The sequence below is a fragment of the Urocitellus parryii genome, chromosome 10 (genome assembly GCF_045843805.1).
Source record: "Urocitellus parryii isolate mUroPar1 chromosome 10, mUroPar1.hap1, whole genome shotgun sequence".
NCBI classification, from domain to species: Eukaryota; Metazoa; Chordata; class Mammalia; order Rodentia; family Sciuridae; genus Urocitellus; species Urocitellus parryii.
This window is the reverse complement of record NC_135540.1, coordinates 21367142-21655499: the sequence shown is the minus strand read 5'-3', so window position 1 is coordinate 21655499 and position 288358 is coordinate 21367142. Positions and strand designations below refer to the sequence as shown.

Genomic DNA, 288358 nt, shown 5'->3' with positions numbered 1-288358 from the left:
GCTTGGTGAGAGGGGCCGTTGAGCCAAGTCAGACATAAGAAAATCTTCCAATGGTTCTAATGCCTCTGACCTCTCATCCTCTGTGTAAAGAAGACTTGAAAGGGGTCAGGAGATGATTTTTAGAGGTTCTGCCCTCCTCTTACTTCTTTAAGGCAAAGAGAGGTTGGCACTTAGTGATTTCTTCTCTGAAGCAAAAGGAAGTGGGAAACAGTGGGAGACTTCCTCCTGACATCTGTGGGTATCAGCAGGAAATAGGGACTTTTTCCCCACTTGAAGTCTTCTAGCAGTAGGGTTTGCAGGTTTGTTCTGTTATTCTGGGGGCAGGGACACTAAGGAAAGGTAGTGGGTGAGTAAGGCCAGATGGACGAGGCATAAACCAGTCTACTTGACTATTTTCTGGTTGCTGAAATACAGCTGGGGATGGGAGGAGTAGCTATTAGCTTGGTAGGGCCTATTATGGGCTGGGGCCAGGTGAAGGTAAACTTTTAAAGATGCATTCATATTTCTAAAGAAATACCTTAGGGTTGAGTCATGCCAGCAGGGTCTTGGGATCCCTTCCTATCAATTTCTACTTGAGAGAGTGTTTTAGTCAGTGTTGTGGCAAAATATCTGAGACAATCGACTTCTAAGGAAGACAGGTTTATTTGGGCTCAGGTTTATTCTGGAGGTTTCAGTTCATGGTCAGTGGGCCAGTTGCTTTGGGGCCTGTGAGTAGGCAGCACGTCACAGTAGCATGGGGTGGAGGAAGCTTCTCATCTCACATCAACCTGAAGGCATTCAAAGAGAGACAGAAAGGGACTGGAGTCCTAGTATTCCCTTCAAAAACACCCCCCCCCCAAAGACTTAACTTCCTCCCAAGAGGCCCCACCTCTTAAAGGTTCTGCTCCTCTCCATAGCACAAGTAGAGGACCAAGACTTGAATACATGGACCTTTCAGGGACATTTCAAATCCAAAGGAGAGCACAGACCACAACTTGACTAGTGAAGCAGAGCTCAGGGGAGCAGTAGGAATTTTGCGGACTAGCTGCTCATGGAAGGCAAAAACAATACAGGCCAACAAAGAAGACGGCCTACATGCTACACAGAGGTGAGGCAGGAGATGGATCAACTCCTCCCCTCCTCCAAAAGCCACCCAGAGGAAAAGTTCAAGGCAGATGGAGAAAGGAGGTGGGTGAGAAGACTTCCATTCCCACCCAAGCCTGGAGCCACAGGCCTAGTAGCCTTCATAGGTCCAAAGAGGGGGAAAATCCTTGGCTCTAACAGGAAGTGATACAGACCAACTGTGAGAACCTGGCAATGACAGAAAAACAACGGGGTCAGATTTAGAAATGGTTCGTGGGAAGGGAGTTGGTAGCCTAGCTAATAGAAATTATAGCAGCAACGAGAACTTACCCATTGTGGGGAGGAGAGGGCCCATGTGCCTCTGCTGACCTGACATCTGGGCTGTAGCCACCAGCAAGATCCCAGGCCAGAGCCATGAAAGCCGGCCTACGTGGTCTAGCACAGAACGGTGGACTAAATAACTTCTTTTTGTTTATGCCAATACACTTTATGGTGGTTTGTTTTGCAGCCACATCTCTCAGATACAACAATGTGATCTGCAGTTTGAAAAATTGTGAAACAACATTAGAAATAAAAATCATCCCCTGATCCCATCACCCTAAACTCACTCGGTATTTCAGAATTAGCCTATTTCTTACCTTTTGCCAAAATTCCATTAGAATGTATTATTTTTAAAATTTCTGATGATGCAAATAGTCCGAGCTCACCCCTTTCTCTTTCTAGTGCAGGCTGCAGGGATTCTCTTTCAAGACACTGGCATTATTAGGTCATGACTTGTGCTGGGTCACTTTCCACCCCAGAGCTTCAGCTTCATGAGGAATCCAAAGAATTTTCACAGCTTAGCCATGTCCTTGGTCAGCTCCGAGGTCCAATTTGCTCAAAGGTGGCAGCAGCAGCACTAGCAGCAGCAGAAGAGAACACCCTACTTAACCTTGGTGGCATCTGAGGAAGCAAGATTTTGAAATCAATGTTCCCCATGGACAATCTTGTTTTCTACTGTGATTCCTTTTGCCCATATCATTGCATGAGGGAACGTAAACTGTTTTTCCTGTATTTATCTGTTATATTAAATTCAAAATATTTTAAAGAACACACTTTCTCCATCCACCATGATATGCATTTATTTTTAGACACTTTTTTCTACAATTGGTCATAATTAAATATCAGTTAATTAAACCAGAACAACATTAGATCTGCTTGGCAAGATCCAGGAAATAGCAGCAGAATGGGGGAGTCTGCAGATTTGAATTTTGTTCTTTGCTCCACCACATATGAACAGTGATGTGTTAGAAGGAATCAATTTTCTTGTTGTGCCTCATTTTCTCCACATTTAAAGAGAGGAAAAGATGCCTTAACCAGCTCAGAGAATGGGAAAATGGATACTGTGGAGAGAAATCTCCTGGCAGACATGACAGAGAGTGGGAGCCCACAAGCTTGAGAAGTAGGCAGTGTCTCTGATGTCTTGTGGTGTCCCAGGGGAACTGGATGCACTCACATCTAGAAGATCAGTCATTGTTTGGTAGAAAATCGGTGTCTAGCAGATTACCCGACCCTTTCTATTTTTCTCTTCTACCACCTCATTCAAAAAAAAAAAAAAACCACCAGAGTAGGCTTCTATAAATAGAAATAGCATTCATAGATGGACCAACACAAAACTTTGAATTAAAAGGTACGAATCTCAACAAGCAAACAGAAGCATTCACAGCCAAGGAAAGCAAATCACTAAAACAAAAAGTACAGGGTAGAACTATTATTGATATTCTTCACAGGGCAAGATAATATTCTCATCAGAACATTTAAAAAACAAAATTTTCTGTTGAGAAATTAGAAATTGGAGAATACAAAAACCATTGTAAAAATTAATCCATCCTCAATGTATGAATATTTATGATGAGAGGCTCATTTGGAGCCAAGCAGAATGAACAAAATGTATAACCTACGTATATCAAAGTTCATAAAGAAAATCACTTTCAACTTCAAATTTGAACATGGCCAAATCATCAGTAATGGATAATTAGAGAACTCCTTGGAAGATAAAGAAGTATTTTGTATTTCAGCAAAAATGAAAAAAATGAATAAAAGAAAATGGTAGATATGATACAATGAAACGTGATACAGAAATAAGCAAGATGTGTGGTTGTCTGTTGGTTGAGAAAAACCTCAATTATAGATTCTGGAGTAGGTAGGGTGGGTTGGGCAGAGAAGATGTGGGAACAGAGAATTCTCAATGTGCCAAGATCTTAAGTATTTATGGAAAAATATTTTAAGTGTGTACTAAACAAGAGAGTAAAAAGTTGATAACTTGAGATGAAACATAACTTTCAAATTAAGAGAAGAAAAAATATTTAACTAACCTCGAAAAAATGCAAAAACAACAAATGAAAAAAATTAAAGCACAATAAGAAACAATAGAGAGAAGGCCCCAAATATCAGTAATTGTAAAATGTCATGATTACAAAAAAAGCTAAAATTTCTCAGGTAGTTACATGCTGTGTCAATTAGAAAATAAAAGGGTACACCAGACAAATATTAATAAAAAGAAAATAAACTCTGTAATGTTATTATGAAACAAGCAGAATTCAAGGTTAAAAATTATAAAATAAACAATGAATAATGATAATAAATTTCATCATACAAATCCCAAGATAATAAATTAGTTACAGACTTATACCTTTTAGACACATTGTTTTAAAATATATAAAGCAAAGATTTAAGAAAGTATAGCAAACTTCCTAATAATAATAGAGAGCTAATATAATTCCCTCAGAATTCAAAAGACCAAAATAGACCCGAAATGTCAAGGCTGTAGAAGAATTAAATCACACAATAACCAGGGTGGGTCTAACAGAATGGTAGAATTTTGTCTTGTGCACACAGAAGAATTATAAAAATTAAGTACTAGGCTACAACCCATTTTCAAGATTCTCAAAGTCTTTCCCCACCTACATTCTTTTTTTTTTTTTTTTTTGGTACTAGAGATTGAACCCAGCGGTGCTTTACCATTGAGGCACATCCGCAATCCTTTTTTGAAATTTTTAGTTTTAGACAGTGTTTCTCTAAGTTGCTGAGGCTGGCTTAGAACTTATGATCTTTCTACCTCAGCCTCTCAAGAATCTGGATGCCACTGTTCCTGGCCCATATTCTTCTTAACGAAATAAGTAAATAAATAAAATATAAAGGAGGGAGAGAGGGATGGAGGGAGAGAGAAAAACTTTTGCAAGTTGCTTTACTTATCAACAACAACAACAACAAACTAAATTTCCATTTAGTTTTTAGTTTCAATGGAAATAAATGACAATTAAGGCACATACTGAAAACTGTGAAAGCTAGCCAAAGTAGTACTCAGTAGCAAATTTATACCTTTAAATTTACTTTTTAGAGAGCAAAAAACTAAATATATGCCTGTAACCCCAGCCTTAAATGTACTTTTTAGAAAGCAAAAAAACTAAATATTCAGCTCTAGAAATTGAAATAAAAAAAATCAAATACTACTTCTCAAAGAAGTGATTATTGAAGATAAAGGAGAAAGTGATGACATAAAATAAGTGTTCACCAGCAAAATAAGATTTTACTCCTTTAAAAACCAGTCTCCCCTACACACACATAAACAAAAGTTCTAACCTTTAATGATGGCAATTTTAGGATAGATTAGAGCTATACAAATATCCATGCATTAGAAATGTCAGGCAAGTATATGAGAAACTAGAGACAGGGCCCTAAACAATAAATAATTGATGTCTATCAATTCTCCCTCTCTGATCTCCCAATGAAATAGCAGAAAAGAAAAAAAAAGGGTCTGTATGAAAACACAATTAAAGAGAAGAGTAATGAAGCCATTGGACGGTCACAGTCTTTATTTAAGAGTAGCGATTACAGTAGCAGGGCAGAGAAAGCCAGGGCTTAGAACGCACACATGAGGGTGGATATGTACTACAAGGGAGCAACTATGCCCCAGATATGGGTTCTCAAATCTGGCTTACAAAGAGAAGTGCTTGGAGAGCTTGTTGAAACACAGATTGCTGGATTTCATCTCTAGAGTTTCTGATTCATCAAGCTGGGACGGGCCTGGGAATATGCCTTCTTAATTCTCACAGGATGCTGTTGTGCTTGCCCGGGGGTAGGATTCATAGAGACACTGTTCTGGATAATCTTGGACAAGCTCAGGACTTTGAATCATCAGATATAAAGAAAGACAAGGATGAGATGGAGATAGAAAACAGGGAGCTTCCTTAAAGTCTCTCCAGAATAATTAATTGTCCAATCAATTCTTCAAATACACAAGAAACGGTCAGCAACCCGGAGTCTTTCCCCAAACAAGTAATCAAGATCTTTATTGTTGTTCTTGGAACACCAGTGAAAAGGCCTGAAGGGAATTAATTTCCATCGTTTGCATTTCTTACAATGGTAATGCATTCATATAGTGCTTGGGCAATCAGAAACCCCAGTGCATATGCTCTACATGAGTAGAATTTTATTCCTGTTACCACAGTTACCCACAAAGACCAGGGTCCTTGGTCCTCAAGAAAGATGCTTACCAAAAAAATGTGCTTTTTCGGTTTTTATAAAAATTGAAAGAAAAGAAAATATCTTCCTTCCTATATAGAAGAGTTAGTTTCTATTTTGTCAGGAATCAGATTAGAGCTTGCACATATATGGATGATGAACCTCTTAATATCCATATTTATAATGAAAACTTCTGCTAGTAATGACTAGAATAATATAACTGCTGTATTTGTAACTGTTTGTAATGAATGTGTCTCAGAGCTCAGATTTTCTTGCTAAAGTTGCATTATTTAGGGCCAGACAAGAAAGCTACAATTCGTGAGACAATAATCATTTTCTCTCTAAAAAATGAATGAGCATGAGTATATATGCCTGCTGGCTTATTATTTTAAAATAGCTCAAGTCAAATCTTTATACCTTCAAGTGCTATTTTTGTTTCTAAAAATCCTATGACTTAACAAATGTTATTTTAAAAATTTAAGAGTTCAAAATCAGATCTGCTGTAAACTGTATCTGCCTTTTCTTCACTTGTGCGAACCTCTGTCTCTATCTATTACATATTTTAACTGAAACCAAGTGTGTATTTCAAAGTAGAATCAAGGAAAGATTTCTGCTTACATCCTCAGCAGTATGGAACCCGGGCAGACCCTGCACTTGCTACCCAAATTGACATCCAGCAGAGCTTTCTCCCACACAAGGCATCTGCCAAGGCAATCCTCTCCACCCAAGAACTTGTGACAAAATCCATTTGCATTCTGGGTTTTTCCCGATTTACCCATCTGACTTCCTTCTGTCTAGCCCATTACCAATGTAATGAAAAAGAGATGCCAAGTACATTGTGCTGCCAAAATGTCATAAAGGGCACGGTGTTTGTCTAACAGGATGTCTTTGCTACATCATGTGGCTGGATGAGTCCCTTAAAGGGTCCAAAGGCTGTTGGTGATTCTGACCTAGTGTATGATCAGAGGAGAGAAACAGGGCCTTTGGCAGACCAGACCTTTGACATAATACAAAGTGGTGGGACGGGGGAGACTGTTTTTAAAAAACAAAGTAAGGCAGAGCTCCGGGTGCACACCTGTAATCCCAGAAACTCAGGAGGCTGAGACAGGAGGATTCCAAGTTCAAAGCCAGCCTCAGCAATGTAGCAAGGCCCTAAGTTGTCATCAACATTTTTGTTTTCAATTTTTCTTCAACTTGAGTGAAACCTGTACGTCCAAATCAGATTAATAATATTAACGCATATGAGGACAATTATTCTTTAATTCTGTTTAAAGTTTTCTGTCTTCTTTAGTTCTCACAATAACTTTTGAGGTGGATTAACTCTAAAGACAATGATACTGAGGGTCAGAGAGGTTAACTAGCTTGCCCAAGGTTCTGTAGCTCTTAGTGGTGGGAATGGAACTCCATCTCAAGGGTGAAGGAACTTTGGCTCCAAAAAGAGGCTGTAGTGTGTGCTCTTAGGGCAGAAGTGTATAGAAATCAGACAATAGGATGAAAGAGTTGTAGAATGTGAAAAATGCTGTCATCAATTTCAAATTCTGTTTGACAGTCACATATTTCATGCACTTAATGCACAACTTTTCCCTTTTAGGTGCACATATTTGATGAATTAAAGGGAATGCTATAGTAAAAGTTTCTCTATCCAAAACTTGTGAATAATAGCATTGCCCATAGCTCCATGGAGAGGGGAGGGTGGGTAGAGAATTGTCAGAGATGTAAATAACACACTCTCCAGCTATGGGACACGAAATCTCTGTCTCTCTTTTTTTTTCCTCCCCCTTCAATTTGCTCAAATATATATTTTTTTGTCACTCATAATTCAAAAACAGTTTAATGGAAAAACTTCAAGTGTTATATATATATTAGTCCTTGATGAGAACTAGAATGTAAGAATAATTTTACCAACGAGGAATTTAAACTTTTTTATTTATTGAAGATTAATTTTTCTTTTCATGGGAGAGCACCATATGGGTTCCTCCAGACAAAATCATTTCCACCAGGCATTGGGCAATTGTTTGACTAATCTAAGGTTTCATTTTGAAAAATAAAATGCCTAGCCTTTTCTTCTAAAGGACAAAATCTTTGCCATAAAATGGTTTCCTGTGGGTCAAAGTTGGTCATATTTATTTCTGTAAAGTGGCACTTTCTCCCCCTGGCTCTGTTTTCATTTGCTCCGTATGGTTCTGCTTCACCTTTGCTTGTAGATCTTTTGGGGGAGAAGTCAACAGAACGTTTCTGTCTGTAGAAGCGTGTGTTTGCCGAAGGGGAGGATTGGACCAAGTCAAATGTAGAAGGCCGAAGGCTCCCACTCCCGGGGTTCCCCAAAGCAAAACCAGTCAGCGTTCAGGGAGCAAGAACTGTGTTTCGGGTTCAATTTCTTCACCTCTGTGATTTAGTGAGCAGAAAAGTTCAGGCTTTCTCCTAAGAGGGCCTGGGCTGCCTGCTTCACAATGAGTATGGTCTAAAGATAACCTTTTAAATGCCTTCTGAAGCTGCATCGAGTCTAATGGAGACAGCCAGGTGGTCCTGGGCAGAGAGTAGGAAGGGAAATTGAAGATGTAGCTTTGAGACAAGTGCTTTCTCTTTTCACACATGCCATGGATTGCTTAAGGCTCACACAAAGCCTATGGCCATAAAATTCCTTCCAGCAGGTTCCTTGGAGGAAACAGAACAAACCACAACCTGCCCATTATGGAGGGCTAGCAGGCTGCTCTACCCTGCAGGGATGAAGGACCTTTGGCTCCAAAAAGTCTCTGGTTTTCTTTTTTTTTTTTTTTTTTCCCCTCTTGATATGGAGAACTGCTGACCCATCATCTCTAGGAAGAAGGAGATAATAATAAACAGGTTAAGGGATCATCAAGGCAAACCTTGCTCATTGATGACATTTCTTTCACATCCCTTTTATTAAATGCTTTTAAAGCTTGCCACCGAATAGGTTTGCAATGCATTAAAACTCCCGTTGAAAGGGCCAGCCTCATATAATATGGGAAAAGATCAAGAGCCATGAAATAGTGCATTGAGTTGATTGGCTTAGATGTGGAGTAAGCATCATCTTTGTGGTTCATACTGCCATTATAAACCCTTCTTGTGGAATGTAGCTCTTACCACAGTCAATGTCAATAGCAGACAAGATGCAGACTATTAAGCAACATCACAGACAAACGGGGGTTTTCCTTCTCAGGGCAGTGTACCTTGTGTGTGGTAATGATATGCAGACCTTCATCAGATGGGATGCACTGTTTTTTCTGGTCTATCACTGGGAACATTTCTATTAGCATCAGTTAATCCTTGACTCTTTTCTCGTGTTGCTATTTAGGTTTCTTCCGGAGGGTGAATTGATGCTATAGAGTTTAATCCACATTAGGTGGTATAGCCTCTAAAAGGATTCCAAATGGGTTCTGTCATATGTGCTGCTGGTGGGGGGTTGTGGCTTGGTTGATGGTTCACTCCTAGCATTTTTGCACCCTGAATGTGATCAGGGAGTAGCCAAAAGTTGGTGAAAGAAAAAAAAATAAAATAAACAAAGTTGTTGACAGCCCAGCAGTTAGAGAGTCTTGAAGCCCCAGCTGGGGAATTCATCTGGGCCAGAAGAACAGCAAGGCCGAATAGGTCAAGAAGCAATGAACCTTAAAACAGCTTTAAAAGGAAGCAGACGAAAAGAGTGAAGAATTCACCAGGACACACACAGGCCTAAAAGCAGACGCAGAGGAATCCCAGCAATACTAAAAGAAAGTAGGACTACGGCCAAAGCCAGAGGAAATTCAAGCCGGATATGGATATCTGAGGAGTGCATTTTTGCAGGGAATCACCAGAAGATACCCAACATGTTGTAATAAATGTTTTATCTAATGAGGAAAGAAATTGGATGGATTGATAAGAGTGCAACTCAGTTTTGCAAAAATAATAATAAAAACATTTCAGATTTCCGAACCACTTCACATCTGTTCCTTCTTTTTTTTTTTTTTAGTGACCCTCATGAACACAAACTGTCCCCTCCTTTCCCTCTAGAGTAGGGAAAGATGCTAAATTAGTCAGGATTCCATTCATTAATAACAACCAAATTCTACTCAAACTGCCTTATGAATGATAGAAACTAATTGGTTCAAACATGAGTGGATCCAGGTACTCAAAAAATGTCATAGATATCAGACCAAAACATCTTTTAACTTGATTCTGCTTTCTTATCTAGGTTCCATTCTACTACTGACTTGGTTTCAGTGGAGAGAAATGCCCACCTGCCGCTCCAGGCTTATCTTCTATTCTTTTGGTCACTCCAGAAAAAAAAAAAATCTTTTGCCCAATCTTTTCAGAAAAATAGCAATTCCCATTTGGATCACTTTATTTATGACTGAAAAAGTCATTGTCTATGCCAAACCAGTCACTATGACCAGCGTGAGGGATGGGTGGAGACGTGCACTCTTCAGCTTGACCTTGGTGTGTGGCCGACAGAAAAAAACATCTTATTCTGTTTTGTGCTACTGTAACAGAATTGATGAAGAGCAGAAATGTATTCCTCCCTGGTGAGGAGGCTGGGAAGTCCTGGATCAAGGTGCCAGTCTCTGCTTCCAAGATGGCACCTTGAACGCTGCTTCCTCCTGAAGGGAGGATCACTGTGTCCTTACTAGGAAGAAAGTGAAAAGCAAAAAAGGGACCAACTTCATACTTCAAGCCTTTTTATAAAGACACCTAAGCCCACTCATGAGGGAGGAGCTCTCATGACCTAATCAACTCTTGTTTTAAAAGTCTTCCCAGTTAATATGGGCACAATGGTCATTTGGTGTCGACCCATGAATGTAGGAAGGGACACATCCAAGTCAAACACTGGAAGAAAGAACGAGCACTGAGCAGGTTAAAGTGGATGCCCACCTTGTAGGCCCAATGGTGGGCACTGTTCTCCATCAGGGACTTACAGAATTAGATTAGTGCTTCACCAAAATGCTGTTTAAAAAATACAAGGATTTTGGGCTAGGAATATGACTTAGTTGCCTCACATGCACACACAAGGCCCTGGGTTCAATTCACATCACCACCCCCCCCCCAAAAAAAAAGAATACAAGGATTTCTAAAACACCAGGTTACTCCTGGAACCACTTGTTTGCTGTAGAAGGAGTATGGGGAACTGATACTAGACTTTACTCCATTGAATTAATTTATTTATTAGCAAGCTATCACTGAATTTATGCAGTAGCAGGTATGTGGGGTTCAGTGGAAGTTGGGGTAGCTGCTGTGGGAAGTGAAAGAAGAAGTCAATGGAAGATACATAAATAATTTAGAAGTGGCCTTAAGGGTGAAGTTGAGTTTGGAAACCTTAAGTTTAGAGTCATTACAACTTCAGCAGGGCTTGTGACTTTTTTTTCTAGTTCTGCGTAAGAAAGTTGATGTTAGAATTGGGTCATGTTGGAAATATTTCTTATGGCTACCATGGAGTGTGGATGAGGCAAAGTAACTGAAGGAGAGAGCAGAAAATGAGAGGCGAATGTAGTAGTGAGGGCAAGAAGATACGTATTGAAGGCTGACTAGTTCCTTTTCCTCTCCTATACTATGAGGCCACTGGACACTACTGTCTCTACTATACCCATCGAATTTTACTATTTCATATACACTCTAAAGGGGTTGACACACTCCTCTACCCCCATTTTCCTTCGCATAGTACTGATCTTTATTCAGCTATGGGGATTTCTAAGAAACACAAAAGCATCTTATAAACCGAGGCTTGTCCATAGTAGTGGCTCAGTGGTGGGTGGGTATGCAAAGTGACAAATCATAAGAGGTGTTGATAAAGAACTACTAGAGGTGACAGGTTGGCCATCATCTGACTAAAGTATCAAAGAGGACTTCACAGAGGGGATAGCATTTAAAAACGTATAGAAGAAGGTAGAGGGTTATGTATCACACAGGTTTCAGCAGCAAAACCCAAGGTAAAGGAATGCTTACCTTTTTCTGAACAACCACTTACACAAGGGTTCCAGTGTTTCTGTTATGAAAAACTCCAAGACACTTTTTAAAATTACATTTACATTTATTTATATCCTGTTTATGAACATTTGAGTGGGTCAGGCGATGCATTGAACCATATCAGGATTGCAGGATCCAGACTCTGCCCTAACACTATCCACGGCTGATGGAAAACAATATACACACAGACCACGGTACAATTAGAGATGTGCAAATCTTTAGAAAGAGTAAGAAGAGGAGAAATTAGTTCTTTCCAAGGTAGATCTTTACAGAAGTGATAGCAATGAAGCTACTAAGTTTAAAGAATAATAAAATGTAATAATAACAAAAACATGTATGTATATGTTACTTATTATGTGTCCGTCATTTTATTTTTTTTTTGGAGATACTAGGACTTGGACCCAGGGGTGCTCTACTTCTGAGCAAAACTCCACCCACTTTTACTTTTAATTTGAAACAGGTCCTTGCTAAGTTGCTGACACTGGCCTAGAACTTGTGATACTCCTGCCTCAGCCTCCTGAGTAGCTGAGAGTACAGGTGTGCATCACTGCATCAAGTTCCAGCCAGTGTTGTAAGTGGTGTACTATATAAATTCTCACTCAATTTTTTGTAAATATAGATTTTAGTTGTAGATGGACACAATACCTTTATTTTATTTATTTATTTTTATGTGGTGCTGAGGGTTGAACCCAGTGCCTCACACATGCTAGACAAGTGCTCTACCACTGAGCTACAGCCCCAGCCATCACTTAATCTTTAAAGCAGCTCTTGGAGGTGGGTTCTATTATTGTCCTCATTTTACTGATGTGGAAACTAGTAAATCCATTAAATCCTTAGAGCCAGTATTTGTGCCTGGGCTCAACCCAAGACAGGCAGCCTCTGAATCTCATACTCATGACCACTACTCTACACAGGGTTAGTAGGAATTTTCCCAGGAGCCAAATGTAGGATAAGAGAGAATGGAATGGTGCAGAAATAACAAGCAGTTGAGTCTTGCTAGATGGAAATGTACCTAGTTGAAGGTGAAAAAAGGCAAAAATGCCACGTTTGAGAGTTTGGTTATTAATCTCTTTACATTGGGGAACCATAGTAAAATGTAGAGCCCGAGAGTGCCAGGATTAGATTTTTCTATTAAAAAGAAATTTGAGCCAAAGTACGCAGGAGGAGGAAGGAGGCAAAATGAGAGACAAAAAGAACTCTAGGGGTTTTGGACAGATGTCAGGTAAAGCAAAGAACTCAAGGAGGGCATTTGCTGTAGGTAGCTTAGTCACTGAGTGGTTTGGAAAGTTTCTTGCCATTTGTGCTCCAAGCTCTAACCCCATCCTTATTGGCCATATTCTCTGGTTTTATGGTCAAGAAGCATATTTCTTAGATTTCCTTCTTTTTGGCTTCCAACTAGCCTTGGACAAGGGAAGACAAAAGGTTTCCAGTGAAAGAGGAGAAACCCAGGCATTTCTATTTTCTTAACACTGAAGCATCTTCAGAAGCAGCTGTGTCTCCTGCATGGCGCCAGGTCCGGCTGGTCAACTCTGCCTCCATTATGCCAATTCCCCACTGGTTGATCTCCACCATAGTCATAGCTCTTGCTAAGGCTATAGCTTCCAGGCCCTGTTAGCACTGCCTCTGTCCTTTGACACTTTGTCCCCAAGGCTGATAACAGCTAGCTGCTGATGCCAGCATTGAGGTACCTCACCATTCACTCTTTGGCTTTCCCCCATTACCCATGTTATAATTTCTTGTATTAAATTCTATGTTGGAAACACCTGGAGTGACTTCTGTCTTCCTGGCTGGACTGTGATTGATCTATACATCAAAAAGTCCAACCATATAACATTGGAGTCCCTCCAGGATTAATATACAAATGAAGTTAAAGAAAGAGATTGCTCTTGAAAGGCAAAGGGTGACCACAGGGTAATGTCCTAACAGAGCCTGCACTGCCACAGGAGTACAACCTGAAGAACTCAGAAACTGGGAGACATCTTTAAATTAGGATTATTTTTAAACAAACCCTTTTAGACAAGGTTTGACCTTTATTGAGGCAATTTAGCTGATCTGAAATCAGACCTGCTGTAGTTTGGATCCTGCATGTGCATCAGAAGCCCATGAATTAAGGGTGTGGTTCCCTTCCCCTGGTGCTATTGGAAGGTGGTGGGACTTTGAGAGGTGAGGCCCAGTGGGAGTTCTTTCAGGAGTGTTCCCTGGAAGGGAACTGTGGTACATCATATTCTTCCTCACTTTCTTTTACTTCCTGGCCATAAAGTGAGCAATTTCACTCCACCACACACTCTCTCCATGATGTGTTGCCTTGCCCCAGGCCCAAAGCAATGGGACCAATTGGTAATACACTAAAACCTCCAAAACTATGTGCCAAATAAATCTTTTCTCTTTATAAGTTGATTAGTTTGAGTATTTTGTTAGAGTAACAGAAAGCTAGCACAGTATCTTATAAATGCTTAAATTATTAAAGAGCTGAAATACAAGTTGTAGCCAATAGAACACATTCTGAACTATTGTCATCTTCTTAGCTCTTTTATAGAGGTGTGCACCACTGCATCTAAAGTTTTAATTAATTATTTATCTGCCATTTGTGGCATGTCACTGGGTAGCTCATGTACATTTCAAGAAAACTGTGAAATGGTCCATGTAAATGTTATTGTAGCAGTTAATTATTGCAACTCTTGATTAGAAAAACATTATTTGATACTGTGTGGTTAGTAATCTAGTTAGTAATCTAAATCCTCAATGTGTGAACTCTTCAAAGATCTTTTTTTTTCTGGGGGTGGGAGATGAAAACTTTTATAATATCTAACATAGTTTTTAATGTATAAAATCATTAAAAATAACAGATAAAATGCTTATAGAAATGTCACCTCGACTTGATAATTTTATGAATAAAAGGAAGGAAAATGGGGAAAATAATTATAGAGATTGAGAGTCTTGTTATAGTTAGGCATCCTTCTCTCAGTCGAGCTGTATAGCTTCCATTTTTCAAATATTTGGGACTATTCAATGAATGAGTGAATTTATATAGCATGCATTTTTTTTTAATAAGAAGGAAACTCAAGTTCAAGTTGTACTTACAACTAGTATCCTACTAAAGACAGAAGCCTGGAAATTTAAATTAAAAAGAAGTTTAACTTAGACCTGCCCCTGAAGATCGTGACTTGGAATGAGAATCTTGGAGTCTCCCACTTTTTAGGTGACCAGAGCCAGTAGCAAAGCAGCTAATTGAAACTCTAGCTCTAGGGAAAGCTATCAAGGTTCACATACCTCTTGAGAGGGGAAAATACATTCCTGAGGCAAAGGAATGCTTCCTTGGAAATCTCATACAGTATTTTTAAAAGGATCTTGGCATTAATACTTTTTACTTGATGGTCTGTAAAACATAAGCTCATTGTCTTCAATATTTTTCTCTTGATTTTTGTTTTTGAATGTGATTCCCTTTTATGTTTCCTGGTTCTGATTTCCCCAGAAACACTGAACTGATATATACATTTAAATCAGACAAAGGAGCTCTTAAGGAAGCCCTGCCTAGGGGAAGCCAAAGAGAGGAAAAAATGAAGCAAGGTGTTTACAGGCAAGGACTTCTGTAACCTTCTCTTTTTGACATACTTTACTTTCCATCTTGTTTAAAGATCTTTTGGTAGTAAAACTTCATAAATTTACTATGTTCTGGGGTATTTCTTATGAATGGACTTGCCATCTCCTAAGAATTGTATATGTTTTTAAGTGTCTTTGCCACTATTTTGCATTTTTACTTTCAAGATACTGTAAGTTACCCAGTCATCAAATTTCAAACTGCTCACCTTTTGGATTTTTGAAGTTCTAAATATGCTAGTGGCTCTATTTGACAGCAGAATTTGGAAACAGATGCTTTTTTCAGTTGATTGCATTCATTTCATCTAGTTTTCTAGGTTATTAATCATTAATCTAGTTTTCTCGCCCACCCTATCCTTCAATGAGAATCCACAATTTTTTTACTTTAAAATTAAGAAAAAAATGGCATTTTTAATGGAAAGTGAGAATAAGTGAAGTCACGGTAAGATTTTTGTGTGCTCTTTTTTTTTTAGTATGGCACACATGTCTCATTTTGGTGTTTTAAGCTGGAATTGTGGTGAGTTCTTCCTTTGAATATTGCTCTGTACACGCTCTCTACTGATACCACCATGTATAAACATTGCTTCTGTGTGTGAGAGATAAAATTTCCCCTGAGGCCCACAAAACATTTAATGAAGTGTGAAGCACAAACATTTCATTACAACATATTGTGTACTTTTGCCTTTAGTAACTACATTCCTCATCCAAGAAGTCTCGATAGTTTTCAAAAGTGAATTACAGTAGTATTATTTTCCCCAGAATATAGTTTTTCCATGACAGAAACAGCACTTTCCTAAACTATTGTATTTATTAGCAACCTGTTGCTCTTCGACACTGGTGCCATTTTCATCAACCCCGATCGAGTGTGTATCATTTAAAAATTATTAAAATAGTTTCATGTTATTGGATTCTTTTTCCTTAACTGTAGGCAACCATCGCAGAAAATGACGCACACGAAGGGTAAGCGTGAAGTCGCCGAACATTACATTGAGTGGAGAATGACATCCTCCATGGCAAGAGTGCAGGCGTTTAATTGAGGAGTTTAAAATGAGTGGGGAGATCTTTCCTTTGATTGGTCACCAAGGAGACAGGTAAGCTCTGAATTCCTGCTCCATCACTCCCTACTGCAATGTGCTCCAGGAAGCCCTCTCCTCCTCCCTTTCTTCTCTTCCTCTCCAAGGCAGCCCCTATTAGCTATTTCTGCACACATGACAAAGTTGAGAAGCAACTTGGGCTTTTTACCAGTTAGCAAAAGCTAATAGTTGTCCAATTCCACAATTACAAGTGAACTTTTAAAAAACAATCCTTGAATATGTGTAGTGTGTATATACCTGTGTACCTTACCCCAAACACCAGTCTTTGCATAAGTCTGAATCAAACCAACACTACAGAGACAGATCACCTGAGAACCTGTGCATGTAATGAGGAAGCTGGTCCTTTGGAACAAGGGTATATTATCAATCTGAAGTATGCTTTATAATGTCACTTTAATGTAACTGCTCTCTAATGTCTTGCATCTCATTGAGTTCCTAATTATTGTCTCTATGGGTAGTCTGTCCAGTGAGATTCTTGGGAAAATTAAAAGGATATCCACAAAGTTGATATATCTATAGTTTTAAATGGTTTGGGCAAATGACATGTTTGTGCAGGCAGATAAATATAAAGCTAGCCTCCTCTCTTTCAGAATTATTTTTGTTATAGTGAATTACCAGGGAGCTTGAAAAAAACATTGATCTTACCACATCTAACAAAGTTTTACTAAGCCAAAAAAACAAACTTTATACATTTCCTTGAAATGTTTTATTAAACTGGGAACTTTTTATCCACTATTATTTTCATTAGATCTGGTCCCAGAAGCTGCCTTTGAAATCCTTAATAATTCTTGAGCTGGAGAGAGTCTGTTACTAACTCATTAGGAAAGGCAGAGAAACTGAAATAAAATGGTTTCTGCTTATTGGTGAGCCAGGGAGTCAGGGATAGCAATATCCCATGGCCAACATTACAAATTGAAAGATACTGTGTCTTGTTCAATAATGGCCCTGGTGGTTTCGTCAGTAAAGTAAGTTATCTAAATGTTTTTTAAGAATTGCTAATTTTAATCCACTTTTTTAATTACCAGTATTTTATGTCCAAAAGGTCATTAATGCAAAATACTCATTATTTTACTGTCATGGGATTTTCTTGGAATATAACCTGTTAAGAATGTTATCCAAATTCATGTTCTAAACCACTGAATGAGCTTAGATTGGTACTTGATAAAGTTCTTGTAGGTGGATTTTAAATAGAAGCAATAAAAAAATTATTCCAGTGATGAATCCATGAGATATAAATATCAAAGCTTTTTAAAAGTTAGATTCTTGGCCTATAAATGTTCTGAACAAGAACTTATCTTTTGGAAGAGGGTCAGGGCAATCAAGCAAATTGCTCTTTTTCTTGTAATGCAAGAATCCAAACAATTTTTCATTAGTGGTGAAAAAGAAAGAACGTAGTTGGTGAGGACTCTTGTTTCTCTGTGACTTGCTTCTTTATTTATTTTTTTTATTTTTGGCAAACTAAGTACCTATGTTTAAGTGTGGTAATTTGGTAATTTCAACAAAAGAATTTCTTAAAGGAAATATTAAGGTATTCACTAGCTCCTGTTCCCCTTTCTGAAGTCTTTTTTTTAAACCTTTATATACATTGCACATGATATACATTCACTCATGCATTTATTCATTGGACACATAGTCATTGGGCAGAAGAATGGGAGATACTAAGATGGACAGACACAAATTACACTCTCAGTAGGCCTGCTAAATGGGGTATACATTGCAGAGTGAATTAATCTACACTGTAGCTGACCCACTTCTACCATGACTTTCTGTGTTATATTGGATGGACATCTAAAAGTGACATTTCTCAGTGTCCCTTGTAGCTAGAATTCCACATGGGCACTAGGTTTCACCAAATATATGCATCCACATAAGACTTAAGATGAGCAATGTTAGTTTGGGTCATGTATGGGGAAATTGAATGATGTGGTGGAAGCATTTAGATTTCCCAAGGCGCTGAGATGTTAGATTCTATATTTGGTCCCTGGTGTGAAACGGTGAACCGAGAAGAGGCAATAGCAATTAGAATTTTTAGCAAACAATTCAATTGGTGTAATCAAAACTTTCTTTTGGTTGCATTATTCCTGGATGTGAATGTTCTAAGTTTGATTCACTGGCTCTTCCCAGAATTATAAAACTATATAATAACCTGTAATAAATCTCATCCTCCTTGAACTAGCTGAAGTGGATTCTGTTGTCTGTATCAATAATTGTACACCATACAACTGGCAGATGTTGTGGGCACATATTACTTGGATACCAAGTAAACTAATTAGTACTACAGAATGATGAAGATGTATTTGAATGAAAGATGGAATTTGGAAGAGGGATTATTTCTTTCTTGGGTGTTCAGATAGAAAGAGCTGTTGATACTTGAGTAATGCTTTGAGAATGGGTAAAGGCAAACCTCTCCAATGGGGCAGAGGAAGACATGCCAAGTGAAGGAAGAGCCTAGAGTAAGAGATGAGAATAGGCGCAGGACTGGAGAATAATGAGCAATAATGAGATATAATGAGAAAGAATGTTAAAGAGATAAATAGGAAATAATGAGACACTGGAATATTTGTGTAGAGTGGATAAGAACCACTGATTGATTTGTGCATTTAACAAGTGTTCCTTGAGACCCTGTTCTGTGCCAGGCATCGTGTCAGACAGAGCTCTGCCTCATTATGATTAATTTAGTAGTGAAGTAAAGAATAGATTTTAGTGATGGAAGCATTGAAGGCTGGGAGCCAAGAGGCTTTTACCATAGTCTCAAGAGAAATAATGAGCATTGCAATAGCAAAGGAGTTTATATGTTGTGTTGACTTCTTTACTTGGCCATTATCATCACAGACGGTACAATTTTGCCTTCACTATATTCACTATATTAGTTTAAAAGTTCTGATGTATGTATTTACACATTCATGATGTGCTCTGGTTGGCCTTTGATTTTATGCATGACTTATTATCTCCTATGATGTTCTAGGCAAATAATAGGCACTTGGTCAATGCTTCTGGATTGACAGATTTAAGAAATCTCCAAATCTACATAGGATGTGCATACATGTATCAGAGAACTCTAAGACCCCCCCAAAAGCCACATGCAAGTCAGATGTTAGCACCAGTGATCTGGGTCTTGGTGATTCTAGAAAAATGGCTATAAGCCTCATGGAAGATCTGGCCTCCCTGAGACTAGAGGTATGCATTTGGAGTGGAGGAGGAAATTTGTGATTATCTAGGTGTCCTTTGTTCCCAAGTTTCTGGATCATCTACTCATCTTAGTTGTGCTGCTCTGTCCCTCAGTGAATAGTGCCTGACTCCTGTATTGGCCAAAATGCTAACACAGCCTTGCTACAGAACAGACTTTTAAGGATGGGTTGAAACCAAAGAGAGGGTTTATATGAAAAGGGTAAATGCCTTTCACTGATTCTTAGAGTGCTGTTCCTAATAGTCCTTTGGAGTGTCCCCGCACTGTCAGATACAGCTTCCCAACACACTGCTCAGCCTATTTGCTCTCTTTAGATCTCTTTTGGTCTCCTTTCTTTCCATTTGACTCCCATTCCCCATCCCCATTAATTTTGTAGGTGGAACAATTCAGTCTTTTGTTGGTTTACCACTCTCTGCTCCAAGCCATTCTTTGGGATTCTTACCTTCCTCAGTCCAGGTCATTACCCGTCATGGAATTGTCCTCAACATCCTGGGAAACCTTGTTTTTTTTTTTTTTTAATCCAAACACACACACACACACACACACACACACACACACACACATTCTTCTCCACAAATACTAACAATCAGCATGTATTCCTGGTTGGAAAAGGGAGAGAAAACTGGCAGAATAAATTCAGGCCAGTTTATTGAAAACCATTCTAACAGAATTGGAATTTCAATTTCTAAGTTCTGTTCCTAGTGAAAAAAAAAGGAGTAAGAGACTATTAAATTTTCTTTAAAAAAGCTTGTCAAAGACTAAGAAAAAACCTCATTCACCAGTTAATTCCTCAACAGCTACTTTGAAATATCACTTTTAAAGGAGTAATTGTGCTCGATAAAATGTAAGTTTATTTTATTGCCTTTAGAAGTTTAAATTCCAAATGTCCTTCCATGGATCAACCAAAAAAGCTTTGGGATGGTATCTTTTTGTCTCTCTCTTCATCCATATGGCATATGTACATATAAAATTGTATACATATGTATAGCCTCAAAGTTTTGATTCTAATATGTATTACAGGTAATATATGTGGTATATACATACTATATATTCTCAAATTTTTCTATATAATCATATATATATATACATCTAACATATATGTATATGTATGTATATGTGTAGTCTCAAGGTTTTTTTATAACACATATTATATACATAATATATGTGGTATACATATTTATAATATATAGTCTCAAATTTTTATGTATATCAAATATATATATATCTATATATATATATATCTAATATATAAGTATTCCTAAAATCTTTCAAAGCCCCATATTTTAATATATTAGATGGTTTAAAATAAACAAAAACCTTACTCCCTTGCTCGTCTGTGAGCCAGGGTATATTGACTGCTGGGAAATCACAAATCAATTAACAAAGGCGGCAGTGGCTTTTGAAGCAAGGGAGAGGATTCAATTAAAGCAGAAAGGCTCTAAAGCTTTTTGCTCTGTCTGATGAGTCTTCTGTGGCTAGTTCACATTGATACCCATCAAAAGCTGAAAAGAGGGCACCAGCCAGTGTTCAAAACCGACACTCATTCTCCAGTCCCGTCCTGGCTTCCAAATACCTGTGAGCAAACAAACCCTCAGGCATCCTTCAGATTAGAGTTAACTGCTGGGAGGGAGCGGTTGTCTGAACTCCCTTCTCTGTATAAATACCATGCTTTCCACTCAGAAATCCATTGGATAACAAGGTAGCCATTCCTTGTTTGGCAAGTGTACCTAGAACAGGATGTTTTTATCTAGAACTAGGAAAGAATTGTTTTCCAGGAAATTTTAAAAATAGAGTTTGTTGTAGGCTTTTTTCTGCATATGAGAAAATAGATTTTCATTTTGAAAAATTTTGAAAAAAAATGATTATCACATCTGGAAATAATCACGGTTAATGTTTTCCAATTTTTTCCTCTAAACGTATGAATTCATACAAATGTGTATAAATGTGAGTGTATAAATACATATATATATCTGTAAGATGAAATCATACTATTGTGCAAACCTGACTTTATATAATATATCAAGAGATCTTTCCATGTCATCGTATGTTTCCTAGAGCATTATATTCCTTGGCTCCGTAAAATGAACATATACCATTAATTTATTGTAATCAGTACCATACAGTTGCATATTTTGGTTGTTTCTATTTTTAAATTTTTTATAAATGGGTATGCTTATGTATGCATAAGAAATTTTACCTATATAATTTAATAATATCCCAAGAAATCTAAATGCTTCACCAAGAAATAGGGAAAACTTTTATTGATTTTGATAAACAGTACTAAATTGCTCTCAAGAAGTACTGGGCTGTCAGTGAAGTGGAAGAGTGGCCATTTCTTAGGCGGTCATTTTGGTTGCTATTGCTCACCTTAACCATTATTTTAATATTTATAATTTTCATACTTTTTTTAGAAGTTGCTTTGTGCTTTGTATTCGTTTTCTGGTGACACTATAACAGATTACAAACTTAATGGGTTTTAAAAAACCCACAAATTTATTATCTTAGAGTTCTGGAATCCAGAAGTTTGAGATAAGTTCTACTTGGCTAAAATTGAGGTGTCAAGGGAATTTTAGGAAAGGATCAACTTTCTTGCCCCCAGCTTCTAGAGACCTCCTCTATCCCCCTGACTCATCGTTCTTTCATCTCAAAGCCTGTGCCAGGCAGAAGCATCTTTCTCACAACCCCATCTCTCTGGTCCTAACTCTTCTACTTCCCCATTGTCCATTTACTGACCCCCTGATTATACTGGACCCAACTGGATAATCCAAGATTGCTGTGTATCTCAGAGTCTTCTGATTAGCAACCTCAGACCCATGCAACCTGAGTTTCCCTTTGCCACGGAACCGAACATCACAGGCTCTGTGGATTAGGCATGGGCATCTCTGGGTAACTGGCATTCTATCTACCACAGGCTTCAATACTTGTAATAGAAAACAACATAGTAGAGAAATGTTAGCATGCAATCTGAATTCTGCATTCAGGTTACCTACACGAGCTAGCTGCATCCTGTTATGTTTCATGTCATGCATGTTGTACTTCTACATGTGTGACTCCTGAAACACCCTCGAGCTTCCTTCTGTACAAGTTCTCCATTAAAAATGGGACTTCTGATACCAGCTTTATTGATCTCACTTGGATAGCAACATGGTTTTTTATTATTTTTATTTTTTAAAATTTGCATATGACATCGGGATGCATTACAATTCATATTTCATATACAGAGCACAATTTTTTTATATCTCTGGTTGTGTACAAAGTATATTCACACCAATTCGTGTCTTCATACATGTACTTTTGATAAGAAGTAATGACACATGGCCTTTAGAGAGGAAATTTTGAGAAAGATCTTTATCATTTTGGAAAAATAAAAGTGCCACTTTGTTGTATTCTTCACTCCAGCATTGGAAACCAATGAGTGTTTGGTTGCTCATTCATGGCTTTTCTTTCTGTCACTGATTCTCTCTCTCTCTCTCTCTCTCTCTCTCTCTCTCTCTTCTTGCTTTTGGCATTGCTTTTTGATACATCACAAACAGAACCTGTAGATTGAATTTTGTAGCAGCCCTTCTAATGGGTATGTATTAAAATCCCAAAGTTGAAAAGATGCGTTGCTTCTAAATGCAAGTGATCTAAAAATACTTTTATAACTTTCCACAGAGTTCCTTTCTCCCATGCCCTATTGAAACATCAGAGCAGGCTGCCAACAAGAGACTGCCCCAATTAATTGGGAATGAGGAGCAACCCTGCAAAAATAAAAATCTGCAGTAAAGGCTAGAGTCAAGTGATCAGAAATGTTTTGCCTTCCACTAAGTTTGAAAGGGAGGGCAGAAAGGGCGGAAGGCCAACCACCGTGCCTTGGCTCTCTCAAGACTCTTCCAAAGTAGGAGAACAAACAGCCCAGACACAGTTTTAGCACCTCTAGTTTTCAGAACACAGTTGGATGTAATGTCAACATCAAGGAGCTGACAGAATGAAGCTAACTGGTGTGAAGAAAAAAAAAAATCCATCCCAGTCCTTCTGAGGAAGCTTCTAAATATCAGTTGTCTCAACCTATTGATAAGCATGGATGCATTATTAATGAAGCCAGCAGCCTGCCTGTGCTACTCAGATGGTTCGGGCATTTAGTAGGAAATGCTTCTGTGAAGTTCTGCACAAAATAATGACAGTGTCTGTCTTAAATCGAAACAAATGGCTGTTGCAAGCTCTGGGGAGGCTGGGAGCAAGCAGCTGCTTTGCAGAGAAAGGCAGAGGGCCACCACCTGCTGCAGACAGGCGGGCAGGCAGCCGCCCACGGAATATTGACTACTTAATAATTCAGGAGAACAGGAGCCCTTGGCTCTTCAAACATGGCATTGCCCCTTCATCACTAGCTTTTCATCACCTTAATGAGCTACTTGAAGAATTGGATGGTAAAATCTCCCCCAGCAATTCTCCAAAGTCTAGGATGGAAACTGCCCGGCTGTAACTAAAGAGTCCATTCTTGTTTTTTCTCTCTATTGTTTTCTCTTCCCTCCCTGATGCCCCTCCCTGCCTCTTCTGTTTCTTCCTTCATTTGTTCTTCTATCCTTCTACTAATGTCTTGAGAATATCAGGGGGAATATTAAATCTAAAAAATGTTTTGGGGTCACCTTCCTCTGTCAGCTTCTGATATATTAGAAGAACAAGGATGCATGGGGTGGCCCGACTGGTGTCCTACTAGGAATGTTTGAAGAAGACCATGTGCTCAGTGAGGCTTTCCCCTTGGAGACTCCTGTAGCCAAGGTGCAGATGAATCCGACTTTCTTATGTTTCAGAAAGGAAAAGATGGGGATTCTTGAGTTCAATGGGATGATTTCAGTCAGCGGGACTGCACCCTCAGTGGCTACCTTTGAAGCCTGATTCTTGCTCCATAACCATCCTAACTGCAGGACAGGATTGGAGGTTTCAATGCTCACACAAAATGAAAATGTGGGCAAAGCAAAGCTTTTATTCACTCGTGGAGTAACATTTTTGTTTGTTTGTTTTGTCATTCTTGCCCATTTGTGTAACAAGAACTTATTGAAGAATGTGTCAGGCATGGGGCTGGGTCCTGGGAATAGGATAGTAACCAAGGCCTTTGTGGAGTTTATACCAATAATTGACTAATGAGCAAATGTGTAAAGGCAGCAATTACCGATTTTGTCAAGTGCTTTTGAGGATATGACCAACATGCCACAGAGAGAATAATGGGATTAGGGCTACCATGGTTTTGAGCTATGAGGATGGTCTTGCTCCGGAGGTGGCATTGTAGTTGAGACCTAAAATGGAAGAAGTCAGATGACAAGCATTCCAGGCAGGACGAAAAGAATTGAGCAATTCTACCTTGGAATCCACAACAGAAAGCTGGTATGTTGGAGCCTAGTCAGTGACCAGGAGTAGGGCTCAAGATGAGGTTGGAAATGTTTGTTCTTGAACATATTAGTCATTTCAGCATCTCAGTATAGCTATGATTTTATTTTAAACAGCAGTATACTAGGTTAAAACCACATTTCCTGATGTATTTTTTCAGGCAAGGATGGTTAATAAGATACAAGTAGAAGTCATTAATATATTGGGTAAGATTTTTCGGGAAAATCTATTTAAAGAACTGACTCACCTAGGAGACATGCCCTTTTTGTTCTTCTTCCTTTTCTTCTTTATTCTTGCTTGGAATGTGTTGGTCAGGGTGGAGCCCTAGTAGCCATATAAGGCCATGTACCAACCTTGAGAATAGAAGCCATAATTCACAATGGCAGAGCACAAAGGTAGAAGAAGCAGTTCCTGTTGACTGGCATGCTTCCAGGTTAACCTATGTGTCTATTTCCAGACTTTTTTCACATGAGAAAAAAGCAAACCTCTTATTCTAGCTGATTCAAATTGGATTTTCTGTTATATTCATCAGAACATAATTATTTCTGAGCTGGGGTTGTGGCTCAGAGGTAGAGCGCTCACCTACCATGCATGAGGCACTGGGTTAGATCCTCAGCACCACATAGAAATAAAACAAATATATTGTGTCCACTATAACTAAAAAAATAAATATTTTTTAAAAGAAACGTAATTATTTCAGAAATACTACAATTAGGGTTTGGGATGAAGTTAGTCCTCAAGTGTTTACCTAGTGTGTACAAGGCTCTGGGTTTGATCTGCAGCCCTTTTGGACATGTTGATTTGTTTAATAAGGATTCAATTGAGCAATATGTCAAAAAATAAAATATAAAAAAACACAGGTAGTGCTATTTTAGATTCTACCTTTTGGATTTATATACTAGTTTTGTTGTTGTTTGTTTGTTTTATTTTTTGTTGTTTTTGTTTATACCAGGGATTGAACTCAGAGGTATTTAACCACTAAGTCACATCCCTAGCCTCCCCCCACATCTTTTTTCGTATTTTTTTAATATTTATTTTTTAGTTGTAGTTAGACATAATACCTTTATTTAACTTATGTTTTTTTTTATGTGGTGCTGAGGATCGAACCCAGGGCCTTGCATGTGTTAGGTGAGCACTCTACCACTGAGCCACAACCCCAGCCCTGTATTTTGTTTTTTGAAACGAGGTCTCACTGAGTTGCTTAGGGCCTTGCTAATTTGCTGAAGCTAGCTTTGAACTCTGGATCTTCCTGCCTCAGCCTCCTGAGCCGCTGGGATTACAGGCATGCACCACAGCACCCAACTAGATATTAGCTTTTTAAAGAGAACAAAAAGCAATGTAATTTACTACAAGAGATATTGCTAAGATTTAAAACAAACAAACAAACAAACAGGTATTTTGAAAAGGATTTCCCAGTACTAATTTTCTTATGAAAATATTTTCAGAGATGGTTCACATACTCTTTCATTCATCCTTTCAAGTTAGACAATTGAAAGATCCTAGAAGGAGAGGAATGAACACTTCAAAATGTCCAAAAAGCCAAGAAGGACTTAGTCAATTTGAAACCCCCACTCTTCCCCATTTATAATATCATTACTTATTCTACTATCCTTCTGAGTAGCAACTACAGTAGGTCATCTAATCCCATTTACCAATTACCAAAATCACTCCCAAAATTAGTTTTCTACATTTTTTGAAAACCAGTTTGTTTCTTTTTGTTAACATTAAGCATCACATTGCCCCCCAGGTAATCTATGTGTCATATCCGAGATTTGTTAATATTCTTTCAACACCATTTGCACTAGCTGTGGTTGTTCACAAATTTGGGGTCCCCATTTCTGTTTCATTTTAAAAATGAAATAGAGGAAACATCATTCTTTTCAAGTTGACATTACAGTTTTGGGAATTCCTTTATAATTAACTAGCATATTGCTAAAGTCTAATGAACAGCAATGGCTTTAGATGTTTTTATGAAAATTCTGTTGCAGAAAACCACTGACTTTTTACCAGTTTTGTTTCATAAGTGGGCATTTATTTTCCCTGTTGAGTTATAACATTTATTTGCTAAAAGGAGAGGCAAGAAGGGATCATTTAAAATTTAAAAACTGAATAAAGTAAATCATATAAAGGAAAAAAAACCCTAAACAGTCAGAAGTGTGGCATTGAAGGTGACAGATGTGGACTCCCCAGGCCTTGGTGTGAGCTGAGATAGGTTGGATGCTATAAAGGGAATGGAGCTGGATCTCAAGGAGAAATTAATTGTGGTACTGTGGGAATCAGAGGTGGCATTTGAGCTGAATCTTGACAAACAAGAAAGAGGCTGAAAGGCAGAGAATGTGGGGAAGCCATCCAGGCAGAGGAAGGGACGTGAGAAGATGCGTGCTGGTGTGGAAAACCTGGGAGAACAGAGAAGTGGCCTTGGAGTCTCGGGGGGCAGGAGATGGGGAAGAAATGGATTGAGACCACAGGCTTGGCAAGGCTCTTGCTTTTCAAGGCTTTGCAACCAACCCATGCCTGAATGACAGTTAGGGAGGTAGAATGGAAGGGAAAAATAGGTGCTCTAAGAATGCCTTCCAAAGTTTGGCTGCTGGTCAATCAGGCTTCATTGAAACAGCGCTGGGAGGATCTGGCCATGTAACAATGGGGAAAGAGCTGTGGCAGGAGGTGAAGCCTCAGGATGTAAAGTAGGGAATAATGTAGGAAATGGCTTATCTGAGCCTTAAGTACATGTAAACAGCCTGGATTTCCTTTCCACTGGGAAACCATGGAAAGAATTAGGCACAGAGTGGTATGATTTGATTCATGGTTTACCAGATCATCAACTGATAGGCAGACAATAGATAGGAGAAGAAGCAAAGAGAATTAGAGGCCAAGGCAGGAGTCGCAGGGAGAGACCGTGGTGATTTAGGATGGGCCTTGTGGACTGCAGACATATCTGGGAGACAGAATGACGAAGATTCACGAAGGGACAGGGTATACAGTTGGGGTAATGCTGAGGGAGGAATCCAATACAGATCTCGTGAAGTACCAAAACTAAAGTGACAGCAGAGTTCCTCCAGGAATATTCCACAATAATCAAGAAGAGGTTAAAAAAAGAAATCAGAAATTCTCTGCATTTCTTATGATTTTTACTCTACTGACAAATTATAGAAAAATAAATAGCAATTCCGATGTTATCAAAATCAAACTTATTTAAATTGTTGTCTCACTTCTAAAGGCCTACCCCCTTTAAAAAAATATCATCCTTTTTAGTGAATTTTACTTTAGTTAAAAATTTGAAAATTGATGTCCTAAAAGAAGTATATGTTCTGTGTTGGAGGTAGGCTAATTTTTTTGGCAACAATTCTGAATGTCTTTTCTATTTCAACTAAATTATCTTGTTGGTTCTAACAAGCTGAACCATGTTTTTATGTTAATGATGCAATATTCATTCTTTGTGATGGTGGTGGACAGATTCAGCCAAATAACTGGATTCATCAAACTAATTTTAATGGAAAGATCTGATAATTTTTCCCACCATGATCTTGATTGGATTGGTAAAAAACAGCAATGAAGGTAGCTTCATTGCACTCCTCAGTTTTGCACTTGAATTGGTGAGATGATGAATCAAGTATTCCTAAAAGTAGAAAAGGAGTCATATTGTTTGAATATCGTGAAGTGACTGATAAGTGGTTAAAAGCTGTTTTTAAGTAGTCTCTTCTTTAGTACTCATACACTGGCATTTCTTGTTTTTTTTTATAATGCATTTTAATTGATGCATTATAATTGTACACACGGTGGGATTTTTGTTGCTTATTCATACATGCACACAATATAACAGTATAATTTGGCCAAATATTCCTCCCCAGCACATTCCCCATTCTCCCCTCTTCCCACATCCTGGTCCTTTTCATCTATTCCGCTGATCTTCCTTTGATTTTCATGAGACTACCCCTCACCTTTAGATTCTGTTTTCCTCTCCAGCTTTCACATATGAGAGAAAAAGTAAAATTCTTGACCTTTTAAGTTTGGCTTATTTTTCTTAATATTCTTAAGTTCCAACCATCTTCCTGTAAATGACATAATTTTATTTTTCTTAATAGCTGGGTAAAACTCCATTGTGTACATATACAATATTTGCTTTATCCATTCATCCATTGACAGACACTTAGGTTGGTTTCATAGTTTGGCTATTGTGAATTGTGCTGCTATAAACATGGGTATGCATGTATCACTGCAGTAAGATGACTTTAATTCTTCAGGGTAAATACTGAGAAAAAGTATAGCTGGATCATATGGTGTTTTCATGCCTGTTTTTTTTTTTTGAGGAACCCCCATAATTACTTCCATAGCAGTTGTACTAATTTACAATTCTACCAACAGTGTAAAAAAAAGTGTTTCCTTTTCTGCTCATCCTTTTCAGCATTTAATATTGTTTGTATTCTTGATGATTTCCATTCTGACTGTGACACACTGACATTTTAAACACGTGAGATGACATGTATATAGATATATTTTTTTCACATTTCAAAACAAAAGTTTTCACAGTTCGAGTAATTGAGAAAGTCAGTAATATTTTACTTGGCTACTGCTATTTCACCACATAGAAGAAAAACTTCTTTTGAAAGATGTATTTTTAAGTGTCTTTCAAAGAAGTTTAGATTTGGGCTCCTTGTGGTGCCCAGGAAGTGAAATGAACCATAAATGAGACACATCAAAAGTAACTTACAAAGAACTTTTTTAATATTAAAGTGATGAATCAGAGCTCAAATTAACAAGTCAAGGAGTCCGTCTATAATGAAAACCTTTTTCCAACATAACACTTCATTATAAAGGGAGTTTTTCTATAATAGAAGCAAGTGTAATTACATTTTTATATATAATTAGGACATTATTATCATTTCACCATATCAAAGTTCATTATAAGACATCTCCGATACATTTTTCATAGAGCAAAAATAAAAAGAGAACAGGAGTCCTTCAATTAGACTCATATAAGGACATCCGTAGAGACTGAGAGAAGCTGATCAAACAACTTAGCCCAAAAGGGACCAGGTAGAACCCACGTTGCTTTTATGACACAGAAATTGCTTTTTTTTTGTATCCTGCATAATTTCTAATTATGGTTTTCACCCATTCCTGTTCAACTTAAGAAATTCAAGGTGCAATGTTCTTGGCTACTGGACCCCAACTTTCCCCAACATGTTAAGCTTCATTGTTTACTGGGCTTAAAGTCATTCTTACATTTAACACAAACACCTGCTAAAAAGGAAGAAATCTGCAAACTGCCCTGTTTGGCCAATTTTATCTATATAATTAAAGTTCCCTTCTTCCTCCTCCCCCACCAACTTATAAAATCTTTAGGAGATAATTATAGGAGCATCTAAAAACAAAGTCGCACCTTTTAAAACTAGAGGATATAAAAGAAATGTCGAGAAAAGCAGAGGGTGATAATTTAATCATGTGTCGAGATTTGTATATGTGTGCAAATAAATTTTAACTTGTACGAATTAACATATTCATATGTTCTTAATTGTTCCAAACTTAATTGGAACAAAATGCATTTTTTGCATGTATTATTTTACTGTGAGTGTTGCTTTTAGAGCAGGCAAAAATGTGAAAAAAAATACAATTCTGGGAGTCGACTCTTTGTACACCAACATCAGAATTTTTTTCAGTTTACGAAGACCGCTCACTGAGCAGTGCCCTGGTGAATTTGTCATGTATGTTCAGCTTGGTTTTCAGATCCTCAGCCTCTACTCTGCTCGCATGCAGTATGCATGGTTATGTGCAAGAGAAAGATTTCTTTCGAACCAGAATGATTAAAATACTGGATATTCAGCACCCAGAGCCTTAGACAGCTCCCATATTGTAAAGAAAATTGAAGGGGAGACTCAGAATGCCTTTTCTGGGCTGGGAACTGGGGTCTCTGACTTCCATGGCCAGGGGTCTTTCTGTTCCACTGTATTCATTAGCATTTGTCATCTTTTTTCTACAATTCCCATGCTTCCACAAAAGAATTTTATAAAAAATTTGTCATTGCCTCTATTACATTTATTAATTTATCTTTACTCTTTTTTATGCACATATTTTTTTTCTCTGTTTACTACATGACATCACATCCCTACTTTTTCTTTTGAAGAACAGTTTTGTGTGAATTAGTAGAGGTAAAGAAATAAAATGCATGAGTCTATCCCCAACACTACTGATTCGGAAAGGACTTCATGGATTCTAGTTTTATAATTTAAAATGCCAATTATTATTATTAAGTTATTACAGAAATATCATTAATCCAGTTTTCTGATAAACAAAATTTAAATAAATACAGAATGTATACCTGGCCCTTTTACCTGGGCGCTACAAAAGCTTTCACTTTGAGGGGCGTTGCCTCTTCGGATGCACGTATTTCTTATGACAGCCCCATAGTCTGAACATCAAACTGTGAAAGAAAACTGCAAAGCCCCAGCTTCCCTGTGCAAAGGTAGATTCAAACTAATATTTTCATCATCTAAAACAATATTATATTGCTTCTCAAAATAAGTGGTAACTCAGATGCCAAAATGGTGATTGATTGGGTTGATTATTCTCATATAGTTTTACGTATAGTTCCTTCTAGACTATTGCAAATTGACTTGTCTCCCTGCATCTTAAACCAAATTTAGTGATCAGCAACTTCTCAGTGTCCTGTAATCAAGGTTGTTTATGATGGTATCAACGTTATGGATTAGAACTTTGTCAAAAATTACATCCAGGCTGGGGTCATGGCTCAGTGGCAGAGCACATGCCTCCCACGTATGAGGCACTGGGTTTCGATCCTCAGCACTGCATAAAATAAATAAATAAAATAAAGGTATTGTGTCCATCTACAACTAAAAAAATTAAGAAAATATATATATCCAGTGATTTTTTCCTATTGAATGTTTATAAGATTTTTTCACAAATACTATAATTTTTCATAAGAAATTATTCCTTAGAATTAGACATTTTTTCCTTTATCATACTAACATGGTGAATATTAAAATAAAGAGGAGAATCTGTTAGTGATTCTTTAAGAAGGAGGGAAAATATTGACTAAAGTGCTTTTTCATTCCTTGTTTTATATTTTTAAAAACACTGCTTGCATAACAATGTGTTAATTTCTCCCTTAATTAGCCCCAAAAGAATATTTCAGGTACCTTATTTTAAAACAACAAGCTAAAAGTCTACAAACTCTTTTCCTTTTTTCAACTAAAATAAAAATCCCTATTTGGTTTAAAATAATGTGCAGACAGGTGAGTAAATCAATTATGAGATTGATTTTTATTAAACCTTTATCATCTGATCAAACTATGTGGCTAATGTCCGATCTTATAGTTAGGAAATGCTTTGAGGGGATATTAGCAAGTTGGTACTGTGGACACTCCTGTCACCCAGCTGTGTGGTATGCCTGGCAGCTGAAGTTTTAAGAACCTTTCAAATGAAATCACCCTGTCGCCGAGGCACCGCTGCACGAACTTCTGTGTGCTGGGTGTAATTGGTTTTGTGTGCTCTGATTTTTTATGACTTATGTACTCTGTGTAATTCACATACATTTGTTTCTATGTTTCTTCCATTTGACTTGAAGCTCTTTCAGGAAAGAAAATCTATTTACCATTTCATGCACACCCTTTCCTGGTGCCTGAAAAAAGGTTTTGCCCACCACTTCAATTAATATTATTGACTTGTTTTCAAACTGTCGATCACTATTACGTTATGGATTTTCGATTCCTTTCTTGTTTGTTCTATTTTAATTCTATGGTAGTCTATATTCCAAAGAAGCTGGAAACTTCTTCCTTTTAAGAACATCTGCATACTAATAAGGAAAATCGGACAGATGGACTGTGATCCATATTATATTATCATGCCCCCCCCTGCATTTGCGATATGAACACATTCTAAGGCTTTTCATGATTGCCTAAGGAAATGTCAAGTGTGTGCTCCTTATTTACAGAGGAGACATCTTTTCACAAATCAAAGAAAGTACATCTTTTTCCACTTTGCATTAGAATAGAGGGCTGGTGAAGCACCCCTTTTAGCCTATCAAAGGACTGATCAGACGTTCAGAGTCTGAAGTTATGCGGATTCATATTTAATTATGTTGGCCAATTATTTCACTGCACTCGCAAAAGGAGGGGGAGGTTGGTGACATAGAAGTGAATTCCCAGACCACACAAACCATTGCTTATCCCTCCTGGCCATCACTCCCACACTGTCTACATATTCCTGTATCCTTGTTTTGAAATGCAACTTTCATCTCTGAAAAGAATAGCATTCAAATAAACAGCAACAGAAGGGACCTGCATTTGGAATTGAGCAATATGCTGGAAGCCCGTACTTTTCAGAAATGCATTTTTTTTTTCTTCTCCAAAAGGAAACGTTCTTGATCTCACCATGTTTGTGGTAAAAGGCTCTAGATGTGTTTATAACCTTGACTCTGAATTGAACTCATGTGTTACACTTGGAAATGGAACTCTGTTCTTTTTTTTTTTAACCTTTAGAACCTTGAGGTTAATATTAATCATATTTTTTTCCACACAGAAAACCTGTGTGTTACATTTGTATATATATTGTTCCAAGTGGTGGCTATCACTGGGGCAGCATTCAAGGCTGAATTAAAAGGGGGCTTGTGTAACACTTAGTGGGGTGACCAATTCTCAATATAATATCCTATTTTCTTGCACTTGAAAATAGAAATTTTTTGAATGATGAATTTAAGTTTCTAAATCTTTTTCCTTTATGAATATTTCCAGCCCTAGGTAAGGCACAGTTTATGAAAGGCTGAAATGATTTTTGTTTTAAGGTTTTATTTGTGGTCTTATTTATACTTGGGAAAATTAGGCAGATAATGGTGAACTATCATTCACAGAAGTAGGTCTTTTCATTTAACTCTACAACTAAAGAAATGCAATATTCTTTTTCTTCCATGAGAGCTGCTCTTACCAAGCTCTCTCCCTGGTTCTCCAGCCAGGCTGTCTGTACTTTGTACTCATCAAACTGTTCATTCCTGACAGCATGTGTGATTTCTTTTTGGACAGATGCTTTAAGGACCAACCACAACGCTAATAGCAGATTTTGGGGAGTCCCAGCCTGGTTGTAAACCTCACAAGAAAAGCACAAACATGAGGTTAATGCTTTCATTGTTTCAAACAGCATTTGCTTGGTTTCCCCTCATCCAGCATCAAGAGAGTTGTTTTGATTTTCTCTGGGGTTGAGACACCTCAAAGCAACAGGGGTTGTGGTGGCCAGAACCCCTTCTAGGTGGGAAGCCCCAGCTCCAGCTCCAAAGCAGCGCTGGTGTCGCATCTCAAGGGCAGCTTAGACAGCTGTCATGGTCAGCTCATCTCTTGTCTTTTCTGACCTCTTCTGACCTCATTTCATCAATAAGTAATGTCTGAAGTCTCATCCAGTGGATGATGCTCCTGCTCCGATAATGTAATTATTAGGCTCCAGCGGTCGACCAGTTGGCCAGATGAGCAGGGCAGGCATTCTCTCCCAGATGCCCTCAGCGCCTGACAGATGGCTGTGTCAATCGTGTTTAAAGACACTGTGTTCTGGTTCCCTTTCAGTCCCCTGTAAAGCTGTACCAGCCAAGATGAGCATGAGAGAGATGGTCCAAACAGGAAAACTATGTGAAGCCTGAAAACCACTAAGCTAAGGGAAGAGAGGAAAACAGGCTCCGTGCAGCAGAGAATGAGTAGGTTGGGCCATGGTCCAGGAAACTGATCTCCTTGATATGTTTTCTTTTTATTTTATTTTTCTTGCCCAGGCTGACCCTGGGCTTAAGTGACCCTCTTTCTTTAGCCTCCAACGTAGCTGGGACAATGGGTATGTGCCGCTACACTCAGTTTTAGCAATTTTTTTCAATTCATTCTATCCTTGTATCTTAAATCTGGGACTCCATTCTTCTAGCCTGCACTATCAAGAAAAAAGTTCCCATCAAGTTGGACATACCTCCCTAGATATCAGCCACCAGTGCTCCTCAGCGGGGCATCCTTGGGCACAGCCTTCTCAGCTGTACCTGTCAGTCACATTTAGCTTTGTTTCTTTAGTAATATCAACAGAAAGCAAGGGTTCTTTTCTAACATCAAGAACATGCCACTTCCCAAAGCACAAAGTGTGGACAGTCACGCCCTGCAGCAAGACTGCCATGTAACCACATATTCACGCTGTGTGCGTCTCTCAGGAGCTCAAGATGGACACTGGAGACCACTACCTCAGTCACATATTTAGCCTTATCTCTATGAATATATTAACACTCATTTCCAAGTACAGCAAGAGGGTAACTTTGTCATAGGTTACAATAAACTGTCACTTCTTTTTTCCTCAATATAAAGTGGCTTTTTCATGCTAACCATGAGTTTAAACTCATGCAATGCTTGTTTGAAATCTTGTGTTTTTGTATTCTACTTTGGTCTGTCTTTCATTTCATTCACCCAGTCAAGCCTTACGAAGTGTATGTTACCATCAGTGCTCTATCCAGGCTCTGGGAGAGGGAACCCAGACCCTCATGAACTTAGGTCCTCTCCCCCAGAAAGAAGCCTGGGATTTTCAACAAGTTTCCTCAGAACTGCCCACCCTAGGGCAGAGAGAACTGAGGGATCAAAGTAATGAGGTGGCCCTAAGTGATTGATTGGAGGTCTATTCTGCTAGCAAAAATACCTCATCGGTGTCTATAACATCCAGCTTCTTTTCTTCAGCCGACTCTGAATAACTCTTAGCACATATCCTAAATGGTCTCCTGGTCCCAAGCTCTTCCAGAAGGGCGGATGCTCCTTCCATATAGCTATCAGAGTTACTGTCTGATTGTCACTCTTTCCCTTCGCTGGAAGCTTCCAATTGTCTTCTTGTTGGCTGTAGGGTAGTAGGGTAAATTCTAAAGCCCATAAGGATTATAGAGTCTGCTTGGAACACATTGCCCTAATCTCCCCAACTCCGCACCACACACACTCAGCTGAAGCTCTGGTGTGTTGACGTGCTCCCTGTTCCCCAACCCAGCTGCCCAACTGTGACTTCAGCTTCTCCACCTTATCTGTTCATCTGGCAAGTTTCTCACACATTCAAGATGCAAACCCCAGATACAGTCTTGCCACATCTGGTTGGCAGGTAGTGCTACTCTCCACGGAGACACACAGCACCATTTCATCCTTTCAAAAGAAATGGTATTATAGGTTTTCTGCTTGCAGAGATCCTCTCCACTGTGTTCTGAGTTCTGGAGGGAAGGGATTGCATCTCACCTGTCCCCACATGTTAAGTCCCTAAGGGACTTGGCAAAATCTCCAGCCTGGAACAGGATGATAATAATGCTTCCTGAATGAATGAACACATGAAAAGGAAATTGACTATATTTGCTCCAAGGTCTTGTGTCATCAGTGCCCCCCCATTCAGTGTCTAAAAGAGCCTGATGATAAAGTCATCCCATGGATATTTTACAGCGTGTGTGAACCCCTCTGGCACACGCCGCATTTGATGTCTAGACGAAGAGCCTTCGGATGCTCTGAATGTAGTACACCAGCAGGCAGCTTCCTAAGGCCAGATTCTTTGTCTCTGTGGGAACAATTGTCCCATTATGAGCAGCAGGGCCAGACCTCTATTCAGAGTTATGGGCAATCTTTGTTTTCCCCATTACTATTTTCTCTGGGCTTCGAAGTAGTGCAGCAAAGATGTTTGGGCGACTGTTTCCCTATGATGCCAAGATGTCTTAGAACAATGTTATGATGCTCGGTCGCACCTACTACCACTGAGACAAGCCCAGAAGTTAAATTATGAAGCAAACGTAAGCTTTGAAGAAATTTTTATTTAATCTGTATTCCCCTGTTTCATCTGCACATCCATCCAGCACAATCTGCATCATTATTAGCCACATCAACTTGCTTAAAAAAAAAAGAGAGAGAGTAAAAAGTAAGACATCTGTGTTATAGCATTAATATATTCAAAGGTTTTTACTTTCATCTTGCAGGCATTAACAGTGTGTAAATGTGATGTAAGCGCAACTTACAACAGCACTAAGTTAGCAAAAGAAAAATGTACTTAGGAGCATGGCAAAAGGAGGGGGGCTTACAAAAAAAGCAAAAAAACAAAACAAAACAAAAAGGAGAGAAAAGGTCTGTGTGGGCGAAGGGGACAAGCAGGTTGGGAATTAGGGAAAAAGCAAAGATTTATCGGTAAATAGAGTATTTTGCCTATTGCTCTTACATGGCTGATTTCTAATTGCTAGCACCATCTCTAAGGCAGCCAGGCAAGCCTCCAGCACTGTGCTGAAGGTGTGTTTGTGCTGCTATGCCCTCTGGCTTGGCTGCCAGCCTATTCCCTTAGATCAGAGCCAGAAGGCAGACTGTTTTCGAATACCGATCACCTCACCCGGACCTAATCCTTTGAGTTCTCTTTGGCATCTATTCCTTCTGCCAGTTTCCTCTTCTGTTCCTCTCTTTTCTTCTGAAGTTGACAACAAAGACATCCTCAGGGCCCTCCTTGATGTGAGACCACTCTTGATGTTATTACAGTGGGGTTTTTTTTGTACCCTAAAGTTGTGCTACTTTTATATTCAGCTAGCACAATATTTGCACACCAGAAGATAAAGAAAATGTGAATATGTTATACAGAGCGATAGTTTCTTTTTAATTTGTAGCCCTCTGTGTTTTTTTTTTTTTTGATGTAAACCTTTTCCTTCCCTATCACTCATCTACATACCTGATCAAGAACCTGGAGGTCTCCTTTTTACAGACGATGGGACTTCTATACCTTAAATTGGCCTGACCTGCCACTTTTAATTTTAAGAATATGGCTGCACGGGATATGGATGAATATGGAATTTCTATGAAGCACAAAACTTTTGAACGGTTCCTGTCCTCTGTGATAGTGAGTTTTAAAAGGGAAATCTCCAAAGAGCTAATTAGTAGACAAGTAGAGCTCAGCCTGAACAAAGCTGAAAAGATAGCAGATAACTAAAAGGACCTGGCCATAGCTGACAAAAATCAAAGCCCTGACAGAGGACTGGCAGTAACCTTGGGCTGCTAACTGACAGGGACAATAAAAAAAAAAGAAAAAAACCTCTGAACCCGGCGGAGAGTGACAGCAGTACTCAGGGATCTCGGAAGAGCACAATCCTCTACCCCAAGGACAGTCATCTTCCAGGCCACAAAACCAAAGGCTTGTGCTGCTCACCCGGCTCCAGAAGATGGGAGCTGGCCGGAACCTCACCCATGGAGACAGGGAGAAGCAGCCCAGGAGCTGTGGAAAGTTACTTGGAAAGTTCTAGACTGTTGATTAACTCCAGAGTGGGAAATGTCTCCCCGGGGTGGGGGGAAGATGTGGAGGAAGAGGAAGAGCCAGGCAGCTGCTGGGACCTCAGACAGAGGGGCCGGTGAAGGAAAGTGAGGGGGAACCCAAATTGAAGGAAGCCCATGCTGGCCAGGACTGAAGAGACCAAAGGCCACTGAAAAAAGAGTTGGAAAGGACAGCAATGACTCTGGAAAGACACTTGAGACACACAAAAAGGAAAAGGTGGAGAGAGTCCGGGAAACAGAGCAGCTCCCTGTAGGAAAATAATTCACAAGGAGCCAATTATTTGGGTGGAGGAGAGAGTCACGCTTAAAAACTATTAAAAGGGAGAGTAAACACAAAAATAATGCTGTTAGAGCAAAATGTCTCATCTACCATGAAGAGGGAGGAAGTGCCAGCAGGTTTGCCATAGATTTAGGCATGAATGAGTCCTATTCTGAAGTCCCAAGGATAAAAAGATCACGAGAAACAAGAAAAGATAACTTCTATAAAACTGGGCGATCTGGCAATTTCCTGGTCTTAATAATATCCCATTATTCATTTCTGGACGCATGACCAAATCTATTTAGTAAAGAAGCAAAGCCCTCACAAAGTGTGGGTGACTGTGATTCCGGTGGCACTTTAAGGCAAGCTCTTAGAAAGCATTCTGCTTCGAGACCCAAACACTCATAACACACATTCAGTGGTTTTCGTCACCCCTAAGCAAGACCTTAGCTCCAGACAAGTTCTTCTGGGTTCTCTATTTATTCCTCTCTGAGATGCTATAATCTAAATTCTTACTGGCATTTTAACACTTGAAGATGTGATCAGCGACTGCCGTCTCCAGGGATATTGCCTCAGAGGGAAACAAGCCACGAGGCTGGGTGAAAACTTCAGAAGTGCAAACCCAAGGGTTTGTTTAAAAACAAACAAACAAACAAAAAAAATAAGAGCATATAAATATGATTAAATTCAAGGAAATTGCATCTCCATTTTCTGCCCAGATGCCAGCACCTGCCATGTACACCTCACAACGAAGGAAGGATATAAAGAAAATTGTGATTTCCATCCACCTTAAAAGGGACGTCCAAGCCTGCGTGCAATACAACCCTATTCCCACAAGAGAACACTTTGGGCAAGTGAAGAAGCTGGCTTCACACACACAGTGAGTCTGAGCCCACCCATCTGTCTGAACAAGGAGGACAGATCTGGAAAAGTCTCTGAGTCAGACAGACACAGGAGGCATCCTTGGAAAATCCACCCCATACCAAGCTTGGGGAAAAGAAATACTTTTCTTTATAATTTGGGTTTGAGATTCAACATCCATTTTAGAAAAATAAATGTGTATCAGAAGACAGTAGCTTTGAAAATACCTGCTCATATTTAGAGCTGAATATACAATCTAAGACAAGCTTTTTTATTTTTTTTTTAAAGCAAGGGATTTAAAAGCTAGTTTAAAGTACAACCTAGCAAATATTTGGTTTTGAATATTCTTTAATTCACAGGACAGGAAAGATAAGGTTTTTCTGTTTCATACTTGAGGATGATACTACTGATGAACCCACCCATCGTATAAGTTGAGTTATCCCTAGGAGCAAGGGAAGATTTTTGGTGAGCTGTTATCAGGGTTAAGACAAACATCCTTATCCTGGATCCCTTCTATATATTTGTGATCTGACCACGATTCAGGGAAATAAATAAATAAATAATAGGGAGCTGGAAGGGTTTTTATTCTCTTGTAATACAGATAAGGTTCCTCAAGCCCCAGGTAAGTCCAGAAACTTGAGCTCAGTGGCTGAGCTGGAAACAGAGCTCGGGCCTAACTCCAAGCCCTCACACTAGTAAAACGAAATAAGTCAAACTGGTTGAGTCCAGCATAGTTTACTTGCCTGTTTTGGTAAAATCCATTACTGTTTGTTGTTTTTTGGTTTTTCTGTTGTTTTGTTTTTATAATTCTTGTTGGTATTTTTTGTTTGTTTGTTTTTAATTTGGTAGTGCTGGGGCTTGAACCCAGCCACTGAGAATTCCATGAATCAGAATATATGCTTCTCTCTCTCTCTCTCTCTTTCTGCTCTCTGGTGCAAAGCCTATAACAACAGCTCTCTCTGTGGTAACCCACGGACGTTGCTCTCAACACAAAACCATAAGAATGGTGCATTTTCCAAGTCTCGAAATTCTTCGATTGCTTCATTTCAACCAGGGTTTTTTTTTTTTGGTGTGTGTGTAATTTTTCCTTTAGAAAACAAATATTTTTGTCTAAAAGACAATATGATTTTTAGCTTATAAAAGAAAAGAAAAAAAGAGTGGGGATATGGGAATGTGGGGATGGGAAGGAATTATAGTTTAGTAGTAGACCATGTGAGAGGCCCTGGGTTCAATCCCCAGAGAGAGAGAGAGAGAGAGAGAGAGAGAGAGAGAGAGAGAGAGAAGAGATAGAGAGAGAAAGAAAGAAAGAAGCTGACAGGAGTAATAAAAGCTATGCTTTTACCCTATGATGATTTGAATATCCTTTAGGAAAAACACCAGAAGATATTGATATGCTAAATACCAAAACTTCTCTAAGAAACAACAAAAAGATCATCTAATACCTTCTGTTGGTGTGAACTGTCACTCTGGATTAGCCTTTGCCCTAGGGAGTCAGTGTGACCTCTTTCCATTATTTTCATAATAGAAGCAAAGATTATTCCTCTCTGTTTTCCCTAGTCTGTCTTTCCTTTCCTTCTTTTCGATAATACAATTTGGAAACATGGGGAAATGATGCTTGGGATCTTTTTAAGGACGTTTGGTTAACATGATCATTTATTATGAAAGTGGCTTTGGAAAAGCCTGTGGACTTCAGTGGAAACTGTTTTTCCAGTTTTTAGCATGCATTTACAGAACTGTTGCAAACCCGGATTTCTGGCGTTACTTAGATTGAAGGAAGAAATACTTGATGGGAAATTTTCTTTACATATTTTCAGATTGAAGGATCCTACATTTCTACAAATGGAATAAGTCATAAAGAAGTGATTTGTAAAGACAGTGCTAATAAGACAACTAAGAACTATAGTTGTAGGATAATCTTAGCAGACCATACTTTAAAAATGATTTTGCTTTCTTCATGAGAAATCACATTGTTTCTTTCAGAAATGGAGAATAGGTAAGAAAGATCTTTCATGATTATTTTCTTATTCAATTTTACAGATCCTGTAAAAAAAAAAGCTGTATAAAAGAGAATAAAGAAAAATTAAATCTTGAAAATAAGGAAAATCTACTAAAATTAACTTAAAAAACTAGGTTGAATGAAATCAAATAGTTATACTGAGAACTAGGAGAATTCAATTAAATGCTACTTATAAAGAAAATAATTGTCAAATGATTTTCTCACTAAATAAATGGTAATCAAGTTTATTCTCTTTATCCAAGGTCAGCTGTGTGAACATCACTGAAATAGAATAATAGATAATGTGCATAAAAAATGGGAAAAACTTATCCACCAAAATGACAAAAGATCAAAATTTAGAATGGTTAACTTTTAAAATGAATTCTTATTTTTAAAGCATCTGTGGAAATTATTGCTTTGGGGAGTATTTTTGATTAACTGTGTTAAATAGTCACTTTTTTCTTTTTGATGTATTTGAAGATATTATATTCATTCATACACACACACACACACACACACACACACACACACATATATATATATAGAGAGAGAGAGAGAGCGCAAGAGAGAGCGAGAGAGACTTCTATTCAGTCCAAAGTTGTTAAAAATATTTTCATCATATTTCATTAAAAATATTTCCAGTGATGTATGAAGTATCCTATAGACTAAGTTAATATACAGGCACTGAGAGTGATCATTAAAATGTTTAATAAGTGATATGATATAAGCATTCACCATTCAGAGTGAATGCCTGCTAGAAATATCAATAAGAATGCCAAACATATGTAACTGCTTGAATCAGTCTGCTTGTATAACTGGACATCAGTTGTATATATACAGACTTCCAAAAATAGGTGCATTAAGGAAATCATAGTGTGCATCAACAACAAACATCTGTTGAATTCTGCTTAGTGTACATGTTTGTGTGGATATATGTCTACTCACACATACATACACACATGCATACATATATGAAAAGATAAGATCATCTCTAACTTCCAAAACAGTTCTTCAAAATTCATCACTCTAAATCATGTCACTACAATGCCATAGGTGATATTTACATTAGTTTATGAAAAGTGTTTTAAGAGAAATATTGCACCTTGGCAATTAAAATTCAAATATATTCCCTTAGCCAAAATTTATGTTTATAGTTTAAAAAGGGATAGTTATGCTCATGACGCAGTTATTATTTAGGCTATTATAGTCTAAAATATGGTGTATTAAATTTGTACCTCTTTATTTATCTGAGTGGAATAACAAGTAAAAATGTGTAAACTAAGAAACTTCAGCAGTATCCCTTTATTTAATTCATTGTGATTTGTTAGGTTTCCCTTTTCATAAGTTATCTTATTAAAACGCATAATTTCCAGTCCTAGAGTATCTTTAATAGGATGAGTGAGATATACATATACTTCAGAAATAAAAGGAGGCAGAAGAGCACCCTTCCCCCACGCTTCTCCCTCTTCTCAAATTACAAAAAAGAATCAACTTCACGAACCTCAATCTTGCAACAAATACAAACCATTATGGTGTTTAAATTTAGAAAATTTAGTACAGTCTGAGATTTTTATCTTGTGTGTGTACAGTAACAATTTCCACCTCTGGGTGGTTTAGAGACATGCTTACTGATGGTTGTTTTCGAGTTGCCCAGATGGTAAAAGTAGAGAATAAGTGTGTTAGCCCAATTTCAAAATCAGAGTTAAGTCCAAGATTTCCTGAGCCTGGTGTATCCATGAGGCCCATCCTCATGATTGGATTGCTTCTTTGGTTCTGTAAATGGACTGACAGGAGACAATACTTTCTCCTCCATCAAAAGTCATATTTAATATTAAACTAAATATTTTAATTGTTAAAAATTAAAATAATTCCCCCATATAATAACCCAATGTCTCTTGAAACAATCAGTTCAAGTTAACTTTTGTAGGTGAAGGTGAACACAAGCTTTTCTATGTTTTTCTTGTTATTATTTTAGACAGTTTATCTCACCTGGAACCCCAGACTAGACTTGAACTCTGAGGGCTCAAGTGATCCTCCCACCTCAGCCTCCCTGTGGGAGGGCCTCCAGTCGCGCACCGCTGCATCCGGTTAAGTAATTCTTTTCCCTGTTTGATCATCTCATCAAACAATGTACAAGTCACAGATTTGATTATCACAGATTTGATTAAGTTTGCTCAGAGGAAACGCCAACAATGGGTGCACTTAGTGCTGGGCTGAAAGCATTGTTAAAAGCCAGCAGCTGTTCTATGTAAGGGGCTAATTATGCATAACGAGTGTCTAATTTGAGAACAACACAAAGCACATTTCATCTAAGCAGCAAGGAGATTGATGTGACATGCCCAATGTGTCTCTTATGAATTTGTTGATTGACCTAACTAAGTGTAAGGATGAAGGGTGAGTAAATACCACTCCCCACTCTTGGCCAGGAACCACTGAGTGACAAGTAAATTTTGCTTAGGGAAGTACTTAGGACCAGTGCATTCTGCTGTGTGCCTTACTAGTTAAGAAAGAATTCTTGGGTCAGTAATGAGATGTTGTACATGGTCCAGGGCTGATTGTGATTTTCGTCAACATACCTGAAAAATATAAATGTGCTTGGTGGTTTTAACCTCTTGGCAAATTCAGAAAAGTAACCACAAATTTCTCCTTTAGCAACGTGTCTCACACTTATGTGATTGAAGCATATCTCATAAAATAAATATTTTGAGCCTGGCTAAATATAAAATAATGCTGGCCCTGCTGCCTTTCTAAATTTCACAAATTATTTCAAAGAAATAGCATCTATTTGGACTTGGTTCTCACATCTCAAGGCAGACAATGTTGAGCCATATACCAATTTAGAATCCCCAGAGACGGATCTGCATTGTGCTGTTCTCTATAGGCAGAGAACTTTGTGAGAACAGAAAGTGCTTCCATCTTTTTTATCATTATCCCAAATGTCTACCCTGTTTCCTAGCACATAGTTGGCAATTGAAGACTGTGCTTTGGATAAACAAAGAAATGAGTGGAAATGGAACCATTGTGTTTATCTAATCACTTTTTTGAGCACTAATGACATCAAATCTTCATATTTGGTTGGACAATTTCTTGTGATCTCTATTTTTTTCTAGTCACTTTTGTCTTGTATAGGAGATATAGTGGGGGAAACCTTAGAGGGCTGCATCACCAACACCGATGCTCTATCACCAGGCAAAGGTCAGGATCACTTAGATCAAAGAGCACCAACTTCAGAATCAGATAGACTTGGGCATCTGACTCAAAACTCTTTTGGCCCCAGTTTCCTTGTCTTTAAAGTACTCTCCTTGAAGAGATGACAATATGATGACAAACACTAGCATTAGTACCCCCAACGCCATATAATAGGTCTGGATTGCAAATGAAGTTTTTTCTCTTGCCTTTAGAGATACACAGAGACAATTACTAGATTCAGATTGAGCATATGAGTGAAAGGATTCTTAATAATGCATTAGAACATTAACCTTCTCTTTTAACTTCCCTGTCACCTGTGAATTATGCATCATTCTGCTGTTTTCACTTACAGCTTTGGAAGGCCTATCATCTGCTCATTTGATCTAGTCTCTTTACAAAACATATAAACTGGCTCTTGCCTTAGATGGACTTATCACCAAATTAAACAGAGGCCCACAGACATAAAGATACAGCAAGCCTAGAAGTAGATCCTCAAAGGAAAGCAAAGATCAACTCAACGGGCCATATGAAACCCACATCAGATCCACCTGAGCTGCACTCTCTTGACAGGCTAATTGTAAGGGTGCACAGTGAGTCTGAGGTGAAGGGACTGTGCAGCTGGTGGGAGGGTGGGAGACAGGTGTTTGAATAGACACAACCTTCTCACTAGGTCTGTCCAACTCAATGATTCTCAGTATGTTTTTCTTGCCCCACAAGTTCCATTTTTATTCTTAATGGTTTTGCAGATGGCCACTGAGAAAACAGATAAAAATGACAGTAAAGCATGTTTAAATATTAAACAGGACCTTGACCAGGGGGGATCTAGCCATTGGAGGTATAATTGTACATGAGGTGCCCATTTGTGGTGAGAGACCCTTTTAAGTGTGTGACTCCATCAGTGGGCATCCTGAAAGCTGCCAGAAGGTTTGGCTGCCAAAAGAGAATCATAAAATTATGAGAACCATATCTAATCATTTGCTTATGTTAGAATTGACAGTGCATTATCTTCCCTACCCTATCAACACAATAAGGAGCAAATGTGTGTAACAGCTTGTCAGTATCTTTAAAACAATACTTAGGAGACAAGAGGAAGCTGCCTTCTATTGAATTGATCCCTAGCAGAGACCCACTTCAATTTACCTGGCAGCATTTGGTCAAAAGTCCTTGAGACAATCACGCTAGGATATTAGAAGCCAGTCATTGTATTATGAGTGTAGATTTTGGACTATACTGTTTCAGAAAAAAAAAAAAAAGTATGAAGGACAGGTCTCTAGTCTAGGGAAGACAGCAATTGTACCCTTCACCATATCAGAAGAAAATAAAATTTAATGAGACTTGCTGTAAAGAAAGTTGTGTCAAATAAATAGAAAACCCCAAATTCTAATTGCCTCCTTTGTTTTATATATCATCAATAATACTTCTCTTTGGTCCCAGCTATATTCTCCCATAAGTTTGATTCCTTCTTAATGGAGAATTCTCAGCTTACAGCAGCCAGATGAAAAGCTTTTGAACCCCAAGCATTGCGTTGCTTTCATGGGGGACAAAGGCAGGTACTCTTCTTCACATGGAAGATCATGGGCATGCCATCCCCATCTCAGCAGAGCTTTAATGCTGAGCTCATGTGATGATACCCTAGGGGTAGGGGTGGATTCTCTCTCTTCTCTGCAAATAAATGTGTTGGAGGCGTTGTATATGCTCTACTGCGGTTGACCCCATGGGATTGCAAACAAGCCTAAGATGTTGGAAATAGACTCTCATTTACTCATTCATGCAATAGGTTGGGTGCTTGTCATGTGATAGACAGGACCCATGGCAGGTTCTAGAGGAAGGGAGATGAGCAAGATAGACGTGGCTTCTATTTTCACAGAGTTTAGACTCGGGGTCACAGAAGCTCACAAAAGAGTATTAATGTATAATGATGTTAACTGATAAACACATTGAAGTAAAATATACAACGAGCCCATGTAACCAGAGTGACGTGGGTGGGCTGGGAGGTCTGAAAAGCTTCTCTGGGGCAAATATTTATGCCACGACAGAAAACATTAGTATTGTTTGACTAGATAAAGAGTAAGGAAGAGTGTTCTGGTCTTTGGGGTGGACGAGAGTGAGAGTTTGGCATATCTGAGAAGAATGAAGATTTGCATATTTGAACATAAAGAGGAGATCTGCAGGGATAAGGTTTACATATCCTTACGGGAACGTAGGTTGAAACCATTGAAAAATTAAGTAGAGGCTGAGGGGCAATACCTTTACAAGTTCACTTTGGATATATCATGAATAAATGGAAATGTAAAAGGTGGGTGTGGAGAAAGGGCTAAGGGCCTAATGTAACTGTTCCAGGGAAAGATGTGGTGATTCAGACTCAGGAAGAGCACTGGGAACAGAGAGAGATACACGTATATATGTGAACTGGCTTTTCCCCAAACCCTACCTGGGCCATGTCTTTTTTTACAGATAATCATGGTAAAGCATTTAAATCATTTCTTATTTTCTGGACAATAATTGCTTCCCTTTCTGTAAATGGAATTACCATTACTAAAGTTGTCAACAACAATGCTTGGTACATCCAGGCACTACCAGGAAGATTCCAACAACGTCACATTAATTCATGGATTAAAAGTGAAGCTGTACATACTACCGTGATGCAGCCACATCAATGTTTATAACAATACAATTCACAAGAGCTAAATTGTGGAGCCAACCTAGATGCCCTTCAATAGATGAATAGATAAAGAAACTGTGGTATATCTACACAACGGAATATTACTCAGCATTAAAAGAGAATAAAATCATGGCACTTGCAGGTAAATGGATAGAGTTGGAGAATGTCATGCTAAGTGAAGTAAATCAATCCCCAAAAAAACAGAGGCCAAATGTTTTCTCTGATAAGTGGATATATAATGGGGTGGGGAGGGACATGGGAGAAATGGAAAAACTTTAGATAGGGCAAAGAGGCTACAGGGGAAGGGAGAGGGCACCGGGTCAGAAAAATGGTGTAGTGAGATGGACATCATTACTCTAGGTGCAGGTATGAAGACACAAATGGTGTGATTCTACTTTGTGTACAACTAGAGAAATGAAAAATGGTGCTCCATTTGTGTACTATGAATCGAAATGCATTCTGCCGTCATGTATAACAAATTAGAACAAATATTTTTTTTTTTTTTAAAAAGTGAATCTGTATTATTTCCACTCCCTTGGTAAGTTGGTGTCTTGCACATGGTATATTGAGAACAACTAGGTTGCTTGTAATAAATAGAATTGTGACAATAATTTAATGAAATTAATGAAAACACCTGGGCTATCATACATATCTTAAACCACAAAAATTATAACTGGACAAGATGCATTCCATTTAGACCCTCAATCCTTCCTTAACGAGGTAACAGACAACAGATACTCCATGTCTTTATCTTGCTGTCCTCCCTGCAGGGCTGCCTCACTGGTCTGCTCGAGTTCTTTGCATCTTACCTCTTTCTTGCTGTGCTGAGCATCCTGCTCTCTGATTCTTCCTGCCCCTTTCCTGTTCACGTGGGTAGCTCTCTCTGGCTCTCCAGTTTCCCTTTGACCCGCCATTTCTCTTCTGCTGCTACACACTGCACTGACTTCTTGCCTTTTTCTTCTGTTCTTTGCTCTCTCTTCTTTTCGACTCTCACTCAAGGTTTCTCTCAGGAAACTCTGCTACTCTTCATCGGAGGGAAGTCGAATTACTTAGCCCATCAGTGTTGGTTGGAGCCTGTAGCTAATAGAGTCAGGAGAAGCAGCTTCTTGGAAGGTCCAGGGAGCAGAAACCCTGATTCTGGGAAAAAAACCAAACATGTGTTGTCTATTAGCAAGTATTCCTAAGGGCTTTCTCAGCACCCAGCATTTCTTTAAGAAGTCAGTTCTGATGCTCAGCTTCCATGACTAAAGCTTACTGTTTTAAATGGTAAAATGTCTGGTACAGATAGGAGGTAAATCGTAACATTGTGAATATACCAGTTTCATCACACACATACCAAATTCTGAAGTGACCACCCAGTCACTCCGATCAGTGGTCACAGAATTTTAGAGAAATAGTACATAATTGTGCTGTAAAAGGGTAATATGTAAAAAAAAAATACATAATAAAAAAATAGTACAAAAGGTAATACATTGGTTTGAAAGAGCATTGAGGTATCACCTACCAGGGGGAGGTCTTATGGCAAAGAAGTAAAGAAGTTTTATTTTCACGAGATGGAGAGAAACGGATGACTTGAAGGGCATGGAGAATGGCCTGGCCAGCCATGAGACCTGTGGAATGACGTCAGGAAAGAAGGTCCGCCAGCAGCATGCAGCCCAGCAAAGGACACAAGTGACATCCATTTGTTTCTGGGTACATAAGAGTGCTGGACCAGTTGGGTTCAGCGTTGACATCAGAGATTCTGCCGGCCCAAGTCCCTAAAGTCACAGACAAACTGCTTGAGATTCAGCCGCCAAGTCCCAAAAGTCACAGAAAAAGGAAGGGAAAGTCACAAAATCATTCATTCATTTATCAAACGAGTATTAAGTTCTTGCTATGTGCTAGGCACTGTTCTTGAAATGAGAATATAGTTGTAAATAAATTAGTCTCTGACCTCAAGGATCTTACATTCTAGGGTAGGAGACAGATAACAGACCCCCCCCCCCAAACAAATATACTACTGTTACCACTGGTAGTAATAATAGTGATGAACACATACAATGCTTATGGTTGGCCAGTGTTACTGTTTCCCATACACAATCTCCCTTGATCCTGACTGCCACAATTCCTGTTTACAGGTGAAGGACAAGGGATGCAGTACCTTGCTCAAGGTCACATGGCCCTAAGAGAATTGCATAATGTCAGTGATAAATACAAAGAAAAAGAGAGGTCAGGGCAGGCCATATACGCATGTAGCCAGTGGACGTGGAAGAACTCAGAAACAACGTCATCTTTGGAATCTGAGCTCTGGGATCCATGTGCTGCCAAGCTCTGCGGACCTCATGTAAGTTATGTCTTTATGTTGGACTACAGATTTCCTCATCTGTAAAATGGGGATATTAAAACCTAATTAGAGGGCGTTCTATAAGCATAAAATAAGATTTGTAATAAGATATATAATAACTAGAGTTTTAGTACAGTCCCGGCATAGAATAAATACATGTCAGATTTAAACAACAGAGTGCCAAAGCTCAGCAACCAAAGGAGATGACAAATTGCTTGAGGCTGATGTTTCTGGAACAGGAAATAATTATTTCCTCTAGGATTTCGTAACTCAGAGGACTAGGAAGGAAGGAATACAAGAGACTCAGATCTTTTAAAGGGAAATGGGCTCTTTTCAAGAAATGATTATTTTCAGCAGAGGCATGAGGACAGAAGCTCCTTTGAGGGGCCCAGACTCCCCTGAAGGATGGAGCAGTGGAGCAGAGAGCGTCGGAACCCAGAGGGGAGCAGGATTTCACAGAGCCACTGGGGAAGCCCTGGAGATGGCATGGATCACACAGTTCCTTTGGGTCATGGAACAGAGAGCTGAACGGAAAAGGGCTGCTCCAGCCTGAAGCCTTGCTACTGAAGGACATTTCACCTGGCAAGATACAGGTGGCCCTTTATATGGATGCAAAAGGACAGACCCTGGCCTGAAGCCATGCTATCCATTTCCATAGTCTTACACAACCTCATATCCGGTTCCCTTTTACTCCTTTTCAGAGACTCACTCTGTTCAGCAGGAACTCCCATGGGATTTCCCATTATGGCAAATGAAAAAAAAAGTTCCCTGTGTTTCTTAGTATTTTTTCTTTTTCCTACAGTCATGTTCTTGGCTTGTCGAATAGTTTTGCTTCCTTATTAGCAATCCAAGATGGGCCATGTTCACTCAAAGGCTATATCTTTAAGGATATGTTGTTTGGGGTTGATCGGTTGGTATCCTAGAAAAACATGAGCCCCATGGTGATTTTCTTGGGCAACTAAAAAGATTTGGGGAACCATGACCTCTGTCCCAGGTCAAGATAAAAATATTTAGAGTCCGTGTTGGGATGTCCAGTGGCATTGTGGGTAATGTTCATGGTTTAGAAGTGAAGATAAATGAGTTTTATGTTGAATGTTTTTCAATATCATCTTCTAACATTTTTTTGGAAATCCATTTATCCTGTTTAGATATCCACTTTTAGTGGTGAATGGCAATAATAAGCACCATAATGTCAGTGAATTAGTTTGTGGTATAGCTTTAACAGGATTTATTTCTAACACATACCAGGACATTCAATAAGAGAAAAGTAATTTAAGGCAATAATTTTACGGGGGAAGGAAGCAGGAGGAGTAAAAAATAAACTTTATGTTAAAAAATGTGAAGTTTTAACACATGCAAGATTCTTAATAAAAAATTGATTTATAAAAATAAACATACTCTTTCTGTCTACTCTTGATATTATTTGATATTTTGAGAAATAAATAGGTAGAAAGTGCTAGGGGAAATAGGTTCCATATAGTTATTAATATCAATACTTACATGCTTTAATTAAATGCCTAATTATGTATGACTTTTGGTTTATACCTAAAAAAATGATTGTTGGTGGTAGATGTCAATGCAATCAACCTCTCATTGTCCTTCATGGTCTACCAGATACCCAGTGGCTACTTTTGGCCTTTTCTAAATGATGCACAGCTAGATTCACAAGTATCATATATAATATATAATATTATTATAACTTAAAATGTTAATTATAGTAAGTACCTGCATAATAAGTACCTATAATAAATAGATGCTCAGTTAACAGGTGTAATCCTATTAATATGAATAATGGGCACTCAGCTCTTTTACTTGGGAGATGGGTCCTTTAAGTGTGACGCCAAACAGACATAGAGAAGCAACAGCTGTTAGTGTTCTGAATCATGGCCCTTTCCTAAGAGTTGCTATAATAAGAAATTCAAAATGGCAAACCACATGAAAATAAAAAGATTGAAGGGGAGGAAAAAAAAAAAAGCTTTGAAAGAATCCAGGCCATAAACCTGAAGAGTTTTTTGAGTGGAATTGGGACATGGTCTTTTTGGTCTTCCTAGCTCTAGACAGGGTAGATGGACTTGTAGGCAACATTTGACAACAATTATTTCCTCTTTATAAAAAGCCCAGGTTCACATTAAGGGATTTTTTTTTCAGACTTCTTGGTCAAGTTTCTAGCTAATCAAAAGTATTTTTTCTCTATTTTTAAAAATTTAAAATATTGGAAGAACTATGTGTCATAGGACAGGATAATGTGGATGTGTGTATTTGACAAGAAAGTTTTTGTCTTTGAAAGAGTTATGTTAAAAGCAGAAAGACCACAGTGGCTTGGGGGATCAGCCTCAGTCATAAATTATCTGGGCACCTGGCAGAGCGCTCTCTGCATAGATAGTTGTTGAATAAATGAAGGGACAGAGTGACCTCTGCAGAGTAGAATCTGCAAAGTCCTTTGAGTTTGGGGGATTTTAGAACAGAAAGACTCTCTTTACTTTTCCTTTGTCCCTAAGTTTTTTAACAGCCCAATCTCCATAACTCTGCTTGTCAATCATTCTCTCCCCACCTGGACCAGGGATGATGGTGGCACCCCACAGGGCACCTCCCTGTCTCTGTGCCTTCCTGCATTCTGAATGCTCCTGCTCTGATACACCCTTTCACTTCTGTGGCCTGACTGCAATTTTATCTCAGCCACCTCCTTTTAAATGTGTGAGCTTTCTTTAATCATTCAAATCTCAATCTGTGGAGTTACCCAGCCTCACCCCTGCCTTCCCCAGCCCCAGCTCTCAGCCCTCTGGATACCCACCTGCTGGAAGGATTACTTGAACAGTATCTCCGTCTCTTTCCTACACCTCAGAGCCTGCAGACCACCTGGGTTGGGGTGCCCAGGATTCCTTCACTCCACTGTAATGGACTGATATATTTCTTCTGGAAGTTTCTCCAAATCTCCTACGAGGACATTCCCAGACTTAAAATGACAGGCCCCCAGACTTCTGAGTGTCTCGTTAGTCAACAAGGGACAAAGGTGGAGCCCAGGCTTCAGCAGGGTTCCCAAGGCATGATCTGCAGGGGCCCCGGGGGATGGGCTCTGAGCCTTTCATCCAGAACATTCCCAGGCCACAGGCTGGTGCCAGATGTTCACTGGCAAGAAGGGCCCTGCTGTCCTTTCTTCACCCGCAGGGGCCTCGCTGGTGTCTGCGTTTCCAGAAGGGCCAGCTCAGCAGCTTGCCCTCAGGCCCAGCAGGAGAGGGAGAGAGAGAGCGGGGCTGCCTCTGTGTGGAGCCCCAGGCCTCCCAGCAGCATGTGGGAGTCCCCAGTCTTTGCTGCCTGCCACCCTGCTCACGCCTCTCTGTTTCTCCGGGGACTGAGGGGATGATGTGGCAAAGCCCTCATAAGGCCATACAGAGCAGAGGTCAAGGAACGGGAACCTGCAGCCACACTGCCTGGACCTGAAGCTTGATCCTGCCTGTGTGACTCTGAGACTTGGGGCTATTTGCTTTAACTCTCTGTCATTCCATTTCTCCCTTGTAAATGGAGACTTGATCATTCTACAACTATTGATTGTGCTATTTCTCCAGGAAAGGAACTATTTGGGGGGGGCTGAGAATATGGCCATAAACAAACCAGATAAACTCCCTACCTATTTGCAACACAAATTCTAAAGGGAGAATAAATGACATACAAATAGACATATACCATCAGGGAGAAAAGAGCCATGCAGAACATTGAAGCACAGTAAAGAGAGAGATGGGACATTTCAGGCATCAGAACCATCTTCTCTGAGGAGGTTTCAGCAGAGCTCAGAATACAGTGAGGAGTCCACTATGCATGTAATTAGAAACGGTGTTCCTAGCAAAGGAAGTGCAAAGGCCCTGAGGCTGAAGTATGCCTGAGACAATGACATTGTCAAATACAGCTGTGGTGAGGTCAAGTAAGTTAATTCATTTAAGCACTTTAAATGGACCCTGGTATTCCTTGATTGATGTTAGTCATTAATGTTACCAAACAGTTTCATATATTATGGTCCAGCTGGTCCACTTCTCCCCTGCCCCCAACCCTAGGAAGTCCTCCCTGAAGTTTGGGGACAGTGGCACCTGCTTCTGTCTACTGGTTAATGGGTGTGGGTTTCATGTTAAGACCCTGGTACTGATTCTCATCTGCTGCCCATTGTCCCCCTGGATCTGGGCCTCCATGGCAAGACATTCATTTGGCTCCTTAAATCCTCTCTGCCTTCCGTCTTATGAGATTTTTGTCATCGGTGCTACTTGCCAAGCCCAGGCCACCCTCCAGGCCTCCAGAACAATTGTGTGTCTTATTGGGAGATGTTTTTCAGCACAAAGGACTGCTCCTGACACTGGGGCCTGTGCTTTTGTCCAATGCCTCTCCCCCTCTTTGAAACTAAGAAGCTCTGTAGAAAAATAGAAACACTAAGTTAAGATGGAGTTCATCAGACCATCCGCCTGCCCAGGAGGGACTCTGGTGGCCTTATGAAAGGAAAATGGGTGAGCTCCCATGGCCTCAATCCATTCACCATTTCAGATTTGCACCTGCTCTCACAGATGCATGACCTTATGCAATAGCTCTACTGAATCCATGTGCGATTTGCCATTTTAAAATAATTATGCTTCCATGTGTCTGTAGCCTTGATCATGTATGGGAAAGTGACAAGCAGAAAAAGGCTTCTAGTTATGCCTTGGTCTGGCTGGGCACACAGTGATACTATTGGGTATATGCAGGAGCCTGGCTACCTACAAAACTTAATGGACCTATTTTATGTGACCTTGTGGTCCGATGTCCTTGTATAACCCCTTAACATGATATATTAGTCAACTTTGTACTACTACAATGAAATGCCTGAGGCAATTAACTTTATGAAGAGGAAAGGTTTATTGATCTCACAGTTCTGGAGATTCAAAGTCCAAAATCAGATACCCACAATAATTTGGTCTCTGGCGAGGGCAGCAGAGGGTAGTTTGTTGTGGCAGGGACATATGTCAAACCAGAGCAGAGAAAGACCCAGCAACCAGGGTCCTAAGAATGCCTTTCAAGGGCATGTCCCCAGTGACTGGGCCTCCCACAAGGCCCCATATTCTAAAGGTCTTACCACCTCCAAATAACACCAAACGGGAGGGCCAATGTGTTTAACACACATCCGAGAAACACTATCAAACCATAGCCCATGACATTCAATAGTCAATATCAATAACATCAACTGCAAAAGACCTGTATTTGAGAGGCGATTAAAAGCCAGATGCTATGCTAAGAGCTTTTCATTTACGATCTCCTTTCAGCCTTGCAAGAATTTAGCCAAGATAGCACACACACATCAGCAGCTCACAAGATCACACCTCCTTTTAATACCAAAGTCACCAGAACCTGGGTCCTCTTCCCTCCTCCTCAGCAGAGATCCAGTGTCTTTTCCGTTTCTCTTCCATGAATTTCTCCGGATTCCTAGGAAATTCTTCCACCTCCAAACCCACTGTCTGGGCTGGGCTGGGTGTGGCCACTGCAGGGCTGTTCTGCAGGCCTCCTCTTCCTGTCCTCAGCTGGATTCTGCTCAACAGCAGTCGCTATTGTCCCTGGCACAGCATGGTCTCAAGTGTAGGCTCAGACAGTCTTATATGGCAGGGAGGATTGAGTTGTGACATTTCAGTGAGACTCCTGAGCTGGCTCTGGGAACAAAGCGTGCAGAGGATCTCCAGTTGGTGTTAGATGTGATCATTTGAGTCCTCAAGTTCAAGCCCTTCTGAGACCCCTGGACCCACACCCCTACAGTGGATCTTTAGCTTCTTTCTTTGGTCACGTTACAGGACTCCATTTAAAGTCCTGGCCATATGTTACGATTTAGAGTTGAGGTGTCCCCCCAAACTTTATGTATGAGACAATGCAAGAATGTTCACAGATGCAGTGATTAGATTATGAGATGTTTGGCCTGACCCGTGAACTTCACCACCGGGATAGACTAACTGGGTGGTAACTGTGCAAACGTAAGGGTGGGACTGCAGGAGGGAGGTCACTGTGTATGATTTGGGACTTTCTATTTTGTCCCTGGTGAGCAGAGCTCTCTCGGCTGCCTGGTGCCATGTCCTGAGCGGCTTCCCCCAGCCGTACCCTTGTGCCACGATGCTCTGCCTCACCCTGGGCCCAGAGCTGTGGAGTCAGCCAGCCATGGACTGAAGCTCAGAAACCAGGAACCAAAGTAAACTTTTTGGCTCCTACGTGGTTCTTGAAGCTCTGACTAAACCAGACGTGTCTCTTATCAAACTTCCTTTCCTCCAGCTCTACACAGAAGTACAGTTTTCTCATATATCTAAACCGAATCCTTGGGCTCTCATATTTTACCCCTGGATGAAGAAGGACCCCACCTCTATTCACAGGGCCTTTCCCTAGGGTTCCCACCCAGGCAATGCAGAAAAACACAACGAGTCAACATGGGGACATTTCCCAGTTTCTGGGTTGTGTCCTCTTCTCTGGTGCCACATCTGAGGCCTACACAGAGCAGCTCAATTGGAGCATCAGCATTTGCAGCCCAGCCCCTTACAGACATGAAGCTAAGAGCAGCCGTCGCAGCATCCCTGGCACCTTCCAGCCTGCCCCACCCCACATCTGCCCTGTCTTGTCTGTATCCCCCACTGAATTCTCCCCACCGTCCTGTGGAATCGGTGTTACCGCCGCGCACTTTGGCACTTTGTTCTTTACTAGGCACAGCTGCTGAGATTGGAATCAGCATTAGGTCACATCATGGGTAAGGACACAGGGTTTAGAAAGTTGAAATAACTTGCCCAAGATGATATGGACACTATGACATAGAGAGCACCCTCTCCCTTCCTCTAATACTGTCCTCTTTGTCAAGGACATTGTACTGTCCCTATGAATTCTTTAGTCATTTCTAGTTCGTTTTCTGCCTTCGAAAGGGAACATTCAGAGAGGCAAGCCTCTGTCTTCAGGTCTGCACCCACAGACGGATCACCAAATGAATCCAGCCGTCACTCTTCCTAATATGTTGGCCCTGATCTACACCCGTGGCCAGTCCAGCCCTCACACCACCACCTCAGGGCCTCCCCAAAGACCTTCCCTGGCTCCTCTGTCTGGAGATCTTCCTTTTCTGCATTGCTCTCAGTCCGTGCATTTTTTTTAACCACATAACACAGTATTTTGTTATTTTACAAAGGTCTTTATCATTACATACGTAATTTTACATTGTTCGCCTATATTTGTTGGAATTGTCTTGCACATAAAATTACAACTCCCTCAAAGCTATGGACCATGTCTTAATTTTTTTTCTTTTCTCCAAAGAATGTAATATTATGCTAAGTGCATACAAAATGCTAGGTGAATATGGATGTGCCATATTGTTGATTGGAACTAACCAAGAAAGAGGGAGCTGGTACAAATAATTCAATCATGTCCTTGAAAACATAAGCTTTCAGTTTTTTTTTTCTCATTCAGCCAATACATTTACAAGTGCTCTAAGTTGTCAATGATGATTCTAGAAGCAAGAAGCAAAGTCTTTTTTTCTTTCAAGCAATTTGAAAGGCGATGAATCTCCATAGTTCATAGATAAGTGGTAAAAAAGGAAACAGACCCACGTGGTTTTTAGATAACTTGAAAAAAAGAGTTAAAAAAGCATCTAGGGTTTCTAAGTAGTGATTTCCACACATTAATTGTTAGCTGGTCTCATCTCAGCACTTTCTAAAGTGTCTCTGGGTGCCTTTATCATCTACTTTATGTGAATAAATCGACAATATAAGCCTTGCCATTTAAATATAAAAAGGTAAGCTTTTTGTTTTGATTCTGGAGAAAGTTGTTTAATAATAAAAAGCAAAATGCCAGCACCTCCTTTTGAAGCATTTCCATTTAATAAGGCTCATTTGAACATACATTTAATAAAATCCTGAATAAATGCTCCACGGTTTACTAGATGTTTTTTATGAACAGAAACATCTCTTGCTGCCTTTTTGGGGAGAGCATGCTGCTTTCTGATTACAAATGATACATCTTTTGTCTTGTTTCTTAATGTTTCTCAAATTTAAAAAAAAAAAAAAACTAGATGGCATGGTTGAGTTCAACCGACTTCAGGGACATTAACATAAAAGCCAAAAAGGATCTTGCCATGGGCCACGGCTGTGCCCCTAAATGATATGAACTTGATCAAAATTAGACATCGCAGTAGACAACATTCACTGGAAAGTTCTCATTTCTTCCTTATTTTATTTTTTTAAATCCGCCAGAAACTTGTTTATTGCAGCCAAGAACAACCTCCCACCCCCTTTCCAAAGGCATCAGGCCTCCGGAAGCTTTATTTAAATGCCTCTGCCAAATGAAAGGCTCCTTTCATGCCATTTCAAGCCCTGAAGTACCAAAAGGGTAAATAACTTGAAGTATCATTTCTGACTGACTTGGCTTTGAAACCAGCACAGCCTGCGTAAACAGCTGCTCAGCTGCAAGGGGGCTTACCTGTCTCTCTAAACAGCCCCCCTCCCGGCCCCACTAATGTCGGTAACCATGATAAACCCCTTAATTCACTGGATTAATGAGTTAGAGCCAACAGAAAAGGACAAAAACCCATAACTTTTCCACAAACTTAGTTAAATGTCAAGGTTTTTAAAGGCCTAGTTAGCAAGTATATTAGATGAGATATGTCAGTTTCCCAATTTACGACTCTGACTTGTCTCTTGTGATTCCTTATAGCCTCTAGCCATTCTCCTCTTACCTGAGGCGTTCTCTGGCAAAAACCTGATGCTTCCAGTCATTCTGCATTCTTGTGTTTCTTCAAAAATAATTGGACAGGCACCTTTCCATAAACAATCATCATTAGTTACCTACGGTACACAGATAAGAATACCACACAAACACCTTTCAATGGAATGTCTTGAGCCAAATAATAATAATTTGGCCTGTGCATTACAGATGTGATTGACAGAGAGTTAATGCACTTAGCACTTTTTCCAGGAGGCTCTGAGAATGAGCTCCTTGATGCTCAGAAAGTCCTGCTCCCAGAAAAGTGACATAGACATTGACCACTGAGTTTGTTGCTATTCAATAGCCGGTTCCGTTTCCAGACTCTATGATTAAAGTCATTATAGGAACTGTCAGCAGAGGGGAAGAAATGGAAACTGTCACAAGAAGCAACTGTCTGAAATGCTACAGATTTCCATAATGTTTAACAGTTTTAAAGCAGGGGATTTTAACTTAATGTTGATCAACCCAAATGATAAAGCTGTGAACTTCAAATATTTCCTGATCAATTATTTTCATGTCCTTCTTGGGCTTTTGCTTTTTGTTTTTTTCTTAAAAGAAAAAAAAAAAAAAAGAAACTCTTCAGAAAAATTCTGAAAATAAAGCCCCCGAACCTTTGTACTTGTAGATATAAACAAAGTTGTAGCAAAAATGAATTAGCATCTTTTAACGTATAATCTGTGGGAAAAAAACTGATGAAATGCACCTTTAAACTGAGTCAAATAAAGCACCTAATTTGAAAGGTGTTGGTGAATAATATCTTTATACTCAAGTATACGGGTTCAACACAATATTTCCCGTGTGATGATAAGTCTGAATATGTTACAAGTTGCTACTGGTTCTAATTTTTCCAAATGTTAAAATGAAAATTCTTGATTTGTAATTAGGATTTATTACTGTTTTGTAATCCTCTGTACAAATATTATTGGATTCATAGACGACCAAAATGGTTTACAAGTTAAGAAGGTTTTGGAACTCATTGATTTTAAAAATGTAGATTCTGAGTACACACATCAGGTATTTATTAGCAGCATTTGAACGTCAATAAATGCTTTAGCTTATTTTGTACTTTGTTTAAAAGCAATGAGAAGTCTGAACAACTATCACAGACCAGAAGAGCTAAGAAGACAAAATAACGAAATGCAATGGGTTATCTTGAATGAAATCTTGGAACAGAAAAAGAGACATTCAGAGGAAACTAATGCAATCCAAGCAAAGGATGGAACTCAGTTAACTGTACATGTACCGCTTCCTTAATTGTGACAAATATGCCATCATAATTAGGGTGGCTACAGAACATTCACATACTGAAAAACTGTTTTGTTGTTCAACTGCAATAGCATTTAACTGAGCTTCCTATACTTAATCAGCTAAGTTTGGTCTCTCTGGTCATAAGGAAAGATGTTAATAACAGGGGAAATGGCATAAACAATATCCAGGGATTCTGGCATGTCTTTGCCACTTCTCTGTGAATCTAAATTATTCTAAAGTAAAACGTGTATTTAAACTTAAAATAAATGGGAAAATAAATAGCCCTTGAAATGCATCTGGTTTTAATATTTTAGTCGAAGCATTTCACACACCTAAGAAAGATTAAAATCTGATACTAGCCTAAGCCTTGTGGGTTTTTTTCCCAATATATAAACAAGTTTGCCCTTTAAAAAATGTATGCTTTAACCCCATTTGCTAGTGAGAAGAGAGCCTGATACAATAATACTAACAGTGATACTCTATTTATTTTTCTTTCCTCACCTGCTATGCCCAGGTTTTGACATTAAGAATATTGTGTTTGATATTTTCTGCGTTAAAAACCACTTTAGGCTTTGGTTCCATTTTACTTCCAGTCAGAAAGATCAGAAAAAGCTCAAGTCACACAGTGAGAAACTTTATCCACTGAATGAGACATTATCCATTCCACCAGACTGCAAATCAAAGAGTATCTCTTAGGCTGCTTAAAAATTCATTTTAAAATCTGATCCTGATTGTACTTTTATGGTAATTTCATACCATCAATCATCCTTTTACCTTTAGTCTCTGGGTCCACTGCTCTCCCAATAGATCTCATTCACTCTACCTCATTATAATTCTTTAGGTGAGAAAACAGGGTAAGAAACCTTAACAGAAAATGAGAGAAAGATGTAAATTTCTCGAGAAAAGTCAGGTTCACTAAGAAGCAGAGCTAATGATATGTTCTGATCTTTTTTTTTTTTTTTGTAATTAAAATATGGGAGGGGACGTTCCCCCCCCCCAAAAAAAAATCACCGTCTTCCATGCAAATAGCACCATTGTAATCTGGGTTCCATCTCAATTTTATCCCTAATAGTTCTTATCTGTCCAGGTGCTGCCTGTTTCTGTCATTTGAAGTGAACAAAAGAAATATTTTTGCAACTCTCCAGAACTTTTCTTCTTCCTTGTGTGAAGTTTGCCTGCCCTTCACTGACTGATGGAAGCCGTCTCCTTTCTCATTCTGCTCTGCATAAACGGAATTATCGGGGTGCAGACATTTCAGCTTGCAGCGCTAAGCCCGGCGGAGCAGGGCCCTCTCTAGGTATAGAAGTTCATGTGGAGTTATGAGAAATCAATAATACAACTTCGGTTATTATTCTCCATTTGGCAATGTATAGGTGCCTGCTCCCGCTAACAATTAATCACTGGAAGGGAATAGCGTGTGGCTGTGTGTCAACCAGAAAGCGCTCGTGGCAAGTGAAATGATTTCTAACATCCAGTTTAAGTCAAGCTTCCATTCAGCCCTTTTCAGCGTGATTCAATTTTACTAACAATAAATGTTATATTTTTACTCCATTGATTTGAATGCTGACTCCGGTGTAAAGCATATTTCTTAGAGCAACGAGAAATGTAGTAGATAATAAACCCAGCAGCTCACGCAGCTCAGCCTCGGTACATTTAGAGTGGAATAAAAAAAAAAAAAAAAAAAAAAAAGAAAAAGATGGTCATTAACCACCAGGGAAAGGACTGATTTCTCTGAAATACCAAGTCCAGTTGCACTATTGCTTCTAACATCTTTAACAAAATGTCGCCATAAACCACAGAATGCCAATAATAGCAATAATCCCTCCAAAATGGGTTGTTACCAGCAGTTAGTGACCAGTTTCTTAGTTAATGGCCTGAGGGGAAAGACACTTGAAGAAAGCTGTACTCACTATTTCCTCCCAGGCAATTTAACTGGATGCATTAAACTGCATTTTCATTGGGATTTCAAAATGTTTGTGCTCTGACAAGTGACTCGTCTTAAGGTTCTTTTGATTAAATCTCCATCTCCAACAGTCTTCCCAGAGCCCAAATGAGCAACACATCTAAAGCCTAGGAGAGGGGTAATTTCAAGTCTCTCAATTAAGAATTTAAATTGCAATCTGAAATATATAAAAACATACATGCCCATACAGATACAATCGCGCTGTGCGTCTTGGTTCGTGATTGAACGCTCTGTGCCATTGAGGAACTGTAAATGGACCCTCCATTCATTCATTTCTATGTGGAGGTGATAATCCTCACTGCAGACCTCCCAGGGTTATTGTGAGGATCAAAGATGGAAAACTATGTGGAGCTCCATACCGTGAGGCAGGGCCGCCGGCGGTCAGTACTACCCTCAACCATGTAATAATAACCTGGTGTGCTTTGACCGAGCTAACTGGTTAGTTCTTACAAATGTCTCAAGGGTTAAATTTTAACTCTACGTGGCCAAGGAATTGAGGGTGGGAGTAGGGAGGTGATCCAGGTAATGAGATTTCAGTAATTGCTTCATCAGAGTGGGAATCCATTCAAATTTAGATTGAAAATTTAAGATTTAAGGGACTCACCTTAGAAGATACAGATCCCACTTCTTTTGAAAATGTACATTTTTCATCAGATGTCATGAAACAGCTTATTTTTAGAGGCTAGTTTTTGCTAGGAGTAAATTATACCCAGAAAGCAAATGAACGCAGGCACGTAGAACTGGAACTTTGAACAGATTACAAGGAGTTTAAAAATTCTACATGTGCACAAATAAGGATGTTATAATGATTCATACTTGGATAAACTGCCCAATATTATTCTTATTCGGCATCCTAATGCACAGGGCCACAGAGTTATTTTACTAGTAAATGTAAAAATAGCTGACAAATATCTTTCAGGTGATAATCTGTTGAAACGGTCATAAGGATGTCATAAAAATAATTTACTTAACCATTGCCTCTGAGGAACTTCAAAATAAGATTTCATATTCCATTTTTTTGATACATTGTTTTTCCTGATCAAACCTAAAATAATTTCTCCTGCTGATTCATATTTTATACATGTAATTAACATATTAAAACAAGGTATGGCCACCAAAACACTTTTCCTATTTCAATGCATTAATCATAGGAATATGCTTCTAGATTTAAACTAAAATGTTCTGACACTATTTATATACTAATCATAAATCATTCAGAAACCTGAATAGGTTGCGTAGTATTATTTAATTCATCACTTCCATGGTCTGTTGGTTTTAAGCGAAACTTCAAGAGCTCATTAATTGCAAGCATTAACCTACCTTTACAAATAAAGGCAAAAATGATTGACAGTACAAAGAAAGTGGCGTGTGTCAGGCACAGGTCTGCTCACACTCATTAAATCCAGGGCTATCTCAGATTACAAATACTTTTAGGTGTGTACCAAGGGGACAAAGGCAAAAGGCATGCTGTCCCTCTCTCACCACGTGGTAACATATCTGTTTCTGTATGTGTGTGTGTGTGTGTGTGTGTGTGTGTTGTATTGTACTCTATTGCATATTATATGTAGATGTATATTATGGAAAAAAATCCAAGAATGTAAAGGAAGACTTATGTATTAAGTTCATCAAATTGAAATTAGATTTTAGGACCAAACATACACTTGAAATCAGAAGTTTTACTCTCCTAACAAGCCAAGTTCAAGTTGGCATCTAGAACCCCAATCCCTTTCAAAGGATGCTGGAAGAATGACATCGGGCAGGATTTGGATCCTAATATAAATGTGTTCAGAAGGAAAGGATGGTGAATGCCTGTCATCCCAGCTGCTCGGGAGGCTGAGGCAGGAGGATCATGAGTTCAAAGCCAGCCTCGGCAACAGCAAGGCTCCAAGCAACTCAGTGAGACCCTGTCTCTAAATAAAATACAAAATAGGGCTGGGGTGGGGTGTGGCTCAGTGGTGGAGTGCCCCTGAGTTCAATCCCCGGTACCCCTCACCTAAAAAAAATGTTTAAAAAGAGTGAATAGATCTATGAAGAACTCAGGTGGGAACGGCCATTTGCACTGGGAAAGGACACCTTGGAGGGGTCCTGGCCACAGCAGATTGGGCAAGGGAGGCCTGTGCTCAGGCTGCTTCCCTCGTTCAGCTGGCCCTCCCCACTCCTGCAATGGGCAGCCCCTGGACAGATGGCAGACATCCGTGTGGGCAGACACGAGGTCTTCTCCCACAAGGCACCTGAGGAAAAGGTGTAAAGGTTGGTCAGGACGCCGAGCTCCAAGTCACAGTCTCTGAAGGGGAGGAAGGGAGCCACCCCCCCCCCCAGGGTAGGTGTGACGTAGTGAATAGAGCCCGGGGTCCAGGAGACACTCTGTGGTTCCTGCAGCGTTGCTTCCTAGGAGCAAGGCCAGCCCTTGGCGGATCAAGTCCTCTCTCAGCGATATTCCGACAGGTTTGAGAGAACGTGCTGGATTCCCTGGAAGGTAACCAAGCATCCCATGTTGCCCCATCTTGGAGGAGTATGGAAAGTGGGAGGAAGCACCCTGTCCTGCACAGAGAGCAGGATATTAATTCAGAACTTTACTAAACTCCATCTTAGTTGACATGAGCCTCTCTGGCTGTACGTTAGATGAGTCACCAGAGAGGGACAAGGAACAGCAAGAGCGCAGATCCTTTGGGGGGACCCACAGAGCCTGAGTTGACTCCTGATTGCTGCCCTTGGGAGGAGACAGTGATGGAGGATGAAGGAAATGGAAGGAGAGCACTGACGGCAGAGCTAGGTACTGGTGGTAGGGTACGTCTTTAGTCCTCAACGGTGAGGTTTTACCTCCAGCTGTTATCGACTCCCCCAGGCAGTGGACAAAGTCAGACACAATTTAGGAAACGTGCCCAAGTTAGCAAGTGGTTCATCCCCCAAAGATTGATGTGCTGAGCATTTTTCCTTCGTATGACAATGTCAGGAGGTGGGACCTTGAAGAGGTGGAGGCTAGTGAGAGGCGCTGAAGTCATTCGGAGAATGCCCTTGAAGAGACTCAGGACCCTAGTCTCTTTCTGGCTTCTGGTTTTAGATGTCCATCTCTTGATCTTATACACTTCCCACCACAGTGTGATACAGTCTCCTGGACACTCACCAGAGCTGAGCCTAGGCCAGTGCCATGCCCTTTAACTTTCCAAACTGTAAACTAAACAAACCTCTTTTCTTTATAAAGGTGTCCTGCCTCAGATGTTTCATTATAGTAACACAAAACTGATTAATACAGCCAACGAGTGACTAAGCCCTCAAATCCTAAAACAAATCTTTCAACAGAAATGCTCAAGTCCTTGCCGTTAGAAGTCATTACAGGTCTCAGTTCCTATGAAATCAGGCCTGGCAGAGCATCTGCTTAGAAATACTTTGATAATTCATTCCGATGATTATAAAGTACCTGGTATTGCAGTAATATTCTTAAACATAAATTTCAAAGTCTAAGAGTCTCTAAAATAAAAATTCCCCAGATTCGTTTGCTCCCTGAGATATTTCCACTTTGTCCTGGCTGAAAATGTCTCTGAAAATGATATTTCTACCTTAATTAGTGGCCTACCTATTTTGCAATTGTGGACAAATAATAAATATCTTTTTTTGAAATGTTCAAGGATTCTTGCATGTAAATGTCTGCCATTCACCACTTCCTAATGTGCTTTTAATTTAAGACTTCAAGATATTTCTGGGGCTCACACGTTTACCAACTTGGACACTGACCCTCACAGCTGCTTATGGAAAAAGAATTGAAAAAGCACAGCCCTTGTACCATGGGCTTATCAAAATGCGAAAGGTTCCCCAGTATACACAATTACCCAGGGAGCAAAGCCATTTAATATGAAATTGCAAAATTTCAAGGGTACAAGAGATTGCTGAGAGCCTGTAGTCCAACCCCTCAAATATGTTTGAAATTCATGAGGATAGAGCACAATGTACCTACCTTATCCAAATGTGGAAGCCCCACACCACAGACATCTCACTACAGGGAATTCTCAGCATTATGGCAGGTAAACAGCCCCTGACTGTAAACAACGTCAATTAAATCTGATGTGTGTCTGTAAACAATGTTTTGCTGCGGGACAATGAGCTTCAGACACTGTTCCCATTTCACAAGCTGGTTTCGAAATTATAGGTTAATGATGGTGGTCTTTTCCAAATTTGTAGGAAAAAAAATTAAATCAATTAATAAACATCTCTCCACAAAAACTTTGAAACGCCCCCTCCCCATATTTTCTTAAGTCTTCTCTATTTGAGATTTTTAGTCTGAAGTACTGTCTTTCTCAGAACTGAATTGTTTGGAATTTGATGTCTTAATGTTTCATCATATTTCACACTGTGACTTCAGTTGCTCTAACAGTTGAATACATTTGGGACTCACAGTAACAGAGGTCCACTGTCGTCACCAAGAATCTGAAGCCTGATTTTTTTAATAGACTGGGTTTCAAATGTAGCATTTAATCAGCTGTTAATAATACACTTTCTATATGATACAACATCAAATATTTTAATCAGGTTTCTACAAATGATAAATTATAAATAATGTTGGCATGTCATCAATCAAATATGAGAACCAAGAAAAGAAACAACATTTTCCAGAGAAGCCTCCACGGACACCTCAGGACTTGGGCCAGTCCGTCCTGGCCAGGTCTGGACTCAGGTGTGAGGTCACAGGGGGATTGCATGTTGGCCCGGGTGGCACAATCGGTTTGCTCTCTTCACTGAGGGCTGTAGAAAATACGTGGACAAAACTTCCATAATTTTGTCCATATGAACCACAATAAGTTGAATCATTATGAGTCAAGAATGGATCATTTTATAAATTATATAAGCAAAAAATAAGAGAAAGAACTCTGTGGTAAAATCCATAAAAAGTTAAAAGAAAGTCTAGTAGAAAAGTTTTCCTTCCTAATAATGTGGGAAAGAAACTTATTACAAACTCTTCAAAAAACATATAAAAGGAAATAGAGAGGGCTGGGTTTGTGGCTCAGTGGTAGAGCACTTGCCTAGTATGTGTGAGGCACTGGGTTCGATTCTCAGCACTGTATATAAATAAGTGAATAAAATAAAGATCCAACAATAACTGAAAAATTATAAAAGAAAATAGAGATTATTTTTCTACATATCTAGGAAAGTCTTTATATTCAACTTAAAATTTCTATTAGTTTTTTTGTTTGTTCTTACATTTGATTTTATGTTATATATATATTTTTTTTTTTTGCAGTACTGGGTATTGAACCCATGACCATGGGCATGATAGGCTGGCACTCTACCACTATTCCACCAGCCCAGGAAGTAAAGATATATATATATATATATATATATATATATATATATATATATATATATATATATTCCTATGCCTAGTATTGTTTTCTTTTGTTTGAGGAGCATGATGACTCTCATTTTGAATTTCCAAATTCAGTTTAGGCCTACAATATTAGCGTAAGGTCATATGTTAAAAAGAAAACAATTAAGGAAATGGGATAGAGAGAAGGCATCATGTGAAGATTGAAGCCCCCAAAACAGGGTACTTGAGAATCTCCTTCCATCTCCCCCGTGTAGCAGGTGAACTGAAAATAGGAATAATTCTTCTCACAGCAGGGGCCAGGGAGTCTCTTCTAGTTGGTCTTCAATTAGCCCCAAGGATGGATGAGAAGATGTGGATAAGATGAAACCAGCAAATAGAACTCTGTGGAATGAGGCAATATTTTAAGCTGAATGATCAAACTAATGGATAGAATTTTCTTGGTTTTAAATTTTAATCCTCTGTGTGTGTGTGTGTGTGTGTGTGTGTGTATGTATATGTGCGTGTGTACACACCTTCACTGTGCAAGACTTTGGTATAAAACTGCATCTCACTCAGACCTGGTTTCTTGGAGTGAAGTGAATTGTGGCTGATGTCTAAGTACAATTACCTGGGGAGACTGAGCGGACATCTATCATTCCAGGTGATGTCATGACCTTGCTCTGTACTTGGCATGTAGTAAGTGTACAATAAACTCTGGTTGAATGATAGAATAAATGAATTCATGCAGTATGTGTGGGATTCTGCAAAGTGAAGAGACAGTGGAATAATGAGGTGCAATATCAGTACCAGCTCAAAAATGTGCCTTCCTGGTTTGTGTGTTTGTCTTATTTTCTTCTGTCTACTACTTTAGTCCATGTTTTGTCAGCTCTCATGGAAGCTACTGCAGGAGCTTCCTGCTTGGGCTTCCTGCTTCCACTCTTGCCTCAGTTCTTTTCTCCAAAGAGTTCCGAGTGATCATTTAAAAATATTCATCAGGTCATGTTACTCTCCTGCATAAACCCTCTGATGGCTTCCTTTTTCAAGGGCAACCTGGTCTCCCACCTGGCCCACAAAGGCCCTGCCTCCCCTGGCACCTGCCAAACTTTCTGTTGCTTCAGCCTTTACTATCTACGTGGACCTCTGTGCTCCTGTTACATTTAACTTTTCCCCATTCCTTAGATGTGCCAAAGTTGTCCCTACCTCAGAGCCTTTGCACAAACTCTTCTCTCTGTTAAGCCCAGATGATCAAAAAACATGCTCCTTCTTACTACAAAGTCCTATGTTGCAATCTGCTTCAGCAAGAAGCCTTCTTTGACCACTTATCCAAAAACAGGTCCTAGCTTCTCATCAGGACATCACTGGTTATTTTCATCATGCAGCATTTATCATCATTTTGCTATTTTCTTGTTTACTTATTATTTTCCTGATGCTGGGGATTGAACCCAGTGCCTCCAATGTTTCAATCTGGTACTCTACCACTGAGCTACACCCTCCGTTCCTTATTTATTTTTAAACTATTTTTCTTCTGAGAATGAAAAGGTGAAAATCATAAGAGTTTATTCAAAAATGTGTTTCCAGAAACCAGCACAGTCTGGCATCGAATAAGCAAAAGATTGTGGAAAAAAATGGGTTGAACAAATGAGTAGAAGTTTGTCTTAGCTCTTGAAGGATCCATGATGGAGAATCTTGAGAAGAATGGACTGTTTTGTGTGTTTATGTGTATTTCTGTGCATGTCTTGGGTGTCAGAAAAACATATTAATATAAGGGAAAATCCGCTAAGCAAGAATATTCTTGGTGACATGTAGGCACCCCATTGACTTCATGAATGGAATTATTTTCTCCTCAGCCTCCTATTTGCAGCGCTCATCTGATGTGAATTATTTGAATCACATTTGCACACTTTTTAAACTTAAAGTTTCCAAGTGGCTATTTTCTCCTGACTTCTGACTTGCTTCACAAAGTCTATGGGGGTCTCAGTATGATTCTCCCCACCCAGTCAGGGTGGTTTATCTGTGTATCAAGTGTGCACCATAGTTGACAAATGAATCCTGGCTGTGTCTACAGCCAGGGTGTCCCTAAGCAGGGTGTTATAATAGGAATCTGTAATCAGACAGAGGAAGGAGTCGGGTGATAAAGTGGGAATCTGTCCACCCACACTGGCTGGGAAATTTGCTTTCAAACTCACCCCGCACCAACAGAGCTTGGAGTTTAATATGGTTGTTACACAGAGTGTGTGCGCTGTGATGGCAATATGTCAGGCCTAATTGGCACCTTCTGAGAGCTAAAAGTACGTGCAATTCTAGCAGGAAGATGTTAATCCAGTCACAAACATTACATTCCCAGGGAAACTTCCCTTCGGCCCTCCCCTGCCTTACTTACTTAACTATTCAAGGGAAGTGATCGGTGGAGGCAAAACTTATAAAAATTTAAACTATTTGGGTGCTTTTGGAAATGAGTTACAGAGCTCCACTAAACAAAAATTTTCTCCATGAAAATGAGATCCTTAATGGATTCTACTGACTCCTGTCTTACAGAAGGGCAGGTCCAGCCAGCCAGCCAGGCAGCTGGATTCACAGGAGTGACATTTTCAGGGGATTCAAATTCACACCAAGCCTAGCCCGAAAACCTGAGCCCCATAGGAAGCACAGCCCTCTCCATCCACCTCCAATTCCCAGCTTTAGGTAAGTGTTGACCAGATCGTTTCTGAAACAATAAATGGAAACTAACATGAGGGAAACTTCTGGCTCTTTTGCTTAGAGGGAAGCTGAGGGCAGATGTGGGGGGAGGTTGTCCGTGGTGATATGATCAATTCTGGAGCCATTAAGACCCAGGGAGGGTTGCTGGCTATGGGGGTGGGGGTGGAGGGGATGGCTACACTTCTGCATTTGTCTTTTACTGGGGTGAAAATTCTGGGGCGAGGACGTTCTTCAGGTCAGGAGATGACTCTAGGTGTCACGACCTTCATTTCACAGTGTTTACTGACAGATGATGAAGAAGTAAAGCAACAATTCACAGATGCCGAGAAACAGCTTTGACCTCTCACTTTCGAGTCCTGCAGTGGGGTCCACCACAAGAGGATGCTTTCATCGTTAACTTATGATGCCTGTCAAGACAGATCTACAGGAAACAAAGCAAGAGACCGCGGAGAAATGTGCTATGCCATGCCTCTCCTTTTTATAGGGGAAATAGCAAAACAGACTCTACTAGACTTCACTGGACATCTAGATTTGTTGGGGAAGTTTGATGTAATTATTGACTACTCTTTATCATGGCCTGCTTCTCCCTTATGTTTGTTAATCACTTACAGATACTATTAGGGTTCTTTTTTATATATTCACTCATTCAAGTTCCATGACAGCTCTTAGGGGCGGCTATACCCATTTAACACCCAAGGAGGGCACGAGGTGACATGGATTTCAAACGGCTGCACTCTAACGAAACATAAAACACCACTTAATTTATCAGTTTCAAAAAGGTTTCAAAAGGAAGGAGATCGAGAAGGAGGGAGGGAGAGAGGAAGGACTGATGGACAAAGTCCACCAAATTATGTCAGGTCCATGTACAAACACATCACAATGAATCCTGTGTTAATATAGAACTGTAAGGCACTAAATTTAAAAAATAATAATAATAAAAGGGAGATCAGCAGAGTAAGGGGATCAGAGGTAGGAAGAGGGAAGGAAAAGGGGAAGTAGTGGGGAATGGAATTGATCAAATTATGCTATGTGCATGTAGAAATATGGCATAATGAATCCTACTATAATGTATAATTAAAATGCACCAAAATAAAATAAAATAATAAAAAGGAACTTGAGTAAAATTGGAACCAGAGTATTATCTTGTAAGATTTATCCTTTTCAGACTTGAGGATACTTAAGACAGGACCTTCGGAAGGGTGAGAGCAGGGTTGCAGATGGAAATGCCACTTTTTTACATTCTATCAGCACTTATTAATCAGAACCTAGAGTTTGCAAGGATCAAGAACTTTGCAGTCAGACTTTTTTTTTTTTTCCTTGCTACTGAAAGCAAAATCAGGTTCTGGGAGAGAGCCTCTGCCCGGCCTGCATACCATGCATCCTATCAGTTGTTTACACAGGAGTTTGCTTTGATTTGTGGAAACATTTTGTCTCAGGGGCTGCAGGAGAAACACTGAGACTGGATGTCTTCTGCAAGCTCTTTGCTCCCCTGCATCTAGTCACACAAGTCGTTTCCTTGTAGGTAATCCTTAGGACAGAGTGTGGTGATGTGTCCTGCCAGGTTTCCCCAGAAGCAATGCTTTGTTTATCCAGATTTCTTCCAGATCATCTCCAAAGATCTATCTGCTTGTGTTTTAGTTCACCTATGTTTTATTTACAGCATCTCGCTGAGACCAGGCAGTACAGAAAGGGACTTTGTGTTTTGTGACAAGTTCTCCTTTCAAGCCTTCATGCTCAAAGAGAATTGACTACGAAGTGTCAGGTGACCTTTCTCTGAGGCTTAACAAGCAGGTGGGACAATATGATCAGAAGATGGTTTTACTGGGCGTCATGCACCAAACCACAATATCTTTAAGTCCTTCCAGGTATACAAAATTGGGATAATGCTTATTATGAAATAAATTTAAAAATCCACTGGGGGAATTTGATTATGTCCCCTGCAATATTTCCCCCCCCCCCCGATAAAACCTAGACAGAAGTAGCAAACAATATTTTTCATTCTGCCATATTCAGCTCGGCAGGAAATAATGTCAGGCGAGACATTAACTCCCGCCTTGTTGTGCATGCTAAAGTGTCCTCATTATCTGCCATGCCAGCTCTAAACTTATTCGAGAAGAAAAAAATAAGATCTCAGCATGAAGCTCATTCTGACTATAGGGGGCCCCATGAACTGTGTTTAAAAATTCAGCAGAAAATGTTCTCATCCTATACACGACGTTCTTTTTATAAATGCCTAAGGCCTTAAATTTTAGGAGCCACTTTTATGATTGTTCTTCCAGGGAATCTGTGAAAGCAAGGAAAGATGCTGCATTGTCTGCAAAGATGGGTGTCCTGGTTAAGAACGCTATAGCGTTGCCAGCGGTCCTTGCTGGATTTCACAGAAATAATGAGTTCTTTCCATGTTGTCTTGTAATGCTTACTCCTGAAACCAATGAACCAGTGTGTTAGTCGGGTTTCCATTGCTGTGACAAAATACTTGATATAATCAAAAGAAAGAAGGATTTGTTCTGGCTCACAGTTTAAGAGGATCCATGGTTGCTTGGTCCTGTTCCCTTTGGCCTGTGGCAAGGCAGTACATATGGCGGGGAGAGGAGCAGGTGGTGGAGGAAGATCCTCACTGTATGGTGGCCAGAAGCAGAAGAGAGAAGGAAGAGGCAGGGATCCCACTAGCCCCTTGAAGGAAACGCCCCCCAATGACCTAACTTCCTTCCCCTGGGCCCCATCTCCTAACGATTATACCACCTCCCAGTGGTGTCGTGGCCAGGGACCAGGTTTTTAATATACAGGCATTTGGGGGACATTCAAAATTCAAATTATAGCAACCAGCCAGTGGCAAATGAGGAACATTTCAGACACTGAAAAGCAGCTCACTGAGCATGTGCAGTACCCATGAGGCCTGGTCTACCACCACACACAACCCATGGTGGAACACAATGGGAAGAGGCTGATACTGGAGAGCAGGCCGATTCCACCTAGACGAACCATTCCCCACAGTAGATGTGGAATGGTCTCTCTTTTGGACTTGGTCTCCCAAATTCATCTCAGGTGTCTCTGCTTTTGTTCCGGTGATTTAAGTACATCTCTACCAAAGTGCTCTAAAAAATAAACCAGTGGGACTTTCCTCTTCTTGGGGGGATGTGAAGAAGGCCACGATTTTCCACATCTATGAATGGATGCGATGGATCCCTGGCACTCATGGAAGGGCAGAGACTTGGATTCCAGTGGTCCCAGAGGATTCACTGATTCACTGGGCCTTGATGGTTTTCCACAATGAGCCCACCAGAACTCCTTCTGGAACACAAGGGATCCTTGCTAGTTAGCGTAGTCAAACCTAGAGAGTCCACCATGTCCTCCTGGGACCAAAATCATTTACTGTGAATACTTCCGGTCCTAGGTGGTGAAAGGTGGTAGGGAAAGCACTTAGGTGTGGTTGGAGTGGGCTACTGGGCTGTGAAACCAACATCTCCAGCATAGTGGTTCTCCAATCTGCTGCCCTTTGCAATCACCTGTGCAGGTTTAAGAAGTCTTTTTCAATTAAATAGGAATTTTAAGGACTGGAACTCAGGCAGCAGGAATTTTTTTTTTTTAATTCCTTATGTGATTCCAATATGTAGCCAAGTTTAAGAACCAAGATTGTTTTGTTCTTGTCATTCAAAATACATTCAGATTTTAGGAAGTGAGGACTCTCAGGCCCCTCCCGGACCTTCTGCATTAGAATCTGCCTTTCAACACGATTCCCAGGTAATTCACATAAACCCTGAAGTCTGAGGATGACCATGGTTGCATTTATAACAAACACCCTTATGAACCATAGGGCCACTAAAATTTAAGACACTAAAACTATTTTTATTACCTGGAAAGATGCTACAAGGATGATTATACCCAGGAAGGATGGAATTTCTTCTTCCTTGATTCAAATGATCCTGTTTTATGTTCTAGCAGTTAATTTTGCAGTCTTCCTCTTTTCTCTCACTCAAGCCCCCCTCCCTAGGGAAGCAAAACCACCCCACCTTTGTATGACAGGAGCAAACAACCACAGGGACAATGACGTCAGGAGAGAATTCCTAAGAGACATACACAGGTTAGAGGGCACCAGCACATGTCTTGTGGTTCTTGATGGACAGTTTGACTCTTGTACCATTGATACAGTCCACCTAGAAAGAAAGGCAGTATTTTTTTGGTTTGTTTTATTTTATTTTATTTTGCATTGAAGCCATATGATTGTACAACCAAAAGTCAGTTTCCAAGACTTGAGATCAACCAGGAAGGAGGAAGTTATTTACTATACCCTGATACCTGAACCAGAGGAGAGGAGAGGGTCAAATTTCATGGACATGTATCATATGCTCTCACAACTCCAAATGATAACATGTTAAATTATGGAGGTTTTTGTACACTGAGAAACATTTGGGGGATGATAGAGAATATTATTTAAATATAGAAGATATGATTATGCCAGTAATTTCCATTTGCCCTTATCCTTTTACTCTTATTCAATGTCATTGTTAAGACTCGATAATTCATGCCTCCCGTCTTCCCTCTCCTTAAAGTTTCTGGTACAGTACTAAGAAAAAAGTGGCCCCTGATTACACTCACCATCAGCTCTAGGTCCACCCGGCCATCAAAATGTTCATCCATAGGAATGATTTCTCCACTGCCACAATAAAACATTTTGAAGTATTAAAAAGTGTTTACTTGACCTCATCAGAAGGAAGAGAGGTGGTGTCTGTCTCCTCGTGGCATTCAGTGCAATCTAATAGATTATTTTTTATGAATTTCAGTGCTGAAAGGAAACACAGTGCAAACTGACAGACATTAGCCTTTTCCTGCGGCCTCCGTGCTCCGTGCTCTCCGATTCAAATCCTACCATGTGCTCACCGCAACTTCAATGGCCAGCTACGACCACTTCCCAAACCATGATTTCAAATAGTATAATAACAACTTGCTGGGAATGAAAAGTAAGCTGTTTCACAACATGACACAAGGAAATTTGAGATTTTTAAACATTTATCTCATGGAAAAATGATACCTAAGTAGTCGTATTTAATCTGTCAGAGAGAAACAAACTTTAATTAATTTCCACTTACTGTCAAGACCTTTATATCATAATGGTATTTTGGGTGGGGATACTGGGGATTGAACCCAGGGGGGCTTTACCACTGAGCTATATCCCCAGCCCTTTTTGCATATTGTTTTATTTAGAGACAAGCTCTTGCTATGTTGCTTAAGGCCTTGTTAAGTAGCTAAGGCTGGCTTTGAGCTCACAATTCTCCTGCCTCAGCCTCCCAAGCTTCTGAGATTACAGGCATGTGCCACCACACTTGGCCATATCATACTGTTTTACTTTATAAAAAATGACTATAGAAGAGCAAAGATAAAGCTCATGAAGGAAATGGCAGTTGAGAGAGGTCTTGTTTTGTTTAACCCTGTTGGTGATTGTAATGGAAGCATGCATACGTTCGTAATATACAATTCTGTATGCCAGTATGTGTGTTGTAGACTACCAGGCAGGGTTTTGACTTGGGACAGGGACAGGATCGCCTCTTAATACATAATAGAGCTCATGGCAGGTGGTCTGGGAATATGTAGGGAAGGAATAGATGAAGGATGGCTACAAAGACAGTAATGCTGGGGACTATGTAAGAGTCTGGCTGAATAAGAGTGGGAAAGGTTTCTCAACCTCAGTAGTTTTGAAAGTTTGTATCAGTGTTCTATTATGTGCATTTTAGGACTTGGTGGCGCACGCCTATAATCCCAGTGGCTCAGGAGGCTGAGGCAGGAGGATCATGAGTTCAAAGCCAGCCTCAGCAAAAGTGAGGCGCTAAGCAGCTCAGTGAGACCCCCATCTCTAAATAAAATCACAATAGGGCTCAGTGGCCAGGTGCCCCCGAGTTTAATCCCTGGTAACTCCCTCCCCCCCCCCAAAAAAGAATCACTGCCTGCTATGGACCAGGAACACCCCCACATCAAGATCACCCCACATGTCTCCAGACATTGCCAGATAGTCCTGAGGGGTGAGAGCACCCTTGGTTGAAGACCTTTGAGTTAGGGAATTCATGAGAAATAGGGCTAAAGAAGGAAGTCCAGATCAGAATTTGAGAGATCTCACATGTTAGGATCAGGTATTTGCACTTAATTTCATAGACATAGAATATTCATTAAACATCTCTGAGCTCAAGAATTAAATAATCAGTTTTGCAGTCTGGGGGAGGATAATTTAACTATTTGTAGAACTGTTTGAATTTTTATAAAAGTATTTACATTATATACATCAAATGAGCACATTACTTAACTTCTATGCCTCACTTCCTTCAGTCGTAAAATAGGGGTAATCATAGCATTATGATGATGCTTAGATAAAATAATTTACAGGAAATGCTTGGAGCAGTACAGGGCACATTTTAAATGAAAAAAAATAAATTTTTTGTTATTGTTAAGAATTGTTTATCAAAGGGCAAGGCACTGTTTTGGTGCAAGCAACTTTGAACCATTTTTAAAGTCCAATTACCATTTCTAATATGAATCAATATAAAATTATGCATTCCCAAAAGTCCCAGTATAAGCAAAATAATCACACCCAAAGGGATTCTTGCTCCCGTTTCTCCTTAAAGCCCAGATTAAAGGCTAATGAAGTCACACTTAAAAAACAAATGGGAGAAAATGTTTGAAAGGAAAATAGAGCTGATTTTAAAGCATCTCCTTTTTTTAAAATTTAACTGCATTTATTTATTTTTTTATTATTATTTTTTATTTTTTTTATTGGTTGTTCAAAACATTACAAAGCTCTTGACATATCATATTTCATACATTAGATTCAAGTGGATTATGAACTCCCATTTTTACCCCAAATACAGATTGCAGAATCACATCGGTTACACATCCACATTTTTACATAATGCCATATTAGTGACTGTTGTATTCTGCTACCTTTCCTATCCTCTACATCTTCTCAAATAGGTTTTGGAAAGTCCTGAAGCCGAATGAAGACAGACTGAAAGAAGGCAACAGCCCAAACCTCTCCACGGGGCAACGGGAAACGGAAACGGGTCGGCTTCCACAATGGAATTGCTAACAAGCCACAGGTGCCAAGCCACTCGAGGGATGATAGCCTGATTTTGAGGAGAGAAATGACAATCCTTTACCCATCATTCATCCCAAGGTACGCTTGTCATCTCCCATAGCACACAGCAAGTTACCTTTTTATTAGTGGCTTTGGGAATATTTTCTCAGGAAAGTAGCAGCAGCCACCATACCTGCAAAACTATGCAAATGAGACTGTGATGGATGGAAGGAGTGCAGCCACCTGCGGGGGAAGAAAGGTGTGTGGCTGAGCTCCTAGGAAGTGCCATTAGGGGCTCCTGTCCTTTGTGCCTCTCTTTCGGATTCAAATGATGGGTGAATACCTGAAGTTTTGCCATCTTACTTTGTTCTCTTTCCACCATTCCCTGCCCATCTATTCTCTCCAGCTTCAACTAAAACACTTTCTAGGCTTAAAGTACAAAAAACAAGCTAATTTTATTGGTTTGCTTAATAATACAATCTTACTTTTTTTTTTTTTTGGTACTGGGGATTGAACTCAGGGACACTCAACCACTGAGCCACACCCCCAGACCTATTTTGTATTTTATTTAGAGACAGGGTCACACTGAGTTGCTTAACACCTTGCTTTTGCTGAGGATGGCTTTGAATTCACGATCCTCCTGCCTCAGCCTCCTGAGCCGCTGGGATTACAGGTGTGCGCCACTGTGCCCAGCACAATCTTACATTTTTAATTAAGTTTTCGATGTTTCTCCATAAGTTCTCTTGTTTGAGTCCTACCACAACATTTTAGGTCAGCAGCACAAATGCTACACACATCTTACAGAAGGCAATTGTCATTCAGTGGAGGCTTAGATGACTTGTCCATGGAAATGATGGATTGAGCATAGAAGCCAGGGATTCTGATATAGGATCCTGGCATCTGCTGAGCCCTATGCCTCTGCCTGTCATCATAGAATTGTTCTTTTATTCTGACATCACTCTTTAAGCCCATTCCTTAGATCATCTCCTAGGCAAATCATTGGCACCCAAGATTTAACCTGCTCACCAATCTGTTTCTCTGGTCCTGAATGTCCTGAGCTCCAAAACCATAACATCACACTGCTTCAGAAACACTGACTCCCCGATGTTAGCCATCCCAGAGTGAACATGGGTACCATTCTCCTGTTCTTTCTTCTCTCCCCATCCCTCTTCTCTCCTTTCTTTTGCATCTCCATCTGTGGTACAGCATCTAATTATCTTCAGATCCTTTCTGATACCGTCTCTCCTTAAAGTCAACAGAAGACCAAGTCCTGTCCACTTGATCTCCTCATTATTTCTGGGTTCTGTATCTTCTTCTCTTTGTTATTGCTTTAGTCCAGGTTTTCAACATCTGTCCTCTTCCTGATCTCTTACAAGAGCATGTGGACTTCAGTGGAGGAATTCTCAGCAAACCCCTTTCTTATGTGGTAAATGACCTGTGACTTATAGCATTAATTCTGGGTGATTTTCTCTCATTTTTTTTTGTGTTCCAAATAATAATAACAATGACAAATGCTTCTAAAGTTTGTATGGTTTGCTACCCTCTAAGCATTTGCATCTATGAATTCATTTAATCATCCCAAAGACTCTATGAGAAAGGAACGGCTTGTTATTTCTTTCTACATTGCTGAAGGGACACTCGGAACACAAGGAGGTTGAGTGACATGCCAAGATTGCGGGGTTTGGTGCTGAGATCCAGATCCCAGCAGTCTGTCTCCAGACTGTGCCCTTGGCTGCAGGACCACAATGCATTGCAAAATTTCAATTTACATATCACATAGGATCACACCCTCCCTACCTTGCCCAATAGCATGGGTCCTTTCTTTTCTCCTTTCTTTTTCTTTTTCTTTTTTCTTTTTTTTTTTGGTACCAGGGATTGAACCCAAGGGCATTTTATCACATCCTCCACCTTTTTGGTTTGTTTTTTATTTTGAGACAGGGTCTCACTAAGTTGCTGAGGCTGGCTTTGAACTTGCCATCCTCCTGCCTCAGCCTCCCAAGCCACTGAAGTCACAGACCTTCACCATAGTGCCCAGAGATCTTTTATCATTTCTTACCACTCCACCATTTTCATCCTTTAATCCTCTCGTCCTCAGTTGCTTACAGACCCCTGTACCAGTGCCATGTCCTTTTGTGCCTCTGTATCTTTGACATTGTCATTATCCCTGCATAGATCACCCATGTTCCTCGGGAGCACCTCCCACTTCCCTCTCCACCCACCTGAGGTCCCCTCATGTAATTCTGCCTCAGAGAAAACTGCTCTTCCCTTTTCAAACCCATCTTTGAGGTGCCAAGGGGTTCTACAGTGGCTTCCCGACCATGGCCACTTCCCTGGGATGCTGTCTCCCTCATCCAGAGAACGGAGGTGGCTCTTGGGAGTTGGCAACTCTAGTAATAACTTCATAATTCAACTTCACACAGATCCCTGATGGCTCACCTCTGAAATGTGGCTGTCAAAGTTATTTCTAAAACTCAACATATGGTCAAGTTCTTCAGCCTTCCAATGATCATCAAGGCATCTAATATTCCAAAATACATTCATTTCTGCTTCAACTATAGAGTAGCTTCTGTCTTCTACATCTGAACCTGTCTATAAAATCAGTGTATCACATTTCCCATTAAAGCTCTTCAGATAATTCCAGAATTCCAACATAGGAATTTGCTCCACCTGTGAACATTTACCTCTTCCTTTCTAAAGCAATGGTTCTCAAATTTTGCCGTACATTAAAATCACCCAGGAAGCTTTTAAAACTCTAATGGCATGCTGCACCTCTTACCAATTAAATCAGAGTCTCGGGGTGGGGGGTGGTGCCCAGACATGTGTATTATTCTAAACTACCCCAAAGAGTCTATTGTGCAGCCAGATGGAGAAGTCAATACTTGGATAACTTATTCAACATTTATGTCATCAAAATATACTGAACACCAAGGTCCATAAGATAACTTAGAACTCATTTCACTAAGAGACTGAAATAGAGAAAAGGACTTAAAAAAATTTAAATTCATAAGCTCGTTTTAACGTTGTTCAAATGATTTCCTGCATGAGAAGAACATATGCTCAAGCATTTGGATAACTTTAATACAGCTTGTCTTAAAGAAGATGTCTTCCAGTCAATGTTTTGAAACAAACTAAGAAGTTACTCTCAGCTTCTTCCCTGCTCCTAAGGTGGAGATTTGTTCCAAGTATCTGGATGCCCTATGTTGCTCTTCCATACAAAACTACCTACTTGTCCTTTGCTTTATTACATCGTGACTTCTGGGTTGTGTCCCCTGCTGCAAGGCAAATTTGCATGTTGTTGTACCATATTTTCTGAAAATGTGTCTATGGGAATGAATTCATAATTTACCCAAAGATAAAGTTTCATTGATCATATGAGTGCACTGTTAACTCCATTAAAATATTCCCAAATTCATGACTGCTGCTTTTTGGGATCTTGAACGTCTCCCCAGAGCCCATCTGTTGAAGGCTTGGTCCTGAGGGTGATGCTATGATGAGGTGGTGGGCCCTTAAAGATGTGGGGACTAGTAGAAGGTCTGTAGATCACTGGGAGTGTGTGCTCACAAGGTGAGCTGTGGGACCCTGATCTCTTCTTCTTTCTCTCCTTTACTTCCTTGCCCTGAATTGGGTAGCTTTGCTCCTCCATGACCTCTGGCCATGATGTGCTGCCTCACCACAAGCCCAAAGTGGTGCGGCCAACTGGAACCTCAGAAATATGGGCCAAAATAAGCCTTATAAGGTGGTTGTGTCAGGTGTTTGTAATAGTGAAGAAAGCTGAATAACAAATGATCAAACCACCTTTAAAACATGCATCGAGTCTAACCCTGTGTCATATATCTGTACTGTATGATTTTCCCCTTCAGTCAACCCTTCAATATTCCTTCAGATTAGTTCCTTTGATAAGGCAAATATGTATTTATGTCCAGGCACTAGACAAGCACCAATACCAAAAGAAGGGGTGTGTGTGTGTGTGTGTGTGTGTGTGTGTATTTTTCTCATGATCTTTTTAAAAATTAAAATTAAATTTTAAACTAAAATTTTAAATTCAATCTAAATTAAATTTTCAATTTAAAAATTAAAATTATTGGTATTTTACAGTCTAGGTCTGTGAATCATACACGATGCAAGCCAATACATATGTAGTTTAAAATATATTTCTTATTCATGTCATGGACGCTGGGAAACAATAAATTTGAAATGAAAACAATCAAAACAAATGGAATGAAACTTTCAAACCTACAAAACATTGTCATGCATCTCACCAGGGTAAATAAATTATCCAAGATTCAACTGAAACAGCATAGGTAATGCTGTGTCGAGACAGAGAAACAAATATTTGACGTCTTGCACTGATGATAGTAAAAATCACAAGTAAAAGTCAGTGCATATTTAAAGGTTACTTCTAGTGGGCCAAATGGAGTTTAATAAAAATCTAAATAAATTATTTAAGAAATTCACTATTAATAGTCAAGAAGAAAACATTGTATAAAACTGAATTTATACAAATACACATCAAATTAAAATTCCTGCTTGTTCAACCTAGTGGAATAAGTCTGCTACTTTACTAGCCAAATAAAGTGTCACATTATTTTTTATGAATCATTCATTTCATCGAGGTAAATTTACACATACTAAAATGCACAGTGCACACATTTCAATAAGTTTTGACAAATGCATACACCTGTGCAACTCACACCTCAGTGAAATATACAGAAAGACTTCTGGAGCACATAATTAGTTAATTCCTTCCCTCTCAATAAAACCAGTATATTCTGATTTCTATCACCATAGGTTAGTTTGCCTGACCTAAAATTTCTTATTGGTGGAATCACACGGGAAGTTCTCTCTCTCTCTCTCTCTCTCTCTCTCTCTCTCTCTCTCTCTCTCTCTCACTCTCTCTCTATGGTCAGTGTGCTTTTGAGTATTTTAGTAATTTATTCCTTTCTAATACCAATTTATATATTATTTTATGAATAGTCTGTTATTTAGCTATTCTTAGTCTGTTTTATGTATTTTATGAATAGTCTGTTACTTAGCTATTGTTAAATATTGGAATTGTTTCCCATTTGGAACAAATGTAAATAAATATTGGCACAAAGAATCTTGCATAATTTTTTGGATGTCTGTCTTAATGTCTCCATAATAAATGCCTACAATTAAAATTTTTGAGTTATAAAATAGGTGATTAGCTTTATGTGAAATAGCAAAATGTTTTTCCAAGTAGTTGTACAATTTTACACTCCTGCCAGCAATGTATAAGAATTCCAGTTGCTCTACTTCCTCAAGAGTATTTAGGTGTTTTTTTTTTTTTTAATTTTTACCTACTTTAGTGAGGGTGCTGTCATGTCTGATTGTAGTTTTAATTAGCATTTCCCTGATAACTAATAATGTTGAACATTTTTTCAATGTTTATCAGCCATTTGTATGTTTTTCTTTGTGAAAGGTGTTTAAGACTTTCACCTATTTTTAAATTGAGCTGTTTGGTTTTAAGTAATTGGTTATTTGCAGAAATTGTTTTTTATTTCTGGACACAAGTTCATTTTCAAATGTAGGAATTGGAAGGATTTTCTTTAGTTTTGTGACTTGACTTTTCATTTTCTAAGTGTTCTCTTTTTTGTTTTGTTTCATTTTGTTGCTAACCCACTGAATTCCATCCTCAGTCCATTTTATTTTTTCATTTTGAGACAGAGTCTCACTAAGTTGCTAAGCCTGACCTTGAATGTGGGATCCTCCTGTCTTAGCCTCCCCAATTGCTGGGATTACAAGTTGCTTCATCATGCCCAGCTCTAAGTGTACTTGGAAGAACAAATGTTCTAAATTTTGATGTAGTCAATGTATTGATAACGTTATGATCAATGTTTTCTAAGAAATCATTGCTTACTCCAAGATCATGAACGTCATCATAAAGAATTCTTTTTATTTTTTAATTAATTAATTAATTAATTTTTGGATTCTGACATTTTAACTTCTTTTGAATATAAGTCACTTTTTCAAGCAAAGAAATAGAATCAACCTAAGGATGTGGTCCTCCAGGGATCCAAGCCAAGTCTTGAGATCTTCAGCAGAATGACACTATAGTACCAGGTGCTACCAATAGGGTTATACACTCTAAATAGCAACCACGTATCTTCATTTTTTTTCATTAGGGAACAGCCAAAAGTTCAGTCTTTAAAGGCATGATACATAGAACATCTTGATCTACAAAGGATAGAATGACCCAAATGATATGCAGGCCAACCTATTGGGAAACAAGATCAGAGCTGGTCAAGGACTGGTTATCAGAGACAGTGCTTATACTTTGAAAACTTACTCTGTGGCTCAAAAAATTCCTGGTTCCTGTCACTAAGAAACAAAGTAAAAAATATTACAGATGGATCCACACTAACATGTGGTTTTAGGGAGATCTTCCACCAGAATGTGAAGGTAGAGTTAAGTGTGGGGGATAAGATCTTTTGATACTTTAAAAATAAATTACTTAGTAACTAAGAAATTAGACATACCACACTCTTCCATTTGCTACAATAACAAATTGACAAAGAATATTTAAAAGAAATGCTCAATATAAAGAAGGTGGGAATGGTAACACTTTCCACTACAGAATAATCTCCCGCTTTCCCAATTAGCATTGCTATTCTTCCATGATACAAATTCATGTGGAAAAACTTGTTGAGTTTTGCCAGGGCCAGATGAAAAACAGTGTTTCCTAATTAGCTAATTAAGCTCAATGAACATTTCTGGGATGGAACTGCCGGAAGTATCATCTAAGAATTTGTTTAGAAGGACTTTTGGCACTTACATTTATGTGTATTACACATTTTGAATAAATTTTTGTGTATGAAGTGAAGTAAGAGTCAAATTTAGATTTCCCCAAGTGGAATCCAGTTGTGCTAGCATTATTTGTTGGGAAGACTTTCACTTATCCCATGAAATGGGGCTAGCTCTAATGTTAAAATTTAATTGACCTTTTGGGGCTGGGATTGTAGCTCAGTGGTACAGCGCCTGCCTCACATATGTGAGGCATTGGGTTCGATCCTCAGCACCACATAAAAATAAATAAATAAAGATTTTATCCATCTACAACTTAAAATTTTTTTTAAAAAAATGAATTGACCTTTTAAGTTTGGATCTATTTTTGGCTAATAACACTCTACTCCATGGATATAGACGCTTATCCTTAAGCTAATGTCATACTGACATTATTTTTTTTTAATGCAGGTAGTGTATGTCCCCTAATTCTTTGAAAAATTATTTTCACAATTTAGGCCCTTTGCCCCCTCCATATAAACCAGCTTACAGATTTCTTTTTCTTTTTATTCTTTTAAAATTAAATTATTTTATTTATTTAATTTGTTATACCTGCTGGCATAATGCAATTCATTTCATATTATACACACAGAGCACAATTTTTTAAGTAACTGTACACAAAGTATTTTCACACCACTTGTGTCTTCATACATGTTCTTAGGGTAATGATGTCTAACTTATTCCACCGTCATTCCTGCCCCCTTGCCCTCTTCCTCCTCTCCCTTGCCTTTGCCCTATCTAAATGTTCCTCCACTCCTCCCATCCTCCCCCCTCATCGCCATCATGAGTCAGCATCCTCATACCAAGGAAAACATTCTGCCTTTGTTTTTTTGAGACTGGCTTGCTTCACTTAGCATGACATTCTCCAACTCCATCCATTTACCTGCAAATGTCATGATTTTATTCTCTTTTATTGCTGAGTAATATTCCATGTGTATATATATATACACCAAAGTTTCCCTATCCATTCATCTACTGAAGGGCATCTGGGTTGGCTCCACAATTTAGCTATTGTGAATTGTGCTGCTATAAACATTGATATGGCTGTGTCCCTGTAGTATGCTGTTTTAAGTTCTTTGGATATAAACCAAGGAGTGGGATAGCTGGGTCAAATGGTGGTTCCATTCCCAGATTTCCAAAGAATTTTCATACTGCTTTCCAGATTGGCTGCACCAATTTTCAGTCTCACCATCCTCACCAACACTTATTGTTGTTTGTATTCTTGTTACCTGCAATTCTGATTGGAATGAGATGAAATCTTAGAGTAGTTTTGATTTGCAATTCTCTAATTGCTAAAGATGTTGAATATTTTTTCAAATGTTTGTTGATTGATTGTATATCTTCTTCTGAGACGTGTCTGTTCAGTTCCTTGGCCCATTTTTGATTGGGTTATTTGTTTTTTGGTGTTAAGGTTTTTGAGTGTTTTATTTATCCTGGAGATTAGTGCTCTATCTGATGTGCATGTGGTAAAGATTTGCTTCCTTTCTGTAGGCTCTTTATTCACCTCAGTGATTGTTTCTTTTGTTGAGAAGAAGCTTTTTAATTTGAATCCATCCCATTTATTGATTCTTGGTTTTAATTCTTGCGCTATAGGAGTCTTATTAAGAAAGTTGGGGCCTAACCCTACATGATGTAGATTTGGGCCTACTTTTTCTTCCATTAGGTACAAGGTCTCTGGTTTAATTCCTAGGTCCTTGATCCATTTAGAGTTGAGTTTTGTGCAGGGTGAGAGATAGAGGTTTAATTCCATTTTGTTACATGTGAATTTCCAGTTTTCCCAATACCATTTGTTGAAGAGGCTATCTTTTCTCCAATGTACATTTTTGGCACCTTTGTCTAATATAAGGTAACTTTAGTTATGTGGATTAGATTCTGTGTCTTCTATTCTGTACCATTGGTCTACAAGTCTATTTTGGTGCCAATACCATACTGTTTTTGTTACTATTGCTCTGTAGTACAGTTTAAGGTCTGGAATAGTAATGCCACCAGCTTCATTCTTCTTGCTAAGGATTGCTTTGGCTATTCTGGGTCTCCTATTTTTCCAGATGAATTTCATGATTGCTTTTTCCATTTCTATAAGGAATATCATTGGGATTTTGATAGGGATGGTATTGAATCTGTATAGTACTTTTGGTAATATGGTCATTTTGATGATATTAATTCTGCCTATTCAAGAACAAGGTAGATCTTTCCATCTTCTAAGGTCTTCTTTAATTTCTTTCTTTAGCGTGTTATAGTTTTTGTTGTAGAGGTCTTTTGCTCTTTTGTTAAGTTGATTCCCAAGTATTTTACTTATTTTTTTTTTTTGAGGCTATTGTAAATGGAGTGGTTTTCCTGTTTCCCTTTCAGAGGATTTGTCACTGATGTACAGAAATGCCTTTGATTTATGGGTGTTGATTTTATATCCAGCTACTTTGCTGAATTCATTTATTAGTTTTAGGAGATTTCTGGTGGAATGTTTTGGGTATTCTATGTATAGAGTCATATCATTTGCAAATAGTTCTTCTTTTCCTATCTGTATCCCTTTAATTTCTTTCATCTGTCTAATTGCTCTGGTTAGATCAGCTTACAAATTTCTACAAAAACTAAAACCAATTTCTTGGATCTTCATTGGGATTGCATTGACTTAATAGGTCAATATTAGATTGACTAAAGTTATATACAATGCCACTGAATCTTTCAACCAATGAACAGTTGGTTGATCTCAATTAATTTCAGCCTTCTTTAATTTCTGTCATCAATGCTTTATATTTTCAAAGGTAAGAATCTTTTACATCTTCTGTTACATTTATCCCTAAACATTTTGTGTCTTTTTTATACTTATCTAGGTGATATTTTAAAAATTTTTATTTCTCAATTATACAATTATTTCAACAAGTAACAAGTAGAATACATACCAACCTTTTATCTTGTGATTTTTCTAAGTTCACTTATTGATTATATGGCAGAATTTTTGTAGATGCCTCAGTATTTTCTAAGGATATGATCAGGTCATCTACAGATTAAGACAGTTGTCCTTTCTATTTTACTCATTTTTCTTCATATATTATTATCTGCTTCCTTTTGGCAAATTTTAATCTTTTTCTGTAGTGACAGGATGAGATAAATGAATCTAAAGTTATGAATTTTATTTCAAGCATCTCTTTAGCTACCTCCTAAAATTTCGGTAGGTTGTAATTTTATTATCATTAAATACAAAATAGCTCTAATTGTTATTAGGATTTCATCTTTGATCTATAGGTTACTTAGAAGTATTTGCTTAAATTCTGTGTATGTAGAAGAATTTCCAGATACTTTGTTATTGGTGTCTAATTTAAGTCTGTTATAGGAATAGAACATGTTTTATATAATTTTAATCCTTTAAAGTTACATTTTCTTTTTTCTCAGCAGATGGTGTATCTTATTAAATATTCCATTACATGTTATAGGATGCATATATTCCATAGTCCTTTTATGCACAGTTCTATAATTAACATGTGTGCTAATTGGTTGGCAGAGTTACTCAAATGTTCTTTATCCTTATTAGGCACTTTATCCAGGTATTATGTCACTGTCTGAGAGAGGACATAGACTCTCATTGATAATCATGGCTTTCTATCTTTTTTCTTTTATTTCAATCAGCTGTTGCTTTGGGCATTTTGAAGCTCAGTATTAGTTGCACACAAATTTAGAATCTTCCTTTCTTTTAAAATAACTTTTCCTTTAATCATTATACAATACCCCGCCCCCTCTTTTTCTCTGATAATTCACTTTCCCTTAAAATCTTGGATGGCAACCTAAGATCTTGGTCTTTCCTCTTGTTCATGTTAACACATTACAAATCTTAATCTTACCATCTCTTACTTCTAATTTAATCTGTATTTTTATACTAAAGAGTGTTTCTTGCACAGAGCATATAGTCAGGTCTTGATTTTTTAAATAATCCAAATGGGCAGTCTCTGCCTTTTAAATGAAACTTTTAGACCATTTATATTTAGGGTTTAAATCTACCATCTTGCTCTTTGCTTCTTTTCCTCTGTGTTCCTGTTTTTCCTTCCTTATTTTAGATTAATCAGCAATTCTTTGTTTGAAATTTTTATTTCCAAATAAAATTGAAATTTTATTTTCTCTGAATTCTTAGCTTTTCTACTGGTTTTTCTAAGGATGATGATGTGCATCCTTAACTTGATCTAGTTTTTTTTAGGTTATTTTATGTCACTATATGAACAACATAAACACCTTTGTAGCAAGATTCACCCCACTCCTATCATAAATCCCATTGTCATATATTTTGCTTCCTTTTATTCTATAAACCTCATTGTATATTTTTTAAAATTTAAAGTCAAATTTTAAGAGAAATTAATATGCAGGAAATATTGTCTGATTTTACCTTTATCTTTCCCATTTCTGATACTTTTCATTCCTTCCTGTACATCCAGGTTTCCATCCAGGATCATCTCTTCAACCCAAAAAACTTTCTGCTGGAGTTTCCTAGACTTGCGGATTATTATTTCTAGTCAAATTTGGAAATTTTTCAACAATTATTTCTTTAAATCTTTTTTTTCCTGTCTCAGCTTCTTTCTGTCTTCTTTTGGATTTCAAATACACACATATTACATTAAACTTCTTGGTGATCATGTCCCTTTTTCCCCTTTGGCATTGGGAATGGAACCCAGGCTCTTGCACATGCCAACATGCGCTGTACTACTGAGCTACACGTCCAGCCCCCACAGGTCACCTAAGGCCCTATTATCTGTTTGTCACTTATTTCTCTTCTGTGTATTTTAGTTTTATGTTTTCTTTTCATCTATTTTCAGAATTGATGCACTTTTTCTTACAGTGCCCAGCTGTAATTTTTATTTATATGCCCTGAAATTCTCTGTTCTTACATTTTTTTTTTCAGTTCTGGCATTTCTGTTCACTGTTTTTATAGGTTTCTGTTTTCTTTCTGTGATGTGAGACCTGCTCACTCCTCATCTCCATTTCTTCTTCTTTAAATTCTTGAAAATGTTGTAATAGTATTTCACAGATCTTATCTGAAAACTTCAATGTATTTGTCATCTCTGGTTTATGTTTTGTGAGACATTTTTCTGATTCTTTGACTAATAATGTTCTACCGTATGTCAAACACTGTGAATTCTAAATTATTGAAAATCTGGATTTTTAATATCTTCCTTCAAAGACTGCTGAGGTTTGTTTTGTTTTGTTTGTTTGTTTTCTGCTGGTAGATGGTTAATTTTCAGGTGGAACAGCTTGACCCTAGCAATCCCTGATTTCAGATTTTGCAGGGACAGTTAGAGAAGTCCTTGCACTGGGGTTAGAGAAATCCAAGTTCTAAGGTGTGGCCTCTCTGGAGTCTCAGCAGAATGGGTTTTCAGTTATATTTCTCCGCTTTGTTGGACAGCCATGAGAAACTCATCTCATAGGTCTGAAACTGTGGGGAGTAGCTTTCATCACGGGCCTCAGTTGCTGCATTTTAAAATCCATTGGAACATTTCTGAAGAATTCAGCCTTTTCACAAGCTGCCTGTGACCCATGATGAGCGCGGTGGTTAAACTGAGGCAGGACAATTCCTGGAAGGCATGGCTACTCTCACGGCCCATTTGAATTTGAAAACTCCCAGGTGGCTTTGCTGAGACTTTATAGCACTCAAACCACCTACACTTTCTCCTACACCCTGGATCAGGTCTGTATTGCAGCCTGATGGTGCTCTCACTCTGACCTGGTTTCTATATAATCCTAACATGGCTTTTCTTTGAATAAAATCCTCATCTGATCTGATGTGCTGTCCTGTAGCCCTAGCTACTTGGGCTGGTTAGCAGGAGGATATGAATTCTCTTTATAGAAACAAGATTCAAAATTAGAAAGCAAGTTCAGAGGATACATATTTTGAATGTACATTTTAGAATATGTTGCAGAAATTTTTTTTGAAAAAAAATATGGCAAAATTAAATCAAAATTTAGAGTGAGATACACAATGCAGTGAGAATCAGAAATCTGTCTTTTCAGAACTTAACCACCTGGATTTTATTCATACAGGATGATGCAGCTAAAGTCAATAAGGTGAATGCTGTTGGCGATGGATGATTTTGATTCCCCAAAGAGATAAAAATCAATGCTCCGGGGTCCCTTTTACATTCAAGTAACAGGGCAAACTGAACTGATCGACCTACCAAATGGATTCACCTTGCTCTACTTTAGACCATCCTGATTCTATCTTATCAAAATTCATCTGTACGACCAGAATTGGCCACACTTGGGTTGGCTTCACATTCCCAACTTTCTTGCCCTTTGATTTTCTTCTCCCTCTGTTTTTCCCTTTCTTCATTGAAACCCATGCCCTAGATCATTCCAGCTTCAAGAGAGTTTTATTTTGAACTAGATTTTCCCATTTGGTGAAATTAAAGGGTTCAATTGGCAGAACAAAAAGCACATCTGAAGATAATCAAATGCCAAGTCCATTGCCTGTGACCAATGAGGTAAATTTTCTCTTGCCATTTGTCTTAGGGGTTGCTTGTTTAGATGGTAAGCACACCAGGTGGAAAGTTTACTTTCTTAAGTTTTCTCATGTTGCCAAACTTTCATTAGCACTCATTGATACAACATAAGTACCTTGTAGCCAACTCCAAGGTCATGCACAGTTATGCATAAGTCTTCATTATTACATCCAGACCATACAAGGAATTATGCATCCAAAAGTAGAGCACTGTGGCTCTGGGTGATGGGTCAATATACGCTTTTCCCCCTAAAAATCATCATCGCTAAGATTTAGCATTTATTGCATGTTGATAGGGCACTAATCACTGTACCCCCAAAGGGGGGAAAAGACAATCCTTTCCATACCACATTTGCCACTTGGAATTTATTTAGACAAACATAAAAATAAATATTCAATCCCACAACTCAACCACCCACTCCCTCCTGTGCTCTGGAGAGAATCATCAGCAGCGTTAGCTCAGAGGACAGGTGGTTAGCAAGGGCGCTGCGGGAGGCTGAATCTGCCCTTTGCTCGGTTCATGTAATCAGAGACCAGAATGTTCTTAACCTTTTATGGGTGGATGAACAACAAATTAGGAATTTCTAATTGGCTTCTCTCCAAGGACCCTTTCCCAGCAAAGTAGCAAAGGTATTAGCAGAGAAGTGTTGTTCATCCAGGCTGATGTTAACTTTTTGTGAAATTAAGAGACCTTTATTTGAAAACAGCTTCAATAGCTGGAGGCACAGAATCTAAGAACCCTACTCCAGGCTGTAATAATTGCCGGCTGCCCTGGGAAATGGTTTCAAGGCCGGAGCAGTGGCGGCTCCACGCAAGCACAGCCTCTAATTATTGAAAAACCTGTGTAGAGTCTCCATGTTAATCAGTCTCTCAGAGACTTCAGCTTTATGTGGTTAGTGCAGATTTATGGCATTTTTCCTTTCCTGTTATTAAAACTGATATTTCACAAGGAAGAAACTATCTCCAGACAACTGTTAAAATGCAAAGTTTCCGTCATGAAAGAAAACTACAAGATGATTCTGAGAAGATTCCACAGAGAATTCCAAACAAGGATAAGAAACAACACATCAAAGACAGGGGGGAAAATTCAAAAATAAAAAGGCATGACTCTAAAATATTAACAAAAAGACTCAACAGTTGGCCCATAGAATCAAGAGGTTAGAGTGTAATTAATTTAAGTGCTTGTTACAATTATGGAAATAAACACTTCCTGCATAAATGCAAGCTGAATTATACATAATTATGAAAGCACTGAACTAATTGGAACATTTGGATTAACATAGTAGAAGCCAAATTGCCTTTTTAAGCCAATGATACAGTGCTTTGCATGTTCCTTGCACGTACACAGCAAATATTAATTAATAATGGAAAGGAGAATATTTGGAAACACATATTTCTATCAAGTTTGCATTTTGTTTCTCTTATAGAGTATACATGTATGTTATAAACTAAATGACCGTGCAATATTATGGAAGACATACCAGGGCAGGACATACTGGCCAGTTTTGCCAATTTTAACTGATGTACAGATGCAGGCTGCAGGGGCAGAGACTAGGGTACCAAGGCTCAGGTCTCCTTCCTCATCCAAACCTGCCATGGTCTCCGTGGTCCAGCTTCATGGGATGATGGGAATGGTTGGCAGGAATTGGCAATCTGACAAAAGCAAAAGGAAAATTATACTCAGGTGAGATAAAGAAGATTCAATATGAGGTTCTCCTTTGCCAAGTCTAAATTTCATGTCTAAATTTTCTGGATGCCCTGAGCTCCCTTTTAACATTTTTATTTTTATTATTTTGGTACCAGGGATTGAACTCAGGGGCACTCAACCAGAGTGACATCCTCAGCCCTATTTTGTATTTTATTTTGAGACAGGGTCTCACTGAGTTGCTTGGAGCCTTGCTTTTGCTGAGGCTGGCTTTGAACTCTTGATCCTCCTACCTCAGCCTCTCCAGCTGCTGGGATTACAGGCATGCACCACAACGCCTGGCCCTTTTGACATTTTTAAACTTTATTAATGCACTTTGTTCTCTCTCAGATGCACCACATCATTTTGCTGCATTAAGTCTGTGGGAATCTTGATAATTCTTGCTCTATTTAGATATGCCCCTCCTTCAATAGAAGACAAAAAATGCATTCTGCTTTTACTGTCACTCAAAACTTACATTCCTACAGAGAAGCCAATGCGGACCAAAGCTTGGACTTAGAAAAGCAATTTGATAAAGCTATAGAGTATTATAGTTGAAATGACTAATAATATCCAGTAGTAACATCTTGTTAACCCAAATACATCAATAACTCTGAGAAACCAGAGTTTCCCAGACAATCCTATTATATCAAATAGGGGATCATATTAACAGTAGTGATCCTAACCTTACTGCCTTCTTTGACTCTACTTGTTCATATATTATCTCACTACCTTGCAAAAATCTCAGTTCATGGTTTCTGAAATCCCAGGGAAGGTTTTATATGTGCTTGGATACAAGTTAGCCAACTATAGTCTGTAGTGCACCTACCACGGTCCTCCTGTGAGACTGTGGCCTCTTGCATTTACTCTTCTCTGTGTGTGTTGTTGATGGGGATAGGCCCAGGGCATGCCAAGCATAAGCTCCATGTCTGAGTTAGACCCTCAGTCTGCCACTTTTCTTTATATGCTGCCTGCATATAGCACTTTTCCTATCCTATATTTTAATATCAGCTGGGGCAGCTGTGGGTGGGTAATACTTGAAACAACTTTTTGAGTATTAAATATTTTATGATAGTTACCTGAGCCTCTGGAAGATTACAAAACTTACCCAAAGTCACAATCTAGTGAAACTGGACCCCTGTATGAAACCTTGCTATGATCCTTGTTCATGGTGCCCTTCATGACTAAGTTGGTACCGAAACAAAAAGTACTGATGCTCCCTGTAAGTATTAGGAACTCTCCTAATTAGGGTCCACAACGATTTAAAGACAACCATGTTTGATTCTGTATTGAGAAGATTTTCTTTCCTAATTCTGGGTCACACATTGACATTAAAATAACCACATACAAATCCATCTCATAAAAACATAGTTCCTTTGGGGATTAGGATGTAGCTCAGTGGTAGAGCCTTTGCCTACCCAGTGCAAGGACCTGGGTTCAACCCCCAACACCAAGAAAACATTCCTTTAGTTTCTTCCTCTGAGAACTCTTCACATAGGACTCAACACAAATGAATGGAGATGGGTCATATGAAGCCAAGACCCTTCAACTTTGTGTCTCTTCATCTGCCCTTTAATTATATTCTTGATCCTGTATAACTTAGTTGTATAAAAATGGTTGTCTATGGACCTTTACTCTGCTAAATCATCTGACTCCCAGGCCTCTCTCTGATCATGCCTGGCTTTCAGTAAACAATTGGATCTGTGTGGAATTGATAAGTGAGTCCATGGGAAATGTGGAAGGAGTAGAGAGGTCTTTCCAGGACTCATAAAAATCTACTCTGCCTCTCTATTTGCACATGTTTACACACACACACACACACACACACACACACAAACACTATTCTCTTACTTTCACACGTGCACATGTGTGTACACACACGCATACAGACATACTACTACAAAGAAGACAGAATGAATTCTTGATAGCCCTGGCCTCCACCTTTTGGGGGAAGAGTCTACGTTGGTGAATTCCCTTTTATTGCCAGTGTTACAGCCAGGTCAGGTGATCATGAATCACTGGACAATGTGATAAACTTGGGCACAGAATCTACCAGGTGCTGAGGAGCCAGAGGAAGAAATGGCAGGCAAATAATTGAAGCATGGATGGGAGTTGATTAGACCCAGGGAAGCTGTGGGTGGGTAATATATGAAACAACTTTTTAAGTATTAAATATTTCATGATAGTTACCCGAGTCTCTAGAAGGAGACAAAATTTATCCCAAAACACAATCTAGTGAAATTGGAACCTTGTCTTTCTGAAACCAGAACTAGTGCAATTTTTACTACCAAGCATCCATAAGGTTAGCAAATACATCAGGAAGTCTAACCCACCAAGTGAGATTGGAACTTTGTAAGATTGGAATAAAGTATGATCTGCTGGTTAAGGTAGGTAGTACACAAAGTATAGGTGTTTGGGTCAGCTTTTTCGCTGCAGTAACTAAAGGATCTGACCAGCACAACTCTAGTGGGGGTTTATTTGAGGGCTCATGGTTTCAGAGGTCTTAGTCCAGAGAAGGCCGGCTCCATTTCTATAGGCTTGAGGTGAGGCTGAACATCATGGCGGAAGAGTGTGGCAGAGGGAAGCAGCTCACATCATGGTGATCATGAAGCAGAGGGAGACTCTACTTTCTAGATACAAATGTATACACCAAAGCCACGGCCTAATTCTCACCTCCTCCAGCCACACTCTACCACTTCAGTTGCCACTCAGTTAATCCTATCAGGGGATTAATTCACTGATGGGATTAAGACTCTTAAACCCCGATCATTTTGCCTCTGAGCTTCCTTGCATTGTCTCATATGTGAGCTTTTGGTGTACACCTGACATCCAGACCATAATAGGCATTATCTTAACCTGGTTACCAGGAGCAGCAGACAAGAGTATCTAGGAAGCTTCCTTGCCTTTGTCAATATATAAAAGAAACGAGTTGGAGCTGGTCTAGGCCTTCAGGCCTTAAGAAGTAAGAAGAGAAAAGGCACCAGAGCTTGCTTCTGCATTATTGTACCTTTTTACCGAAGAGAACTTTGCGACTGCAAGAAGTTTAGTAAGTGACCAGCCCAAGGCTGACATCTTCACTTCGCTCTGACTAGTCTCCATGCTGGTTTTGGTAGGCAGTTCTTGACAACTAATCTGGACCCAGAGACCCAGCTCCTCTAAATTCAGTCATGCGTGACAGTGATAAATGTGATTTCTAGTAAAGAGGTAAAAGGTTGTTTTCATTGATGCCAATTGTACCAGATCTTCTCTGTTCTTGTTCCCAACACCAGGGGAGACACTGTTCAGTGTGGGGATAACGGTTTGGAGTGTAACCAGACTCTGGGTACTTCCTAGGCCCTCAGAGTTATGGATCATAGAGTTCCTGGACAATATTTTGTTTTGTTCTGTCTTTATTTTAAGGATATCACTTTTATGCCACGGATAATTGTATTTTATTTCTTACTTGATGCTTCTTGTAAATGTACGAATCATTATCACTGTGTTCTATAAATGTTCCAATTGCAAGCTCCCCTTTTGCCTGGAACTCTTTTTCTTTTGTTTATGAATTTCTATGCTGGATTGGAGTATTGTACATTTAAATGAGGTGAAGTTATTATCTGACACCAGAATCCTATTTATTTAAACAATTTGTGCTTTAAATAAAATGTTGTCCTTCCTACTACCGAATCCTCCTGAACCAAACCTTTAACCTTGATTCAACAATCACTGTGTCCGCCACCTTATACGGATTATTTTATTTAATCCTCTCTATATTGTTCTAAAGCAATTATTAATGTAGCAAATCAACTTATGTTTAGAAAATTTGAGTGTACTGCCCAAGAGTAAATAACTGAAAAGTAGCAGGGTAGAAGGTAAAATGGACGAAATCTAACAAAATCTGTGCCCTACTCTAGATTCTTAACTGTCCTTCTCCTCCCCATTTCTAAATCATGCCCCATTTTATTAATTATATTTTGAAAATTATCATAAAAATACTTATTGGGGATGGGTACCAGGGATTGAACTCAGGGCACTCAATCACTGAGCCACATCCCCAGCCCTATTTTGTATTTTATTTAGAGACAGGGTCTCACTCACTGAGTTACTTAGCACCTTGCTTTTGCTGAGGCTGGCTTTGAACTCCTCATCCTCCTGTCTCAGCCTCCCAAGCTATTGGGATTACAGTGCAGGGTGCAATGTAATATCTTAACATAATAACTGATTATAATTTGTAGTCCTGATGGTTAATTTTTTCAGCTTGCCTGGAGTGAGGGCTGCTTACAGAAATGGTTATGCACAGTCTGAGAAGGTGTTTCCAGAGAAGCTTGATGAAGGGGGAGCAGCCAACTGAGTGGGGAAGACCACGGATACACCATCCCATGAGAAAGTAGAAGGGGGAAGCTCACGAGCCCATGCCAGACCCTTCTGGAGTGGAAGCAGGTTTTCCACTGCCATTCTTGCCCATGGACATCAAACTAGATTCTTCAGTCTTTGAACACAAACTTGCATCGATAGCTCTTGAAGGAGGATTTTAGTCTTCAACCCCAAACTGAGGCTGTGTCCCTCTTTCACTGAGCAGCCACTGGTTTCCCTGGCTCTCCATTTTTAATCATATGAAAAGTGGTAGCTCTGAGTGAGTAGAATACCTATGGATTAAGGACACTTTCTGTTTTGAGCAAAGAACCAAGATGGTAACAGATGCCTTCAGCAACACTGGGGATCCTGGCTGAGTAGCTCTAAGGAAGGGCCCATGTTTCCACATAACAAATAAAAACAACTCATGGTAAAACAGTAGACAGATGCATATACAAGTAAATGTCACCCAGGATTGAGAAGTACTGCTAGTGTAGTGGTACCCCGTCCTCCACAGAAAATCTTAACTAAGCTTCTCCAGAAATCTTCACCATAATCGATTTTAGTACTATCAGCAAAAGAGTCTCTACAAAAAAGTTCAAAGTAGGTAAACTTCCTATTTTCCTGTTGCTTTATTTTACTTGGCCACTGGCCTGGAAGAAATCAGCACTCCGAGTGCTGGATGCCCCTTTACTTGTTTTTCACAAACATGTATCCAGTATAGTAGTTTGTAGAAGTGTGTTTGCAAATGCAAAATGTGATTTAAAAAAAAAGGACAGGTCCTTTACCAAGGCCTCTGGCCTTGAGCTGGGGCTTCACAGAGATGTCTAAATTTCTAAGGTAAGAGAAGTTACCAATTGGGCTCCATGGTAACAGCTGGCTGGGGGCGGGGGAAGGGGAGAAGAAGCTTTCCCCCTTCTCAGGTGTTGTCCTTGTTGCCCAGAAGAAAAAGTTGCTTTTATGTGAACTTCTGCAGACTGTGAACTTGTGAGCCTCCCCCCTTACCTGCTGGGTATAAAATTCTGAAACGACTAAACTTGGGATTCAGGGGATTAATTGATTACAGTGAAAGCTGTACCTGCTGCAGCTAAATAAAACTGTTTCCTGCTGTCTTCGGTGCCCTGCCTGTCTGTCCCCTACACCACTAGTCTATGTACAAAATCCAATCGATGCCATTGACCTTTAAATTATATTTCTTAAGCAAAAGTGGCCCTCGATTGAAGACAGTTCAGCCATCGCTCATACTGGGTGAAACAGAAAGCTTGAGGCTTTTGGTAACAAAATAAGTATCTCATCTTCGTTTGCCTCTCTGTCCTCCCTGTGTTGGTAGGAATCCAGGCCCCGGGAAGGGAAGGACACTTAGAGATGGAGGGCCCAGCCACTGAAGCTGGTGCTCACCCTGTGAGCAATGAAGCCAGCCTCATATGAGAAAATACTCATGGTTCTCCTCCAGCGGGGACCAAAAGGAACAGGGCAGTGTGGGTCTGGCAGGTCAAATAGCAAACCTAGACCCCCTCAATTTGCTATGACCACACGTACTCTGGCCCCTAGCCCTGGTCTTAAGTTTGTCACTCTGTCTAGAAGAGCAGAATCAAAATGGTTTCATCTTTTTTGAGTTGAGGATACTGCCTCTGGGTGTCATCTAGGGGGTGGCAGAGCATTTAAACTTGCTATTTGTATTTTTTGGAAAAGTTACTAGTTTCATAGAATTAGTATTTCAAAAGAGGCATCCACTACCATAGCTCCCCTCCCTCCTGACCTGGAACTGCTGTTATTAAAACTACATTTACAAATTTGGACCAAAATGGGGGAATTTTAGCAGGAAGCCAAAGTTGATTTGTACCATCAATGTACCCCAAGTGATGGAGTGGCAAAATTATAAGATCTCTGAGTAACCTTTGAATATGATTCAGGCAGAGACAGATGGAATATGTTCATGGAGGAAGAAATAGCAGCACAGGAAATGCTTAAATACCTCCCTTGTCAGTACTTCTACCAGTTTGCTTAAGCACCTCATGCAAAGCTGAAAGACAATGGGTGATTTCATAGATTTTGCCCACTTAATTGTAATGTAAATATAAAGAACATGGACACTTTTAAAAAGTATTTTGAAATCAGTAGGAAGCTGATGCCGTGTTTGCATTGAGGATCATTGAATCCTAGTTCCCATGGCTAGAAATGGCCACCAAGATCAGTAAGTCATTATAGATGGGAGAGTTAGCAAACAGGGAGGCTCAATTCTACATTCCAGACTTCAAAATGGCCAATTTATTAGCTTAATTTTCTCAGTTCAGTATTTTCCATTTGGTTTAGAACCCGTTCAAATTTCCAGCTGAAAAGGATATTTTCACTATAGTGGAAGTATCTAGAAAACCTTCTCCTAGGATAGTAGAAGCATATAGAACACAACATATGTACTTTCTGAGATTTTGGGGGTGGAAAGGATAGGAGGAAGATATAAAATAAAACACATTTCCTTTCCAAGGTGTTTGCCCGTCATTTGGCAGTCCATGTGCTCCTCGGGAAGATATCTAGCTCCCCTCTAACCTCACTTTCCCCATCTATGACTGAGTTGGACTAGTTTTCTTTAGTACCTTAATAGGCCACCAGAATCTGAGACCACGGTACTTGGATGTTAGACATTTTTTTTCTTTTTGATACTGGGGATTGTTGAGCCAGGGATGATTAACCACTGAGCTACATCTCCAGCCCTTTGTTTGGTTTGGTTTTTCTTTGGGGCAAGGATACCAGGGATTAAACTCAGGGGCACTAGACCATTGAGCCACATCCCCAGCCTTATTTTGTATTTTACTTAGAGACAGGGTCTCACTGAGTTGTTTAATGCATTGCTTTTGCTGAGGCTGGCTTTGAACTCACAATCCTCCTATCAGTCTCCCGAGCCACTGGAATTACAGACGTGTGCCACTGTGCCCGGATTCCAGCCCCCTCCACCCCCGTGTGTGTGTGTGTGTGTGTGTGTGTATTTATTTGTTTGTTTTTGAGACAGGGTCACTCTAAGTTCCAAAGGCTGACCTCAAACTTATGATCCTCCTGCCTCAGCCTCCTGAGTCACTGCATTAGAGGTGTGTGCCACCACATCTGGCTGCTAAGGCCATTTTTAAATCATCAGAAAACAGCAGAGAGGATGTTTGATACAAAATACAGCCATGGGGGGCCATAGATACTGAAGCTGAAGGAACGTGGTCCTTCAAAGGCCTTTCTCTTCTCTCAATTCCTGAAGCATTTTTTGCTTCTGTTACCCAGAGGCATTTATCTTTCACATGTTTACGAGTGCATACATTACCCGTGTGCACACTATGGATTAATTCTAAATCCTTGCAGGGCAGGAACTTTGACATAGTTCTTTAAATTTTTGTGCTATTAGGTGGTTTAACGCCTCATTACTACTTTCTGAGTTAACAAGAACATACATAGAAAATCGCAGACTATCTGGCAAGAACCATTTCCCTATTGATGTGCTCACGTTCCCATTGGTATGAGATAAACCTCTTCAGGTGACAAGAAAATGAGCAAAACATGGACCTAAATATAGAACCGAGTCTGCAGAATGGTCAAACCATCGAAAGCCCTCTTTATTTGAATAAGAGGAAATACATTTAGCTTTGTTTTTTTCAATACTCACTTTATGTTTAGTGAACATTTACAACATCTGTGCAAGTAAAAGGAATCTTAACCCAACAGTGGAGAACTCTGCTGGCCAGTCTTTCCCTTTCATCTCTCGAAGGGCAGGAGAAAGAGTGGCGTGGGAAGAGTCTGGGTAAGATTCAGACAAGGCTGTGTGACAGTCTCAGAATTTCCATCCTAAAGTGGGAATCAAAATGCTTTTTTAGGGGATTCTTGTGAAGATTAAATGGGATCGTCCAGAGGATCTAGGATTGTACCCGATCCTTTATAAACATTGCATACACCACCTATGCTCTGCCAACCCAAACTGAGAAGACTCGTGCATTGTTGCCTAGCAAACCACTTTTACAAATCTTGCAACAAATCCTACTTGTCTGCAAATGCTCTGATAAAATAAAACTTATCCTTCACAATTAGAAAGTCAATGACGTCCACGTTCATGCATGCACTTCTCCCTGTAAATTGAGAAAATTGCCATTTTTATGTGCACCTGTGCAACCTAGTTAGATATATAAATATACATAACTCATATAGTCATGTAGAATACAACTTTTTCAAAGGCAATGACAACAGATCTCGTATTCTATAGTGATCCCAAAAGATGACATCACCCGGTGACATCAAAGCTATCTTAGTTTGTATGAATAAAATGCATGATGGTACAATTGGTACAATTACAAAATCACCTCACAGTGCATTTCTCAGAACTTATCCTGATTTTTCCATAGGCATGACTGTATATGAGACTACTACGCAAGTACTATTGTGGTTGGGTTTTGTTAGAGTGCGGCTCACTCACCAGTAGCTCATTCCTTGAATGTCTCACATTCTAAGCGTTTTTCCTTCCCAATGCTCTTGTCTCCTCCATTCATTTGTCTTTGTGTTTGCATTGTCTGGTAATTTGGATATTTTTATTTGAGATTATTTGGCCTGTGTCAGGTATTCTTCTCTGCTGTCCCCAGAGTCTTGTATCTTGTTTTTAACTTCTTCTTTTTCCTTGCTCTCTTTTTATCAGATGTCATCCATTGTGCCTCGGTATTTTACCCTTGGGTGTTTCAATTATGCATGAATGAGATCTGCCTCACAGTCACATGGTTCCATTTTCAGCCTAAATAACTCCACACAAGAATGAAAGTCTTTGCATTTAACTTGAGGGACTCGCAGCTGGTCGCAGGTTTCATCTAGGCTCACGCTGGTTCTCTCCTAGGAGCGGTTTGGGGGTTGTGTGTAAATCATCTCTCCTCTGCATTCTCTCTGCTCTAGTTTCGACCAAATTTTTGCACCCAGGTCTTCTCAGTCTTCACACCAATATTCCAGCTAAGTCTTTATTTCCATGTTTGCAAATTTGCTACCAGTGGTTGTCTTTGAGTTTCCTCTCAAATGAAAAGCACTTAATTTAGCAGCAGGTTCTCTAAAAGTCTTAAATCGATGCACAGTGTTTCAGCAATGCCAATAAATCACTATTCCTCTGTTAAGCCCCACAGTCTAAATCGGTCAGAATTTCTCAGGATTCAAACTTACCACATAAATCGTCTTTGCTAGTGCTAAAAGGTGTGTGTGCCTAAGGCAGATACAGAGAAAGGCAAAAAGGATGTTGCTCTGGGTTGGTTTCCTTTTGTGAAACATTGATCTGGCCATGAATATGAGCCCTCCTTTCTCCCAGATTGCCTGCCTGGACCTGACCAGACTGACTTATGGCATTGCCCTGTGCAACTATGTGTTTCCAATAGTTAGCACAGTGCCTGGTCCATAGAGGAAATTTAAAATAAATTAATGAAGAAATAAACACAGGAATCATGAATTGCAAGGAGGTTCGCCGTGACAAGAATCATTATGTTGTACATTTTAACTCAACAATGTAAATTAGGGAAGTAAACCTGAGGTGATCGATAAGAAAAAATTTGGACCCATTAAATTTGAACTAGAACAAGTTCAGTTGTCTTTTCTTGAGTATTATTCTTTCAGGTAATCTTCAAAGCATATGTACAAAATGATTTTAAATATGTGGATGCCAACTTTATATTAGAAGACTGTCATTATTGATGCAATTGAAGTAACAGGAATACAAAATGTAGTCGTACATCACTTAAGAACGAGGACATGGTCTGAGGGATGCTTGAACAATTTCATTGATGTGCAAACATCGTTTATGTTCACAAATGTGTTCACAAATGATGTCAATGGGCATATAGCCCATGTGACCACCATGGAATATGCATTATCATATGGCATATCTTTAACTCCTTGCTCAACTGATTAAGGAATAATAAGCCATTCTGAGCCTTATTCAGGTTTTTTCAGTCCAGTGATAGCTTAATTCTCCTTACTCTACAGACTCCCAGACACTGGCCCACACAGTGTAAGTAATTCTTATGATCTCATCTGGATTTTCCCACCAAATAGTTTAGGTGAGAAACAAGCTCTAAAGTCAAGCAGTATGAGCAGTTTCTGGAGCTATTTTAGCTCTGTTGCATCCGAGGAGAACATGTTAAACAATCCGTGTCCAGCCCTCCAGTAGTGCCACGTGGCCACAGATCAACAGCCTGCAACATGAGGATGACACTGTGCATTTTCCATTGCATAGAAGTATACTCCTGCAACATGGGAGAAAGCACGGCTAGAATTTGGGAGCAGTAGCATCAAACACAAGCAAGAAATTTTGTATGTAGATGGGCACTTCCAGACATTAGGCTTTCATAGCCCAGAAGATTTCAAAGTATTTTTAAATAAACCAATATAAAGCTACAAACTTTTAAATAAAAAATGAGACTTTAAAAATATGAACACAATATTGTTGTTGTTATTGTTATCATCAGCAGCATTATTTTGATACGATGGATTAAATGTAGAGGCACTTTACCACTGAGCCACATCTCCAGCCATTTTTGTGTTTTATTTTGAGACAGGGTCTCCCTAAGTTGCTTAGGGCCTTGATAAATTTCTGAGGCTAGCCTCTATCTTGCAATCCCCCCTCTTGAGTTGCTGAGATTACAGGCCTACACCACCAGATTTGGCTCATACATCATTATTAATCACTGCCATCATGACGAAAGAATATATTAATAATAAAAAAAAGATAGGCAGGGCATCATTTCAGGAGTTCTTGAAGTTGAAGTGTCCTTATTTTTCTCTAGGTTGGGCTCTGTGGCCTCTGAAGGCTTCCCGTCTCATCCTCTTCAATCACAAATCTCTTGAGGAGATCTTCTAGCTATTTGGATCTTCCAGATATTTCTATTCCATTCTGGGTAGTGCACAATGGAAAGGTTTAGACTTTCTCTGCATCTTTGATTAACCAAATAAAAGTCGACATTGAAAGTAAGCATTCAAAATCCCCTCGGTCAGTACCAGAGTGACTCCTTTGCCTTGTGTAAATCCACAGACAATAGCACCAAGGAAAAACCCTGGGAGAAAGAAACACAAATGAATGCCAACTCAAAACTGAGTTTTGCTTACCTACCAGGTAAATCTTTTCTCTTAAGAGACTTAATTGTCATTCAAACTGGTCAATTATTACTCTGGAGTCTACGTATTCAAAGATAATGAACAGGATGTTCATCTGTGGTGTGATCAGCAGTGCTTCTAATGGGACACGGATGAGGAACAAAGTAAATACAAATCAACAAACAGATGACTTGAGAGAGAACAACACTGTCTCTCTGGGGAATGTTGCTTTAAAAAAAAAAATCATCCTGCTCCAAGACTGGGTATAAGAGATATGATTATTAGTTAAATCATCTTAATGAAATATACAGACCTGTGTGCTCTTAGATAGATAATTCATGTGCAATTTTATTATCTCTCAAGGTTTAATTAAATATTTGCCTTTTGGCTAATCAACAGCAATTAATAAGAGATGTTTATATTCATACAACTTATAAGAAATGTTGGCATGGCCTCCACTGGAAATTTAGGGGTCTTCTGTAAGAACAGTGGGGGTCAGCAATGACATGTTGAAGGTCTGCCTGGCTGGAAAGGAGAGGGAAATAGAACCCACAGGATGTTTGACTGTGTGTGGACACATGATAGTTGTGGTTTATAAAATGAAATCTGTCTTGTAGTTCTCATCCCTGGTTTGGTTGCTGTTCTTCCTGATTGCTGGCACAGAGTTCCTAAAACTCATAATTTCCTGGATGATAGGGATGGTAGGAGGATATTTTGTTCCAATATTTGAACTTGGACCCTGATTTCTAATGCAGAACTTCCTCAAACTCCCTGGGAGAAAAGAGTGTGTTTGGTTTGAATGAGAGCACTCTTGGTGAGCTCCTGGATAAGAGCTGATCACCAGAAAAGCCAAACCATGGTGAGAAGTTTGGAACTTTCATCTCTAACACCTGCTCCCGTCCTTAGGAGAGGGGCAAGGCCTGGAGATTGAACTAATAACTGATCATGTCTATGTACTGAAGCCTTCATAAAACTCCCTGAGGTAGAGAGTTTGGAGTGCTTCCTTTTGGATTGCTAAGTACTTGGAGGTGCCCGTAGGATGGTACATGCAGGAAGGGCATGAAAGCTCTGTGCCCCTTCCCACGTATCTTGCCATATGCTTTTCTTCCATCTGTCTCCTTTGTAATATTCTTTATAATAAACCAATAAATGTTAAGTCAACAATTTCCCTGAGTTCTGTGAGTCACATTAGCAAAAGGTAAAACCAGAGGGGGTGGTTATGGGAACCCCAACTTACAGTGGCTTGATCAGAAGTTCCAGAAGCCCAGACATGGGACTGGCATATGAAGTGTGTATGTGGGGGGGGGGGCGTCTTGTGGGACTGAGCCCTTCGTCTTTGGGATCTGACCCCAGCTCTAGGTAGAAAATGTTAGAATGGAGTTGAACTTCAGGACACCCAGGTGCTATTTGCTAAATAGTTGCTTTTGGTATAATCTCCTCCATATACATTTTGGTGACCCGAAGTGTCATGATGGAATTATCATAGAAGAACATAACTTGGTTTTTTCCCTGTACTGTTTATTATAGATGCCTTCTACCAACTGGATGAGATTGATCTGCCTTAATCAAAGTGTATTAATATAAATGTTGATTTCATCTAAAAAAAATACCTTCATAGCAACATCTAGACTTGAGTTTCACCAAATATCTGGGTAACCTGGTCTAGCCAAATTGACACAAAATTAACTATCACAGACTGAGACCAAAACAATTTTTAAATGAGAATTTTTATTTTAAAATCAAGGACTTGAAACAGATGACTATTCCGCCTAGATAGATGTAATAAATACTTAATAAATAAACACTCTTCTTTAAGGATGACACTTCTCTGCATAGAATTCAGAGAAGAAATTTGGATTGACAGGAAAAAGTCATAATGGGCAATTGATCTGGAGTCATCTGAGTCGCAGGAATGTGACCATGTGTTTTATGGATGGACATGCACTCGTGGCAACTAAAACATGCACAGTTGTCACCCAGTAAAGCATAGAACTGCAAGGCAAGAGAAAAGGACGCTTATTAAAAACATAAAGAACCAAGAGTGTCATTTGTTTCATAACTTGTCATAAAATAAATGATGACTTTTTGATCCTCAACTTGGTGCCATTTCATGCAAGCAAGGTGACTACTTTTAAGGCCTTAGTCTCTCAAGAGAATAAAAAGTCAAGGGAAGAGGAGAATCATGAATGACAATGAATGACATTTATACCTTGTATGTTTGGACAGTGGTAAACCCTTTGGGTATACAAGAAGAAACTCTGACTAACCCTCTGGCAGAAATTCATTTTTCAATTATTTTAAACCATCTGATGCTTCATTAAAAATAACTTGAAACAAAGAAATTCTTCAATTATAGTCCACAATAAACAAAGATTTGGGAGAAGAGGGAAAAGCCCGGCCACTATATAAAATTTATCCAGAGCATCTCTGATTTGGACATCAAGTTTATCAGAATACTTTTGAAGAAGTAATTCTAGTGCTAAAGAAAATTTAAAAGTCACTGTTGATGCTGTTTCTTCATTCAGAGGTGCTGAAATTATTTGTATATTTATGAAACGGACAGAGAAGCCATGCTGAGGCAGGGCTCTGGCATCCATCCCCTATTGACCCTCTGCTGTGGGCAGGTAAGTTTGAGAAAAGGCACTTGATGCTTCTGCCTGATACAAGATTTGGCCAGATAAAGATGCCTCTGTATGACACCTTTTCCTCCAGGGCCTGCAGCTCCAGCTGAGGTACAAGGCAGACAAGTGGAAACGAGCTGGGTTTCAGTCCCCATTTCACACCCCTTTCACATTAGAGCCTTTATATGAGATCTGAAACACACACACAGTGGATCCTTGATCCTGGGCTGATGTAACACAGGGGTCTGAATAAGATATTTACTATGACCATACTTGAATGGTCAAATTAGATCTGGTAGCTTTCTTTCCTATTTCTGCTACTGGATTTGATATCAAGTATTGTAATACCACCTTAATAAGTTGAGTTACAAATCCTTCTAACAAAGAGAATATCAACTCATACAGAAACACAGAAATAGACTGGGCAAAAGTCTATTTTTAACTCCTACATTTTGCTTACCTTTCTTAAAACCCACACCTTAAACAGGAAGGAGACAAATGGATGTTCTTTAAGATATGGGAAAAGAGTCATCCAAAGATTCACCTGTCCAGGAAGAATGAGCTAATGCCAAATGGCAATTACCAAGAATACAAGCAATATGGCTCAGGAGGGTGAGACAGGAGAATTGTGAGTTCAAAGCCATCCTCAGCAAAAAGCAAGATGCTAAACAACTCAGTGTAGACCCTGACTCTAAATAAAATGCAAAAAAACAGGGCTGTGGATGTGTCTTAGTGGTGGAGTGCCCCTGAGTGTAATCCCCTGTATCCCCTCCCCCTAAAAAGAATACAAGTAACAATAAGTGTTGGCAAGGATGTGGGGGAAAAGGCACACTCATACATTGCTAGTGGCACTGAAAATTGGTACAACCATTCTGGAAAGCAGTCTGGAGATTCCTTTAAAAAACTGGACTAGAACAATTATTTGACAAGCTATCCAACTCCTAGGTCAATACTCAAAGGACTTAAATTCAGCATACTATAGTGACAATGCCACATCAATGTTTATAGCAGCTCAATTCACAGTAGCTAAACTGTGGAATCAACGTAGATACCCTTCAATAGATGAATGGATAAAGAAACTGTGACATATATACACAATATCTCAGCCTTACTATTACTCAGCCTTAAAAGAGAATAAAATTATGGCATTTGCAGGTAAATGGATGAAGCTGGAGAATATCATGCTAAGTGAAGTAAGCCAATCCCCAAAACCAAAGGCCAAATGTTCTCCCTGATAAGTGGATGCTAATCCATAATGGGGGCAGGCATGGGAAGAATGGAGGAATTTTGTTTGGGCCAAGGAGATGGAGGAAAGGGAAGGAGACTTGGGAGTAGGAAAGAGGGTATACACTAGCCTAGGTACGTGTATGACTGCACATATGGTGCAATTCTACATCGTATACTACCAGAGAAATGAAAAACTCTGCTCCATTTGTGTACAATGAACCAAAATGCATTCTGCTGTCACGTATAACTAATTAAAACAAATAAAAAAGAATGATGCTTCATATATTTAAATTTCTATATTTGATGCTAAGATAAGTGCCTTTTGAACTGCATATTATGACGGCTGGAAACAGTACACAGTAAACTGCTGTGCACGCAACCTAATTTCTGTGCATTATCTTGCATACTGCCTCTATTAAATATTATGTTTATAAATAAAAAAAAAGAATGAGCAGTTGTTTAAAATATTTCTCCTTATGGCCATTTTGGGAGATCTCTTCCTCCTCCTCAGCACCACGTCTATCCTTCTCAGGATTAGAAAGTTGCTTTTTGACCTGGCTAGCAGGAGAAACAAGTGGACTAGGAAGTGACTGATAACCCAAGGTGGAGGCCGAGTCACAAGAGCAGCACTCCCTTGGAAAAATAGGAAGAAGTGGTTTTAAAGATCTAGGGACTAGAACCATGTAGGATTGAGAGTGTGGGACTAGAAAAACAAAGTCCAGAGAAGATGGGCTCAGTGATAGTCACAGGAAGTTCTCTAACAGCAAGAGTGAGAGATCATGAAAAGGAAGTGGGATAAGTTAACAAACTAAGAAAACACTCTTTAGGTCTCTTTGTCCTTGGGCATCTATATATATATATATATATTGGTGTGGATTGAATGAAAGCACATCAGAAAGAAACTGATTATTTCTGAGGAGTGTGTGTGTGTATGAGTGAGAGAGAGAGAGAGAGAGAGAGAGAGAGAGAGAGAGAATGCAGTGATAGATTTCTCTCTCTCTCTCTCTCTCTCTCTCTCTCTCTCTCTCTCTCTCTCTCTCTCTCTCTCTCTCTCTTTCTCACTTCACTCCTGGGATGATAGAATTAGTAGATGTGAACCAAAAAGAGGGAAAGAATATATCACTCTTTCTCCTTCCCTCTCCTCCATTTTAAAGACTCTTACCTAAAGATAGGAAGGCAAATCTAGTCATGGAAAGAAACAACTCACCAGTAAGACCACTGCTATTTTCAGTTCCAACTAGAGGGGAGACAGTGCCTTGGTTTCAGATAATAAAGCCACAGCACATTCTGGGAGAGGCTGGCAAATCAGCCATTACCGTCCAGGGAAATTGTTCTACCAGGTCCAGACTCACTTGAGTTGTTTGAGGTTTTAGAACATGATGAAAACTTCTGATTTGTACCAGATAAATGTACCAGGGTTGATGTTCAGTACATTGGGACTGACTAGTCACTTCAGGGGTCTTCTACATCCTTTCTTTTCTCTCCTTTCCTGATTTTTGGTTGTTTCACTGCCATTAGCAAATCCATGAGAAATAAGAAGAAATAGAAGATATATTCAAACCATAAACCTCAGGGTTGTCTCCCTTCTCTCTGATTTACTTGGATTTAGTTAGGGGGAAAGTTGGACATTTTGATTAAAAGGCAGTTTGGGGCCTATATGTGAATGTCAATGATCTATCTCATCTCCAGTGGAGATCACATACAGCCATTCTTGGTGTGGGAGAGAAATCTGCAAGAGTTGGCTGTGCTGGGTTCTCCTGACTCTGCCTTTAGTTCATTTCCTCTCTTTGGACCTCACTTTTCTCAACTGTAAATTGGACCAGAGGTTCTCCAATTGACTAGAAATTTTCCCGTGTTGCTAGTGAGCCGCTATTATAGAAATTCATTTGTAACTAAAAGTCCTTATATCAATTTAGCCTCCTTGTGATTTTTGGTCATCATAAGGAGACCAGTTGGAAGAAAGGTGAATCTTTTGGTCATAAAATAGAGCTAAAAAATTGGCTTTGCTCTCCTTAATCCCTTGCTCCTTCATATGATCCACCTTTCCAGTCAGCTGCTATTCCATTACCTCACTGTCTTTGGTCTTTAAGGAATAATCAGTAGTGGCCCCCTCTTCCACCCTCCCTGCTGGATGTGTGAGCTTTACTGTAAATAACACCCTCATCCCCACAGTGCAGGACCTGGCCAACATATCCACCTCCCTCAACATCTCTAGACTTCAGAGTATACAAATATTAACTCTTATACAACTCAAACATTTGTTTTAATATAACTCTAGCGCTTACCCTAGCACAACTCAAACACAGTATTTCTGCCTCTCTTAATGATTTATTATTGTTTCCATTGCTATGTGGAATCTTAAACTAGAGAAGCAGTTTTGGTCTGTTTTTATTATTTTCTGGATATTAGCAGAGCACCTGTCCCAGAGTTTTGAGGAACTCACTTTGACTTTATCTTCACTGATGGTATGACATAACGTGTCTTCATATATAACCAGTGTTCATATCCAACTACAGGAATGAATTAAAAAGACAAAAGAAACTTTCAGAGTAAATATTTAATGTAGTTAATATACAGGCTCTTAAGTATCAAATATTCACTTGTTATATAATACAAATATGTAAATCATATGCAATACAATTTAATTTTGCCCATAAAAGTATTTGTGATAGATAATTATCTTCATTCTCCACCAAAGTTTATTATCTTATAAGGCTTTGCTATTTCATATGCAAGTGTTTTTCCCTCATTTCTTAAAATAATTATCCTAAAATTTAACATGCGGTACTTCTTGCTAATGATAACTATCAGTGGCTTCATTTTGGTCCTCTGGGGGTAGACATTCCTCCTCATACCCCAAACTCTGTCCTTTTCATTGCCACTTTTTCCACAATTCTGTTTTACATTTTTTTTAAACCATGAGCCCTTTGTTTTTTCCTTATCTCTCTGAAGAGGTATATATTGAAGTTTCTAAAGCTTTCAGACACATACTTCGTACATGTGTCTTGAGAAGTAGGTGCAATGAAGGAAGTTTGATATCTTTATAATGATAATTTAATGGCTGTACTACTTGATGTTAGGAAATTCCTCAAAGTAAAATAGTCAGAATGAGATTACACTATGTGTAGTCATTAAGAATGTCTGATGGGCACAGTATGAATCATAGATTAAAATGTATTCTGACTTCAATTTAAAGCATTAGCTTAAACAATTCTCCATAGAATAAATAGTATCTTGACCTAGATTTTGATTATTATCTTTCATTCAGTCCCAAGAAGACCTTCAAACTCACTTGCCCGAGGCACTCGTAAGCTCCAGGTGTTTCTGGCTCATGAAAGAAAGATAACAATCACTCTTGAGAAGTAAGAAATCCTACAGTAAAAATTAGTGTGGGGTTATCTCTTTGTATCCTTTAACAAAATCAATCACACTTTTGTGGAATCTTAATTTATCATTATCAATTTATTTGACTCTTTAACCAAAATCCATTGTATTAAACTGGCCACCATGTGTAAGCCTTACCACAACTAAAGTGAAAGGGGGAGTGCTGTGGTCTGAATGTTTGTGTCTCCCCAAAATTCATATGAAAGCTAACTCCAGAGTGATGGTGTTAAGAGGTAGGGACTTTGTGAGGTGGGGACTTTGGGAACAGCCATTATGAATGGAATTCGTGCCTTTATAGAAGAGTCTTGAGGGACAGCTTCATATCTTCCACCACGAGATGCCACACAGGAAAGCACCATCTATGAACCAGAAAAGTAGATCCTCACCCCACACCCAATCTGCTGATGTCTTGATCTTGGACTTCCCAACCTCCAGAACTAAGGGAAATAAAATACTCTTTGCTTATAAACTACTATTTTCTGATATTTTGCTATATCAGCCAGAACAGATGAAAATAATATACATTAAGTGGGTTTGGGCCATAATCCTGAAAGATACAATCCCAAATAATGTTGAAATATTGAAGATCAAAATCTCTGAAGTCTAAAATCCTGAAAGATCAAAACCCCAAAAGTATAATTCTGGAAAAATAATCTCTAAAAAAAACTTTAAAATTTTTGCTATTTTTGACATTCTATGATCTTATATGCACCAACATGAGCTTTCCTTGCTAAATAATCTGCTCCACAAGGATTTATATATAGAGATGACAAATTTGGCAGAAACAATACTGGTGATTAAATAGCAACACCAGTACATATCTTATTCTACTGTGCCTAAAATTATTTTTGAGTCAGTCAGAAACCACTGGCTTCTTTAGGTAAATGCAGCTTTCCTGAAATTTTATCAGCTGGAAGAAATGCCAATGCAAAAAAAAAAAAAAGATGCATTTTTAAACTGAACATTTTGTCTCTGCCCTATGAATCCACTTGTGTGAATCTACTTACAGACCACATAGCCAATCCACTTATGTGAACTTTCTGCCAAATGCACCAGCTGAAGGGAAAAACAAACTTTATTGGCAACATCTTAAAATTCACTTTTGGAAGCCTTGACCACAGTTAATTCCAAATCTGTCATTATGGTCTAGGGACTCGGTTGAAGTCCATTTCCATCTTCAAATAAGAGTACAATGGGGAGGGGGGTGGGATTGTGGCTCAGCAGTAGAGCACTCGCCTAGCACAGGGCAGGACCCGGTTGGATCCTCAGCACCACATAAAAATAAAGGCATTGTGTTGTGTCCATCTTCACCTAAAAAATAAATATATATATTTTTAAAAAAAGAGTACAATGGTTAATTTGAAAATGGTTAAATGGTTCATTGTTAACCTGATTGGATTAATAGATGCTGGAGATTAAGAGGCTTCTGGGTGTGTCTCCGAGGGTGTGTCTAGGAATGATTGACATGTGGGATGGCCAACTGAAGTGGAGACATCCTTTAAGTGTGGGCAGCACCGTCCAATAGGTTAGAGGCTTTGATGGAATAAATTTGGAGGAACAAGGAAGCAGCAGCAGACAAGCTCGGTTCTCCTTGAACAGGTCTTTGATTGCTGCTGCGATTGCCTGAGACCTCAGACTCTCACACCTTCACGCTTTCAAGGTGGACTGCCCATGTTCTTCAGGGAGTTTCCAGAAGCCTTCAGTCTCAGACTAGGGTAGCATCACTGATCCCTCTTGTTCTGAGGTCAACATCTTGGACTGCGCAGCTTCTGGTTCCTCCAGCTCTCCAGCCTGCAGACCGCCACTGTGGACTATCCAGCTTCTGGCTGTGTAAGCCAATCTAATAAATTCCCTTTTTATAATTATACCTCCTGTAGTTCTGTTCCTCTGGAGAACCCTAATAGGAAGAGTTTATAAAGTGAATTGTTTTTTTCTACTTGTTAATGTATAGATGAGTTGGTAAGTTCTAGAATTTTCAGATCCAGCCGGGGCACAAATGGTCTAAAGATGATAAACATCAGTGGCACTAGTTTTGAAAGTGGTATCTGTTAGTCAAAATGAAGCATGTGTTAGTTTTTCAGTGTTAGATTTAATGGTAAATGCAAGTCTATCTTCTTTGACAGTCAGATCCCTAAGAGTAGATAACTGAGGAGCCTGTGTCAGCAAGTCCTGCTCAGGAGGTCTTCGAGCTTGTCAATTTTTTCCAACGCTGACAAAGGACATTTTTGAAGGTGAGCATGTCAATACATGAAAAGGGGAAGAAGTAGCCCACAACTGAATGATTTGGCAGGGGAGACTTCTGTTATATTTTGATTGTGTTTTTACTTCCTTTTTTCATCTTTGAAACATTCAGTGCACTCATATTTGGAGATTGGCTGCAATCTCCAAGTTTTGCAAACATATGCTTCCCATTTCAAAGTCTGGTAATTGCCTGACTGTCGCAATTAAGCAATTTTCTATTTTTGCAGCACCAATAGTAATCATCTTGCAAACTTTATCTGTCACCATTGAATATTTGTTCTTCCTAGTATGATGCAAATATTTCATATACAACTGAAGATGCACTAATCCCACTACTCATATGTGCCCCCCACCCCCACACGCACACTTGGAAATCGTTTGGGGGATTCCTACTTTTATGATTTAAACCTTTGGGATTGTAATCTTTCAGGATTGTGATTTGGGAGATTTTATACTTTAGGAATTTTGATCTTTGGGTGTCCAACATTCAGTATTATGAAGTTCTGGAGCATGTCTTTTGGGATTATGATTGGCACCAAATTTAAGTGTTCCTATTAGGTAATTTTATTTTGAAAGTGATCATTTCTAACTACTATATTTAAATTGCTTGCTGGAGTGGTGGTGCATGCCTGTAATCCCAGAGGCTTGGGAGACTGAAGGAGGATTATGAGTTCAAAGCCAACCTCAACAAAAGCAAGGCACTGAGCAACTCAGTAAGACCTGGTCTCTAAATATAAAAGGGCTGGGATTTGGCTCAGTGATCAATTACCCCTGAGTTCAATCCCCAGTACCATAAATAAATAAATAAATAAATAAATAAATAAAAAAGATTGCTATCTAAATAGTTAGGACTAGTGACTGAAAGTCTGGAGGCAAAGACATTATACAAACCCAGTAAGGGGTGAAGGCAGAGCAGTAGAGCAGATTCCTCAGGGCTAGATCAATGTTCAAATGGAAACAGGAGCAGTCATGAGGGAAATGAGCAGACCTACCACATGAAGGGACTGACCACCCAGTGGAACTTGAGTTAGCTTTGGTTTGACTCTATCTCTATTACTTCCACTATCAAAATTCCAAGAAAATACTAAGTACATATTACATATTTGTTTTATAAATGTTGTTGAACATGATGATAATATCCTCCTGGTTTAGATGTTATCAAAGTAAAATTCTCTTGTTTCTGTTCTCAAAAGAAAGTAGATATATTTTCTTATTACATAGCACATTAATACCTCCTCTTTTAATAATTTTGTTTCCTTCCTCGTTTTAACTACAATCAGCATTCTCATTTTATATCACTTCTGCTTCCAAATATAAATCTCCGAGTTTATTCAAATGATTCTTTGCCATCTTCGCCCTGAATATCTAGTTGACATCTGAAATTTAACCTTTCCAAACAGCATCATAGATTTTCCCTTTCTCTTTTCTGCCTGAGTTTCTCATCTCTCAGCATTATCCTTTTCAGTAAAGGCTGCACCATGCTTCCATTCGCCGATCCAAATGTCTAGGATCTGGCAAATTCTGCATTCAAAAGGTTTCCTGACTTCTCCTTTCTCATCACACTCCATTTATACTTCCCTGATTTAAGCCATTCTCTACTATCAAATCTCTCTTGGGAGGGACACGCATTATTTTTGTCATATTCTATTGGCTAGAAACAAGTCACAGATGTAACTCACACTCACACCTAAGAGCAAGGTGTGAACACCTAAGACTAATAAATGCAGTTGTTGTCTGAGAAATCTCCTAGGCCACTCTTGTCTGCCTGACATCCACCCTTCGCAAGTAGCTAGAGACCTTTTAAACATATCAAAAAGATTGTACTGTTCTCTTGCTTAAATTTCCCTACTGATGTTCTAACACCCACCCATAACATAAACCAGTTTCTTTATCAATGCCTAATAATCTAGGTAATTACCCCTCTACCTCCTCTTCTCCCCACCTGAATCACTACCCACAAACCAAATATATGTTCTGACTGTTGGCCAGTGATTAGATTTCTGTGCTCTCCAGCAAATTGCTATAAACGTCACAACTTCAAGCAGCACATCTATCATCTCATGGTTCCTGTGAGCTGCAAAGCTTAACCAGTTCCTCAGAGTCTCAGTAAGGCTATAGTTAAGGGGCTCACCAGGGCTGGGTTCTCATCCAAAGGCTTGACAAGAAAAGAATCTCTTTTCCCAAGGAAGTTTTTTTTTTTTTTTTTTTTTTTTAAACACGCAGTTTCCTGTGGCAGTAGGATCCATGGAAGCTTGCTTTTTCAAAACCAACAGTAGAGAGAGGAAGAGAGATTTGAGTGAGTCTGACAGCAAGATGGACTCATATCACATAATCACACAAGTGACATGAGTTATTTTTGTCATCTTCTATTGATTAGAAGCAAGTCACAAATATAACTCACACTCCAGCAGAGCAAGGAGTCAACCCCAAAACCGGAGCATCATGGGAGGCACCAGAGTCGATGTAGCAACTCTACTCCATCTCTAGGGCTCAGCCTGCCCTACTCCACTGACTTGCGATGCTGTTCCCCACACCTGTGCCGACCTCTCCTTTCTATCACTCATTTAGGTTTCAGCTCAAAGTCACTTTTACACAACAGCCTTCTCTCACCACGCAATCGAAACAGACATCCAAAGTGCACATCTGAGCATGCGCATGCACACATACACATCTCTTATATGCCTTGTTTTATTTTATTCATAACCTTGAAATTGTCTTGTTTACTTATTCATTATCTGTCTCCCATTCCCCCCATGAGAGTGTAATGTTCAAAAGACCTGAGTGTTTTGTTTAGCATTGTATTTTCAGCATACAGAAGTGGCACCCAATAGCATAACTAATGATGTTGGGTAAACTTAAAGGAATATTGTAATAAATAGTTTATAGTTTACACTTTTTCTTGAAGTAATGAACAAAAAATAGTATAAGATTCCCATCTGAAAAAAATTTTAAAAATGTATCAAAATCTCGTTCTAATAATCAGGTTGGGAATGTGACCAGCAATGTGAAAAATAAAGTCTTGGGGAGATTGAGGTCTGAGTTAAAATCTATAATTATTTATAGCTTATTATTGTAAATGGATTATGAAGGAAAAGCATAGGACTTGTAAAAGTTTTGTTTCTGTGGTGATAATTATATTCCTAAATGTAATGATTGGAGTATTTGTGTGTGTATGTGTGTATGTGTTTGTGCAATTCTGTGAGTATTGCAGACTCAAGTCACAGAATTTCAACTGATTTAAGAACCCCTGTGTCTTTTCAAGTTGGGAAAATAGAAAAATTAAGTGGCTGTAATACTCACTGAATAGAAGAGATATTGAAGTAAGTTGCTCCTGAGAGTTCCATGCGGAGTTACCATGCAACAGCTCTATGTATGTAAGCAGATTTCAAGACAAGTATTTACCAGTTCACCAAGAAGTAATTAGGAAGAAAAAAACCTAGTTACGTTAGCCAAAATGCCAAAAAGACTGCTTTACACAGCAGATTGCCAATTTATGTTCAAATCTGCATTTGACGATGCAACAAATCCTGACCACTGACTTCAGAACATAACTTCCTTTTTCAATGTAGAAAGTAATTTGTAGGTCAGAAATTCTGCTGGTGGGTGCAGAATTAGAGAGAATTGAGCTGTCCTTAAAAGACATGTCCACCCAAATGGAACAGAAGAGAAGACACAGAGACAAACCCACTTACTTACACCTATCTGATACTTGACAGAGGTGCCAAAAATATATGTTGGAGAAAACAGCCTTTTAAACAAAGGATGCTGGAAAAATTGGATATCCATAAGTAGAAGAAAGAAACTAGATCCCTCACATGGTATAAAACTAGATCTCTCACATTGTATAAAAGTCATATCAACTGGATCAAAGACTTAGGCATTTGACCAGAAACCTTGCAACTGCTAGAAAAAAAACCATAGGACCAACAGGTCATAACATCGGTGCAGGTACTGATTTCCTTAACTGGACCCCAAAAGCTCAAGAATAAAACCAAGAATTAATGAGTGGGATGCCATCAAATTAAACAGCTTTTGTGCAGCAAAGGAAACAATTAAAAGTGTGAAAAGAGAGTCTACAAAACAGGGAAAAATCTTTGCCAGCTGCTTCTCTGACAAGGGATTAATATCCAAAATATATAAAGAGTTCAACACTAAAAATAAACAAAGAAATCTAAATAACCCAATTAATAAATGGGCAAAAGAACTAAACAGATATTTATCAAAAGAAGAAACACATATGGCCAAGAAATACATGAAAAAAATGTTCAACATCTCTAGCAACCAGGGAAATTCAAATCAAAACTACGATAAGATTTCACCTCACTTCAATCAGAATGGCAGTTATCAAGAACACAAATAATAAATGCTGTCAGGGATGTGGGGAAAAGGTACGCTCATACATTGTTGGTAGGACTACAGAGTAATACAGCCTTTCGGGAAAGCAATATGGAGAGTCCTCCAAAAACTAGGAATGGAAACACTACATGACCCAGCTATTCCACTCATTTGTATTTATTCACAAGAACTAAAATCAGCCTACGACAGCGACATAGCCACATCAATGTTGACAGCAGCACGACTCACAATAACCAAATTATGGAACCACCCCAGATGCCTGTCCACAGATGAATGGATTAAGAAATTGTGGTATATATACACAATGGAATTTTAGCCATAAAGAATGAAATTACAGCATTTGCTGGTAACTGGATGTAACATCATGAGAACATTATGCTAAGAGAAATAAGCCAGTCTCAGAAAAACAAGTATCAATTCTTTTCTGTCATGTGTGAAATCCAGAGCAAAATAATGGAAAGATGGAGGGGAGGATAAGGGAGCAAAAAGATATAGAGAAGATTAACAGAGAAGAAGCAAAAGATGGAGAGGGACAGAGGGACAGGAAAGAGAGGAAATGCAGAATGAATTTTTAAAAATCATGCTATGTGGATATATAAAAATATCACAGGAAATTTCACCATTAAGTAGGAAGAACCAATCAAAAATAAATTGATGAGTGAAAGGAAGATCATTGGAGGAAGAAAAATGAAGTAAGGGAAGGAAAAGGAGGGACCATGAACTGAAATTAAATGCCCTGCATGTATGATTTTGTTGGAATGAAACCAACTATTACGTATAACTATAGTGTTCTAATTTTTTGGAAAAGAAAAATGACATGTCCACCAGGTTTTGGCTGCCTGTAGATTTGTCTTACTCTAGCAACTCTTAGCCTTAGCTTCTTTGGACACAGCTGGGGATTTTCTTCATCTTCTGCCTTCTTCTCTTTTCAGCAGTCATGACATTGTCTCTCCTAGACAATATATATATATATTAGTGAAACTGATTATAGACTCAATTTCCAAAAATATAATGTTATGGTTTGGATGTGAGGTATGTCCCAAAAGCTCCCAGGTGAGACAATGCAAGAAGGTTCAGAGAAGATGTGATTGGGCTATGAGACCCCCAACCCAATCAGTGGATTAATCCCCTGATGGGATTAATTGAGTGGTGAAGGCAGGTAGGGCGTGGCCGGGGGAGATGGGGCATTGGGAATGTGGCCTTGGGGTATCCATTTGTGTTTGGCAGGTCTCTCTCTTTTCTCCTGATTGTCATGTGAGCTGCTTCCCCCCACCACACTCTTTCACCATATTGTTCTGCCTCACCTTGAGCCCCAAGGAATGGAGCTGGCTGTCTATGGATTGAGACCTCTGAAACTTTGAGTCCCCGAATAAACTCTTCCTCTCCTAAAACTGCTCTGGTCTGGTCCTTTAGTCACAGCAGCAAAAAAAGCTGACTAAGCAAATGTCCTCAACACTTATAAACCGTTTCAGATAATAGGCTATTTTTATGGATGCTTTGTCTTGCTTTTAGTAGACGACTTTTTCTTTTCTTTTTTTTTTTATAGTTAACTTTTTAAAATTTTGTTTACTTTTTACAGCTCACAGTTTCATTTAAAAGCCTCTTCCTCTCCCTGTCAGTATATCCTCTTCAGCACTTGTAGCTTCTATGAACTGACTCTCTGCTCTGCTTTTTACTTTATTAAATAATCATCTGCTCAGCTAGTTTGGGTGACACTAATAGGGAAAAAATGAAAAATATTTTCATTATAAATTTCATCAATATTTTAGAAGGATAAGCCATTGGAAAACATCTGCAGTTTTCTATCGAAATTTTCAACATTTTCTCTCTGGAACAGAAAGTGATGAAGGAGACAATGGAAACACTGAAATAAATATATTGAATGTCAGGTTTCTTGAGAATATTTATTCTCCCTTCATTGTGTTGTTGGAGCAGCGAAACGTGACACAGAAGTGCTCTTCTGGAATCTCTGTTTAACGACTTGCACGATGAACTCTATCTACTGAGAGTGCTAACAATGGTGGCTTCTTTAGTCTTCAACAGCACTGCTGTCTCCATTTCAACTCTCAATCTGAATGTTTTAAAGAGGAGATATGATTTGGAGAACTTTTGAGACTTCTGTATTTTAAGCGAAACATTAATATTTTTCTATTAGAAAACCAGTAGGAATCATTAACTGAGCAAGATTCTGCTTATGAAAAATATGCCTTCAATCTATGAATTTTGTGCCTAATTAAGTAAGTCCATCTTATCTGTGGTAAGCTGTTATTCAGTTACAACTACCTCGTCAGAAATGCCTCTACACCTCTAAAGGTCTCCTTTGCCCTAAAACGTTCTACCATTTCAAAAGCAGTTTCTTGATGAACTAAAAAGTACTGTTATGCGAGTTGTTGGGATTGGCAAAAAACCAAACTGAACAATGAAAGAGTTCCAGAAGGCAGGAAAGAGAAACAGCAATGATTCTAGTGGTGAAAGTCAGGCTAAATAGCCTTCAGAGACCAAGTCATCCTTTCTGGAAAGAGGAAGTAAGTTAGTGAAAGGTACACCAAAAATGAGCAAGTGCAAAAAGTAATGATGAAGAGGTGTAGGGGGCTTTGGACAGATGTTAAAATATTCTGTAAAGATTACAACCTGCTAATCAAATTGACTGCTATTATCTATTATCAGTTGGTGGTAGCCAATCAGATAATATGGAGACTGTATTAAGAATGTGATTTGGAAAAGGTGCTAAGAGACATCTTCCCTTCACTGGGACTGTTCCCATCTTTGAGACACAACTAGTCAAAGTTAGTAGAGCATAATGATTGGGTGCAAGGACTTTGGAGTCAGAATTCATAAAAAAATAAATAAATCTCAGCTCCATAGGTTATTAGCTGGGGACACTGATGCAGTACAACAGAGCCAGATACACGCTGTACATCTGCAGGCAGCTTCATGAAACAGAGGAGGGTAATCCTCTCAAACAGTAAGGTCAGATTGGTGGTGGACTTGAATATACCCATCCCTCCCCATGGACTTCTAACTCTCACTGGTGGCCTGAGTCCTACATGGTGCTATTCTGGGCATAAGGTCACCACTGCTCCCAGGCTTTCCAGTCCTGCCTGGGCATTATAAGCTATTACATGACTCACTTCTTGTTCATAATCTAGAGCAGAGATGCCTAATTGACTAAAATTGGCAATGTGTCCACGCTCTCATTGACAAAAGTTTGGGAAAGTAACTTCCTGGCATATTGAGCTTCTGTAAATGAAAGTGGGCTCTCTGCAGAGTACAAGATTTCTTAAATATACGTAGAAGGTTCAGATTCTGGGTGACCAAAAAAAATGGCAAATTTTCATCATAATCAACCCCTCTGGCCGCCTGACATCAGCACACACCATTATTCCTATACTCACATAGAGCGATTCTAGTTTACACAACCAAAATCATGACCATTTCATCCCCAAAAGGGTCACCCCAAAAATCTCACTGGTTAACTACATTCATATTTAAGTGCAAGACCACTCTGTAATTTTCATTCTCTCTCAAGTTCTGGGATGATTGCATCTCAAAATTATGGGGAAATTCAAGTTTGTTTCTGCAATATGTTATGCACAAATACATGTATGCATTCATTGATTTCCCTCTCCACTGTATGTTTTCTTTTATTTTTTTTTCTATTTAGTACCTCAGGTGGTCAAGGTTCCTCACCTGATAGAAGAACTTAAAAATTCATGCCAAATGCATATGGTTTCTTGGTGTTCCAAAATTTATGAGATTGTTGTAGTCTTCTAATGGCTCTAGCCATTAGACACAAATGTCTGAAAGACACTTCAAGACTCCCCTGAATTTTGTCCTAGTTTGATTTTTTTCTTGATAGTGAAGATCAGTCATCCCATTTAATCCATCCCATTTAAACACCATCTGGTGATCTTAACCTCCAATTCAACAGAAGTAAATTTGGGTCCCCTAGTAGAATCATTTCTCCTTTTGGTGCTAAGAGCTTTTATGGAGCACATTCTAGAGTTATATTGCTGAGTAGTAAATTTCTACAAATTAGATATCATGTGCAATGTCAAGCAGTGTCACTTCTACCTTTGGGTTCTTGGACCCTAGAATCCCGGCTCTGTGAGGCAGCACTGTACATTGATTCCTGGTTCAGGGTACATAATATATCCTGTAAGACAACACTCCAAACTTAGAAGGTAATGTGTCCCAGTTGGAACTCTGAGTCTTAATTTGTTTCTTTCCATAAGTTTATATATATATATATATATATATATATATATATATATGAATAATAGATTATAGATAAAAGCAAAGAATCTATGAACATCAGAAACAAAACAAACAACTCTTAACACTTGTATCGTGGCCATACAAGGCATTTATAAGTCCAAGGATGCCGCTGCTATCAGAAGCATGATCAATAAGAAAGGCATATTCATAAATAGAATAGATGTCTCTTCAGTTAGGTTAAAACACTGCCTCCTGTGGGATAGAAAGTAGATATTGTGACCAACTACTACCAGCTAATACGTTGGCCTTCCCAGGGTAGGGAACTTGGAGTTGTTCACTGTGGCATACAAAACAGGCTCTGTGCAGTGGAAAAGGCCAGGCTCTCCTTACTGAGGGCAAATCCTTGTGACTGTGCCTCTCCAATCCTCCATCCCTGTCAGTGTAATCATGCTGCTCATAAATCATTGAGAAAACATTGAAGCAAATTGACCTCCACTCTCCAGGAAATCATATCCTCCTGGTTACTAAGAGTCTTTTCTGTCCATTCTGGGTCATTTTTAAGTCGACAAGATGATATGCCATTCAATGTTCCGCTCCTGGGAAGGTAGGCTCTGCCAGTTGGAATTCCGACCTTGTATGACATAACATGTTGAAGAGAATTTAGGAAAGGTTTTACAAGTGTTGGGCAGGGTCTTCCAAGAATCTGATATAAAAACGGGTAAGGGAGCCATGGGACTGTGATGCAATTTTGACTTATAATGGAAGAGAGAGGGAGAAGAAAATAACTGGAAGTATCCTAGAATAATAGTAGATTTGAGAAAGCCTTATGAGAACTCTTAAGCAAAAATTGGCCTTCCGAGAGTGCCAGTGTCTCAGGAACTGATTGGCTTTAGTACTCCTCCTGTGGCTGGAAACCTTAGGAGGCATGGGGGCCACAGATTTCAAAACACAGTACACAGGCCCTTGGTCAATTGCACTCCTTATAGTTAGCTGCCTGTGGAATGCATTGTCAGTGGCCAATGTGACAGATAATAAATCCCCAATACCTGATTATCTCAGAGAAAAAAATATAAAGATGTTAATACTAAAATTGTCCATAAGGGGATGAGGTTCTAACTCAGTGGTATGCACTTGCCTTCCATGTGTGAGGCCCTGGGTTTAATCCTCAGCATCATGTAAAAATAAGTAAATAAAATAAAGATATAAAAAGTTTTTTTAATTGTTCATAAAGCCACCGAACATTGTTTTTTGGGGGGTTTTGTTGTTGTTGTTTTGGTTTTGGTACCGGGGATTGAACTCAGGGGCACTCAACCACTGAGCCACATCCCCAGCCCTATTTTGTATTTTATTTAGAGACAGAGTCTCACTGAGTTGCTTAGCTCCTTACCATTGCCGAGACTGTCTTTGAACTCAGGATCTTCCTGCCTCAGCCTCCCCAGTCACTGGGATTACAGGCATGTGCCACAATGCCCAGCTAAATTCTTTAGTTTTTAGAGTCCAATCTTCTTTCCTGGTTAGACTATTGCTGTGGTCTAAATGTGTTCCCCAAAATTCATACGTTGAAACTTAATCACTAATGTGATACTATTAAGAAGTGGACCATAAGGAGTTGATTAAGGCACAAAGGCAGAACCTTCATGGATAGGTGTATGGGCCTTGAAGGAGTGGGCTCATCTCTATCACCCACACGCAGCATCCATATCCTCCAGAGGAAGCAGCAAACAGGCGCCATCTTGGAAGCAAAGTTCAGGCCCTCACCAGATGCCAAACTTGCTGATGAACTGATCTTGGAATTCCCGGCTCCCAGAACTGTGATTTATAAGTTAACTGCTATTTAATTTATATAAACTATTATTTATAAATTGCCCATTCTATGGTATTTTGTCATAGCAACACAAACTAAGAGAGTTACTAAAAAAATTTCATTGATATTCTACTTTTTCTTCTAGTTTCTCATGGTACATACAAAGTTTTAATAAATCACATGAATGTATAATTATTGCATTAATTAGGAGGGCCAAGTTAGGGATATCACTAAGAGAAGTCAATGGTCACTAAACCAGTCTTCATAAAATGGTCCTTTCCAAATGGGCCACTTGACTCAGATATTTGATCCCCAGATCTGTAGCACTAGAAACTCTGCAGCGTACTCAAGGGTGATTAGTCTTCGTAAAGGCTTTAAGACCAAATAACCAAACTCACACATGCAAGTAAATAAACCAAAATCTCAACACATTAATTTATGGTGAGAATATAATTTCCAGGAGAAACTAAATATTCATGTCAGTTAATCTGATCATGCTTTCCATCCACTTAGGAATCTCTACATAGAGAAGAAAATTATTTGTGATGTAGATACTTAATGATAAATAGATCAGAAGGAAAAAAGTTAATTAAAGGCAATGTGATTTAGGAGGAAAGCTTGGGAGTTAGGTAGACCAAGTTCCTTTGTAGAATGTACTTGTAAGTAACCAACTCCATCCATAAAAGATTCATGGTTTTTAAATTTTATTTTAAAATAATGAATTTATTTCAATCTTCTTGAGGAGCATCTATAATACTTTTTATAAACATCTACTCCAATTATAATGCTAAATTAAATTAATGTCCTTGTTATTATGCTTTCAGGTTTTCAATATCTTGGTTGCGGCTTAAAGTTTTATAGTGCTATTGTTTTAGGGCGGGGATCATCTTTCATAACTCTCTATTCTGTATCAAATGAGACTTGGTTCTCTTGCATTCTATTTTCCTCAGTGTCCCTGACATATCTCTACTCATTTTTCAAGGTTCAAAATCACATTATCCCCTCTGTATAATCTCCTAAAAACTCCATGCTTCCATAAAATCCTGGGCAGTTGGATGGTTCCTCCTTGGGGCATTGATTTTGATGTCATCTTTATAGCACCTGTCACATAGTACTGTGGCCTAGGACTGGAAGGGTCCAGGGAAGAGAATCCACCACAATGCTGTGCAGTGCTGTGTGAGGTTTCCCTGAACTAACCAGTTATGCAAACTGATGGAAAACAGGTAACTGATATGTGAATTCCTGGAAGATGTGAGATCAGCATCATGGTAGCAAGTCAGATCTGCAAGGTGTATGGAGACCTTAAAAAGGAAATTAGTCAACAGCAGAGAGAATTAGGGAAAGATCGAAGAGCAGGTAGGAGACAGGCTCTAAGGGATGGTCTAGAATTTAGGTCAATAAGAAAACAAGGGAATTAGTCCAGTTCTCTCTCTTGCTGATGTAGATATCACAAAGCTCAAAAAGCAAAGAAACTGTTTTCTAGTTAGCATGTCTGACTTCACTCTTAAAGTTCACTGGGGACATAACTTACTTGACACTCCCACCCTAGCAGAATGCCTGATTTGTTGAAATAATGGATGGATAGATGGACTTAGACTTTCAAATCCAATACTTAGCACTACTACTCATTTTTGCATCTCTGTTACATCTATTTCAACTCATCTGAATAACTTAATACCTAATAAGTTGTTTTCATGTGAGGCTGCACTGGAAGTTATAGTAGAATATTACCAAATGTGATGTTTGTCATCTTTTACAACAGTTTTTAAGAAAAATGATTAAATTTTATGTTTTGTTCATGAATTTAGAATGCTTCTGGCATTTTGTCTTCTGAAAATGAGAAGCTTTGTTTCTGAAATACATTGGAAAAATATTAACACATTTCTTAATATCTTAAATGACATTCGTGTGCACACAAGTAACTGGATAGAAAATATACATGTATACAAATATATATACATATAATGTCCCACTGCTGTAGTTTGGACCTTGAATGTCCCCTGAAGGCCCACAGTTTGAAGGCTTGGACCACAGTCTGTTTCACTATTGGGGGGCAGCAGAAGGTAGGGCCTAGTGGAAAGAAGTCAGGTCACTGGGGCATGCCCTTAGAGGAGATGTTGGGGTCTCTGCCTTTCTCTCTTTGTTTCCAGGTCACCACAAGGTGAACAGACATCCTCCATCACATTCCTAAGATGTACTATATTGCAACAGGGCCTCACAAGCATGGAGCAGAATAATTCTTTCCTTCATATAATTTGATTTTTCTCAGGTATTTGTCACAGCTATGGAAAGAAGTTGAATACCACTGATGTTTAACAGAAATTATGAACACAACTTGGTTTTTGTATACTTTGGGTTTGAAACCATGCAATTTTACATTTTGAAAACAACAACAAAACTACATTTCAAACCAAGGAAGTACAGATACCAAACAAAGTTGCTCTGGATTTTAAGTCAGCTTCTGAAGAATTTTCAGGGTTGCTTAGGCATCCAGAGTTTTAAGGAAATTGTTTCTCAGACCCTCAGCTCTCAAGGATGCTGTGTCCTAGCATTGTTGTGCTGTACCCTTAGCCTGTGGCTTCTTCTTCTCCAGCCCCCTTTCATTTCATTGTCCTTCCAAACAAAGGGACAATTTGAAAATATCCAGGTCAAAACCTATTTGCTGATTCTATTTGATTGCATCTTAAAAGCTATTTTCGTAAATTCTTTTAACTGAAAAACACTTATGACAATTACAAGAGTGCTATACATTTTGGTAAAATCTATAAAGTCCTTCCACTCTAAATTTAGTATGAAAATTATTACTTGCAAGCATCAATAAGCAAATGACTTTTTTGTTTTACCTTAGAGTAACTAGTGCAGTGCACTGTTTATGTAGGATCAATACATATTGGCTAGACTTCTCCATCCAATTTGCTATACAAATATAAAATGTTTGAACCTCAAAAATGTTTTGGGTCAGGTCATAAATATACATCATTTAATATAGTGTGTGTGTGTATATATATATACACACACACAAGGGATTCAACCCAGGGACACTTAACCCCTTAGTCCCAACCCTTTTTTGTATTTTATTTTAATACAAGGTCTCACTAAATTGAAGAGGCTGGCTTTGAACTTGCAATCCTCCTGCCTCAGCCTCTCAAGTCACTAGGATTACAGGCTTGTGCCACTGTGACCAGCTAAATAAAATATTTTGACCTCAATTTTTCAAATTAATTTTATCAAAGCTCTATGTGACAATAGAAAAATAAATGTAATTGTTATGTATACTCTTTTATGCAATTTCTTAATTGACTTTAGAGTCCCAATGCTTACTTTAGAAGCATATATAGTCTAAAATGTTCATTATCGCTGATATTATTTGTAATTAATAACTATTAGCATTCATAATTAAATTTTAAAATTTCATTTGTATTATCTAATAGTTTCTTAATCATCACTTAAGTTAGTAGGTTTTGTTTTGTTTGTTTTAAGTAATACAAATCAACTGTCTATCTTTAAAAAAATTGATTGGAATGAATGATATCAGGGACTTACAAAAACCACTGTGAGTTCAGAAAATCATATATATGAGAAGAGCAAATATCAGTGCAGATTCTGGGACTAGAAAATAATAATGGCCAAAATTACCTCATGATAGGATACAGCCCTGGAAATGATGAGAGGCCAATAATTCATAACAGCTTCCTAAATCTAAAAACAGGCAAATTAGTATTTTGATTGGATGAGAAATTTTCAACAAATTGTCCTCTACATTAAAGAATTCAAACATCCAAACACCACCCCTTCAGAAAATTTCACTGAAATGGAGGACTTGTATTTTAACAAGACTTGTATTTTTTGGCATGTATTTATAGTACCAATGCATGGCAAGTTACTTCTGTTATTTTGTTTTTCAGGCTTATTAGAATATATATCAATATAGTAATCCAGCATGATATTGTATGAGATGACAAAAGAATTTAGGCCTCTATAGACAAAGAATAAGAGTTAACAGATCAACAAACTAGAAAAAAAAAAAAGTATACTGCTATCCTTGCTAGGTAAAAGCAAATTGCCTCTCCTCCTCCTCTTCCCCTCCTTCTTCATTGTCCCCCACCCTCTCCTCCTTCTTCTTCTTAATTTTTTAAACTGTATGGGAGGAACATTATATGCTGTATACCACATTGCTTCCGCAAAAAGGCACTATCACAAATAGCACAATCAGAGCTACCATCAAATTCACCTTCCCTTCTTCAGGAAGCTAACCCATGGATTAAGTGGGAATGTGCAAGAAATTACGATCCCTATAATTTTCAAATTTCAAATACCCCCAGAAATGCAGTATTGCTTTTGATTTGTTATTTTGGCAGGAAAGAGCAGGGTAAACTTGCAGCTGACCTATGGTAGCTTTGTGGTTATTTCCAGGGATGCCCAGCAAAGAGGAATTCAATGTACAAGCCAGTGATACAGAAAGTGCTCGTCTTATTCTGTTTTCCCTTGCCATAGTAATACTTGAGACTAGGTAGTTTATAAAGGCAAGAATTTTATTTAGCTCATGGTTCTGGAGGCTGGAAGTCTAGGAGCAGATATCTGCGTCTGGTGAGGGGCTTGTGCTGCATCCTAACATGGCTGAATATCAAAAAGGTAAGAGGAAACATTCAGAAGAGAGGAAATAGAGAGGAAGCCTCCCTTTATAACAGCCCATTCATTCAGGAAGCAATTCTATCCACCAAGAAAAGCATCAATCCCTGTTAACACCGCATCACCACTTAAGGTCCCAATTTCCAACACTGCCATATGACAATCAAATTTTAATGTGCATTTTGGAGGGCACAAACCATATTCAAACCAGAGCAGCTGTTTAATGTCTGAAACTCCCCTGAATGGACTCTGTTCTAGCTGGTCTACATTGTTTATTAAAAAGATATAGGTTTCTAATCTGTACCTGTTTTTTTTTTTTTTTCAGATTCTTTGCCCCTTTATTATTTGGGTTGTTTGCCTTCTTATCGTTGAGCTGCAAGAGTTCTTTATATATTTTAGATACTAAACTCTTATCAAATACAATTTGCAAATATTTTACCCATTCTGTAGATTATCTTTTCTCTTTCTTTTCTTTCTTTCTTTTTTTTAACCTGTTTACCTGGTACATAGCCTAGTTTGTCTGTAAAGTCAGTGGAGTGGAAAAGATCCCTTGGGAAACTTGTTCTGGAGATGAACTCCATTCTGCCATCCTGCACAACTACAGGAAGACAAAGGACCAACCTGAAGTTGCCTTTTGTGCTTTCATATCGCTGCTTCTGTAAATCCTTTGCCCACAGGAAATCTTTCTGGGTGAACCTCACCAGAATCTAGCAAATCCTTTCAATGATCTGATTCAGGGAAATTGCTGCATGAAAGAAGATTCTCAAGAGCTTTCCTTTGAATCCTCTTCTATGGTAACTTTTATTCCATAGATCAGATAACAACTGAAAAATGCTGCTGTTTTTCTGCATGTATCTATACACCAGGATAATTCGTCATATGATGGGCTCAGGATCTGCTAAATGTATTTTTAAATTTTAAAAAAGAAACAATTCATTTACCCAAAATCTAATATGGTGTTCTGGACCTCGAGAAAATAGCACTAGCTCAGAATTAACATCTACTGCCTAAGAATCCAACAGTTTTGAATATAATACTTTCCTTAGTGCAATTATCTGAGTAAATAAGTACAGTTATCTTTGAGAAGGCATAGGTAAGAGGTTCACAGTATGTACTTGCAGTGTTACAAATATAGCTTTTAAGATGCAATCAAGTAGAATCAGCAAATATATTTTGAACTGAGCATTTTCAAATTGTCCCTTTGTTGGGTAGGACTTTATAAAATGAAAGGGAACTGGAGAAGGAGAAGCAGCAGGCTAGGGGTACAGCACTCAGGCACACCAATGCTAGGACAGAGCATCGTTGAGAGCTGAGGGCCTGGGAAACCATTTCCTTAAAACTCTAGACACCTAAGCAACCCTGGAAAGTCTTCAGGAGCTGGCTTGAAATCCAGAGCTACCTTGTTTGGCATCTAATCTGTATTTCCTTGGTTTAAAATCTAGTTATATTTTTTGTTTTCCAAGAGTACACATTGTATGTTTTTAAACTTAAAGTATACAAAGACCCAACTTTTGTTCATAATTGCTGTTATGCATCAGTTGGTGCTCAACTTCTTTATTTTGTTTCAGCCTCTTCATACTCAAGGTTCTATTTTAGTGCAATCCTGTTTTCTCAGGCTGTTCAATTTGCTAGTTTAAAAAAAAAATAACATTTGAACTTGAACCAATTAATCACAGTCTGAGATCTGTGTAGATCATGCCATTCTAATTAACACAATGGCATGACTGTATATTACAGTAAAAAAAAAAAATACCTAATCTGCCTTTGAGATTTAATAACTTATCAGGAGTACTGTATTTCCACTGAAGTCACGGTGCCCAGGTCAGGTATAACACCTCCCACCAGCATTTCCCATCTTGGGAAAGAAATGAGTAAGGAATGTATAAAAGCTCTGGCATTGTCCTCTTCAGATTTAAAATGCTTGATGAAGGAAAACTTTTTTAGATGCTCCTAGGGAGCATAGTCAGAAAGTGATTCATATATGATAAAAACACCCTAGCATTTCTGTTTCTGAAGGTCTTTAAAATTTTTCCTCTAAATTAAGCCATGTTTAAAATACAACTTCTTTTTCATTAACCAGTAAAGTGTAGAGTGCACTCAGTCGCCCAGAATACCATATGGAATTCGTAGCCTCTGGAAAACGAGACCATTTGGCAAAATTATTATTTCTAATGTTTCATTTCATCCCTTTTGTTGAAGAATCCATATTCATTCTGAAGGATAACACTGTCCCTAGAGTTGTGCTGATATAAGTTAATAAATTTCGTATGTATGGGTGTGTGTGTGTATGTGTGTGTGTATACACAAAACTTCTCAAATTTATTTTCATTTTGTTCCCCAGACATGATGGGATCCCTCCTAGTTACAGATATGAAAGTTATGTAGGAAAGAACATGTTTTTCTTTCAAGAAAACAACCTTAAGCAGAAGGTCAGCATCTTCATATAAGGAAAGAACAGCTCTATCAGACAGAGGGGAATTTTCTAAGCAAAAGATACCTCCCCTGTGGAAGAGGCTTAATGGGACTAGGGACATTAGGTTACTCCAAGTCTTTGGAATATGCCATATACCCACATTTCCATTTCCAATGTTAAAGTGGCACTCTTTTCTGGAAGCGCTGATGCTCACATAGAAAGTCTGTCTGGGCTATAGAATCAGTTTTTCATGTGATTAAGTCACTGGACTTTTTTCAGGGTGGTTATACAAAAGTCCTGGTTGTATTCTGGGTTCTGAGAACAGAACTTATTCTTTTGAGACTTTATTCTCTACTTTAAATTATCTGATGTTACCAAAAGCATGAATTCAATCCCAAATGCTTGAACTCAACATTGTTTTATGATGATCTTTGGTGGCAACTCCATGGTCAGTGAGAGTTTTATCCTCAACACCAACAGTCTCAGTTATTTGCTGTTTGACCATAAGCATCGTGTTTTGCTGTGTTTCCTTCACAAGCAAGAACCAGGACTCCATTATGTTAGCTCAATGTGGATGACCACACCTGAGGACTTCACATTTCCCTTATGGTCATTTGCTTACAATGCAGCCTCTGGTACCAACATCCGTATAAGTGAGGACATAATCCCAAGCAACAAATCTGTACTGTAGCCCAGTCAAGCTAAAGGAAATGGACTAAGGTTTAAATAATGGGTATTTGGAACCCACAAGAATCAATGTGGATTCTGAGGGTAAGAGGAACAGAAACCAAAACAGTGATTTTTATTTATTTATTTATTTATTGGTAGGAATTGTCTTGATAGAAAACCACTGCTCATATGAAATAAATGCCAAAGGTATTTAGTCTCTTTGTTTTGCAACTCAAAATTCAAATTCCAAGGTAAGGTTTCTGAGACTGGCCTAGTTTCTGTCACATTCTGTTGGCTACAGGAGGATAGGACACTAATACTGGAAGAGAAAAGGGATACATAAAGCCAACTCACATGCAACTAAAGTGATCTGATCTAAATTTTTAGAGGATTGGATTAATTTATCTATACTAAAGTTAAGATAGGCAGTTTATAAGTATTTGATTTGTTGACTAGTTTAGAAACAAATCAACACCTCTGTCATTTCCCCCGACATTTTCTATTTTTGTTCTATATTTTCTCTTCTCCTTTCTGCTCCTTAATTTTTCCTCTTATTTTAGAATTCCATTCTTACGAAACAGTCAGACACTGACAAGTAGAGCACATATATTTATCTCCATTCTGTCTCAAAATCCCTGTGAAATAAATTTTTTAAGAATCATAAACAAAACATATTAATAGTTGTGATGAAAGTAGGGTAAGAGATGAGAGATTTAAAAAGCATTCTGAAGACAAAGCATAAACAAACATCACCGAAGCTACGCTGAACAATTTTTTCAACCTGTAGTCATTTTTCTGCATCTTTGGGCAATCCAGAACCAAGGAATTAATCCAAGGAATTGAAAATAAGGGGGAAATGGGTTTGAACATGATGCAATTTAAGTGCTCTGCACCCCCATTTGACCACAGCACCACAAGACACACAGCAGAAAGGAGTACTTTACACCAGACAACTCCTTAATGAAGATGCTAAATGAATAGTAATGGATACACCTGGGCTCCAGGAGTACTGATTGGTATCCAAGGTTGAACTTTTATTCTAGCATAAGGGGCACAGCTTAATAGCTGATTGAGTACGCTATGACCCTAAAAGAACTCCAATAAGAACTTGTCCACTGCATCAGAACTTTCAAAATTCTCATCCAGAGAAGAAATGCGGAGAAACCAGTCCAATTTGGAAAATAAAGACAACTTGCTCCAGAGATCCAGTCCTCCTCAAGATAAATTGACACATGTAGCATTGATGCTGATTGTCCCCCATTATCCAATCTTTAATATTTTCTGTAATTATAGAACCCTGATTTTAGCAAGTTATATGGCTATTCAAAATAAAGAACATCTTTTCCAGCTGCCCTTGAAGCTTAAGGTGATGATGTGATGGATTTCTCGCCAATGGATGAGGAAGTATTGGTGTGTCCATGTTCTCAGAAAGAGCATGCCATTATCCCCCTGTGCAGGCTTTCTCTAGGTTAAAAAAAAAACCAAAAAACTAAGAAGCAATGGCTGGGTTGTCATTGAGTTGATCTTGGGAATGGAATTCATACATAATGAAACTTAAAAACAGGGGCTGGGGACTGAAACCATGGAAAGTCATTTCAATTTTGTATGTTTTTTTTTCTGTTACCAGCAGCTGAACCTGACACCAATGAATACTGCAGCCAAGACAATAAACTACATAAAAGAGACATGACAACCTTCACCAAAGAAAAATTGTCCTGGAGGAAAAGATAATTTAAAGGAAAAAAAAAGACAACTTTAAAAAAAACAAATGTAAATATTCAGAGATAATCAAGAAAATATCATATTCATTAAGAAAAGTCTATTAAAAAGGAGCAAAAGTAAAAAAAAAAAAAAAAAAAAAAAGAGCTCCAAAGACTACAAATTTGACTCTTCCTTCTGTCCTCAGGAACATCAGTAAAAGGGTGGAAAATAATATTTCCAAAACTTCCAGATTTTAGAACAAAAAGGCAAAGAGAATGAAAAATGAAAAGAAAAAAAGGATTGGAGGTTTTTAAACAGATAGATCTAGGAGTAATTCTCTCAGCTTGATTCTGTTGTGACAATGATATGGAGCAAAACCCAAGACTGACTTGGGATGGTTGCATATTGTAATCAATAAATAAACTTTGGCCAGGCATGGTGGTGCACTCCTGTAATCCCAGAAACTTGGGAGGCTGAGGCAGGAAGATGTTGAGTTCAAAACCAGCCTCAGCAACTTAGTGAGGTACTTAGCAACTCACCAAGACCCTGTCCCCAAATAGTATATAAAGAAGGACTGGAGTCATGGCTCAGTGGTTAATCTCTGGTACCAAAAAAAGAAAGGAAGGGAGAAAGGAAGGAAGGAACTTTGTTGTAGGCCACAGAGATTTGCAGTGGTCACCCCTCAAAGAGATTTTATCTTGAGATCACACACAAAGACAGGAAAATGAAATTTTCACTGGGCTTCTTTCTCATCATAAACACTGGATACTAGGAAAAATAATAGTCTCTGGATTTTCAGGAAAATGAGAGTAAACCTGAAATTTCTAACCTTCCAGATAACTATAGGGAAAATAAGAACATTGTCAGACATGAAAGAACTCAGATATTTACCTAGTTTATTTATTTCTTCAGATGTTGCAAGGCAATCTCTTCAGTAAAACAAGAAAGATTCAGAATAATTTTTACACAGGACTGATAATTGAAATATTTGAAAAATATTTTGAGAGCAAATGTAGGGGAGTAGCTAGTATGTGTTGGCTTCTACCAGGGGATTATAGTTTGCATTTTTAAGGATCTGACATAACCTGAAAAAACTTTCTCCAGAGCAAAGATCTAGCTGTTGTTATGTCAGTAACAGCATCTGAACTACTAGTGCACCACTCCCTCCTTCCCCCTGGAATACTAGGTGGAAATGAGAGATGCCTGAGGAAGAATCAATTGGAGGAACTTCTATCTCTCCTGTCATTCATTCAGTTAATTCAAAGAATACTTTGAGCACACACTATAGACCAATCCCTATACAATTCCAGGAGATTCGTAAGAAAATAAGACAGTCTGTGCTTTCAAGGAGCTCACAGTCTTTCAGTGAAGATTAGCTCATATAAACTAAGCACTATGCAAAGAGATACTGACATACTAAAGGTAGGTGTAGGAGGAAGGGATAGAGAGATTAATTTTGTGTTGCAAAGGGTAGGGGTGTCCTAGAGTCCTCAAACCTTTCAGAAGGGTATGAGTCTCTAGATAAAGTGGCTCCTGAGACTAGCATCCTTTTGTTGTAGGAAACCGTTTTCTTTTTTGCTTAAGCCAGTAGCATATAAAAGTTCTCTGAATTTTCTAGCTTTGAGGAATCTTAAGCCAAACAGCAGAATAAAGAGAATTAGTCAAAGAAGTGCCAGTGAAAAATCAGCAAACCAGAAGACTAAGTCCAAAGAGGCAGGAGGGAGCCTCCTAGAAAGCCACCAAAGAGTCTCAAGTGGGAAGGAAAGGTGCATGGAATCCATAAACCTCTAAGAGTGAAGACTGGGAGAGAATTCACACAGCCCACAGTGGGATTGTGTTAAAGTGGTGCTGAACACTGGGTAATGAATTCACAGAACAGAACAGGCCTTCCTGATGTGGGGAATGAGGTGGAGACGAGTTACAGGTAATCACAGTGATCAATTGAATACATAATATAAACTTGCTTGGTGGAAATAATTTAGTGATTTGTTACAGCAAATTAGATGTTGGAATGAAGTGTGGTTATGGCTGTTGTGCTTGTACTCCAAATAGAATCAATTTACGGTTAATAGAATAACTCGGGTGAGCAGTGTGTGACAGTAGGCAATGAATAAAAGTCTTACTTTGCAGTACATTTATGTTTATTAATAGGCAGCAAGCCCAACTCTCTTGCCCCCTATATATATGAAAGAATGAGCAAGAAGACTCATTTATTTGCACTTATGTGTGAGAGAAGGGATGGATGGAATGATGGATCAAGATTAACAGTTTATTTAGAGAAAATATGAAATCCTAAATTTCAGGTAAATAAGAAAAAGGAGGAGGAGGAGGAGGGAGAGGAGGCGGCAGAATGCAGGGAGATTCTCTGAAAGAGACCTTGAATTTGTTAGCTGACCACAATTCCAAAACGGGTTATCTTTTGGGAGTCAGGATCTGGAAGGGTATTTATGTGGGTCCTGCAGCAGCAGAGTTGACGAAGGAACACTGAATTATTTATCTAGATGGATAAAGTGACATCAGATTACGAGGGTCATGAATGTCAAGCTGAGCGTCTTCCTATCAATCTTGTGGACTAATGGGAAACGCTGCAAAAGACTGAGAATGCAGTACCTTGACGGAAGTGACTCAGGCAAACTCCAGGCCCTGGGTTAAGAAAACTTCTGAAAGTTGATCCTGCTAGATGGGCTGGCTCGGACCCAACGCCCCGCCCAGCCGTCGGTAGGCTCCACCCTCTTCCCGCCCCAGGCACCGCCCCCTCCCTCAGAGCCTGGGAGCTGCCCAATCCCCGACCCCGGTTTAGCCTAACTCCGCCCCCGACCGCCCCGCCTTGCCCCTCTGTTTCCCTGGAGACGCTCTAGGCGTCCCCTCTCTCTGCCCAGCGGTGCCAGGAAACTCCACCGGAGGAGGGGGCGGCGTCGGCACCCTGCACCTGCCACCGGAGGGGACTCACTTCTGCAGAACGGAAAACCAGAGCTGCTCCCTAGGGCCAGTTCTCCGAGGTTCGTGACGCTGGGGGCGAGACTGGGGACAGGGCTTTCTCAGCTCCTCGTTGAGGTGGGCTGTTCTTTCCAGGCAGTCCGTTCCCCAGCCCCGAGACCTTTCTCCATCAGTGGGTCTCAGGCTCCCTAAGTTGAGGCCCTAGTCAATTCATTCAAAAACAATCAAAAAGACTAGAGAAAGGCGCTATTCTTGCCCCCCAATTCACCTGACCCTCTCAGAACCATGAAAAAATAAATAAACAGGTGTAGGAAAAAGTTGATAGGCATGAATTCTTTTTGCTCTTTCAAGGAGCATAATTTTTGTGATATTTCTTCTGTAGTTTTCTTAAAACTTTCTTAGAACTAGGAGAGAACAAAAAGGGGATTAAACTGTTTTCTGTTGGGGTGAAGAAAACTCCATCTCAAAAACTTAAGAGAACAAACAAGTGATTATCCCTAATATCACATTTGTATTGTACTATATCAGTACACACACATATTTCAGGTGTTTTGATATTTCATCAAATTAGTGATAAGTTTCATAGGGTCTACACTTTGGGTGGTTTATTTTTAACAGTGATTCATTTAAATACATAGTAGGAACATATACAAATACTAGGTACAAACACATAATATTTGTTGTATGAATGAACCTTATTGCATGCTTAGGGTGGCAGAGGAGTTCTTCTGTTGACCGAATTTTTAATTTTCCTTCTCTCTTTACTATTTTATTTTTCTTCCTGATTTCCAGGCTGAAGTCTGTAAGCCTAGAGAGAACTTCAGCAGTAATTTGCAAATGTAAGTTAGGTGAAACGTGGCCTGCCTTCAAACACTTTTCCGACTCTCTGTTTTGATCTAACCATCAATAAATGTCAGTTGGCAGGAAATGTGTGATTTCTATTTACTTAACAACCTATGTAATTATCCACCACAGGATGCTATAAGCATCCAAAAATTATGATGCAAGGGATAAACATTATTTATTGACTTCTTAAAATCATTCGTGTGAATTCTTTTTTGCTCTTTCAAGGAGCATGATTTGTTAGATTCTGTAGTTTTCTTTAAAGTTTCATAGTAAAAGAGCTTGTGGTGATGGTATGAAAAGTTTTCATTCTTCTGGATGATTTTTGTACATAGTAGCAAAATCATATTTATTCTTAACTCTTTTGATGATTGATATGCATGTATATTTATGTATCTATCTATATATCTACATATACATATTATATATATATATATATATACATATTATGGTATTATATATACATATTATATATATACATATTGTGGTTTATGAGTTTTAATTCTCTCATCCCAGCTTTTATCCCAAAATGGCTGAACTCTGGGGACATTGGTCCACCTCAGACAGTCCCTCCCTAAGTAGCCTCTGCCTACAAAGTAGCAGTACCCCCTCACACACCCTTTGTGTTTTCTGATGAGGGCATCTCTGGGGATAGTGGAAAGGAGGGTTACTCTTTGAAGAATTTTACTTGGGGGCCAGAAATTTAAACTCACACCGTGGGACACTTTCAGCCTGACCCAGAACTCTCAAACCTTTCATCCTGTATTCTCCATTCTCATTTGTCTTTGCATGTGGGGGCCAAACTTAGAGACTGTAACCGCTGATACAAGAACCAACCAGCAGATCAAAGAATGCACCAAATCTCTTCTGAATACCAACAGTGGAATGGCTTTAGGCGGCCTTTTGATCTCTGTCTCAGCCCCATGGTGCCACATGTAGCACAGCCCACTTACTGGCACTGAGGGGGCAGCCTCTAGGTCCTCCTAACAGACTGCTTCAGCTTGGGTTCCTGGGGCTAAGCTCATTTTGATACCAGCCAGAGAGGTACCTCTTATTCTGCTTTTCTCTTACTCACCTGAATCTGAGCAATTCCCCTTGTTGTAATCACTCTACCCTGTGTTTTCCTCTGCGGTGATGAGCTGGGAGAACCCCCGATAGCCAAGAGCGATGTGCTCCATTTCTGCTGTGGGTCAAAGTCAGTCACCACACAGCAGCACTCAACCCATTTTTCACAGCTGAGACTAGGTTGGAGCTCACCTAGGAATCGGGAACACTGGCCGACACTAGGAAAGCCATGTAGCTCAGATTAACAAAGAGCAATAGGCTTCTTCACTCTACAGGTATAATTAAAGCCTCAAATGACGGGCTCCTAAACATACTTTCATTTTTTTCTCCTTGTTTTTCTCTTTGGCCGATTCTACTTGCTAGAATATAGTTACTTCCTGCTTTCAGAAAATTCAGCATAAACAATACTGAACAAAAGAGATGGTGATTACTTAGATAAGAAAATAATTTGCTATAGGAGCCCACTAAATATGTGGTGTATTTCAAACATTACGTGCATCATGAAATTCAGATCACACATCATCTATTATGTAAAATAAAGTACACTTATGTGCCCATGTGTTATTTATGAAGAACAAAATATCCTTGCCCAACAGGCATAGGCAAGGTAAGAGGTGGGGTTTAGAGCAGGGAGAGAGTCTGCTCAATTTCCACCCCAACTCTGAGCTTAAACTTTCCAACCTAGATTGGCTGAGGGATATTTTTCCAGCATGCAGCTAATAACTTTTTTCCCATTTTATAATTCTGCTCTGACCGCCCCCCCATTCAGAGTTTGTGCCTTGAGGCTTGCCAGCAGGGCTTGCAATACTTACATTAAACTAAATTTAAGAGTAAAGGTGCTCCTGCTGCTCATGTTCTCAGATCAGAGGAGAGCAAAATGAAGGAACTGGCAGCTGAAACTTTAATGGTTGAAAACATTGACTCAGAATTTGAAAAAAAAAAAAAATCTCGGTTGATCTGGGTGACAAAGAAGACATGTTGCTCTCCGTGTACATCATTTGCATTTGATTTCATTAGATGCTTGTATTTCTAGCCAAAAAATTGTCTAACCCAAGTAAACATCAAAGAGGATAGATTTTATATAACATACTGGTAGGCCAACTTTTGCAGCGGATTATAAGCACCTTGATGGGAATTATTGGCTGGATCAGAGCTTCTGCAGTCTGTTTCCTCTCTCTGCAAGTTGCTGAATCTTCTCAGTATTGGGGAAGTTTCTTGGTGAATCCTTTGACTGCCCCTGCAAAGGAGCAGAGATCGCTCTGCCCCCGCCGCACATTACATCATGCCTGGTAAGGCAAAGTGGGGACCTCAGAACGGTTTCAACTCGCAGAGGCTGGAATGTCCTGACTCCAGATATCACAGCTGTTGACTCCTTCTCTCCCATTTGAAATCTACTAGGGCTGGGTAGGTGAGATTTAAAAACTGAGTTGGCTCAAAGTTACTCTGTCACATCAGAAGACTCTGGTCTTTAGAGCTTCCCTGAAGTAAAGCATAGGAAATGGATTTAGGAGACTTTGATGTCTCTCAGACCTGTCCATGGAGTTTAACCCTAAGTTGGTCAGAAATTCTTGACACATGTTCTGCATAATGTTGCCATTTAGTAAATTCTAATCATCCTAATCCAGAGTTACTATTAATATAATATTTGGTCAGAAAAAGATTTTTTTTTTGGGGGGGTACCAGGAATTGAACTCAGGTGCACTTGCCCACTGAGTCACATCCCCAGCCCTATTTTGTATTTTATTTAGATACAGGGTCTCACTGAACTGCTTAGTGCCCCACTTTTGCTGAGGCTTGCTTTGAACTCCTCATCCTCCTGTCTCAGCCTCCAAAGCCACTGGGATAATAGGCATGTGCCACTGTGCCTGGCAGAAAAAGGCTTTTAACTAAAAGGCATTAAGGCATTATATTATGATGTATGCTATATAATGTAAAGCATTTCTGATGTTTTTTTTCTGGAGAAAAGTATTAATGTTTACTGATTAGACTGTAAAACTATAAAACTACTATAAAACTACTGATTAGACTTTAAAACTATAACTGTATAGAAATAAGAAGGCATTATGTTTCATGAAGCAGAACATGGCTTGATAAAACAATATTAGGACTATAATATAAAACATTGATCTGCATTAGACTAATCTTTTTAATTATGTGAAAATTATTTTAAGGCCAAAGTAATAATCTTTTTCAGAAACACAAGATTACCCAAGACTACCCATTTCTACACTGAATTTCAAAAGATTTTTCATTTATGTCATAGTGAAAAACAGTGATCTATTCCAGGTCACAGTGAGATCTTGACACTTCTGAGCTCTAAATCCATTAATAGATTTTTATCTCAATCAGAAACTAGTTTTCAAGACTCTACCCCATCAGGATCCCACCAAAATTCTCCCTAACTTTTTGACCACATCTTCTTCTAAACATGTGAAATCCATAGTTATCCTGAAAACCTTCATGCTTTAATTGCAACCATGTCCCATAACAAAACCGTTACCAAAGCTGCTGATGATCTGAATCTTAGTGAATTTATTGGATTTTCTCCTCATCCACTTGGTGATGAAGATGCAGCTGAGGAATTAATTGACCAAAAATCAGACAGTAGACAGATAATGAGAAGAGAACCTGCAGAATCTACTCACTGAGTATGATTCCCAAGTAACAGAAAAATAGCTCTACCTACAGAGTCATTCTTGACAGACTGGAGATTGTTAATAATGTTGGAAAGGATACTCTGAAGATTTGTTCTTTGAAATATCATTTTGTTTGCTTTTTTTATAGTCCAAAATGACCACTCTGCCCCCAATACTCATGACACGTCCAAAGCTTATAGACTTAGCGAGACAGAAGCTACCATGCTCCTCAAGACTAATTCCAAGGTAAGTGTCCCTTGTTTTCATTTCTTACTGAATAAAATTCTGCAATAAGAGATGACAATAGTGTCTCTAAGAAAATAAGATTGATTAAGGAAAAGAGAAATGTATATATTGTCATATTCAGATTCTCAAATTTGTTGTTTCAAAAGGATTGATGAAGCTCATTCAAATACTAAAGAGGTATTTATTTATCAAACTAGTACTCATTTAATCATCTCACTCCTCATTGCAGCTATGTCAAGGTTCCTATAGAGTTTTGAGATGTTTCCCTTTTTTTATTGTGTGCAGAGAAAAGAAAGGAGAAGCTTTAAGAAATAAAAGCATATGGCTTTTTATCTGTGAGGTCTCAAATGCTGATTTCTGGTTTGGAGAAATGAGGGCGCAGCCTTCCTACTAGGATAGACTGACAGGCTTGCCTTAGGTCCCAAAATGATGCTGGGCCCTCAAAGTGTGTCGTCAAACTGCCGCTTTGAACGGCTGCTGAGCTATTAGAGTTGTCACTGAGAAAATGCAGAACAGAGAACTTGATGCATTTATCATATTTATGAATATTAAGTGAGAATGTGCTACTTTGAAATTGCCATTTGTAATTTTGTTGACTTTTAGTAATACACATATTATTTATCAATATAAATAATTTGCATATGTAAGTTTGACTATTTTCCTTACTGCATACTTCTCAATTCCTGCAAGGCATAATGATCAAAGTATTATGAGACTTCTTTGTTCTCATATCTCATTTTTAGTATTTTTGGGACAGACCAAAGCCCCTGGATCAGAATAAATACACAGCTAAACAAAAATAAAAGTTATTTTAAAGTAGCAAATCAAAATTTTCTTTTTCTATAACTGAGAAATCTTTCAATTGATGCATATGGTTATGTATATGTATGAATGAGTATTTTGTTTTACTTTTGAATACTGTGAAATATTTACAAAATATGAAAAAGCTTGTTCCTACTGTCTTTTTTAATGACTAGAATTACATTTTCTTTTTGAGCTGAGCAAAAACATAACCCAATCTCACATCCTTAAGGTCAGATGAATTGAAAAGAAAACTTCTTCTTGAGGTCTTTTTATTAAAGAAAGAAATTTTATCATTCAGTTAGGGCAAAGTTTTCATAAGCATTCTTTAATAGCTTCTGAATAAAATGCAAATATTTAGAAATGTTTGGTTTCATATCTTCAGAGTTATAAGAGGCTAATAGCACATTTATTTTAAAAGGTGCAAGAGAATGTGAAGAAAGAATACACTGTGAATACATTTCTCAGTAAAGTCTTCTTAAAATCATTTGCATCTTGAACCCCTAATAATAACTTGAATTTTAAGTATAATTAAAAAATTATTTGGGCTGGGGTGTGGCTCAGTGGTAGAGCACTTGCCTAGCATGTGTGAGGCACTGGGTTTGATCCTTGGAACCGCATTAAAAAATAAAATAAAATAAGGGAATTGTGTCCATTTAAAACTACAAAATAGATTTGAAAAAACATTTAAACAGCATTTCAAGGCAAAATTTAATAATGTTTGGGACAAATAAATATTTTACATTGTCAAATAAGTATTTTTCCAAACACAATGTGACTTTTGCATTGGGAAGTTATTCTGCAGAACAGTGTGAACAAGGTAGAAAACCTTACATCAAGGAGAAAACTCCACTTACTTAAGAATATGTATTATTGCCACATGTTGGTGTTTTATTTATTTATAAAACATTGAGCTTAATATTCATCCCTGTTCCATTCAGGAAAATTAAAATTTCTAAATTGTCCATTAACAACCTAACTCCATAGCTATTGCATAATATTTATTATCAATGCTATTGTAGCTGAATATTTCTGTTCTGCTGGTGGCATTTTATGTGTTTGGTAGCTTTCCAACTTCATAAGGCAGTGCTTTATTATTTCTTTCCATTTCACTCAGTGCTCAATTGATCAAAGAAAAAGAAGACATAGATCATTATGTGGAGGTGAATTTCAAAGGATTGTCAAAAGAGGAGGTTGCTGCGTAAGTATAACCTCTTAAAGATACTTTAATACAAAGTTTGTTTCTTTTGTCTTGGTTCTTTATTGAAATTTCAGTTTTCCTGTGCCATACACTTTTTATTGGAACATAGTATTTAAAAATTAAAGATTATATTAAATAGTGATAAGTCATGTCTATTGATCTTGCACATATCAAAGTCTTCAATTTTATGGCTCTCAAAATTCTTATATTTACCAAGATATTCTGCTATCACATTTACAGTATTTAGTTAAGTCTGGGCCAATAATTGCTTATTAACCTTCATTTTAAAGTGTTCTGTCTCAATACAAGAAAAAAGGAGCTATCAAAGAAAGATTTATGTACCTTTTTTGCTGGTAATTAAAAAAAACCTTTTATTTGTATATTTTCTTTCCCATACAAGTACCCATAGAATGAATCAATGGATCATAGTTAATTAATTCTTTAAGGAAAAATTAATCTTAAATTGTCTGGATTTATTTTTAAATGTATCATGTAAACTTTACCATTTTATCCCTGGTTAGAATCTAAAATATGGGATGAATAAAAGCAAAATAAAAATCCATGTAGGTTAGTGAAAAATTAATAGAAATTTAAAATAACAACTAAATAGGCTTAGCATTACTTCTATATAGACTTAATGACTCTGTTATAATCAATTTCATTAAACATTAAAAATAGAAATCATATAAATGTACATGCATCTTATGAAATTCATCAAACTCTTCAGTTTTTATGCAATGCTACAATGTTTTATGCAGCTAATGTTTTAAAAAGACTCTCAACATAGTATTAGTATATTGCCTAATGCTATGGGATTCTAATATTTTTTGGCACAGGTTTCATATATTCTAAAATTCTAAATCTCTCAATATATTTATTTTTGTTTGATATTATCTCTGTCAATTTGTATAGAATATGGAAAAACAATATAACTCATTCCATCAATAGCTACTTTATAAAATGATCAAATTTTACAGTAACTTTTGTTACTCATTTCTACAGAGCTCCATAGATGCCATAAGTAGCATCTAAAACCTTTGGTTAAATGTTATTCTGACAGTTACTTCACTAACTTTCCATGATCACCTTTTGGATTAAATTAAAGGCCCATATTGTTTGATGGTATAGTTACTAATTTTCTTTCCTTTTTAATTTTTTTATTTGTTCTAATTAGTTATACATAACAGTAGAATGCATTTTGACACATCATACATAAATAAATTACAACTGCTCATTCTTCTGGTTGCACATGATGTAGAAACATGCTGGTCATGTAGTCATATGTGCATATAGAGTCATAATGTCTGATTCATTGTACTGTTTTTCCTAGTTACTAGTTTTAAGAAAAAGTATATAAGGGATATTTGCATTCTAATTTAAATATAATAATATTCAAATAGCTCCAATTGACTAAAGACTGAAGCATAAAATTAGGAATTAAATTTGTGCTTCAAAAATTCCACAGACTAAAAGCTTATTTGCAAGTAAGCTTTCAGTATATACTGAAGAAAAAATTTTAGCTAAGATTATACAAAATAGACTCTGGTGATGAATGTTTTCTTAATACTATTAATATTGATATCATTTTTCCACTAAGGATATTACCAAATTGATTTCAAATTTATCATTATGCTACAGAAAAACAGTTACACTGGATAATTCTAAGTCCTTAATAGTGCATTTTTCTCCTTGAAGCTTCCCACACTGGAGTAAGTTTTTAGATTGAAGCCTTCTGTAAGATAGTGGATGCAAACTATTAGCATGAAGTTAGCTTGAGCATGGCTCACTGTTATGCTTTTGATTGATACACATTCTGGATCTCACCCCAGACAAACTAATTGAATAACATATAAAGGAGAAAATTGATGAGTGATTTCAGCATCTCCCAGTAATGCCCAGCAGGTACTATGAAGAATTATGCATATTCTATTAGCCCAGGGATTGCTGCATAAAACTTTTTATTAGCCATTCAACTCTAAAAAGATAAATTGTTCAACAAGCATTTATTAAGTACTTACTTTATATCTAATACTAGGTTTTTCACAGTGGGAGAGACAATGATATTTTATTGTCAGTTGCATGGCCTCATCCTGAAGCCTTAATGTCTATTTGAGACAGTAAGACCTGTGAGCAGGAGACAATAAGGAGTGTGTGCATGCTGATTTCATGTGAGGTACAACCCAGAGGCTGAAAGGAATCAGAGAGAACTGGCATGCTCGTATGACACTTGTCAAGGCAGATTTTGAGTTTGGCTTTCTGTCTGAGCAGCATGATAAAATGATCTAATTGGTAAGTCATAGATCTTCAGTATAGAAGGATGTAATGGCATAGAAATTCTAAATGTCATTTTCAATCAGGCAGAATCAATCTGAGATATGCCCTGAAATCCCATTCTCTGTATTGCCTGTATGTCTTTAAGATGGTAACAAATAAATCGATGTATACTCATTAATACAATTGATGTGCACTAGCTTTGATGTCCCAGAATATGCATATGGTCTTCCTCTAGTCCCCAAATAGCCTCTCATCACCTACCCCATACATACCAACTTACACATAGGTAAACTCACTCATGGTGACTTTCCTCCCCTTGTGCTGGGTGAACAGTTTGTTTCTAAGAATTGTTGGTTATTTGTTTTTGTTTTGGCACTAGGGATTGAACCCAGGAGTGCTTAACCACGTCCCCAGTCCTTTTTTGTGTTTTATTTAGAGACAGGGTCTTGCTGAGTAGCTTAGGGCCTAGCTAAGTTGCTGAGGCTGGCTGTGAACATGTGATCCTCCTGCCTCAGTCTTCCAAGCTGCTGGGATTACAGACATGCAACACCTCACCCAGATTTCCACTTGTTCTTTAGATCCAAGCCCTCACTTGTTCCAAGATTTTCTCCTTCAGGTAAACGGGTTTTTTTATATAAATTTTAATTAGGCATATATGACAGCAAAATGAATTTTGATACATTGTAGACAATTGCAGCACAACTTTTCCTTTTTCTGGTTGTACACAATGTAACGTCGCACCATATCTGCGGTCATACAGGTACCTAGGGTAATAATGTCCATCTCATTCCACTATCTCTCCTCTCCATGCACCCACTCTACCTTTCCCTCCCCTTTGCCCAAAGTTTCTCCATTTTTTTTTTCTGCATCGTCAATTTCTCCTTTTCCACTGGATCAACCCCACTGACATTCATATGTTCTCTATCACTTCCCTTGGCTTCTCACCTCCAACCTCTATACCATTGTTTTCTACCCTCCAGAGCAAGCAGAAACATTGTTTTAATATTTTTTGCCCTCCATTCTTGCCTTGTCAACTCTGAGTTCATTTCTGATCCCAGTACTCACTGCAATCTCTCCATGTGGGGTCCTCAGTGACCTTCATTGTTGCCACATCTAATCATTATGTTTCTGTCCTCACTGCGCTTGAAGTCTTCTCAGCCATTTGACAGGGTGTAACACTCTAGCCCTGAAATATCCTGTACTGGTGGTTTCCAGGAACCCTGTCCTATACTGTTCCTCCAAATAGACTGCTTCCATCTCCTTTGCTGACTAGATTTCTGCTTTCAAACTCTCAGTGGTGAGGAACCCAAGGGCTGGGTCCTAGGCCCTCTCTTTCAGTTATACTTACAAACTGGATCCAGTCTTAGAGCTTCAAGTATTAGTCATAATTTGGCAACAACCACATTTTAAAAGTTCAGCACTGAATTCTCCATCACACTCCAGATATTTATATTTAACTGCTTCCTTGATATGTCTACTTGGATATAAAATAGACATTCCAAATTTAATACAATTTCAAACCAGACTCTTGGTTCCCTTCCCTCCTCTCCCACCGTTAGTAACCTTTCCACAGTCTTTCCCTAATTCAGCAAGCCGCACCAAGGCTGTCTGGAGTTTTATATTGCCTTGACCTTGCCCCCACTGAATCCCCCGTGATGCGCCAGCAGATACCAAAAACACATCCCGCATTGACCTACTTGTCCTCATTGTATAGCTACCATCATGTCTTGCCAGGATCACTAGGACAGTCTCCTAACTGCTCTTCCCCAACCATCCTGACTCCACCAAAATCTAGCTGCCAGAGTATCTTTTGAAAAACTTGATCAAGACACTTCTTGGTTTAAACTCCCCCACCCTGAAGTTGGCCTGGACTTTGTGCCCTCTCTAGCCTAATCTCCTGTTCTCCCTGCCATTCTGTTCTCCCATTGTGGACTTATTGCTGACACTTTTTGTCAGTGAGTATCACTTTGAATGGGACTTCCTCAAAAAGCCCTTCTCTGACCTCATAATGAAATTTAAATGAGTTAGTGGAACAGGGCAAGCTAAAGTAGTTGTTACTGATCACACCCAGTTAGTGAAATCCAACCAATGGGCATAGAATAGTGACAAGGCAAAAAGTTTGTTCGCCAAAGGAATTTCAATGTGCTTTGTTACTTCTTAGGTAACTAGATTACTACTGTGCCTTGTAAGTTTATTTCTTAAAGAACAAATGCATTATATTCGCATTCTACATTTGACACTCATGACTGACTTTACTAGCTAAGTCTTCAAATGGTTCATTGATATTGTCTAACTGATCTTTAACTACTGAAGACAATCACATCAGAAGCATTAGTATACTTCAGGCTTTTAGTTCTCTATGATATTATCAGATAGTATGATTGCTTTTTTAAAGGACCTAAAATATCACTTATTATCATATCAAAATTGCTCCGAGTAGCTAAGTAATAAAAGTGCCATTTATAGACTCAAATACAAATTCCTGGGGGCAGTTTTTACCACATTAGCTATGTATATGAGGATACAATAAACAAAATCATCAAGGGACAGGGAATATTAATCTGCTTGTTATTATTTTCTGCTTCAGCTATCCAGTTCTGTTATGTGGCAGAAGAGATCGGATTCCAATTTGTACATGTCTCTAAGATATTGCTTTCTTCCAAAATGCCTTACTTTTAACATCCCCAGTTGATATCTGCTGAACGTCACTTCAGAAGTCAGCCCAATGGCAATTAGGACCATCAGTTGCCATATTCACTGAGTGTGGGCTGTAAAGAAACAACCCTTTAATTTCATGTCTCGTAAAACCTTTTTTTTCTCATTTGAATCGTATACTTCTTACTGACTTATAGGAGATTAACTTTAAATTAGAAGTTAGGCTTTCATCCATACGGGTGCCCACATAGTGAGAAAAGCTCTAGAAAAATGGCCTGCATGTTTATTATCTAGAGGCTGTGAAGCCCTCCCTAGACCAAGTCAGTTGACTTAGAAAGTTACATAGAATTGGGTTTTTTTTTTTAATTTACTTAGTTGGCTATTTTTTTATCCCTCTTAGATAACTCCTATTTTTTGTACTTTAGGTAAATTAAATCTGTGAGGAGGAAAGCTGAAATACTGAAATAACAGCTGACATAGGAAAGACAAAAGAACTGGCCACTACTATAAGGCCAAACTCTCTGGGACATACTTGGAAGGACAGAAATGACTGGGCACCCTTTTCAATGTGTTCTGCTAAAGTAATTGTTAGTGTTCATTAATTATAACAAAACATTCAAAAAAGTATTGTTTCATTCACCTTATTCTGTTTCATACATCAGAGAAATGACATTTTCCAGTAATTTATTTTAGAAATTTTAATAATATAGGTATTTTTGTTTCATTCTCTTTATATTTAAAGATTTTGATTGTAAATTCACCAATGTTAATCCCCTCAGTTATTAAATTAACTAACAGATCAATTATTAATGACCATAGTATCTTCCAACACTTTTATGGGATGAATGAAAAGAATCATTCCAAATTTCTTTTGTGCCTTTTTAAGGTTTTTTTTCCCATTCGTTCCCCCACTCTGTTCCTGAGGGATTAGAAGTTCCATGGTCAAAATAATGTCTGAGAAGCCTAAATTTTATTCTTAGGAACTGGGAAACCATTGGACCCTCTCACACAGAGAAGTAGCATGGCTTCATTTTGAATATCACTCCAGGATGACCCGGTCTGTGGGCAACTGCCAGGGTATTGATCCAAATGAGAGTTGGTGGTGACTTGAGCAAGGCAGATGGAGAGGGAATGATAAGTTAGGGGATGGGAAGGTCAAGACTTACAGTGGAATTAATAAGGGTAAGAAGTATAGGGAGAAATCAAAGATGACTCCGGAACCTATCTGAGCAACTGTAGGAATGTGTGTTCCTGGCTGGGTCCCCAGTTCTTCCAACAGTATCCAGCACACAGTAGGCACCCAATAAATCTGTTTTTAACTAAGGCCAACCATGCTTCAGCCTATCTTTAGTTAAAATCCTTTCATTCCCACTTTGAACTGTGTTCTTTGCAAACACAACAATCATAGCTAATATTTTGGAGCACTTGATATATTTCTGATAGATATTGTTTTAAAAGTGTCACGTGTGTTAATTCATTTAATCCTAGACAAAATCTTTCTTAGTTCCCTTTACAGCTGAAAACAGAGATGTTAAGTAACTTGAGCAAGGCCACGCAGATACCAAGTACAAGAGCTCATTGAACGCAGGCAGTCTGCTCTGTGAGCTGTGTTGCCATTCTTCCTCTGCAGTGACTCAGGTCAGGTCTCCATCGTGCTGTGTTCCCCCTCCTCTCTCCTGCTCCATGAATTGCCATTCTGCTGGCCTAGAATGCTCTCTCCTCTTGCTCTAGCAGAGCAACTGACTCCTCCTTATTCTTAAGTGACTTGACTCTATCAGGTAGCTTTATCCTATAGAACTGGTTTTGGTCAGCTTTTTCGATGCTGTGACTAAAATACCTGACAAGAATAATATTAAAGGAGGAAAAGTTTATTTGGGGGTTCACGGTTTCAGAGGTGTCAGTCCATAGACAGCTGGCTCCATTCCTTCAAGACGAGGCAGATCATCATGGCAGAAGAGTGTGGTGGGAGGAGGCAGCTCACATGAGGATCAGTAAGCAGAGAGAGAGAGAGAGAGACTCCACTTGCCAGATAAAAATAAATACCCCAAAGGCACATCCCCAATGACCCATGTCCTCCAGCCCCACCCTACTTGCCTTCAGTTACCACTCAGTTAATCCACTGATTAATCAGTGAATCAATTCACTGATTGGGTTAAGGCTCTCATAGCCCAATCATTTCACCTCTGAACCTTCCGGCATTATCTTCTGCATAAACTCTTGGGGGACGCCTCACATCCAAACCATAACAAGTACCCACCCCTCCTTCCATCACAGCACTGGAGGCTGTGACACTGCATTGTCCTGGCTAGTGTCTTTGTCTCTTCTAGTAGACCACAGGATTCAAAAAGGTTGGGTGGTGGCTCATACATGCATCCTTGGTGCACATGGTGCTGAGCTCACAGGTGTTGGGAGATCAGTGAGTGAGTGAGTGTTCATGACCTCTTACCCCTCCATGGCCTGGTACACACACTCTGCCTAGGTGCTCCCCTCCCCTTGGTGCCTGTGCACTGAGGAGGCTTTTATTTATCTTGTAGCTTCCGCTTTCTGTTTCTTGCTCTGTGAGCCTCCTTCAGTCCTTCCTTGCTCACGTGGTAGAGTTGCAAGCTCTTGTTAGAACTTGCTCAGTAGCCATTGACAATCATGTGTTTCATTTCCCCCTCGATTAATGTTTGACAAACTATAATGACCCATTAGTAAGTAGTGGTTGTGACCCATTCATTTGGAGATCATGGCCAGCATTTTAAAAATGAAAAGAGAGTGGAATGAAATAGAATAGAAAAGAGAGCATGGCACAGAGCATGGCAAAATATTGGGAGGTTGCCACGTGTAATGGAAGAGAGCACAGGTTTTAAAAACAGCCTCCCTGAGGCTGATTCATAGTGGGGAAGGGAGAGAGAACATGGGCGGAATAGACAAACTCTAGATAGGGCAGAAGGGTGGGAGGGAAGGGAGGGGGCATGGGGTTAGAAATGATGGTGGAATGTGATGGACATCATTATTCAAAGTACAGGTATGAAGACACGAATTGGTGTGAATATACTGTGTATACAACCAGAGATATGAAAAATTGTGCTCTATATATGTGATAAGAATTATAATGCATTCTGCTGTCATATATAAATTAAAAATAATAATTAAAAAATAACAGCCTCCCTGGATTAAAATCTTAGCTTTATCCTCACTAACAAGCAACTGCCTGACTTTGAGTAAATTACTTAACCTTCCTGTACCTCAGCTTCCTCATCTGAAAAAAAAAAAAAAAAAAAAAAAAAAAACAGGGTTGAAGTTAGTAGGGCTGATCTTATAGAAAAAAATAGGGATAATGATAGTAGGACTGTACCCATAAAATGCTTATGATGATTCATAAGTTATTATCTATAGAAGCTATAATATTATGTGTAGTAGCCTTTAAATTTTCATTTCATGTATTTATATAATATGTACATATACACATGTATGTGTGTGTATGTGTGTGTGTTTGTACATGTACTGAATTGCAATAGAAAACTCTTTCTCTCTGTGAGTGGCCAGAAGGAATGGACTCAGATCTAAACTGGGAATCTTAGAAAGCAGGGATTATATTTTATTCACCTTTAAGACTCTTCTGATTTACATAACATAGTACTTCTGTTCCCCCTACTTTCTTTCTACAATAGACTGAAGAAACTTAAAGTTAACACTTTGTATTCCACAGATGCTAAATTATAACTAGAAAATGAAAAGCAATTAAAGTATGTAAATGTGCCCCCAGCTGCAGATGCCATAGTTCCTGTGAGGGATTCAGTTTTACTCTGAAGTTCTGGGCAGACTGGTCAAAGGAGAGATGTGATGGGCCACAGGATTCTCACTACTGAAAGGTCATGCATCAGTTATTCAAGAGAGAAAAGCTTTTTTCTGATACTAAATTCCAAAAGAAAGTTATAACATGAAGTTAGTAAAGAAATGGAGCACTGTAATAAAACTCTGTACCCCTAATGAACAATAAAATGGTTATTTATACAGTTTGTCATAACTGTTACATCTCTTGGCTAAGTTTTGTTTCCAGCAAGATAGTAACAAAATATATTAAATGATTACAGTGTGCTGATGGCTGTTTTAAGTGATCCTTCAACAACCCTATGAAGAGTCGCCCTTGTTATTAGTCCTAGAGACCAAGGCATAGAATGGCTAAGTAATTTGAAATAGACAATCTATTGTTATAAAGAAGTTCTTATGGTTTGGATCTTAAAAGTCCCATAAAGGCCCTGTGTTGAAGGCTTGTTCACCAGCTTGTGGTGCTCTTGGGAGGTGGTAGAACCTTCAAGAGGTGGGCCTGGTGGAAGAAATTTAAGTCATTGAAGGAAAGCCCTTGAAGGGGATGTTGGAACTCTAGTCTTTTCCTCTCTCCCTCTCTTTCATTTCCTGGTCATGAGATGAGTAGTGCTCTGCCATGGTGTTCTGCCTCATCATAGACTCAAAAGCAATAGTGCCAAGTGACCATGGACTGAAACTAGGAGTCAGAATAAACCTTTCTTTCTTAAAGTTGATCTTCTCAGGTAATTTGTCACAGTGACAACATGCTAACACAGGAAAAAAAATGGTTAGCAGAGAGGAAGGATTGAATGAACTATAAAGAAAATGGATGACATACACTAAAGATCAGATTTTCAGAACCCTCTTGAACTTTTAGGACTGCACTGGATCCAGAAACTTCCTCCAGGATCACCTCTACAAGGACCCAGTTGTTCTACAATCATGATTCAGATTTCCATGAAACTCCTTACTTAAGCTTGTCTGAAACAATTCTTATCCTACAACCAAAACAACTAAAAAAATACATTGTTGAGCAAGAGGAATTTTTGTCTTTAAAGTTAGCTTGGCGTAAGGATTTCCCTTTTCAAGATCAAGATGGATGACTAAGCCCATTTATTTTCTGTAATTGAAATGGCCACACAAAAGTTCCAAGGATGGTATTTCAGAACATTATATAAAGAAAAGATGCTAGAAGTTCTAGGAGTGGGGGAAGAAGTTGCCAAGAGTTTCAAAATATTTCTTTCAGAAAGCAGTAAGAATATCACTGGTCATAAAAAGTGATATTTTGTAATGATAACAGAAGTTGATTCATCAAGAGGACATATCCTAAATATTTGTGCTCCAAATGTCAGAACTTCAAAATATAAAACAAACACTGATAGGAAAAAGAGGAGAAACAGAGAAACTCACAGTCTTAGTTGGAAATTTCAACACTATAATCTCTGTAATTGATAGAAAAATTTGAATGATACCATCAATCACCTTAAACAATTGACATTTACAGACTATTACACCAAACAACAAAACAGATGTTCTTTTCAAGTGTGCATGACACATTTGTCAAAGCAAAGATATTCTGAGCCAAAAAATAAATGTCCACATACTTAAAGGAAAAAATTATATGTACATAATTTTGTAAAAATATGTCCATAATTTTTACATCCTAAAAAAATCACCAGACAAATTAGAAAATATTTGAACAGAATGAAAAAGAAAACATGGCATGCCAAATTTTGTGAGGTGCAGCTAACGCAGCACATCAAGGGCATCTTATAGCATTAAAATGCTTATATTGAAAAGTAGAATATAAAATGAAGGGTATACAAGTATATATAAAATTAGAGTATAAAGTGCTTATATTCAAATTAATACTCTAACCTCTCTTTTACAAAGTTAGAAAAAGAAAGCAAATTAAATTTAAAGTTAAAAGAGAGAAAGGAATAGTAAAATGAAGGCTTGCTTACCATCCTGTAGTGCTATTGGGAATTGGTGGAATCTTTAAGAGAAGGGGCCTACTGGAAAGAATTTAGCTTACTGAAGGTATATTCCTGAGGATGCATACCTCCAATAACCTCAATGATAGAGAAATGATCAAATGACCTAATTTAGGTCATTGGAAGTATGCACCTTCAGGAGAAATGACCAAATGATAGAGAAAATCAATGAGATTTATAGCTGGTTCTTTGGAAAGATCAAAAAAAATTGATCCATCTTTAGTCAGACTAATCAGAGAAAAAGAAAGGCCACACACATCAACTTCAATTATTTTTGATTCAAGTGGAAAAACACTCAAATATATTTAGAATGAAATGGGCTCCTATAGTAACCATAAAGGAAAAAAACAAAATACCCTAAATTAAAATTACCCAACCTAGGTACTTCCTTGTGAAATTTCAGAACATTATATAAAGAAAAGATGCTAGAAGTTCTAGGGGTGGGGGAAGAAGTTGCCATCAAGAAATAAATATCACACTATCATCACAGTTGTACACACTCAAAACTAGGTGTAGCACTGGAAGAAAAAGGATGATGTCCTCAAAATCGGAAGGATGATCATTTTTACTCTAGAATTGCATATTCAGATAAATTATCCATCAAAAACGGGGAACCACATAGACTGACACGTCTTCTGACAGACTCTGCTTCTGCAGTTTTTCTTGTCCCCACTCCCTAAATGGTTAAACTGAAGTGGGGGTGGGGGTATAGAATTTAAGGTAAAGAAGGCTATACAATCTGGAAAACAGCATCTAAATCAGAAGTCCAAATTAAATGTCTATGAAGTTGCTGTAGCAAGTGATGGAAATAAGCACCTAAAAGATCTTAGTGATGATGTTACTATAAACCTGTCACATATGTCAGGGATAAGAAGTAATCAGGAAACTGATATTTAAATGTACTATTAAATGTAGAAAGGCAATATAACATATGCTATATGTGTTATGTGTATCATGAAAATATTAATTTAAGAAATAAAGACAGCAAAATTTGCAAATAAATGATTGTCTCCAAATCCTTCCCCGACCTGAAACACCACTTATATTTAATGACAAATTCTCATGTGTATATATTTATACCATACACATACATGAACATACATATTCTGTTCACCTATTTGCATTTATTTTCATTATAACTGTTTCCTTAATCTAGTTGAAATACATTTCTGTCTTGCAGACAGTGCCCTTTTTTGTTCCAAGTGATCATTTTTTTCCTTGTACGTTACTATTTTGTAACTATGAATGTTAGGATTTTCTTGTCAAGAGTCAGTAAAAAATCATTGAATTTTTATGGGGAGTACATGGAATTTATGTTATTCTAGGAGAATTGATAGCATTAAAATATTGAGTCCCACCTTATCAAGAACCATCATTTTCAATGTTAAATTATATCAGTGACAGCACCATTCCTTCACATTTCTACTCTAGTAGAAATGAATATATTGCAAAAAGGCTTTTTCCCCACAGGTTTTTAGTATTTACACAATATCAACATAAGAAATGTGTTTTGAGTTGCTATGTTGCTTTTTTAAATTGGTGTATAATTTTACATAATAGTGGGATTCATTATACCGTATATGTTTCTTAATCATGAATAAACTTTGAACTTACCATGTGAAAACAGTTTAGTTCTTGGGTTGGAAGGATTTCTGGGAGAAAGGACTAAGTCTTCTATGGCAATTGGTCTTCGAAAAGTCTTTTCTAACTAATTTTAATCATTTTTTAATAATGTGCCTATATTTATAGATTTTTTTATTGTTGTGATAAAATTCAGCCTATTTTCTAATAATCTTTAAATCTCCTGTACATCAATTGAAATAGTCTGTGTTTCTCTGAGGTAGTATAAAGATAATAATGGCTAACCACATGGGCTCTAGAAGCAGATTACCTAAACGGATACCCCAGCTTCATTTCTCACAGGGTGTGTGACGTTCACTTGTCAATTAAACGTGTTGTACCAGAGTCATCTGTAAAATGGAGAGAATGATGAGAGTACCTATTTCATTAAAAAACATTATAAGGTTTAAATAAGATAATTACATGCAAAGAATTGAGAACAGCACTTGGCACATTGCTAAGCCTAAAAGGCACCTATGACTATGATTATAATTGGAAGTTATATTACTTTTTTATTCCTGGCACTGTTTTTGGTGACAGCTATTTTCATTTTTCCTGATAATATTTGAAAAAAAAATTATCTTTTCACAAAACCACTTTTTTTAATAAATTTAATTTTTGTTCTCTTATTGATTTGTGATTTGACTCTTGATATGTCCTTTCTTGTTCTTTGCATGGGTTTATATATGTTTGTTTTATTAGGATTGTTCCTAGCATCCTGAGTTGAAAGCTAGCTGCTTCTCTGGTATCAGTTGATAGTGGCTTTTAACAAACCACTCCTATAAGCTTCCTTTTCAAAACTGCAATGATTTCTTCCTGCATGATTTGATTTTTATGTATTTTTAAAATTCTAAATATGTTAAAATTTCCACAGTGGTTTTTACCTTTAGAAAATGAATAAAATAGAAATATATTGATGAGTCTGAAAGTGAATGTTTTTGGGGTATTTGTTTTTCTTTTTTTGTAGGTACTGCAGGAGTAGGAAGTGAACCTTTATTTTACACTGTACATTTGCCATATATAATATCAGTTTATGAAATTTCTAGTGTGACTAGTGTATGGCCAGTTTTCATAAATGTTTCTTCTATGTTTGGAAAATAAATATATATTCTCTACTTATTTGTTAGACCATTCATATAGAAATATCTGTAATATTCTAATAATTAGTCTGAGCCTGTTATTTCTATCAACCTAGGCAATTGTTATTAAAATAATTTTCCCTCTATCTGTAAGTTTCTGAAAAACAACATTAAAATCAATTTCTTTTTATCTTTCTGTTCATTTTATATACTTTGACACTGTTATTAGGTATGTTGTTTACCACCTGCTGTATTTTTCTGTAAATTTGAATCTCATTTATGAATCTGATATAATTATATGCTCCTTTAATTTTTTTTCTGCTTGAGTTCTATTTTGTCTGATATTAACAACATTGCAAACTTTCCCTTCCTTGATATTTGCAGTACTATATGGAAATACCAAGAAGTGAACATATGTTCCTATTATGTATCTATTTTATGTATATTTTTATGTTTGAATTCAAAGCTCTTTCATCTTCTTGCAAATACTTCCTTTTATTTTTACAATATTCTTATTGATGCACATTTTTGACTTTGTAAATCTGTCTTCCTAATTTAGAACTGGTAGTTTTCTAAATATTTGAGCTAGCTGCATTAAAATTAATGTATTATTTAGAAGAATGAGATACTTATATATGGATTTTGTCTGGCCAAAGCATCAGAATCATCAACCTACTTTTGTTTTCATTGTGTTCTGTAAGTTTGATCATTGGGTATGTACAGTCAATGAGAAATTGTGACTTCACTGTTCACAAGTGCAGTGTACACCTTTGTTATATTAATTAAAGTAGCACAGAGTGTGAACGATTTCTTCAGAGAGCATACAGTTTGGTACTTACTCTTGAACACTCAATTTTAATGGGGGAAAATATTCTCTCTATTTTTCTATATGGAAAAATTTAAATATGCCTACGAAAATGATACACTATTCCTACAATAGAAACTTTAAAACTCAAAGAAATGAGGTCAACTGCTGTCCTTTAATAGTCAGAGCTTGACATTTCTCTTTAGTTAAATTACTACAGATTTCTTACCCAAGAAATATAAAATGATAAAGCTGGAATGAAACTAGATATCATTTTGGCTTAATACTTTCTGATTGTATCAAAGGGAAAAAAAGGCAGAGGGCAAAAGAGTGTTGTTAACAGAGTGCCAACAAAGAGTTTGTAAAAACAAAACAAACAATAATATATTATGAGAAATATATTATTTTCTCATAACAAAGTATCATTACCTCTCTAGAAGAAATGTCATAGTACGAGAAATCTAAATGCAGATTTTGCTATTTACCCTTATACTATCTTTCATTGCATTGCTGAAAAGAGCATGAGTAATGTTTTGTTTTCATTTTTAATTTATGTGACTTTTCCCTTTGTATTTTAAACATGTAATCTTGCTCTTAAGTATTTGTCACATTTATAGCCAAATGTATACTATTTTTCTTGCCAATCTTTTAATATTTTTAAGAATTGTGCAGGAATATATATTTTAAGGAAGCAACATTAGAATAGATAGCACAAAACTATAGTTGTAAAGAATCGATTGGTTTACTTTTCCCAAAGAAACCCCCTCCTGCAGTTGTTTAATGTGAAAGGTTTTTTTCTTGAAAAGGTTAAAAAAAAAAGTTCTAATCAACTTTTGTACATTATGTAGAACTTCATTTTCTAAACTCTGCAAAAGAAAGTTTCATATTTAATGGGAAATCATGAATTATTCCATTTATTATCTACTTCCTCCTTTCAAAGACATGATCTGGATAAAAGGCGGGGTGAATAATTTCAAAAAATACAATACATTTTTAATGGGAAGGTGCAAACTACAGATTCTCATGACTATTAGCAAGTGTAGAGGAAACAGAATTTTACTTGCAAAACTCGTCAAACTCTTGCAAAGATAAAATGCATGACACACTTTAGTAATATAAAAAAAAAAACAGTGAGCCAAAGTTTTTATTTTTAAAGCAACTTGTTGTTTTTGCTAAGTTTGATTTTTATATTCTCCAGCTTTCCATTTTTATTAAAAGTGAGTGATATTTCACTCGATTTATATGGAAAAGTAGTAGTTTTTAAATTATTGTTGTTGTTTGTAGAGATGTATAGAGAATTGAAAGAAAATGTTAGGCAGTGTTATCTGACAGGAAAAAAAAATCCTAAATAAGAGAATTTCAAAAAATTTGGAGAGTGTCACAAAATTGTGTCTTGAAATGCAGAGCAAATACCATGAGGTTTATGTTAATAAAAATTGTCAATATTAATTTAGACAAGAATATTCAGTTGATGAACTAGCATTATCATGTTTACTGGTGTTTATAGTCATGAGATTAAAACGCTCATTTTTTTGATCTCTCCCTTATTTTCATGTTTTCTATCATCGTAATAAACACAGAATCTAACAGAATTGCATTACTCAGATTTCTTTTTTATTATTATAACTCAATTTAAGAACTAAGTTCATTTTGAGGTTTTATTTTTTAGCTTAGTATTATTGCTTTTCTGATGGTTGAAAGTTACAATGTAATTTGGAAACAACACAAAACAAGAAGATATGAATCCATACAATGGTCTCCTTTGGTCAAAGGGGCTTGGGTTCATGTTGGATTCTGAAAATACTTTCCCTGAAAATTCTTCTTTAAAGATGGCATTCAGTTCACATCTTTCCGTGTCTGACCTTTAGTTGAAATCATTCTTTTGTAAAGAAGTTTGAATTTCTCAAAGGAGTTTGCAAATAATGACTGTATACAAAAATTGTGTATATAATTGACCTCATATGAGGAGCTTTTCTCCCAGTTTTATTTTTTTGAGAGAGAGAGAGAGAGAGAGAGAGAATTTTTTAATATTTATTTTTTAGTTTTCGGCGGACACAACATCTTTGTTTGTATGTGGTGCTGAGGATGGAACCCAGGCCGCAGGCATGCCAGGCGAGCGCGCTACCGCTTGAGCCACATCCCCAGCCCCTCTCCCAGTTCTTTACACCAAACTTCTAAAGAAAAACTTTAAAAAATATGTTTCGGTTTGAGATTTTTCAATAAAGAAAACGATTGTCAAAATGTGGTGTGACAGCTTCCTGGATAAATATTGTGGTGACACTTTATATTGACAGGTGCATAGTTTATTCATTTCCAATGGATGAGAGCCACGGTACTTCAAATATTTGATTGAATGGAAATCACTTGAGTAAATCATTTTTAACAGGATGTGCACATTAAAAATGTCTTTATATTATTAAGGGAATTATTTAAAGCCACTGGAAGAGTTGCAGCCTCATACCGCCTGCAAAAATACCATGTCTTTCCTCTGATTATCTGGTGATTATCACCAGCAAAATTATTATTTGATTTAGAAACATTCATTGATTTGATCTCCCAAAAAGTGACTTCTGCTAACACTAAGCATCCATGCTAACAATTGAAACTGTGAAATAATTTTTTTCCATTTGACACAAATAATCCATGTGTCCTAAAATAAAATAACCCATGAAATGAATTCTTACTGTGTTGACAAAATTGTTCAATATATTATTTGTTGAAAGAATTATATTAGTTATAGTCTGAGTTACAAAATTCTATGAGGTAGACTTCATTCCTTAATTATTAACCTTATTATGTCTCTTTGAAAGGAATTCAAGTTTGAACTTGGTTTAAATAGTTTTTTCCAAATGGTATATTTCAATTTGTATATACTTTTAAAATTTTGAAAGTTGTGTTTCCTAAATTTTATTATTATCAGATAAGAATTTGCAGCTTGTAAAATTATAAAGCAAAATTTTCATTTGTAAGTTTTGCTAAAAATTCAAATTAGCAAACTTACAACTGTTTAGAAAACCACATAAAATTTCTATTTTATAATCTTCTGGGGGTAAATTTTATTTATTGATTAAAATTATGAAGTTAGTCTAGCTATCCAAAATTAAACTGAAACAAAAATCCTACTACATTTATATTCTGATTTATTGATAGTATTTTTAATTTTGACTTGCTTTTTACAATTTATACAATTCAAGGTGATATATTTATTTGGACAGACATTCTAATGAAGTTTTCCGAAAAAGTATAAATTAGTACATAAATGAGGGGATTTTGGAATGAAGCTAAAATGTTCCATTCAGTCTTTCAAAGGAAGTTTATATAAAAATTATAATTAAATTATTTATATAGCAATATATAAAATCATGATCATGATTGTATAATATATATATAGCACAATACTTGTACATCCAAGTATTTTTATTTTCTCTCATTAAAAATCACTAACAAATTTTACAAAGAAAATAATATTATAATGGTTATGCTATTGAGCTTTTTTCGTGATTAGTTATAACTGCACAATATTATGAAAAGAGCTATTTTTTGAAATACATCTTAAAACTGTGTATAAGCTCAAATGGTTGTATTGTGTTCATTATTTGAAGTGTTTAGGAGAATTAATAATGTTCCTTTTAATAACTAATTCAAATTGTAATGACAAATTATAGTGAAGGATTCTGATTCTGATGTAAGAAAATTCTACTTTTTGAAATATTAACATGTAGTCATTAAGCTAAGTCATAGAAAATAAGCAGTTGATCATCATGTTATTTGTGATCGGTGGATGTACTGAGATGCAAAGTGAATTTGTTTCAGAGAGAAGACATTACAATTTGAAAGTACTTTTTATATGCATTTTATTCAGTTAATAAAAATGCCTCATTAAATATATGAATGCTTATCTCTATAATATCTTTCTAATTTTCCAAAAATGAGAATGAAATGATTTGAAAACTGTTAATCTGTGAGATGCCACCTGCTGTATTTACATTTTAAAATATATAAATAGAGTGCAGTATTTGGTAAGTGGTCTCATAGACAGCTACTTGTTTTGCAGTTCTGCATGGGTGATATAGAATCCATGCATAACTTTGCATTTATATTCTTTGAATATCATCTTATTTGCATATCAATTAAAATAATATCTGTATTAAGACAGTTAATGAAAGTTATCAAATTTACATGATGTGACTGCAGTTTGCTAAATTTCCAGTAGATGCCCCCAGAGACCAGTTAACTCATTGGAATTCTTTACATTTAAGCAACTTTTTTATATTAAAACTTCTTTTTCTTGCTGTTTTGAATTACATATAAAACAAAAGTCTTAAAATCTTAAATTTCCTTACTCTTCCATTTTATTACAAATACATACACATGCATATATATGAGATGGCAGTACAATTGTTAATCAGTAGTAATCTGTGCTATGACAAATAATATAAACCTAAAGGTTTAAAAAAAATTAATACTTTCAATTTTCATTGTAATTCTACATGTTTTTAAAATGAAGTCATTCCAAACACAATTTTTTTTCTAGTTTCTTTTTCTTTATTTATGTGGCAAGCGAAATGCTATATCATTGTGTTAGCTTTGGGTGAAAAAAGCAATTACCATTTTCTAAAATTGATTACACATACCCAAGGAACTTACAAAATCATTATCAGTCTGCATATATCAGAAAATAACTTTTTAAAAATTTTTTATATGTAATATCTACCTACACTGAAAAGTATGTGTAGGAATAGTGATTCTCTTTATTTCATGGAAATTATATTAACTGAAGCTATTTAAGTATTAATTTAAGTCAATGTAATTATCCCGTAGGTGATTCCAATAACATTTATCCCTACGATCTGAATGTAAGACTGTTATAACTGACACAGATAACCCACTAGTGACTTATAAATATTAACTTAATGGAATAAAAGTATTATCTTGACTTTTGATTAGCTATTACATATCTTTTGAGTTTATCTTTGTCAGATTAAATTAAAAATTTATGCTCTTGTTTTAAAGTATGTTTTTTTTAATTGAATGGTTTGAAATATTTGACTGAATGTGAAGCTTCACCTTGTTACCATAATTTCAGTTTGTCCCCGGAAGAAATATGTTAAATGTATTTGTCCTTATTTGAATAGGTGATAATGCTTTACACTGTTAAAGTCAACCTCTCGGTTTATGCATTAATTTAGGTGGGGATAGGATCAAATAAATTGTTATACCTATTCATTTCACCTATTTGTCTTTTCTGGGTTTGTAGAAGTATGCACTTTTTACCCTTTTAAATGTTTGTCTGTGGTTTATCCTGGTAGCTGTTACACCCTTGAGTGGGAATCATATCTATTTAATTTGCTTTTCATGAATGCTACTAGCGTCTGCTCCCTCCTTTAAAAGAGGGGGATCCTCTGGGAGAGCCACAGAATGATACTGATCTCTGCTCCCAATCCAACATAAACATGGATTAGCATGGATAAAGAGAACTGGCTTTCAAATTGGAGATTGCATCATAATTGTCAAATTTTGTCAAATTCCTAAATGGTCAATGCAAATAAATAGAACGTTGTAAGAATGGGCAGGAGGAAAAGAGGAGAAAAAGCAACAATAGTTGATGTCCCAGGAGGCAATGTGGGAAGTGGAAAGAATTCACAACCTGCAGTCAAAGAGGGTTGGGTGTGAATCACAACTCTGCCATTTATTAGCTTATGGGGCAATTCACAGCCTCACTGATCTCTGGAGAGGTGTGTGTGTGTGTGTGTGTGTTTTGTTATTGTTGTTTGTTTGTTTTTAAATCTGTATAAATTAAAGTAGTACTTAATGCAGTTGTGGAGTGAGTTAGAAGTGATATTTACACAGTGCCTGACACATTGTGGGAGTTCCGAAAATAGTAGCTATTGAAGGAGGAATTTAAAATCCATGCCATATTTCTGTGCCTGTAGACCAGCACACCCCGCATTTCCCAGCACCTCCACACATTCAGCTGCTACGAAGCTCGAGCCAGATTGTTGAATTTTGTTGTCAGTTTCTAGATGTTTTTAAAAACTTGTCATTTTTTTAGGGAAATTTTGATAAAAACTATGATAGTTTTAGCAAAATTTCTTGAACAATGCCTTTAAAAGGCAGTAAAACCTGTATGAAATGTGCAACTCCCTTATTCTATCTTAAGTCTGTTCTCCAGCTGCTTCCCTGATCCCAATGCAGCCTGAGGTGCCTGCTGCGGTAGAGATCTTCCTCACGAGGCAGATTTATGGATGCCCAGTGTGTCTATCAATGTCCCCACTCCTACTTTTGTGAGTGGTATATATATATATATATATATATATATATATATATATATATATATATATATATATATATATATATTTCTGTCAGAACCCTCCCCAAATCCCATCATAGTAAATCTCTTCATAATTTTTAACAGAATTCTCAATTTTCATCTTGTAGGGCAGTTTAGAGTCAAAGAAATTGTCCTTCTTCTGATGCTTAAAAGCAACATCTTAATTTAGACAAAATTTAATGTATAAATGAAACCAAAGACTAAAATCTTTACGTCCAAATGGAATAACAATTTAAATAATGAATTTGGATCCTGTTTACATTTCTATTTATTTTCCTCTTCACAAAGAAAGTGAACTTCAACTGTGGTTGTCTCTTAAGAAATAAAAAAATCTGAGAAATCCAAATATAATAATGAAAATTGCCATGTATTTTTGTTTTCCAAGAATCAATTCATTTTAATAAATTAAGATATTCAGATTAAATAATTTGCCTTACTTTAAAGGTTTAGTAGAAACCTATTTAGTAAATAACTATGATTCTTTCTTGCTCTCAAATATTACTCATGAGGCTTAATGGCTTACAGGTGCATTTGTACATGCATATAGGTGTGTACAAAATAGAAATGGTGTCAATAAAGTTATATATACATATTTAAACATATTCTTATTTGGTATATCTTCTGCAAAAAAAAATGACCTTTTCAAAAAAATTACTAGAAATCTTTAAAAATCAATGCTATATATTGTTGGTATTTTGAACCCGAAAGATCTGTTGGAAATACTCCTAGTCCAGCTTCTTCTGAATCACTTAGTGTTCTTTGGTCAAAAGGCAATGAAACCCCATTCTGACTAAACTAAGTGGAAATGATTTTATGGAAAGGATGTTAGGTGACTGGTGGAATGTGGGGGAGAACCCAGCTCAGAAGAAGTGGACAAGACACAGGCCCCTTGCATGGACATAGGTAGGAAGACTCCTGGAGAATCTTGTCCAGTCCAGCTGCCCAGGGCTTCTGCCTCTCCCACACCTGTGCTGCTTGCCTCAGCATTCCAGCTCATGGGAAAGACCGAGTCTCCCTCTAATTTGGGTCAATAACCTACCCCCTGACTAGGGAGTCCTTGAATTCCTATCCCACGTATAAGGCTGGCTAGTTGCAGAAGTATTTCAGGTGTGCCAAGGCAGAAGTAGGGCTCCATGCTGGATGGGCCAGATCCCCCTTCATTTCCCATGTGAAGGCAGAAGGATCTGGAGAGTGATTTTCTACATCTCTGTCTGGATTAGGGTTAGAACCGAGATGACCTCCCAACTGTTCTGCCCAGTGCATATTTTCATTGTTTGAAGTCACTGTTTAACTTTTACTTTGTGGTCCTTTTCTTTATTTTTTGCTGCAGCAGGCTTTCTTCACTCATAGGAAAACATTCTGGCAGCCAATGCATGAGCATCTGAAGTTGGCATTGTTCCTCTGAAGCAAGGTTAGGTTTCCAGGCTGTGTCGTCAGAGGCCTTCCATGTCACCCCACAAACTGCCTTCTAGGGGACCACTTGCAAGAACCCTTGGGTACTCCCAAACTCAAGCTATCTGAATCCAAATTCATTATCTTTCCCAGTAGCAAATGTTGCCCTCTTTAGCAAATTACCAATTACTCATTACTCAATCAGAAGACCTGGTCATCATCCAAGCTCCTTCCTGTCCTTCACCTCCAACAGCCATTCAGCCACCAAGTACTCAATATTTTTATCTTCTAAGTATTTTTTGGATTCACCTAACCCTACTTAGCCCCCTGCCTGTACCCCAGTTCCAGCCCCCATAGCCTCTCCCATCCACGGCCACCTGAGTTTCCCATCTTTTCTCCCTACTCCCAGTTTCACCCTCCTCCCATCCCTTCTCTTGGATCAGGTGTGAATTTCAGAGTCACAAACTCAAGGATGCTAAATTGAAAGTCTTTATTTTTTTATAACTTAATTTTAATTCCTGGCCCTGAGCCTTGATCCTCCCTAGTGTAAAAATCCAATCTTGTCACTCTTAGGTAGTCAGTCCAATTCCACAATTTCTCAGGTTGCTCAAGATTTTAAAACATCGTCCTCCTCACCCTATCTTCCAATACAGAAACAGCATTGTACTGAAGGGGGCTGAAGGAAGTAGAGTTACTAGATTTAGCAAATAAAAATACATGAATTGAATTTCACTTTCAAAAAACCAGGTGGGGTGTGTGTGTGTGTGTGTGTGTGTGTGTGTGTGTGTTTGTATGTGTGTATGTCCCATGAAATACTTAGGGGATTCTAATACTAAAAAGAAAATCATTTGTAATTTATATGACATTCACATTGAACTGAGCATTCTGCATTTTATCTGTCAACATGGGGAGCAGGCAGGGTAACAGCATATGACAGAATTTACTTTCAGATTTTCATGGAGGAACTTGTCATTATCACTGATTTGCCCATCCAGTCCCCAGTCCTCTTTCTTCTTTGCTTACACAGCTCAAATTGGGTTGGGACATCACTGTGCCCAAGAGGAGTCAGGCCATTTGGGTTTCCAGACTCCTTGCAGCAAAGGGAGAGTGGGATGTCATATGACACAGTTCTAGACAAAGGGTCCAAAAGTAGAAATCTGCTAGGAGTTGCGGGAATGATTCTGTTTTTCCCCAAAATAAGGAAAGACACAGTCAATGCCCCCTCACACTCCACTTTCTTCTTGAAAGTGAACATGGTCTCTGGAGCCCTGTGGCCACTAGCAGGGAACAAGAAGGAGAGAAGGTCAGGATAATCCCAGGGACCTTGATCTTGAACTTGCCAGTCCAGTGAGCCAGGTCCTTGGCTGCCTAAGATTAGGCAACAAGTAGATTCTCTATTTTCAAAATACTGTGATGCGAGTTCTCTCTGACTTTTAGCTGAACGTTCGCATCTCTGGGCTGTGGCATCCTGTGCAGGCAACTGTCCCCAGTCCATCCTTGTTTATCAGCTCTGGCAGTGTGCTGGCCTGAAGCCTTTCAGAGGCTCCCGGTGCTGCCCATTTCAATCATGGCTGTGCCTTCCTTCCAACCCCAGTGAGAATCTCACCATGAGCCTCTCAGCACACATCCCTGGCTAAGGCTGGATAACACAGTGGCAGACACAGTGACCTTCCCCTTCCGTTAGTGTTATCTGTGGAGCCCTCTGAAAAGTCATGACATTTTTTCATAATGTCACACCATTACCACTGAAGAACTGTGGGACATCATTGGGGCTGGTTCTGGTTCTCTGGTTCTCTTCTGCCTACAAACCCTTGATGGCTCCCTGCCTTCTTGTGCCCGGTGCATGGGGAGGTGGGCAGCGGGGATGTTGGTAACCCTCCTACCTTCAAGACTCTCACACGGGAAGCAGGTTCCAGTGTCTTCCTTCCACACTTAGATCCCACTGAACTTCACAGGTTGCTGGCTTCTTCTTCTCCCCCACCCCTCTGGTATTTGGAATAAAGGGGAACAGGGAGGACATGGTCTTTCTGTCTCCATTTTCCTCTTCTATTTCAACTAGAGGGACAAATAGGAGAGTAAAAAACGGTCACTCCAAAATTTACTCTCCCTGTTTTGAATATTTCTTGGCTCAAACCGAATGGTAGCTGTTGATCTTTTGACCCAGGAATGTGGTTTCCTTACTCTTCGAGCTGGTACAACAGACTGGCTGCTGGTGTGGGGGAGCGCTGCTGTTCAGTGTCATTGCTTCCAGATGCCTTTTCTCAAAAGCAGTCACCCCCCATCCATTGGGACTCAGCCTCTCCAGGACTCTCCATCATGCCTTGCTTTGAGTCTGAGCTTCTTACCATTGCTTGACCATGAGGTCTCTTCATTGTCTGGATCCCACTTAAAAATAGATACATAAAGACAAACATAAAAGCCTCTGTATCTCCGACTCTCCACTCACCACTCTTGATTTCTACCCAAGTAGATTCTCGGGATGAGAAATTCTTGGCAGGTGGAACCTGGGCCGTTTTTCTGTGGAAACTCCACAGGTGAATCGAATGGCAGCCAGGAGCTTCACATTCCCGCAGCATTTTCACTTAATTTCATCTTGTTCCTGAAAAGATCCTGCGACGTAGGAAGGGCAGATATGAATGTGTATATTTTACAATTGAGAAGAAATGAAGACCAGGGAGGTTGGGACAAATGGGTATTCTGACTAATTCTGAGCTCTTCCCAGTCTACACTGAAATTTTTATTGCCAATAGAATCATATATCAGTTTTTCTAAATATTGAGTTCTCGGTTTTTTTTTTAAAAAAGCTTACAAAAATTAATAGAAAGATGTAAATATATTGCTATCTGGTTGTTCTTTTTGATAGGTGAATAGCCACCACATACCATAATTTTGTATATTTCTTATGTAGACATTTTCAGTCATTATTTTTCATTTCTTAATTATGGGATTGTGTTTTCCCACTAGAATGCCAACTTCACAAGAATACTGAGTGTTTAGAACACTGGATGGTACTTAGTAGGAAATGCAATAGTGATTCATTGAATGAGTAGATGAACTATCCTCTGTCAATGTCCTTGCATATGGTTTATTATTAAAGTTAGGATTTGTTTTCATTCCCACGTTCTGAGGAAATTCACATTCTGGGCAAAATCCACATTCTGAATCCCAAATACTCTCTGAATCCCTGGAGGACTCAACGGGAACTCAAGGAGCTGGCATGCCTGAGGCAGCAGGATACGCCCTATTCCCAGCAGGGTCCACCTTAAACCTGGAACCGCCCTAAACCCAAGGAGCACTCCCTAATCCCAGCAGGATACACCTTAAACCCGGATCCACCCTGGTCCTTGAGCAAGGTCACCTTACTCAAGCATACATGCAATGTCACTGCAAATGACCCGGGTCCAAAGGCAAGCCCATTTCCACAATGGAGAGTCCTTCGTCATTCCTACTTGGCAATGGCTCTCAGCATTTCATCATTGTTTTTTGAGCTGGGATATTGCTATTACCCAGGGTGGTCTCACACTCCTGAGCTCAAGTATTCCTCCTACTTCAGCCTCCTGAGTTCTGAAACTAAGCAATGAATTAGCAAAACCAATAACTTAATTCTACCTGAAAATAATTTTATATATAAATGTATGTAAAGTTTATATCAGTATATATAATGATATGTATATATAGCGATAGAGTTCAATAAATCATTATGTATGTATGAATGAATGAATGAATGAATGATCAACTTCCATAACATACAACAAAACTGCCAAATACAGGGAGGATGTTGCTTTGATATTAAATAGCAAATGTGATTTTTGCCCGGCTTATTGTAGTTTTCTGATTGGATGGGTTGGCTTGTTTGGGTGGAAGGCTGGTGTATCCAGTATTTTTTAATACTGTCAATGAACTAGCTCATTGTCCTTATCAAAGAGAGCCCAGCTCTGGAACGGATATATTTATAATGTAATTTCATTAAAATTACTGTATTTAGATAGCTTCTGGCATCTTTCATTAAACTGAAGTAGTTCAATTATAAGTGTCTGAGGCAAAGATCTTTTGAGAGTTTTCAGTGCTTTCACTGAGGGGAAGAAAAAAAAAGAAAGAAAGAAACACTGTTCAGCCTTTAATTATCAGAGAATGAAAACACGGGGCAGATTGAAAGGACTAAAATGAGGCATTGAGCTTTCTGCTTCTTATTCCCAGCTACAGGAACTCGTACAAGAAGAACATCTGCGTGGACATGCTGCGGGAGGGTTATCACGAGTCCTTCACTGAGCTCTTTGCTCTGATGGAGCAGTGGGAGACCCTGAGGGTGGCTGCCAGACGCAGGTCCATCTTCTGGACGCAGAAGCCCCTGGAGGATCAGCTAGATAAACTGGATTACTTATACCACCACCTGACCAGGGCCGAGGCCGCCGAGAGGAAAGGTAGGTGGAGAGAGGGTGGGCAGGTCCCCTCGGGAAGGTTCCAGATTGTCCCCTGCGTGCAGGGGACACATTGAGACAACTTAGCCCAGGTCTCTCTAGTCAACTAAGCATATTTATGGGACAAATCATAGGGACCACTGAATGAAGAGGCAGCCCAGACGTAGGGTCTCCTGGTGCTGTCACTCCAAGCCGGGAAGACAACCCTGGCACCTAATGACAACTTCTAGAACTTTCCAACAGATATAAATCTCTCAGATCATGAATTATTAACGTTTACATGATTTATCCTTATCTGCCTATTGACTTTTGCTAAGGAGATACTTTCGAACAGCACTGTTGCTTCAAAATGATACCGATTTTCCAGAATTTATGTAAATGAGCTTTGAAGTTTTTTTCTCATGACATGTTACTTGAATCAGAAACTTTATATTAGGGAATACTGAGAAGATACAAAGTACCTGCAATTCACAATTGTGGTTAAAATTGTTAATTTTATACTTTCCATGGAATAATTTCTAATAATTCCTTTTTTTTGGTATTCTAATATTTTCCAGAAAGTTATATGTCAAGAATTGGAGAAAATATTTTCATCTCTGTTATCATTATATTGATATTGTTATAAATATTTTTCAGTCACATGTTTAAGAATTGATCATTTTAATTGGTCACTTATAATTAAAGAAAAAAATGGAAGTCCCAGATTTTGGCATATAAATTTGGTGTTCTAAATTATTCGTTTCTTCAACATTTGGGGTGAAAACATGATAGAACTCAAAATAAAATAAAATAAAGTCTTGGGCCTTGACATGACAGTGTTTCATTTCAGACCATTTATGGGTATCGGACAAATTTCTGTTAGCCCCCTCAGCTTCTATAGAGCCATCTGATGAGACACGGGGAAGCCACAGAGGCAAGCCATAGTCTCCCAGCTTCTAGAGTGAAGTCCCATCAAGGTGTGACCTGACTTAAGATGACAAGATGTCCAAACTGTGAATAGCACATCAAGCAAATTAGGGTGGAGGGGGTGGCGGGGTTGAGATGGGACTGGGTTGTTAACACCATGAAAAGTATTCAAATGCCGGGTTGACTTTAAAATGGAGTCTGTTGGTGAACTTTAAAATGTGATTTATATAATTTCTCAAGAAATTAACTATCGGGAATAAAATATGCTTTTGTGAAAAACCTGCATTCCCATGTCAGCCCCAAATTCTGAAGTGATATTGAGGCTGGAAGCACAACTAGTCAAGATAAAACCCGCCCAGTAGCCACTTTTTCAAGTTGAATTCCATCATATTCACTGTGTGAGTTGGGGGCTTTCATTTGAGCAGCATAAATATGAGCAAAAACTCTGCCTTGTCATAAAGTGTCACAGATGAGTCATCTTGTCATCAAGGCTTCTGTAATGATAAAGAAACCAAAATACCAAATAGTTTGCTTGAAGGTAGAACACATTTTAATTTCTAATTTTTCATTTAAAAAAATGGTAACTATACATAAAAATAAAAATATTCCTCCAATTTGAAACTCATGAAATCCCAATTTCATTATAGACAAAGTCTTGCACAAGTGGTCAGTCATGGAAGGAAATATTTTCTTCACAGAGCAGTTTATCACATATTCATGGTAACTAAGGTTGCATTTGTTAAATGGGGCAAAATTACTTCTTGTTCAGCCTAAATGGTCTGTAGAGTTCTTTCCTAAAAACTGCAGTGGCTTTTGCCTAGTTGAAATACAGAAAATCAGAAATGTTGCAAAAAAAGTTTAGTGGAAATCATTCAGTTGAATAACATGTGAGCATTTATATGGTCCTTTGTAAAGAAGGTGTGTAATTTTTTCTTACAGTCAACACATGAACTTAATTGAGGGAAAATTGTGATTTGAAGAAGGAATGCCCCATAAAAATGAGATACACATTTTTGTTTTTAATAACTTGAGTTAATCCTAATCTTAAAACATACACATGTATATGGGCATGTGTGTGTATATATGTGTGTGTGTATGTATGTATGTATGTGTGTGCATATATATGTGCATGTGGGTGTATATATATGTGCATGTGGGTGTATATATATATATACACATGTATCCAAAAAATAGAAATCTGTGAATAGCATCTCAAGGTTCCATCCCATATGGTGGGGGAGGGGGGTCTGAAACAATTATCCTAAAATAATGTGTCTCTGAGAAACCTCATTGCTTCTCATTGGAAAGACCATCGCTCTAGGGTCACAATGAAGTTCATTTAATCAAAACTATGGCACTAACAATAGTCGTCTCAGGTCAGTTCTGTCTCTTGAGATTTACAGAGCAGTAATCTAGAGTTATTTAAATAACTTCAACAAAATATCACTTGCTGTTTTAGAGCAAAGTTGTGTTTAAAGTAAGCCAGCCATTTCTTATTGGATGATTTTCCACTCCTGGAAGGGTTTCTTTGTCCCTGACACATTTCCTGTTTTATCCATTGTTGTGAATCATCTTCGTACCATCTGTATGTAACATTATGATTAAGATCTTGAGCCCCATGGGGTTGGGGAAGAGATGGCAATAATGGTAATGGGTAACTGAATCAATAGATAATTCCAACATTATTTACGCTTGACTTTTAAATTATTGCCAAGAGTTGAGCAGCAATTTTTTTTCCAGTAACATTTGTTTAATATACATAAAGTGTGTTCTAATCAAGCAAAGCTCCAAAGTATATTATAAGTTTTATGCAAAGACAAACAAAAACAAAAAATTATCTGGTAAAATAAGTTTGGTGAACTATCATTGAAGTTAAGAAGGTTGATTTATCGAGGGACTTATTAGAGCTCTTTTCATGCTTACATATATTGTGTGTATACTTCTGAAATTTATTTCATTATGGAATCTCTTCTTTAGAGAGCATAGTGTTTAAGTAACAGACCAACAATAAAATTGATTTTCATCTTCTGAATATACTTACTGACAATTCAAGAGAGTGATCTACAAGCAAGGAGAAAGGCTACTTAGAATGTAAAGTATACATATGACAAACAGAAAAATAGCTTAGCTGAGAAGTAGTCTTTCAATATGGTATCTTAATAACTTATATAAGTATAGCTCATTGTCTTTTTAAAAAAACATTGCTTATGACATGTTGGGAATATTTTTATATTAATGTTTATTTACTGAAAAATAGAAAAATTATTGCAGGATTATGTATATAGTTTTAAAATTTTATATAAAATATTCTTTATATAAAATATTTTATTTAAGTAGAGTATATGAAATTCTTTGCTCAATCCAAAAAGAATAAAACTCTCTAATTAGTAAATATGACAAAGAAATATGAAATATTAAGAAATAGACTTGCATGGTCTATTCACATTCGATGAATAAATATATACATAAGAGGTGTAAGTGAAGGAATGGCACGGGTTTTAAAGATTTCTGTTGAAACACTGGATGACTTATTTATAGTTCTTGACAACCACCTTGTATTTAGCTTGTTTCACTTTTCTGAGCCTTTGGATTTAATCTTAGAGATTCATTAATGGGCAATATTCTTCTTTATTGTAATACCTTCAGGAACAAATAGGCTGACTCTTCTGGTCGTAGTGAGCAATTGCATCAATGAATTCTACTCCACAATCACTGTTATAAAAAAAGTTTTAGAACAGTTACTCAGGCTACTACCTATTTACAAGTGTGCTTTCAGAATAAATGCAAAAAGACAGAAAGATTATAAATTTGTTCACATTCACCATTTGAGAGGGGTTTATAGGACTGAGGTACAATTCATTAACACATAACACTTTTTTTTAAGTTTTTTTTTTTTTTTGTAGTTGTAGATGGACAGCCTGCCTTTATTTTATTTGCTTACTTTTATGTGGTGCTGAGGATCGAACCCAGTGTGAGGCAAGCACTCTCCCACTGAGCCACAGTGCCAGCCCCACAGACATTTCTATTACTATGGCAGTGGAGTTTATAAGGACAATTCATAATTTATTAACACACCTTTTTGCATACATATAAGTGGGGGGGGGACTACAAGGGTTCAAGTAATAAACTAACAACTATCTGAGTAAAAGGAATGCTTCGTATGTATGCATTTTCAGTGGGGAAAAAATACCCAGAATATCGAAGCATAGACGTCTGCTCTTTCTTAACACTGTCAGAAAAACCTATGTTGCTAGAAACTTTATCAGAAAACGTGTACAGCTTACAGAGGTATCCTGATCATCATTTCTTATATCTATCAAACCCTATGATTTTTTTTTCCCTTCAGGGTGAAAACAGTGCAGCATTCCCATTTCCTCTCTGCTTTCTTCATTCACATTATTTTGTCATTTTAATAAGCATTACTTTCTCTGCCATCTCAAAACAATTTTTAAAGCTCCAATGTGAAAAGTACCCAATGACAGTCCTTTCTCCCAGAAAAACTAGGTACCCTGCTAATTGATATTTCCAGTCCATGTCTTACATAAAGTCCCCTATTTAAATCCAAACCATATGTCGATTTCTAGTATGTTGTACATTTCTGGAAAGACTTTTGTTGATTTGTTTATGTGGATATCCATTAACTTATGTAATTATTTTAATTTTGCATTCAGATTACATTTATAAAATAACCACACTTTTAGGAATAAAATGGGAATAAATGTCACAGCATCGGTTTGCCGTTCCCGAGCAGGTGCCATGAGACATCCTCTTTCTAATGTAGTTTGTATCTTTCCCTTTTTGAAGGACACTTTGAAGAAGTGTATAATAACTTGTATGCTCTGGCCTGTTTCTTCGATAATGCTGAAGACAAGTGGGTAAGGAACCACTTCTATGAACGATGTTTTCAGATTGCACAATTGATCAAAATCGACGGCGGGAGGAAAGAGGCCGAGGCGCATGCGCACATGGGCCTTCTCTATGAGGAAGACGGTAAGTGGGCTTTATCAGGATGCAGAGACCAGGCAACCAGAAAGCAGGTGAGAGTTGAGAAAAAGACTTGAGTTCAAGATGCAGATTATTGAGGTCAAAGAGCAAAAACGCATGACTCACAGACCCAGCTTCAGTATTCCTTGCAGAATATTCTTTATAGCATTCCTTTCTCGGCTCCTGTCTGGGCAACTCAGCCTGGAATTCCCAGCAGCATTCTCACAGAGAGAAAGTACCTTCCCACTACACACACACACACACACACACACACACACACACACACGGAAACACACATCCCTCAGTCCACAAGTTGCAATTTTTTTTTCTTTCATGACAGACCTCTCTGTTCATTTTAACTTGATTTCTCATATATGAAAATTCTTGAGAAAAAAAAAATGAAATGTGCACTTCATGATTTTCCTAGTGTCCTACTCCCCTATGTAAAAGTCCCAAAACTATATAACTTGGATACCACCCTACCATAATTTTACAATAATTTCTGAAGGAAATATTCCTTTAAATATAAGTTCATACTTAATAGTTTTATCTTATGACAAGCCAAAGTCTAAAACAACAACAAAATAGTCAGAAACAGATCTTGTGTAGTGATCGATCAAGGATTCAAATAGGGATTTAAGAATTAAAATTATCTATGTGATAAATAGTATGTAGATACTATGTGTATTATCTAATATATGTGTGAAGAAGAAAATATTTTATCATGAATATGCTATTTAGTCTCTAAAAAAAAAAACCTGTCTTGTTTTCCATAAAAATTTTCACTATGGAAAAACACTTAAATTTTTTAAATATTTATTACTTTGTGTCTAGAATTAATAGGACTTTGACCAATTCTTTCAGATTTTTTAAATTTCTAAAAGGTTTCTGTGCTCCAGGAAGTTGCGGTTGATGAGATTTTAACTCCAACCCTGGTAGGTTCTAGAAGGTAGTCAGGCCTACCTCTCATGACAGACACAAACATGCCAGAAAAATAGAGCAGAGTAAAAGATCATACAGACTGGATTCAGGGAAGGCCTGACAGAGTCGGGAGGATCAGGCTCTGGACTTGAAAGATAGGTTGAATTTAGGCAGGTAAAGAAATAGGAATGTGTTCAGTAAAAGCAAACAACATACACTGGAGCATAATTGAGAAAGGGGTAGGAGGAGTAACCTGCTTACAGTGGAAAGTGTATTTTTGAGCCATGCTGGGAAGTCATGGGAAAGGTGAAATAAAGATACCTTGGTGTTAGGAGCTTGGATTTAGTTTCTGCACATTCAGGGTAAGGACAGGAGAGTGAAATGTCTATCTACGATGCAAACTGTGCCAGGAGCGGAAAGAGGAAGGGGGATGGCTAAGAAGCTGCAACAGTCATGGAGCTCAGAAGAAAGAGTGCAGAAATATTTAAGAGAAACATATGGAAGTCTTCTATTGCAGCACCACCTATAATATCTCAAAATAGAGGATTAGTTAAACAGATGAAGCAACTTCCAGGCAACAGAGTTCCATGCAGTCATGAGATTACAAATTAGAGCAAAATTCATTTATTCATTGAACAAATACTGATTTAGAACCTAGTGCCAGGGGATAAAACAGTGTACAAGGCAAAGTCCCTGCCCTCGAGGAACTCAACCACTTTTCCATGTACAGTTTAGTAGTGTGAAGTATATTCCCATTGTTAGGCAACCAATCTCCAGAACTTTTTCATCTTGCAAAACGGAAACTCTGTGCCCATTAAACAAATCCCCATGTCCCTCTCCTTTTGATTTTTTAAAATCTCTATGCATTTCTATTAGAGGACTTATAAATTGCTTACTTGATTCATTCATCTGTTCATTCACTCATTCAATACATATCGGAGTGTTCCCTGGTCCTATCGTTAGTAACCATGGCACCCTGGCTGCCCGTATCATCTTAGTGACAGACATACAGTGGCAGAGAGCAGGGATGAGCTGGGAGATGTGATCTGCGTGGGGCTGTGGTGACACATTACTCACAAGTCTTTGGCTTGCTCTCATTTGGGTGCCCCACCCTACAGCATGATAAAATGCATCCATGTTCCATAATAAATAGATTGCTTTAAAATACTGGAAAGACTTCCGAAATTATTTTTAGAGTGGGTGACTTTGTTTTGAAACTACGTTTTGTCAGATCTAACAATTTTCCATATGCTCTTAAAAAGTGCATAGACCCTAGATCCAGGCCTGACTGATAAAACCACAGAGTCAGTGTTGATGAATATTCCAGCGATTGCCTTTGAGTCTATGATATGCCTGGTGATGGTAAAAATCATCTGTGTAGCTTCTGTAATCTGTGGAAGAATTTTCACAAGAAGTATAGGGACATCAAGAATATGTGGCTAGGGGCTGGGGCTGTAGCCCAGGGGCAGAGTGCTTGTCTAACGTGTGAGGCACTGGGTTGGATCCTTAGCACCACATAAAGACAAACAAATAAAATAAAGCCACTACAAAAATAAAAAGAATACGTGGGTAGAATAGAGGGGGACTCACCTGGCGATAGGATTCCCACTGAGGAGATGGTGGTGTAGCTTCCGCTTATCAGATCTGATTGGTCCAGACAAGTGAACGGAGGCCCCACAGCAACAGCTAGGCAGCAGCTGTGCTGGGGGCAGGTGGCAGCATCCCGATACCACCACGGGTGCCCCCATTCAGGTTAAAAGAGGATATTAGCCAGCAGATGGCAATGGGCAGGTTTTCTGGGCCTGACCAAATAGGCTGTAGTCCAGGGCAGGGCTCCAGCTCCCTCGGGGAACTGTAGAGCAAATGAGGAACAGAAGCAGAAGCCATTTTCACAGAGCTGGGCACATGGTTGCAGTCAAGGGTAATGTTCAACCCATTGGCACAAATGTGACCAGCCCTCACACAGACGCCCCTGGCTGGTCCTTCAGCACAGCAGACATATGAACTCTATTAGAAAGGAGATGTCTCACAACCTGCTGGAGATGGGGTCCTACCACACTTGACTCAAGGGATGGCGGTCTCATTTTTTCAGACCTGTAGAGCAACAGTAGGCATGGAGTAGTCGCGGACTGACAGACACAGGCTGTAGCAAATCACAGGCTGTATCTTCTTTTAGAATTCTGAGGACCTTATGGGCAAGACCCATGGGCATGCTGGAGAAAGTGTGCAGACACTGGATCAATCGGAGATGTGCTGTTTCATTCTGGAGCAGACACAGAAATCTGGCAGGGCCAGAGACCAGACTCCAGGAGAGGGGACTTTGTAAGAGACATGACTAAGGAAGCATAAGCTCCTTCCCTGCCATGATCTGAGGCCAGGACACAGTATGAAGCCGATGTGGCTGAACCTTCACTTCAGTCCTATCCTGCCAGGTCAGCAATAGAGGATCGGTGTAGTACTGGAACTTGGGGCAGTAATGCAGTTTTCCTCTCAGTAGAGTGCCTATCCCATCCTGGGTAAGTCCTTTCAAAATCACAAAAAAAATGAGGGATCCCATCCCTAAGCACCTTAACCTCCCACTGCTCAGTATTTTTCAGAGTTAGTTCCTGTTCACAGTCGCTACCTGCTGAAGTCCAGCCACTACAGCACAAGGAGTCTCTTCCTTTCCCAGTTTGAATCTCTGATGTATCCCTAGATAGATCTAGTCAAGTCCCCTAATTTGCTTCCAGAAGGCCATGGTGTGTGCCTGGTAGTGTCCTGGGACAACTGCCATTGCTAGCAAGAGAACTGGGTACGCCAAACTTGCAGCAGACCAACAGCAGCAGCACTGCTCCGGGAGAACTCAGACAAGAGCAGAATGAGGAGCGCAGCTCTCCCAGTGTAGCATAGGATGCTGTGTGACTAGGGAAATGTCACACTCCTGGTGTGGTCAACACCCAGACGCAATTGTGATGTGACATGGAAAAATCTTGATACTGTCCTATTCTTCCTGCTCAGCATTCATGATGTGATGCATCCCATCTCTCCTGCCTGATGGGCAGTGGGACGGGGAGATGGAAATCAGGGGTGAGACCAAGGCCTTCCAGTTGCAGCTGCCGGCTATGGCATACAGATGGCAAGACTTGTCACACAGACTTCCATAGTTTGGGAAGCACCAACCTCACCCCTGTCAGGAGAGGACTGGAGGTCAAGTATTTGCAATGGGTCAAGATTGATTGCCTCAAGCACCAAGCCTGTCTGGTTTCCATGGAGCTTTGCTAAAGTCCATCTTCTTTTCTGAGAAGCTACTGCCTGGGATCAGTTCTGGACATGTTAACCCTTTCCTCTAGGATCTGTAAATTCTGCATAAGGAATGCTCTCAGAAGAGTGGAATTGGCACAATGCAAGTCTGATTTCGTGATGTTGAGAACAGATTTGAATAACTGCCCCAGATTGCAAGGGAAAGATGAGGAAATGAAAACAAGGAGGGAAGAGGACAAATAGGGAAATTCCTAAGGAAGAATACACAATAATTGAGCAAAAGCAAAGCAGTTTAAAAAAGATTTCTTGGCCCTTAAAAAAAATCTGAATATGCAAATCAAAATAGCTCTTCAGTCAAAATTAATAAAGAGAAATCCACAGTTCAATAACATCCCAGAAGTTTTTCAATTACTCAGATAAAGACAGAGTTCTACCAGCATCCAAAGAAAAAATCCAAATGGCCTACATTGGAACAAGAGTTAAACAAGACTCAGTTTTCTCCACTATAGAGCTACGTTCTGAAGTAATAGGAAGGCATTTTAGATATACAAGTTCAGAAAGCACTATGAGTATAGTTTCCATATATATTCTAAAACTCAACAAGAGACATGTCAAAATTAAGAATTCAAGAATGGGGAAATTCTGACACAAAAGATCTTTGCAGCAAACCCTTACTTAAATCAATATAAAGTTAAATTTTAAAAAATGTGTGTCAATAATATGGGAAGTAGATGATACATGAAAGCATGATTTAAATTTTCTCTTTATGATTTACCATATTTACCAATTTGGCAGTAATGTTGATATTTCTCTAGCATATTTTAAACCTCATATTTTATGAGAAACATTTTAATCAAGCTGTAAAATCGTGCAAAAAATGTGGGCAATTACTTATTTAATCTTGGATGAGAAAGACCTTTGAAACACAAAACAATTGGACAAGGCAAGAAGGAAAGTGATGGGGTTTATTAAGGGATAAATATATCCTCTCCCTACTCCAAGTATAGGATGAATTCAAAAGAAATGAAAGTCGGATCATAATTGTAAGGACTAATTGGAGAGCAGTGCTTAAATCTGTGCAAATCAGATTCCGTTATCTCCCAGAATTAATCTTAACAACTAGTACTGGCAGGCAGGTCAAGTTCAGGTTCTCCTATGGGCTCCAGCCAGCTCCTTTGAGCTTTAGCATGAAGTTCAGAGATGTGACTCCTCAAAACTGAATCAGAAAGGATGAGAGTTAAGAATTTCAACAGATATGTCATTCCTCCTCCCTTGAGAAGAGGAAGGAAATAGGAAGCCCCTTTATGAAAACATGAGGCTAGAGGAATGGAATTCCCAGAAACAAAAGTGGGAGATTTGATACATAATATTTAAATTGCTTATTAAAGATCTTACACAGTTTAAAACACTGGGAAATATTGGAAACAAACATGATAATAGAGCAATGCCATTTTTATATAAAGAACACATACACACTGATGAGAAAAATCACTCAATGGATAGAGGAACTAAGGAATTCAACTTAAAGAAATCCAACCAGATAGTGAACATGAAAAAAATCCATCATATCAGAGCTGGGGTTGTAGCTCAGTGGTACAGTGCTTGCCTAGCATGTTTGAGGCACTGGGTTCCATCCTCAGCACCACATAAAAATTAATTTTAAAAAAGGTATTGTGTCCAACTAGCACTAAAAAAAAAAAGTTTTAAAAATTGATAATACAAAAGCACAAATTAAGGCATTCTATACATTCTATAATGGTCTAACAATTGTTTATCGTGATCCTATTATGTGTAGGCACTGGGATAAGTGTTAGGGATACATGGCTGAAAAAGATGTTGGTGGCCCCTTTATTCACGAGCTCACATTTTAATGGAAGAGGCAAGTAGGTTTTTTGGTAATCGCGACAATGTAAACACCTGAGAGACTAGGCTCTAATGCACCTAATTCAAATGTGGAGGAATCAAAGTCTGTTTAAGGTAGCTTTTAATGCTTGTGAAACTTTGATAAATTAAGCATTTTTTTATACTGGTGGTTCTAGGATAAATTGGTCTGATATTTCCAGCATACAATTTGGGAATATATAAAAAGAGTTTTTTTTAAAATGCTCAAATTGGCTTTTTTTAAATAGTTCAGATATGAGGTGTCCCCAGTGCAAGAATGATCAGAGGTGAAATGATTAGGTCATGAGAGAGCCTTAACCTAAGCTGTGGATTGATCCACTGGTGTAGATTAACTGGGCAGTAACTATAGGCAGGTAGTGTATGACTGGAGGAAGTCCCTGGGGGTGTGACCTTGGTGTTCATATTTTTGTCTCTGGTGAGGAGAAATAACTCTCTCTCTCTCTCTCTCTCTCTCTCTCTCTCTCTCTCTCTCTCCCTCCCTCCCCCCTCCCTTCTCTCTCTCTCTCCTGTCTGTAATGTCCTGGGCAGCTTTCCTCCACCTTGCCCTTCTGCCATGATATTCTGCCTTACTTCAGGCCCAGGGCTATGAAGTAGGCTGACCGTGGATTCAACCTCTGAAACTGGGAGCCAAAATAAAACTTTTCCTCCTCTATCTACATTGTTCTTGTCAGGTCTTTCAGTCACAATTGATGAAAAAGTAGACTAAATATCCCTTAACCCTGTAATTCCACTTCTAAGAAATAATCAGATATGAAGACAAGGGTATCCATAAAGACGTGTTAAATCTTTATATATGTATTATTTGTAATAGAAAAAAAGAGAAACAATAGAAATGATCTATAATTAATACTTAATGATGGTAATTACACATGATGAACCCTTGCCTGGGTATTTGAAATGTTGTTTTCCAAAAATTAGAAGCAGAAAAGCTGCCACTTATTGAGTGCCACATGTCGGTCATTACGAAAATGTTCAATCTGGACAATAGACTTTATCAGCAGTCATTTCTAGGCTGAACAAGGAGGTGCAGATGTGTGTGTTCTATTTTTCTGCTATTTCCCCATGGCAACCATGGAGAACTTCTTTTGAGATGGTGAAGCCACAAGACAGGTCTTGGAGGGGGGCTTCTCCAGAGTCACCAGTCCTCAGTGGACTTACCATGAACAAGAAAATCACTTTGTCTAAAGCCCTGGGATTTTAGGGTCTATTTTGTACCATAGCAGTAAATCTAACTTTGACTCATATAATCTCCAATGCTTCTATCCCCTTATTGAGGAATTTCAAGAGTTTTGTTAATAATTTTTGGCAATTTCTTGGAAAGTTTCATATACTAATAGAAGGCTTCCCTTTGGAATGTGGTATCTAACTTCTTTGTGCTTTCCTGAATGCTCCCATTTTAATGTTTTTAACAAATTCCTCAATTTACTAATATAACTTTGTCTTCCAGAAACTCTATTTTTGATATGGAGAAAAGGATGCATTTAACATTTTTATGTGTTTCTGTATTTTTTAGTATAGTAGACATGAAATATATTTATACCCAGAAAATAGCACAACTTTAAAACTAGCTGATGTAGAATGACTCCATCATAAATCTGCAATAATGTATTGCCTACTACAAGGAGACCTAAGGTGTTTTAGGATACCATATTGTTGCTATTCAAAAATGAACTCAAGAGAAAATAGTGACCCCCTTGACTGACCCAGTCTCCCCATGTTTCCTTCTGGGTCAGAGACCCTACCTGATCTTGGAAGTGGGATATACTACTCAAAACGTGAACTTTTTAACTCAATTCCAAATTCCCAATTTCCTTCACTAAATTCTCCTGGAAGCTCCCTTCAGGCTCACTCAGTAACCCAACATAGAGAAAGAACCAGTCTTTAGAACAAAGACATCGAAGGGATGGAACAAAATTATTGTGGCTACCAACATTGAACACTGCAAGTAGACATCTCAGAAAGTCAGTCAAATGAAGATATTTAACTGGTCTCTTATAGATGGCTTATCATAGAAATAAGGGGTGGTGTTTGATTTGTTAACCTCAAGGTAGTCCACTCTGAAAATATCTTTCTCACAAAGTTCCACTGAATCATACCCAGGCAATAATTCATACGACTAGAAACATCATCTAAACCTCTAGGGACATTCCCACAATAGGCCTCCAGGGCTGAAGAACAGCTTTAGATAGGCTTGTTACTTGAAATTCGCCAAGTGCACACACACCCTTGTGCTCTTGTTGAACCACAGTGCTGTTCAGCCTGTGCAAACATTTGGTGGCCTCAGATCATGCCAGTACTTGCCAAGACTGAGGAATAGCCTCAATGTCAAAAGTTCCTATCATTCTGCTCACCACCTGTGTCAGTGGCTCTGCATTGCTGTGACAAATACCTTAGAAAATCAACTCAGAGGGGGACAGATCCCTTTCGACTCCTGGTTTCAAAGCTTTAAGTCCATGATCATTTGTCTCCCCTACTTCAGGACTGAGATGATACAGAACTTCATATCTAAAAGGTGTGGCAGAGTAAAGCTACTTAGCTTATGACAGCCAGGAAGTAAAGACAGAGAGGCAGGCTAGGGGTAAGACATAGTCCCCAAAGACATGCCTCTAAGGACATATTCCCTTCAACTAGGTTCTACATCCATCCTACAGTTTCCACCACCTTCCAGTTAGTCTATTCAGCTAAGAATCCCTCAATGGATTAATCCATTAATGAAGTCAGGGCCTCTTGATCCCACCACTTCTCACAAACTTTACCTGTTGGGCTTTGCTACATTGGAGACCAAGCCTTCAATACTTGAACCTTTGGAGGACATTCTATATCCAAACCATAACAACAACTAATGTCTGTGGTCCTCTATATCCTGGTGTTTTATTTCCTACGTATCTCAGTACCAGGATCTTGATGTGCTGATGGTGGCTGTTTTCAACCTTTTACTTTTCTCACAGCATATATGTGATTGTTAACATTGACTTTGAAGTACTGGTATTTAAATAAACCCTTCTCCCCCAAAGCAGAAGTAAACACCACTCCTAATTATGGACTGTGGTTAAAGTAACATAGTCTGAGGATCATATGCTACCTGCATTTCTATAGCCTTTCTCTCCCACCCAGAACATACGTTGAAATTCACATGAATTCCTAATTTCAAATTTTAAAAGTTTTATACTTTTTGAAAAGTTGATAGTAACAAATTAATATTATATATTTTAAAAAATAAATCATTCAAAAACTTTGGCTGGTTTGTTGTTGTACAGCATTTGTTGTGACGCATTTCAGAACTGATGAGAATACACAGCTGTGTCTCAATGGTCATTAGGAGCTGTGGGTTTAGGGTAGAATTTCTGGCTCTGCTCCATGCATCCATCCAGAGGTTTGACAAGTAAATTTCTAGATCCTTCTTTATCATTGCCATTATGGGTCTGGTTTTCTCCCCCTGCACTTTCCCTTCTCTACCTCTCTACACATACTCCATGTTGACAAATCCATCATCTGCTAGAACGTCAGCCTCCATCCTCCATTGATCCCTCATCTAATAGATCCCTCAGTATTTAAAGTGACTAAGAAACCAGCCATGAGATCTGAACTGCACTCGCATTGGCCTGGGGAAACGAGGCCAAAGTTTCTATTAACCAGAGAACTTTCTGGCTCTCAGTAAGAGCAAACCCATTTTCTTATGGCAGCTTTCCTGGTGGCTGATTCCACATCGTAAGACCTAGAGGGACTGCTCGGGCCCAGAGCATTAGGCTTTCAGAGTCACAACCACAAAGGCCAGCTCTCATTCTGTCAAAGGACGGCTTCCTGCATGAGGCCTCTTGGGACGGTCCTCATCCACACCCCAATTCTTCCGACCTATCTCCCCTCTGCTTTGATCTCAGACGTGCCGTGAGTTTGGCCTCCCCAACTACCTCACCTGTGCCCTGTCTGTGATTCTAGTTCTCTCAGGTTGGTGGGGAAGGCCTTTTGTCCATCTGTCCTGCCGTCTCCTGGCTATATCTGTACATTGCCCCTGTTTTGTTTCTGTCTCTCCAGTGTTGGTGCTGACAGCTCTTAGAAAACAGCCTAGAGAGGACAAGGACAGTACACATATTGATGATTTTTTTTTCTCATTTTGAAGGACACTTGGATCGTATTTCTTATGGGATTGTTTCAGTCAGATTTCTGTCCTTGTGAAAAAGCACTTGATAAAATGACCTGAAAAAGAAAAAGTTTCATTTAGCTCCTGGTTTTAGAGGTTTCAGTCCATGGTCGACGGGTCTTATTATTTCTAGACCTAAGATAAGGGAGAACATCACGGCAAGGAGTGAGTGGTGGGGCAAAGCTCTCATGGTGGCCAAGAGAAAGAGAGGAAGGAGCCTGGATCCCCCTGTCCCTTCAAGGACACGCCCCCAATGACCTAACTTCCTCACTAGGCTCCGCCTCCTAAAGGTCCTACCACATTTGAAGGACCAAACTTTCAAACTTTCAACACACGGTTCTTTGGGCGACACTTCAAATTCAAACTATAACAGGTATTTGAATTGTGAATCTCCCCAAAATGGTGAGTTCTTAACTCCCATTTTTTGTGACCTTACTGAGAAATAGGACATTTGCTTAAATCAAATTAACATGAAGACATTATGGCAGGCCCTGAACCAATATGACTGTGAACCAATATGACTACCCACTTATAGAAATGGAAACCTTTGTAAACAGAGACAGGCATGTACAGAGAAGATGATGGGAAGCTACAGGCAGAGCACCATCAACAAGCCACAAATCCACCAGAGGGTACCAAGGATAGGGCAGAGACAAGGGACAGATTCTCACAGCCCTCAGAAGGAATCAACTCTTCCAACATCTAGAATTCTGACTTTCAGACTCCAAATTTCTGTTGTTTAAGCTACCTAGTTTGAGGTCCTTTGCGACAGTCAGAAAACTTCAGCATGTAACAAAAGGTATTATTCCAGAAAAAAGAAAAGAATATACCAATGATGGAATAATGATTCAATATACATGAAGAATGTGATGTTCCTTTGTTTTTAAACTGTTGACATGTGAGACAACTGGGATGGTGATCAATTGAATACCATCTAAATCGACACCAGAATATTTTCAAAAAGTCCTTAATATTTCACATAAACAATCCTTTCCTAGCATTTTGGCCTTTTATTTTACTCATTTTCCATTATAAATTTGGCTTTATTTTTATTCTTAGGCATATGAAGTGATGTTGATTTTTACAGCACTCAGTTCTCCAAAAAAGGTAAAAATACAAAAATTTAATATAATCAACATGCCACATCAAAATTGATAGAAACTTCATTGTAATTTCTTATTTGTCAGGGAATAACACTTGCCAGTTTATTAGAAAAACAGCCTTAATAACTAAAAGACATGCAAAGGATATATCAGTTTTTAGTGTGGTATTTTATTTTCTCTTTCATTTTATTAAAAATTAATAGAGATATAAGCGCTGTTGAGTGGATTTAAAACCCATCAGATACACACAATCTCGACTGGGGCAGACTCTCGAGAAGGGCCTTGATGATGAGGAATGGTGGGGGACCCGTTTTGCATGATACGCCCTTTTCTGATGTTAGAATGGGTTACTTAGTGCATGTATTATTATTTTTTTTAATTGGAGGAGACCAAGCTACTTTTAAAATTTCTCAGAGAAGTATGGAAAAGGACAGAGGGTTTTATAGTTGCTAAGAGATAATCAGGAAGACTAAAGAACTATTTATAAAGTAGGAGTGTGTGAGGCTCAGGAGGGGCAAGGCTGATTAAATGCACAGATTGGTCATTAGATAGCAAAGGAAGAACAATCTGCACAGATATTAGGAATATGGAACAAATATTTAAAATCAAAATTAGAAACGGACACATTCATACACATAGGTTAAATTAGTGGTAGTTGATACACATTAGTGACTATCTTGGCTTTGGTATTCAGGTGGCAGTTGGTATCATGCTAGAGATGAAGTGTCACAAGGGGAAAAACATTAGAATGGGTAGTACACAGAGGTTGCCTTTTGAGTCTGCCATTTGCTAATTAACTATATGAATGTAGGTAAGTTATTTGGTCATTGTGCATCTTGTTTCCCTCATCTCTAAAGTGAGGGAGTTGAAGCAGGTACTATCTGCTGTTGGTTCCCTTCCAGCCCCGATCTCGATGGCTGCTTCAACAGCTACTGAAAGATCAGTCATTAAAAACTTTTGTGTGTCAACTTACTTACTGGTGAAAAAAAAGCTCAGTTTACAAAAAGCAGAGATGGAGCCTAAAATTTACTTCTTCGTGCCTCTCTGCATTGTTAAAATATAAAATCATTCTCTTTCTCTATCTCTTTTACATGCTCTTTCACTCCAGCGTGTGCCTGTCAGTAAAAGTAGGCCTGGGAAGAGTTACTCTGCTGTAATGACTGCATCAGGTCTTCCCAAGTAGCAGTCCCAGTGAATCCCCCAGTGGAACTGAAAAAGTCCTCGGACAAACAAGCAGGAGAGGCCAACGTCAAGAGCGCAGGAAGGCACCTGTGGGGGATCCCAACCAGCTTCTCCAACCTGGTTGCTGCTGCTCTTCTTTCCCTTGGTGTCTCCCTTCATCCCATCTCCTTCTCCTTTTAACTCTTGACAGTTCCTCTCAGTCCTCCCATCTTCTGCTCCCCTGTTCATGTGCTCCAAGTTCCCTCTGTAGATCTACATTGACTGTGCTCCAGTGCAAGTCCATCGCACAGCAACCTGTTATGAACTGTGTTTCCTTTGGGCTGGTGTTTTTGTTTTGCTCTGTTTGGGGTTTTGGCAGCAGGGGGCATGCGGGTGTGTGTGTGGGGGGGAGTGTCAGTGCAGTTTCAGCTGGAGATTTAACCCAGGGAGTTTTACCACTGAGCTACATTCCCAGCTCTTTTTGCTTTAATTTTTTATTATTATTATTTTAATTTTTAATTAGTTTAATTTAGAGACAGGGTCTAAGTTGCTTAGGGCCTCTTTGAGTTGCTGAGGCTGACCTTGAACTTGTGATTCTCCTGTCTGCCTCCCAGGTGGTCTGGATTACAGGCCTGCACCACCACACCCGGCCTGGGCTTGTGTTTTTGATTAGGAAACAAAACCACCTACTCCACTTGTGTTGGAGATTTTCTTATTGTTTGCATAACTGAAACTTTATACCCATTGAATAACAACCCCACACATCCACCTCCCACTGCCTGTGGTAACCAGCATTCTATTTTTGGCTTCTGTGAGTTTGACTACTTAGATTCCTCATAGGCAGCATTTGTCCTTGTGTGACTGGCTTGTTTCATTTAGAATTATATTTTATCTGTGTCACATACAATAGCATTTCCCTCTTCAGTAAGCCTAAATAATTTTAAATAACACCAAAGCATGTCAGAGCCAGGCTGGAAACCTGTGTCTTCAGATACTTGGGTCAGTGTTCTTTACATGAACCAACACTACCTGCCTGTGCAGAGATTTGCTCAGTGGAAACCTCATGAGGATGACTTTCTGGATTTATTTTTCCTTGATATATTTTGATTAAAATTATGACAAGAAAAGACTTCTGAAATAATAGGACTGGCCCTGACAAAATTAGGGCTAAAAAAAAAAAAAAAGTGTCTCTTCCTGTGTATGTCCTTTCTTATTTGTCCACTGGCCAAACCATTTGTCTTCATGGCCAGCCCAAGATTCCCATGCAGCGTTCAGGCAGTAACCCATTCCATCAGGGTCCTAGGACAACGCCCCTTCATCATGTGGTCCACGATACCCTCCTAGACTGTCCAGATTCTACATTATAAAGGCAACTGCTTAGGAAAACTAAGGTTATTCTCATACAGAGGGCTTCCAGATATGAAGAGAAAAGGTGGCGAGAAGACTGGTAAACTGAGTCGGTGGAAAAGGAAACTTGAATGGCTTTATAAAAAGTTCTTTTGTCACATGTTGAAATCCATGTGTGAATTAGGCTGTTCAAGAATTGTCGGGGACATTAGGGAGAGGGGACATTTAGGAGCATGAATTTGAGTGAGGACAGTGGCAGATCTGTTGGCTGAACAAATTCAAAAGAAGAATGATTTGCAGATATCACATCAGAAGAAACAGATCAGGTTTCAGTCATAGGGCAGAGATTGCGGAAATGGGGGGAAATAACTTTATGTGAGTATATGTTACACAGAATTAGTAGCTATATTCCTGGTAAAGTGTACATCAATTTATAGGAAAAATGTTAAGGCAATTGTAATTTAATAGACAAGGCTACAGACAATTCACCAAAGGGGGGAAATATAATGAATACATGAGAAAATAAGCCATTTCTTAAAATCAATTTGAATAATTGTGAAGTACTATTTAATACTTCTTAAAATTGCAAAATAATAATAATCATGTTTTCTTAAAGTAACACTTATGTGTATTGCTGACAATATTGTGAATCACTTAAATGGCTTTGGAAGGTAATACAACAATATACAGCCTTTCAAAGTACAATTATGAAAATATGTAATATGGAAAGTAGTTCTAATAAAATAATCTAGATAAGCAGAAAAATTATATTTAACTCTCTGCAACTATGTAAAAATTATGATTGTATATAGAAAAGAAATACAGCAAAACTGAGCAAAATAAGTACATTTTAAGTGATTGATAGTGTCATTGTTAACGATATTTAATATTATTTGTTTTTAGTGTTTCATTCCTGCTGATTTTATATTTTTGCCCTTAAAAATAAGTAAATATACATTATATTATGCCTTTTCCATATGTTAATTTTTGCTTTATTTATTATATATTCAACACTCTTTTGTATTTTGGGTCAATGTTAGGACAATTACCATCCCAGTTTGCCTGGGACTGAGGGAGTTTCAAGAACTCATGGCTTTTGATATTAAGAACAGGAAAGTCCCTGGTCAATGTATGTGAACTGGATTCCCTAAATAGAGTAAATATTAAATTTTTCTTCAATCTTTCTAAACCTAATATTTTATTCATGCATTATCAAATAGCGAGGCAATAACATCTTCATAATTTTTTGCTAGTAGACTTTTGACAAGCACCATATGATTATTTTCAGTTTTCAGTGATTCTTATTTTCTACTTAAATTGCTATCATATGTTAAAATTTACAACAATAAGCCTTCCTTTCCATACAGGGTGTTACAAGAGAAAATGGCACTTAAACTAGCAAGGGCCATCTTTTTAAAGGTTCAGCTCTGGAAAATAAAATTATTGATAGTTACTGTGAATATTTGAAGGAGAAAAAGTGAATGGAAAACAATTCCAGCAAAACTCTTGAAGCTGTAGGTTTTCCCGTCTGTTCATTTAAGTCCTAGTCATACCTTTAGCACGACTAAGCAAGTTCATTGGGAACATATTTCCCTCTTCTAGTAAAAATAAATCCTATGTATTTGTTTCCCCACGCTTGTATACTGATTCTAACCTTGCATCTTAAAAGTCTCTTGGATGAAATTTTTCCCAAAAGATTCTCTGGAAGAACAAACCCATCATTCCATTCAGGTTCCCTAGTAAGGAGTGGGAATAAATCCAATCAAACATATAAATATAAATATAAATCTTGATGACTCCAATACATCAGTCGCCAAGAGTCTTGGGCAAACTGCAGGCCAGTGGAAAGCACCTCCCCTTCATCTCTGGGTGATTGCAAAGCTCAGGACTTCTGGCTGCTAATTCTCATCATTCATTTTTAGCCTAAATTCCTCAAATGGATTTGAAAAGTGGCTTCCAAAACATATCTTCTAGGTACATCTTACTAGACCCATATTAGAAACAGAGTCCTTGACACTTGCATGTGAGAGTGAATCTAATACTTTAAAACTTTTTTTTAGAAACCAAGTGGATTAGCATTGCTATTTCTGTATAAATTAATTGTCCCTTTTCAGGCCATGTCAGTTTATTCTCCATCTACTATGTGTACACATTCATAAGGCCTTATAGTGTTTAATGAAGAGATCCTTTTTAAGTATTGATAGCCACGAGAAAATTATACCATGTTTGATCTGTGTTAAAGAATCAAAGTCCAAGATCTTTGAATGGAACTTAGAATAAAAATGTAATTAGGTTACATCCCTAAAGCCTGATATATCTTTAAACAAGACTGCAAATGAAACTTTATTAGAGCTTCAAATGAATTATTTCCTTGCCTTTTTTTTTTTATTCATTTTCTTCCCCTTCTCTTTCATGTCTGTGTTACCAGCATTGCTGCTTGCATTTTACCTGTCTATTCCGGGGTGTTTTAATTATTTACTGCTTAACGAGTAGCACACAGAGGAAAGCCTCGTTCAGAGGTGCTTTCTCTGCAGCAGGTTTTTCTGTTTCAAAGCTTTGCAAGGAGGCCGTGAGTAGCTGCACTGAGCCTGCAGTTCTGGCTGCACCGATTGAACAGTTCTGGGGGCAGTGTTTCCTCTGCCTGTCTGAGAAGAGACACTGCCCCGGGAATATCTCTGCAGCAGTGCAAACGGCCAAGAGCAGAGCGAGTGTTGGGTTAGAGTTGGATGAAGTTCTTTCCAATTAGTGGCTTGAGCAGCATTTAATCTGAATGAGTGATACCGTTCCATAACATTTAAGTCTGAAGACATTTAATATAACAGGACCAACCAGATTCACTCCAATGGGTGAACATGAAAACACACACACACACACACACACACACACACACACACACACATATATACTGACACACATGCCAAGGTAACATCACATAAAAAGTTACTGAATGTCCATGAAGCAGCAGGCATTCAGCATGGAGCTGCATGTTTTTACATGCAGCCATCCTTTAAACTTGACCTTGTGGTTTTTATTTCACACCCTTAAATAAGGGATGCTCAGGGGCAGTTGTGTGTGCATGGAGCTATAGCATCATGGTACTGAAGTTCAAACCTTGGGCTCTGTCTGAAAGTCAAACATTTGACACAGTTTCCATAAAAGCTTGGGACATCACTTCTGTCCACCCAAGGGTCAAAAAGCTTCTGTCTGTCTATCTATCTATCTTGTGCCTGGCACATATTGACTGTTCAGCTAACATTATTGTCCCCCCCCCACACACACACACACACTCAGCTAAATAAATTTTTTAAAAATTTTGTTAAGTAGGTGTTTTTTGTTTATGTTTTTGTGACAGCCAAAATAACATATGTTCATTGTCCATCAAAGTGAGGATGCAGGGCAGGGGGAGTTAGTACTCTCCTCTCCTCCTCACCTCCGTCTCTGACACTCAGTACTCAGGCTCTGTCTCCACGCCTCCCTCTTTGCTCATATAAACATACACAATTCAGATTGAATGTAGTTTATTTAAAAACCTGAGCAATATGTAATGTAGGTAGAAATGACATTATTGATTAAGTCCGAGCAATATAATTCAGTAGTTGATCTGCTGTCGATATGGACTTTAGTTTTCCTCAGACTTTTATGCCTATCAACATCTTTTACTTAGTATTTTTAAATAAGGTGAAAACATAATAGTAAAATAATTTGTTATATGAGGAAAAATGGCAAAGTCTACAAACTCTACAAGGTTTGTTAATGGCTAGTATTGATTCCATGGTCATATATTATCCAAATGTGTTATGTTTAAATTGTTTTATTCTTTTGAGTAAATTTGATGCCTTTAATTATGCACTTCTAAGGACGAAAAGTGCTTTATGCTTAACTCCTAGACAATACAAAACCCAGGCAGAAATTGATGGAGGCTTATAGCCACGGAGCAGTTAGACCTGGGCACTGACCACAACTCAGCTATTTAAATCATAAACACAACAATTAATAACAACTTGGCCAGAATATTTTGGAGGTCAAGGCAGATTTTCTGGATTTTTAAAAATTAACTTGTTATGGCAGTATGTAAAAAAGTGGAGGCGTAACCAATGTGAATCTGCAATATGTATACGGGGTAAAAATGGGAGTCCATAATCTGCTTGAATCAAATGTATGAAATATGATATGTCAAGAGCTTTGTAATGTTTTGAACAACTAATAATAAAATTTTTTTTAAAAAAATTAACTTGTGTTAGTTTTGCTGACTTCAGACATAAAGACCTTCATGAGTTTCCCCTACACCTGTCTTGCTGTCTAGTGGGACCCTTCTCACTGTCTGCTTTAGTGACTGACAGTCTCTAATCAGTGTGTGCTGGATTCCTATCCTGTCCACCTGAAATCTGTGCTCAGAATAATAAAGAGAGGATTCAAATTTTAAAATAGCCTCTTAAATTTCTTCTAAGTATCCCAAAGTAGTTACTCAAAAGTTATGAGCACATTTTCCTCCCAGTTTATTAGGGACGCTATTGAACTACAGAACAAAATCTTTGTTTTCCAGCATTCTGTTGTGCAATGGTGTACAGTGGGTTATAGCCCACAACAAATCTCCTACAGGAGATAAACCCTTGAAAGTTGACAGTTAAGTGACAAGCCCTTAACTATTTCAGCATACGGAGTGCTGTTATAATTATCATAATTGAATGTAAAAACTGAAAGATAGTATAAATTGTTCATGCAGTTAAGCCGAAATGGAAAGCAATGGCTCTTGTTTTTACAAAGGGCAATAACATTTTTCTCTTTTCGCTACTGTTTAATATTGCTTCTAGCAGATTTTATGTCTACTTGGCACAGAATAGTAACTTAACGCCAAAGATGTCCAGTAGCTCCGGATTAAAATGTAATATAATATACATAAAGCTTTATTGTTCCTTTAGGTTGTTGTTTTAAACTAAAGTGGAATATTTCCCTAAAGTCCTCAACAAATGTGCACAATTTAAAACTAAATATACTTAAGACATGTACCAGGCTGCCGAAGAAATGGGCCTTATGGACCTGTCAAATTATTTTCATGCAATTGTTTCTGTAGCGTTATTTCTACTGGCAAATGTACAAGTTGATAGAAAAGGAAATAATTAGCTACTTTCACAATTGCTGAGGCATGGAGCTAAAACAGGCCAGTCTATGTGTCTCAGAGATTGTGACATTTTAAATTACCTGAACAATACCAGCAGCCATCTTTGGTCATAATTAACACCTTGCCTAATTAATGTCAGGTCTGCAGAGAGTCCCACTTTATTTATGAAATATTATTTTATTCTAACCTGCTTTTGCCCTTACAATATTGCAAACTTTGGGTTTATTTGCATGCTGTTTTCTTAAGCGGAACAACTTCTTTTTCCTTTCTTTTTTTTTTCTTTTTCTTTTTTTGTTTCCCTCCCCCTTCAAGTAATCAATGCACTGCTGAATGAGTTCATTTTAATGCACTCAATCATGCCTCTAATGTTCGTAGCTTACGGGCGCAAGCATCAGTAATGCAGGAATGTTATATGGCTTTAGTTTGGGCCATTTCATAAAATATTCATGGAATCAAAAATGTGCATCAAAATAGCGGCTGGGAGAATTACATTTATGTTCCTGCTTTTATGGCAGCTTCACATTTAAACCCATTTGTGTTAATATCTAGTCAATCTTCCTACTTTAAAAAAAACTAAAATGGGAGAGATCATATACATTCTCCTTTGCTTAATATTTGTTCTAGACATCTGCTGTGATACAACAAATATCTATAAACTTTCAGAGATGTTGTGCAGAGAAGAGGGGTAAGCCACAATTTGGAGAATATCCAAATATATAAAATCTTATTTTCTCTACATATAGTGTTTGTCTTAACATCCCACCATGCATTTTGCAGTTTACCACATTGTCTGGGTTTTGTTTGTATTTTTAAATAAGTGGACGGATTTCTCGTTAGGGAGGGCTTTAGATAAAGTATAACTCCCTTGAAGTACTTTTATTTTAAGAGTGCACTTTCCTTTGGGTGAATAACTTGAAATGCATGCCAAAACTCCTTACTGTTTATGTAGATGTTATAGAATTCTGTTTAAAAATATAAAATAAAGTAAAACGGAGGCGTGGCCCACCGCTGCTCTTACCTGGGTACTCTGGTGTTACGCAGTTGTTCACAGCATTCTCCTGAGTTGTGTTTTCTGGCACTTTTTCACATGATTGCAATAAACTGACTACTGAGTGTATCCACAGAGGGTCATCTTTAGTCCTTCCAATGAAACACTTCAGCTCTGTGTTCTCTCCTGGTTCACACGAAATATTAGTGGGACCACCTGGAATTATGCTTGGTGTAGAACCATGTTCCAGGCACTTTGTTGGCAAGAGTTGGTGTGTCCAGCCACGGTGGCCACTGTGGCGACACTTCTTACTCGTGGTGGTGATTCCCAGTGCCACATGACCAGGCTTCCCCTGGGGAGACCTTCCTCTGGCCTCCTCTTTTCCATGCTCTTTTCTGTTAATGCCTTTTTGTGTGATGTGCATATAAGCTCCTCCCTCTGCCCTTCTTCTTCACACTTGAGAATTCCAGAAGAGCACAGTCCTTGGACCCTTGGCCTAAACACGTGTTCTTGTCCACTAAAAGACTGATAGAGGGATCTAGAAATCTCAGCAGCTTCTGATATATTGAAGCTTATTATTTGGTGACAAAGGGTAGGCTATAAACTCTTTGAGGAAGTTACAAAGGGATGCTATAAACCCAACTTGAAAACCTGATTTGTTATTTTCATTGGTATTTATATTTACCTTTGTCAATTTTACAATCTCTCAGGAATATTAAATTCAAAAATTTCAGATAAAGCAAAATGCATTTTGTCTCAATAGCTGTGTGGTCAATTAATCAGAAATGTATTCAGAAAGTAGGATCGTTGTTAAGGTCCAAATCAAATTTGGAGAGAAAGATTTGATAGAAATCTCCTTAAAGATTGGATAGTCATCCTTAAAGGAAATGCTTGCTTGTTTAAGTTACTATGCTGCCTTCATTGCATGAACCTATTTTTTAAACATTTTTAAATCGAATATTATGCTACGTTTGTGCTTTCAAATTCTGACCAGCTTTTAGGAAGAGTAGCCAAGTAGCCAGGCTCCGTGGTACATGCCTGTAATACCAGCGGCTCTGGAAGCTGAAGCAGGAGCATCAAGAGTTCAAAGCCAGCCTCAGCAAAAGTGAGGCACTAAGCAACTCAGGGAGACCCTGTCTCTAAATAGAATACAAAATAGGGCTGGGGGTGTGGCTCAGTGGTGGAGTGCCTCTGAGTTCAATCCCCAGCACCTCCATCCCCTGCAAAAAATAAAAGTAGCCAAGTTATTTGTGTGCTTATGGTCATTTGGATCAATTCCTTGTTGGCTTATTTGCTGCCACCAAATAATTTTACAAACAAATTCCTACAGAGGAGAAGGACTGAAAATGAGACTTCTGTGTAGGAACTTTCATTTTAAACAGCACTGGCCAGAACCCCAGTAGCCTCATTTGTGGCACAGTGGTATAAGAAGGGAGGCCAAGTCATCAATAGCTGGATGAGGCCTCAGCTGACCAAGCCTGGAACACCCAAGGAAAACCAGGTGTCCCCACACAGGTCACCATATGGCTTAGGGGAAAGCAAGGAATTTGAATGTAGTTGGTTAGTTATACAACACATTCCTCACAAAGTCAGAAGCACATCAGAGGCTCCTCTCTGTACTGTTACTGGAGGTTACCTGTGACAACCTGAGTTTCAGAATGATAGAACTGGAAGAGATTAGAAACCGTGCAATTAGAACATTGCTTTAAACACAAGATATTTATGTCCAGAGAATTTAATAGGCCATCTAACTTCCTGTCTCCGGGTTTCTCGATCAGTATCAGATGTGGTAGACCCAGTTGTGTGGGCTTGCAACAATCTTGGGTTTAGATCCTCATCATCACTTACTTTAAATCTGGCTTATAATAACTGAATCATTTAATCTTTGTGAACCGCACTTTCCTCTCTAGTGAAAAAGTGATAGTCATATCTACTTCACCAGTTTGGGGAAGGCTAAATAAGATAATTCATGGGGAAGACACCTCCCATTTTGTAGGCCTTTAGGAAAGGCCAATTTCCTGTTCTCTTTTACTTGAGTATCTCAAGCTCATGGGGACTTCAAGTAGACCCTCTGAGAGCAAACTATGGACAATAATCATAAGCAAAGTAGTGCATGATACTAGCCCCCAAAGCTCTAGCAAAAATACAGTTCAACCACAAAGACTATTTCTACTTATCTATTTATCAGAAGGTCATTTTTCCATTGAAACCAATGTCCCCAGAACCTCCCTTACTTCATTCCTGCTAGATAGCCTGTCCAGGCAACTTAGCCACCCAAGACTCAGCAACCCAAAGCAAGTGTGGCTTACAGACACTAACCCACCTTGAATTCTCTACCCATTCCCTCCACCTCTCCTTTCCCTACATCAACCCTCCCCTCCTCCTTCTGCCCCCATGTAGATAAAATATTTGACATGGCTGTCATTTCTCATTTACTATTTGCACCGCTATATTTTGTTTGCATCTAATTCTAATTAGCTGGGTTACCTGGAGCTTCATCTCTTTTATAGTATCTATTTTTTTTCTGAAACAATCTAGTTTTCTCAGCTTCTGGTATTCACTATTCCCTATTCATATGGCTCAAAAGACATATGTGTCTATACTTTATGAATAGATGGATACTTTGGGGAAAAAATAAAAGAAGAAGCAGTCCTGTCTACATCTTTCCAGGAATGTAGAGCTATACTTTGCAGGCAGAAATATAGTTAACAGAGGAAACAGAACACACATTTATGTCAGTGCTCCATTCCAGTTTTAAAAAAATGAGGGTCACGGGTATTTGGAGGAAGGTGTTTCTGGCAAGAGGTGCTACAGGAAAGCCATGAAAAACTATGCCTGCTTTTGTAGGAGGAAAAAAAAATTGTCAGCAAAGAGGAAGAGATCAATTAGAGGAGTGAACTTGAACCTTGAAAATTAGAATCAAAGTGAAAGAGCAATTGGATGTTATTTTTAAAATAACTTATATTGCACTTATATCTCTCATTACAAAATAAACACATTTTGATGATAGAAACTTTAGAAAATGCCAATGAGCAGAAAAGGTAAAAAAAAATCAAGAAAAATAAGAAAGGAAATCGTAAAAGAAACCAATTATCACCCATCATCTTACTTCCTAGCCAATAATGCTTTGTAAACGTTTTTTGACATTTTCTGGTATTTTCACTTATAGACACCTGCCCATGTAATGAAATATTCTTTGTAACGCCAAATTTGTGGCTTGGTAGTCTTGTCTCATGTGAAAGTTTCACACAATCCATTTATAAACAGCCCTGCCACACCCATGGTCCTCTCTAGCTCTCTCTGCTGACGTTCCCTCTGCCTGGTGTGGCAAGAACCCAGCACGGCCATGTCTTTACTGACATTTTATGCCAGTCATTTGTGGATGATCCATGGCTGTTGGTTGTCTTTCTTTGGGACTATTATTCCTGTTTGTGTGTGTATTCCTTAATACCACTTTTGATAACAAACTCAGTGCAAAAAAAGAAAAACAGAGAAATTATATGCAGTAGTCATGTTTGAGTAAGTATGTTGACCTAATATGTAATGCAGAGTTTATTCAGTTAGGATCATATGGTTATAGGGACTCAGTTAATTCTTGTTTTTCTCAGGATGAGTAAGTTGGACTTAAAGAATACAACAAATTAATGGTTATATTTCAATTGGCTGTTAGATATTTTGGAAGTATTATCATTACCAACTGATAACACTAGCTGCGTTTATTGAGCACTAACTCTGTAATGCGTTGAACATGCATTTGTTCATTTCTCACAATAGTACTCACTCTAAAGCTGTTTCACAAAATAATAAGCTAAGGCACAGAGAGGGCAGGGATTAGCCCGAGGCTAAGCAAAAAGTAGGAAAGCTGGGATAAGAACAGGCTGTCTGCCCGTAGCCTGCACTCGCTCTTCTGCTGCAGTAAGGGCCTAGGTAGAAACCTCTTTTCATTAAGCTCAGTGATGTCATTTCAATACCATCAAAGACCATTTACATTACACTGTGTGGTGAGCATTTGCACAAGGTGATTAACAAGTAAATTACAACGTATAGCAGGGAACTGCAAGCTCCTCTTCTAGAAACGTTAACTCATGTTTGAAGGAATAAAATAATTTAAGGCTAATTTAGAGTTTTGGCTTTGAGGAGATACATTTTGGATCGTATTATGGGGTATACCATCCAGAAAGACAATTAAACTACATGCTAATTATTCAAAAGTAAACAGTTTAGCTTTCAAATTAAACAAATGCCTCCCTCAAACTTTGAGAGACAGCTTAAAGATCCATAAATTGAAATATGTACCAGATGTACCCTTTCTCAAGATATCTAAATCCTTCCCAAGAATGAAGAAATTGCCATCTCCTAGGAAAGCGACAGAGAATACTGGGTGAGAGCAGGAACTCTGAACAAAACTTTCTGGACCTACCACCCACTACCTCACCTGGCCTCAGTTTTCTCTTCTGTAAAATGGAATCCTAACAGTCCCACTCCACAGAATTGCTTTGAGGATTAAATGGGACCTGCATCTAAAGTACATAGCACAGTTCCTTGTAATCAAGGTGCTCTGTAAATGTCAGATGATATGATCGGGATTCATGATTGCTGCTGGACTTCCACTCTGTCTCTCAGCATGTGCAGTCCCAGTCCGGCCCCACTAGCTGAAGTACGTCCCTCTTGCAGGTGTCAAGCCAGAATTCCTGCTGAATCTGAGATCCAGTTAGTAACAGCCCCTCTAACTCCTTTTCTGCCTCCAAGATCAAATTCTTCCCTATATTCCATGCTAGTAAAGCTAAGATAGACTCAAAATTTCTGAGAACATGTTCTGGCCCGTGGTTTGTATTTATGAATGGCTTTTATTCTTCAGGTCAGCTTCTGGAAGCCGCTGAGCATTATGAGGCTTTCCATCAATTGACGCAGGGGCGGATATGGAAGGATGAGACAGAGCGCTCTCTCAACATGTGGGCCTGCGAAAGTCTCCTGAGGACCTACAGATTACTCTCAGACAAAATGCTGGAGAATAAAGAATACAAACAGGCCATCAAAATTCTAATAAAAGCTTCTGAAATAGCCAAAGAAGGTGGGTGGGAAAGAACCCTCTCACATTGCTTTCTTTAATGGACAGACACTGGTTCTCCCAAGAGTGAAGTGAAACCCTTCAAGTGTTAGGGTGATTATTTCCTATGAAATGCAAAGACAAATGCCATCAATATACTTTCAAATTTCACTGTAAAACAGAGGTGGCTTAGTGCTGACAACAAGAAATCCATTAGTTCCTTGAAAGCTTTATCTCCAAAATTACAACCCATTGTGGATAGCCTTGTAAAACAAGGAACCCACAATGAGAAGAAAAGGTCACCTGCAAAAGTTAAGGGTGTATGTGTGTGTGTGTGTTAAAAGTTGTATATTTCTAGCAATCTGAGAGAACTTTCATTGTTTCTAAATTTCCTACATATAGTCAGATAACTTGGAAATTATGATGAATATTTAGTTAGGGATAACAGGAAAATAGGACTTCAATATATTTTGGACAATTGGCTCTCAAAGTGTGGCCTCTGAAACATCAGCATCACCAGGAGGCAGGATATGAAAGCAGCATCTTAGGTCCCAGCCCAGGCTGCCTGCAAGATCCCCAGGTGAATATGAATATGCATTTACAACAGGAAAAGTGCTTTTGTGAGAGTTGCTCACATCCTTCATGTTCTATATCATTTATGACTGTATATAATATAAGGGGAAATTTTGGAGCATATCCTTATAAGCTTTTAATTTGTGAAATACAAGGATATTTTGTTGCCATATAGGAATTTACCAATAGTCTAGCATTTTCATGAAGGAGAAAAAATGCTGCCCTTAAACTAAAATTCATAAGCTCCTGGATATATTTAATTGATTTAAGTAACAGGTGGCTTATTTGAAGTAAACAGAACTAATTTGGGGGGGTATGGTTTTTAATTTACCTACAAGTGAAAGTGAGCAGCTTATTCTTTCAGTTACTTTTTTAAAATAGAATTAACTGAAATAGTCACAGGAAATCACCATCGTTGAAAGACATCCCACTAAATGAACAACTTTTGAATAGATGATGACCTAGCACCTTCTCCAAGGGGGTGAACACTGACATAAATCATTAGCTCTTAGATCAATTTCAGCAACCGACTTTTGTTGCATGAAATCGAAGAGAACTTCAATGCAAAGGCATGTATATTAGTAAGGCACCTATATTTTACTTTAGGTTCACATTTGCTGAGTTATAAGAGAAAGGAAGGTGACTGGGGCCTCTGCTAATGGTGAGAGCCCTGCCAATAAGGCTCCTTTCTGAAAGCATCTCTCACTTTCCAAAGGACAGAGAAGGGGAGCAGAAGAAAACGTACTTCTTATGCTGTAATAATTTGTGTGTGTGTGTGTGTGTGTGTGTGTGTGTGTGTGTGTGTGTGTGGTGCTGGGGATTAAACCCAGGGGAGCTTCCTTTTTTATTTTTAGTTTTGAGATATGGTCTCAGTAAGTTGCTGAGGCTGGCTTTGAGTTTGTGCTCCTCCTGCCTCAGCCCTTCAATGCGCACCACCACACCCAGCAGATATCCTCTTTTCTTTCTTTTTCTTTTTTTTTTTTTTTTTTCATACTGGGTATAAACCCAGAGGCACTTAACCACTGAGCCACATCCCCAGCCCTTTTAATTTATTTTTTAATCTTGAGACAGGGTCTCACTAAGTTGCTCAGGGCCTTGCTAAGTTGCTGAGGCTGGCCTCAAACTTGTGGTCCTCCCACCTCAGCCTCCCAAGCCACTGGGATTACAGGTGTATGTCATCATGCCAGCTAGCCTTTTTTTCTTAATGTCTTCCAATGAGCCACTGCTTCATGAGTGGTCATTCAGTGAGTGGTGAGATCAACTGCTGCCTGGAGGATTGCTAATTCATGAAATACTTCATGTTTGGAAAACAGGGTTCAGAAATGTACTCTCCCAAGAACAAAACCACATGTGGATCTGTCAGCATTAGCATTACCCAGGTTTTAGACAGAAGAAGCTAATGAGTTCCAAAAGGAGAAAAAAGGAAAGTATTAATATTAAAATAAGAACTTTAAATAGTTCTTTAAAATATATAAAATATATATGTTACATTAATATACTAAAGGTGAATAAGCTATAGATTTACCAAATGGTATGATGAATGTCTTTTTAAACCATATGTTGCACCTTTATACATTTTGCTTTTGGAAAGAAAAAATGGGTAATTCCTGGAATAAAATTTATCTCCCAAGAATTAGAAAGGCTTAACTCCTCGTAAAAAGATGATGAAAAGCTTTACCAGTGGTGAGCAGAGAAGAAAGAACATGTTTAGATTTCAAATGTGAATGGAATTTTGTACCAAGAAGTCAAGCTCTGTCATTCTCTCTCAAGGTGTAACCAATAACTAGCTTTTGAATTGAACATAACCAGAATAACCATCTCTTATTTGGCTACTCATCTGCTCTGTTGGAAACTTAGCTGAATGTCAGTCATGTGGTGAGTGAAGGTACGGCAGTTAACGGCTGGTACCCTCACCGGTCATTACAGATGCTGGACAATGGTAGGCTGATAGAAAGGGTATACCTGCCCATCAAAATTACGTACTGAAACCAGACTGAGTGGATTACAGGAGGATCACAAGTTCAAAGCCAACCTTAGCAATTTAACAAGGCCCTAGGCAACTTAGTGAGACCTTGTCTCTAAATAAAAAAAAAAAATTAAAAAGGGCTGAGGATGTAACTCAGTGGTTAAATGCCCCTGGGTTCAATTCCCAGGGTATCAATAAATAAACAAATGAACAAATAAATAAAATGGTATAATGGTGGGTAGATAGAGGGAAACCCCTCATCATTAAATATCTCATGAACCTTACTCTAACACCTGGGATCCAGTAACTTATGTTTACATTGGTCTTTGTTTTATTCAGTGCACAGCTAGGCTTTGGGGATCATTGATAAATCTGTATACTTTTTAAAATAGCAACTTACTGCTGGTAGTTGTGATAAATCAATTTCTTTAATACCACAGTAATATTTCTACATCTGTATTTTAGCAAATAACAAAAAGATGGAAGGAGAAGCTTTGTATTACTTGGGCTTAGCACACCTGGCTGCCGAGGAACAGAATACTGCAATGACAGTAAGTTAAAGTGAACTTTTAATTATCGCCATTTTAATTGCTATTTTATTATAGTATGTGCTATTGTAAGGCTATCCCAAAATGTATCAGGCTTTATATCAGTGTACCTATTTACTTGACTCAAACAGAATAGCCATGTGTTAGAATCATGAAAAAAAAAATTGATTCTATTATTTACCGAAGGTGGGATATAGTTAGTTACTATGAAATACTTTAGAATATGTAAAAGTTAAAAGTATGGAGTAATATTATCCCTGAGCCTCTAATATCACTAAGGACAAGAGAGAATGGGTTCAAATGATAGCAAAAAGTAAACAGATAAAATTGCAAAAATTCCCAGTTTGATGTAGGATACTTTGCTTAAAAATGCTATTAATAAGTGATCTCAAGAGTTGTACTGATGTAGGTATTCAAGGTGTGAGTAAGGAAGGTGGCTAGTCTCATCTGAGAAGCATCCTGCTCAGGACAGTATTAGTAGTTGCCTATATTGTGACCAGATTTTGGGGGGGGGCTGAAATACAATACACACACACACACACACACACACACACACACATACATATACAGTTATCTTTACTGTATTTTAACTGAAGTCATTTCCTGGTCTTTTCTTACTTTTAATATATTTAAAGAGCAGTTCCTATTTCAATTCACATTCATCCATCCCCTTTAAGGGATTTGATATACAGTAATATATTATTTGATATACAGTCTTCATAGAAAACTTGGGTTTTCCTAGGTGAGCATCCCACTTCCAAGTTTTCAGTTAATGATATGCATTCAGCAACAATCTGCTCCAGATTCTTTGGGGACTATAGAGACCAATAAGATGCATGCTTCCCTTTAGGGGTTAATTTAGTCAGGATAACCAACTTATAAAGATAACTATAATTCAAAGCAGGATGAACAAGGGGTTTCTAAGGGAAGAGGGAAGAGGTTGGTTCCAACACTGAAGACCAGGAGGTTGCACAGAAGAGCTATTGGGGAGCTGGGTTTCTATAGGCAAAAAACATGAGATCCACTGTGAAAGTAAACACACACACACACACACACACACACACACACCACACTCTATATGAGCCTACTAAGTGTTCTGGGAACATGAAAAATGAAATGCACTAGGAGGTTAAGTTGGAAAAAGGTGAAAACTAGCTCATAGATTCTCTCTCACATGACAAAATATATTCAAGCAATGCAGTGGAGTGCACAGTGAAAAGCAAGCCTTCCCTCCATCCCCATATTCAGTCTCATAGTTCTTTCCTCAAGAACAAATGCAGTTACAAATGTCTGGTTTAACTTTCCAAAATATTCCATGCATGCATAGCATACATGTGCATATAAATCTATGTCCTTTTGGTTATTTATAAAATGATAGCATTTATACACACCCCCCCCTGCACCTGGAGTTAACTTCTTCCGTATTGAAATAGACATATCTTATTTGACTTTTTTTTTTTTTACTGTTCCAACTCTATTGGGGTATGAATGACAGATAAACAATGCATATATTTAAGATGCAAAATGTGATGTTTTGATGATGTTAGGACAGCCTAATCAAGCTAATTGTCCTAGCCATCACCTCATATATTTCTCTATTGTTTTTGTGAGAAGACTTAAAATTACTCTGTTAGTATATTTTAAGTATATGATACTTTGGTATTAACTGCAGACATGCCTTGTTCTATAGTACAGCCACTCAATGTGCCCCTCCACACATTGAGTGGCTGTACTTATAATGTATTTAGCCATCTCCTACTGGTGGGCAATAAGATCATCTCCAATGCTTTCTTATTACAAAGGATATGTGGCAATGAGTAACTTTGTCAAATGTGACAAATTTATCCATAGAAGATTCCCAGAGGTACAACTTCTTGGGTATCTTATACTCAAGGGGTTTAGTAATAGAGCGATTGAAGAACTTATATTCAATACCCAAGTGTACAATTTCTTGAAACTCTTACTTTCTTCAGAAAAGTATTAAAATTGTCTTTGTGGAAATAAATGTGAGACTTATGCCTACAACCCACCTATTGACCGTGTGACCTTGGGCAAGTCCTTAATCTCTATAAGTCTCAGTTGCCTCTTGAATCCTGTGGGACTAGTAACTATGCTGACTTTACAGAGAGTAGTAGGCTACATGGAAGCTCCCCCAAACACCCCCCTGTCAATCCCTAGACCCCATGTAATGAATTGCAGGATCTTAAGGTGAAGTGTTTATCCTGGATTGACTGGAGGGATTCTAAATCCAAAGACAAGCACCTGTATGAGAAAAGGGCGGGAGATTGAAATAGACATATGTGGCAGGTCATGTGAAGGTGAGGGTGGAGAGTGTGGAGACTCGGCCACTAGTGGAGACTGCCTGGAGCCTCCAGCAAAGGGAAGAGCGACGCAATGCACGGACCTGTCCAGGCTCCCAGAGAGGACCCCACCATGACACCAGACCCGACTTTTAGCCTTCCACGCTGCAGGAGAAGAGATTCCTGTTATTTTAAGTCATCTGGTTTGTGGTAATTGCTGTGTCAGCCCTAGGGAACTAATACATAGGGTGATTAGAAGAGATAATTGATGTAAAGTTTCTAAAAAGTGTCTGCCTGGTATATAATAGGCCTTTAATTATTAGCTTTTATTATTATTGCACTCATCTAAGTCTCTGGACTTGAGTAGTGGTAGGAAAGATGGAAGGAACTAGATGGATTCAGAAGTCATAAAGGACTTAAAATAAGAGATGAAGGAAACAGGCACTGAGATAGATGGTCCCTGAGTGCCTGGCTGTGAACCTGGAGAGGTGCTGGTATCATTTCCTGAGACAGGGAATGTTAAAGGACACCCAGTCTTGGGGTGAAGCAGAAAACCCAGTTGTGATTTGCAGAGTTTGAAGAATTTTGGAAGTGCCCAAGGAGAGTTCAAGTGGACAGTTTAATATGTGGCCTCAAGATGAAGTGAGATTGGAGACACTATAGGTGATGGTTAATTTCATGGGTCAACTTGCCTGGGTGATGGGGGTACCCAGATAAATGGTAAACATTATTTCTGAATGTATCTGTGAGGTTATTTCTGGATATTAGCATTAGAATTGGTGGAGTAAAGGAGATGGTCCTTCCCATTATCCAATCTATTGAGGGTCTGAGTAGAACAGAAGGGTTCAGAAAGGGCAAATTCTGTCTGCCATACTGTTTGAGCAGAGCACTAATGATTTAAAAGTGTTCAGACCCAAACTGGAATCTATACTATTGGCTCCAAAACTCTTAGTCCTTCAAAATATGTCACCAGCTCTCCTGGGTCTCCAGTTTACAGGTAGCCAATAGTTGGATTTCTCAGCCTACCTAATGACATGAGCCAATCAATACCTTATTTAAAAAAAGCTCTTCATATATTTATGTGTGAGAGGCTATGAGAAAATATGAGAGAATACATTTCTTTTACTTTAAGACTTTTAGCTTGTGGCAATTTGTTACATCAGTCCTAAGAAGCTAAACATGGGTGATGGAAAGAGATTTCATATATACACACAGTTGGTTTCTCTGAAAAACCTGACCAAGATGGTGCATAAATTTGTTAAGTTTTAGCATATTCATAGTATGGAGTGGATGAAATTTCCTAGAGAGTATTAATAATGATTTTTTAAAGGCCTAGGGTGAAGCTAGTTGAAGGAGGGAGGTATGATGGAGATCAAGGGGGAGTGCCCAGGAAGGTACGAGAAAAGCAGATTTAGATGGTCTCATGTAAGTCATGGATCAGGTGCTCCTAAGACACAAATGTGTGAACCCTTTCACTTCCTATCCCAGGAACTGGGCTGGAAGGAAAAAGCGCTCCAAATAGCTATTTATTTTCTTTTTACCATGAATAAAGCTTTTATTGGTCAGTCTGAGTAGTGGCAGACCAACATACCTCCAAATCACTGTTCCATATACCAAGCCCCTGAGATGGCAAGAGAAGAAGCTAAGCATACTGATGGTGGGCAATGGGTGGGAAATGGAAAGGATCTGAAGGCCCCTGAGGTTAACCAGGCTACCAGGACTGGAACCAATGTCCCAGGAATAAAACCAGATTGGAAAGACCTCATCCAGGGCTGGAAGTCCTGGTGACACTGGATCATCTCTAGGATTGCTGTCTGCTCCTTGAAAGGTTACTGTGGTCCCTCGCAGCCTTCACTGTCCACCTGTCCGTGCTCCTTCATTACCCCATCTGCCTGAGTGATCTTGGTCACAGAGATGCTCTTGAAATAGGGTCTGGTCTGGGGCTGGGAACTAGCCCAGGGTCTTCTGGGAAACCTGGGAATCAAGATCATCATCTTCTCTGGCTCTAGGATGGGGAGTCACTGGCCACTTGGCATCACACTTATGAAAAGGTCTCTGGGATCCCTAGTCTGGTGCTGATTTGGGGATTCAGTTCTTGCATCCCACGCCCCACAAATATTCTGGACTAGCGACTTAGCTGAGTGCTTAAGCACTGATTCCAGAAGCATCTCTCCCTCCATGGCCTTTTACCAGGTATCTCTGATGCAGGGCCTGGAAGTTCCCCAAGGTCCAGAAAAGCCCAAAAAAAAAAGTCCCCAAAGAGGTCAAAAACACTCAATCTCATGTGGGACTCAAACCTTGAAACCTCAGACATGGCCCTTTTTTACCCGAGGGCAGCCTGTGTACCCAACCAATTGTTTCTAGTGGGAAATCTCCCTGACCCTGACCCATAGGCAGGTAGGAGCCCAGCCTAGAGTTAGAGTTACTTAACCCTTTGTACTCAATTCTCCAGCCAGGCTAGTGGTTTTGGGAAACCAAGCAAGGCCATAGTCCCAGCCCAGGGACCAGCTCACTGCTACATCCACAGTAACTTTGCAGCTGGAAAGAAACAGGGGCTGTCTTCATCACCTACATCTTGCCAGAGGCCAAATGTTGTTGGCTACTTGGACACAGCTCACCCAGAACTAAAGGAATTGCAGAAGCCAAGCGGAATATTTGAGTAAAGCTGCAGGGTCAGCAAAGAACCAGTCGTATGCCACCTGCAAAGCAGAGATGGCGTCAGACTCCTCGCAGTGAAACAGTAGCCAGGGAGTGACTACTGAGAAATCATGGAGGAAGGGAAACCAGGGCGGGGTGTGGCTGGGTGGGGAAGGGTCTCCTTCATGTTTCAGGGCTGGAGGTTTTGCTGCTCAGCCTGATTTCAGAAGGAAGCCTGTTTTTGCTGTTACACTGAGCTAGGTTCTCAAAACACCTGTCACCTTATTTTGATTTCAGATTTGAAGACCATGTCTTTTAATTCTCCCCAGTGTCTTATTTTAGCCACTTTCCCTGTTTCCTTTAAGAGATAAGTGGGCACTCTTCAGACTTTTGTTTGCAGCTCTCTTATCGTTTTATTTCTGAACCTGGTGAAGGTAATCACGTCACATCAGTCATCTATCATCTGTTTACAACTTAGAGCACGTCTTTCTCTCTGCAGTTTCTCTTCTCTGATGGCATTGCTTCTGGCTTACAACACATCTATTAGAAATCTACAGCAGGACAATGCAATGCCTTATTTAGTGAACGTACTATAAAAGTACAATGATAAAATTAAGTAAGTAGGATTGATTCCCTGGTTGACTTTTTGAGGGGAGGGAGTACTGGGGATTGAACTCAGAGGCACTCAACCACTGAGCCACATCCCAGCCCTATTTTTTTGTATTTGATTTAGAGTCAGGGTCTCACTGAGTTGCTTAGCGCCTCGATGTTGCTGAGGCTGGCTTTGAACTCTTGATACTCCTGCTTCAGCCTCCCGAGGTGCTGGGATTACAGGTATGCACCACCTCTGGTTGATTGCTTAGAAATCTAACCAGTTATCTAATCACAAAGTAATTATTTAATATAAATTAAATTTGTTTCTTTTGAAATCCTTTTCTAGTTCTACTTTCCCACCACCCTGTACACCGTTAACATTATCTTCAACTGTTTTAAAGCATTGAGCATTTCTATCATTGTGTGCTATAGAGACGAGTAGAAATGTCCAGAGGTCAGCTGTGTTGTGTTAAAGCCAGTGCAAGGCCATGTTCCATTGCACTGAACATCTTCCATTTTTTTCCCTTTCGTATTTGGTCTATCGTTTTTTTTGTTTTGTTTTGTTTTTTTGTTTTTTGTTTTGTTTTGTTTTGGTTTTTTTGGTACCAGGGATTGAACCAAGGGGTACTTACCAACTGAACCACATTCCCCAGTCCCTTTTATTTTTCATTTTGAGACAGCATCTCACTAAGTTGCTTAGGGCCTCTCTAAGTTGCTGAGGCTGGCCTTGAACTTGTGATCCTCCTGCCTCAGCCTCCCAAGCCACTGGGATTACAGGTGTGAACCACCACATTGGACCAGTCTATCTATCTCTGTCATTAATTATATGCACTGGTGTATTCACTCACTTGTATTTTAAATTTGTGGATTGGAATGTTTTCAAAATTCCAGTATTTTGTCTCCAGATTCAACCTCTACCTCTTACAAATCTCTCCCCTCCATTTTAAAGATTTTTACATCTTTTGGTTCAAAGAAACTCAGATAAACCTGTCTCAAGTAAATATTCCTAATCAATAGTTCTATTAACCTGAATCAGGAATTTTAAAATTTTGCCAGTGTATCTTTATGTAATAAATTATTAATACGTGTAGTAAAAGAATGTGTTGAGCAGCATAAAAGCTGGGTGATCCGTTCCTTGCTGTGGTTTGGGCATGCCCCTGGAACTCATGTGTTGGAAACTTAATTCCCAGGGTCGTTTGCTAATTGTTATTTGGAGGTGGAGCCTTTCAGAGGTAATTAAAATGAGATGAGGTCATGAGGGTGGGGACTTTATTGATGTGTTAGTGGCTTTATAAGAGGAACACGAGAGACCCAAGCTAGCACACTTGCCGTCTCACCATGTGATGTCCTCTGCTATGTTATGATGCGGCAGGAAGCCATTACCAGGTACCAGCACCATGATCTGGGACTACTCAGCTTCAGATCCATGAGCTAAGTAAACCTCAAATCTTTATAAATTACCCAGTCTGTGGTATTCAGTTACAGCAACAGAAAATAGACTAAGGCACTGATAAAAGGTTCTTTACTGAATGACAGAATAGAGCTTAGCTAAAAACAAATATTGGGCTTATTTAGGGCTGAAATTCCTGTTAATGAGAAAAGGGTATTTGATGAAGAAAAATTACAGTTGCATTCATGTTCAAGAGATCATGGAGACCCTGACATTTAAAGAGGAAAATGCTACTTACTTGTCAGGTGCTGAGAAAAGAAACAGTTAATTCTCTTTGCCCATCATTAATTTAGACTTGTAAATGTTCCAAAGAGAGTGATTCTGAATTTTAGAAGACCTCTTATGAAGTCCTAAGATTTGAAAGAAAAAGATATTTCACTAAAAACCACCCTTAAGGCTTTATGCAAAGTTGGACCAGCCATATTCCAATTGTGAAGTTTTTTGTTTTTGTTTTTGTTTTTTTAAAAAAGGGCCTCCCTCAGCACTTGGATTTGTTGTATGAATTTCCTTCCTTCCTAAATCATTCCACTTGACAATTCTAGGAGCACCAGCTTCATTTGGTCCATTCATTAAGTGAATCATTTGATTTCTATTATTTAGAAATAATGTAGCCTATCAAGAATTATACAATGAAAACAAAACTCATCTGACTGATATTTCATTTGCTTTTATAGCACAAGATTCATCACATATGCCTAACAGTACCATCTCTATATTTATATGTATCATTATAACAGCTTAGAATGCCTCTGACATTAGTATTAACTTGTATACATGGTTGGCCTAAATCTCTAGCTTCATCAGTAGCAAAATTCAAATAAATAATGTATTATAAAAAGTAGTGACATTAATATTCTAGAAACTTATGATTTGTTTGATAGATATGTGGTAATGAGGAATGATAGAAATCATTTTTATAAAATGATACATTTCATTATAGGTAACTAGAGTGAAATTTTATTTTCTCTTTTAACTCAATAGATACAAACAATGATAAATCCTTAATATGTCAAAAGTCATTTTTAAATAAGAATAATTTATTAGATTTGTAATGTTTGGCTGATAGAAAATTTGGGGGGAATTAAATTTTGCAATTGTTCACATTTTTCCCCCTTTCTCTGTATAGTTCACCTTCTCCTTTAAGAGTCATCCTATTGTTTATAGTTGTGGACTCCTAAATCAAATGATGATCAGATGCCCTGGTGATTCTGCAATGCCATACATAAAAAGAATTTCACTTTTGGTCCCTTTTATAAGTAAGAACACATTTTATCCACCGCTGAAAACATTATACAACCTGAGTGGGTCTCAGAGTTCTCCCTGGCTCAGTCTTGGTCAGATGGCATATCAAAAGAAAAAAGTAGTTCAACAATCTAAACCGGAGGTATTTCAATTTCAACTTACTATCTTCAAAGAACAGTCGAAGAGATGGTATTCTTAACTCACAGCACCGATATTTCCACTGCACTGAGTTTCCTCTTTGTCTGCCAATAGGATATTCTGAAGCCTAAAACTGCCTGTCATGCTTCAAAAGCCCAGAAGTTTCCACCCATGTCGAGCTCACGTTGGTGATCACTCCTTCCCTCACTCTCTCTTTTTCTGTCTTGTTTTCTCACTCAGGTCAATAAGTCTTGGCTCTTTTGGGGAGTCTCATCTCTACTTCTTACAACTCTGTTCCCCCTGAAAATCATAACTCTGACCTGCGTAATAAAACCCAGCAGAGCTACGGCTAGTTTGGGAGAGGAAGATTGCTAAGTAAACCATACCAGAATTGGTCATCTGGGAAAGGCAAGGCAAGGAAATACACTTATATTACATTTGACAGATTCTTGAAAACTACATGTCAGAAACAAACAAACAAGTATAATTAAAATAATAAAAGGAAAAAGAAGGGAAGTAGAGATGTCAAGGCAAAGGGGAATCCAGAGAGAAGCTGTCTGAGGCGTGTTCAACATTTTGGTCCTTTGTGTTTTATTTCCAAAGCTGCAACTCTAGAAAGTTTTGTGTGTTTGCAATATATAGAATGAATCTTCCTGGTGGACAGCACACCTATTAACATACGTCATTGGAATTAGTTTGTCCATGAGAGCAGTTGCTTCTTTTGCATCCACATTTTTCAGCCCTCACTGTTATCTTTTGCTGAGCCTTAAATGACTGTGGGAAGACATTTGGGGCGGGTGTAATATGCATCATAAAACTTGGTTAGAGTGCCTGGCATGGATACCGATGCTCACATCTGCTACCAAATCTTTGATTATTAGATGTTTTACATGAAGTAAAGGCAGTAAATAGTAACATTTGCCAGATGAAGCACTTTCAACATGCTTTTTAAAGAGTATATTTATCAACTCTTTGGAGTGAGAAGACAACAAAGTGGTTAAGATGATAAGCTTTGAAGTCAGATTGATAGAGGATGGAATCCCAGGTCCACTCCCACCTTGCTCTATTGCCGCAGTCTTGGCTGGGCACAAGATCACGAGCCACTCACAGCTTTGTAGATTCAAACAGCAATTCTTTATTCCCGAACTCACACCGGCCTCCACACACGTTCAGGGGAAATCTAAAAATCTACCCGCACAATTCACGTCCCAAATACTTTCTCAATTCCACGAGAACTCAACGGGAACTCAGGCAGCAGGAACGCCCTATTCCCAGCAGCAATAATCTTCAACCTCGAACTTCCCTAAAACCCATATTGTCTTAAACTGGGAACGCCTTAAACTTGTCTTAAACCGGGAACGCCCTAAAACCCAAGGAGCGGGATACTTCCTCAAACCTGCAGGATCCACCCTCGTCCTTGAGCAGGGTCACCTTACATGCAATGTCAACAGCGAAATTCCAAGGCAAGTCCATTTAACATGGGGTACGCTGGCAAGGAAATTTCGATGCGTCATTCCTACTTGGCAATGGCCCTCAGCACCCTATGACGTGGCTCAACTGAATTAACCTCTCTGAGCATTAGTTTCTTCGTCTGGAAAATGAGGATACTTCTATTCCCTAACACAGCATGGTTTTGTTAGAATTAAGTTCAAAAATTTAGGTAAAGTTTATGGCCTCGGGTCTAACATGTAGAAAGTCCTATTATATTACTATTGGTATTGAGATACATTAAACATTTTTTTCAAAGTGCTAGGTGATCATACATATCCCCAAAAAAATCACAATTTCTAGTTTTTTCTCTAGCCTGAGTTATTTCCAAACCACAGTTAGCATTGGAGAAAATGTTCAGTTTATAGTTAAAGTCTGTACATGTAAACATGTTTATAGTAGTTTATTTAGGTACGCATATTACATGATAAAGAGCATCTTTGTGTAGTATTGTCCAAGTGTTGCATAGCCTTATATAGCTAATTGTTAGGTGGTTGAATATTTGAATGACAGGTCTTGATGCACATTTCTTTGTACCAGAGGTAACTTTGGCAAAGAAAAGGACATGTGAGTCTCAGAGCTGGAAGACATCAATTTTAGTCCTGTCCGCCTCAAACTAGCCATGTGACCTTAAGTTAGTCACTCAACTTTTTGGAGGCTCAGTTTCATTTGTAAAATAAGGATCTCAATGGCAGCTTCACTGTGTCTTTGTGAAGATCAAGTGAAAAATGGTGTGTTTAGACTTTAAACTATAAACAGTTCTCAAATGTAATGTATTATCAATATTACTATGAGCTATGATATAATTGTCATTATATCTATTAGTAATAATGACACTGCAATAAGTAACATCTAATTGAATATCTATTCAAAGTATCTTCTTTATTCTTATGTTTCTTAACTATAATATATTACTGAATTCATCACGTGTCAATTACATAGTCCTTAAATTTATCTTTTTTGGTATTTTTTATGATGAAAATAAAGATAAACCAACATGCTATGGAAATGATTTATTAATAATTTATTAATAACTGAGTATAAATGGCATGTATCAAAAATATGAATTTGAGTCATTTCTTTATTTAAGTATCAGAGCTATTCACTACTCATTAAGTAAAAACCATTTTACTTACCAATTAGGAATCCTTACCTAAAATTTACCCTTCTGTTCTTGGTTTGAATGCTTGCTCTGTGTCTAAGGGAAGATCAGACGCTGGCCGAGGGGAAACCATGGACTCTTCCCAGATGAGGGCTACTAACACAGTGGCCTGTGGACACTCCCACTTGCAGTGTTTCCTTGGTTTGAGGTGACTCAGGGGTGAGCTCAGGGTCTCTGCAGTCATTTTCTGCTCTGCATCACAGTTTGCATCTGCTTTACCCTTTTGTCCTGTGGCCTACCTCAGTAGTCCCCTTCTTGGGGACTCTAGAAGGAGCAGCTGTTTGCAGATCCTATCTCCCAAATTTGTGCAGCTCAGAGCTCCTCCAATATGACATGGTATTCCACCACCCCACATGCTCACACTTGTCTACCAGAACACAAATCGTACTTAACTCCACGTTGATTTCATACATTGTGCTAGGTAGAGAAATGTTCAAAATATCCAGTATGAGTTGTACAAAAGAAAGGATTTTTAAAGATATTAAAAGAAAGTTGTACTATTTCCTAATTTTAAAAATGAATTCATTGCTAGGCTCAGTGGTGCATGCAGCTGGGAAGGCTGAGGCAGGAGGATTGCAAGTTCAAAGCCTGCCTCAGGAACTTAGCAAGGCCCTAAGCAACTCAGCAAGACCCTGTCTCTAAATAAAATATTTTATAAAGAGCTGGGAATATGGCTCAGAGGTTAAACACCCCTGGGTTTAATCCTCAGTATTAAAAAATATTATATTACTCAGAATTATTCAGCAATAATTTAAGACATAGTATTCGAATGTATTCTATATCTGACCTTATTTAATACTTTTTTGAGTAGCTAACCTTACTTGGAAAATATTTTTTAGATGTGATTTAATAATTTGAGAATTAGGAAAACCTGAAGTATGTCACCAATAATTTTACTATTGTTATCTTTGTATTTAAAGTTATGACTTTTCTAAAACATTAAAATGGTAACTTTATAATAATAATTTAACATAATTTTCTGTAGCAAAGATTGCGGAACAGAATCATAGTTAATTAAATGTTTTTTTAGCTTCCTCATGAGTGGGGTGTTTAACCCCTTTTTAGCCTTTTTTATTTAATTTTTTGAAAATTTCTCTAATGGCTTTTTAAAAATAATGTAACAGCATGTACATTTGTATCTTCTTTTTGAATGATGAATGCATTGTAGTGTTTGTAATAAATGAGAGCATCTGTCATTTAAATGATGGAAGTACTGTAGAAAATTGGAAAGCTCAAGGAAAAATGAAAATTTCTCTTTTTAAAACAGGAATCTACATAAGGCAAAAAAATTATAGTTCACCAACTTACATGGAAATGAGATGTTTAATGTCAGGATAAAAGTTCACAGCCTAGATTAATATAAACATGCATTTTTTAAATAATAAAACCTATTGATTTTTTTTAAATGTGAAAGCTGGTTTTAGATTCTGTTGAGATCTAGAAATACCACATGAACCAAATCTTCATGATTATCTTATGTACTCATTAAAAAAAAAAAAGAAATTTCTGCTACAATAGCTCTTGGAAAAGTTGCTGAAGTTTTTTTCCTCCAGTCCTTCCCATTTTAAGAAACAGCACAAATACTTCTGGTATTCATTTTGGGAGCAAATCAATAGAAGGATAATAGTTTTTCTTTGGTTCATCCAAAAGAGGACGAACTTTGAGAATCTGAAAATTGAGTATTCTCATCAGTGGTATGAACTAATGACATATGGAACATAATGTATGTATACTCCTTAAAGTTCAAGGCCTAGCATATGAAAATGTTCTCTGGAGCAATAAAGCAACCTTCGCAGCTCATCACAGGACTAATTGTATGACAGACCTAGAGGCGACGGCACAGCTGTTAGCACGCGTTGATCTAGGGGCTGTGAAAGAAGAGGAAGCTTGGGGAGGCACAGCACCTGCAAGGACCAGGACATGATTATGGATTAGGGTTGTTTTTTGTTTTTTGTTTTTTAAATAATTTAGGGGACAGACATAGACCAATAATAAAAATGTTCTCTCCTTTAAGGAGTATAGCTAACTCAATTCTGTGTCAGAGTTTCAAAATAATCACAAAACACTTGATTGTAGTCTGAATGTGTCCCATGATTCTTACTCAAACATGCATTTTTAGACCTTTTGTGAAATCTTACAAGGCATTTTTTTTGAGTCTATTCAAAAATCATGACCCATGAAAAGTGAGCATTTTTTACACCCTTGAACTAACAAGCTCCATGTGGTGGTTTGGGTTTCCCCAGAAGCCGATTTCCAGACAAGGATTTGAGTACAAGTGGTTTATTTGGGAGGAATTCGACCAGCAGGAGAGGCAGGCAGAAGAAGGAAGCCAAGAAAAAGTGTAGAGCCAAGCCAGTGGGCAAATGGCACCCAGCCATGCCGGAACATTCTGGAAACTGTGAAAACAAACTAAGCATTCCAGTGCAGAGACAAGAAAGCTGGTATAGTACCCATGACTTCCATCCTTGGTTGGTTGGAAGCTCCTCCCAGGATACTAATTCTCTGGAATTCCAGGCTTTCTATGAGGCCAGCCATCAGACAGAAAATCCCAGGCACTGGCCTGGCCAGCCTGTGGCTGCAGAAGTGGTGAGAGGGCCTGAGGAAGTCGCTATGCTCCTGCAGATCATTGGCTTCCAGGCTTCCTTTTCCACACCTATAAAATGGGCATGATAAAGTTACTGTGAGGATCGCATGAGACAAAGAAGTCACGTTTCTAGCACTTCAATTAACAGTAGCTCCGTTTTGTGTTAAGGAAGTCTACAATTTTACTTATCTTTTATCTCAGGAACGACCTCTTTCAGAATTTACCTAAGGAAATCATTATTATTACATACAAATATTTGCTACAATACTGTTTGTACAGTAATTACTAATATATACAGAGATTTCTATCACCCTTGTATACAACTTTATAAGCACTGTTTATAATAGTGAAAAACACAAGGAAGTAAAAAATATGTAAAACAATAGCAAATTGATTAAAGCAATCCTATGATAAAATGCAACACAGACAGTAGAAATCATACACTAAGTAAATATTTTATAACAATAAAAAGAATACTGATATATTGAGCAAAAACAATCGGGTTGCAAAACAATGTACATTATGACCCTACTTGTATATGCATATATGCAAGCATATATATATATATATATGCATATATGCAAGTATATATATATATATATATATATATATATACACACATATGATGCATAAATATATATAAAAACACAAGAAACACCAAAATGTTTTCAGTGAAGTTGGAATAATGAATGACTTTAATTTTCTATTGGGGTGGGGGCAATGGAATCTGTATTCCCAACATTTTCTACAGTTAACATTTATTGATTTTCTATTAAAGAAAAGGAAAAACTACTTAAAAAGTAAACCATTATTTCTTTCCATTCCATTAAAATTTAAAGTTTTTAATTGATGTTTTCAGTAGGTTTTATATAGACTCCTCATAGTAAAAATCTTCAGCGGAGGATTGATGGTTGCAGTTAGTCATTTCAACAGCTCATCTCCACACAAAACATTAAAGAAAATTATTAAGGGCTAACCAGTAATGAAAAGATTTAAGGATGATTTCTGGTGGGAGTATGAATGTTGGGGAGTGGGGCTGTCTGGGGTGGGGCTAGCTGGGGGAGAGGCCATTTGAAGAGGAGAAGGCTGAGACTAATATTAAATAACATGCCCATAGTCACAATGCTACCAAGTGCAGAGCCGAGCCTGGAGCCAGGGTCTCTAACTGCTATTGCCGCTGTAACTGGTGGAGTTGTCAGTAGGACGATTTTAAAGTCATTTGTTGAATCTCATCACAAATCTCCCATATAAATTTTTAATAACACTCTCCATCTGTTTTTCTTAATGAGGCACTTATTGGTGTAAACATTTTGTTATTCTTGTCCAGTAGAAATTATTTCTCGTAGAAATTGTTATTTCTCTGGACAGGAAAAACCTCTCTCTCTGTTGCTGGGCCATTTGGGAATCAACTGAGTTTGGGGAAAAGCATATGGGCACAGGAATCTATTTCCAATGCGAGTGGTGTCTGGCAAGCAATGACTCACTGCTTTGTAGCTTCCCCAGGAAGAGGTCAAGAATGCTCACTTCCTGTTTCTCATTTCCACCTTCCTCTCCGTTCGCATAGAAAATGGCATAGCATGGATTCATTTGTTATGACTTAAGGGCTCAGCTGAACTTGCCTTGTTTTCTCTAGATGTTTTTGTCTGACAGTGAAATAGGGGCACCTCTATCTTTTTCAGAAGCAGAGTATTCAACCTGTTATTCCCACAATCTCTAGCAGGCTCTTCTTGCCCCTCTTGCAAATTTGCTGCACACTATCAACTCTTGGTAAATGCAAGGGAAAGAGTACATGATAGGTGTTGGTTTTTAGATTTTTAGTAGAAAAATCTTGTAAGGAAGAAGGTTTCGAATTTTCAATAAAAAGAAATGGGAGGAGGAGGAGGACAGGACCCTTCCTTGTAGATCTTAATTTTCTCTGCTGCCATCTCAACCATCAACACAAAATGATGTAGCGTAGCCTGTGGAGTTGCAGTGTCTGACTCAAAATCTTGCCACTTCTAATCCTGTGACCTGGAGTAGGTTAAGGAACCTCTCCTGTGCCTCAGTTTCCCCATCTGCAGCATGAGGATTGCATGAGTATCTAACTCAGAGTGGTGGTAGGGATTTTATGAGTTCGTGGTTTAGTCAGCTTTTGTGTTCCTCTGACCCAAAGAAAAGACCCAACAAGAAAAACGTAGAGAGAAAGTTTATTTGGGCTCATGGTTTCAAAGGTTCAGCCCCTGAACAGCTGAGTCCATAGTCCTGGGCTAGAGGTGAAGCAGGACACCTGTGGAGTAGGACATGATGGAGGAAAGGTGCTCAGACATGAAAAACAGGAAGGAGAGAGAGAGAGAGAGAGAGAGAGAGAGAGAGAGAGAGAGAGAGAGAGAGATCTGTTCACCGAGGACAAAGTATAAACCCAAAGGCGTAACCCCAGTAACCTACCTCCTCCAGCCATTCCCCACCTTCCTACAGTTACCACCCAGTTAATTCATATCAATGGATTAATCCACTGATTGGGTTAAAACTCTCACAATCCAATCATTCCATCTCCAAATAATCCTTGCATTGTCTTCCACACGAGCTTTTGGGGGACACTAAACCATGACAGTTCACATATAGAAAGCACTCCGAACTGTCTGGAATAGATGGTACTGACTATTAAAGAATAGTGAAAGTATAATTTCCTGGGTCAGTGCAAGGATTTTTGCTATTTCTGCTTCTCCTGCTGACATATCAGATTATAGACAATCCTCTCAGTACCCCCCACTTTGTAAAATGAAGATGGTATTTATTAATATAGCATGTTGATGAAAATTCTAGTGGAATAGTAAAGAGATAATGGTTTATTGGTCCTTATTATTGTACTGCAAATGATTTAACTATACATTTTTCCTAAATTTAATTAAACATATTCATTTTCCCTATGAGCTTATATTAGCTTACAGCAGAGCGAGTGTTTATTATGTGCATTTTATATGTTTATAATATCATAGATATTAAAAATAAACATTTTCATTTAAAAATATTATGTAAATAAACATTAATATTTGTCACAAGATTCTAAAGCCAAAATTACTTTTTAATTGTTTATTGTAATAGATGACGTGGGAATGGAGAAGTCGTATCCAGGCAATCATTACAATCTTCAAAATTGCTTTTAAAAGCACTAGAAAGACCACCAAATGGGGTTCGGACACCACGGGTTCTGGTTGTGGTTTTGTTACCATGCTTTTGGGTCTTGGGCCAGTCATTAAACTTTGTTCAGGTCTCCAAATGACATTGTTGCATGCCACCATTGTTCCAATCTTGATCCTTTGGAAACAGGACACCCTCTACCAAAAATCTCCAGAAGCCTGGAGCCTGGCCTGCACAGTGTCATTATCAGGCAGCACCTTGGCAATGAGGTGGGAGAGTGGGCAGAATGGCTCTGAAGCAAGACCACCTGGGTTCAAGGCCTTTTATGACCATTTGCTATCCCATGCCCTTGGCCCAGTGGCTATCTCTGTATGTCTCCCTACTTTTGAAAAGAGGTCAAAGTAATAATAATGCCTACACATGGGGTATTGAGAAGATTAAATTAATTAACGTGTGTGTTATTCATCCAGAACATAGCTTTGGAGCATCTAGTGCCAGGGCCTGTTTTAGGCACTGGGAACACATCAGTAACAAATGGACAAAGATCTTTTTCCCCATGGAGCTTCCAGCCCATTGGGGGAAAAGACAACAAAGATTAAATATAACAAACCAGCAAATTACATAACATGTTAGAAAAATGATAAAGCATCATAGAAACAAGGAAAAACCAAGCAGAAAGATGACTCGGGAGTACCACATGAGTGGCAGCTGGAGGGAACTTTAAATAGGTGACCAGAAAAGACGGGGAACCGGTGAGAGAGTGGCCCATGAGGGAAGAACATTCCAGGCAGAGGGACTGGTCAGTGCAGGACTCTTAAGTGGCACTGTGCCTGGGGGCGGGGGCCAGGGAGGCTGCAGAGAAGCAAAAGAAAAGAAGAGAGATAAAAACCCAAGCCAGAAAGCAAAGGAGTAGGCCATGAAGGGCCTTCTAGGCCATTACAAAGCAAGAGACTTCTTCTGAATTAAAAGATGTTCACTGAAGGTAAAGGAGGGTCATAAAAAATATCCACCGTTGGTTCTCATTGGCTTTCACAATTAAGCAGCGTGAGGAAAGAGCAGCAGCTGGTAACAACAGGCCATGCTATGGCCAGGCTGGCCTTGTGCGTGACACGTAGAGCACCAGAAGACATTGGGCTGCAATGTGGATGTCACTCTAGGTGAGTGGAGAATAGCTCTTGGCAACTGATTCAGGAGGCAGCAGGCTGAAGTGAAGGTCAAGGTCAGCATGAACTCTGGGGGTGATCCAGCAGCCAGGCTCTTGCAGTGCTTAAAATCACAGGGCTCTGAAATCCAATTAACCCACTTAAAATTTTTTTCTCCTCTGCCACTTGACTGTGTATCTTAAAGAAAATTGCTCAGCCTTTCTGCAGTTTATTTCTCTCGTTTGTACATTGGCAATATTAATATTTATCCCAAGGGCTCTGTGAAGATTAAATGCACTATGAATATAAAGCACTCTTCACATATAGGTTTTGCTCAATAAATGGTAGTGACTGCCATTGGTAAGTGACAAGCACAAGCCAGAGGGACTGGGGCTCCAGGGACTCCTGACCCAAGCATATTGATGGCAGCAAGGTAGGTCTCCAGACATCCAGTAAGTAGGGACCAGGCTAGGCAGCAAGACAGAGATCAAGAAAGAAGCCTAGGACTGTCCCATGGGCTGGGACACATGTTGGGGTCTTGTTGTCAAGGGACAGGGGGAAAGCCCAGTAATTTTAACAAAAATTAGCAATCAGATTATTATCTATGCAAACGGTGGTGATGCCAGCCTTCTTCCCTCATAGAACAGGAATAGAAATGGCCCTCTGGGGCACGGAGGCAGCTCTGTCACTAAATGGGGGACCCAGCTGGGGGGATGGCTTGGGAAGGATAACTGGCAAGTTATTCCAGAAATGATCTCTACAATTCCTTCCGGGCTCTATAATTCTCAATTTCTAAGTATTGATAAATAATTTGAAAATGCCAACTATAACGTTAATTTTCTAGTTTATGTTATAAAACCTAAAGCTTACTTTAAGAACGTTAGCAGCAATTTGTTTTGCTATTTTATTTTCATCTCGTACGTTATTCCAGAGCTGATCAAAGGCATTGGTTGCAAAGAATAAAATAAATCACACTTCTAAATAAAACCACTAAAGAGTGTTAAATTGATTTAAGTGATTTTGGAAATATGAATATTTAAAACTTCGCTGTCCTATGCCTCTTTATGACTACCTATAGCAATAATAACCACCACTTCATTCTTCCATTCTTCATCTTATAATATTACATAGTAAACTGTGTACAAACATTATATTTTTTCGCATTGGAAGGGAAATGTGGGAGTTCAGTTGCTTATTTATGTTTGAATAGCTTAAATTTTATTCAGTCAATAAAAGTATACTGGATTAATGCTTTATTATGCTGTTTGCATAGGTTGAGGTGAATAAAGTGCAGTGTTTGGTTTTTATTATTAAAGAAAACTTTGCCTCCCCCTCACAACCGTTGGCTGTAAATTTGATTTTAGGCAGCATGTATTTCAGGGTTAGTTCCAGTCTTGAGAATTTTTCCAGCTTCACAGGCTTATCTGAAAATATTCTTAAAATGGCACCAGTGATTTTCAGACTTAAAAAAAAAAAAAAAAAAAAATACATAAGGATGGGGAAAGTACGCACAGACCAGCGTATTAAACAGAGTACCCATGAGTGTTCCTCAGTGGGAGGGTTTGGGTACTGAGGCGCCCCATGCATCATCCGCTTTGGCTTGGAGTCATCCGGCTGCACAGTTTGACAGCCAGATAGACGAGTGGAGACACGCTGCGTGATAAAAGCAGCCGAGACATCTGGATCACGGTGCCAGCATTCAAAGGCATTTCTGAACTGTTCATGCATTTGTACTTACCCAGGTCCCCAGCCTGGTCCGGGGCTCTCTCATCATTCTCCTCCTCGGCCTGTCTTCATCTTCTTTCTGTACGTCAGCGACCTCCCCGATCCTTGACAAGTCACCTCCATCTGCTTGTGTGTCAGTGTGGCCCTTCTGCCACAGCGCTGGCTGAGCAGCTCTCCAGATGAAGAGCCCCACGGTCCTCCCCGACTCTGCCTCCGCGCTGTCTCCCGCCTGTCACTGCTGAGCGCTCTGCGCCACACTGGCTTGTTTTGTCAATAACCATTTATTTGTTGCTGGAGTAGCAGCAGCCATTACATCTGACCTCGCTGTTTCATCAATTATGGATAGATTATTGGATGTGAACATCTGCAAAAGCTTGCTGTTGAACTCACCTCCTGGCTGGGATTAGATAAAGTACTAAACCGTTGTTTATTGTCAGGCCAAAACTCTACTGGGGAGCCAGGGAATTCCAAGAGTAGCAGAGCCCCATCAGAAGTACCAAAAAATTGTTTTGAATCGCCACTGTTTCCCCTAAGACTCCAGCCATTCATTATTTACACTGATTACCAGTAGTTATGAGCCACTGGATAAAAGCTCTTGGCAGTGCCCCATTCCCAGTCATTCCCAACTCCTGCAAAATGGAAATGACTCATAAATTGTTTTCTTGTGTCTTCTCTCACGGTGAGAGGGTAGCAGACGAGCTTCGCCTGTGAGGAAGTGTTCAGATGAGGCCTTTTCTACCATGTTTTATTTTAGAGAAACGTATTCACACAGCCTGATAAGAAAGGATGAAACCATGCATCTAAATTAGGGTTTACTGAGTTTACAGGAATAGCGGCCTGTGGCGGAGAGGATATCACATTGTACAGAGAGAATATGCTCAACGTGGTTTTTTCCAGGGCTTTCATGGATTTCTGAGAGAGGGAAACCAGAATGAAACTTTATTGAATCCTGCCTCCAATGAGAAGGAAATCCTTAAAAGGGATTATGAATAGATGATGGTTTTACCGCCAGGGGACACACAAATCTCCTCCTGGTCATGGATTCATGCAGGAATTTAGAAATATTCACAGTATTGGTGCTCATTTAAAACTGCTAGAGAGTCACTCAGGAGTGTAGAAGACATGCAGAACCTTTCCTATGAGCCAGAAGCCATTCAGTCCAAGGTGACCAAGCAGAGGAAGGTGGATAAGTGGCCACTGGGAGGAGGACACTGAGGGAATGGGCTTGTCACCATGCTAGTGATTTTTCACAGCATACTTCTCTGCCTCATTTTGCTACCTGTGAAGACAAAAACTGTATTTGTCTCTCATTGCTCTAGGGTAAAATAAAGAGGGAAAAAAAAATAAGTTTTGTGCTCCACTCACAGATAGGAAGCCTCATTCCACAGGATACCATGACTTATCGTGTATAGTACCAGTCCCTGAACCACCCATCCTAAGCCTTAGCACAGACTCGTAAGAGAGAAACTTTTATCTGAGAATGAGAAACCATGAAAGCACAAGTTTACATTTTGAAATTTCATTTCAGTCTTCCTCTAGGAATCTGGCTTGTTTACTGATACTTAAACCCTTAAGGTCACCTGAGGACAGAAAATGTCCACACACTTTCCATTTATCATGGTTATAAAGTGTCATTTTTTTTTCCTTTACTGAGTGAGATAAAAGGCAAAAGTCAATACACACAACAGCTTATTATAGTTACGTTAATGTTTCTAGGGGCCTTCACCCCTGGTACCTTCCAAGGGCTCTGCCATCTACGTTCAATGTGGACATAAGACTAGGAGCTAGGGGTGCAGTGGATGGTGAGGCAGATATGGCCCCTCTTCCCATGGCACTTACCATCTAATTAGAAAGAGTCAAATATCAATAAATATATTAATAAATATATCACTTATCACATTGTCACATGTATATATTTATTAATAAGTGCTCAAATAGAGCAGAGGAGTTGGAGGCGGGGGTGCATGTGCCTGTGTGCGAGCACGGGAAGAGTCAGGAGTAAAGCGAGAAGAGGGATCTGCAAGTCCAAGGGACTGGAGGCAGAAGGAACCGCACTCCCTCCTAACAGCCAGAGGTCTGGTGGCTGGAGTGAGGAGCCCGGAGTCCTGCACATTCTAGCAAGTTGCAAATGTTGACATTTCTGCATGATCACAGTGAGCGACAACATACATTTGGTTGAATTCAATCTGACGGGCACTTCATTTGGTTCAATTTGCCAACACTGTCTTTAGTTTGCATATGCAACAGAGACCTGATATTACTGGCAATTTTATCACAGGTTTAATGGGATCATTTATCACGCTCACTTTTTAATCCTCGGAGAAACATGACCAAGTGGAGTTTGAGACTTTTCGTTTAAAACAAACACACACCAAAAAAGCTTTTTTTTTTTTTTTTTAATCATTCTGACAATGAAATTGCCTGTGTCTAGTGGCTTATTTCTCTTGCCATGGAAAGAATTGGCTTAGATTGTTTTTCAGTGATAAACATGAGAGGGATAGGCCTGGAGTAGCTCTCTTGCCATGTTGGCTTAGACAGCAGTTTTATCTCTCTCAGTGCTTCTCTGTTCATTCCATAGGTCCAAGAAAGTGATCCATTCAGATTATGTCAAGTATGAGATGAGTGTAAGGATGCCCCTGGCAACGGGCAGGCCCTATACGCCTATGAATTCCCAGGAGTAGCAGAAAGTGGGCCTCACAGAGTCCTAGAAGCCTCCTGGGAACCGGAAGAGCTCAGCTGATTGACTCTGTTGACCTGACCATGATTAGTCCACAGACATTCACTCATCATTAAATACCTTCTCACTTCTGCCATTCCTAACTGCTCATCTGGTCTGGATTTCCTAAGAGCACATGCTGGAACTCACTACTATCATCTTCCACTGAACAGAATTTTTAATATCAGGCCACATCGTAGATCGCTGAACTTCACAAAATTTGACTCCCCTTTGGTCAAGGGCCACCTAGCAAAATATAAAATATAGCTTCCAGTTGGGTTTCCTCCGTTGGGGGTTAAAGACAGGGAAAGTTTTTTTCTCCTTTGAGAAGCTGTGAATATAACTCACATTATAACTGGGCTATACAGGATAAATATTTCCCTGCTTTCAAATTTATAGTATAGAAACTAACAATTGAGAATTAAAATAAAAATTCTTCAGAAATATGTCTCTCCTTAACATGGTGCAGAACTATAATGACCAATTGTGGAAATGACAGTTTTGAGCAATGTGTTCCAATTTACTATTGAGAAAAACTTTTATTTCTTAACTGTATGTGGAATTCTGTCTCATTAGTTTGAGGTTTGAGAGTCATCTGTGTATGGGATGTGTAGAGAGAGAGTTTTAGGTGAAAGAGGATTCTTAAAATTTTTCTGAGATAATTTCTACACTTACAGATGTTGAAAAATCAGTGTAAACCCATAGCATAGGTAAGATTAATTAGCAATTCTAATTCAAGCTATAAAATATGGGGATAACCTTGAATTTTTATCCAATTCTTAAACATTTCTGACTGTAAAACAGAGATTTGCAGATTTTGAACAGCTCTGACCTTGTGGTATTAATTGCTACTTAATATTAACCAAATATCAATGTAGATTGATTGCTGTTATCTACTTACTATCATCTACTCTGATATAGGGACATTTTTGTTGTTTTGGTTTTTTATTTTGATTTTTTATTTTTTTAGTTTTATATGGACACAATACTTTTGCTTTATTTATATATTTTTTATGTGGTGCTCAGGATCAAACCCAGTGCCTTACACATGCCAGGCAAGTGCTCTACTGCTGGGGTTCTTTAAGAGCATGCAAGACTCCTTGAATGAGGAGAAAGAAAATAAAATTTCAATTGAATTAAAATGATTCATCATTTTGTTTCTTTTAAAAAAAAAGATTTAAAAGGAGACAAACTGCTCAGGGATTTTTAAACCAAAGATACATTACTAAAAGCAAACAAGGCATATCTTAAATTGCTAAGTATATGAATAGAGAACCCTAAGATCCAAATCATATTTTTGGAGAGTAGAGTGCTAGGCTGTCTGATCCAACCCCTTTATCTTCCAGAATTGAAAACTGGAGCATAAGGTGACCAAGTGACTCAGAGGCCACGCAATAAGCTTGTAACAGATGAGAAACCAGAACTTGTTTTTTAACACTCAGTCCTTTCTGCCTAGACCTTTAAGCCTCCCCACTCTATGTGCTGGGCAATGGAAGCAGTCAATGTGTGGCAGATGACCTAAATGACAAGTAATGGATTTCAGGGAGAAAGCGTATACGTTTGGGATGAGCAATATTAATAATAATAAGAGTAGACCACTCCCAACTTAAGAAGTTGGTTTCTGCAGAATGCAAACTATTTAACTACTTCTGTGTATAGTAATTGCACATCAAGTGCCCTCTGTGTTCATTCAAGATAACATTTTTTGTACAAGAGAATTACTGTGTTTATTGCATATCAGAATCTCTGCCTTGTCATGAAGCACACACAGCCTTAAGTGATGGGAGACCCCCATTTTTGTCATCTTGCACCAGTGCCGATTGCTGGCTCCAGTAAAATACCCCTGAATGCTGTGGCTGCCCAGTCTGGTCCTCCGCCTGCTACTGCAGTGCTTGTCAGAAACCATTAGCTACTGATTTCTTTGACTAATGTTGCAGTTGATTGTCTGAATCATGTTCAGACACTGTAAATGAGGCAGAAACATCCTTTCTGCTCACCAACTGTGAAATGGCTAAAGGGGGCTAGATTGCCAGAAATCAGAATAAATGTATTTCCAATAAGATTTGACAATGATTTCGAGCTCAAGATGGCCAACTTGATACATTTTTTAAAAATCTCTGTTTCTTATTGCACAAGTATGAATCTACCATTGCCCCTTTTTCCTCGAAGTAAGGCACTGTATCAAGAGCAGTGCTGAACTTTTTTTATGAAATGGCACGATTTGAGGTTTGTGTATAACAAAACGTTAGCTATGTTACCTTTTATATAGAAAAAATAGAGGAAAGAGGTTAACAAAAAAGTGGGGTGACCGTAGGCAATGAACTCATAATTCCCCATTTACAGACAAATCTTCCCATTTACAGATGGATGTCCTTCATAGTTTTATAGACAATTTTTTGGTCTGGATGGGTTTTTTAGACTCTTATAGTACTCTTAGACTTGTGGAGTAAGCTAGAAAACAAGCCTTCAGATGAGGCTAACCTGCAGGGGATCCATGCTCTCTTATTTCAGAGCATCTGTGACTTTATAAGTTTGGAGGGGGGGGGGAAGTGGGAAGGGAAAATAGCCATCTTTCAGTAGTGGAAGGACCATCACCTGGAAATGGATGGATTTGCCTTGTTGCACTACAAAATACAATCTTGGCTAGCAGGTGGGAGTTACAGATTTTGTCTCAGCTTAACCAATAGTTTTCTCTCGTAGCTCTCTGGCAATTGAGTGGCTAGTCTCACAAGGGAATAGTGTCCAATCATGAAAATTGTTCAAGCGAAGGCTAGCTCAGGCTTCTCGACAGTGGCAGTACTCATATTTCATGATGAATAAAATGGGGTATGTGGTGTGCATTGTAAGGCATTTAACGCCAGCCCTGCTCTTGACCCACTAGATGCTGGTAGCACCCACGTCCCCATCATAACAACCTAAAACATCTCCAGATTGCCAAAGATCCCCTATCAGGGGCAAAAATAGCCCCTTTGCAAGAACTAGGTTAGATAAGCACTAGAGAAAATTAAGCAGCTGCTTCATTCAAGTCCTTAGTAAGTACTTTTAAATACCACGTCTTATTGGAACTTTATAACATCGCTTCAAGGTAAGCTTTATTAATTTCCCTTTTACACCCAAGGAAAGAGATGAAGTTACTTGACACACGTCACTCAGCTCAGTAGTTGACCTGCTATCTCCCCTGGTATTTGAAGAAAAATTGAACACCCAGAGGGAGATTTGATTAATTATCCCAAAAAGTCCTTCAGAAGCCCTGATGTGCCCTTCAAGTAGGAGACCCTGAATCAACTGAGGAAGAAAAGGCTACGGGGGAGAGAATCAAGTGGAGAAAGGAGTATAGAGAGGAAAAAAATACCAAAAGCACAAAGCAAAAGAAGAACTAGAGTTCATTGACATTTTTGCAAAGTTACAAAATTCCCATCTGAAATGGGCTCGATTCTTGGAGTCCTTTCCTGTGGTGGTTTCTATCAGTTATTTTCCCATAGAAGCAGCAGTGAGGAGGGTCAGCAATTCATTTAAACTTGATGTCACTGACCTGCGTGATCTGGTAGTGTTTGAGCTTGTGCATGCTCAGTGATACACCAAGAGGAGAAAGAAAACTATTTCCTCTCCTTTGCCCAGGAAAGAGAACAACCACATAACGTTGTATAAACATGGAATAATGGGGTGCACCATCTTGAATGTGACGTATTTTAACCAAACACATTGACTTGCCCTGAAAGTAAATAGACAAAAAAATATGAATACAGAAAAATAGCCCTATAAAGGACCACTTTTATGTGAAAGCACAAAAAAATGATAGACCTGCCTTTTCTTCCCAACAAGAATCAAATTCTTTTTTGGAACCAAGATAAATTGCAGGTTGAAAATTTCTCACTTAATATTATCAATTTTAACTGCCATTTCTTGGTCCACATTACAGGCCAAATGAACTCTAAAGCAAACTTTTCTTTTGGATATTGTTACTTTTATGTATTCTGATGAGCCTTTTCTTTCTTTCTTTCTCTATTCTCCAAATGTTTGTCCCTTTCCCAATTACTGACTCAATTCCTGTCGTTCCTTTAAAATGCAGACCGAGTTTCTTTTCTTACTTGAAGCCTCTCCTGGTTGCAGTATCTTTGTAGTTCACAACCACCTGGAATTTATTCATTTTTATTTCATTACCAACTGTCTCCCTGTCACATCAGGACCTGGGCCTGTGCATTATTGCCTGCTGCTTCCGTAGCACCTAGAACAATGCTTGGCTCCTGAAAGACATTCAATGCTTGTGCAGTGGTTTGATGTCCTTGTCTATATTTTTAGCCCTTGAAACAGAATTCAGGACAATATAATATCAATGACTCTAAGTCGTCGTATTCCTTTGTAAGGTGGTTAAGAGCAGAGATATCTAAGAACAGAGATATCATTTTATACCTAGCCATGACATCTAATGGAATGTACCAGAAGAGGTCTTTGAAGTTCAGGCATTATGAAGAAAGTAATAACTTGAACAAATGAACATAGCATTTAGTTAGCTTTACAGGTATCACATCAGCTGTGGCTCATTCCCCTCTCCCCCTTTTCCATATTTTCCATACTACAAGATTAGAAGCACATGGTGCCTTTAGAAAACCCTTTTAAACCTCTGCCCCACAGTATCCTGCCTCACACAATCTGAATTGTTTCATTTCATTTTGTTAAATAGCATAAAATACCACCAAGAAGACTGGGGGCAAGCAAACCTTTTCTTTTTGAAATTGCAACATTCTCTGGCAGAGTTACTGATCTTTGAGTCATTCACATCTAAGTATGAATTAGTTTAATCAACCGCTTTTCTTCTATCACTTAGCAGAAGATATTTCCTGGGGAAATGCAAACACCCAAGCTAAAGGAGGTGCACCAGAAGGGTAGAGGAGAGATGCCAACGATTTCAGAATGTTACTCTTTTTCTCTTCTAGGCAGCAAATGGGAAATGAATTGGAACAGAGTAGCAGGAAGGATTCTGGTAGTGATGGGATTTTTCTGTATCTTGATTGTGGTGGTGGTTACACGAATATATGCATTTGATAAAATACATAAAACACACACTCTCATACTCACAAAATTGGTAAAATCTGAACAAGTCCAGTGCCTTACAACAATGTCAATTCCTGATTGCCATATTATACTCTAATTTTGTAAGAAGTCATAAATGGGGAAACTGGGGGAAAGTTACACAGTATCTCTTTGTATGACTTCCTATAATTACTTGTGCCTATACAAGTATCTTTAAAAGTTTTTTAAGCAAATTTTCTAAAACGGTGTTTTCCTAAGATGGTAGACTGGGAAGAGGAGTTTTCCATCTAATTTGGAAAAGTTAGGTCTGGAATGACATCATCATCGTGGTTTAAAGTGAGTATCCACTGTGGAAATGAGCTTAAGGGCCACAGTTGCTAGAAAAAAAATTTTTTATCTAAAATGCAGAACAGACAGGAAAGAATTGCAGAAAGGTCAGAAATAGGAAAACAAATGAAGGGAGAAAGAGACACAAATAACAAACCCTTCATTTTCTTCTGCTCCAAGGTACCCTCGTAATTGGTGGTATTTAGCATTGAAAAGGAAAGGGAACAATCAGGTGCTTGATGTTATTCAGGCCTAATATTGTCTTTCTATGCATCCCTTAAAAAAGCTTAATCTCGGACACAAAATTTATTCTGATTCAATTTAAATTCTTAATCTTCTAGAACAAGGATACTTTTCTACTCTCTTTCAGATAAATATATGGAAGTTTGGACATATGGAAGAATAGATGGATGGATAGATGGATGGCTGAATGGATGGATAGATAGACAGATAGATAAAGATATCCTGCTCATTTTTTTTGTCAGTTGATACTCAATGATAAAAAGATTTCCAACTTTGGCAACCTGTCTCGGTTATTGCCTGTACCACAGGGTGGTGAATGCCTTGATACAAGCACATTCTTACACAGGGTCTAATCTTACTGGGACATGATAACACTAATTGCTGAAAAAACTAATGAACTATTTTGGGCACAAGATATAATAATATTCAACTTTTACTTTTATTTTAGAATGCCATCTAAAATATTTATGAAAAAAATAGACCCTAGAAAGTCTCTTCCTAAATATTTTGGTAGTGAGATTCAATAAAGTCTCTTATAAATTCACCAAATTCAGGGGTTCTGCCCCCTACCTCAGCAAGGACTGTGTCAGCTCACATGAGGTTAAATCTGGGTGTTGTCAACTATGAGAGGCAGACGGAAAAGGATATTCTCAGGTTTATACAAGACTTTGTTAATAGGTCTGAAAATAGGAATCAAGGTGAATAATAATGTATATTTCAAAATTGCTTTAAAAACAAATTTTTACTTTTCTTACCATAAAAAAGTGACAAAAATTATAGAGGTGATGGGTTGTTCACTAGCTTGACTGAATCTTTCCACAAAGTATACATAGATCAGAATGTCACATCCAGGGCTATAAACATGATTATCGTTTGTCATTTAAAACTAAATGCATTTTTAAAGTCCAAAAGTCCAAAACCATCAAAAGTCCTGGAACAATCAAACTTTTGAACTTTGTGGGCTTAGCAGGAATTAAACCCCTGGTTTACTGTGTATCCATGAGTAAATTTTAGCTTCATCATAGAACAAGCAGTCACTTGTAAACCACACGAAACCCAAATTTCATGAGGTATCACCATGACCTCCTGAAATTGTTTCCCAAATATTAACTTTACAGAAGTGAAGATGAATAGCAATCCTATTTTAAAACTTTAGCCTTATGGTCTGTCTAGTTCAGGTAGAAATACACAGGGCATATTTGTCCCCACCCCACCCCCCACCACCAAGAGCACTGACTCCCTCTCTCAAATACCATCATATGACTTCCACTAATTCTTTCTTAGAAAATGTGCAAAAAGGATTTCCATAGAGGTCTTTGGAGATTTCCTGTGTCCTCATGTGTGTAATAGCTTCGGCCAAGGAAAAGGAATTTTGCTTTATGTATTTTTGTATTTGTATGTGTATTTTTCTCTTTCTGGCCACTGAAAAGGGAGGAAAATAGAAAAGAGGAAAATCATACCATCCAGATAATGTCAGTTTTAAATCAAATTAAGATCATATGTTTGGCTGTGGCAGCTTTAATCTTCTGATTATTGATAACATTATTGGTAATGAAGTACATTTGTAAGAAATATTTTTAATGTATGCTCTGTGCATGGACACACCACTGTGAGATAAGCATCTAATAAAATGATAGATATAGAAATGGCCCATCACCTAAATTCATGTTTTTCAAAGAGCTATTTATAGAAAGAAAAGTGATATGCAAGCTACCATAGTAGACTATTGTAATCTGCCATATATTACCTTAGATAATACTCCCATCTTTTAAAATAATGTTGTAAACCATTCAATTACTTATTCACACCTAAGTTATATAAATCGGAAGATTTGGGAGGATGCAAGGAAGTAATTTTTTTTTACAAAAGTGAGACCTCACTGTCATGGCTTCAAGACATTGCCACAAAACAAGTTATACTATAGATAAAAATAAACCAAGCCAACATGAATTTTTAATAAGCAAAAAAAATTATAGAGACATTAAAAACAGCTATTAATTTTAATCTTTTCTATTATGAAAGGGAACATCAGTGGATCTGGCTGTGGCTATATGTTCAATATGTATTTCTCTTGCTGATAGGTCCTCAAAGCATACAGCAAAATCTCTACAGACCTACAAGATGATCTCAGCCTGGGCAGAGCCTACGAAGCAATCGCCAAGGTCCTACAGAGGTAAGTAAGCACATCCTTGTCTCGCTGTCACTGTGAATCCATTCAACTGTGAAAGACTCAAATTGTTTGAGGTCTGTCGCTTTCAATGCATTACTGCCTGCTTAAATTTTAAGCAGTGCCCTTCTTAACTGACCCTTTCATCCTAGGTTATTTTAAACCAGTGTCGTATTTAAAAAGGAGCATCTAAACTCTTCTTTGTCTGTCCCTCCTTTGAATTGTTTTCTTTTCAGTTTTTTTTTTCTGCGCATTTAGTGGATGACCTTGAATGAAAGGGGGGGAAAAATCAGGTCACATCTCCCAGGTTAAGAAAGCAGTGAGCACTCTGTGGTACGCTTCAGTAACTGTGGCTCGCCATAACCTTTGCAGAGCTCTTCTTTAAGGAAAGATTCCATTTATGCTTCAGTCATGCTTCCTCCATTAAGATGTCTCTCCATGGAGCACATCTGCAAAACCAAGAGTCCCAATATTTTCTTTAAAACAGAAAATTTAATCAAAGTGTACCAGAAAAACTTCAGATACATGGTTTTCCATGGAAAACATATGGTTGCCCTTCATTCATTGCATTGTAATCCTTAGTGGGTCACTATATAATACCATATGACTTAACCAAGATAGAATAAAAGTAAGAAAAGTTATCTAAGTTAAGATCCAGGTTTTCCGAATATTATCTTATATCAAAAATACAGCTTTTTATTAATAGTAGTAGTAGTAGTAGTAATATAAATATAGAGTTAAGTTCTAATCTCTTTCCATTTATATTTTGTTGTAAACATATACAGCCAGGTATGGTCATGCACACCTGTGATCCCAGTGTCTTGGGAGGCTGAAGAAGGAGGAGAGCAAGTTCAAGGCAATCTTCAGCCACTTAGAAACTTGTGAGGCTCGGTCTCAAAACTAAACTAAAAAATAAAGGGGTAGGGGATATTGCTCAATGATAAAGCATCCCTGAATTCAATTCCCACCTCTAAAAGTAAATGAATAAACAAACATATACATAAACATATGTTTTTTAAAAAAGTAAAATTGTTATTTGAAAGGCATTTAGTGTTTCAATGCCTAAGGAACTGAAAGTAGAATCATTCCCTAAGTACCATTGCTAATATAGTAATCACTGCTTAAAATACCTCTACCAATGAAATGGGAACGGCCCTACAAAGTACCCTATGAAACACAGTCATTGATGGAAAAATGGCTTAGGTAGGAACACAGTCATATTTATAAAAAGAGTGTAGACATTTCCTGGAGAATGTCAGGGCAGAGACAGGTAAGGAAGATAAGTGACCTGCAAAGCCTGAAGGTCCTCCAAAATTAGACTGGTAGCTAGTCCCTAGACAACCAGCCGTGTTGTCCCTTAGAAGTGTTACTTTAAAATCAATGACCAAGAAGATGCTTGACTACAAAGAAGAGATAGGGAAGAATTCGGCTTCATGTCTGTTTGGAACAAACCAACTGTGTTCTTTTGCCCTCTTCCCTTGGGTTATTAAATTACTTGACTCTGCTCTTCCCAGTGCCCCAAATCAGTAGAGCATGGTTGGATTCCTTGTCTTGGTTTGCAGTGACAAACCTAGCTCAGGCCAGTACAGTTGTATAAATGTGATCTCTTGTTTGGAAAATAATTTTTACAAAAATAATATTTCCTTTGTATCTCAGAGTAACTGAAGAGATAAAACTCAAGGGAAAATATTTTCTTGTGTGAACATTGGCTGAGCACTTACTATGTCCCAGGACATATGGAATGTGCCTTTGATTACCGATGATGGTCTTTATTTTTGAAACTTCTAGAGATGTGAGGTTGGTTTCAAAGAGTTCTCACCTGTTTAACTTGTGTGTTCTATCTAGAACATTTTAGTTTCTACCCCAAGATTTGAATGCCTAGTCTGTATAGTCAAAGCTAAGGGAAAACTTGAGCAACTAGTTGGTAAAATTTGACACAGATAATCTAATGCTTTAATTTGGCTGCATAAGTATTCTCTGGGGTTTAGAAGTGGGAAAGAATACAGAAATATTTGATGGGAACAGGAAGTTGGGAGTGTTTTGGATGGGGACGTATCTGTTCCAAAACACTGAACAACCCAAAGATGTGCCTTAAGGCAAATATATAGTGGACCAAGAAGATTTATCCCCATTTCACTTTTATACCAAATGAAACTTTCACTTATAAGAATGCCTTTCTACTAAAGCACAATAAAGCAATCATTGATTTGTGGTAGACATTTTTTTTTTTTGTGGCTGTTGTTTTTGTTACTAGGGATTGAACTCAGGGGCACTGAACCACAAAGCCACATCCCAGCACTATTTTGTATCTTATTTAGAGACAGGGTCTCACTGAGTTGCTTAGTGCCTCACTTTTGCTGAGGCTGGTTTTGAACTCGCGATCCTCCTGCCTCAGCCTCCCAAGCTGCTGGAATTACAGTCATGCACCACCGCACCCAGCCAAGAGTTCTTAATTTTATAACGTTATATGCAATGTACAACAGAGCCCAGGGGATGCTTCTTCTGAGGTAATAGTGGGAAAGTGTTCCACGGCCAGAGAATTCCAGTGCAATTTTGCCATTTTGAAGCATTGATGATTGCAGAAGAGTACCCAGGGGAATGCACGCCTGGCATATTCTTTCAACATCTGTGCAGAATAGCTCAAGAGCATGATCTATTGACCGGCAAATGTTTTAAAACCAGAAATTCTATACAGGTAGACAGCAGCACCCTGGATGTCTGAGAAGCTTTATTCAAGTCCATTAACTAGTAAAATCCTTTAATATAAATTTTGTGATTATTTTTAGAAAATGTTGCTTCGAGGGCTTGATATTCTTCAATAAAGGTGCATGTGCCACATTCAAACACACAGGCACAGGCGTATATATGTATTATCTCTCTCCTAGCCCTAAACTGTCCTTCTCAGGGTAGTTGCAACGGGAGAGAAATGGAACACAGCCAAAATGGAGGGAATTATGGTGGCGGCAGCTGAGAAATAAATCAAGCTGTGTGTGAAGCTGAGCATCACCTCTAAATCTCTTTTTCCTAACCTGTACAATTGCACCAGTTTCACTAATGGTAGCCCTACCTCTATAAACATATTTTATCTCTTTAAAGGAAATGGAACCGTATAGCCAGGTCTAGCATTAGTGGGAGTCGAAGGCCATCAGCTGAGTGTTGCATGAAAGGTGAATAAGCTCTGAGGCTAGAAGCTTCTAAAACGGTTATAAGAATTTATACTGAGCCCTCAATTGGAAAACACACCACATTCTCTCAAGACAGAAGATTTGGTGATGTTGAGCTGCCCATTGGTGATGTTAGAGCCAGGCCTGGTATTATGGAGAAAGGTTTTAATAGTGAACGGGTTTTGCTATTTTTGCTATTGTTCTGAATAATATTAACTGTATGGAGATTTAAGCAGCATAACGGACAAGGCAGAGTCATAATGTCTCCTGCCCCTTACTCGGAATGCTAGTGAAAAAAAAAGACGTGCTGTACTACAATTGTCTTATGATGCTACTATAAAAGCCAGAATTATGGCCTATAAAACAAAGAAAAAGTGAGTGGAGAAATTACAAAGTAAATATCATTCTTATGTAGATAGTTCAAGTGAATACATGGGAAGAACCCCTCAATTTTCCTTACAAAATCATATACTATTGCATATCTATATATATATATAATATATATAATACGTATATATTACACTTATAAACATATATAAGTGTAATATATACATATTATATATATTACATAAATATTCATATATATATATATATATATATACACACACACCCTCATTTACTGACTGAGGTAACTCACTTACTGAAATTCCACAATATTTCAACATAATGAAGATGACTATTTAAAAGAATCGAAGGAGAGGAAAAAGTCCACAAAAATATATACAGAATGTACTGGTCATAACCAGCCCATCTCTGAGTTGATTCCACAGCATTTGCCAATTTTCTTGAGAACTCAAGTTAAATTATTTCCTAGAAAACTTTCCACAGTGGAGATCTTTAAATCAATCAGTACAAAGTTTCAAGTGTGAAAATTACCTTTCTGTCATAGCTGAAAATTAATTTCTTCTTGCTTGAGAGAAATGACACGCCCTAGTAATTTTCATATATTCTTTAAAATGGAACATCCAGGCTTTGATGTGAAATTTCCTAAAAAAAAAAAAATGACCAAAAAAAAATACATCCAAACATTTCTATTAATGCATGGAATGAAGAAGAGCTTTTTACATTTTCTCCTGTCACTGATCCCATTTGCCTTATCACTTTCATCTGTGGCCCACAAACTTGGTGGCACAATCAACAAACCCCTCAGTGGCTGTTTCATCTCTGCTCTATTTGATTTCTCCTCTCTGAGTAAATGATTAAGTTTTCATGCATTGGTTCAACCAAAATCTATGTTCACTCAACCACATCCTTTATTGATTACTTCTACTGCAAACAGTAGGCCAAGTGTGATATACATAATTGGACAGTTGTCAGGGGACGTGGGTGTTAACGGTCCTGTTTTCCCAGTTGGAACCCGGAATCACCTTGATACACAAATATTCTGCACCGTTTCATTCTCATCCTTTGGACCGAGGAGTCCTGTTCCTCAGAATATATGTTTTTAACTCTCTAAGGTCTGGTTGAATGAATTTAATGATTATACCATATAATATGCTGTTCAAGTTGCACCTGTGCACTGCATATAGAAAACCGGAATTAATATTTGTCTAACATTTTAACCTTGTCCTTGAACTTATACAAATAATCTGTAGCCTTTGCTATAGGGGAGTATTTGATTTTTTTCCCCCTCCTCTTTCAAGGAAAGACTAGCTTTGAAACCTACTGCTAAATTTTACACTAGGAAACCGTGCAGCCCACACATATTGTTTATATTTCAGTTGCTGTGTTAACTTCGCCAGCTACAGAGCTGGACATTCACTGAGTGGAACATATAATTTATAATGGCAAGACTTTCTCTAGCGTTGTTTGTTAGAGCAAGTCTCAGGTAATTTGGGATGTTTTGGAGGTCTGTTGCTCCTTGGGGAACAAAGCAACTCAAATCTCCCAGTAACATTTTTATTTATACTATTTTATATTTCTTGTTCACTGAACTCTGTTTTTTTTTTTGTTGTTGTTGTTGTTGTTGATGTTTGTGTATGTTTTGATTTAACTATCCTCAGCAGGCCAAACCTAATCCAAAATGTACTTGCATCACAAATATATCAGCTTTTAGGAACATGAGCATAAATAAGCTTTAGTGAGTCCATTTTAGCTAAATGATACTAATATTAATTTTCCCCTTAGGTTCCCTAAAGTGATATGCAACACTCCACTTTTGTTTTCCCTTTTCTCTTGAATATTTTAGTCCAGGAAAAAACCTTGAAAAGTTAACATAAATTTGATGAAACATTTTTAGATCTAGAAATATTAGGATATTTTACATTATATTTATCAGTTTATATATTTTACTTTAATTTTATTTATTAATATTTTATAGCCTTGGGCTCTCTAAATACTTTTTAATTATTCCACAAAACAACATGTAAATTCAAGTAATTAGTGAATCTTTCATATTTTATTCTATACTTGCATTTATAAATTTCCTCAAATAATTTGTGCATTTTCTAGAGAACTGACCTATGCCTAGCTATAGAAAATTTCTCATAATTTTGTTATGAAAAAAGTAAACATGGAATTATTTTAAAAAAAACAGTATTCACAACTTCAAAAAATGTGAAATTCCATTTTATTTCAGATATGTTAATCATTCTTTTACCAATAAGAAAGGAAGAAAAATGTATTTGATAGCATCTGATACTTAAATTAACAACAACAACAACAACAAAATGTTAGTGTTTTTTTTTTATCCCACCCCTGAGAAAATAGACACCAGGACTTAATGTGTCTGTTTTTTTCAGAGCAGTCATTAAATTATAGTATTTAGTTCATTGCATGGTGGAAGGTTTTCATAAAGTAATGCTTAGCTAAATTAAATTTTTTTCTCAGCTCCTAGTAGGCAATGTCAAGTAGAGAGCTGTGAATGTGATCACTGATTATTTCACTCAGAGATAATAATAATAGCTGCCACTTATTGAATCCCTACTGTGTGCCAGGTTATATATTTACACAATTCTTCATCTCACAGCAACTTGAGGTCATTTTAAAAACGAGGAAATGGAAGTTTCCTTTAGTTTCATAACTTTAATATGATCAAAGTTCCTCATGTAAGGGGTCAAGCTAGGATTCACACCTAGATTCTCAACATCCACCACAACACACAATGGCTTTAAAGTAATCCAGTTTATCGAGGCTGTGGCTCAGTGGTAGTGTGCTTGCCTAGCACGTGTGAGGCACTGGCATCAATCCTCAGCACCACATAAAAGATAAACAAATAAAGGTATTGTGTCCATTTATAACTAAAAATATTTTTAAAAAGTAATCCAATTTATCTTTACAAACATAATACAGTTTATCTGTGAAAATGAATGTTATCACCCAAATCATTGGAAGTTATGCAAATTGATACCCCTAATCCTCCCCTACCTGTTTCCAATAAACTCCTGAAAAAATGTTTTCTGATTTTTTTTTTTCAAATCAAACAGTATAAAAGGGGAAAAAAGAGGGAAAATCTGGGTTCATGCAAAGGAAATGTCCAGTTTACACCAGTTTAATGCATCATTGGATCCAGATACTCAAGACACCATCTGGTCTCCCGGTCTGTCCATCTCACAGCCCAGCCGTCAGCTGTGTGTTCTCCCTGGGATGGCAAGATTGGCCCCCAGCAGCATGGGACTTACATTCTATAGGGTTAGGGCAACGCTGTGGTCATTTGAGTGAGAGAAGAGTCATGTGAGGTTGCAGGGGAGGGCTGATGACTATTCAGTCCATTGTTCCACATCTCAGTGGCTTCATCTATAAAATGGGTGGTGTGGCATTCAAAGTTAATGCAGATCAGTAAGGGTTCAATCTCCAGCACCACTAAAAACAAAACAAAACAAAAAAAAAGTTTTCTAGCATATTCTTGTGACATATTCTTTAGAATAGCCCCAATAGCATATCACTGTTTGAGATGTAGGTTTGATCTTATCAATAGCTGAAAGAATTTGGAGGGGCCTGGGTTCCATCCTCAGCACCACATAAAAAGTAAAATAAAATAAAGGTATTGTGTCCAACTACAAGTAAAAAATAAATATTTTTAAAAAAGAATTTGGAGTCACATTTCAAAACCACAGAAATTATATCTCTATGAGAAATTCCATTGTTTTGGACAAAAATTCACTAAATTACTTATGAAAGCTTTGGGATGCTATCCTATGAAGAAGCTTCCCTACAGAGTATTCCAAAAATGCTCTCAGCTTCTTCATGACATATCATCCTCAAAGATAACCACCTGGAGGGAGCCGCAAGGCTAAGAACATCTGGGAAATTGGACAGGATTGGACAGGAGAATCAGGGCCAGGAATAGAGATGTGCAGGCATCTGATTATAGGAGGTGGGTCCTGCCACTGCGGTCTCTGAGATCACAGAGGAAGCATGTATTGGAGGGAAGAGGGGGCCTGGGGAAGAACTCTGGAAAGAACCAACTTTGGGTAGGCCGACTGCAATGTTGGAGATGGACGTCATTACCCTAAGTACACGTATGAGGACACAAATGGTGTGAATATACTTTGTATACAAGCAGAGATATGAAAAATTGTGCTCTATATGTGTAATATGAATTGTAATGCATTCTGCTGTCATACATAACAAATTCAAATTTTAAAAAATGGAATAAATAAATAAATAAAAAAGAAAGAGGGAGGTCTAGAGAGGAGAAGTGAGAGAATAAAGACTGGCTGATAATGTTAGATGCCGGAGAAGGGGAAACAGTTTGAGAAAGAGGGTCTGGTTAACAGCAGTGAGTCCCAAACTCTATGGGGAAGACCCCAGTGAAGTCAAAAGAGGAAGAAAAGTGGCATGGAAACCAGTAAATGCACCAAGCATATTATACGGTTCAAATTTTAAAAGTTGTTTTCCATGGTAGACATTACAGTTTTCCAAATTTATATATGTGCTTTGAGATCACCATTACATTCTAGATTTGTCTTTAAAATTCTTTCAGTTGGCCAGGAGTCGGGGCACACACCTGTAATTCCAAAGACTTGGGAGGTTGAGGCAGGAGGATCACAAGTTCAAGGCCAGCCTCAGGAACTTAGCAAGGCCCTAAGAAACTTAGCAAGACCCTGTCTCAAAATAAAAATAAAAAGGGATAGGGATGTGGCTCAGTGGTTAAGCACCCCTGGGTTCAATCCCTGGTACCAAAAAAAATAAATAAATAAAAATTCTTTCGGCTGCCTTTTAATAGCAGATTTCCCTTGCAGCACTGGACTTGTTCTTCTGAAGACAGTCAAATGAATGTGCTCCAGGTTTCAAAGCACTATATACAAGGTATTTATCACAGTTATCCTCATGTGAGAATCTGGGGTTAACTATCATAAATACTCTACATTTATCTCTTCAAATTGGCAATGGAACTTGCCAAGGATTACAACCATATTCCCCCCAAAACAACATGTTTTAGTGCATTTTCTAGACTCTTGAAGTCTCTTGATGATACTGAAATATCCAGAAGTGAGTTTAATCATGAATTCCAAACATCATATGGCTCAAGTTCTCACAGTTCGCCCTGAAGCTTAGCTCGCATGTGCACTATGTATTTCCCTCCTTGAATATTCAACCACTCGCTCATTCAAAAATGTTTAAATGCTTAGTACATGCCAAGCACTCCGCTAGAAATTGTCTTTCTGAGCATTTTACCAAATATATTTCACTTGTATGTGTGACTTCAGTGACACCTGAGATGGCACTGCTGAAGGAAGCTTGCAGGAGTATTCTAGCATTCACGTTGTCTAAACTTTCTAATTAAAAAAAAACGAAAAAAAAAAAAACCTTTATTGAGACATAAGTCAGATATTGTACAATTCACCCTTTTAAATTCTACAATTCAGTGGTTTCTAATACATTCACAGAATTGTGTAACCATTAAACCATTGTCTAATTCCAGCACCTTTCATCACCCTGAAAAGAAATACTGTCCTGATTATTACTTCCTCATCCCCTCCTTTCATCTTCTAGCAGCCACTAATCTACTTCTGTCTTCATGAATTTGCCTCTTTGTATAAATGGAATCATACAATAAATAATCTTCTATGTCTAGATTTTTTCATTTCTCGTGTGTCAAGTTTCATCCATATTTTAACATATATGAGTACTTCAATCCTTTTTAATGACTGAATAATACTCCACTGAATGGATATACTACATTTTGTCAATTGATTCATCAGTTGATAGACATTTGGTTTGTTTCCATTCCTTGGTTATTATAAATAATGCTGCTATGAACATTCATGATGAGTTTTGATGTGGACATATGCTTTTTGTAGTATTTATATATTTTAGAGTAAAATTTCTGGGTCATATGATTCCTCCATGTTTAAAATTTTTCGAAAACTACCAGATTTATTTCTCACGGCAATATCATTATTTTACATTCCCATCCATAATGATGAGGGTTTATAAGTTCAAGCGTACTTCTTGTATTTTCCAACAAAGATACACATATTAACAATTTAGTATTTGTACCCTTAATCTTTGTCCTGACAAATCTTCCTGCATGTTCTACAACAAAGACAAAACTATCTTCTTTTCACTATGACGTTAAGTGAGCAGATACTTCAGTGGTTTCTGGTTTTATTTATTCTAGCCAAGGACAGATGACAGAAGCAATTCAATACTTGAAAAAAGTTGTGAACATTACAAAGAGCAATTTTCAAAACACAGATGTTGTGAAAGCGAGTACAATGCTTGGGGACATCTATAACAAAAAAGTGAGTATTGATATTTCTTGTTTATGGAGAAATTCACAGTTTTAAAAGTAGTTTCCCATTTGATCCTCACCCTCTCACATGGCTGATGCAGAAAGGCCAGGGCTGGACACACAGTTAATGTGCAAAACAAGGGCTGGGAAGGCAAATACTGCCTCCTCCTCCTCTTCTAGCTCTTAAGTGCCGTGTGGCTCGGTCCCCACAGGCTCTTCAACCTGAGCCATATTCACAGCCAATAAGGACAAGGAGTGACTTTGGATTTGGGGAGCAATTAAAATATTTGAAATCAAAGGAACCTCATAATAGCACGGGGCTCTTATCTGGCCACAGGAACCATTCATTCATCTTTCTAGCTCCACATTCTTGGAGCCCAGGTGTGATTCCCCCCAGCTAAGTCCCCCAGGGAGGAAACCACAATCCCAAGAACAACAGATTGTCTGTGTGCAAAAATTAAAAAATATATAAATTAAAAAATCAGGAAGAAGAGGAAAAAATCTGCAGTATAATTAATAAATAAAACTGCCACACAGTCAAAGGATATAAAATGCACGGATCATATGGACTTTAGATTTATTTTCTTCTGATTTTGTCTTCAGTGACCCAGATTTTCCTTCAGAAATTTTAGGAAAGAAGTTTATTTCTCTAGTTATCATTACTGTTTAAATCATGAATAATAAGATGGGTTGTTTTCCAAGGGTGATTCTGTTCTCCTGCTGTAGATTGTGTCCATCTGTTTGGGGAGGCTGGGTGCATAGTGATTAAAAGCCTCAACTCTGAAGTCAAACTGCTTGGCTTGTTAGCCCTGCTTGTTCTGCTTTAAGACGTGGGACCTGGGGCAAGTTCCACACCCTGGGGCACCTCGGTTTAATCACCTCATAAGGTGGTTGCAAGAACTGAATTAATACAGGTAAGGCATGGGCAGGGTGCTTTTGAGCAGGAGAGGTAGTGAGCGTTAGCTATTTTGCTATTCTCTCCACTCTTAGTGGTGTCACATCATTGCCCTTCTCAGCCCTCAGAGTTAAGCCAGGCCTCCCGCATTCCAAGTGGCAGTGCCATTCAAACCCACCACGCTGCTCTATGATTTGCTATAAAATTAACTTGGTTTCAGAACAATTTAGGATTTTTAAAAAAATAAGTTTGAAATTAATTTGAATGACTGAAACTAATGTCCCTTCAGTTCCTGCTTTGGACAAAGTCTTTACAAACGAGGTGCTTCTTTTCCCCAGCCCTCTGTCTTGCTCCTTCTGGTTCATGCACCTTCCCATCTCCTCTTGACTCTCACCTCCCCACCCACCTGGCTCCATTCTCTCCTGCCTCCGCCTTCCTGGCCCCTGATTCTGGCTCCCTCCCCTGGTCCTCTCCTCCTCCCCTCTCTCCCTCCGTTTCCCCTCTTTTTTTGTGCACCTGTCACCCCTGGTGCGCCCAGGTGTCTGTTGTGGCCTCCTCTGCTGCCCCCTCCAGCCACCTCCAAGGTGCTGCTGTCTGTCTGTGGACCCCTCTCATGGCTTCAGGTTTGCTTTTGTTTACTTTTCAGGACACAGTGGTTAAACCAAGACTTGACTTAAGCCCTGGTGAGGCCTCTGTCTAAGGGAAGCTGATCTTAGAGGGGCAGACATTTCCAATAGAAAGACACAGGGCTGTTCTTCAAAACAGAAGTATAAAAAGAACAAATCATTTGACCCTCCCACCCAACAACACCCCGAACACAGCCCTTTCAATGACACGAACATCGGCTGTCAGCCTGCATGTTTCTAATTGCAGAAAGATAAGGAAATGGAACAGAAAACTGTACTGAGGGGTAATATTTCTATTCTTGCATTTTCTCAAAACGTTTTTTGCTGAGAGCATATATCTCACCAGTGGGTTGTTTTATTCTCTAATTTTTGATTCTTGGAGAAGAGTTTAATATCTAAAGGCCAGAGACATGCTGCAATATCCAAAGGCTGTGTTAACTGCCCAAAGTAAATCTTTTTATTCATTTATTTCTATTGTAGTCTCTCACACACACTCTTTATTTTCATTTTTTTAAATGTTTTATTAGCACATTCTAGTTAGACATAATATTGGGGCTCATCATAACATAACAATGCGGGCATGGAACACAGCTTTCTCCATTTCCACGCCCAGGGCTTCCTCTTTCCCTCCCTGCCTGCCCTTCCTCTACTGGTCTTCCTTCTATTTATTTATTGTCTTCTATAAATTGGTACTTTGTATATATACATAAAGATGGAATTTACTGTGTTATATATGTACATAGAATAATTTTTATTTCACCTGTATTTTCTCCCTTATCCTATCTCTCCTCCCTCCCTCGCCCTTGCACTCCCTGGTTTCCCCTCCGTTTTCATGGGATCCCCTCCCCCACACTGTTTTTCCTTACTTTGCTCTAGCTTCTCCATATGAGAGAAAACATTTGACTGTTGACTTCTGGAGTCTGGCTTATTTCACTTAGCATGATGGTCTCCCGTTCCATTCATTTACCAGCAAATCCCATAATTCCATTCTTCTTTATGGAGAGTAAAATTTAATCGTGTATATGTGCCACATTTTCTTTATCCATTCAGCACATGGGCTGGTTTCCATAACTTAGCTGTTGTGGATTGTACTGCTGTAAACATTGGGATGTATGTATGACTATATAGAACACTGATTTTATTTCTCCTGGATAAATACCAAGGCGTGGGAGAGCTGGGTCATATGGTGTTTCCATTCCTAGTCTTTAGAGGAATCTCCATACTGCTTTCCAAAGTGGTTGTACTAATTTGCAGTCCCACCAACAATATATGCATGTACATTCCCCCCCCCATCCTTGCTGGTATTTATTAGTAGTAGTATTCTTGATGATGGCCGCTCTAACTAGAATGAGATGAAATATCCATGTAGTTTGGATTTGCACCTCCCTGATTGTCAGGGTTGTAGAACATTTTTTAATATATTTGTTGGTCATTTGTATTTCTTCTTTGGAGAAATGTTTGTCTAGTTCTTTTGCTCATTTATTGGTTGGATTACTTGGTATTTTTGTGTTATTTGGTTTTTATGTTTGTTTGGTACCAGGATTGAACCCAGGGGCACTTAGCCACTGAGCCACATCCCCAACCCTTTTTTATATTTTATTTTAGAAGCAGTATCTCAATGAGTTGCTGAGACTGTTTTTGAACTCACAATGCCCCTGCTCAGCCTGCCTACCTACAGGGATGGTGTTAAGTTTTCTTTATGTATTCTGGATACTGATCCCCTGTCAGAGGAGCAGCTGGCAAAGATTTTTCTCCCATTCTGTAAGCTCTCTATTCACACACTTAATCATTTCCTGAATCCAGCCCAGTTTATCTATATCCCAATATAAATTTTGGAGGATTCCAGGTATTCATGCTCTCTTTAAATAAATATGCTTCAAATATACAAGTAGATTCAGATATGTTAATGATTCCTTTAGTAAATACTCACTGAAAAATAGATTAGTATTAAGTAGATAATAACATCACAGAATTTTTATGACATCACACATTTTAAAAAAAGCTTGATTACTCAAATTGTTAAAGTTACATTTATTTTTGTGCATTATTATTATTATTATTATTATTATTATTATTATTATTTGAGGGACATTCCTGAAGCCAAAAGAACTACTACTGATGACTTTCAGGCTGACCAAGTTGTTAAGTCATTGCTGAGAGTATTATTTCAGTGATATTAGACATAAAAAGTGGATTTGGTAGAGCTATGGTTATTTTTTATTTTTCATTATTTTGAGACAAGGTAAGGTCTTGCTAACAACTTTGATTTCCTTCCAGTTCTGCAGAGCCTGTTTTCCTAGGAGAACATCAACAACAAATGTTTTTATTCCTCTAGTTTTAGGAGCTTTGGGACATTTCCTAATTGTAGTGCACACCTTTATTCCAGTTATATGGCTAAACAATTTTATAAGCTATTTGCCTTTCAAGCTGAAACTATTAATTTGCAGGAAAAGGTATTAAACTTTTCCAAGATGGGAGCTATAGCAAGGTCCAGAGGGACTACCCTGGGTTTTGTCCATTGGAATTTGAACTGGGCTCCGCCACCATTAATTAACTGAGCAAATAAATTCTTTGCTCTTCAGTTTCCTTATCTCTCAGTTGCTAAAAACAAATTTCCTTGAAGCCTAACTATTAAAGGACTAGAGGTTTAAAAATAGGCAGATGGTGCCTGGTAGAGCTGCCAGCATATATTGTACACGTAACTCTTACCTCCTTACTATCTCAAGCTCAGATCTCTCCCCTCATAACCCACTGTCTATTTGGCATTGCTCACTTAGGTCATTTTAAATATATCCTACTAAAAACATCCACTAAAAACATCTTTCCCTTAAGCTCTCTTCTGCCAATTCTGTGTCTCCAATCCAGATCTCTCCTTGGACTCCAGAACTTGTAAGGCCAACTGCTTACTTAGCATTTCTACCTGGATTCCTAACAGACACCTCAAAGTATTTCCCCCTCCCTTCACCTACTCCCCTCCAGTCTTCCCATCTTAATAAAATGACTGTATCAATATCCACCAGCCCTGGGTAACTCTTAAATTTCACTCCACTCCAATACCCAATCCAGAGGCAAACGCTTACCTTTATGCCACCAAAATGCATGCCAACCCCACCAGCTTCTGTCTCTCTCCGTTGCTATCACCACATCCATGTATGACACTTTATTTTCTCCCCTGGGCCCCTACAGTAAGCTCAGAACCCATTTTCCCCACACCATACCATAAGCCAGCCTCCACACTGGATTTTAAAGTAATCCTTTAAAAATATAAATCAAATGGTCTTATTTCTCCACCTGAAAACACTTCTGTTACCTTTCATTCTTCTGAGAACATAAATGAAATTCCTCACTCTGTCCTGAAGTATGAGATGGTCCCTGCTTGTCTTTAGCTTCAACGTTTCCTTACTCTCTTCCGTACCCAATCCCCCTGACTCAAAGTGACTTTCCTGGACTTCACATGTGCGGCCAGGCCCTGGCTTGGGATGTGTGCCTGCAGGAGAATGCTCTCCAATCCCTGAACTTGGCATTGCTGGCTTCTTGTCGTTCAGATCCCTGTGAAAGGCCACATCTTCCCAGGGGCCTTCCCTTGGCAACCTCATCCAAAGGAACCCATGTGGCTCTTTACCTTTTCTGAATTCTAAGAAGCCTATGTATAATCTATCTCATACTCCTCTTGTTTATGATACTTCTTGTCATCGTCCTTTAATCTGGCTAGGATGTAAGCTTAATAAGAGCAGGGTCCCTGTCTGCCCTGCTTATTATTTTATTCTGGTACTTAGAAATATGAACCTGATGCAGAGCTGGTGAGCAAAGCATGTCAGTTCATTGGACCACTTTCGTGACCAATTTCATACTACTCGAGAACAGTAATCTCTCACCTGTGAAATTCTAAACTTCTCTTTAATTTTTATTCAGTAGTTTAGCATTTTCAAAACTTGCCTTGAATCTTGGTAAGCAAATAGAAAACCGCTGCTACACCTTGGTCTACCTATGCTAGGCCCTCCACAAACCACCCTACGCATACCCTCTCTGGCTTCATATTACTCACACAAGTTTATTATCATCATATTCTTAACAAAAATTCCCAATAAATAATATTATTATAGGACAAAATTATAATAGAAAACTATACTTGGAAAAAATATTGGAATTAACATTTTTGTGATTATTAAAGTATTGTTATAATTACAATTACCACATCTTTTAAAATATCCTTTTCCTAGTTAATTTACCTTTCACTATATAATCATGGAAGATGGGCCACCCATTCCACTCTCTGGATATGTTCTTTTTGATGGAATGTTAATTAAAAATATATAATTAATATAAACTGGTGAAATGAGAATGTTTTAGGAGAGATAACCAGGTATAGACCTTTTATGAGATTTCTCATTCCTTAATAAGATTAGAGGATAATCACATTGTTAAAAGAATGGGAGTTTCAACACTAAAATGATAAGAAAATTGGGTAGGAAATGATTTATCCTTAGCACTGAGAAAATGCCCATTCATTTTGAGCTTGTTCATTGGAGAGAGTGACATTTTGGACACAAAGAAGAATCTGGTAAGAATCAGAATAATGCATAAAAATTCTATGTTATAATGTAATAATTCAAGCTTTGTTTCAAAGTCTGTGATGTTATTGAGATCCTGGGCTAGGACTGTCCACTAAAATCTTACCAGAGACATTTACAACCTGAAACAAAGTTGTCCTCTTCCCATACAATGTATTTATGAAGTACATAAATTCACTGCATAGTCTCAAATCACCTTTAAGATTTCCAGGAGTAATTTCTGGAATCTTCCAAGTTTTATAATAGAATAGAGATTATTTGAGAACACAAATGAACAAATGAAAGTCATACCGAACTTTTGGAGAAGAGATTAAATCTAGATAATAAACTCCTGAAAAAATAAAAAAAACTATAAATACAGTATGTATGAGTGAAATCACATTCTAAAACGGTATGTATAAAATTGCATCTGAAAAAAAAATTAATGTTGGAGGGGGGATAGTAGAGGATAGGAAAGGTAGCAGAATACACCAGTTACTAGTATGGCATTATGTAAAAATGTGGATGTGTAACCGATGTGATTCTGCAATCTGTATTTGGGGTAAAAACGGGAGTTCATAACTCACTTGAAGCTAATGTATGAAATATGATATGAGCTTTGTAAGGTTTTGAACAACCAATAAAAAATATATATATATATATTTTATTTACAAAAAAATTAATGTTGTGTTTACTTTGGCTGTGTTTTGAAATAGAGAAACATATGCTGATACCAGTTTTATGGCAGATATACATATATATATGTGTGTGTGTGTGTGTGTGTGTGTCAGAAGATGGAATATTAGGTACTATCTGAGACATTTACATTTACCTATGTAAGAACAATTAAAATACTTCTGTTTTAGAAGGAACAAACACTCATTTTATGATCTCATCAAAGTTTTAGCATATCACTCTCTCCACTAATAGCAGGCTCACCACCTTGACTTCACACTCCCCCATTCACTGCAGAATTTCCACTGCCTGGCATGGAACTCAGTTAGCACAGGGTGTGGGCCCGATGAATGAACAGGTGAAGGAGTGGGTTAATTTTAAAGTAATAATGTATAAAAGTATTCTGGAAATGTAAATATAAGTCCACTTACTTAATTCCCTAATTCTCCTAATTAAAACTCTCACTTGAAGCTACATGCAGCCTAAAGCTCTGAAGTATAATTAGGAAAACTAGAAAAATGAGATATTTAAATTTCTCTGTTTGTAAAAACATGCAGTGTTTAGTCTAATCATATATTTTGTCCTAAATCTTTAATGTCTACCAGGGCAATCAATAATTTTATTTTCATCATTTGCATTATTTCTCAATTATAGTTTGCTTAATTTAAGGCATATGAAGTCTTTGATAGGGTTTTTTCCTGATTAATATTTTGTTATATAAATCCTGTTTTATTATTTTTAATGAAAAAAGGTTGCTTACCTCAACAAACAAAAACTATTCCTTCTATAATATGCAGGAATTCTGTTTAAATGAACAGACCTGCTTAGAAGGAATCCTTTAAGTAGACAGTTCCCCTAGACTGTCCTTACGGGCATATAACATGCCGTGGCTGTGTGCTCACGTGTGCAACACAACAGTCACACAAGTCCTGCTCATCATCATCCTCACCTTGCTAACTACTTTCTTTACCAATCAGTCTGACTACTCTCTGCATGCTGTAATTATAGAGAGGTTCATGGGGTTTGGCATATTCTACCTGTACTGTTGTTTGGTAGACCCCAGATTCTACAGTTTTTATGCCCATAAAATGGTGTGAGAAGATGACTTAAAAACTCACAGCAAGGGCTGGAGGTATAGCTCAGCTGGTAGAATGCTTGCCTCACATGCATAAGGCCCTGGGTTCAATTCCCAGCACTGCCAAAAAAAAAAAATTAAAAACCAGCAAAACATTGTCTCTTGTAAGGGTTTCTTGTAAGGGTTTCAAGAGACTGTTTATGCATTTTTTAAACTTTTTTTGTTATTATTTTAAACCTGGGTATCATCATCATCATCGTCATCATCATTTAATTGTACATATTTATGGGGAACAGTATGTATACAATATGTAAAGATCAAATTAGGGTAGTTGGCCTTTCTATCTCTTTAAGCATTTTTAAAATTTTGAGTAACACATAACACTTGTCTGTATTTATGAGATGTGGCATAGTATTTCAATACACATATATAATGAATACTGATCAAATCAGGGTAATTAATATTTCCATCTTCTTATCACCTCCTAATCTAGGGACTTTCATGCACTTATTTACTAAGAAAATGTATAATAGGTCATTGAGAACTGTATCCCCCACTGTGCTATAGAGGGCTAGAAGTTATTACTTCTAACTGGGTATCATGATTTTGCTTATGTGCCTGGAAGGGGCAGGGGATGCGGGGAAAGGGGAGTGCAGGGGATGGAACAGGAAAAAACAAAGGGTTATAGGCCAGTGAAGAGAGGAAATTCTGTTCTTTAGAGTCCTTACAGGTGTAGCTCAATCCTCCTTTAAGGAAGAGTTGTAATGAGGATGTTGAGGCAATTTGGGAGAGGCATCTCTCTGTGACTCAGTTTCATCATCTGTGAAGTAACAATAACACTGTCCTCATAGGATGCCTTGCAAGGTTAATGACATGATATACATGAAGTATTTACCACTGGCCCTGAGCTTCGTAAGAGCTAGGTAACTACTATTTATTTGTGGACAACAGCTTTTAGGAGAGGTGGGATGAAAATTTTTTTTCAACTGAGTCAAGTTTAGATGATGCTTTCATTTGCACTGTCAAGAGCATATTGTTTAGAAATCTGGGACAACATCTTCAGTGAAGAATGGCTAGTACTTATATGGGGGGTGGGGGTTAAGTGAAGGAGCCAGAGATACAGCTGTTTCCACTGGTCTGTGACGACCAGATTTTAATCACAGCTCTTGCTGTGACTTAAAACGAAAGGTAGTAAAAATATTGCATCAGGTAAATCAGGATGATAAGTAATAACATTCTATCCAAATCAATGTGGATTCAGTTCTTCCCAAACTTCTTGATACAACCATGTGAAACAGCCAAAATTTGACATTTTTTTTAGTAGTTATAGACGGACAGAATGCCTTTATTTCTTTATTTTTATGTGGTGCTGAGGATCGAAACCCAGTGCCTCACACATACTAGGCAAGTGCTCTGCTACTGAGCTACAGCCCCAGCCCAACATTTGACCATATTTTATCCAAAAGAACTTAAGTTTCCCATACCTCAAAGCAAAAGATACAGCTGTTCTTAACAAATTAATTTCAAGTGATTATTTGAGTGGCAAATAATCACTACTTGCTGGAAAAAAGCCTAATCTAATGGAGAGCCAGTTTGCCATCCCCTTGTTCTTCCTGAACTGCCATAATTGTGGAAAGATCAGTGTGGGACATGCCAAGAAGGGGTGAGGAAATATGGGAAATGGTGAAATAAAAAATTAAGAGAAAATTCTCTCTCTTATCTTTGCAGGGACGCTACAATAAAGCTTCTGAGTACTTTCAGCAAGCTTTTGACACAACGGTAGAACTCATGAACTTGTCTCTGCTAGACGAAACCAAAGTTCACTATGGAATTGCAAAAGCCCATCAGATGATGCTGACAATGAACAATTATATAGAATCTGCAGATCTCACCAGCCTCAACCACCTGCTGACCTGGAAGGAGCGGAGAAGTGACGGTGATCTTGAACAGGTTGTTGGTAAGTCTCTGGTTTTTGGAAATAGTTTAGTTTTTGTACCATTCTCAATGGTTAAATTATTTTTTGTTGGAAAGTTTCATTCAACCATTGATTTTAATTTGATTGGCAATTTTATTTCTGTTGATTCCTTATTATGTGAAGGTTGGGTATATTTTTGTGCCCTAATGTACCTTCTACATTTAAGAGGAGTATAAAATAGTTGAAATGATTTATTCTAGCTGACAAATCACCATTCTCAAGCTGATTGTTTTCCAGTTGTCTTAAATAGTCCACAATATGTACTAATCAGTTGTAACTAATGTGAAATAAGCTTATGCATTTTGATAATTCTCAATGTTGGACTGCATATGGACTTCCTATAAAGGAAGTGTTGGTGGATGCTAATTTGCCTTACCCACTTGACTTTTTCTATTCCAATTCCTATTTCCTATTCCTCTTTATCAATTTGAGCTTGAATGTTAATTTGGAAAATATCTGATAGTACTTTCTCTTACTACTACTTTTTCCCAACATATTTTTCTTGTGACAAATTTGAGTTAAAATAGTCTATTGAAAATAACTAGATGGGTTGTAAGGGTCAGCTCTGGGTGTCCACTTGGTCAGGTTCTAGTTTCCAATTAAGAATTTTAGAGTAGAATATCTAAAAACGAAATTCAGAACTGCCTGTGACAAACCTTTGAATCACCCAATTATTTGTTTGCAAACCAAACTTTTTAACGTAAAAATATTTGAAATATTTTGGGACCACTCAAGTGGAATCATAAAACCTCATGATGTCTGGGGAAGTCATTTAGCTGGAACAATGATCTGTTGGGGCATTTATTTATTTATTCCTATAGAATATAAAATTGTGTTGTCTCTTAGGTCACTGGAATACCTCTCACCACTTTTGTGTCCCTACTTGTAAAACAAGGAAAGGTCTTGTTAGAATACATGTTCAGAAAGAGGGAATTGAGATGTGGCATTCGGAAGCAGACAGCTTGGTGAATTTCAGTGTGCTCAGTTGCCCCAAAAATGTTTATGGTCTATTAGTAACTGACTACTTTTAGAAGCATTGTGCTTACAGCAGGATGATGTCTTATGGCCATATATTTGGAAGTTCCTTCTGTAGTTTTCTACCCAGGTTCTGACATTTTCTACCCAGAATGGCAGGAGATGAAGCAGAAGAAGTATGATCCATGTTAAATGACCAGTGCTGGTGAAATTTCAGTAGAGAATAAGTTCAGCTACTCACATTTTCAAGTTCATCTTAGATAAATGCTCTCTATCACAATGGTAATTATGGGGACAAAAAAATTTTGTATGGCACAAAAGTATAACCAACCTTCACATAAAACACCGTTGTCTTCTGATGACATCCCAAGTTTATTTGTTGCAATCCTGGTTTCAGCTTTTTCAAAGTCTCTCTCTCTCTCTCTCTGCTTTTCTTTACTCTAAAAAGCTGTTCATTTTTCTATACTTTTTATAGTTTGCCTCTCTATTTTTGGTAAGGTCATATTCTATCACAAAGAACTTAGAAGCAGAGCAAAAAAATGCATCTCAAAATATTCAGCCATTAACAGCTCAGTTTTCTGTATGTGAAGAGGGTAGATGCATTCTTTAGAGTGTTATCAAGACACACCGCCTTCCTCATTCATTTCATGCAGATTAGAAATCTATGCATGGATGAGCTTCATCACTGTAAAAGTAAAAAATAATAATCTTTCAGATTTAAGTGCAAATGAGAAGTCTTTTCTCATATCACTGGCATGATCAGGATTTTTAGGGCTAATCTTTCTATTTGGAAATAAAACCTGCAGGACATTATCAAATATGTAAATGTTGGTTTACGTAAATATTTTTGGTTCAAAATGCACTCAAATCTGCTTGAAAATGCTTCAAAAACACTAAGCCACAACTCCCTCTTTGTGTTTGTTGCTTGAAACTCTTTGTTGGCCTCCCTGGCCTCTTGTCCTTTGTCAATCCCTCCTTCTCCTGACTCCCCACCCCCATATATAATGTTCCTTAATATGGACTTATTTCTAGCACCAGCTTACCCCCAGGGAAATGCAGCCCATCCTGCCAGGTCTTTGGATGCTGAGCCACTCCCTGGTCCTCTCCTGCTTGAATGTGACCTCTTTTTTTCTGTTCCCAAATCGAATGTCATTTATTTTGACCAGGCACATTTGATTTGTCCTAATGTGCATCCAACATGGCGATTTCTGCAGTTGCTTCAGCTACCTGATGAAGAGTGTGAGTCTCTCAAACCCCAATTCTGATTCTTGGTATTCCCTACAAAAGAAAGCACATATGGTTAATATCTACTAGGCCCCAAGTAAATATTTGTTGAATTAAATAGAATTCAGAATGAGCCTATACGCCCGATCATAGACTAGTTCACACTAACCACTTTTATAAAACAAAATCCGTGGGTTTCCTCGGGAAGCCTATGATCCCACACGGTATCTGGATTACCATCCAATTATCACATGAATGAAGGACCACGTTTACCGAACATGCTGTTGACAAATTGACGAAATACAAAAATATTATTTGGAAAGCTGAGCCGCTTTTAAGTTTCCAACTTTCGCCTTTCTTCTCTGAAGAGGAATCTTTAATCTTGCTACTGAGGGGTCCCATGTATTCCAAAAAAAGAAAAAAAAAAGCAGATCAAAGATCTGAAAGATACATTATAAAAGCCGTGCCGTTATCGTCACCTCTGAGACTTCCATCCTGCAAACAAATCATTAGCTCAGAGAGCAGGCAATATTCTTTTAAGCAGAGGAACATGACCCCCTAAGGGAATAGAGCAGTGAGCACACTCGGGTCCCTAGATAAAATAGAACAGTGACTCACCAGCAAACCGCTCTCATCTCTGTGCCTTTCAGAAGGAATGCCGCGAATACAGGAACCTTCATACTATTCTATTACTCAGTATGGTCGGGATGATTCATCCCCCTCCTTTTCTTTCCAATATGAAAACAAGAATAGAGTCTCCTCCCAAATTTGGGGATTTGGAAAACACATTTAAATTTATTGTACTTCAACAAAAGTATTCCAGGCATAGTTTGGTTAACTTCATTAGAAGTTAATGAACTGGATTGGCTCTGGGAGGCTTACGGGCCCATGAATTTCTTCTGAGTTCTTCAGAACAGACTTTCACCTTCCTTACTGGAACTATTATCTTTACAATCAAGGAGACTTTTTTTTTTTTTTTGGTAGAAAAAAATTTGTTTTGCCTTTTGGAGATCATAGACCTAGATGGGGAAACAGCAACCTTTTCCTATTCAACTTAATAGCAGTGTTAATCTAGACGTGTAATTATAGCCATTTAAGTGCCAGCATTGTTAACCACATCACTGATGAAAATTATATCAGTAACATGTTTTTTTAATTCACTACCTTATTGTAGTCAAGTGTAGATTATATCAGAGAAATAAAATGCAAGTTCTAAGTATAGAAATAGATGAATATGCAGGCTAGGTTGGTACTTAAAGATACTTACTGTTTTCTATGAAATGGAATATAAAGGTTACTTGAGTGGCAAAAAATATCACCCTGGTTTGATGAATCCTTTAATATTCCTACAGGAAAACAATCAAAATCATGACCGTCTCACAGCCCTTGGCTTATGTTGGCTGCATGTTGAACCTTGGGTTTAATGTCAGTCATTTTTTTTAACCTTTCTTTGCTTGTGGGTTTCATTCTTGAATTAATCTTTCTAATGAAGTTAAGCAAACTATGCTGTGTGCATGTATATCACAATGTGTTCCAACTTTACATGGAACTATAATGCACCAAATTAAAATTAATAAATAGAAGGAAGACCGATAGAGAAAGGGTGTCAGGGGGAGAGAAAGAGGAGGAACTGGGGATTGAAGTGGAGCAAACTATGTTATATGCGCACGTGAACAGGTCAAAATGAACCTCACTATTATGTACAACTATAATGCACTAATAAAAGTATTTTTTAAAGGAGAAAAAGAACAAGAAAAAGCCACAGTCATGGTGGGTCCTCATTTTCTACTGTGATTATTTCTTCCTGTATGTATGTTAAATAACCCTACTGAATGAGGAGAAAGTTACCGAATCAGCCAAAAAGTCAGACTCTGTCTCTAATAGTATATTCAACCACAAGACACAGAAAATGGAGATTCTGGTGAAAATGTTGACCAAATCACTTTGTGACAGCTTGGTATCACTGAGCAGGGCTATTTCATAAGAGCCCAGTGATCTGGGGTTTAAGGCCACATTAGCTCTGGGACAGAGAAAGTCAAGTTCCTTCAGCTTGTTAAGTTCAAAATACATCATTGATAATATGTCTCTGGAACTGTCTATTGCTCTTGAGTCAAAGCATCTTTCTGAATGAATATGGTGTTTTGAAGTCCTTAAGAGATGTTCATGGGTGTTTTAATTATCATTTTCCCCTCCCCACAAACATAAGTTTCCATGGCTTCCACAAAAGGGAAATTATTATTATTGTTATTGTTATTTATTATTATTATATTATTATTATTCATTAAACAACTATATAAATACCAAGTACAAGTATTTTATTTTATTTTATTTTATTTTTAGTACCAGCGATTGAACCCAGGGGCACTTAACCACTGAGCCACATCCTCAGCCCTTTTTTAAATTTTATTTAGAGACAAAGCTTTGCTGAGTTGCTTAGGGCAACCAAATTGCTGAGGCTGGCTTTGAACTCGAGATCCTCCTGCCTCAGCCTCCCAAGCCACTGGGATTACAGGTGTGCAACACCACACCCAGCTAAGTATGTGATTCTTATAACAGAATTTATAGTAATTTCTAGCTATCTGATAGCATGTGCAATGTCTTTTCCCCAGTTGGCTCCAATGAGGTTGCTTAAGCTAGGGAACTCTTTCTTCTGAAGATGTTTGGTTCACCTTCTGTTCTCACCCCTCTTGCTTCTCAGCATTTCCTCCAGCCCTTGCCTTCCCCCACTGTTTCTAGGGCTCCCAATTCCTGAACACGCCCACCTCTCCTCTCACCATTAGTTATTCTCCACTCACTTCAATTTGCAGCTGCTTCTCCCCTCCTCAATCTGGCACCCTTCCTACATCCTCTTCCCATCTTCTGAAAGTAAGTTAAAATCTTCTTGAGCTTTTTTGAGTTTTACAGAATTGTGCAAGGATCAAGTTACATGGTACCAAAGAAATCCATGGTGCATACTTTTTATCCTATGTCCATACTTTTTATGTCCTCTGTCATTCAATAATAATTTGTAAAACAAAGTAGATTTATAATCCAGTTCTATAAAATTCTAGTACGAGAGTCTACACACATATGTTGCCATTTCTTTTATATCACAGTACTTCAGAGCTAGTTATAAGCCATGTCTAACATGTTTAAAAATGGTATTTTAAAAATTTTTTTGGATAAAAATAATCATAGTGGGAAAAAAAAACAGGCAAAACTACACTCCTGGCCAAGATGGAGTGAAAGTGAATCAAGATTTACTCTCCTGCTTTAAACAACTGACAGAATAAACAAAGCAAATAAGGCAACTCTTCTTAGACCCTGGACAACAGGCAGCACAAGATGGTGGTCCCTGATGAAGGGGAAACAAAGAAGCCAAGTGCATGTTTGTCCCAGGTACTGCATAGAAAAAGGCTCCCAGTCTTGGCACAGGGAGGAAGGCCAAGGCAGAGCCCAGTGGGCTCCCCCAGATGAGGGCTGAGTTGGCAGCTCAGGAAGGCCTTGTGGCTAGAGTTCACAGCCAAGACAAAGAAAGGCTGGAGTGTAGCTCAGTGCCTAAAACGTGCACAACCCTGGATCTGTTCCCAGCCCTGCAGAAAGAGAAAGAGCTGCCCAGAGAGAGTTAGCCCTTGCAGAGTTCTGCCTTCTCAACTGAGTCCTCATCATTATGCGCACACGAAGAAACTACCAAAGGCTGGGGAAAGGACCACTAGGAAAGATCAGGTAGAACAATCCTGACACTCAAACACAGCTGGAAATAAAGTGAGGAAAACCTCCCAAACATGGAGCATTAGAAGGAGGACTCATTAAGGCCTTGCTTCATGATGGGGAAAAATTAGCTCGAGATGAAAGACTGCTCTGATCACCCAACAGAGGTGGAAAGTGAGTATCAAAAGGATCAAAGTGTTTTCAAGTAACTTACCCGGGAAGAACAAAACTCAAGAATATTTATAAGAATAAAAAATATCTTGAACGACCAACAACAAAAAAAAATAATAAAAATTAAAAAATTAAAATAAAAGCTATGGTATTCTTACCAAAAAAAAAAAAAAAAGAATAAAAAATATCTAGTAACCCAACAAGGTAAAATGTTCAGTATTGGACATACAATCAAAATTATCTAGACATTCCAAGAAGCAGGAAAATATGACTCATAATGAGGAGAAGATAGATAAATAGAAACAGACCCCAAGAAGACACAAATGATAGAAGTAGGAGACCAAGGCATAAAACAGTTATTAAAACCAGAGTTTTGTATGCCGGGTGGGGAACTTGCACAGTTCAGCTTTGGGACTGAGTTTCTTCCGTGCTCACACAGTCAGTCTCTTCTTCGGGAGCCCCCTGTTCTAGAAGCCATAGTCTCAATGGCCTTGCAGTTGGGTCTCTTTAAAGGGCTGTGTTTAGTTACGGCATCATTGTTGTTTTTCTCAGATCGCAGAGACATTTGCAGGCTCGGGGGGGGGGGGGGGGGGGGGGGGGGGGGGGCATGCATTTTTTCCCTAGGTAACTTTCCGATCCAAATCATCACAGCTTTCTGTACACATGAGCCTTCACTTTGTGGGTTTTGATGATTTTCTTGTTATTTGCTACGAGAAATTGTTTCAGGCTTATTGTATACATCTTTAAATCCAGAACTAGAATCATCTACTTCTACAAGGAGGCTAAGAAAAGTAGATATTTTAAAAAGCAGAGGATTTCCAGTTTTCCAAGCACCATTTGTTGGAGATGCTATCTTTCCTCCAATGCATGTTTTTGGCACCTTTGTCTAATATAAGATAATTGTAATTTTGTGGGTTAGTCTCTGTGTCCTCTATTCTGTACCATTGGCCTACCAGTCTGTTTTGGTGTGTGTGTTAAACTATTGCTCTGAAGTATAGTTTAAGGTCTGGTATAGCGATGCCATCTGCTTCACTCTTTCTGCTAAGGATTGCTTTAGCTATTCTAGATCTCTTATTTTTCCATATGAATTTCATGATTGCTTTTTCTATTTCTATGAGGAATGCTACTGGGATTTTGATCATAATTGTACTAAATCTGTGTAGTATAGTCATTTTGATAATATTAATTCTGACTATCCAAGAGCAAGGTAGATCTTTCCATCTTCTAAGGTCTTCTGTGATTTCTTTCTTTAGGGTTCTGTAGTTTTTATTGTATAGATCTTTCACCTCTTTCGTCAAGTTGATTCCCAAGTTTTTGTTTTTGGTTTTTTGTTTGTTTGTTTGTTTGTTTTTGAGGCTATTGTAAATGGGATAGTTTTCCTCATTTCCCTGTCAGAGGATTTGTCACCAATATACAGAAATGCTTTTGATTTATGGGTGTTGATTTTATATCCTGCTACTTTGCCAAATTCATTTACTAGTTCTAGAAGTTTTGTGGTGGAGTTTTTGGCATCATCAGCAAATAGCTCCAAAAAACCCAAATGCCAAATGTTTTCTTTGATATTAGGTGACTGACTCATAGTGGGGTAGGGAGCTGGGGGAGCATGGGAGGGAAAGACGAACTCTAGATAGGACAGAGGGGGCGGGAGGGGAAGGGAGGGGGCAGAGGGTTAGCAAGGATGGTGGAATGTGTTGACTCCCTTGGCTGCTAAATTAACGAACTCATAATTACCATCATTTTTTATGGGAGATAAATTTCCTTATTTTATTCTTTTAATTGAAAAAAATTATATATACTTATATACAATTGATATTTTACATATATGGGGGATGGCTAATTAACATATCTATTTCCTCACAAACTTATTTTTGTGGTGAGAACACTGAAACTTTACTCTCAGTAATTTTCAACGTATTGTTATAGATTAAAGTCACTTGGTTGTGCAATTGATATCTTAATTTACTCTTTCTAGCTAAAACTTTGAGTCCTTTGGCCAACATCTCTCCAACCACACAAATTTTCTATTTCCAAAGCTACTTTTAGCTGGGTTTTTGTTACCGGCAGCTAACAGAACTCTAAAAAGTCAAATGCCAAGCAATCATAGCCATTATTGTAGCCTCTGCAGTGAGCAAAGTGCCTGGCCCCTAAAAAAGCACACAGAAGATTGGAACTGTGGAATTGTTTGTTGAATAAGCTACTTTATACCGTAGAATTTATTAAATACCTTTAAAGCATACCCAGTATCTCAAAATCGGGCATTCTCTCTGAATTGTAAACATACCTCATGTTCTCACTTAACCTCTTCCCAACTCAATTCCTTTCCTAATAAGAGCACTCACTTCTTCAGAACATCAAAGTTATATTAACATTGCTTAAAAAAATCAATCTGATTCAGCTAAAACAATATTGAAAGTCCTTTAACTTATTCAGAGCAATCAGGATTTTTTTTTAAGTTGAAAAAAAAACTTTTTAAGTCTGCTAAACTTACTTAATCCAGAAATTAGGACAGTTTATAACTTATAATGTCAGAGGGTTCCATAACCATTACTCAGGCAGAACGTGAAAATGCCAAGTGCCCACCAGTATCTGGTTCTTTCCTCTTCTGGGCATGTGGAAGACTGCACTTCTCAGCCCCTACACACACACACACACACACACACACACACACACACAAACACACATGGCAGAGCTATGACTAGTCCTGGGCAGTAGGCTGTAGGCAAAAGTCACTTTTGAGCCAAAGCATAGGTGGGCCCACCTGAGACCCTGTGGCTGGTCCTTTCCCTGCTGCAGAGCATGAGAAGACTTACCAGGAACATGGAGCTGCAAGACCGAAGCAGCCTGGGTAGCCACATGTCCACATGGGGAGCATCTGCCCTGGAACAGGATTCCTATCTGCAGCCCACTTTGCACAAACACAGAATCCTCCTTTCTTGTGGTAAACCACTGAGCTCTTCAGAGTAGTTTGTTACCACGGCTTCATTTAGCCTGAACTCCCTCCAAAAGCTCCTGATTCTTCAAGATAGTTCCCAGGGCCACAGCAAGGGGAACTCCAATGGAAGAACGGGGACAGTTTATGACAATTAGACAGGATGTGGGTCTGCCTGTAATTTTTTTAAGTCAGAGACCTTTAAAATCCTTGTTTGAGGCATTCATTTCTAATGACAGCAAGTTTCATGAGACAAATAGAATATAAGCATTAACATATATTCTCTCTGAACTCTGTGCTAGCGTCAAAACAAAGCATAAGGATGTGAATCTGGTCTGCTAAACTTACTTAAATCATAGTAGATTATATATTTTCACTTAAATCATAGTAGATTATATATTTCCATAAATGCTAAGAAAGGACATAGAGAACTCAGATTCAGCAGTTGATAAGAAAATAATGACAAAAGGAAAACATTGATTTGGAAAAGACAAATCAATACTTAAATTATAACCAAATTTTAAAATAAAAAGGACAATAGAATTTGAGCCTGAATTTCAGATTTCCCCCATTAACACAGTTCACCCACCTTCATATATTTTCTATAACACAAGTGACAAGAATAAAGTATTTAAATCAGAAGCTAATGCTCACTTCATTGGGAAATAATAACATAGCTCTAGATCCCTCGGGTTGAAAGATCTTTTTTTTATTCTTCTTCTTCTTCTTCTTATTCCTTTTTTCCCCCTCTGAGAATCTCCTTCTCTATCTGCTGCCTTGGTTCAATAAAAGAGAATTCTTGATTGCTCAAACAAAAACGATACTTCTTTTAGATTCTGCTCACAGTTCTTGGTAGTTGATGGTGTTGCCAGTCTTAACTTTCCACTGCACACTGAACTCACTACTTCCAAGAAAAAAAAAAAGGTGGCTAGGTTGCTCTAAGCCAGCTGTGCTTTAATTTTGTCTTAAATTGCTAGCTTGAGAAGCTTATCAAGAGTTTGTTGGGTGGTTAAACCACAGCAAAGATCAGAGCAAATGCAGGAAGCACATCTGTATAAAGTTAGGGTTTGAAGTTGTGGGAGAAACCAGTTGTCAGCTGTCTCATTCCCAGTGAGGGATCTTTGCTTCATTCTAGCTCTCTTTTACTTGTGGTTATGGATTCCACGTAACTGTGACTATGTAGGTAAGTGCTTTCTATCATTATTAGAATTTGGGGGTATAGACACACACACTCAAAAAAAAAAAACCCTCACCTATGTGTATTTCGTCTTTCTTTGATAAGGCTATGTAAGGACAATTCTAGTCATTCTTGATCCATTTTTTTCCTTCTGAAAAAAAAAAAGTGGTATGTCATTTGTATTTAAAGAATGAAGATACTGAAGTCACAAGTTTTTGTTGGTTTCTAATTCTTTCTAAGCTTTCCCCGATTGGGGCTTTTTTAAACATTAATCCACAGTCCCAGAGTTCACTTTCTTTAAATTCTTTTACTCTGTCCTTCTTGTATTTTTCACTCGAAGATAAGAGTGAATTTCTGGCCAGGTGTGGTGATGCACACCGATAATTCCAGTGACAGAGGCAGGAAGATCAAAGCCAGCCTCAGCAACTTAGTGAAGCCCTAGTCAACTTATGAGACCCGATCTCAAAAGAAAAAATTAAAGGGCTTAAGATGTGGCTTATTGGTTAAGCACTTCTGAATTCAATCCCCAGTACCCACCCCCACCCAAAAAGTCTATAGTATAATTTTTAAAAAATAAATGTTTTTCATGACAAATATTCTTTTAGAAATTATTTATAGTGCTTTATAAGTGATGGCTGTCCTGAATAACAATCCCTAGATATATATTTCACTTTTCATAGGTGATGCTTGATTCCTGGGATAGAGCACAGTGTGCTCAACATGGGAAATATTGGGTGAGAATCTAATGAAAAAGAAATACAAGTATATCAAATGCTAGAGACCAGTGTCTTGACCTTCCAGAAAAAAAAAAAAATCTTCGCATCACTATGAAAGTTCTTGAACATATTTAATTTCTGAAACTTCTGAACTACTGTGGCAATGCAATAAATATTAAAAACACTAAACAATATTCAATCTCCCCAAATCCCTTAAAACCATAGTATATTCAGGGTTTTATTGTTTGTTTACCTCCCTTCATTTTTTCCTAACCTTCAATCAAAGATTCTGAGAAAATAAATGTTCTTTAAGGTTAAACAAGATTGGACTTTGTTAAACCTATAGGGAAAATTAAGGTTATTTATTTTCAGTGTTATCCCTTTAAGAAATTGCACTTATTGACCTCTAATATGGAATTAGACACCTAAGAGGAGGAATAGACCCATTAATTTTAGCCTTAGTGAAATGAATCTGATTTTTCTGCTTAAGAAAAAAACATTTCATTGTATCCACAGTTTAAATAGAGTATGTTTTGTGTTCATACTGAAGGAAGTTTAGTCCAACATTTTCAAAGATGTTCTAGTCTTGTTTATTAGATGCTATGCTACTGGGAAGTGATGCATAATTTTCAAGTCTCATATACTTTAAATTCACATATCAAAATTAAAACGGAAAAAAATAATGAAATGAAGATTCAAAATCAATAGTTAACAAGAGAATTAGCTATGAAAATCAGGAGAACCATAAAAATGTATATAAACAATAACAAGGACATAAAAGAACTGCCCACAAATAAAAAATACCCATCATAAAATGTTGAGGTTCCTATTTACCCCATTCAGATCTATTAGGCCCAGATTTTTATCATCACCCTAACAGGATTATGAAAACATGGAAATAAACTATATAAGAACCTCTAAGTAATAATTCCCTTTTATCACAATACAAAAAGAGCAGATGTGTTGCAATCAATGTGAGCAAAAGAAATATTTTTTTTTCAAAAAAATTAGTAGGCAGAGATGATCAGATTGATGTTATGATTGGGTCACAGAAATACTCCCTAAAAATATAGATGTTCAAATACCTACATTCAATACTTCTGATCAGAATGAATTCACTTGTTCCCTCACCTTCATCCAGGGCTTTATTGTTTAATTTTATTTGAAATTTTATGTGATGAAAATGTGAATACAGTATATTCCTTAGTAATTTGATTGGCAGGAAATAGAGAGCAAAACATTACAAGCACTACTTTTTAATAATTTATAATTACTTACATGAATCTACTAAGTTTAGGCGCACAATTATATGACTAATTATGTTGAAAATCCAAGTGGATGCTTAAATAGATGACCATGCCCTGAGGCCCTTCCAGTTGTTTCTGCTGTCTCATTTAACCATGCAAATGTTATTAAGCATTCCTGGCTAAAAATTTTCAAGCATGTGCAAGTGTAATTGCATAGATAATTATGCATAATACTGTCACTTCCTATATCTAACACAGAAATTTTCTTTTTTGAAACAATATCAGCTTTCTACAGGGTAGCTTTCTCAATACAAATATGATTTATGAAAGATAAGAGAGTTAAACAATCTATTGCTCTTCAGGATTTCTTCTGAACTTTTTGCACATCAGTTTGAAAAAAAAAGGAAAGATCAAGTCATATGCTAAAATTAAAGCAAATTTAAAATATCCACAAATGAAAGAATCCATGTTCACAAATAGATTCCATTGAAAGTATATTCAATAATCACAATTATGACACAATAATACTCAGGTGAACCTAGGTCTATATAAAAATGTATATAAACAATAACAAGGACATAAAAGAACTGCCCACAAATAAAAATGAAGGCATCAATTGTTCAAGTTTGCATTTACCAAAGCCAGGATTATATAAACAGCAAAAAATGTCTGGAAAAATATTTTAGTAGCACCTACATGTTGGCGGGTTATTTTTCATGAAAATTATTAAGGAATCTGACAGTACAGAATCTTGCCTGATGCCGTCCCTTTCCAGGTTGGATTCTGCACAGTTCTGCATCGCTAGTTACCAGTGCAAAGTTTAGTATGCATGCAGCTGATTGGTGGAGCCTGGCTCACATGACCCCACAACTACAAGGAAAGGTGGAAAATGAGGACCTTTTCAGCACCTACAGTGAGAACAAATCTCCACCTCCCACCTAAATTTTTTTCTTTTTTTGAATTTTTTTGGTTCTGGAGATTGGATCCAGAGGAACTTTATCACTGAACTACATCCCCCATGCCTTTATGTTTTTAGTTTTGAGATAGAGTCTCACTAAGTTTCTGAGGGTCTCACTAAATAGCCAGGATTGGTCTTGAACTTGCAATTATCCTGCCTCATCCTCCCGAGTCACTGGGAATTACAGGAATGCACCAGCACATCCAGGTTCTCTCTCTCTCTCTCTCTCTCTCTCTCTCTCTCTCTCTCTCTCTCTCTCGTTCGGTACCAGGGATTGAACCATTGAACCCAGGGAGGCTTAACCCCTAAGCCACATCCCCAGCCCCTTTTTATATTTTATTTAGAAACAGAGTCTCACTGAATTGCTTCGGGCCTCGCTAAATTGCTGAGACTGGCTTTGAACTTGGAATTCTCCTGCCTCAGCCTCCTGAGCCACTGGATTAAAGGATTAGGAATTTCTTAAAGATAGAAATGGAGGTTTAGTTGCTTGCAAACAGCCTCTCAAAATAGTGCTAAGTATAATGAAGAAAAAACAAAGAAAGCAGGCTAAGATGGCATTTTTAAACAGAAGTTTACAAGAAACCTCTCAAAAGAGGCATGGGGTGAAAAGAAACCTGACTGAAATAGGAGTCAGTCTGGACTATCTACAGTGGAGAGAAAGATACTCAGGGAAAGCTAAGCTTATTCAACAACCAAAGACCAATATGGCAGAACAAGTTCATTGTTCAGGAAGGGGAGGTAAGGACCAATGTTTGAGGGCAGCCTGTCAATTTAGTCCTTGTAAACCATGGTAATTACATTGGATTTTATTCCAGTTGTGATGAGAAATTACCACTGAGGTCTGAGTAGAGCACTCTGACTTTTCAAAAAGATCACTTTGGCAGCCATGTGAAGAATGGGTTGGAAAGCAGTGGCCTCTTTTATTAAAACCTACAATAAGAAATATATTTTTGCCTGTGACAAAATTGAATCAAGAGTTTGACAAAGATAATACTTACCCACTATATAAGTAATCTGGTATTTTTCTATTATATTCTACCCCAATCGAGCCTATTTCTTTTTTCAGTAGTTTTAAAGAAATTGTAAGTGGGAGAATTTTTTTAAACCAATGAAAATTATTCCATTGCAACCAAATACATTTGGGATGTATATATATATATATATATATATATATACACATAAATATATATTAAATATATATTTATTTATATAAATATATATATATGTATAATTTATATATTTTTAAAATTTTCCCACATTTTTATTGATATATTATAGTGGTACATATTGATGGGATTTGTTGTTACATATTCATATATGCACACAACATAAAAATATAATTTGACCAATAGCCAATATCACTCCTCAGCACTCCCCCTCCCTCCTCTCCTCCCACCCCTTGATCCCTTTCCTATAGTAATCTCCCTTTGATTTCTTTTATGTAAGTGGGTGATTCTTATGAGGAAAGATGACTTGAATTTAGAGATATTCACTGGTGACTGGAGATAATCCGTTGCATTTCCTATGATCTACAAATATTTCAAAGTGACCTGTGGAAAATTAAACCTCACAATAAGCCTGAGGCAGTTTTAGTTTTTCAAGATGCAATTGGACACTTGCACAAAATTATATGGGGGGAGTATTAGAAATGTATATTTTAGGGCCCCTCAGATTTAATGAATTGGAATCTCTAGTGACAAGCCTTGTGAATCTGCTTTTTAGTGACTAACCAGGTGATTCTTAAGTGTAAAGTTCTTCAGTATTTTAGGTGATAATGCAAGGTCAGCTTTTCCTCATGAAAATATGCTATTTCATCAATATATATCAATTCATTTAGTGGGTCTTAAGGTTTATCAATTCCTTCTCTCCAAACACATCACATTGTATATATTAAATAAGTACAGCCCTTAACATTGCATAACACCTCTATGAAGTGGTTTTTATCAATAACATTTCTTAGCAACACTGGTACTACTGTGTATTGTTATAAATCCACAAGCAGAAAACCAGAAAGCACTTCAAATGGGTGCTTTCATTTGTTGCTTTTATTCCTTTTGCTTCCTTTAGGTATGTTTGGATCAAGTCGAAAGTTTCTTGAACTCTTTTCCTCTATCAATACTGGTCACTTCATAGTTTATCTAAATAATTGACTTCACTCGGTAGCTTTCCTTTCCCCTCCCAGTGCTGATAAAATCCTACTTGTCATGCAAGCCTACCTGCCTGTGTTAGGTTGTAGCTAAATACCGTGCCTGGGCAGCGCACTGTCCTAGGTGGTCTATAGCAGCGGCATCTTTCCCAAGCTTTGCACATCATTGATTCTTACTGAACCTTATGCTACACGGTAGCACAAGTGAAAGTTTCTCACCGTGTGATTCTATTTAGATGCATTCTGGACGCAACAGGTTAGATGGTTACTCTAAAGAAAGCATTTTCAAACTATCATTAACCTGCGAAGGGACATTTTTCTCTACTTAGTTTTAAAACCAAATCCAGGAGACCCAAGACAGAAGGTATATTATGGCTCATGTACCTGCAAAATCAGTCTCCACGTCTGGCACATTTGACGTTTGTGGAGAATGAATGGGTTTAATACTTGATGTCATAAAGTTATTTTGTAAAATGTTTTTCAATTTCACATTCACTTTGCGGATGAAATAATATCCCCACATTAGTGAGATCACTGTGGCAAAGCTTGTCCTCATCCCTTGGCCAAAGCAAAATATTCTGACTCATATGATGAGACATCAGAGGAATGAATCATCTCTCTTCAATTCAGCTTCAGAAACAAGGAGAGGACAGAATTCTTGTGTGTTGGTGGGGAAACATGGGGTTAAAGTGGACAGTGTTTCGGTAAGAGCTCAGTGGACTTGTGCTGGGGCGAAAGCCCACACAGTCCCAGCTAATGACTTGTAGGGACCGAATCCTCAGGTCTCTCAGGTGGGTTCAGTCGATCGGCTTCAGCAGCGTGATGAAAAGGTTGAGATAAAATAAACTGACAGTTGCTACTCATCGTAGGCAGCAAGCTGTACCCAGGCAGCTGAGACCCTGGGAGCCCTCTTTCTTAAACAAAGGATTTCGCTGCAGTGAGCAATGAACTCTGAAGGAAAAAAAAATGGGGGCAGATTGGCAGCTGGTGACCGACAGGAGGAGGGAAAGGAGGGAAATGCAGCGATCGTGGGCTAATTAGAAGCCATTCCCACCTACTTAATACCAACCCATTAAGCAGAAAACACTTTTCATCTCCACATGGCACTGTACCCCAATCAATACCCACCCACTGGCTGCCTGGGTGCCCACAGATGAATACACTGCAAGTTTAAGAATGCAGTCATTGATTTGGGACAGCGAATCGGCAGCTTTCACAGCCTATTTTCTGAAGATACTAATGCAGTGTTTGTGATGCTTAGATAAAGTAATCATATCTGTAAACTGACAGCTGTCAAAAATCGACAAACATAGGGGAATACCTAAGCATGCTAGATTTTACTTAAGCCATAATAGCAAACAATTGTGTAAGTCAATTTCCCCCACTTTGGGGGCAGTGACTCCGATATTTGACTTAAATGTCTTAATTATCAGTACCACTATTTCCACCCTCTTCGCACCACACACACACACACACACACACACACACACACACACACGCGGAAAGTCTAGTAGGTGAATTTTACAATTATCTTATATTGCTTTCTTAGAGTGTGTTTGCATAGAATTTTTTTAGTCACATTTTAAGTTTATAGAAGTTCATCATAACAACCCATTGGAACTTTATCCTACTACTAGATACTGAAAATTTGTCCTAATACAATGAGAATTTGTTCATGTATCATCACCTCCATATTATTCTCAACAATCTCCCATCCTCACTGGGTAAGTTTGGTGATTCTCAGAAACAGATTCTATCCTAATTAATACTTATATGAAAACAATGTATATATTTAAATGATATTTTGGTTCTGTAACTTTTAGAACAGTTAGATTTTTTCCCTAATTTTATACAGATTTTCTAACAGATCATTGGTCACTTCTTTACATCCTTATGCACTGTTTGTGGGACACTGATCATAATATTAATCAAATGCAGACAGATGCTGACATAGGGAGTAGAAAGGAAAGCAAATTGTTCTAATCTATTGAAGAATAACTAGGTAATAGTTGAGGAACCAATAGGATCTCAGCAACTGAGATTTAAAGTCATTGTATAGAAGGTTGCTATGGAGACTGCCTTGGAATTTCAGAGTAGGACCTTCAGTGAGAATTTTTTTGGGAAATGATGCTGTTCAAAAGAGCAGAGCATTGTGCTGTAATTTCATCCATGTGCATGAAACAAGTAAGGTGAAATCCAAATGATCTCTTAATGAACATGAGTAGAATAAATTACATTTTATAAGCCAATTCAATTGTGTTACCTTCAAGCACATATTTTGAACACAGAACAATATTGGCCAGAATATTGCCTAACAGTGACAGAGGCTCATAGAAAGACACTAACCATTCATGCATCACAGGTAAGAGGGGACCTGTAAGGATGGCATATGGAAGGGAGAGGAAGAAAGAGAGACTTCTTGCTTTAAGATTACTGCTTCATTTTTTAAAGATCAACCCCATTCATCACTTTTTTTCTCAGCAAGAATTTAAACTACCCATATCAAATATTTTAATTCATTGAAAAAATTCTTCTGGAGTTGTTACAGTGGTGCATGCCTATAATCCCAGTGACTAGGGAGGCTGAGGCAGGAGAATCACAACTTTGAGGCCAGCCTCAGCAATGTGGTGAGACCCTATCTTAAAATTAAAATTTTTTAAAGTACTGGGGATGTAGCTCAGAGGTAGAGTGCCCTGGCTTAAATCCCTAATATCTCACACACACACACACACACACACACACACACACACACACACATTATTCTAGTAACCCAAACCAATTAAATTCACTATTCAACTGGGAGTTTGTATGTATGTATGTATGTATGTGAGATACCTTGGTAGGTACATACAAACGTGTATATACATATATATTATTTAATAACTGTACAAATAAAAAGAACACAGTTGTCCATAATCCCAGGCTGGGGCAGGAGGATTGCAAGTTCAAAGCTAGCCTTAGCAACAGCAAGGTGCTAAGCAATTCAGTGAGACTCTGTCTGTAAATAAAATACCAAAAAGGGTTGGAAATGTGGCTCAGTGGTTGAGTGCCTCTGAGATCAATCCCTAGAACCCACCCCCCCAAAAAAAAAACATGGTTTTCTCAGTACTACTAATTTAGTGCCCTTGAGTAAATGCTTAAGCTCCTTTATTGCAGACCAACCACTAGTAAAATTCAAATGATAACCCAGCAATGAATATCCTTTTAAGATGAATTAACAGAAATGTTCACAGAAATGACAAACCTTTTATTGTTAGACAACAAGTTTGGTTTTGAAACTAGACAGCTCAGGAGACACATCAAACCACTGAAAAGGATTTACAGAATTACAACAAAAGTTTAATCACTTGGAAAATGAAACATGAGTAAAAGTTGAAATTATTTAGGCTGTGGGAAAAGAAGGTTCTCTAACAACCCAATCACTGTGTCCAAGTAGGTGTCATTAAGGAAAGGAGATTTTTAACAGCTGTCCTCTGTCACCTCAGAGAATGGAGCCAAAGAAAATAGACAGCAATTACAGCACAAGAGAGTCATTCTGAGTTCTCTGGTTGATTAGAATGTAGAAATACCCTCCTTCTCCACCAGTCAAACTCTGGTGACTTCAACAAGCCATTTAGGAAACTGCTGTTTAGGAAACTGTAAATTGTATATTTACCCCTCAATGAGTATATTTTAAAATAAGGCAGCAGATTACAAACTGACACACTGACCACATCAATAATCAGCAGCTGGAAATGAGAAGAAGGCCCACACACACACAACCTCATGTGCCATACCAGGCCTACTAGCAAGTGGCAGTCTGGGGCCACTCAAAATGGGAACCAAGGAGCCATGCAAGCCCAGCAGCCTCCTACCGTATCACATCACCAGTTTTCCTACTGATGACCCTCAGCCACCTAGGAAAGTTGGAATTGCATTAATTTAGTCTGTTAAGGAATGCCGAGAAATATTCTTTTATAGAACCATAGTGATGCAGAAGACTTCAGAATTTACCCTCAATTGTGCAGCTGAAGAAACTTAAGCTCACAGAAAACAAGATGTATGGAGCATCTTAGTCCCTTCAGGCTATTATAACTATCAACAGGCAGCTTATAAAGAACAAAGGTTTTTGTTTTTTATCCTCACAGCTCTGATGCTTGCTAAGACAAGGCAGATTCTGTATATGGTGAGGGCCCACTTTCTAGCTTACACAGGGTGCCTTCTTGCTGTATTTTTACCCAGTGAAAGGTGTGAATAGCTCTCTGGGGTCTTTTTCTTAAAGGCACTAATTCCATTCATGAGGGTGGAACCCAGGTGACCTGATTACCTCCCAGAAGCCCCCCTTCTGAATACCACTGCCGTGCCAGTTAGGATGCCACCATTTGAACTTGGGGATGGCAGAAACATTCAGATGACAGCACCTGCCCAAGGCCACACAGAAGAGGTGGCAGAGTCAGGACTTGAATGCTTATAGTCAAAGAGCACATCTACCATCTCTTTCCATTTCATTGTCCTGCCTCCAGCAATTTTACCATTTTTAAATTTTGAGTTTGGGTCTTAGTATAGTAAATCTAATTTACCTAAGAAGTTTGCCATCTACCTTTTTGGAAGGACATTGGAAAAATAAAGAAATATTATATATACTATATCATATATTATAAATATTGTGTCCTTATTATAAAGCACACTACATATGTATGCTGTATATAGCGTACTTATATATAAAGTAGTGTGTGTCCATATATATGTATTTTGTATACCTGAGATTTAGTTCTTTTGTCAATTGAGAAAACTTACACAAGTTACTGAATTATTTGTTGAATCTACTTTCCACGGGTCTTTAGCAAGGTTAGACATAGAAATGAATCTCAGGTCAACCATTCATAAGTACCATTTGAAAGTTAGAGCCCTAAGTTAATTGCTCTCTTAATTTTCATTACTCCATGGATCCCATCTTTCTTTTTATCTTGAAAGAAAAATTAAGATAATATTTGTTGTTTGTGAGGCTCTCTTCTACAATAAATGATACTTGTTTAGTAAGAATTTTGAAGACAGATATCAGAGGTGTTCCAATGATATTAAAAATAAGAGGTTGACTCTTCCCACCATAGAAACCATAGTCTTCACCTGAGCTTTCAATCCTTCCTCTATTGAGAAATACTAAGAATATGATGAACTGTTGAAACCGTTAATTCTTCTACCAATGCCCATTTCATGTGGCTTCCCAGCCTAGGAGTACATCTTAGTGAGCTTGTGTTAAGGCATAGAAGATGCTTTAGGTTTATTTTTTACAGTAAGACATTTTTCTCTGCTGCATCAAGAAGTGCTCACCTGCTTCCTTCACCCCCACACTGCTCCATTTTCTTCTTTCTTCTACTTAAGGGAAATAATTTTCATTGGCTGTGAGAGAGGAGCTAAGTTGATTCATGTAGAGGCCAGGTGAGCAAGAGAGAAAGGGAGAAGGAGGTTTGTGTATAGCGTTGAGAAGGTGTGGAGAGTGCAATGGAAATTGATAATGAAGAAAATGATGTTATGAGGTTGTGGGCATGCTAATTAGCTTGATTTAGCCATTCCACAATGTGTGTATATACATATCAGAGCATCACATTTACATCATAAATACATATAATTTTATTTGTCAATTTAAATAAATAATAAAATGGGAGATTATGATATGGTGTGTTGGATTATGATGATGTTTGAAAAATGCAAGCAAAGAACATAAATTATCCGGCTGGGGAAGCTGAGGCAAGGAGGATAATGAGTTCAAAGCCAGCCTCAGCAAATGTGAGGCACTAGGCAACTCAGTGAGACCCTGTCTAATAAAAATACTAAATAGGGCTGAGGGTGTGGCTCAGTGGTCTAGTGCCCCTGAGTTCAATCCCCAGCGCCACACACACAAAAGAAAGAATGTGAGTTATCCTTCAACTGCTCATCAAACCATTTCCTCACCTATGCAAGAACTTAGACTGAACCACATGGGTTTCTATATGTATAAGGTGTTTCAGGTTATCTGTTTATTCTCTGATTTTAAATTATTTACCTCCAATGATAAGAAATTTGGTTAATTTAAATAAAACATGTTCCCTTGCCTCCAGACTCTGCCTCCTGGATTCTGTTCTAAGTGATCATCCAGAGCACAATGAGAACCATAGAATAAGTTGATTGGGTTTCTCATTTTCTACTCTTGTAGATGTTTCCCTGTAGATGTTATAGGATATTTTCTAAAACAACAAAACACCATAATTAATAGGCAGCACTTTATATCATTGACTAATAGATGACATTGACATAAGAAAAACATTTCGTTATTGTCATTTATTTCTCACTAACAAAAAACAGTGAGCTAGTTGTTGCTTTGAACCTGGCATTCCCAAATTAACTTCTCTATATACTTCAACAGTAATGTCAGAAAAGTAGTCACATAATAAATATTTTATATCAGAAGTAACTTTATAAGAGTGTAATTAAACACTCATTTTATTTTGATATTTAACTTATTTTTCCCTTCTCTGGATACTTAATAAATTTCCAACAATCCATTTATTTTAAACAATATTTTCCATGTGAATGGTCTAGACACACATTTAATTTCTATAAATAGCAAACTAAATGACTTACTTTGAAAGTGATCCTGTTCTGCACACAGATGTCAAGAAAGAGTCCAGCAGGAGAAAAAATTGGTAAGAAAATGGAATTTTAAAAGGTGATAAAAAAATAAGAAGTTTCAATGTCTTCCATATGTATTAAATTATACTATGCATTCTTCATAGAACTTGAAAAAACAGTCCTAAAACAGACCCAAAATAGCAAAGGCAATACTGAGCAAGAGGAGCAATGCTGGAAGCATCACAATACCTGATCTCAAATTATACTACGGAGCTGTAGTAGCAAAAACAGCATGGTACTGGCAACAAAATAGAAATGAAGATCAATGGAATAGAACAGAAAACACAGAGATAGACCCACCTACTTCACAGCCATCTGATATTTGACAAAGGTGTTAAAAATATATGTTGGAGAAAAGAGAGCATTTTTAACAAATGGTAATGAGAAAACTAGATATCTATTTGTAGCAAAATGAAACTAGATCCTTATCTCCCATCCTGCAAAAAAAGTCAAATCAAAGTTGGTAAAGATTAGGAATTATACCAGAAACTTGTAACTGCTAGAAGAAAACATAGGGTCAACTCCATTGTATTGGTACAGGCACCAACTTCCTTAATAATACTTCTGTAGCTCAACAAATAAAACCAAGAATCAATAACCCAGATTCCATTAAATTAAAAAACTTCTGCACATCAAAAGAAATGATTAAGTATGAAGAGAGAGCCTACAGTATGAGGAAAAATCTTTGCCAGCTGCTCCTCTGACAAGGGATTAATATCCAGAATATACAAAGAACTCAAAAAACACTAAACAAATAACCCAATCAACAAATGGGAAAAAGAACTAAGCAGACAATTCTCAAAAGAAAAAACACAAATGGCCAACAAATATATGAAAAAGTGTTTAACATCTCTACAATCAGGGAAATGCAAATGAAAACCACATTGAGATTTCATATCACTAATTACAATGGCAATTATCAAGAATACCAATAATAATAAATGCTAGCAAGGATGTGGGGGAAAGGGTACACTCATACATTTTTGGTGCGATTGGAAATTAGTACAACCACTTTGGAAAGCAGTATGAAGGTTTCTCAAAAAAAAATCAGGAATGGAACCACCATATGACCCAGCTATTCCACTCCTTGGTATTTATCCAAAAGAACTAAAATCAGCATACTTTACTATAGTGATATAGCAACATCAATTTTTATAGCAGCACAATTCACAATAACCAAATTATAGAACAAGCTCAGATGCCGATCAATAGATGAATGGATTAAGAAAATGTGTATAAATACACAATGGAGTTTTATGTATTCATCCATACAGAAGAATGAAAATACGGCATTTGCTGGCAAATGAATGGCAATGGAGAACATCATGCTAAGTAAAATAAGCCACTCAGAAAATCAAGGGTCAAATGTTTTCTCTCATATGCAAAAGATATAGGAAAATTAAAGGAAAGAAAGGAGGATCAGCTATCATGAAGATACCAGGAAGATCAGTGGAGTAGAAGAAGGAGAAGAAGGGAGAGAGGAAGAATGGGAAAAGAAGGAAATGCAGAATGAATTTAACAAAATCACACTGTGTGCATATATAAATATCTCATGGAGTATTCCACCTTTATGTATATGTAGGAAGCACCAATGGAAAAAGGAGAATAGAGGGAGAATAGAGGGAGAGAAGAGTGAATAAGTTTGGTGCGGGGGAGGGGGAGACAGGGACTGAAATTGAGTGAATCAAATTCCATGGTTTTTTTCAAAATGAACCCAACTACTATGTATAACTGTAAGGCTCTAATAGAAAAAAAATCTTATGACCATTGTTTTTTAAATTAATTAATTTTAATTGACATAATTGTCCCTCTTCATGCATAAAATGTGATCTTTTGTTTTGAAATAATCACAATGTCAAGAATCAACTTGTAGAAGTAAAAAATGAAGAGCTATATAATGGAGAGTTGCACCCTGAGACTCATGAATGAGGATGCTACATCTAAAAAAATGTTCTAAGAGGCTAAATATCATATTGCATTGCTGGCATTGTTTGGGGACTTTTTGTTTGCTTGCTTACTAGTAGAAATTGGCCTTGAAATTACTTGTTGTTGTCATTCTACATTTTTGTTCCCTGAAAGCCTAAAGTCAAGATTTTATCTTAGCTATCAGAATCTTTGTCTAGCTGAATTTCTTCTACCACTAAATTTTCTCAAGACTCCCTGCATACATACAAAAGACTTGTAAAGAGATGCTCCCTGTGCACAGCGAGGTGGATTTCATTTTCTCAAGATACCAAAGGGGAAAAACATTTCAGAGTACTACTGCAATAAAATTTCATTTTCTGGTAGTCCTACACCAGAAGTGAATAACTTGAGATAATGCAGTATTGGAATAACACGTTGGTAGGCTTTGCTTATAATGAAGTTCCGCTGAACCCAAAACATAGTGAGTTGGTTTTATTTAATGCTTGCTTTTATTGAGTAAATCTTTCATAACATAGTCCTTACATTAACTTTACACAGTGCTGAGGAAACGTTATGGTCTACCCATTTGTCATGTGCTTTTCAGGATTTTAATCTTAAACTATAAAATTACATGTGTTTTTACCCATCATTTGTTTAGCGATATTGGGGTTGGATCATGTTTTTATTGTGGTTTCAGAAATCTTAAAAGAACCTTCTGTACAGAATTTTATTCCCTTAATCCATCTTCTTGAGATAAGTATAAAAGTTAACTCCTTTCAACATGATGCAATCTAATATGTGGAATACATATTTTAATTGAGAAAAGGGGTCAAGTCCCTTAATACTGGATTATTCAATCTAGCAATTCTTCTATTCACATATGGTTATAGATTTCATTGTACCATGTTTGTTTTGTTTTGTTTTGTTTTTGTTACGAACACTATATCAGCAGGTGTGTTTCTGAATATGCATTTATTTCAAGAAAGGGAGAGTGTATTTTAATCCCAAAGCATGTCTGGTACCAGGTTCTTTCCACTAGAAATCATTGCCTACCTTGTGTTCTGTGCATCGCACATGCACATCTAACTAGTAAATGAAGTTTATGTGGCTATTATACTTCTCAAGCCTAAGATTGTCAGGATATTTTAATGTTTGTGAAACTCATACAAATCTGCAAGTTCTACTTCCCTGGGGAGAAATCAAGAGAAGCTATCTATCGTGAGACACAAGAGATGTGGATTCTAATAACAATCCAATCATCCTTTACTATCTGGTCATCCATTTTCTAATTTGTTATATGAGCAAATTATTCTTAAGTCTACAGGATGCTGTGGTTTGGACAAGGTTTGAATGTGTCCCCAAAATGCCCTCAGTGTAATGGTTTTGAAAGATGCTGGAGCCTTTAAGAGGAAAGAAGTGGGTCATAAAGAGCATGCCCTTGGAAGAGATTAATGAAGTTCCCTTAAGCTCTGGTTAGTTCCACAAGAATGAGCAAACCTGGCTTCTGAATCTCTCTGACTTCCTGTATCACCATGTGATCTTTACCTCTCACATGCTGTCCCACTGTGATGCCAACAGCTACATTCTGATGCAACCAAGGGAGTCCTCACTAGAGGCTGAAACAACGTGCACTCTCCCATCTTGAACTTTCGGCCTCCAAAACTGTGAGCTAAAGCAAACATCTCTCTTTTATACAGGTCCCAGTCTCAGATATTTTGTTATAGCAATATAATGTGAATATATTCATAGTCCATATATTAATATGGACTATTGAAGCAGTTAATTATGGGGGGGGAAACTTGGTGTGGTGACACTTAATATTTCAATAAATATTTGTTCAGCAATCTAAGAGATATGAACTAGAGAAGGCAAATTCAGAACTATGAGAACCCAAGCTCTCTTAATGAGAGAGATGAAACTCCACCATGTATGTGCCTGAATGTGTTGACTCATTTGCCCGAAAAGGGATTCATGATCCCTGGAATACAGCTAGAGAATGCTGGCCATAAGAGATGGTAAAATGGAACATGTTTCTTTTATTTTTGTGTGTATTAAAGAATAAGTGTTTTAAACAGTAAGAACATTTATGATGCAGAAAGTGAAATTTCTTATAACATACACGTACCCCCTAAGGATGGAAAGTTTCTTTCATTTGATCCTGCTATGCCCCTTAAGATACACCACCCTGTGTTCTATAAAAATGATGGGACATGGTGGTCTCCATCTACACATTTCCCAGAAAGCGCTTTGAATGAAGTATTTTCCTATATTCAGTTTGTGGGGAGCAGATTTTCACAGATTTGGAAGAATATGTGAATTCTGGAAAATTTTATAACTCTAAATTACCCTTTCACAGTTGTTTAAATTTAATTAAAATATTTTGAAGTTCTGCTACAAAGCATAGTGTCACATTTATTTCAAATGGGAGGCTTGTAGAAAGAAGTAAAATAACTATCTGTTTTGAACATTATTTCCTTTTATCTCCTGAACTGAAAATTGATACACAGTTAAACATTCTTTGCCTTCTCTTAAAGCTAAAATTTTTGTTAGAATTGTGTTTACTATCCTTGACATTTCAAAGAAAGATAAAAATATATATGTAACACTTTTGAATTGTAAAATATTCCAATTTTTTAACATCTCTACAGATCTAGAATACCAAGTAGCTATAAATGTCATTGCTAAGCTGGGGTGGGGGTGAAATATAACATCTTATCAGGCAAAAGGATTATTTGAATGTAGTGTTGAATTTAATATTCACTTTCAAGCTTCGGCCATCTGGCTATAAGAGGCTCTAAAAGCAATGGAAATAGCAGGTGGTTCCATTCTACTCGAAAACCTATAAATTCAACCTTATTCAGACTGACTTCCAGGTTGGTCTTCCACAAAGTGGAGATTCAGAACCAATGTAAAGGAGGTAAAATGAGCCCTTGGCCGTTTCACCCTTAGCTGAGAGCCAAGGACTGTGGATGGATAGAGTGACGGCCAGACTCAGTACACAGAGCCCATCTGATCTAATTCAAACCTACTTCAAACCCTAGACTATAATAGCCTCTGATGACAGAGGTTAAAATGCAGAACCATGTCATCAACTTCTTTTATTTAGAATACTTAATTAAATAATTAGGTAAATATTAAAATTACTGATAGATCTCCAATGTTTTTACCAGTGGATCTAGTTGAAGACTATGCCACATATCTTGCTTGCATTCAACTTATAACATTATTTCAAAGCTTTCTCTAAGCTAGCATAAATTCCTGTAGCAATGCATTGTTCCTGCTTGTTTATGCTCTCCTGCTATAGTTAAACATTGGGAAAATTAGAAAATGTTTGGTAAACTTAGGAAATTAATTAGAAGAATCACATCATAAAGGAAATGCTACAAATCACAACCAAGGCACATCCATTGAGGTTGGCAATAACTAATTTCTGTAAAACTTTTTTCAAAAGTCCTCACCCAGTGATTCTGGAAAATCACATTTATTTTATTCTTATTTGTTTCTGTAAAATGAATTCTAAGCAGATTACATCGGGACCAAGTGTGCTTAAGGTTTGCATTTCTCCCTCTTGTTGTTCAAAGCCGTTGCTGTCCAGCTGATAAATCTGACAAGATCATTTTAAAACTGCCTTTTTCAGAGTTGTCCATCATCGCTCCTCATTTCTAGAAACTAACTCAATATGAGATGTGTTTCTCTCTCTTTACATACATCCAGACACAAACGTGGGATGTGACAGTGCCTGATCAGGGGTATGGGATTGGCTGTTTGTTTGGCTTTTCCCTGTTGTTTTTGCTGGGGATCAAACCTGGGCCTTAAACGTGCTAGGCAGGCAGGCATGGGACCACTGAGCCACATCCCCAGCCTTGAAATCGATGTTTAATGTATCTCCAACAGAGAATCTCTACAACCTTAAGCATGCAGAATACAGAAAGCAAAGTGGAAATGACTTTCAACTTAATTTCTACCAAAATAAAATTGAGCGTAAAGGGCAAATGACATACTGAAATGGTCCTTCTGAAAATTTGGCTGGAATCAGGGTAGTGACACAGATGTGTCGATAAAAAGAAACAGATAGACTTGAGACATGTTTCTTAATAGAACCAAAAAGACTCATTGATGGATTGCATTTAAGGACAGAGAGAGAGAGAGAGAGAGAGAGAGAGAGAGAGAGAGAGAAAGAAATGAAGGGCTAGAGATGGAGCTCAGTGGTAGAAGGCTTGCTTAGCAAGTGTGAGGCCCTGGGTTCAATTCCCATCGCTGAGGGGAGAAAATAAAAAGGAGAGGGAGAAATGAAGGATGATTCCTAAACTTTCCAGTTGAATAAGGATGATTCTGTCTGGAAAGAAAAACACAGTGAATGAGGAAAAAAATCCAAGGTTTATTTTGGACATATTATACTTCAGATATTTTAATGCTTGTCAGATACCCAACTAAACATTTTAAGCAGCCATGGGGTATGTAGCTCAGAGGGAAAAACTGGGCTGCAGATTCAGATTTGAGAGTTGCAGCTTGTGGGTAGCATTTGAAGCAATGTGTTTCATGAAATAAGTTTCAGAGAGAATAAAAATAAATAAGAAAAATGGCTTAGATTTGAAAACTAGGCATGCTATAAGTAAAAGTTGTGTTCTAGAGGAAGTGCCAATATCGAAAGGCAAAGAGAGCATGGGTAACTACATACCCTGAAAACCTTTACCTCCGAGAGACTTGTGAAATGCATGGCTAAACTAGCAAAAAGTAAGGAAAATACCTAAAGGCCTAAAACATAACATGCTTATATGTTCAATAAATAACCAAGAAGTCAGTTTGGCAGGTGATGTGGGACCAACCCAATCAGAGGAAGAAATTATAGTGAAAGATGGAGGAGAAATATTGGAGCAAGTTCTTATTTAGGTAAAAGGAAATAGGACCTACTACAAAAATGGCTTGGTTGGCTTTTATCATGGACACACCTCCATTCAAACAAGAGTGCAGGCACAAGGTGAGGTAGTAGATATGTTGGAAATTTTATCAGAGTTATTTTTTAATTGCTCTAGTTTTCACAGTGAAACAAAAGAAATATCATTATCTAGAGGTCAGATTGTGTGTAAGTTAGTTTTCTATTACTGTATCAAATACCTGAGGTATGAACTTATGAAGAGAAAAGGTTTGTTTTCGTTCACAGTTTTGGAAATTCCAGTCTGTGATCAGACTATTTCCTCTGGAGCCTCTGTTTAGGGATGGAGCATCATGGTAGGTGTACGTGGTGGTGCAAAAAGAGCAGATGAGGAAGGTCTGGGGTCCTGCTCTCCTCTTTAAGGGGATGCTCCCAATTACCTAAAGAGGTCTCATTAGATTCCACCTCTTAAAAGTTCTAAAGCCTTCTAGTAGTGCCACTCTGGGGGATAAGCATTCAATGCATGGGACCTTAGGGGACATCAGAGATCCAAACTACAGCAGAAGGTGTGAAATGACAAGAGTGTATGGACTAGATCAATGGATGACTCTTCAAAGGTAAAGCTAATGGGCCACTTAAGTAAGTGTTCTTGAATTTAAAGACCTGTCCTCGTGGAGTGACTCCTCTCAAGCAATGTAAGCTACTCTTTGAACACTGAGTATACAGGTAATCAGACTTAACTAGGGTGGGTTTACCAAGTTAGTACTCAAAGGGTAAAGGGGAGGATTAAGAGTATATATAAAGAAGAAATTAATTGATGAACAATGAAAAAGATAAATAAAAATCTCCAAGAAAGGGGCTAAACATCCGATAAGATCCTGCTAATGGAGAACTGATGGATAACTAAAACACATAGATCTAAAGAAAATGTAAGAATAGCAAATGTTCATGGATAAAGAGTAAGATAATGTTAACAAGTGGAAAACAGTAAAAATATCCAACATGCAATAATTGGAGCTATACAACGCAATTAACTAAGGATAACATAAACAAAATATCGTTTGAAAAATTTTGTAAAGAGAACTAAATAGCATCTTGGGGAAAAAAAAGCCAAAGGGAAATCAGAAAATCCTTAGAACTGAATAGCTATGGAAATATTAGAATATTAAAATTAGAAAAATAGAGCTAAAGCAATTCTTAAAAGGACACTTAAAACCTTCCATATTTATCTTAAGCAAGGGGAAGTGTATAAATTAGTGGACTAAATATACAATATACAAATAAGTTGGCATAATGGAATAAACCTTATGACAATAAAAGATAATATAAAAAGAACAGAAATAGATAACACAAAAAATCATGTGACTACTGAGATTTCCTGAACTCCATGGGAGCGTGGCCAACTATCCACCTCATGGCTACATTGAGTTATTTTCTAGACATCTGAAAAAATGTGAATTCCATATTTTCAACCAGCCCACATCCCACACTTGCTCCTCAAGCAATTTTCTCTTAGTTAAATACAAATCTATTCTTCTGGTTTCTGAAGGCAAAATCCTCCTCTCTCTTTTCTCACACCCCACAACCAGTCAGTGAGCAAGTCCTACAGGCTATTCCATTGACATAACTCAGGATCTCCTCTAAAGGGCAAAAACCCCCACCCCAACACACACACACACACACACACACACACACACACACACTGCTACACGTCTTGATGAAATTTTGGCCATGTCAAGCTTGGCATGAAATTCCAAAGACACCATCCATTGGAGTTACAGTGCTAGGAATTTAGTACAACAAAAGAAAATTTAGAGGCTTAGTAAATTGCAGCTAGAGAAGACAAGTCCAGCAAAATTAATAGCACCCAGCCTAGTGAAAAGGAAAATGGAGAAAACAGGAGGAAGTATGCAAGAATGTCTTCCATGCTTCTAAAATGCCATCCTAGTTATTAGACCTCTTTTCTTTTCTCATCTTAGAACTTCTCTACTTAAATAAGACTTATTTAGGACACATAAATAAGAATGTGTGTAGATTCCTCTTTTCTAATTAAAAAAAGAAAGCATGATATATAAAAAATCAATAGGGGTCTGGGCCTGGCTCTGACACGTGGCAGATGAGTTGGCAGAAGCATTACAATGCTCTGTGCCTCAATTTCCCCTTCTATATTGAAGGAGGCAGACTTCCTGTGATCCCAGAAGTATCTTTTCAGAGTGACCAGGAGGCCAGGAGAATGGGGTAAGGAATAGGGAGGGCCGTAGTATCCTTCACACCAGTCTTTCACCCAGGAAAGTAGTGAACTGCAAACCACCTTGGTTTAAGATGTTTTCTCTACTTTATATGGTAGCGTTAGGGTATTTCTATGTTCTATCACTCTGAGGTGAATACAAAGGGGAATAGTTGACATATCTGTACTTTAACCCTGTATTTTCCTTATATCCAGTCACCTGTAGAGACAATTTTAACAAAACTCTTCTTATGCTCTCCACACTTAAAATGTCACAGTTGAGAGAAATTTCATATTTCCAACTACATCTATTCTAGTCTGCTTTTTATCAATGTGACGAAAATACCTGAAGAGAACAACTTAGAAGAAGTTTATTTTGGACTTAGGGTTTCAGAGGTTTCAGCTCATGGTCAGCTGACTCCATTGGTCTGGGTCCAAAGTGAGGCAGCACATCATGGTGGTCGGTCATGGTGGAGGAAAGCTGCTCAGGATATGGTGTACAGGAGGCAGAGAGAGGGACAGAGAGAGACAAAGAAAGGAACTTGGGGTCAAGATATAATTCCCAAGGGCATGACCCCGGACACTTCTTCCAGTTACACCCCACCTGCCAATAGTTTCCACCAAGTTCGGTCATTCAAATTAGGATGGCCTGATTATTACAGCTCCCCTAATCTAATTATTTCACCTCCTTCATTAACACAGAAGATTTTATGGTGGACACTTCATATCCAAATCATAACAGCATCCCTTTAAAATTATCTATCTTAAAAATATAAAACATGGAAAGTCTTCTTAATTGAGTCTTAATTAATTGAGCAATTTCCAAAAATGAGCTAATGAGATGCAAAACTTTTATCAATAACTTCATGTTCAAGGAATTTTTTTTGTTTTTTAATGTTACATTTACTGTCCACTTTTACAGACATATCCATTAGTTTTATTAGAAACATCTGAATGACATATAATCTTTGACCAAAAACTGACCATAAAAGCAACAACTAAAGTCCACACATTTCTTAATAATGAAGGCTTAACTTTCTGCTCCTGGGCATATTCACATAATGTGCCTGTAAGGTCTGTTCTACATCCAAAATTATGATTAGTATATTTAATCAATGATTCCTGTCCTTATCAGGGTATCAATATATCAAAGCAGTATGTGTAATTGGATGTAATAACAAGTAAGACTTTGGAGCTAATATAAAAAATGACTAACATTTATTGAACCCCTACACGTTAGGCCTGATGCTAAGAAATTTCCACAACAGTATCTTTTATTCCTGAAAAGATATATCAGTTAGTTATTGATAAGCTGCTGAACAGCTGGCACCTCGGTTATTTTGCTCTCCTCTGAATATTGCCTGGCATCCAGGAGGCTTTGGATGTGTTCATTGACTAAACAGAACAAATATTACTGTTGCTTCCATTTTATATATTAGAAAACGGAGGCTTAGAGATATCTGAGGGTATACTAGTGAGTAACTGAGATGGCATATGAATCCAAGTTCATGTGATTGTAGAATCCAGCTTTAAACCACTCTTTGTGCCTCTGAACACATTGTAAATTTTCTGAATTGGAGAATGTTATCTCTTATGAGATTATGCTTAATTGGGGACTCCCTGAAGATCAGGATTCAGTGTTTTTCTGTTAAGCAATTTGTAATTCATTTAAGTCAAAGAAATTACAGGCCTTCTTAAGGATTAACATTTTGCCTTCAATTCCTTAAATATGGAAGAGCCTCTTTATAAAAGGTGAAGATGCGTTTGACTTTCCCATCAAAGTGGCCATAGAAAACAAACGTGAAGGGAAAAGGATGTTCTTGACATTCAAAGTGTGGTCTATGCCTGGCCTTGTGGACATTACCTGGGAGAAATGCAGAAGCTCAGGCCTCCCCAGATCCACTGGACCTCAGTCTGCTTTTTAATAAGATCCCCAGAGTTCCCAACTCTGGCTACACTTTAGAATCCTCTAAAACTACAGATGCAATGGGGTGGCTATTAGTAACCATCATGTACTATATTTCAAACAAGCTAAAAGAAAGGATTTTGAAATAATAAATGTTTGAAAAGATAGATGTGTTTACCCTGATCTGACCATTACCCAATGTACACATGTATCAAAACATATTATCCCACAAATATTAAAGTTTTATGTATCAATTTAAAAAAAACTAATGCAGAGACCTTGTACCAGAGATTTAGATTTAATTGGGCATAAATTGGGTAACATTTAGACCATAGTATTTTTTTTAAAGTTTCCCAACTGACACCAAGAAGCAACTAAGACTGAGAATCATTGCAATTATAAACCTGAAAAGCACATTCTAGGTTCTTTTCCCAGTGCCCACAACAGCTTGAACCAATCAGCTACTGTGTAAGGTCCACCTTTTAACTCTTCAATGAAGGTAGATCCACTGTACATAGCTTCCAGGGAGATATAACAAATAGACAAAAAAAAATGCTTTCAGAAGTTTAAAGCACAATCATAAAACACTATTTTTATTGTGCTTAGCTACATGGATAATCTCTAAGCTCATCATTTGAACATGAATATCAACCTCACTTTAAATAGGCTAGAGTATGATGTATATTTTTCCCCCCAGAAATTTAGAAATCATGAAAGCTAAAGATATACAAGCTCCTTAACAGAAAAGTATTAGATCTACACCAAATTCAGGTCACATTTGTGCAGCACTGATTATCAGCCAAAGTGTAACTCAGAGGGTAATTGAATCCTAGGCCTGCGTGTACCCACTATGTGAAGATGGCCAGCACATTTGTTAAGGATTGCTTAAATTGCAGCAGAAATTAAGACTGACTGACTTTTGTTTTTGATTATATGTAAAGTGTTTTTGCATGTACATTTTTCTTCCTGGCATATAAGAAAAAACATTCTTTATCTCTAAATCCCTTGTTCTAATATCTAAACTCTGTAATGAGCCAATTGTAGACCCTTATATTAACTTTCACTTGTATATTTTTTGTAACTACTCTTTAATCAAATCTCCTAATTGATGAAGTAAAAAAGAAATATTTTTATTAAATCCTTGAAATCAGGGAAATATTTTAAAATATAATTTAAAATCTTGAATATTTGATTTTTATGTTTTTATTGCTTATCGGTCAATGCCTACTTAAAAGTAAAGTCAAAAATATTAGCAGTCACTGGAGCAAAACATTCATGATTTTATGTCTTGGGTAGCTTCCAAATATTAGCTACAATATAGACATTCAGGATTTTATTCAAAACTCTGAGATTACAGGGCAAGATGTAGTTTTAAGAGAAGAAAGATTGGAAATGGGAAGAAATGCTTGAAAGCAACCGTTGTGTTTTTGAAAGTTAGGCATAGTTAATAGGTTAATTTCTGTTTATTGAATAAGAGAGCCCAACACTGATTGATATAGTAATTTCAGTGTTTGCTATGGCAAATATTTAGCTCATTATCAGTTTTAATAGCATTTTGCAGAACAAGCCTTTTCTTGACATCTAGAAAATACTATTAAATTTCCCTGCATAGATACATTGTTATGACATGCAATAACTACTTGAATATAAAGGGGATTAATAATTTAAAAGGTGTTAACAAATTAGGGCCATCATTAAAAATAGACTTTGAACCATTTTGTAGCAAAATCAGATTGAGGTAATGCTCTGCTCTTATGATAAAGAATTACTGCATTAATTCTGCAAAGTGAACTTATTGCTCCTATTCGTCTCCAAAACCCTGGAGCATTAAAAGACAGGAAGAGTGAAATGATCACTGCATTTTTTTTTCAGATACACCAGCTCTAATATTTCCATCACAGTTTCATAGCTCAGCCAGCCTGGTTGTGTTAATAGCAGGGGGAAGAAAACCCTCCAAATGTCATCTTTTCTTTAATTTTGCTTTTAGCCTGTCATTTAAAATTGGGCCAGAATTTCTTGGACAGTTTATAATAATAAATAGGAGGATCATATTTAACTTGGGCAACATCAGGACTGACTACATGGCTTAATGCTGTTTTGCATCTGACTTTACAATTTAATCCATAAGTATGTTGATGATCTTATTTTCACTCCTACTGATAGCTGGAGTTAATTTATCTGATGGTAATGGCTAAACTGTGTGTCCCCCTCCATCTCCTCATACATCCCTCCTAAAACCAAGCACTTCTGTACACAGGGACAACCCCACAGAAGGTGTTGCTCAGTGCACAGACATTGGTAGCCATGCTCTCCTACTTGAATCTTCAAATTCAATGTTCTGTATTTTCTCTCTTTCCTTTTAAACATATTACATATCATAACACAATGTGAAATGTTATTGTACTTGCTGACAACTAAATTCCCTGTCCAACTCTTGATATGAACCGAAAGAAAAATGAAAATTGTCATAAAAATTGTAACTATGATACTTATGTTCATAAAACCAAAAATAATTGATTAAGCATGAAACCAATGTGGACCTGAAAGGTCACCTTATCCAACCCTTCCATTTTAAAGGTGAAGAAACTGGGGTCCAGGCAGGAAAAACAGATTGCCTTATCACACACAGCTGTAAGTGACAGGCAGGACCTGTTATTGTTGCCATACGAGACAACCTTCCCATCTGGAATGCCCATATTTCTTAATACCACCTGAGCACTTTACTGATGAACTCTGAAGTGGAATGAATGCTAGATGTAGTGTGAGCTGACCCAGAACTTAAGACCCAAGTTAGGCACGTAACCCCCAGAAAAACCCTTGACCTCCTCCTTTGCCAGTTCCCTTATCCACTAAATGTAGTCAGTAAGACCCTCTGTCCACTATGCCATTTGGATTAATGGAGATTATGCACATGCATCCACAGTAAACTAGGAAGCTTTTTACAGATGTAAGTGATTGTTAAGAAGGAATGTCTGCTTTCACTAAATTAAGGCATTTTGTTATCTGGAGAGGGAATTATTAGTTGGCAGATGCATTGCCAAGACCCTGAAGCAAGGGGACAAATCAATAAGTTTTCATTTGGGGGAGAAGCAAGGTGGAAAAACATCTAAGGCACTCGCAACTGGAACAGAACAATGAGGAACCCCGGGCAGATACCAAAACAGCACCAAGAGTGTAGAGGAGGTGGGGACCTCCATTTATGGTCAAGAAAATTAAGGCTTCTAGAGGTTAAGTCATTTGAAGCCAGAGATCCAGCCAGAGAGTGGTAGAACAAGGGCTCTGTGATTCTGGAGACCATATAAAATTAACCAGTGATCTCTGCCCTAAAATCATAAGAGAACATTCCGTTCTCAGTTGGAGGTGACACATACTTTGGAGGAATTCTAGGGATGCTGTACAGGAGATGCATAATGCCAAGTTGCCAAGGCAGTGGCTCAATAGTGGATTAACTGTTTTATTTGCAGCTTGATTTGGTGAACAATTCCAAAGGAATTCTGGTTGGAATTCATCAGTGATCTTTTCTTTAAATTGCTTCTTTAAATTGCGCTAGCACCAATTTATCCTACCTGACCACTTCCTCCCAATTCCCAATCCTTATAACAATTCCTTCTAACCCAACAAGAGGTGTTTTTTATTGTCTTGGGTTATAAATAGACTGAAAAAGGTTATTTACAATTTATTAGACTTTATGATTTTGTACTCTGCCAAAGATCCCATGAAACCTAGTGCTGAAGTTTATCTATATTTGAGGTCACTAAGCCCAGTTTTAAAAATCAATGCAATGAAATTTAGCTATTACGAGGCTGATGGTTTTATCATAAGCCTGCTTAAAAAAATACTAATTCAGTTTTCTTGTTTAATTTTTTACCAGATAGGTGGTCTATGTGCAGTAAAAATATATATATTTACTTAGAAATATTTAGTCCTACCTGTCCCCTTGTAGACAATGAAGCCATCCTCACTGCCACAAGAACACTGGAAAGAATTGCAAACTTTGTATTTGAGAAGAGTACCCACTGGAGTAGACATAGAGAAAGAAGCTCAGGGCACTGGCCCACACCTATAATCCCAGCTACAGTGAGAGGCTGCAACAGGAAGATTGCAAATTGGAGCCCAGTGTTGGTAATTTAGCAAGACCCTGTCTCAAAATAAAAAAAATAAAAGGGTCTGCTGTGTTGCTCAGTGATAGAGTGCTTCCCTTGCATGTGGGAGGCTCTGAATTTGATCCCTGAAACTGGAAGAAGAAGAAGGAGGAGGAGGAGAAGGAGAAGGAGAAGGAGAAGGAGAAATAAAGGAAGGAGGAAAGGAGAAATAATAAAGGGGAAGGAGGAAAGGAGAAATAATTAAAAATAGAAAGAGAAGTATCTTTGAAGAGAAACAAATAAGAGGAGAAATTTGTTCTGGTAGATGCCAATCCTGTGACCGGGCTTATACAGAATATCTCCTGGCCAAAAGCATTTCATCATATGTCAGAATTACTTGCTTACATTTATCTTGCTCTCCTGTTTGAAGTTCAATAATTAGGTATTTCTTTAGACTAACAAATATTAGTTTTTTAAATACAAATACCTATATGAAGGTGTGGCTGTTCATACAGCAGAGTCAATTGCTTTCCAACTAGCATTTATCTGAGTGCAGCTGTGTGAAGACACTGAGAGTTTGAGTAAATCATAGTTTGACTCAAGATCTCCTTGCTCCTTCAATGTCCTCCATTTCTGGAACCCCATCTCACCCTCACTTTTCTGCCTAGTTGAGAAGGCAGCCCCTGCATCTGCATGTATGACAAAGGCCATGTATTCTGAGCAGCAGTCCCTGCTAGAGAGTGGATGCTTTCAAAACATTTCACCCAATGTTATTGGCAGTTG

At 38.1% G+C, this 288358-nt stretch overlaps 1 protein-coding gene and 1 pseudogene across 1 annotated transcript; one reads left to right on the top strand and one right to left on the bottom strand.

The window, feature by feature from the left end:
- Positions 1-139602: 139602 nt before the first annotated feature.
- On the top strand, positions 139603-251670 carry Ttc29 (tetratricopeptide repeat domain 29). The gene is made up of 10 exons (XM_077803103.1): positions 139603-139694; positions 141613-141696; positions 167836-168059; positions 172767-172952; positions 197724-197936; positions 200917-201002; positions 230977-231068; positions 240792-240915; positions 250455-250694; positions 251548-251670. Exons 1-10 carry the CDS (start codon positions 139603-139605, stop codon positions 251668-251670), a joined length of 1464 nt encoding a protein of 487 aa, XP_077659229.1.
- LOC144257296 (HCLS1-associated protein X-1 pseudogene) lies at positions 205011-205613 on the bottom strand (annotated as a pseudogene).
- Positions 251671-288358: the final 36688 nt, after the last annotated feature.

Excerpts from the sequence above, each read along its gene's own strand:
- Ttc29 (XM_077803103.1), top strand. The coding sequence starts at position 139,603 with ATGACCACTCTGCCCCCAATACTCATGACACGTCCAAAGCTTATAGAC. Across the intron at positions 172,953-197,723 it reads CCTTCTCTATGAGGAAGACG|GTCAGCTTCTGGAAGCCGCT; the intron begins GTAAGTGGGCTT and ends TTTATTCTTCAG. Across the intron at positions 197,937-200,916 it reads TTCTGAAATAGCCAAAGAAG|CAAATAACAAAAAGATGGAA; the intron begins GTGGGTGGGAAA and ends TCTGTATTTTAG.